The sequence below is a fragment of the Protomyctophum bolini genome, assembly GCF_963924005.1.
Source record: "Protomyctophum bolini genome assembly, chromosome: 5".
Classification (NCBI taxonomy): Eukaryota; Metazoa; Chordata; class Actinopteri; order Myctophiformes; family Myctophidae; genus Protomyctophum; species Protomyctophum bolini.
Genome location: NC_137866.1, coordinates 21,334,646 through 21,591,284, shown reverse-complemented (window position 1 = coordinate 21,591,284; position 256,639 = coordinate 21,334,646). Strand labels below are relative to the sequence as shown.

The 256,639-nt window shown below is 42.5% G+C and overlaps 8 protein-coding genes and 3 long non-coding RNA genes across 39 annotated transcripts; 7 read left to right on the top strand and 4 right to left on the bottom strand.

Annotated features, from left to right (window-relative positions):
- Positions 1-5,322: 5,322 nt before the first annotated feature.
- irx7 (iroquois homeobox 7) lies at positions 5,323-6,662 on the top strand. The gene is made up of 2 exons (XM_080763335.1): positions 5,323-5,437; positions 5,665-6,662. The coding sequence occupies exons 1-2, from the start codon at positions 5,369-5,371 to the stop codon at positions 6,454-6,456; spliced, it is 861 nt and encodes a 286-aa protein (XP_080619461.1). The 5' UTR covers positions 5,323-5,368; the 3' UTR covers positions 6,457-6,662.
- Positions 6,663-8,973: 2,311 nt separating this feature from the next.
- cd40 (CD40 molecule, TNF receptor superfamily member 5) lies at positions 8,974-14,677 on the bottom strand. Of its 2 annotated transcripts, none has more exons than XM_080763796.1 (9): positions 14,407-14,677; positions 13,672-13,759; positions 12,746-12,871; positions 12,513-12,656; positions 12,280-12,358; positions 11,257-11,315; positions 10,669-10,773; positions 10,535-10,551; positions 8,974-10,236 (listed from the first exon to the last, which is right to left on the bottom strand). In XM_080763796.1, the coding sequence occupies exons 1-9, from the start codon at positions 14,440-14,442 to the stop codon at positions 9,958-9,960; spliced, it is 933 nt and encodes a 310-aa protein (XP_080619922.1). In that variant the 5' UTR covers positions 14,443-14,677; the 3' UTR covers positions 8,974-9,957. The 2 variants fall into 2 exon arrangements, with proteins under 2 accessions (XP_080619922.1, XP_080619923.1); XM_080763797.1 differs by having other exon boundaries at positions 10,040-10,236; positions 10,669-10,768.
- A 6,703-nt stretch (positions 14,678-21,380) lies between these two features.
- LOC308315389 lies at positions 21,381-22,500 on the top strand. The gene is made up of 3 exons (XR_013964024.1): positions 21,381-21,500; positions 22,173-22,330; positions 22,467-22,500. It is a non-coding gene; the product is annotated as an uncharacterized lncRNA (long non-coding RNA).
- A 6,205-nt stretch (positions 22,501-28,705) lies between these two features.
- Positions 28,706-56,459, top strand: LOC308315762 (uncharacterized protein). 2 transcript variants are annotated; one of them, XM_080763891.1, is made up of 17 exons: positions 28,706-28,854; positions 29,493-29,621; positions 31,134-31,205; positions 31,566-31,739; positions 32,322-32,479; positions 32,616-32,798; positions 33,137-34,076; positions 34,313-34,469; positions 37,962-38,073; positions 40,104-40,194; positions 43,613-43,699; positions 46,646-46,798; positions 48,847-48,979; positions 49,098-49,130; positions 50,593-50,690; positions 51,152-51,235; positions 56,146-56,459. In XM_080763891.1, the coding sequence occupies exons 1-17, from the start codon at positions 28,780-28,782 to the stop codon at positions 56,245-56,247; spliced, it is 2,781 nt and encodes a 926-aa protein (XP_080620017.1). In that variant the 5' UTR covers positions 28,706-28,779; the 3' UTR covers positions 56,248-56,459. The 2 variants fall into 2 exon arrangements, with proteins under 2 accessions (XP_080620017.1, XP_080620018.1); XM_080763892.1 differs by lacking the exon at positions 56,146-56,459 and adding an exon at positions 55,741-55,758.
- A 148-nt stretch (positions 56,460-56,607) lies between these two features.
- On the bottom strand, positions 56,608-58,156 carry LOC308316329. The gene is made up of 2 exons (XR_013964153.1): positions 58,003-58,156; positions 56,608-57,757 (listed from the first exon to the last, which is right to left on the bottom strand). It is a non-coding gene; the product is annotated as an uncharacterized lncRNA (long non-coding RNA).
- Positions 58,157-61,453: 3,297 nt separating this feature from the next.
- Positions 61,454-66,231, top strand: cbln4 (cerebellin 4 precursor; the record flags this gene model as incomplete). Its single annotated transcript, XM_080763522.1, has 3 exons — positions 61,454-61,720; positions 63,895-64,011; positions 66,034-66,231. The coding sequence occupies 3 exons, from the start codon at positions 61,454-61,456 to the stop codon at positions 66,229-66,231; spliced, it is 582 nt and encodes a 193-aa protein (XP_080619648.1).
- A 19,149-nt stretch (positions 66,232-85,380) lies between these two features.
- On the bottom strand, positions 85,381-87,047 carry LOC308315268 (putative N-acetyltransferase family 8 member 5). The gene is made up of 2 exons (XM_080763154.1): positions 86,979-87,047; positions 85,381-86,359 (listed from the first exon to the last, which is right to left on the bottom strand). The coding sequence occupies exons 1-2, from the start codon at positions 86,989-86,991 to the stop codon at positions 85,599-85,601; spliced, it is 774 nt and encodes a 257-aa protein (XP_080619280.1). The 5' UTR covers positions 86,992-87,047; the 3' UTR covers positions 85,381-85,598.
- A 20,691-nt stretch (positions 87,048-107,738) lies between these two features.
- On the bottom strand, positions 107,739-116,812 carry dnajc16 (DnaJ (Hsp40) homolog, subfamily C, member 16). The gene is made up of 15 exons (XM_080763294.1): positions 116,677-116,812; positions 115,932-116,114; positions 115,725-115,791; positions 115,278-115,596; positions 114,557-114,741; positions 114,319-114,423; positions 114,060-114,218; positions 113,765-113,895; positions 113,056-113,260; positions 112,231-112,410; positions 112,012-112,088; positions 111,674-111,754; positions 111,453-111,542; positions 110,836-111,006; positions 107,739-110,239 (listed from the first exon to the last, which is right to left on the bottom strand). The coding sequence occupies exons 2-15, from the start codon at positions 116,105-116,107 to the stop codon at positions 109,801-109,803; spliced, it is 2,385 nt and encodes a 794-aa protein (XP_080619420.1). The 5' UTR covers positions 116,108-116,114; positions 116,677-116,812; the 3' UTR covers positions 107,739-109,800.
- Positions 116,813-117,133: 321 nt separating this feature from the next.
- Positions 117,134-126,374, top strand: casp9 (caspase 9, apoptosis-related cysteine peptidase). The gene is made up of 11 exons (XM_080763775.1): positions 117,134-117,230; positions 117,618-117,789; positions 118,913-119,123; positions 119,324-119,410; positions 119,504-119,565; positions 119,725-119,901; positions 120,627-120,716; positions 121,129-121,276; positions 122,748-122,939; positions 123,334-123,443; positions 123,839-126,374. Exons 2-11 carry the CDS (start codon positions 117,658-117,660, stop codon positions 123,944-123,946), a joined length of 1,317 nt encoding a protein of 438 aa, XP_080619901.1. The 5' UTR covers positions 117,134-117,230; positions 117,618-117,657; the 3' UTR covers positions 123,947-126,374.
- Positions 126,375-126,892: 518 nt separating this feature from the next.
- On the top strand, positions 126,893-242,869 carry hspg2 (heparan sulfate proteoglycan 2). Of its 27 annotated transcripts, XR_013964133.1 has the most exons (91): positions 126,893-127,316; positions 157,482-157,611; positions 158,124-158,186; positions 164,989-165,051; positions 169,961-170,070; positions 170,877-170,935; positions 171,652-171,824; positions 172,447-172,485; positions 173,195-173,323; positions 173,502-173,702; positions 174,238-174,357; positions 174,826-174,957; positions 178,896-179,040; positions 180,282-180,439; positions 181,237-181,377; positions 181,556-181,719; positions 182,992-183,171; positions 184,201-184,397; positions 184,823-184,970; positions 185,117-185,244; positions 185,910-185,996; positions 186,172-186,230; positions 187,035-187,096; positions 187,407-187,547; positions 187,805-187,978; positions 188,349-188,528; positions 188,763-188,881; positions 189,459-189,570; positions 189,874-189,987; positions 190,217-190,344; positions 191,147-191,233; positions 196,265-196,341; positions 196,533-196,597; positions 196,706-196,846; positions 198,004-198,195; positions 198,699-198,734; positions 199,081-199,173; positions 199,795-200,025; positions 200,174-200,236; positions 201,204-201,287; positions 202,373-202,465; positions 202,569-202,658; positions 203,439-203,669; positions 204,193-204,306; positions 204,702-204,829; positions 205,590-205,676; positions 205,936-205,985; positions 206,413-206,601; positions 207,092-207,202; positions 207,706-207,812; positions 208,279-208,459; positions 211,949-212,008; positions 214,504-214,626; positions 215,163-215,315; positions 215,429-215,598; positions 215,903-215,980; positions 217,767-217,902; positions 218,224-218,381; positions 219,030-219,183; positions 220,164-220,307; positions 221,359-221,493; positions 222,100-222,281; positions 222,600-222,795; positions 223,370-223,549; positions 224,047-224,307; positions 224,415-224,577; positions 224,721-224,818; positions 225,204-225,470; positions 225,609-225,721; positions 226,738-226,885; positions 227,052-227,168; positions 227,425-227,442; positions 229,373-229,457; positions 229,939-230,083; positions 230,937-231,039; positions 231,559-231,668; positions 231,894-232,002; positions 232,211-232,309; positions 232,512-232,733; positions 232,861-233,105; positions 233,403-233,574; positions 234,166-234,288; positions 235,460-235,516; positions 236,812-236,887; positions 237,553-237,631; positions 238,160-238,207; positions 238,807-238,877; positions 239,096-239,179; positions 239,355-239,458; positions 239,556-241,566; positions 241,617-242,869. XR_013964133.1 is itself a non-coding variant. In XM_080764719.1 (90 exons), the coding sequence occupies exons 1-90, from the start codon at positions 127,248-127,250 to the stop codon at positions 239,726-239,728; spliced, it is 11,328 nt and encodes a 3,775-aa protein (XP_080620845.1). In that variant the 5' UTR covers positions 126,893-127,247; the 3' UTR covers positions 239,729-242,869. The 27 variants fall into 27 exon arrangements, 26 of the variants coding, with proteins under 26 accessions (XP_080620845.1, XP_080620826.1, XP_080620840.1 ...); XM_080764719.1 differs by having other exon boundaries at positions 207,712-207,812; positions 239,556-242,869; XM_080764700.1 differs by having other exon boundaries at positions 239,556-242,869.
- Positions 242,870-247,604: 4,735 nt separating this feature from the next.
- On the top strand, positions 247,605-248,746 carry LOC308316174. The gene is made up of 4 exons (XR_013964127.1): positions 247,605-247,668; positions 248,032-248,182; positions 248,334-248,522; positions 248,615-248,746. It is a non-coding gene; the product is annotated as an uncharacterized lncRNA (long non-coding RNA).
- The last annotated feature ends 7,893 nt before the right edge of the window (positions 248,747-256,639 follow it).

Here is a 256,639-nt window from a genome sequence, read left to right as displayed (position 1 = left end):
CAACCCCTCCTCACAACCTCATACCACCCCCTGCTCCACTTATTCCAACCCTTATGTTGTGTGTGTGTGTGTGTGTGTGTGTGTGTGTGTGTGTGTGTGTGTTCGAGCGCACGTGTGTGCGCGTGTGCAAGCATGCACGCGCATGTGTGCGTGTGTGTGTGTGTGTGTGTGTGTGTGTGTGTGTGTGTGTGAGAGTGAATTGAATTGTGTGTGGGGCGTACCATGTTTCTGCATGTATGAGGAGAGCCTGTGGCTACACATTAGTTGTGTGTGTGCGTGTGCGTGTGTGTGCGTGTGTGTGTGTGTGTGTGTGTGTGTGTGTGTGTGTGTGTGTCAGGGGGGTGGTGACTCTAATGAAAAGCATGGAGGGGTGCATACTGCTGTGTAACTGATTCCCCTCTCTGAAGAGATTAGGAGTTACATTGTTGGTTTGGTTGCTCATTTCCATGAGAGCACATGCAGCCTCCCACCGGTGGCCGCTTGGTATTGTTATTTTGAGTTGCAAAACACAGAACCCAATGTCCCTGGCTTCCTTGTATCTATTGTTTCACAAAATAGGCCGAAATGTAGATGTCACGTCACAGATGCCCAATAACCTCATTAGCTGCTCTCTGTGAGGATAAACGTTGAAGGCAATAAATGTGCCAAAGAGCAGTTTGGTCTGCCCCAATTAAACAGTTTCTGCATTGATGTAAATAGAATTATGACCTACCTACCACTAAAAGCTAATGATGTGGTTATTGTGTGCTTAAACAGATGTATTGTATAGGCAGAAGGATGTAATGACTTGATTGTAAATAAAGGCATTACATCACTTAACCATTATACTTCACATATAGCTAAAATAACCGATCTACAAGCTCACAACATGTCTCATTGCGATGTGTTTTGAACTTTTTTTATATATATATATGTTTATTGGTAATAGGTTTCAACAGTTTAGTACAGTTTGAACATACATACCATTTCTTTTTCATTTTCTCCCTCACCCCATCCCTCCCCCCACAGTTATCGTCATTAAAACAATATAAATATAATATTAACATTAATAATTGAGTGCAGACATATCTTCTCTATTTTTGACTGCCCAAAATATAGGGACACCATGTTGAAAGTGGTTAATTGCAAATGGCCTGCACTGTCACCCTCTATCTAATCAATCTCATCAATAATGATGTATGTGCAGTGGGAACCCTAGCTGTGGACTCCAGGTTTGTGCATGCGGGCCTGGGGGTGAGCTGGTTCCGACCCGAGCTCAGGCAAAACGAGCTATGGGGTCTATAGCTGGGGATGGAGGGTCCTGTGGGTTCTGGGGCCACCACCGGGTACCACTGGGGTGGAGTGGGTCCTCCTGTCATCGTTGCCCACCTAACGAACGCCTCCTGTCACTCACCCAGCGGAGGGCCGTCAATCAGAGCATACCCAGGAGGGAGCGGGAGGCGGAACAATCGCCCGGGCCCCTAAACAAAGACATGCTTAAATTTGCAATCGGTTGCAGCGCCACCACTCCGTAAGAAAGAATGATAGAGTGGTACTGATAAGAGTAATGACAAAGGACAAAAGAGTTGAAGGGGGTCGGGCCGAGTGGATTCGTAGATAGTAGAGAGGTGGGATCGCTTGATAGCATTCACACTATGCCTACATCTATCCATTTGTGTTGTTGTCCTGCAGGAAAATCCCATTACAGAGGAGAATGGAGTCCTCTTGGGGGCAGGCCGTCATATTTGTTGTCAGTCGACTTCATGCTCTCCCATAGCTTCTCTCTGTAATGATATGTAAAGTCATAGGACAGTTGATTGATTACCTTGTGTTGATATTCTTTTAAATCTGTAATGGGCATTTAAGAAGTCTGCAAAACATTACCTATATACACTTGCATGAGCTATATATGAAGTATGCAAGTATCCTGGATAACATGATCAAAACCGCATTCAAATTCATACTCATAACTTCAAAAAACAGGAAAAATGTATTGAAAGAAATACATAATGTTCCATTTATTGATACTATATTTTACATTTTGAACAAGCTTTTCACAAACCGATGCGGATTGACTGATGTATATAATGTTAATTGCCTTGACATGGATTCCACATTCAATGTCAAAGCAGCATTCACCAACACATTTTTATGGCTCTCTCTCTGTGTCAACTTTCCCCTCGTCTATACATTAGTATCTGGGGGAGGAAAAATAACTAACAAGCAGTGGGTGTTGAAGACACTTTGGATTCACTCCTGCAGGCTTTTGTCGTCTTGTTCACACCTACCTATGAGCTATTCTAATGACATGCTTAGTACCTTTTGTCAGCTCCCAGGCAGGTGATGGCCTGTAACCACAAGTCACACCTCAGCCCATTGTCCCGAAGCTGCATATTAGGCCTTGTGCTGTCGTTCTGCATCTCATCCAATAAACCACTCTGAACAGACAGTCTAGTCGAGTCAGAACCAAAGATGTGGTGTGCCATTTGTAAACAGATGGTTTCCACACAGATGAGGAAGGCGCTCGACTTCTTCCGAGACAGAGATAATTTCATCCTCCCCGTGTTATCTCGCTGCGCTATCTTGGACAATTGTCTTCCATTTGGCCACTTTTCCACTCTGTAAACGACTGACATCCTGATGGCAAACAGCACAGACTCGACCTGTCAGAGCAAGACCAATACCTGCATTGTAGCAGAGTTAGCAAGAGAGGAAAGGAAAGAAATTAGATTCTACAAGTGGAACAAAGGCCTCTGCTCTGGGCTGTTTGTGTTGAGATGTAGCCCACTGATGCTATAAGCCTTCTATACTCTTTGCACTCTGGTCATCCCATTGTAGCTGGAGGACAAAATTAGCTGGAGGCCCTTCGAACCCCACCCAAATACCTCCCTGACTACCTTTGTATCTACGCCATGCACTGCGTTCTCTCTCTCTCTCTCTCTCTCTCTCTCTCTCTCTCTCTCTCTCTCTCTCTCTCTCTCTCTCTCTCAAAATATAAATTCGTCATTGTTAATTTATCTCTGAATGAAATGTAGCCTAACCAAATTGACCTACAGTATAATGGATAAATCAACAGTGGGGATTTGACTGTGCTGTCTCTCTCCCCCATGTCTCTCTTAGTTGTTTTTTAAGCCCCTTTACCCGTTTTCGACAATTTTTTTGTTCTACATCATGAATCTGACACCTTAATTTAGTTTTCTGGCCTTGCTACAGCACAGAAGGATCATGGACGCGATTGTATTCCCTCAGGGTTCAATTTGCAATAGAAAAAGACAAAGACATTTTTATATTTGCAAGAAAAAGGAGAAAGGGGTTCACTTAAACACACATCCTTCAGACTCTAATTGTTTAGTTATATTGTCCAGAGACAATACAAAATGCTGAAATTAAAATATTGGAAAATGATATGCATGTATAGGCAAACATGTAATAATTCCCATGCACATCCGATTTATTAAGATAAACACATACACAAAGGAAAGGATCATGTGTATTGGGTCTGTGAACAAAATGCAAACATTCCACAATTCAGTTCAATTCAAGGGAGCATGTGCAAACACTCAATATAGTATTCAAATTTTTAATTCTGTTTTTATTTCAGTTTTATAGTTTCATTATAGTTCAACTGTACCATGTAGTGAAGGTGTTGAACATGATGTGCATTGCGATTGAAAAAAGAATGAAATTCTGACCATTGCTTTGATTTATCATAATGATATAAGTGTGTGTGTGTGTGTGTGTGTGTGTGTGTGTGTGTGTGTGTGTGTGTGTGTGTGTGTGTGTGTGTGTGTGCGCACGCGCGTGCGTGGGGATTATCTATAGGCCTAGTAGGCTAGTATAAAGGAATTAATCAAATATCTAGGGAAAGAGTTGGTTAACTACAGTTAAGTGGAATATAGAACAACTACAATGACATAGCCTACAACAATATGCTAAATAAGTGCTGTTATAAGCTATAGCATGCTCATTAGAATAACCTGCAGTTCTTTTGAAGCGTATACGAAGGACAGTGGAATGAGAGCGGTAATCCCCTCCTATCTTTAACAATCCCCCGGAACATTAGCATCTGTTATCTCACAATTAACATATACATTAGTCAACACCTGTTTCACCTAAACGCGTTTAATGAGGGCCATTGAAAGTGTATGTTTTTGCCAAAACAACGATATGTAAAGGAGTTTGTTGTTGCTCTGTGAATAAATGACCAGAAAAGAGGAAAACACTGGTATGTGCGTTGGCCTAAACTTTACGCATGCAAATAACTGGTGCCTTTAGGCCCTGAAGGCACCAGTTCTTTGCGTGCATGCAAATAGTCCACTACATTATAGGGTGATGACTGTTATTGCAATGACGTGGTAAAATAATTAAATAAAACGTGAGGCGGTCTTATTTTATTTTATGTGTCTGAATTTGGAAAGGCGTAGGCTAGCCTATAGGCCTATAGGCTACTAATCTAATTCGACGACCAGCCACAGATTGTTTTACAACTCACTCACAGATAGGCTCAAAAAGATTGATGAGATTAAAGTCGTCGGCCTATCTCAAACAACCTACTTCCAAGTCTGAGGAGCCAGAGAAAACGGTTTCCTCCTGTCCTGTATTAGCATAATTAGTGGTAATTCTGATAATTAATTCGATTTACGGACAAACTTACAGATAGGCTATCATATAGGTGTCAGACGCAACAGCTACCTGCGTGACTCACTCACAGACAACATTCTACCTCACGTCTGCCACACTGCTATAGTCTAGACGTGATGAAGTGCACATGTCACATTTAGTTTAAAATTAACTTTTGAGTGAGGGCTGTTCGTTTTCGTTTTATTTTTTAATATTTTATAAAATGATCTAACAACATGACAGGGTACGTGTTTGTTTGTGACATGTTTATGACATGATGAAGATTGAGAGTAAAACGTTTTATAGCAGGCAACACACCTTTAATATTAGAGAGAAACTGTTAATTTCAAATGAAGTTTCAACATTTGCACGGCCTGGATGTGTTTCGATAACTATCACACGTCGAGCCTCTTTAGCGAACACGCTAAAAGGAACAGCGGAGAGCTGCTTTGATGGGATTTGTTGCAGTGAAAGCTTATGTGGGTCTTTTGAACGGAGCTGTCAGTCAAAGTGTGGTGACGGGCGCCCGCCCCCTCTCACACGCTGACTGACTGGAGGGCGTGTATATAAAGGACTCGAACGCGTCGAACTGCAGATCACATCGCACTACTCGACTAGCTTGGGACGTATAAACATGCCCGCATCACCACCATCTGGATTTGGCAACTTTCTCTTGGAGAGAAACATCAGCATGGCGACCGCAGGATACCAGCTTTTGGGATGTCCGACCGGCGTGCAGCCGCAGCATCCGCAGCATCACCTGGTCCCAATGGCTTACTCAGGACTACAGGGATACAACTTCATCCCCTATCCACACCACAGGCACATGGCACACATGGTGAGTTCAACTGGAATGTATACTGCACTGTGTGACGACGTGGGACCTATTCTATAACAACTCACAAAACAATATTATAGTTGCGTGAGAATAAAATCTATAGCTATAGATATAGCCTAATAATTGTAATCGCACATTTCGTGTAACTAATGCTGTGTGCGTAATTACGCACAAATGCGTAAATGTTTTGACGGCAAGGTTTTAACGGGTTATTCTTTCATTTCCAGAACCAAACGTTTGATTTGAAGGCTGCCTCTCCTTACCACCACGCGCTCCTGGCCCGAGGGGCCCCATTCTACCCGCCGTACAGGCCGGGGGCCACCGAGGACCCCAGCAGGGTCGCCAAGGTGGCAACCCGAGAGAGCACCAGTGCACTGAAGGCCTGGCTGAACGAGCACCTGAAGAACCCGTATCCCACGAAGGGCGAGAAGATCATGCTCGCCATCATTACAAAAATGAGTCTCACGCAAGTGTCCACTTGGTTTGCTAACGCACGGCGACGACTTAAGAAGGAGAACAGGGTTAGCTGGGCATCCAAAGGGAAATCGGACGAGGAGGACGATGCACAAGAGAGCGATGAAGAGGATGAAGGCTCACTGCAGAAAAGTCGTTTGGACGACGAGGATGAAATCGACCCGCAAAGTCTCGATGGAGTCGACAGGGACGATGTCGGAGATTCAGTGGTCTGTTCAAAGATGGATGCACGTTTGGAGATACCTCAACAACAACAACAACAACAACAATGTGAGGCCAGTGACAGCGACCTTGTACTTGCGATAAAAACAGAAAAGGATGGCCTGGAGCACAGTCCATCTGACTTGAAAATGAAAGACGACACAGCTTCCCAAAAACCCAAAATATGGTCCCTGGCGGAAACTGCCACGTCTGAGATTGTGAAAAAACCCGTAGAAAACTATTATCACCCAACCAGCACAGAAGTTAGTAGACTATGGGCCGACTGGGCTTCAAGGAACGGACTATATATCCCTACATGTTATAACATGCACGAACTTCTGTAGATCATTCTGACATTATTTAGCGTCTTTTGCACTTTAACGTTTCAAATAGCTGGCATTGGAACCATTCTTTACCTTTGCTGACCTGAGTATTTTGAGACCAAAGACAAAATGTATATGTTGCAGCCTGTTCATAAATGTAGATGTATTTTTTCAATTGCCACACTGTAAATTATATTGTCCGTTTTATTATTAAGAACTATTTTTGCTTAAATAAAACACAACAAATGAAATGATATGACAGAATTGTGTTTGGTTTTATTGTATCTTATTTTGATTTGTATTAGCCTACTTTATTTGGAAGTTACCTTAATTATAGAACTCATTCATGCTGAGCCGCATATACAATTTGGGACACATATAGAGTATTGGCTTTGTTTCTTATATCCCTTGCTACTTCATGCATATGAATGCAGGGGAATCTAAAGCCTGGCCCTAAAATATATAACGCATTTTTGAACAATGCATGTATATTAACCCACAACAGGCCAATTTAAAATAAAGTATAGTAGGCCTAGCCTATTTCCCCCAAACAATAAATCCAATTAAATTAGGCTATGTGAGAAACTCGGTGTCTCTGATTAAGGTCTGGCATTGACAAATGCAGAGTTTATTTACTTATTCGTTGTTATTTCAAGTGTGGGATGCAGGGCTATGTTTTGATATGCTTGCATGGGTTCTTAAGTCAGCCAAACATTCTCATGTGGGCTGTGCAGGCGGATATAAAGTTTACGTCTAATTGGGTCTTCATCAAGCTTTTTTCCCCTCTAGCCTACAATTGGATGATAACGTTTGGATAATTAAGGATGGATTATTTAGTAGTGCTCCTCAAGTGTGTGTGTGTGTGTGTGTGTGTGTGTGTGTGTGTGTGTGTGTGTGTGTGTGTGTGTGTCACTGTGTTGTGGTCTAACACGAATCTAGGAGCAGAGCACCAACAAGTGAACCACAGGTAATCGTAAAACATTTGCATTGATACTGACGGATCCAAATAAAAGGAAGCATGCTACAGCTCTTATCTGATCATTGGGTTTTCACTCTCCAGTTCGTAAAAATAAAACAAAACGTTTTCAGGTCGGGATAACAATTTTATCCAATCAGGATAGCAAACGAGTTAAATTGGAACTTTGGAAGCACAATACATGATAAATTGGTAGATAGTTACTCTCTCTCCTGATTGACTGATAGATTGTCACTAGTACTGATAATATATTTTGTTTAATTAAAGACCTGGGTGACAGGGAGTCAGGGAGACCCCTGGGACTGAACAAATAGCTATAGCAATAGCCTAAAGGTCAGCTCTATACTGATAGTGATCAGGCCCACAATGATTACTATCAGAATAGAACTTTGACCTTTCATTAAAATCATGAAAGGTCACCAAAGGCACCAAATGTAGCCTCACTGGCCCCACTGCCAAAATACAAAACAATGAATTGGAACCTGCATTAATTCCAAATTAATTTGCCTAAATCTGGTGAGATCAGAATTGGTGAGAAAGACACAAAATTCTTATTTTTGTGTGAGCCAACTCAATTTATAAGCCTAGCTTATGTTTATAGCCTAGATAGGCTAATACTGATACTGATAAAGTCAAATATTATGGTCATAAAGAATGATGAATGAAAATGAATGAATGAAAAAAGAAAGTGATACTGTGGTAGATCATTCTGATAAAATGTAGGCCTACATTATTTACAAAGAAGTTGCAAAGAATCGCTGACGATTATTCAATGACGCTCTAGCTCCCACTTGTGGAAAAAAGGAGTTGCTACATTTTTATTTATTTATTCTTTCTGAAAATACGAATATTGTGAATGTTTTTTGTGTGTTTTGGGTGACAAACTCTATTTGTGTGAATGCATGGTGAGATAGTGCCATCTACAGTTCTCTGCATGCTGGTGTTTCATGGGCAGGGTTCATGTAACCCTAATCACCTAACCACCTGTTGGCTTTGGACATGTCAAACTCAGAACAGAGGAGCTCTTCATGTCAGTGTCTACAAAATGTTAAATAAGTTAAAAAAAGAAAAGAACGCAACTACTCCTAGTCCTAAAGATGCTATATGCAGAAGGCGCACACGGTATGTCACTTGTTTTGTTTGTCTGTATGGTCTGTAGCCTACTCTAGTCTGTAGGTAGCCCCTCTCGGAACCCTACATAAAGCTTTTATGAAATTTGATGGGCTAAACAAAGTATCAGAAACTTTACTACATTCGGGTTCTGCTTGCGGGGCTAGTCTGTAGGCATAGCCTGGCTAATAAGCCAGACCGAATCAGCCGTTGGCCAAAAAACATTGCCTGCCGGCGCGACAGTGTTAACTTGTTTGATATTAGTCTGGTTTATTAGCCAGGCTACTGTAGGCAGGCCTGGCTACAAGTTATTGTCATTGCGTTGTTATCATTTAAAAATGTATGCAACTTGAATGAAATATTGACATTTTATGGACATTTAAAAAGATGACAGCAGAAGTTTATATTTCATTGTGGTTAAAAAACATTTTTATGTGATTTAATTTGGTGTCTCCCAGTCCCATGGGTAAAAAAAAAGGCCCAGTTGGAGCCTGGGGTATTCTGCCTCAGAAGAAAACAGTTTAGAGCAGTCAACCACAATGTCATACTGTAGGCTACTATTGAGCTAAAAAGCATACACAAAATGCACGGTGGCTCCTGGTTTAAATTGGATGACAGGACTATTTCTGACATTTGTACACATTGTAGGCTGTGAGCTTGAAGATTGTCTATTTTTCCCTTTGTCATTCAAAGTAGTAGTGGTTAAGAAGTAGTGTTTGAAGAAGTATAAGTTGAACATTATTTATGTACAGATAATAATACAATTTTAATAAATAAACACAAAGCAGGTATATTGGAAAAGTGCTGATCAGTTTACATGGATTTCCTCCTTTTTCCATAATATATTTCATAACGAGATATTTTATACACAACCGTCCAAAGATTTCCTGAATGACCTAGGCAGGGTTTTGGATAAACACATTTCTACTGTATAATCTTACAACAACAGGGCCACACAAATATAGGATTATAAACTCACAGTTCACTGTATGATAATTATGATATCCATAATGATGACAAATTTCCACATTTTTACTTTATGCTTTAAAATACTAGTATCATTATATCAAAACCAAAATTAAGCATAACAGGTTGTCTTCATACTGTAGGTTTAAAATGTATTCCCTATTATATTATTTAGTGTCATTTCCCCCCCTGAAAATCACTGTCAACCTATCTGTTGGTATGTGGAGTGTGTAGTGACACCCATGTGCCACCTCTGAAACATATTAACACCACCAACCACTTCTGTTCACATGATGACATGAAAACCCAGTGCATCAACAAGTACACCGCTTTGAGTGCCTGGCCAATTAAGCTGTGTTGGGAATCGAACCTATAGGCCTCTGCAGTGTTAGGCAAGTGTTTTTCGTCCATGCCATAACAATACAATAATAATAATTTAAAAATGCAAAACAAATTGAGGCAATTCATTCTTAAAATGGAATAATCGATTCTTGTGCTTGTGATTCTTGCCGTGAGAGGAGTTCACTTTTACCGTTCTCCTGTACAAGCATGTGTCCGTTCTCAGTCACAGAAACCAGAGGTTGGCTCAGTTGCTCGTTATGCTGATCCTCAGCGTTTTCCTCCGGCTGCGTGTTGGTGTCTTCCTGCTGTGGCTCTCGCTCCTCAGACACCAGCACAAGATGTTGATCAACTGTTGGTTTGTCTTCAGGCTCTGCCTCTGCTCCGTGCCAACATGACGCCACACAGGCCTGGAGAGTAAAATACTATTAACTACTATTGGTAATTCAATTGTTGCCGTGTTCACACGTACCAAACACCAATCAAGCAAATGTTTGGTTGTTTTTTTGGGCCACCACAATGCTTTTCCAATGGGAGTAACATGGTTTGACCAAACATTTTGAGTGAGTCCCATTGGAAAAGCATTGTGGTAGCCTAAAAAAAACAAAAAAATGACCAAACATTTTCTTAATTAGTGTTTGATACGTGTGAATGAGGCCATACACAGCACAATCTCATAATCAAGGTGAAGACAAGATAAATATTTACCTTGACCTTTGCTTTCGCTGCATACAAGACACACAAAAGGGACACAATAAAAACATATTTTTAGACCATTCAATCCATTATACACATACTATTACTTATTCATATGCTGTAAATGCAGAATATTTCAAATGTACCACTTGATGTATAGATTATTATCCCAATCACAATCAAGAGGACCAGAATGCAGATTGTAGGAATGATCCATGATTTGACACGTTGTTGCTCTGTTGGGTCCTTCTCTGAAGGACAGAAAAAGAGATAAATATTCACAAAATAATAAGGTATAATGTCCACTTATGTCTGTGTATTTCTGTTTCCAACTTTGCCCAGAGTATATAAAATATCCAGCAAAGTCCTGAGTGTTAATTTAAAGTCTGATTTACACTTAGTCCCGTGCTCCAAGGTAGCGTAGCGTGTGGCCTTTTTCATGTGATAATGTGGTCTCCGAGGTGAAGGCCCATGTGTACTTTTACTTAGATTACTTACTTACAGTATAGTGTGTGACAGACAAACTCTGTGGTCAGATATACCACTGTAATGTAAGGCGTGAGAGCTGTTAGTTTCACTGGAACCAGTTCCGCCAAAGATTCGTACTGTACTTCCTCATCATCACCCACACTACTTTCACTTTGCATAAGAAGACAAGCCACATCTAACCGCAACCCTGAATGTGGTAAAAACATGATAACTTGACAGTCTGAAGCGAACTTGACAGCACTTACCACAGATTGTGTCAGATGAGGGTGACCCTTGTGTTTTAGCTCGGCGTCCTGGCCCACAACTATAAAAGTATCAAAGAATTACAGTATGTGTTATTCAAGCAGAATACATTATTCATATTTTTCCCATGTGATACATTTTGTTCATTTGATCAGACAATTGTGCTTTTTTTTCCATTTTGCAAATGCTAAACGGGACTACGGGTAGCCTGACACTCTGATTTTTCATTTCGTTTCACTTAATCGCCAGAACATATTTTGTTAATGGGCGTGGCTAGTGAATTCAGGACTGGAGCCAGGCTAGACTACGGGCGCAGTCACACTAAACTTTGATTCTGCCAACGCTTTCCAATGGCAACAAACTTAACTTCCCATTGAAAAGCATTGGCAGAATCCGCCACATAGGCAGAATCAGTTCCGTGTGGGTCATCATCATTCAGTCGTTATTATAATTTATTTTACTAGTCCATACCCCCAGAAGGGGGGGAGAGAGGGGAGCAGAGACAGAGGTAGGGACCTCTCTCTCGGCTCCCCCCTCTCTCTGTCCCTTGTCTCTCTCCCCCATTCTATCTGCCACATATATACAGTATAACGGGTTGCCACAGGGGACACCCGTTATATATGCAATGCTTAGTTATTCACAGCACAGAATGGCACACCTTCCAACCAATCACAAGTGCAGACGATTCTGTTGAGGACACAATTACTAAAATTATTAGTTAGATTAGATTAGATTTTTCTTGTTTCTTTTTTCCTTTACAATTATTATTACCTATACATTGTTTACTTTGCTGCCAACTTTTATGTACTTGTACTTGTACTGAAGCTTGCAATATGCTGCACATTGAGCTTGTAGATTGGCTAAAAATGACAACCCCGGCCAATTAAGTATTTGTTTAATTATAGAGGGAATGTACTGTCCAGTACATTAGTGAACCAGATCAAATCCGTAGTCATATACACAATACACATACACCATATATGTACATGCTAGTCTCATATATATTCATTGTATTGTACACTCACTTCTCGCACTTCTCCAAAGTCCCATTGGAGAATGTATCTGGGGGGCATTTTTGGCACACTGTGTCGTGGCTGTGGTTGCCTAGATTTCCACACATGACAAAATGTAATTTAAATCATTCACTAAATAAATCATAACTAAATAAATAAATAGAAAATCTGTGAAAAGTAACATTTATGGACATGCAAGGTTTCCACCCAACACTAATGATATGTATTGCATATTTATTTTATACCTCTGAATGTAATCCTATGTCCCGGGTTACAAATAGTATGCGGTTCACATGTTATGCAGTCGTCACTGGCACAGTGGTATCCTGTCTTACACCTGCAAATGCCTTTACTTGTCTTGCTCTGACCGGCAGACTCCTTGTTTTTATCTGCAAGAACAAATACAGGCTTTACTTTCGCAATCATGGAGGTCTGCTCATATTTGGATATATTTTAGAAGTCGTTGCAGAAGTCTCACTGTTATCGCAGTAATCATGAAGGTCACAGATCTTCTTTGTGGTGTAGCCCGTCTGGTACTCATCATCCTTGCATGGCTTACACAGGGGGTCCTGACAACTACTGGAGACGGAGTCCATCCTTGTCCCTGTTAACAGAAATATGGACATAATCAACCTGACTTGGTGTGTTTGTGTGTGTGTGTCTCTATTGTATCTATGCATTTTAGGCCCTCTGCTGAAACATGTCGACAGGACATGGTTTAGCCAGGGGAGGGCGGTGTAGGACAGTGTCTTGACTGTCTTCAGAGTCATCACAGGTGGTTGGCTGCTGGTTACTGCTGACACTTTTAGAGGAATAATTATTGGCTCTTAAAAGAGGAATTCCGCGAAAATCCTCATGGGGGGGCCTGGCCCCCCGGCCCCCACAGACGTCACTGGATACATCACTGAGGATACTCCCAGGTGCATCCATGCGATGTTTTTTAGTTCGTTCATGTTCATTGTTCATACATACGACTTACCACTGTGTTTTTTTTTTATCAGTTTAGCTGCTTTAGACACTCATATTTTGTAACTTAACGTGTGTGTCAACTGTCAAGTAGCTCAGCTGTCCTCCAGAAATATATTTTCCCATCAGTAGCCTAGTGTTGTTTTGATAGGCTACTCCACTACTCAATAATACTTCTGCCACCAGTGCAGTCTTGTTTTTAGACACTTCTAACTCGCCTTGATGTGACAGCAGGGGCCCAGGAGGATATAATAATCAAATGTATCTCTCAAGAGTCAAGACAGATTGTGAGACAGCAGAAACAAAGGGGGGACTTTTCCCCCCACAAGTCTGTTCCTATAATTCTATTTGTTTTTCTAATTGTCACACCAAATCAAATGTTTCATTAATTGAATGTTCAAGCCTTACACAGTCTGTTATTATATAATATTAACCTACCTGGACCACACATTTTGCAGCACTGGCCCGAATCATTATCATATTGAGTAAGTGGATCACACAAGGGCACTGCAGCAACAGGCAGCACCTGTTGAAAAATGATGTCATACACGTACAGACAGATACATATAGACAGAAGTTTAGGAATCGCATTCAACAAACCGCAGAACCCCTACTACAAGACCGGCCAGCAGCAAAGATGGGCGTGGCGGAAAGTCCCCAACATTAGGAGCTGTTATTGTTTCAAATGTAATAAGGATGTAGGTACCGGTAGGCTTATGTTCGGCTTTCTCCAATTAATAATACACTATAGGCTACTTTATAAACGGAATGAACATACAGGGCCTGTTACCGACAGGAGGTCATACACAGGACATATACATATCCAACGCAGAATTTGAAATCGAAAGTGAAAGTATAGGCATCATCATGTGAAGCTAATCTTGATACCTTATAAACAAAAATGCAGACGGTACGACGTATCCTATTAGCTATAATAATACGCTACTACTCCTACTCGTGTATTTTCTAAATAGTATGAACCCAAAACGTTGTTTTCCGGTGCATGTTGTTAGTTAATATACTAAACTACAAAATCAATGACAACGCAAATTGTTTAATGCTTCAACTTTTTAACGATTGTTTGTGTTTAGTTAAAAAGCAAGAGTGTCTTAAAGCAAGAGTGTATTTTTTGCTAAATGTACAAGTATATTGATGACTTCAGAATTGACTTACCATGCTAATAAATAGCGCTATAATCAGCGAGTGCATGGTCAATGAATATCCTGACTTCTTGATCTTTCTACGGTAGGCTACAGCAGATCGATGGTGCGCTCGCTTGAGTCGCAGTTTCTGAACCTGTAGTAGACAGCTGATGATCTGTCTTTACTTTACACATAAATAATCTGACCGAATCTGACCACGTGAATTCTCCAAATGCTCGGGGTTTCATGACTGTAATCATGTGTTAACCCATGTGTAGCCGAGAAGGAGAAAGCCCCCAACTGGTCAGATGAGATATTATTCTAAAGATTCCCATTCAATTCAATTCAATTCAAAGGGCTTTATTGGCATGAGAAAACATACGTTTACATTGCCAAAGCAGAAAGAACAATACAACAATACAGCAATACAATCAAAACAAAAATTATGTACTTTGAAGGTCAGAATCTTCAATAGATAAACTTCTGTGTAGCCTACCAAGATAACTCGATGCAGGTATAGTGCAGGAATATACACAATGATTAGTCTTTAGGGTGGTTGTGTTCCATTTGATATCCTTCTCCTATCACAGCAACTCACAAATCTTGCTGCTGTGTTTGCACATTGTTGTACTTCGCCCAGCAGATATGGGAGTTTTTTGTCATTGGTCATGTTTTCAAAATCTCCGTGTGTGGTTGTAATCTGTGGGAAGTATGTGTCTCTGATGTCTTGGTACAATGGACAGATGGTTAGGAAGTGTAGCTCGGTTTCCACTTCGTTTAGTGTGCAGTGGGTGCATAGTCTGTCTTCTCTCGGGATACAGGTCTGCCTATGACGGCCTTTCTCGATCGCGAGACTGTGCTCACTGAGTCTGTACCTAGTTAAGATTTTTCTTTGTTTTGGGTCGGTCACGGTGCTCAGGTATTCTGCCACTGTGTATTCTCTGTTTAGGGCCAGATAGCATTCTAGTTTACTCTGCTTTTGTGTTGCTTCTTTCCAATGTGTCAGATAGTTGATTTTGTCAACTCCGTCAGACGTCAACTCCGTCAGATTTTGTGTCTGACGGAGTTGACGTGTATCTGACGGAGTTGACAAAAGTGTTCCTAAAACAATAAAATTATTGTTTTTGAATAATGGGCAGTATTCTAATTTGGCACACAGTTAGAGCATGCCTTAAGGAACATTTTTGGCTATGGGGCCATCACAGATTTGTCTCGTGGTGACCATGGCAGCCATATTACAAAAGAGCCGCCACCTGATGTTATTTTACAATAACTCAAGTTCTACACCACCTAGGATCTTGATTCTGGTGACTAAGACCTCATTTTCAAGGATGAGGGATACAGTGGTACAATTTAGACTTTCCCTGTGACCATGGCAGCCATTTTTCAAAATGGCCGCCACCTGCTGTTATTTTACAATAACTCAAGTTCTACACCACCTAGGATCTTGATTCTGGTGACTAATCATACATTTTCAAGGATGTGGGGTACATTGGTAATATTTAGATTTGTCCTGTGACCATAGCAGCCATTTTTTTCCAAAATGGCCGCCACCTGCTGTTATTTTACAATAACTCAAGTTTTAGACCACCTAGGATCTTGATTTTGGCGACTAATCATTACATTTTCAAGGATGAACTTTCTCTGGGAGAGGTAAGGGCTTATTTCAGGTGCAGGTTGAGTTTCTACTGACAGGACATTAAAAGGAGGTGGGCTTTCTGGCCTTTGACTTGCCCCTTTCAGGTACAGATGCACAGTTTGACTTCACTGGCCACTGCAGGGAACTGTGGGGGAGAAACTTTGGTCTCTTGACACCCCGATTAGGTTCAGGGTTTTTTTTGGTGGAGACTTGCCTTTCATGACATCTTTGCTGCAGCAGTTGATCTCCTTACTGCCAGTGGTGGCACACTCTGGGTCTCTGGGGCATTGTATCTTGGTGGCCTCCTGCCAGTGTTTCTCCATCCTTCTCCTGAGCTCTGTGTTCTGGGGCTCTGTTATAGTCAACTTACATTGTCTTGGCTGGAGATTGCTTTCCTGCAGGGTCCAGCCCAGTCTTGTGCAGATGGCTGCTGGCCCACCTGGAGGCCCCAACCTCACTTGTTCGGTTGGTGTGATTAGGTGGGGTGGTCTTCCCCAATCAGGATGAGGGGTTTGACCCTTTCAAACGGCAGTCTGGCCAAGTGTCTGTATTTAGTTGTGAGTTTAGATACAGGATACGATTGCTCACCCAGCCCCAGGTGACATGAGGTGAAGGCTCCTTTGATTTGGTAACATTGCTTTGGTTGACATGCTGGGGACACAGAGAAAGACACTGATGCCTTCAGTGTCTGCACATCCTGCCTGATGGTCCTGAAGCCAAATCTTCTGTCTTCAGTCTTTCGCTCACTGTTCACTGCTCACTGTTCACCTCACCGAATTTAGCCCAAGGAGTTTGACCCCTAGTTTGGCCATAGACCCTATAGTTTGGCCATAGCCACTTGCCCAAATGTGCCGACATGTGCTGACCTCATCACATCTATGATGATGGCTATGGCCGTTTTTAGCCAACGTAGTGTTTTTTGTGCAAAACTAATGCTTGGAATGGATCCAGAATCATGAAAAGCCCCTAGTTTGACATGCCACATGCTACTTAAAGCATAATGAAATTTAGAACATTTAGCCTTATATTGGTTGTTGATGGTACCCAACTTTCAGCAGCTGTCAAACATGCCCCTAGGGTGGTCAAATAGAAACCAATGTGGGATATGTTAGTAGACACCTTTACAAACATTGGTGAAGAAAATTCTTGGTAAGAAATGTATTCACAGATTTTATATTATTCTGATAATATTCCCTGAGTAAATTGGTAAAATAATAGCAGGTCCACCATTTTTGAAAATGTCTACCATCCATGGTCACAGGATAAATCTAAATAGTATAACTGTATTCCTCACCCTTGAAAATGTATGATTAGTCACCAATTCGTCCTGTTTTAGCTTATTAAGCCTGTTCCAGTTTTCCCAGAAGCTGTTTGTCTGTATGGAATCCTCAATGTCTTGCAGTTGGTTTCTAACGTGTTGATCTCTTTTTTTCTCTTACTGTGTTCTTGTATTGTTTCAGTGTTTCCCCATATTGGAGACGTGTGTTGTGGTTGTCTGGGTCTCTGTGTTTTTGGTTTGATAGTTTCCTTAATTTTTTCCTGAGATTCTTGCAGTCATTATCGTACCATTTGTCATTTTTTTCCCCCATTTTTTCTGGCTTTCTTGTTTGATACTTTTAGGTTTGCTAGTGAGGCTGTAAGTTCGAATATATAATTGAGGCCTTCTACTGCCCTGTTTACACTTTCACTGTTTTCTTCAAAGGTTTTTTCTAGGAACTGGTCCAGTTGTAATTGGACTTGTTTTTGTCTAATAGCATTTTGGAAGGCTTCTGCGCTATGTTCCTTCCATTTGTAACGTTTTCTTATATTGTGTAGTTTGTTTGGCGTTTGTTCTTTCACGACGGGTGACGCGTGAAAGCCTGCATGGTGACGCGATGTTAGGCGAGGTTAGGTGATCGGGTTTTGAAAACAAAATGCGTAGGTGACTCACTGACTCTAGGTTCACGACAGTCAACTCATCGTTATTCGTTATCAGTTTGGTTATGGTGTGCTGACTGTGCTCAGCTCAGCTGTGCCTGTGTGCACAGTGCACACTGTGACTTCACTGGACGTGCAGGTGCATGCAGCTGCATGCTGTGCACATAATTAATAGGTTAATAAGCAGCTACAGTGTAGCTGCTTATTAACCTATTAATTATTATTATTATTATTATTAATTAACCTATTTTATTCATTCGTTTTTCTGGAAATACTGCAGGCTATAAACCAAATATTAATAAATGTATAAAGGGGAATGTTATAATTGTAAATATCATGTTTGGAAAATCCCCTGTAGGCCTATATTATAGGTGACAAATTGCTACAAAACCTGTAGGCCTTATATATCCAGACATTTTGGGGCATAAACAAGAAGTTACTTGTAGGATAAAATTAAGTCTGATAATTATGCCGCATGCATACCACATTTTATTTTTTAAACAAAATAGCATGCAATTTTACATTTTTCTCTCAACTGGAAAAACGACTAAATGTGTCATAGCAGAGAGTCCAGTTCTTCTGGCTAGCCTGCATGTTGAAACCTATAGTCTACTCTAAGGTTGAAACGCACGTGTCCATACCTCAATTTGGGTGTCGCAGATACAGATCTAAGTTTTTTGCCTAAAGTCACTGTCATGATGCTTAATATTGGACCAAAGAAAAGGGACAATCTCTCCCAGATGGACAGAGGCCAAGAAGAGTTTTTTCCACAGGTAAGATTTCTATTTGTTTTGCCCCAAAATAAAGTTCAAAGACGGTCATGTACAGTAGGCTATATGCATATAACAGTATACATATATAGCCTACTAGTGGTGCTACGTTGTCGTAATGGAGTGTTCTCTGAGTCTTCAGTGATGGGATTTGTGCAAGAACATATGAAAACTGTAGTTGTCTTGGCTATAGCTATATGTAGGAGCTGACAGCTATACTTCCTCAAAATCACACTGCACGACTGCAGTCCTTGTTATCTTTTAGGAACCGAGTCGTATTACTCAGAAATCTGACCAACCGTGACAGTTGACATTTGAATATTATTTGTAGTAGGCTAGTAGTCAGAATCTGATTCTGAAATTGAATCTGTTTAGCAGAAATCACCCAGAGATCCCCCCCCCCAGCCTTGGATCATCATAGATGTATTTTATGAGTCTGACTTATAGATATGGAAATGTCAGAATCGATAAAATTCGTAATTCATCTATGATATAGTCTTGATTCAAGGCTACCCCCCCTCCCCCCCAGAGTCCACATTTGTTTTTGAGTGGTGCAACCACTCCTACAACCAGCAATGTCCATGTCTATGTGTATCTGAGCACCAGTATATATATGACTTAGGGCGGTATATGACTTGTTTCTGGCGCCCCCTACTTACCAGTAGGGGGCGCCAGAAACAGAGAGAGGGATAGTGCTGCTCTGTTGCCTGCTAATGAGAGAGAGAGAGAGAGAGAGAGAGAGGTTACACCACACAGCACACACTCTGTCTGACAGTGTCTGTCTTTCTGTCTGTCTCTTAAATAATTTATGGGTTGTGCTCTCTCCTCCAGCTGAGTAACGAGATGCAGCTGAGCATCATGAACAAGGTCAAGAGTGGAGAGATGACCATTGAGGACGCTCTAAACCAGGCCAAAAAGGACCGGCGGCAGCTGCTTAAACAGAAGATAGTGGATGAGGAGGTACTGAAACCCACACTGTAAAATCCTACAAAAAGTATTTTAGAATCGCTCTGTCTTTCCTGTAGAAGCAGTGTACATGTCACTTAATACATGTAGGCCTATTTCCTATTAGAGCAAGTGTCCAGATAATAAAGTCTCATGCTGTGTTCACACTAGCTGTGACAATGCAACAGGCTACAAGTACTTTTCAGTGGAAGCCAGCGACATGAAGCTACAAACTGATAGCCATGTGATCAGTCTGGCAATGCCATGCAGGCTAACCAACTGATGCCCGACATATCATGTCACTATGTGACGGGCGTGATGCGCTACAAAAACATTGAAAGGAGGAAAGCTGGATTCTTGCTGGTAACCACTTCCCTGTGCTATTTAAGTCTATCCTTTTAATTTACACAGTGTGGCTTGAGCAGCACTTTTACGGTGACTCTGCAGCAGTGGCTCTGGGCATGCTCTGTAGTTAGGTTAAACTTGCAAAGAGTTTGTGTGAGGGGTCCCTGACAAGTGCCTTGTTAAGGCCTCTATTCTGTAGAGGTCCTGATTCTGAATACGGAGACAGGGATGATCTTCTCATCTCCCCTGATTACTTTCTGCAAGATTTTAGTGTCAGCCCCCTCCATTGACTCAAAACTCACTTTTATTCATTAGTGTTTGCATCCTCCTGATGTGGCTGAGTTTTGGATTGTGCTTCTGTGTCTGTACAGCACTTTGGTCAATGCAAGTTGTTTTTAAAGGTGCTTTCCAAATAAACTTGACTTATACAGTTACTTCTAGTCTAGATTCAAGAACAACTTTATTGTTAGTAATACTGTAGTTAGTGTTAGTTACTGTAGTTTAGGCTTGTGTCAAAAAATGGCGAGTGGCCACAAGCCACAAATCAAGTTGGTCTAAGTTGTCTGTCCTGTCCGAGCAGTTTCTAAAAAAGCCTGTCTGTTATTGGCAGCTTGTTGTGCTTATGTTTAGGAAGGAATTTGGCAAGTTGCTTCCTTAGTTGGAACACATAACTCACAATACACAGTGGTTACCAACATTATTTCCTTGGAGTCTCCCCTTGTTACATCTGACAAAATCATGCTACCACGTAAGCTAAAATAGATGACCAACAAGCTCACAACGTCCAAAGAGACCACCTCTGCATTAGGGTGTTTGATTCCATCAGGTAATAACATAACATCCTAACTAACATAACATCCTCATTGTTTCATGTGGTAAATCCCTGTATCCTTTGTTGATGTAGGTGCAGTACAACTTCAGTGTTCAGTCTTCAGTGTACAAGAATTCACACTATAGGTGGAAGAAGCGAGTTTTTCAGGTGAGCCTTGGTATTATGAAAATACATCTACGTTTTTAATAAATATGAGTCTGAACGTGACTGTTGATATGAAGCCCAATTCTTGAAAGTATACATTTAAGCTAGCTATAACAACAGTGCAGTACACAGTAAAATCCTTGGCGTTGAAATGTCACCAAATAGATAGGTCCATTTGGTGTCATTTTGTACACTAGAATTAAATTAACACTGACGATTATACTGTGGAATGTATTCCGACTGGGTCCAGGGCTAACATATTAACGTCACAACATTTAAATAGTTCTACAGCTGCACATACTGTCACGTGTACTGTAGAAAGTCTTGCTGAAACTGTCTGTATGTACATTCAATTTCAGATTGACTTCAACACAAAAATGGTGAGCAGCATAAAGAAAGGTATCATCAAGAGACAGCTTCCCTTCGCTATCGTCAAGAGCTGCGATGATGGAGTTGGCTCTAGGTTCTCTGTGTCCTTCAAACATCATGATGATTATGAGCTGGAGGCCACCTCAGTGGACGATAAACACAAGGTCACTTTATTCTTTAATTTACAGTAGGTTAGGGTGTTGATCCCAGTAGATCTCATGGCTATTCACACGCAATTAAATCAACATGAACAGCATTACACACACACACACACACACACACACACACACACACACACACACACACACACACACACACACACACACAAACATGGACAGGCAGAATTGCCTCCTCCATGGCGAGTGGCGATTGCCAATTATCACAGACACTGAACCGAATTTTGCCAATGGCTTAGCTCTTGGCTTGGGCATTTCTGCAACCTGAAAGCCTCTCACAGCTGATTTATGGACATTACAGAGGCTTCCAAATATGAACACAAGCAGTTTACATTTGTAACCAAGATGTAGTATGATGGCATCCTTAAGACGTTGGTACTTAAGCACCCTGGTAAGGAATGCCTCTTCCAGACTGGTCAAATGTACAGTACATGCCACTTCCAAAATGGCCATGTCAGGCTTTCTTTACTATCCTATTTAGTGTGTCCATATTGATTGTCCTTAGTTAAATTGCACAAAACTAAATTGTGAAACACTATTGTAACATGTTACAATACTACTACTACTACTAATAATAATAATAATAATAATAATAATGTTTTAGTTTGTGCTCTATTAACTACTTTTTCACATAACCTGTTAATTCATGTTTATCTATAGATCATGGAGCTCGTCAATCAGATAATCTACAGGAACATTTATAGCCAGCCCACAGAAGGCAGTGCGGATACACACCAGCAGCCTCCAGAAACAAAGAGTCTTCGATATGGTGTCTTGTTCCTGCACAAAGGGGGACTCGCGTCATTAAAATGGGTGAAGTATGTGTCCATTACACAAGCACTGCAATTATATCACCACTAAATACTCTTCAACAGAAAAAGATATATGACCATGTGATTTGACTTGCAGTCCCAGATATTAACTACCACTTGGCTATCTCCATCTTTGTTACAGATACGAGGTACATCTCCACCCGGCTCAGCTGACCATGGTCCGAGTTGGACCCAGAGGGTCATCTGATAGTGAGGTGACGTCCATCGTCATTCACCTCTCAGATGGAGACACCAGTGTAGAGAAACCCCACAGCCCTGACTCTTTCACTCTGATCACACACAAGAATGAGTACCAGTGAGTTCGTAAATATCCTAATTCATCAAATGTCATAAATATTGGTTTTGCATGTAGTCTGGCAATTGTCATGTGTTGTTTACAGTCACAGCGTTTGTTTAGAGGCAGCGGTGGCCGAACGGTTTGCGGAGCGGTCTTGATACCGGAAGGTCGCCGGCACGTTAAAATTACCACCGCTGAAGTGCCCTTGAGCAAGGCATTGAACCCCTACCATGAAATGTTCTATGAGCAGGGTGTGGCTGTAAACGAGCATCTCGAGCTTAGTCCACTTCCCTGGGTGAACTGCTTTGCTTTACACTGCCAATAAGGGAAGTTAATTACTTGCGCAAGCAGAGCGCGCAAGTAATCGTTTCGCTTGGTCTCTTCGAAGTGAAGCCAAGTTTTCTTCAACGGTAAGTCTGTGCCTGGTTTGCTGGGACTAGTTACAACATTACGTCATCCTTGAGAGAGTACATGGTGTGTATATGACGTAATGTTACAAGTTACAAGTTACAAGTTACAACATTACGTCATATACACACCATGTACTCTCTCAAGGATGACGTAATGTTGTAACTGGTCCCAGCAAACCAGGCACAAACCTACGGTTGAAAAAACTTGGCTTCACTTTTTGGAACCAAGTAACCACAGTATACTGCTAATCAAATTACAACTACATACTCTGTATGTAGTTGTAACTAGAACAACTACATACAGTCTGTGCCTGGTTTGCTGGGACTAGTTATAAGTTACAAGTTACAACATTACGTCATATACACACCATGTACTCTGGTCCCAGTTCACAACGATGACGTAATGTTGTAACTGGTCCCAGCAAACCAGGCACAAACCTACGGTTGAAAAAAACTTGGCTTCACTTTTTGGAACCAAGTAACCACAGTATACTGCTAATCAAATTACCTCTAGAAAATCCAAATATACGGAAGATAACTCAATTACCATTAAAACATTCATTAAAAATTGGATTGTTGAACATCAGAGGTTATCTAACACATTTACAAGATATAAACTCAGATTCCCAACTCGAAATGTTGGATCTAATAGCTTTTACTGAAACACACTTAAAGAAAAATAATAACATTACTTTTAAATTAAAAACAATGAACACCAATTACAAAACAATCAGGAATGACAGAGAATATGATATAGGTGGGGGAGTTATGTTTGCTATAAAAGAAGATATTGCCATTGAAATAATTCAAAAAGAAATCGAGATATTAGAAAAAGTAGAACACGTATGTATACATGTAAAAAATAAAGATCTATATATCATTCTTATGTACAGATCACCTAAAACAAACCTTACGGAATTAAACACATTTCTCAAGAAAATGGTAAAGTATCTATCATCTCCGACTTCCACAATTATGATAATAGGAGATTTCAATGAAGACCATTATACTGAAAAATATATAAATATAAAGACCTTCATGTCAAGATTAGGCTTTAAACAATTAAATACAAATCCAACTACAGATTTCGGAAGTATTTTAGATCATGTATATTTCAACAAATTTGAAAGTATTATTACAGAAATTGAAGTTAGAGACACATATTACTCTGATCATGATTTAGTATTAATATCACTATAGTACAAAATGAAATACATTTAAAACAATTGACAATTTACAATAAGTAATAAAATAATTATACTGTATATATAGTACCTATAGTATTATATACCTTTTTTTTCATCACATATCAATGATTCATTTTTCTGTAAAAAAGTAGTTATAGGTAGCAAATAGTTACACGTAATGATTATACATTTCAAACGTTCCTTCACAGAGATACTGAGATGTGATACTTTCCAGCGGTCGAAAGTACTTGCGCGCTCTGCTTGCGCACTAGTAGGCCATTTATGGCCTACTAGTGTGCAACAAGCAAGTATGCACTCGGCAGAGTGCAGTTCTAGTTTAAGTTGTGTTTGCTAATTGGGTGTTTGGTTGATGTATTGCAGCTTCCGTGTGCCAGTGACAGATCAAACAAAGAGCTCTGAGGATCTTCAGAAGGAGAGAGACGCTTGGGTCCAGGCCATTGACAAGTTGTGCTTGGAGTGGAAGAGGAAGTCTCAATCTGAGAACATTTATGACAATCCAAGGGCCCTGGGCCAGCGGGGCCTTGGCACGGCTGAAGACACAGAGCCCACTTTGCCAACTGGAGCACACTTTCACTCAGATCTCATGTCTAGTGGCGGACACGGGTCGCCGGGCAGCGTCGTAAAGCAAAGTCTTCCTCTGCCTAATGGTCATGTGAATGCAGGCCAGAATTCTGGCAATCGCTTATGGGACACAAGTCTGAGTAATCCCCCTGCTGCGTACGGCAAGCCGCCTGTGGCTAGACCACGCAGCATTTTAAAGGCCACACATTATCTTCCTGGCCCTAATGCTGTGCCTACTTCTCATGTGCCTGCGTCCCCTGTCCCTGCGTCCCTTGTGCCTACGTCCCCTGTGTCCCCTGTCCCTGTGCCTGCGTCCCTTGTGCCTACTTCCCCGGTGCCTACATCCTTTATGCCTTCATCCCCCCTGCCTTCATCCGCTGTTCCTATATCCCTAGCAGCTTCTTCTGACCTAGCCTCATCTACACCAACTCCCTCACCTGCCCACAGTGCCCCCTTCCCTGGCTGTACTACCAATGTCCCACTCTCTCCTGTCCCTTCAGCCGTTGTGGGCCCCTGTGCCCTGTGGGCCTCCAAGATCCCACCCCGTAGAGTCCCACCCCCTCCTCGACTTTTTTGCTTTAAGCCCAATGTAATTCCCCCAGCGGAGCGAACCAAGCCGCCTGTGGCTAGAACACGCAGCGGCGGTGGCTCAGGGGTAGAGTGGCTGGATGGTAACCGCAAGGTTGCCAGTTCGAACCCGGGCTCCCCCAGAGTTCGTGTCGAAGTGTCCTTGAGCAACCCCTCCTAATGTGCTGGTTGGTGCCTTGATGGTTTCCGCTGCCATCGGTGTGTGAATGTAATGCACAATCTATGTAAAGCACCTTGGATAAAGGTGCTATATAAATGCACCATTTACCATAAAGTCCACACATTATCTTCAACACTGAAACCAGTTCCGCCAAAGATTCGTACTGTACTTCGCATCATCACCCACACCCACACTAGTTTCACTTTGCATAGGAAGACAAGCCACATCTAACCGCAAGTCCGCAACCCTGAATGTGGTGAAAACAGGATAACTTGGCAGTCTGAAGCCAACTATGACAGCACTTACCACAGATTGTGTCAGATGAGGGTGATCCTTGTGCTTTAGCTCGGCATCCTGGCCCACAACTATAAAATGATCAAAGAATTACATTATGGAATTATTCAAGCAGAATACATTATTCATATTTTCCCCATGTGATACATTTTGTTCATTTGATCAGACAATTGTGATTTTTTTCCCCATTTTGCAAATGCTAAACGGGACTACGGGTAGCCTGACACATATTTTCTTAATGGGCGTGGCTAGCGATTCAGGACTGGAGCCAGGCTAGACTACGGGTGCAGTCACACTTTGATTCTGCCAACGCTTTCCAATGGCAACAAACGTTAACTTCCCATTGAAAAGCATTGGCAGAATCCGCCACATAGGCAGAATCAGTTCCGTGTGACCGCACCATAAAAGGGTCATCATCATTCAGTCGTTATTATAATTTATTTTGCTAGTCCATACCCTCAGAATATATGCAATGCTTAGCCATTCACAGCACAGAATGGCACACCTTCCAACCAATCACAGCACACAATAAGATTCTGTTGAGGACACAATTACTCAAATTATTAGTTAGATTAGTATAAATCTACTGACAGCTTTCTTTTGTTTTTCCAGTTTCTTTTTTCCGTTACAATTATTATTACCTATACATTGTTTACTTTGCTGCCACACAGAACTGTTATGTACTTCAATTAATGTACTAATGAATTGAAGCTTGCAATATGCTACAGCTTGTACTGTAGATTGGCTAAAAATGACAACCCTGGCCAATTAAGTATTTGTTTAATTATAGAGGGAATGTACTGTCCAGTACATTGGTGAACCAGATCAAATCCGTAGTCATATACACAATACACATACACCATATATGTACATCCTAGTCTCATGTATATTCATTGTATTGTACACTCACTTCTCCAAAGTCCCATTGGAGAATGTATCTAAATAAATCATGACTAAATAGGTCTGCTCATATTTGGATATATTTTAGAAGTCGTTGCAGAAGTCTCACTGTTATCGCAGTAATCATGAAGGTCACAGATCTTCTTTGTGGTGTAGCCCGTCTGGTACTCATCATCCTTGCATGGCTTACACAGGGGGTCCTGACAACTACTGGAGACGGAGTCCATCCTTGTCCCTGTTAACTCAAGGACCCCTGGGGGTCCCCGGACCCCACTTTGGGAACCATTGCCCTAAGAAACTTATTTTGACAGTATGCCTGCAAATGTGGGGTCTGGTATACCACCCGAGATATGGTTGGCATGGCAGCCGGAATGTAGACGGCACCCGGGAGCAGTATCGGTTGGCGCCCCAGACTGTGTGGCCCAACAGCCCACGGTAAGGCCTTTAGGAGGGCCATTCAAGCCGATTGCCTTTATCTTCTGGATGATTGAACCTCAATGGAAACGGTGCCACTGATTAAACATGCGCATTATATGGTTAAATGGGCCATAAGAGATGCAGAAATTAAGTAGAAAAAGTGCCCTTCTGGGCACAGGTCTCCACCAGGAGGATAGGAGAGTGTGTGATGTTTAGGAGTAATTTAAACATGCGTGTGTGTGTGTGTGTGTGTGTGTGTGTGTGTGTGTGTGTGTGTGTGTGTGTGTGTGTGTGTGTGTGTGTGTGTGTGTGTGTGTGTGTGTGTGTGTGTGTGTGTGTGTGTGTGTGTGTGTGTGTGTGTGTGTGAGAGAGAGACAGACGTGTGTGTGAGAGAGACGCAACTTGGCCTGTTGTAGCGCCACCAGGCTGATAGAATAGACATGAACGGTTTGGGAAGCCGTGGATATGCACGGCTTGGGATACACTGCCATGTCTTCCTTCTCAGAATGCATTTATTTCATGTCGATTCCAAGGGATTCGATTTCCCAAAAGTTGCGTAACTGATCTGACAGTGCCTGTTCCTCTCTGATGTGCATCACTTCAATGTCCACAACTTCAGTTATGATATTTAGCGTGGTGACTTCTCCTTGCACCAGTCATCGAAATACACTTTCCAGTGCAACTATAGTCCTTCATTCAGTCTCTCCATTTTTCCTGTGACCATTTTCCAATATTGGTCTCCGCCAAATAGGACTCCTAATTCCACTGCATCCATCCCCATGGGTATCTGCTATGGGCATTCCTTAAGTCCTTAAGTCCCTCCTTATCTTTCCGTTTGGCGCTTTAATCATAGAAGAGCTCAACTTATTATTAATTAACCTATTTTATTTATTTGTTTTTCTGGAAATACTGTAGACAATAAACCAAAGATTTAAAACTTTATAAAGGGGAATGTAGGCCTTATAGTTGACAAATTGCTACAAAACCTGTAGGCCTTATATCCAGACATTTTGGGGCATAAACAAGAAGTTACTTGTAGGATAAACTTCTAAAAAGTCTGATAATGATGTAGCCTATACCGCATGCATACCGCATTTTATTTTGTAAACAAAATAGCATGCAATTTTACATCAAGGTGCCAAGATGTCCCCACCGAATTGTAGTATCCATCTGATCAATATCTTTCTCTCAACTGGAAAAACGACTAAATGGGTCATAGCAGAGGGTCCAGTTCTTCTGGCTAGCCTGCATGTTGAAACGCGCGTGTCCATACCTCAATCTGGGTGTCGCGTACAGATCTACAAGCTCACGGTGCGTCACATGGGATTCGTTGTGAGCTTTGTAGATTGGCTATTTTCGCTGCACGACACGCCATAGGGCGAAGTAAATGTCAGGTTCACGGGGGCCGGGGGGCGTGTATTACCTGTTCGGTGACTGGCTGGAAGATGTGAAACCTGAACCTCAGAGAGTTTAGTGGTAGACTAGGGAGGAAAGTGTTTCAGTTCCTGGAGCTTCCACAGTGAAGCAACACTGATTGAGGCTTTGCGCAGAGATCCTTCGCAGTACAAACAGCTGGATTGAGACTATTGCATCGTTTTTTGCCTAAAGTCACTGTCATTATGCTTAATATTGGACCAAAGAAAAGGGACAATCTCTCCAAGATGGACAGAGGCCAAGAAGAGCTTTTGCCACAGGTAAGATCTCTATTTGTTTTGCCCCAAAATCAAGTTCAAAGACTCAAGTAGGTCATATACAGTAGGCTATGCATGCATATAGCCTACTACTGGTGCTACGTTGTCGTAATGGAGTGTTCTCCAGTAATGGGATTTGCGCAAGAACATAATCATGAAAACTGTAGTTGTCTTGTCTATAGCTATATGTGGGAGCTGACAGCTATACTTCCTCAAAAGCACACTGCACGACTGCAGTCCTTGTTATCTTTTAGGAACCGAGTCGTATTACTCATAAATCTGACCAACCGTGACAGTTGACATTTGAGATTTGAATATTATTTGTAGTAGGCTAGTAGTCAGAATCTGATTCTGAAATTGAATCTGTTTAGCAGAAATCACCCAGAGATCCCCCCCCCCCCAGCCTTGGATCATCATATATGTATTTTATGAGTCTGACTTATAGATATGGAAATGTCAGAATCGATAAAATTCGTAATTCATCTATGATATAGTCTTGATTCAAGGCTACCCCCCCCCCCCCCCCCCCCAGAGTCCACATTTGTTTTTTTACACCACACAGCACACACTCTGTCTGTCTGTCGTCTGTCTTTCTTCTGTCTGTCTCTTAAATCATTTATGGGTTGTGCTCTCTCCTCCAGCTGAGTAACGAGATGCAGCTGAGCATCATGAACAAGGTCAAGAGTGGAGAGATGACCATTGAGGACGCTCTAAACCAGGCCAAAAAGGACCGGCGGCAGCTGCTTAAACAGAAGACAGTGGATGAGGAGGTACTGAAACCCACACTGTAAAATCCTACAAAAAGTATTTTAGAATTGCTCTGTCTTTCCTGTAGAAGCAGCGTACATGTCACTTAATACATGTAGGCCTATTAGAGCAAGTGTCCATGATTAAGTGTCCAGATAATAAAGTCTCATGCTGTGTTCACACTAGCTGTGACAATGCAACAGGCTACAAGTACTTTTCAGTGGAAGCCAGCGACATGAAGCTACAAACTGATAGCCATGTGATCAGTCTGGCAATGCCATGCAGGCTAACAAACTGATGCCCGACATATCATGTCACTATGTGACGGGCGTGACGCGCTACAAAAACATTGAAAGGAGGAAAGCTGGATTCTTGCTGGTAACCACTTCCCTGTGATATTTAAGTATATCCTTTTAATTTACACAGTGTGGCTTGAGCAACACTTTTACGGTGACTCTGCAGCAGTGGCTCTGGGCATGCTCGGTAGTTAGGTTAAACTTGCAAAGAGTTTGTGTGAGGGGTCCCTGACAAGTGCCTTGTTAAGGCCTCTATTCTGTAGAGGTCCTGATTCTCAATAGAGGGCAGGGAGACCAAGGGGCCAGCTATGCACTCCAATGTTAAAGCGCTGGGCCCTAGTGGTAAGAGGAAGGACTGCAGGCGGACCCGTGGATTCTTGATGAGGAAACCGTGCAACCGAGCGCCCAATGTTAAAGCCCAGCTGCACTTCCGCATTTGGACACCAAAATTTGGTGTCCAAATGCTGAATCAGCGAAAAAATGCGGAAATAGATGGTCCTTCCGGCAGCCTTCGGGTGCTTCAAAATTCCACTGAGCAACTTCCACTGACATGAATAGCGGAGGGGGCGGAGTTTCGCGCCAGTTCAGTCTCTATCCTTTTAATACTCTATGAGGGAGACAGGGACGATTTTCTCAGCTCCCCTGACTACCTTCTGCAAGATTTTAGTGTCAGCCCCCTCCATTGACTCAAAACTCACTTTTATTCATTAGTGTTTGCATCCTCCTGATGTGGCTGAGTTTTGGATTGTGCTTGTGCCCATATATTGTTCATTTGGGCCTTATGAGCTGTCTGTACAGCACTTTGGTCAATGCAAGTTGTTTTTAAAGGGGCATTCCAAGCCCCAAATCAAGTTGGTCTAAGTTGTCTGTCCTGTCCGAGCAGTTTCTAAAAAAAGCCTGTCTGTCATGGCCAGCTTGGTGTGCTTATGTTTAGGAAGGAATTTGGCAAGTTGCATATATGCACCTTAGTTGGAACACATAACTCACAATACACAGTGGTTACCAACATTATTTCCTTGGAGTCTCCCCTTCTTACATCTGACAAAATCACGCTACCACGTAAGCCTGCTGCCCTATCCGACGAATAGCTAAAATAGATGACCAACAAGCTCACAACGTCCAAAGAGACCACCTCTGCATTAGGGTGTTTGATTCCATCAGGTAATAACATAACATCCTAACCAACATAACATCCTCATTGTTTCATGTGATAAATCCCTGTATCCTTTGTTGATGTAGGTGCAACCCACACAGTACAACTTCAGTGTTTACAAGAATTCACGCTATAGGTGGCAGAAGCGAGTTCTTCAGGTGAGCCTTGGTATTATGAAAATACAAGTTTTTAATAAATATGAGTCTGAACGTGACTGTTGATATGAAGCCCAATTCTTGAAAGTATACATTTAAGCTAGCTATAACAACAGTGCAGTACACAGTAAAATCCTTGGTGTTGAGATAGTACAAATGTCACCAAATAGATAGGTCCATTTGGTGTCATTTGTACACTAGAATTAAATTAACACTGACGATTATACTGTGGAATGTATTCCGACTGGGTCCAGGGCTAACATATTAACTTCACAACATTTAAATAGTTCTACAGCTGCACATACTGTCACGTGTACTGTAGAAAGTCTTGCTGAAACTGTCTGTATGTACATTCAATTTCAGATTGACTTCAACACAAAAATGGTGTGCAGCATAGAGAAAGGTATCGTCAAGAGACAGCTTCCCTTCGCTATCGTCAAGAGCTGCGATGATGGAGTTGGCTCTAGGTTCTCTGTGTCCTTCAAAGAACATCATGATTATGAGCTGGAGGCCACCTCAGTGGACGATAAACACAAGGTCACTTTATTCTTTCACTTACAGTAGGTTAGGGTGTTGATCCCAGTATATTCACACACAATGAAATCAACATGAACAGCACACACACAAACTTGGACAGTCACACAGGTATGCACATGTATCTGCTTGTGCATGTACACACACACACACACACACACACACACTCACACTCACACTCACACTCACACTCACTCACACGTACAGTCAGAATTGCCTCCTCAATATATGGCGAGTGGCGACTGCCAATTATCACAGACACTGAACCGAATTTTGCCAATGCCTTAGCTCTTGGCTTGGGCATTTCTGCAGTCTGAAAGCCTCTCACAGCTGATTTATGGACATTACCGAGGCTTCCAAATATGAACACAAATGTACAGTACATGCCACTTCCAAAATGGCCATGTCAGGCTTTCTTTACTATCCTATTTAGTGTGTTGATTGTCCTTAGTTAAATTGCACAAAAGTTAATTGTCAAACACTATTGTAACACGTCACAATAATAATAATAATAATAATAATGTTTTAGTTTGTGCTCTATTTACTACTTTTTCACATAACCTGTTAATTCATGTTTATTTATAGATCATGGAGCTTGTCAATCAGATAATCTACGGGAACATTTATAGCCAGCCCACAGAAGGCAGTGCGGATACACACCAGCAGCCTCCAGAAACAAAGAGTCTTCGATATGGTGTCTTGTTCCTGCACAAAGGGGGACTCGCGTCATTCAAATGGGTGAAGTATGTGTCCATTACACAAGCACTGCAATTATACCACCACTAAATACTCTTCAACAGAAACATATATATGACCATGTGATTTGACTTGCAATCCCAGATATTAACTACCACTTGGCTATCTCCATCTTTGTTACAGATATGAGGTACATCTCCACCCGGCTCGGCTGACCATGGTCCGAGTTGGACCCAGAGGGTCATCTGATAGTGAGGTGACGTCCACAGTAACCCCGTCCATCGTCATTCACCTCTCAGATGGAGACACCAGTGTAGAGAAACCCCACGGCCCTGACTCTTTCATTCTGATCACACACAAGAATGAGTACCAGTGAGTTGGCTTGGAAAAGATGCATGGGGAGAATGTGAGAATCTCATTGCAGGAAGGTTTTAAACTTTTAATGCCTGTTGTAACATGATTTAAAGCCTAGTGATTCTATATAGTTTTACAATTTTATAACACGTGAAACCCTTTTCCCATCCATATATTATCACTGAAATATTTACCCCCCCACATATCCTAATTTAGAAAATGTCATAAATATTGGTTTTGCATGTAATGTAGTCTGGCAATTGTCATGTGTTGCTTACAGTCACACTGCCAATAAGGGAAGTTAATTTAAGTTGTGTTTGCTAACTGGGTGTTTGGTTGATGTATTGCAGCTTCCGTGTGCTAGTGACAGATCAAACAAAGAGCTCTGAGGTTCTTCAGAAGGAGAGAGACGCTTGGGTCCAGGCCATTGACAAGTTGTGCTTGGAGTGGAAGAGGAAGTCTCAATCTGAGAACATTTATGACAATCCAAGGGCCCTGGGCCAGCGGGGCCTTGGCACGGCTGAAGACACAGAGCCCACTTTGTCAACTGGAGCACACTTTCACTCAGATCTCATGTCTAGTGGCGGACACGGGTCGCCGGGCAGCGTCGTAAAGCAAAGTCTTCCTCTGCCTGATGGTCATGTGAATGCGGGCCAGAATTCTGGCATTCGCTTATCATGGGACACAAGTCTGAGTAATCCCCCTGCTGCGTACGGCAAGCCGCCTGTGGCTAAACCACGCAGCATTTTAAAGGCCACAAATTCTGCTCCTGTGCCTGCATCCCCTGTGCCTGCGTCCCTTGTGCCTGTGGCTGCGTCCCCTGTCCCTGTGCCTGTGTCCCTTGTGCCTGTGCCTGCGTGCCCTGTCCCTGTGTCCCTTGTGCCTGTGCCTGCGTGCCCTGTCCCTGTTCCTGCATCCCCTGTGCCTGCGTCCTCTGTCCCTGTGCCTGCGTGCCCTGTCCCTGTGTTTACGTTCCCTGTGCCTACTTCCCCGGTGCCTACGTCCTTTATGCCTTCATCCTCTCTGCCTTCATCCGCTGTTCCTATATCCCTAGCAGCTTCTTCTGACCTAGCCTCATCTACACCAACTCCCTCACCTGCCCTCTTCCCTGGCTGTACTACCAATGTCCCACTCTCTCCTGTCCCTTCAGCCCCTGTGGGCCCTTCGGCCTCCAAGATCCCACCCCTTCGAGTCCCACCCCCTCCTCCACTTTTTTGCTTCAAGCCCAATGTAATTCCCCCAGCGGAGCGAACCAAGCCCTTCCACTGGGACCTTATTGTTTCAGATAAGGTACGAGTAAGACTCTTTGCTTTTGCTTTTGTGACATTTTAGACTAGAAATCATGTAATTCATATGTGTTGCATGTTAAAGCAAATAACTACTGGAAGGTCCCTGACTGTCAACTTGGATTGTTCTCGTAATGTTGTCGGGAAATATTCTTTTTTTGCTGGATCTGCCTAGTTTCTATCATCTGTTTTGTAAAATGTGAATTTGTCCCAGCAGTGATGTGATATTTTTCTCTTAAGATTGACCGATCATTTTGGACGCGTGCTAGGACGATTGAAGTCGACACATCGCGTCTGCTTGAGCAATTTGCCGCTCAGGATTTGGCAGCAGTCAGCCTGGTGGAGTCGAGTAATAGCATCCACATACTGCTGGACCAGAAGATTGCCCACAACTTCAGTGAGTATAAATCAACAACAGCCATTATTGCACTGGGTATTGTTAAATTGCCCCAGGCGGCCTTTTTGATAGCAGCTGTAACTGAGAATTGCCTGTGTGAAATGAGGTAACTCTTTTTGCAGCCAGCAGAGGGCAGCACAACATAGGAAGAGCCATAGATATTAAAAAAATAGATGCCTCATTGGCTGCTGCAGTTCCTTGGAGCAATGTTTGTTGACAGGAGGGCGGAAGAATTCACACCAGTACGCCGGAAGAGTGGACGGCACACTACGTCACGTGATTGGCCGATTACTGGCCAATCACAGCGCATCTTTTCCGGGACTTATCAGACCCGAAACATGCGCTCTGTGACGCACACTCGTGCTTCCGCGGGGCTTCGTAAAGGAATCTCGGGAATCTTTTGCCCTCCCTTGAGCACATACGCTCCAGAGCCGAAAGGGGCGTGTCTACCTTTATATGTCTATGGGAAGAGCTACACTATTGGCATGAACAGCTTTAGGTCACGCTCCATATGTATTGTATATTTAACCAGATGCTTAAATGGTTAAAAGAATATCATTATATATAATTCATGACCTATTGTTGCAGTTTTTGGTCATACACATTTTCACTGATGCAACGACTTTTCCACTGCAGAGCTACATTTAGTTTATTTCATGGGTCTTCAACAGTGGGTCCGGTCTAAAAAATACCCATTTAACATGAATACAACATAATTAATCTGTATAATAAAGATAATCTGTAAAGAAACATTCAAAAAACATGAATTCACACAACACTGATGTCAAAAAAGTGTGTGAAGCAGCAGAAGCTATCTGTGAAATCCATCTGCAACATAATTCAGAATCATTGTATACAATATGTAGTAGGGCTCCCTGGCAGCTTCATCTTTCTCTCTCAACTCTGGACCTGGCTAATTTGTACCAGCAGGGGGCAATGCGTCCCTAATAAAGCAGCACCATATGATCCATATCTGTCTGTGCAGTCTACAGTGCCCCCCCAAAAAACGTTCCATTCCCATTGAAAAGCAATGGGAACGGAGCGGCAGAATCCGCTGCACTGGCAGAATGTGTGAATGCATCGGTGTGACTGCACACTAATAATGTCTTTTTAAAATTATTATTATTTTACAAACTTCCTGTCACAGGTGTTCAAAGTCAATATACAAATTTTAAATCATTGTCACACTTCAAAAGAAAATCAAGTTCAGGTGTGCAGGCTGGGAACCAAATTAGAACGCAGATTTTCATAAGATATGGATGGAACACTGTGCATGACAATGACAGCGGTTTCATAGGATACTAGGCAAAATTTTTTTAAGGGTAGCTTTATTTTGAAAAGTGTTTCTAACTGAAAAGGGTTCCCCCCCCCCCCCCCCACTCACTTAAAAAACACTTTCCTGCACCTTTTCAAGCAGAGTTGACTCCTTGCTGACCTGGAAACTTTGGTTCCGTCGTGCTTAATTAATGCATAACAGAACCATTTATACATAACGGAACCACAATGTGATGCCTCCTCGCCGCATCACGTACAACACCTTTGTACAACAAAGTATAAATCGGACTTAAACTTGTAGAGCGCTTCCTGCAGGTCCCTCACTATCACTTTTTTGCCGCAAGCCTGATAGAGCCTTGAGAGATGAATAAATCTCTCTTTCTCCCTCTCTTCCTGTCTTTCTCCCTCTACTCTCCCCCTTACTAAGAAATCATGTGGCTTTCTGTATAGCTGACTTTGAAGAACACCTAAGCAGTAGGCTTGTTTTGTTGTTGACCAGAGTTTGTCTACAAACATTGTTTTGTTAACAGGATATCTTCTCTCTTTTAGTTCTTCTCTCCCACATCCACATGCACACACATGCATATTTAGCTTGCATGCTCACTATTCATCTGCCTTTCCTCACATAGCAACAGCTCAGTCCCAACTACTCTTCAGTCAGGCATCATATGCAGTCAGTGTTTTCTGTACAATCACAAACTGTTACTTTGCGTCATTCGAAATGCTGACTGTCTTGTCAGCTGGATCTAGACAGCACAATCAGGTGACCGTATTGTAGTAATACATTTGTGATTTTCATGTGAAGGTAGACTTTGTGTAAGGCTATAGTGACAATTGACAAGTGACAGTTGCATGCCTGTTAAGAATAATAATAATATTTAATGAATGTGATTATTTACCACAAGAGCCCTCTTTAACACAGGATAACGCAGATCCAACTTGTCTTATTTAATGACTGAAAAATGTCTGAGTTGGTAATTAAAAGTACACCTGTGGTGGTATCCCGAGCCCAGTAGGATGCGCTCAGCATCTTCATATACTCATTTGTCAAAACTATGCCCTCCAGTTTCCCTCAAGTACAAGTGTAGGCTTCAGGTTTAACCGGGTTATACTTGCTGAAAATAGGCGATCTACAAGCTCACGCAGTGTGATGCGTTTTGAGCTTGTAGATCTGCTATTTGTGGGGCTGGCGGCAGACGTCACAACATACAGACTTGCACCATTGCTTCGATCTGCCACCAACACCGTTCAAGGGTCTGCCATCAGAATAGCCACACTAGGGGAATTATCCATTTATTGTCAATGGGAATTTAATGTTTGTGTTGGACGAAGTGTCCTATATTCACTAAATATTCACTAAAAGCTGAATATAGGAGGGTCTAGCGCCCCTCAAAAAACGTTGTTGTACACTAAATAGTGAAAATATCGACATACAAGCTTACAACACGTTGCCTTGTGATTATTTGTAAGCTTTGCCTATTAATGACAATCCCGGAATAGGGTCCCTGTGATTCATTCATTCTTTTGTCATTGCATCTGAATAGGAATACAACTCTGCCGGCCCCAGTTGGGGGGCATTTAACCATGAGTCTCTTTGTATGCAGGATTTAGAGACATCAGTGGATGCTGGGTGTACATTCAAACTATTTAACATTTAACCTGATTTATCATGAGTATAATTGCTTTGTTTTTGTTTGATCAGTTTTGACAATTCCAACTTGGTGTTTGATGCAGTAATGATGCAGTACCTAACCTATAGCCATAATGACCACTAACAGAATGGGACTTTGAAGTTGAGGCGTTGCCTAGCAACCCCTAAACTCAACAAAGGCGGGAGAGATGCCTACTTACCTACCTACCTACCTACCAACATTATCCTTGAACTCTGTCACTCATTCAAAGCATGCGTCTCTGAACATCACAACTGTTTCATAACATCCATCGTGGTTGCTTCTTCGATTACCGGTATATATTGTGTGAAGGAGAGCTCTAAAAAGAAAAGTCAGGAAAAAAGATTTAATAGAATACAATACAAATTAGTGCACTTCCCTCAGGCACTCCACGGAAAGTACTGCATACTGTATATGTGATTCCCTTCAAAATGCCATTTGAGTCATTCCCCCGTGGAGTGGGACTCCCTGTCAAGGGGGACGCTTTCATGTACAGTGCTAGAGGGTGTTCATTAAATCCTTTGCCTTCAACTATCGTTTCTCCTAGATATCTTCCTCAAAAGTTTCCCAGTCCGGCCGGGCGAACTGAAGGACAAACTGTTTATCGTTAAGGAGGTGGATGGAGGCTTATCTGATGAGCAGATCACCTCCCTGAGGAGGTATGTCAAGAAATAACCACCCACATTTATATTCAGTCCTTCCTTACAGCATTACACTAGAGGCTGACAGGTGTGCCCAGGATGAGGTAGGTCTTTTATATACTGGAGGGAAAAAAGGGGGCTTAGAAACTGTCTGTAAAAAAATGACAACTGTAGAGTTGTGAGTGCACTGCACCGACTTTTTTATACAAGAGAGGCCTCTGTAGTTGCGTGCAACGGTCGTGCAGTGGAAATAGCCACCGTGGCGCGTAGTGAGCATGTAAATCAGCTATTATCGCCGCATGACACAGACACACAACCAAATATAACAGGGCTTTTACTGTGTTCCACCTACTGGGAGCAGCTAATAAAACTTTCATCTCAAGCTATTTGAGGAGATGGAAACCATTGCCATGCCCACAGGAATATCCCACTGAAAGGAGGTAAAAATGCTTTGCCTTTCTTTGCCCCACAGTTTGAGCGGCTTTTTGAGGTCGACCCTTTGAAGGAGTAGTTGGTCGATGTACCGTGCGGAGGATTATATTTATTCCGTGAAAACGTAATATATATTTTAATGTGCTATGGCAAAGCCTGAGGAATAGAATCTGGATAGAACCACTCTCGACGGCGGCTGCAATATTAATGAGTGTCTCGGTAGCACATTCTGTGACTTTATATAAACCCTGCTTCCTTAAAAGGAGTGAGTGGTCATAAAGTGAGTGACCGGCCATTCTGATTATCGGACATGATTGTCTTATAGAAAATGAGTTATATGATGGATCCTTTTTTTTTTTTTACCATTTCTTTCACCCAGTGTCAATTGTGATATTCAACCTGGGGAAAGCAACTGACTGTCCTCATGCTTCCTTCAATGCATGTTCCTTTCCCCTCCATCGGGTGCCCCGGCTGGCCAGGTGGAGGCAGTATCTAGAGACTAGGATTACTACATGTTTTTTGTGTGAGGGTACCTGTAGTGTCGGCCAGCTAAGCGGCTGGAAATGAGCACAGAGTCAGGAGGTAACAGGCAGCCACACTGTGGTTTATTCCCAAAAGAAGGTTGACAGCATGGGAAATGGCATAACACAGGCAGAAAACAAATAGGGCATGTTGGTGTGCAGCTCCACCATGCCCTCTCACTGAATCCAACACTGAGTTGGTGTGTGCTTCCTGGCAGCCTTTTATAGGCAGCTGCACCAATCAGTGCAGACTCTACCATACTACCTGGTTAAACATGCAACACTTATGAACCCCACATAACCCACATCACATGAACCTATACATCTATATCCCTACACCGGTAAGTAAATATCAATGATTCCCACTATTGCAAGATAAACCACATATCACATTATCATTAGCAGCTCCAATGCATAACTCAACCACCCCAATGGCCATTTCACTGTGGTCCAGTCCAGACCAATATATGGTGCTCTGGTAGCCTGGGACTCTTTTGCCCGAACAGATAGAACAGAAGCAGTCAGTATTCAAGTACCCATAACACAGTCTCATATTACATAATTGTACTTATTGCCCTGACACATATTGCATTTTCATGTTCATAATACTTTCAATAAACCAGTTCAACTCATGACTTTTCCTTTGTGTGCCACATATTGAAATGTGCCAAATATCAGTAACGGAGGACCACTTCGTTACAGTACCTAGGCCGGGGACACGGGGAGAACATGCAAAATGTGCTATGTTGGATACTTGCATTTTTGGACTGGGCTCCCTAAAACAGATCTTGTATCTAGGGATTTAAAATATAAAGGTTTTGTGCCCATATATGGAGCTGACTGATTTGTTTGCACTGGGCCTAATTTCAATAAAATATAATAATAATAATAATAATAGAGGAATAAAACCACAGTAAACAGTCATTTCACAAAATATTCACCTATTTTCACCAAACGTTCCATTAATGACATGCCCAGAATAGGGACGCTATGGGTTCATTGTGGTTACAACATTTTATTACAACAGCATGCACTGCAATATCTGACAATCTTAAAGTATTTATGGTAATATTATGTTTAATTTTTATCTTTAAGGTATGTGCCAACCCCTGATGATGTGGAAATGTATAAATCTCACCAGGGACCTGTGGCAGAACTGCATATAGTGGACCGATACATGATGGAGGTACTTTTTTTGATCAGTTAACTTTAGTTTTCCTAGCTGCAATTTGAATTCCTGTGACCCATGACATGTAACATCTCTGTTAGTTACAATACTGGTGGTCTGGCTTATTGACTACTATGGCAATGCTTACTTGACATTACTGCCGACCATTTTCCAAAGCATGCCGTGGTTTGTGTGATTTTCAAGGAAGCCATTGGATCCTGTGATTGTGAGACTTGAAACTTGTAGGGATATCCGATTTATCTGCCTCGGCCCTCCCGATATTATCGGCCGATATTTGCATAAAACTTTCATATTGGAAAATATCGTTATCAGTTTAAATGTATCGGTTTTCTCCCGAATTTATGATAATGTTTTTCTTTTTTTGGAAAACCTTACATTAATGAATGCATCCAGCATGGCATCACAATCAAATTAGGCATATATCGGTATCGGTTGATAACGGTTGATCGGCAGAAATGTCAATATCAGACCTCTCTACTTGCTTGAGATACATAATCCAACACACTAAATGTCAACGACATGTATCGTTGATGCTGGTATGGTCCTTTAAAGTAAAACACAAGTGAATAGTAATATTTGATGTTTTCACTATCTCTTTAGTGGTATTTCTAAAGTTGCAAAGAACAGATATTCCTTACAGAGAGCCTTGCATATAGAAGCTTTGCTGAATCTCCATTCACATCTCACCTCCGTCGCATCCTTGCCAGTGATATGACCGATGTCATTGGCTGCAGGGTAGCCGGTGAACCAGTTGAAGAACTTTTTTAAACATTTATTATGTGCAAACTTTGCCTTTGTTCAATATTAAAAGACAAAAAGGTCATTTTTGACTGATGGGTAAACATTCAAGCAATTTCGAGAGTGTGTGTTAGGTGAGTTTTACAGCCACTCTACAGTCTAGACCAGGGGTGCCCTAAAGGTCCCCCTCTATTTCCCATTCCAAGTGCATTTGTCTTATATGTAATGCCAGCGTCACTATTCTAAAGCCCCTCTATATTTAAACTATTTAGACCTGAGTTAAAAACATTGACTTTGAAAGAATATATATTCAAAGATTTGTGCCACATTTTTACGATTAAAAAGAAATAGCAGATCTACAAGTTCATAGCACGGCACCAGTGCCGCACTATGAGCTTGTAGATTTGCTATTTTTCAATAGCTAAAGCATAACATAATGCTAACACCAAAAGGGGTTCCCGGCCAAAAAGGGTTAAACTATTTTCAGCGATGGTGGGTAGATCTTGTTGAGCTGGTCATTTTGAAAGTAGCTCTCAAGTCAAAACAAGTGTGTACACCCCTGGTCTAGACTCGGTAAATGCACAGATTAATTGAATAATCAAAAGAATAATCGACAGATTAATCAGTTATGACAACCATTAGTTGAAGCCCTGCTGCAGTGCAAAATTGTGTTGCAACTGAACAGTGCCATATCAGCCCATATAGTGTTTTTCCAGCAGTAGCTGAAACCAGGTATAGGATTGTGATAATTAAGAGACACATGCAGTGCCGCCTCCTACAGTAAAATGCTGTGTACATATAGAAACGCTCTGCTCACTAGTCTAGCACTGAAGCACACATGGAGGTTCTTTGGAGGTAAATGACTCCTGCGGGTACAAACCTTAATGAGGCTTCAACGCCAAATGCTCCTAAAGACACATTGTATTCTCACTCTTATTTATCTATGCTGGCGTGATAACTAGAGCGGAGCTGAATATGTCTTACTGTATTATATACTGTAGCGGCTGGGATGCTGCCAATTGCAACTCATGATATTAGATGCTGATTATACCTTTGGATCCTCCTGGATGTTTTTATTTTATTTGTTCGTTTATTCATTATTTATTAATTTGACGTTTTTGACAATTTTTCTGTCCTTTTTTTTCCATTGCGGTAAACACGCCAATCAAATGACTTGTGTTCAAGGAAAAGACGGTTGCCACTTATGTCTGCTATATTCCAATTGCTTGCAGAGACTTTTGCACAATCCCCTCTGTCACCTCCTAGACTCTCTCTAGACTTGAAAATGAGATACCCAATGTTTGTTGTTGTGTATGTGTGTCTAACCTATTTATAACACCGCAGTCACAATGGTACCCTGGACAGCTGCAGTATTTGGGCACTCACACACATTATCTCGGTAAAAATGCAGTGGCACTGTTCGACCAATGTTGAACGCTGAGGGTCAAAATGAAGTCCACTGTTAGATCCTCATGCAGAAAAACAGCTTCTGCCTTACTGCTGGGCGTGGTTCTTGTCATTACTGTATGTTCTAGTTAATACAACCTCTTAATAAGATACAAGATAAGAGCACAGTCGGTATAGTGCTGTCGCCTCACAGCTAGAAGGTCCTGGGTTCGATTCCCGCTAGGGGCGCTGTGGGTGCTGGGTGCGTGTTCCCTCCTCGTCATCAGTGCCCATACCCGAGGTGGGGTTGGCGAAAGGGCCTTTCTGTGTGGAGTTTGCATGTTCTCCCCGTGTCCCCTAGGGCAGGTACCCTCACAAAAACATGCAGTAATCCTGGTCTCCAAACTACCTCCCCCTGGCCAGCCGGGGGGAGGTAGTTCAAAGGAACTGGTTGGAATAACGTGTTCCTCCCACGCGCTACGTCCGGCCAGGGAAATTCCCCCCTGTCAGGTGAAAAGAAGCAGCTTGGACTTCTCATGCATAGAAGGAGGCATGAGGTCAGTCCGCTGCCCCCCCAGGTTGGCAGAGGAAGTGTAGCGCCCAGGATTACATTAGATAATTGGCACTGGGTGAAAAAACTGGGTTGCAAAATCGTGGGATAAAATCTTGTCTAAAAGACAAGAAATTCAGTTGTCTTAGAAGTGACAGCAGTAAGGTATACAGGAGGCATAGGTAAGAGTAAAAGAAGAAAAAAATGAAGCTAAATAAATAAGCTATGTCAAGAAACTGTCACTACTGTATATATCTGCAATGGGTCCCTGAATGATTATATCTATATATTCATACAGAATGTGCAGTCTATCAACAATGAATATAGGATTGAATATGCAGTTATGTATTGTATGCCATACAGTACACACAGCCAACAGTTATCCTTAACAAGCATACTGTATGGCAATGTTGTTATGTTCATCCTATATCAATAGTAGTATTTAGATTAGTCTTGCCATCTGGACTCTCCATGCCAGAGAGTCCTCAACTCATGATGACATCAATTGCTATATCCCTAACCATCTCCAAACACCACTGCTTTTGAGATCAATCTGAATAATCACATGGAAATTGCTTGTGCAATTGTACAATAATTGCACTCTTGTGTGCGTAACTATGAGCAAAAGAGAGGGCTTTGTACAGTTTTAGTAGGCGCACTTAATATACATATATTCTGTATAATATGCATAACTGAATGCACACAGACTCTCATGCAGCTTATATTTCTCCCCCGCTACAGATGTGCAACATCCCTTACCTGAGCACACGACTTGATCTGCTCCTGACTTTGAGAGAGCTCCCTATCGGCATGAACGACCTGCAGCCTGTGAGTTATTATTTCAATTATGGTCTCCAATCAAAAGTTGGAACTGTGATGAACATGGTCTAAAATATGTAGCTGGAAAATGTTACAATTACAAACTCCACAAGATGAAGCATGAGCATGGGAATGTATTCTGTATGCAAATGCTGATGTTCAGATCTATCGAGGCTTGAGACATAAATGAAAAGGATATCCGGAATAAGTGACATTAATACATGAAAGATTTCTTTCCCTTTAGTTTTTTATATTTAAACATGAGGGTGAAGCAGTCTCTGTTCTGTTTAGTGGACGGTTAAAAACTGCAATGGCAGACAACTTGACACTCTTCATTTGACAAAGAAGAAATTGTATGTTTTTTATTAAATAAATCACCCAATTCCTGATCGTGTCTAAACAGTAAATCAGCTCTTGGTCATTTAACATACCCTGCACCACTGTAAGGCTTGTGCTTTCAGTGGCAAAAAAAAATGTTCTACTTTAATGTTGTTGTGACAGATAATTAATTCAGTATAGCACTTCAAACAACTTGACTCTCCTCAGCAACGGCAAGCACGGGATTCTCACCAAACAGTTCAAATGTGTTGTTTAGTTACCTTGTCATGGTAAAACGGCGAGATATATTATTGATTCATTGCGCAGTTGATTCAAAATGTAGAATCCAAAAATGGATAATAATTGTATGGTGAAATAGCTCACAAAGTCACTCTTTTAGCATATAAATGAATGCAAACAAACTTTGGTGACCTAGACTGGATCCCTGACTTGGGTCATAATTAATTTCCAGTCAACTGCACAACAGAGAAACTTAGCTCGCCAATTGGACTAGTTATATCACAAGTAAGACGCGCAAACGCGGGAAGCGAACGCAGCTGAGACCCTGCAGATCATGTCTGTCTGTCTGTCTGTCTGTCTGTCTGTGTGTCTGTCCCGCTGTTACTGTATATGTGGACCTGGCCCCTTTTGTGCCCATATATGGAGCTGAGTGATTTGTTTGTGATTGATGCAACACACTCCATATTTGGACATATAGCGGGACAGACACACAGACACACAGACACACAGACAGACATGATCTGCTAGGTCTCATAGTAAGTGCTCACTGAGTTCGCAATGACATGCTAACTACACAACACAGCCCAAACTTCTACTAAAGAGTCCCATTGCGTTAACATTCAAATTCTAAACAAGTTGTTTTGAATGTTTGTGTTGTCTCAGCAGGCCCATTTTTACTTATTAAACCTTTATAAAGTTGTTTATATTGCTGCTGTGGACTGCAGGTTAGAAAGATATTGCAGTCAGACAAGAACACCCCCCAGCTTCTACAGTAATTCTCTCAAGCTTTCTCTTGAACCTCAGTGTTTGTTACTCTAATCTCTCATCATCTGACTATCACAGAATGAACAGAATGTATGGTACGAGAGAATGATAGTGCTGCAATCCATTGAGTAGCCATCTGGACTAAAACACATACAGTATGCATGCTGGATGAAAATATCAGAAAGATGAACAATGTCATTGTACAGAGTGGTTTGCAGCTGGAATTCACTGCAGGGACACTCTGGCACAATGTACTGTCCTCTAATCGGCAATCTGCAGATAATGCAGCTCTCTCCAAATACATGATCAAACAAGGGGCTGTGAGTCGTTCTTGTTGCCGAACACGGGATTCTCTGACATGGTAGACTTCCTAAGCCCGGAACATTAAGAAGGATTTGCTTGCCATCTGACAGACAGGCAGGGCTCAAGCGTGGAACGTGGAAAAGTCACTAACTAATCATCAGTGGTGGAACGTTATTAAGTATATTTACTACAAGTACTTAAGTACAAGTACTGTACATAAGTAAAAGTTTTAGGAACTTTTACTTTACTTGAGTATTTATATATAAGTACTACGCGTTTGTGAGCTTGTAAATCAGCTATTCCCAAAAGACTTTGATTAGGTACTATATGTCAATACTATTGTATTTTACTCAAATACAAATTTGAATAGACTTTTTGGCTGTCATAGTATCAGAGACAGAAAAATGCTAGCATACTATATTTCAGGAAAGGCAAGAGACTTTCAGCCTTTTTGATGTTTTAATGATCCAAAGTGCTGTACAAATGAAAACAGAACGTGCTACAGAACATGCTACCAAAAACAACGTGTGTGTGTGTGTGTGTGTGTGTGTGTGTGTGTGTGTGTGTGTGTGTGTGTGTGTGTGTGTGTGTGTGTGTGTGTGTGTGTGTGTGTGTGTGTGTGTGTGTGTGTGTGTGTGTGTGTGTGTGTGTGTGTGTGTGTGTGTGTGTGTGGGGGGGGGGGGGGGGGGTGTGGGTGTGGGTGTGGGGGGGGCTGGGGGACTTTTAGTTTGAGCTCCATGGATCGTTAAAACATCTAAATCGATTGAAAACCTTGGTAGACATTGCTTTCCTTGAAGTCTCTGTGTGAAAGCATTTTTCTGTCTCTTGTTTATACAGCTTATGCACCTGACTAGAATACTTATTATTGCTATTATAATTTGGATTGTTTAACAAGACAAGGCAAACAATGTTTCTCAATTTTGTTGTCTTAGCATCAACACGTTTTTGGCTATCCACACCACACAAAAACCTTATTGTGGGGAATCAATTCAAGTCAATGGGAAAATTCTCATATTTAATTGCTATTTGTACTATAGCCTATTAGTACTTGACACAGACATATACCGGACTATAATCTATAATTGTCCAGTTTGTTAGTTCAAACGAGGTATTGCAAGGTAGCAGCTTTTTTCTCTTGGATCTGAGCTAGGATTTTACGTACTCAACTTTAATAGAACTAAGGACAGTTACATCACATCCCATGTATAGCATACTGTATAGGTAAGTGTTAAAACACTGATGTCTAAAGTTTTGAAGATCCTGCCTCACACTGCGTTACAGATTAGAGAGTAATAACGTTGCTCTGTTTCCGTTGTGTTTGTCTTTCAGCTGGTTAACCAGAAGATCAGAATGTGCACACAGCTGTACAACGCCAGGTCATTTGTCTCCGTGCTGGAGTACCTCCGTGCTGTTGGCAATTACCTCAACAAGAACGCTGGCAAGGAGAAGGCCAAGGGATTCCGCCTCTCGTCTTTAACTAAAGTAGGGCCCCGCCACCATTGTCTGATCGTTGCTGGAGTAAGACTGGCTAATAAGACTACAATTAAGTAATTTAATCATTGGTATGGCAGAACTCTATGCATACATGGTCACCAGTTGCTGGGTCCATGGGAAATCAACTGCCATTTGCTCTGGCATTCAGAGTACTTCCATCAAGCTACAATACCTGAGCCATTTCCTTTTTTTGGTATCATAGCCAAAATATGTGCCAATACTGATGTCAACTCTTTTTACAATTGTTTGGCCTTTGATAGATATTGCTGGTATGTGTTTGTACATTTAGATTATTTAGTATAGATTTTCCTTTCAGCTGCTTCAATGTGTCCATGGTGCGTTCACTAATGGGAAGGTTTAATGGCCTGGCCTCCTGAGTCCTGGCCCAGATGTAAAATGTCTCAAAGTCGAATTGAGAGAGCTCAGTTGTCACTATTCGAGACACATTCCCTTGAAATCAATAGTTTAATGTTTTGTTTTTAGGAAGTTCAGTCGATACAGTGCAGGGCTGCTCCACTGGGGCTCACTTTGGTAAACAACATAACCTAGAAAAACACCATGAATTCCTATCACAGGATTGCATTGCCGAGATTCACCTTCCATTTCAATTAAGCAATCTAGCATCCACAGGGCTCCAATACTAGAGACTCTTACCATAATTAATGTAATTATAAAAGAATCTAATATTGATGGAGTCGTACAGATTTTTGTTATGGTCGTGTTGACAACATAAGAAAAATACACAATGAAGGAATATGTGTAAATGAATGTCCCCATTTAGGTGGGTAGTAGGGAAACAACCAATGCATCCTGGGTCTTAGCTGGCCTTGAGCATGGATGTTGCATTCTTATTGTTGCACAATGCATCACGCTGCTATGCATTGTGAGCTTTTGGTACCCGGAATTTATGCAGGAATGCCTACTGAGTGGCAAAAAACGACTTTCTGGCCTTGACAGCCCCTACATCCAAACAGAAAAGTTCTATCTGATTGCATTAAACGACATTAAACAACATTAAACTCACTTTACCACTCACTTTGCCACTCGATTTGCCATTCACTTTATGCATGCGCATACCCTCTATAATCACCAGTAAGACGCGCAAACGCGGGAAGCGAACGCAGCTCGTACATATTTGGGTTTTGGACGTATAGCTGCTTTGGGGACTCCTTATGTGGTTATGGCTGAGTCATGGTGACACAAATCACTCAGCTCCATATATGGGCACAAAAGCGGGACAGACAGACAGACAGACAGACAGACAGACAGACAGACAGACAGACATGATCTGCTAGGTCTCATAGTAAGTGCTCACCGCGTTCGCAATAAGTATAACTCATCAGTATAATCACCAGTAAGACACCCTGACTGGCGAGAAGCGGCCTCGCCCTTCCGCATGGGTGACAGCAGACTGCTGGGCGAGCGCTGGCGCTTTGTCATGGGGGCCGGGTCAGATCAACATATGGAATGAATTCTGTACTGGCCATATATGGAGCGTGTCTTGAGTGTACAGGGTTTGATGAGGTCAGATCAACATATGGAATGTCAGAACAGGTCAGCTCCATATATGGAGACTAAGGGTGGAGAGCCCAGGTAGGGCCGGGCCTTAATTTCCGGGCCTGTTGAGAACTCTAGTTTTCGCCGGCTGCCGCGCGCAGTTGCACTAATAACTTTGGGGCGTCTAGAGTTAACATATGGAATGTCAGAACAGGTCAGCTCCATATATGGAGATCTAAGGGTTTGAGGTCAGATGTAGAGTTATGGCCGGCTCCTATGCAGATCTAGGTGATGATCCAGTCTTCTCCCTGTGTGGCTATCCAGGATTTGATGTGGTCAGTGTTGTGATCTTCACATATGGAGACGGCCATATATGGAGTGTCACGAGGCGTGATGGACTGACGGTCATATATGGTGGCGTGACCGACTGATGGACGGACATACGGGTTTTGCAGGTTTTCATAGTAATCTGTGACCTATATGGTCACAAGTATAACTTCAGTTATTGTAACTTTGTACTCTCTCTCTCGTCCACACAGCTCTCTCAGCTGCGTGGGAAAACCAGAGAGTTCACCTTGCTCCATGCCCTTGTAGAGCAAATCATGTTACATGAGCCGGCCGTGGGCACAAGCCTTATCCAGGAGTTGGCTGAATTTGAGACTGTACCAGGAGGTATTATAATACGCTCATCAAGATTTGGTCAAAGCAACCAAAAAACTAAAATTCAGCTTTTTAGAAGGTCCTGTGAAGTGAAAGTTAAACGTATCTCTCTGTCCTTTCTTTTTGATAGCTTCCATCAAAGGATTGACTGCAGAGGTAGATGGTGAGTAGATCATATATTTTACTCCTGTGCCAAAGGCGGTTGTTGCTAAGATCAATGGAATATTGACACTTCTAGCCAAAATGTTATTTACATTTATGCAAGCATTATAGGATCACAGCATTCACACTAGATTTCTGTGTAGCGTATTGCTCAGGGAGTCGGCTATCCAACCTCAGTTCAGCGTACGATTGTAAAATGCTTGTGAAGAGATTGATGGCCCCCCCCCCCCCCCCCATTGCCTCCCACAAGTGTATAACAGTTGTCTTGATGTGGAGAGTGGGGTTCTACAGATTTGGGAGCAGCTTGTGGTCCAGAACCCAAAGTAGCAGGACAACATCAGAGTTGGATTCAGAAAGGCGGTGCTGAAAAAAGCAAGCTGGACGGTGGACAGTGCTTGCACATATTGCTCGGTAGAAATATAACATGAGAACTAAAAAGAGAACGCTCGCACACTGTTGACTCCAGTTGTAGGATGTTTTTTGTGCTGCTATGACGTTTTGAGACCAAAATGTTACAGCAAGCACTCAGGTGCAATAAAAACATCCTACAACATGGAACCAACAGCGTGTGAGCGTTCTCTTTTTAGTACCCAAAAATATCACACCATCACCATGCAGCTTTTATATAGTGATTTTTTTTAACTGACATCACATGCCCAGAATTAGAATAGGGATGCCAGGATTATAAGGGTGTAATTGTAATTTGGTGTTTTCATGCTATCAATAATTTATCAATAATTATCAATAAGTCTGTCTGTCTGACCGCTGAACCAGTCAGTGCCACATTCCTTGTGCACACTCACTGCCAGCAGGCCAATTTACAATTTAGGCATTTAGCAGAAGCTCTTGATCCAGAGCGACTTACATTTAAGGAAAAACAAAGCATGGCATACATCACATATATAAAAAGTAGTTATCATGAATCATGTATAAACTAAGAACGTAACAGTGGAGTATCTATGTCAACTATACATACTATACTATATTATATATTATACAATATACACGTGTACTATAAAGTGCTATGACTACATAAAATGCCATTCTCGTGCTGTCTACGCCAACTTAGTACTTGGCTTGACTCTGAGGAAGAAAACATCAGCCAGTAAGAGTAACCCCTGCAATATATGTGCAGACTTGAGTGTTCCAGTGTGTCTTATTTGGGTAGTCTTGTTTGAAGTGTTCAGGTAAAAAGAAAAAAAGCTTTTGCTCACCACTTAAACCCTATATTTAGTAGCCCAGGGCTCCTGTTTTTGCTCTACACTAATTATGTCTTGTACTTTTTTATTTTTATTTTCGATTTGATTAGATTTTCTTTTAGAGATTTGATGTAATCTCATTTCGGGAGGAAAATGTTGGGTGCGTTTTAGACCATTTGTCATGAATACAAATATGGCCTTTAACAGGCCAGATTTCGCATCACATGCTCAGATTTAAAGCAACTATTTTCTGTCACCCTGCAGTTTTGAAGAATGAACTACAGAAAGTCATACGGTACAGGAAAACATACAAGAAGAGAAATGCAAAGGATCAGCACCTGAACTTTTCCAATGACCTAAAGGTAGAGTATTACTATTATGCCTTGCTGACTATAAATAGTTCAATTAGGGACACCGTAACTTTATATCTTGTAATTTGTAAGTAGTGAAGCTGCTCCAAAGTAGTGGTACCAAACTATTTTAATGAAGCCGTCTGTCAGTATCTGTGTAATCCTCCATCCACATGTGTCCACCAGATGGTGCTGCAGCAACCCAAATTTATAGTCTGCCTTTGATGTATTAGTTATTTTGTGTCTATTATACTATAATAATAATGATGATAATTATTATAACAATGAGAAGAAGAATGACAATAATGTTTTTAATATAGCAATAAAAGTTTTTAACGGTTTAATTTAAGTGTTTGTATGTCAACAAACAGCACTGTCACTACAACTCATTATGAACATGTAACGTAAAAGTTGAGTAATAGCTTGAATTCCAGCAAGTAGGAAGTACCTTCATGCTTTTCTCCACCTCCCAGGTGGCTGTCGAGAAGTACAAGGCAGAGCTTTCTGTGCTTACCAAGAAGTGTGAGGAGATGAAGAAACTCTACTCTGACATATTGGTAAAGTTATTATTTCAATATCTTTGTTATGCATCCCCAGAGATGGATCTTCCCTTAGTTCAGCTGGTCCAGATGCGTTTGTGATTTGTTTCTAGGGTTACCTACTCGCCCAACTCCTGCAGGGTAGATGTATTTCAGAGGAAAAGTCCTTTACATTATACAGTTTTGTCCAAAGTTTCAGCATCCTCTATTCCCCGGGGGTGTACTACAGCATTATGTAGAGGTGGAATAGACTTGGCTAAAGGTTAATGCACTGATTTCTGTCTTTAAAATATGTCACTTCTGTGCCATATTCATTAAATCTACAATCCAGGATAATTTTTTTATCAATAGATTGTTATTTTAACCAATCTGTATGGTATGATCATACAATATATCTAGCACTTATGCATTGGTTGAAGTTGATTTCCCTACACCTCCATTATTGAGACTTTTTTTTTTTTTTTAAGATTTATTTATTGATAATGCAGATATCATTTACAACAATGAATTACAGAATCATGATTTTTTTTTTTTAAAACAAGACAAGACAAACTCAAAAAGGAAAAGACAAAAAACAGTAAAAACAAACCCCCCCCACCCACCCCCCACCCCAACCCCAGAAAGGAAAACTACACAGCTCTCATTACTCTGTATTGTAAAATATATGAAAATAACAATATAAATAAAACAACACATCAACCCAGAGGAGATATTGAAGGTAGAACCTCAAAGAACTTGCCCCATATCTTTTCAAAAGCAGCAGGCCTTCTTCTTACATTGTACAGTATCTTTTCAGGGGTACAGTATGATGAAAGCTCATTCAGCCAGTGTCTCTGTGAAGGTGATTTTTCAGATTTCCAATTAACCAAGATGATTTTCTTCGCAGCTGTACTGGCGAGTAACACAAAGTATGCTTTGTTAAAATTTGTGTTAATCAATGTAACGTCACCCAGTAACCAAATTCTTGGATCATGTGGTATTATTGAGACATTTTGACCCTGGTGTTGCGTAGGACACCTTTAAGAAAAATGTTATTTGAAGCAGATGGCTGTAGATCAGCCATCTTGGCTGTAGTTCTGACATTGTTAACTCTCCCTCAGGAGAGGGAGTCAGTTTGGACATAAAAGTAATGGATTGTAGCTTAGACATTCATACCACACCGGTTGATTACCCATCGTAACTGTCTGTCTGTGTCCCTTTGGTGCCAATATGGAAAAGTCCCTGTGCAGTGGTCAATGTCTGTGGAGAATGTGTGGAGAGTGAAAACTCATCTGTGGAAAGTAGACTATGCCTTAAGTGATCAAATGGCAGGTGTGGGGAATTCGACAGTTTTGGGGGAATTTGCCAAATCAAGCTTAGGCTGGGGTTGCCATGGTAATCAATTGGCTCGTTTGGTCACGGCCAGAGCCTTTTCTGGCAATTCTGGACGACCTCCTATCAGACTGACTCAACGCCCGGCACTAGTGCACTCCCTCAGGTCATGTGCGACGCGCGTGTGACGCGTGTGCGACGCGTGTGCCGATGGATAGATACGTGGATTGCCTGCGTACATACTACGTAGTACATACACATACGTATGTAGGCCTATACGTACATACAGATATTCTGTATATTTATTGTAAGTTACTTCCCTGGCATTTCTTTCCTTTATTAAAGGGACACTTCACCCTTTTTGCAAAATAATATATGTTAATGATGTTTAGAAGCTTTAGAACACTTTCCTGGGGGTCTTTATGTGTGTAATACGTGGTTTTAGATATTTTAGATTGTAGCAGTGAACCTGTTGTCTCTGATGTCATGGACACTGGGCTCACTTCCTTCCTGGACTACATGTTGTCTCAGTAAGACAGCTCTCCCCCCTATCCACAAGGAGGAGCAGTGCACCAAAGAATTATGGGAATTGTAGTCCAGGAAGGTAGTGAGACCAGTGTCCATGACATCAGAGACAACAGGCTCACTGCTACAATCTAAAATATCTAAAACCACATATTACACACATAAATACCCCCAGGAAAGTGATCTAAAGCTTCTAAATGTCATTAACATATATTTTTTTGCAAAAAGGGTGAAGTGTCCCTTTAATAGTGTAGGCTATACAGTGCTGCGTTGCTACTTGGCTATCGTGTCATGACTCTTTAGTCGACTGGTTAACGTACGTGCCATTGGAATGGGGAACCCGGGTTCGCCTCCCGGCCGAGGCTACATTGGTGGCAGCGGTGTGTTTGGGTAACCTCTACAAGTATGTTTCCAGGTGGCACAGACCTTAACCTGGGTAGTCGACAGCCCAAACAGTCTCCCTCCCTGGGGCGGAGGTCCCCCCAGTCAGTCGAGCCTGGCTCCTGGCTGGCGCGCGTGGACGCGCTTCCAGTTGGGGGGGGACGACTGTAGGCTATACGGTGCTGCGTTGCTACTTGGCTATCGTGTCATGACTCTTTAGTCGACTGGTTAACGTACGTGCCATTGGAATGGGGAACCCGGGTTCGCCTCCCGGCCGAGGCTACAATAGTCCACAGTGTAGCGAGATAGGAAACAAGTAGAGAGAGTCAGGGAGTGACTCCCAGGAATCAACCCTGGGACAATATGGGACATACTGTCAGGCTTCAGAGCCTATGTGGTCCAGACTTTAACCTTTTAACCCTAACTTGGCTATCGGCGCTCCCATATTGTACATTATTAAATGGTTTTGCATAGACCGTAATGCCTCGCAACAGTTTTCGCCAACAAAGGTGAGACAAACTGAAAGGTAATAATCACCTATAAAACACACATCCAACTTATTCTGTAGCATATTGTGTACATGTACACGTTGTGTAACATGTACAAGTAAGTACATACTGTATGACTGCTATGTGTCCCAAAATAGCAGATGTACAAACTCGCAGTGTGTCACAAAGTGATATGCTGTGAGCTTGTATATGTATATCTGCTATTTTTGAATAGCCAATGCTAAAATCTGAAACCAGTTTAGCAGATTTGTATCTATTTATTGAGAAGGACTATGGCACTAAAACTGTTGCAGAAGTGTTAACAATGGGGAGCCTCAAGACATTATGGCATCTATCTATAAATGCACCAAATATTATATTATATTATCCACGTAACTCGAGAACCGTCCGTCCCACCGACTTCCAATTCGGCACACGCGTTCCACACCACAGCAGGGAGTGCCGTGCTTCTGCCCAGGCTCTGGACAGAGGCGACCTCGCCCTTTATTAGCCAATTGATCACACCTGATCACCCCCCAACGGGCACTGTTCTAGTACATTATGTAAAGAAATACAAACTGGTGTGTGCATTTAGTTGTGAGCAAATTCTATTTTTCTGTTCTCATTAGCAGTGTCATGTACTCCCACAGGACACGTCTCGGCCCATCAGAGTGGTGTAATTGCCCTAGGTGGCCTGTTATGTTTCGGTGCCATGGCATAAACATATTTATTGCACTGTTCAAGTACAGTACATAATGACTGTGTAGGTGATTTCTTAAATGAGGTGGTGCTTTTAAGCATAGCACCGGCCATGTGCTTTAAAAGCAATCCTGGTGTGTTGCAACAGCACAGAGATGAATTAGCATACAAGCAGACAGTTCTTTTGAGTGGTGGACATAACTCCTCCATTAGGCATACAGTACATTGAGTACAAAATGACAAACTGGATGAACCTGGAAAGAATGTATTTCTTTTGTCCTAAAAGACACTTTCAATGTTCATTGTCAGGTAACCCAGTTAAAGTATGAAGCAATAACGTAAGTCTACAATAAGACATTCTCCGTGATTCTACATCTTGTTTTTTTTGTTGTTTTTTTTTTTAGCAATGATAGCAAAGCATGTGTCCATTGTCACAGCTTGTCTATTCCACCTTGAATAATCCATCATCTCTTGCTATTGAGCTCTGAAATATGACAGGATGAAGGGTGAGCTGTGGTGTTCTACGGGGACCACAATTAGATTCCCGCACTTATATCAACTTTCCCCACTGCTTTGGGATTTGGAGAGAGACAGAAGGAGAGAAATAAGAGGAGGGTTACTGGACCTCCTGAAGCAACTATACAGTTCATCTGTTCATCTGACAACTCTGAACATTCCCTTCTTTCCCAGGTAGAAGGAAGACTTACGGCAGTCAGGTTGTTGCCATCTGAAATGTAGCCTACTCACACTAGCTTTTACAATGTACCGGTATAACCTTTGTATTTATGGCCGAGCAAACGCTCTTTTCAGCTAAAATTTAAATAAATACATTCGCGTTATAACTGCTCGTTATGTTGTAAATTGTAAATATATTACAAGCTCCACGGTTATTTGATTAGTTCTTCTCACAGCACAGTGATGAGTATCAAATGGCATAATACTGTACAGAGAGACAGACTGTTATGCATATGTGATGTCACAGTGGTCATGTTGTGCTAGGTGAGCACATGCATTGACAAGTGGTACTAAGCACAACAACCCTTTAGTTTAGCCCAAGAGGGTCATTGCTTGCCTTTCCTTATGGTTTTATGTAATTATGATGCAACTGTTTTCCTGTAGAGTTGATGACTGACTGACCGGCAGACAGATAGACAGACAGACAGGATTATAGCTCTGAATGAGAAAGAAGAACATGTAATTCTTAGTTTGAAGTAAGTTGGACTCTGACAAAGTTATGGCTGAAAAGATACCTTGTATCAGGAACCACCTTACTTGAACCAAAATAAAGCCGGCAAAATAAAATGACCTGTTATTGTCCTTCTGCCAGGGGCAGCAGGTCATTAGACACATGTTTAATTTGAGGAACTAAGAATGACCTTTATACACTTGAAAAGTAAATAAACTTTCATTCTTTCAAAGTAATGTTTTCGGAAACTGGTGGCTCAGTTGTGAGGTCCTTCCTCAGTTCGAATCTCTCTCTCTTGAGAAAACAACTAATCGTGTCTTTCTCCTTTGGTCTTCTAGGTTAAATTTGGAGAACCAATTGATCGTGATTCTCAGGAGCTCTTTGGTTTGGTCTGTCAGTTTATCCATGACTTTCGGAGGACCCGTGCTGAAGTCATGTGAATTACAGTATACTGTATATACCGGTTTGAACCCTTGAGACATTGCTGCTGTGAGCTTAATCAAACCTAACTGAGCACAAGAGTTGCAGGATGCTCAGTTTACATACTATATGTATGTTGTTACTATAAAATACCTTAGAGTCATTTATACTCTATCTATAAAAACTGTGGTATTCCTTTATGTGCTGTGAAGGTCTGGGTGAAGGTTTCATTCCAATGAAACCTCCCATTCCTAGCATTCAGCTTCCACGTTTGTTTGTAGTAACACTGCCACTGAGGCACCCGCAGAGGATATATTGCATCTGAAAGCTGCAATCTCGTGAATACAGTGCATTCGTATTGGATTAGTTTGTGTCACAGGTTGTTTTTTTGTTTTATCCAGAAGGCTGGATCAATATTTATTCAGCATTGTTTTTTAGACGGCTCAATAAGAGCACATTGAGAGATTTTGAACCGGCTCGGTTTTCATGAAAGATTCACATACTGCAAGTGTGCTGCAATTACCCGTCCACTGGAAGGACAGCAAAGCAGCAAAAGAACACTCCACAGATGCCAACTGAAGTGGGTTCATTTTGAGTCCATGTTTTCTTTGCGTTATATAGACACCCAATTGTGCCATTTTTGGGAACATTTTCTATTTCAGAGCTCCTTGAAGAGCTTGACCCACGCTGACTTGTCAGGACAACGTTCTCATGCTGTGGCATTGCAGCCATACTGTACATATGTACATAAATACAAACACAAACGCATGCAAACCTTGAGAGGTTTGCTGAGGTACTCCTAGTTCCGATACAAAGGGCTTTAAATGTACCTTGTTTCTGGTGTACTCTAAATGCAGATATAATTTTTATTCGAAGAACCACTGACATAGAAACATAGCTTTTTCAGAAAACTGTCAGGATGTTGAAGACTGATCTCATGTCAAAATGGGTCAAGATAGATATTAGTCTGATGTTTTATTCCGATTGGAATGCAAAACAACAATAATAGTAATCGTAAATAACATATGTACAGCATAGTATAGTATTTATGTATAGTTTATATGTACAGTTTCATTATATTGATATTCCACTGTTACGTTCTTAGCTTACGCATGTTTCATGATAAATGCTTTTTATATATGTGATGTATTCCCATGCTTTTTTGTTCTTGCTTAATGTAAATCGCTCTGAATTGCTAAATGGCTAAATTGTAAACGGTAAGTTCCCATCAGCAGCCTATTTTACTTGGTTTTACCTAACAGTTTGCATATCAATGTGTTGTTAAGCCAGTGTCTTTGGAAAACCTCAGCAGGGTGGTGGTAGCCTGAAATCTACAGATAACAAATCTTTTAATAAAGTTAATTGGTTTGCTGGACTGAAAGATAGACTCTTTCACAACCTCTAACCGCTGTTAGTGGTGGAAAGTAACAAGACGTGAATACATTTACTTAAGTGCTGTAATTAAGTACAATTTTAAGATACTTGAGTTGACTAATGTTTCAATTTTGTGATACTCAGAGATACTTTTTACTCCATTTTAAAGGTAGAGTCAGTGATTTCACTTAATTCAAATATCACTTATTTTTTTGTTTTGTTGTGATAATCCTCTCTACTATAGAGTGTGCTGACCATATAAGGAGTTCCTCCCTGTCCCCAGTTAACCCCTGGGGGTCAAAAAACCTTAGGTTTCGTTTTTGTTCTCTATCCTGATTGGATGAAAGCTTGTGTCCCAAGGCAAAAATGAAACCTAAGGGTTTTTGACTGAAATCACTGACACCCCCTTTAATGATCCAACAGCTTTAGTTTCTTTGAACATTTTCACCTAGTAATACCTAAAATAGGGATGCCAGGTTGAAATGACATGCAAGCAGGTACCGTTTGGTTGTTTTGTTATCTCTTGAATCTAAAAACAATTAAAAAAAACGTACATGCAAACCGAGACTGACATTTACTGACATTTTTAGTTTACTTACTGTATAATTGCAATGATGTATTGGTTCTTGATATACAGTAGCTATAGTAACCCAGTTGATGTTGCTCTGGTGCACATGGACCATGACATAATCAATGTGAAGCAAGTACACAAAGGTTATTGCATATACAATGGGAGATGGGGGGGGGGGGGGGGGGAAGACACACGGCAAATGCCGTCGGGATCGGGAGTCGAACCCGCAGCACGCCGTCAGGTTGACTCAGCAGCCTAGGTGCCCAGACGGTTGAGCTAACAACAACATTTTGCCATTTTACTTAACCGTATGTAGGCACTCCCTTTTTGTTATGTACTACCCTACAGATAGTAGTTTTCGGACTCGAACATGGAAACCTTGTGTTGAGAGACTGCACACTAGAACACAGCACCAACACACCTTTGCCTTAACCAGTTGTCTCCTAGTGTTGAGGGATGTTAGCCCTCAAAATGTTAAAGTAGGCCTACTCCAGTTATAGGAGGCCTGGGATGGAAACTAAGCTGAGAGACAGAGCATTTGACCACTGAACCACATCACCTTCGCATTCAACAAAATGTCACCTAGTACTTTTGAAGTGTTTTATGTTTTTCCTCCAATGGACACAATGGGCCATGTTCCCATGTTGTGGGAGGCCAACGCATACTCGCACTCAAGAGGGCAAACGGGTGACTGCTTGCGCGTGCTTGGCACAGATTTGGGGAAGCTACAGTAGCACTCTCACTGCACTTAGACTCCTACATGTTGGTTGCGGTAAGGAGCGGAACTCGGAGCGATAGCGTGTTCCTCCCCATGTGCATTATGCCCTCCTGGTGAAATTCCTCACGAGAAGTGTCTGGTGATGTGTATGAGAGGAGACATGTCTCCCCAGAAGAAACAGGGGTTAGCAGTGATAGCGACTAGAAACATGGAGGGAATTGGCAATGTGTAACATTTGAGTAAAATAAATAACCTATCCTTTACAATGTATACTTATAATCAGAGATATAACTTGTTGTGAAATGCTGAGTTTGTACTGTAAATGTTTCCGGCCTGGCTTCTTGTCAAAATGTCCTTGAAACAGCTTGGGTCAATACAGAGAACAAACTGACAGAACACCATAGTTATCAGACAAAACTGCTTTTCAATTCCTCCTCACCAGGAGTCATCGCTGTACTGGCTTGTGTAATCTTTGTAAAAAAAAAAAGTTTTTGCCATGGACATACAAATGACTAGTCAATATTACCAGAACATTTACAGGCCTGTAACTCAAGAGTCAGAATGCACAAATCCATTTGGTTCCATTTGTACACTCAGAGTTATGGGGGTTCTTGAAAATAAAATGTTATAGAAAACCCCCGTGCCATAGTCATATTAAATCAGTCATATTGAGTGTATGCGCATGACATCATCATCATACCCGGAAGTTATGCATGCAGGAACGCCTGAGTGGCTTTGACAGCTATAGCCCATACATCCAAACAGTCCAAAAAGTCCTATTTGATTGCATTAAATTACGTGAAATGACGTTAAACTCACTTCGCCACTCGATTTGCCACTCACTTCCCTCTATTCTGAGGAAAACCTGGAGACTGACGTTCAGTAATTGGGTCTTATGATCAAAATAAGAACATTATAATGTTTTGTAAATAACAAAAAATCTAAAAATTTGCCACGGAGAAGGTCTTGCCACAGACACATGTTGCAAGACACATGTGTACACAATACACATTTATGACCCCCTATTCTCCTCACAGTATAGGCTACTACTGTAAATAACCGGAATGTAATATTTCTTTCAATCGTTTAAAGAATTCATATACGGTAGGATATATATTCAGCTTAGACTGAATTGTCTGTTAGATTTACATCTCCATCTGGATGGATGGTAGGCCCTGGCCTATACAGTTCAGATGGCCATGTGGAATTATAATTTGGACCTATAAATGTGAATTACGCCATGTTGTCATTGCATAATATAACCTCAGTTTCCCCACACTGGGAATGTATAAAGAACTGCAATCAAACATAGAAACATTCCAGCGTTCTATATTGAGTGTCCGGCATCACTGAGACCGGGCCCAAGGTCACACTGGTGGTGAGGCTTCGTACGCACATAAAGAACAACTGTGCTGTGCTCTGCCTGTGTTTCATGGCCGCCCCAATGCTTTTCCAATGGAAGTCACGTGGTTTGACCGAACATCACACACAACTGTTTGGTCAAACCACGCCATGAAACACGGACAGCACAGAACATGTTCGTCTGATATGTGTGTGTGTACGAAGCCTGAGAAGGCTCCCTACATGTGTTTGAACATTGTGAGCTCTCCTGGATGCATGCTTAACTTGTGAACTGACTCAACACCAACCCATGACAATGGAGGAATCGTCATCACATTGAAGAAATGCAAACATGTCAGAGCTTGACCTGCATGAATTGTAACATATTAATCTTTAAGCTCTGCCTACTGCAGTAAAATGTAAAAGTGCTCCCTCCCTGTATGAAAGGCAGCACTTATATTGAGAAAGATTCTGCTTAGCAAATAAGAGAACTGACTACTGAGAGAGAACTGAGAACAAGAAAGAATGGTTTGCCATTCATCCAATAAAAACAAAGCAAATATTGACTAGATAATTCTAAGTTGTATAGGATAGGATAGAATCGTAGACCTTATTGGTTCCACGGAATTCAGTATGGCCATTATAGCAGTCACAAAACAGCAAACACTGCAGATAGGGGGAAAAGTTGAGAAAATGAATGTATATAGGCCTATATTATCTTATGGTATAAGTGAAATTAAGTGCATGGGATCTTTTATTAAGAACGAATTGAAGATAGTAGTACTAGTACTAGTAGCCATGGATGGTGTCTATATAGGCTATACGTATAGAGCCTACATCATGCGTAAAGTTGTAGATGTCTGCGCACCACAGCACCACGGGGAGGCTCAGTCAGCCTCAGTCATCCGTCAAACACGTTCTTTCGACTGGAGAGGGCGATTTCCAAACAAAAGCTATAACCGCATTGCCTGAACAATAACAATATGAAAATGATACGAATATACAAATTTCGATTATTATCATCTTCGCCAATTTCCCTGCGTTTGAAGATTTAAGACATTGAAATGGATGTGTCGATATAATCTCTCACTCCGATATGGCACATTGCTGGATCCAATAAGAGAATTCCACAGCGTCAGACGCGTCTGCGGTGAAAGATCGGTGCAGGGCTCGCATACTTGCAGACGGTATCTTTATGACCTTTCAGCTGTTTGAGAGAGCCATGGTGAACTCCCTCATATTGATACTCAGTTGGACTGTGATCGGCGAGGTTGTGAGAGCACAGAATGACACGGAGCCTATCGTTCTGGAAGGTAAATGTCTTGTGGTTTGCGACTCCAACCCGACCACAGATTGGAAGAGCTCGTCCTCTCCGCTCGGCATCTCGGTGCGCGCTGCCAACTCCAAGGTGGCTTTCTCCGCTGTCAGAAGCAACAACCATGAACCATCGGAGATGAGCAACAAAACAAGGATTATTTACTTCGACCAAGTAAGATCATTTAAAAAAAGAAGTTACGTGTGAGAGCAACAATGTTTAACGTAGGACAACATTGTAGGAAATGTCCACGTTCAAGACTAATATATTGAACACGATTTGGAAATGAAGTTGTATCTATTTCACCATTCTATACTAACTTTTACCTATTTGTGGTTCATCTTCCAATTGTGATAGGCGGCATATATAACATAATAACAAGATTCAGAAGTGGCTATCTATCTGTCTATCTCTGAAGAAGAAGACGTGCAGCACACGAAGCCTTGCACTCACACACACACACACACACACACACACACTCACTCAGTCACATTCTTATATAGCCTACATTTATTTTGCATGGATACGCACACTTAGCGCGCGTACTCACGCACGCACACACGCACGCGCGCACACACAAACACGCGCGCGCACACACGCACACACACACACACACACACACACACACATGCACACACACACACACACACACACACACGCACACACACACACACACACACACACACACACACACACACACACACACACACAGCCAGGCAGGCACTACACAAATATAATATCAGACATGGAGAGTTAAAGGGATTTAAAAAAACATCAATGGAAACTAGCATTTGCTATATCTCTTATCTCCGTCAAGCACACAACTGTATACTTCACTAGACTGAATGTTAATTTCTACATCACTTCTGCAGTAGGCAGGTGAGACTGGCATATTAATGTGGCTCACATAATCAACAGTGTGTGGCTGTGCTGCATCAATAACCAGCAGATTCAAAGCAGGCTATATATAATGTCAGTATACAGTCAGTACAGTCAATAGAGCTGCCAGCATTCTCCCTCATTAGAACATGTCATCTGTCTATATCTACAACATATTGTGCCACAAATTGAATTATTTTTCATCAACAAAATTCCTTTTGCTATTGGAAAAGGAACATAAACCTAAATTATTATCTTCATTACCTTTATACATGGTTTTGTCATGGGATGCAGTTGCCTGTTTGGTAACACTTTCTGAATCCCATATCAAATACCTTGTTGTTTCTTGTGCAGTGTTCACAAGAGATTTGGTGTCGGTTCAGCAGTTTGCTAATTAATTCCTGACACACAGAGTAATACAGACCCTTAAAGACATGAGTAAACTGGAAAATTGTGTGTGCGTGCGTGCTCACTGAGATTAATACATGTAGTAAACAACTGCCAGAAAAGTGAAATAGAATAAATTACAATTATAGAAAAGATAAAAAAGATAAATGAAAACAAATGGACATATTTGTGCCACAATTTTTGTATTTTTCCAGTTTTTCATGTGTCTATGAGGTGACAGTACTTCATTAGACACACTGCAGTTGTTTTTATGTGCAATGGTGTATTAACTTTGTATTTACGGTTTCTTCCTGGAGGCTGAACCCTTGAAAGTCAAAGGGCCAATGAAGTAAACAGTAATATGACACCACACTATCAGCCCCTCCCCTAACCCCTCCGCCTTTATCATACAACTACTGCTGTGGGTGCGGCTTCAGTTCAGGTGGATCACCACCCATCACCACCCACCAGGCAAACCAGGCATACTTAATGAACTGGTGGGCGTGTCCACATAAAAGCATGATTCTAACAAATACTGTACACTTTTTGGAAAACGTTCATCCCCCTTATATTGTAATAATACCTGATGATCATGTTTTAGAGTGGAAAAAAATGGTGGCACTCCATCTTTAAGGTTGGCACTAGAGGTGAGACCATCATGGGTCTCCAAAATCAGTGGGGCTGTTCATCCTGCAAGATTAGATTGATTAGATTATTAGAGATATGTTGTGTTCTAATTCTAAATTGTGTGCCACGTGCGACAGGCTGTGAGCTTGTAGGTGGACTATCTTTGGTGAAGAGATTTGGTGTAGAACAAAAAAAGCGGTCCAAGTACAGAGCCAACTCAGGCCCAGTTTACTAAGTGTATAGACTATAGGGTTTAAGTGGTGAAAAGGACTGCCCTTCTGGGAGTGAGTGGGACTGGGACTGCACAAAGACACAGTAATGAACCCTATTGTCTCTATAATTGGGGCAATCATTTACAGAAAATAGCAGATCTATACAAGCTCACAACACATCGTGTTGCGACAGGTTGTGCAGCTTGTAGATTGGCTATATAATTTTCTTTTTCTGTCCTATAGGTGCTGGTGAATATAGGAAACTACTTCACATTTGAATCAGTGTTTTTGTCACCCAGAAAAGGAGTCTACAGTTTTAACTTTCACGTTATCAAAGTGTATCAGAGCCAAACTATACAGGTATGCTCTTTGTCTATTTCAATGTGTATGCAAACACACATGCACGCACGCACACACGCGCACACACACACACACACACACACACACACACACACACACACACACACACACACACACACACACACGCCCTGGTTCCGGCAAGCCGCCCCACGTCCGAAATGGTTGAGAAATGATAGAGTTACAGTGTGGGGGTCCAAGGGGGTCCCTCTACTGTACTGTACTGTACTGTACTGTACTGTACTGTACTGTACTGTACTGTACTGTAACACGCCAAATCATCATACAGTTAATATGTGTGTGTGTGTGTGTTAGGCTGCGCAACAGTGACACTTGGTTGTGAAAACCAACCAAACACTATTTTCATGCTCGGACACAGCCAGGGACCCAGGCAGGGACACACATAGCTGTCCTCAGCACCATGGATAGCTCATGTCAGGGTGTGTTCAGCACCCTGGATAGCTCATGGCAGGGTGTCTACAGGTATTATAGACAAATCCACGCAGGCTGCCCTGGGCGCAATCATAGCTAGCATTGATTGCATACAGCTGGCCTACAGGGCACCCCACCGCGGATTAAGGCTCTGTTCCATTCTGGTCAAACAGAGTCAGGGTGCTGCTATTGTGCATGTTGGCTCACTGGAACACTCTGCCACACCAGTGGGTCTCCAAGTGTGTGGGTTTCAAATGGCCCTGTATGGTGTAACTCTGAGAGTGTACAAATTTCAAATGGAACCAAATGGACCCGTACACTCTCAGAGTTATGGGGGTCCTTGAAAATAAAATGTTTGACAACGACTGTGCTATACACTAAATGTAATCTCTCGACAGTCAATAAAAAGAGGGTGGTGTTTTTCCTTAATTTGACGATGGGTTCTCCTCAGATTGCACTAAATGTAACAGAAGCTTAATAAGTAAAATTGGTAAGACCTGTGAAGGAAGTAGGGAAGGGCCAAACTTCTTTCTATGCTGTGCATAGAACCTACTACAGACAGTGATGTTTGGCCCCAACCTACGTGAAGGCCCCTTAACCCGCTACTATACCCCTCCAAGCCCCATATCCCCAACCGCCACTCCATACCCATATAGAAAAATCTGAAAGGAGGCAAGATGTGGAATCTGAAGCAGCTCAGTTTCCACTACAGCCTGTGAATGAGGGCATGTGCTCTTTGTAGCTTCCTGTAGATGGCGCATGTATACAGTAGAGCAGGCCGCCTACTGGCCAAAGTCGGGGGAACATCTTAACATTTTAATATATATATATATATTTTTTTTTAAGTTATGATACTTTAAAGCAGTGGTAAACCAGCCCTTTTAAGTTTATTCCAATGTTTAAGCCGAGATCTAAAAAACAAACAAACACCATAATATGTATAATATAGCATAAATGAAAGACATCATAATTGCTATTACAGATATATTCTCTTCAATGCACAATATTGACTTTTTGCATGGGGGTCCTTGCAAAAAAGCTTCAGATGTCTGCAGCTAAATATAAGTTAATTTGGGGGTCATGGAAAAGGTTGACATTGAAAAGGTTGAGAACCATTGACTCAGACCACTCAGGAATGTTTTTCAGCAAACTGTTCAGTACCAGGGCTACTGTGCCTTCAGTATCTTACAGTAAAACCTTTTACGCTATGTTTTATTTGAATGTTATTTAAAGTTTATCAATTCAATCTTTGTGTTTTGGGGCACTTGCAATATCCTCACAGCCAACCAATGGAGAGGAGTGCACCCCGGTCCACAGGTGGTGGTGAGGATCAGATGGTGCTCAATTTCACAGTGGTGGAAAGTAACTATAGTACATTTACTCAAGTACTGCACTTAAGTACAATTTTGAGGTATTTGTACTTTGAGTATTTCCAATTTCCAATACTTTTACTTCTACTCCATACATCTCGGATGTATGGAGTAGTGCTTTTACTTTGGGTATACTTTAAGTACATTAAACAGTAAAACATTTGAGTACTTTTTCCACCACTGCTCAATGTCAATGGCTGTCTCTGTTGAATTGTCCCTGCAGGTGAACCTGATGTTGAATGGGAAACCGGTCATCTCTGCCTTCGCAGGGGACAAAGACGTCACTCGTGAGGCTGCCACCAATGGAGTACTACTCTTTCTAGAGAAAGACGACAAAGTCTACCTCAAACTGGAGAAAGGGAACCTGGTTGGTGGATGGCAATACTCAACCTTTTCCGGCTTTCTTGTTTTCCCTCTGTAAAAAAACAGACGATGTGATGTGCTTTTAATGACCATGTGTTGCCGCTGTAATTTCAAAACATTGCTTGCCAAACAACATCTTGCCAAATGAGTGGGGTGGTATCCATGTGTACAAAAACAAGAAAACATACCTTGGAAATGGGTCACATTCTCCAGAAGGGTTGAGTCCCTTCTCAGATTAAATATAAAGAAGACTTTAAATATTGCCCTTGCAATTTCAGTGTCACTCCACCATCTCTGAAGAATATCCCAAAAGTATTTTCAAAATGCATTCTGGAAATATATTTGTGGTTTTTGTTTGTTCATTTTACTGAACAGTTGTGTTCTAGTCTAGTTGGCACATGCATTGTGCCACTTGAGTAACATTTCATCAACCAAATTTGCACAGGTGTGGAGATTGTCATTTCAGTAAATTATTCATTTCACTGTTGGTTTAAAGGGAACTGCTGCTCATTTTCAACATAGGCTACGATGCCTTAGACCTGTAGCTGTAGGGTGGAAATGCGTTGCCTACTGTAGGAGCCATATCATTTGATTTCATATTTTTGTACTAAATGTCGCCCCCACTGGTCGCCTTGGACAATAAGACCATAGCTCCCTGTAATTAGGCCACAGCTGTGTCACTTGTGTGCGTCAAAACGCCAGTGGAGAAACAGGCAAACTCACAGCCAGATTGAATGAAAGAAAGAAACTTTGTTGAAATATTTGTTTGAACCTGGAACCTGCGCTTGTTGTTTGTTTTGAAATATTTATTAATTGTCTGGAGCCTGTTTTTGTTTTGTTTGCCCCCATTTTCTTTTTAAACTTTGACTCGTTAATATACTCACAACCCTGCCTGCCGCCCTCAACCGGTTTCAATTCATCAAGAGTCATCAATCAACATCAACAAACAGTGAGTAAAACAAGACAGCCAAACTGCCCAACTTCCCAAGTCAAGTGTGAGCGAGCATGCAGATTTGCTGTGTTTGAGTGTTTCTCATTCTCAACCATTTTTGGGCTAGTATAGTGGCTGTGCCCCGCTCCCCACCCCCTAGCAAAACTTAATTGTAGCTTTGTGTATTGTTGCGTAAATAGGAAAAACAGCGCCCTCTGCTGTTTGTTTCCTTGAATTTGCCATGTTTTCATTCCCACTATCAACACAATTCTGAATGGCCCTGCTGACAGATTCAGTAGCATAGCTCGGAATCTGTTCTTGAGAGATTACATGGTCAGTATCATCATTGTCAGTATCATGGTCATGCAGTAACATGGTCAGTGTCACTATCATGCCAGTATCATAGTCAGTAATCAGTATCATGCCAGTATCATAGTCAGTATGTCAGTAGCATCACTATCATGTATGTCAGTATCAAACATAAATGTACACAACACTGGTGATCTATGAAGCTATCTATGAAACCATGAAAAGGTTTAATCTGCAACACAATTTTGTGTAATAGGCTATGTATTATACAACAGGTCATTTTGAGGAAGCAATCTGATTGGTTGAAACAGCTTTCTAGCCGTGCTTTAACCACGATATTGGAACACCTATTCAAAACAAAGAATTCAGCTGTGCTTTTCTCCCAGAGCGTGCAGCAGACTCGGTGACTAGGCTAGCTAGTTTCTTAGGACGTTTTTGGTCGTAGTGGCTACATCTGTTATTTAAAAAAAAAAACTTTCTTCGTTTTGAGGGTAACTGCTGTATCCGCAGGTGTGCATTAATGACGATGAAGAACACCCTCTCGTCTTGCGTAATATTGCTTAAGTCCTGCTTCATCTCTCTCTCTCTCGTGTCCATGTGTTTCTATGAAACCTGGCTTAGTCTTAAAGCAGAAGAAGAACCATAGTAACATGTTGTTGCATCAGCCAAGGTTTTATGTTCACCATTGACTGATCTAGAGTAGGCTAGTACTTATTTGAGTTATATTATTGTGGTTAGTTATGTGCTATCAAAACGTAGTGGCCGTAAAATGTATATGGACTGGGTATGAGAGTGTTACATTATAAACATGTTTATATTAGGCCATTCTTTATCAGTGAATGAAAACTGTGGCCATTTGGGCAAGCTCAGTTTAGTTCATTGTGCATAACTGCAGCACATACAGTACTTACTGACTGCCATGTCCCTCTGAGGTCATTCACTGGCCTTTTACTGCAGCCGATGTTAAATTATGCAGGAATATAATATCTCACTGATACATTTCAGTAAGCTTATTCACAAACTGTAGCTTGGAAAACTACAAAACTCCTGGATATGTTAAAACATTTGAATCGATGATCTCATTTGGCATGTTCTGTAGATTCATGTTCATGTTACTCCAAGTTGTTTGCTGAATGTTTTGGCAGTGAATATTCAATTCTCCATGGTTCCCTATAATCTTTTGTTTATAACTACAGATGGTCACGTTTTGTTGCGACCACAGGTCACATAACTCACATTTACTATGTAAGTCAGTCAGTCAGTTGTTTGGTTGGTCACCTCAACTTGGCTTCTGTGGAAAGTACAATAATGTCTGTACATTATATGTACAAAGAATTATGTTTACCCCCTTTTTCTCCCCAATTTAGTCATTATGCCGGTATTAATCCCTCCCCACACACATTTCTGTGTTGTCACTGCTGTTGTATCCTATAGACTCACCGGCCAGTGAGGAGAGCGGTCGCAGAGCGGCACCAAGTGACGTGCTGTGAGTTTGTAGATCTGCTATTTTTTAATAGCCAACGCAATTTGAGATGCACAATATTAACATTATGAGCGATATCGATATACGATAATATGCAGGGTCAAATCATCTGATACCGATTTATTACATTAGTATACAATATATATTATATTTATATTGAGCTCATTGCTGATTTTTGTTGTTTTCATTTTCAAAGCCATTAACAGTGAATCACTGAAAGAATATCGGAATAATTTTGATATCGGTTCGATACCGTTTCAAAAAAAATATTGGCCAATATCGACATGCTTCCAATTACATTGTGCATCACTAGCGGAAATCTAAAATGACAGTTGATGCTTTTCCGGTTTTAATGTGTATGACGATATGAATAACATATCTAATATCTAATTGATCTACTATCAAGAAAACTGAAACGCATTGGCAAGTATTTTGTGAAAGCCAGCTAATCACATAGGGAGGGGCTGTTTGAATTCTGTAAATTAAAATGCAAATCTTCAAGAGAAAGCAGACTGTGCATTATCATAAAACAGGATAAACACACTATCTCCATGAAATGATAATGGTAACAGTGATTTAATTTGTTTGAGTCAATGTGACATGGGGCATGTGTTTTAATTGTTAATTAATGTCTGGCTTGACTTTAGGTTGAGTAAATCAAATGCACTAGGAGAAGTAAGATGTCATATTTACAATTTTACATTGTAATTTATTTCCAAATGTGAACATTGAGCTATAGTTGAAGTATGATCATTTGATTGTCATAAAATCATTCTTAACACTCGCTCACAACTCTGAGGGCAATTTGTGATTGAACAATTGTGTATTACAAATTATTAGTTAAACTTATCCATGATGATTTATCACCACTGTAAATACTTGAACTGTATAGTATACACTTATTCATAAAAATGAATCTGTGTATACAACTACATAAATCAGGGGTGCCCACACTTTGACTTGAGAGCTACTTTCAAAATGACCAGCTCAACAAGATCTACCCACGCCAAATAAATATTATACCATTTCTGAATATAGTAACAATGTACCTGAGAGGGCTTTGGAATAGCGGCACTGGTGTTACATAATTAATAAGACAAATGCACTTGAAATGGGGAATAGAGGGGGATAAATAAGTATTGCATTGTGTGGGTTTGAGCTGACAGGCCCTTTTTGATGTCAATCAATCAAGACACCTTAATTCAAATGGCAGATGCCAACATTTATTTAATTTGTATTTTTATTTAAATTAAATATTCTTTAGGGGCATGTCATGTGATCTACCTGCACAGCCTTTGTGATCTACTGGTAGATCACAATCTACCTTTTGGGCACCTCTGACATAAACATTTTTATTTAATTTTATGTAAAACAATATATCGAATCAATGTAACATTTGTTGCATTATGCATCACATGAGCCAAAATTTATGAAGACATTCTGACATGTTGTGTTGCTTTCAAATAAAATGTGCTGCAAGCCTGCAAATGTGATGAAGTCTACTCTCTGGTGTTCAGTGATATCTCAGAAATGCAATAATGCAACAACAACAATGCGAATCTCTTCACTTTACACAGCATAATGTAAGACATAAATGAAGGTACTCTTTGTTCAGTAATAACATTTCTCAGACTGTGAGTTCCTACTTTCCTTTGAGCTACAGTACATTATGGGAGGTACCGTCTGCTGTTCAGAATGTCAAGTTGCCTTTCTGTACTGAAATAATAATTTGGTATCACTCTTGCTCCCATCATTATTTGGCTGACTGTTGCACTATATTGGGCCTCTATTTGTGTTTAATGATAATGATGATGATAAAATAATGATAAAATATGTTTACATTGTTGCCAAATTTGCCAATAACAACTACCAATAATAGAAAAAGATCCATAGTGGGCTCTTTAAGGAACCTGATAAGGGGATACAAAGGAACTATCCCCCATGAGTCATTATGATTCAGTAACAAAAATAAAAATAAATATCCATACAGTCAGTGCTTCATAGTGTCTCATCGTATCATATCATAAAACCAATAATTATCAGTGCAATTCCACTGATAATTATTTGTTAAATAGACACGTTTATATTGTGTCCATTGTCATTAATGTGTAGTGTGATTAAATAATGATTACTTGTCTTGCATGATCCATTCCTCACACTGGTCTGATATTAAATGTGACACTGGTGAGGTTGTTCACCGACTGAGGAATGAGGACAGACTTGAGTACAGCTGCATTTTGAATGTCCCACTCAAGCATTTTGTGCTATCCTGATTTCACTGTGCCCATGGTCATCTCTTATTGTACATTGTCCAGCTGTCGCCACTGGTACTGCAAAACATTGGATGCTTGCCTTAGTTGGTACACACTACACAGCAGGACCTGCACGACTCAATCGTTTTGTAATTGCCCCCACTTTTGCATGATGACTAATATTTATGTTCTGACCAGTGACCATCCAATGCAACCAGTATAGTGTGGGCAACCGTGTGTTAGAGTGAGATTGGCTAAAACCTCACCACAACTCCTGATGATAGGCCGAGGCAGCAAATCTAACGCTTTAGTATTGACTACATGTCATAGCCTGGTGGGACGATTGCTCTGCGATTGGCTATGGACGTTTTTTTTGGTCCAAACATTAAATAATAAATACCACAATGAAATCAATTAAATAAATATGTATTATTACATTTTTGGATTTCTTTATACATTTTTGTGGACACAGACAGACAATGGGTATCCGGTATTCTGACAATGGGTACAATGGGTATTGCATAACCTGGTGGGGCATATTCCAACTTACATTGTTCCCGACTTGCATCGTTCCCGAGACACCACCGGCCTATTATTTAGAAAAAAACATTAGCTTTTTAATGCAGCACGAGTTGAGCGCTTGAGCATGTAAAGCAACATTGACTGAGCTGCGCATTCACGTGGTACACATACTCTTCAACTCACAACAAACACCACAACTTCAACTCAACTCACAACACTCACAACACACACACACACGTCAAAGTTATAGTATATTGCCTATGAATATTATGATACCAGGATTTCTTTTGTTTTGTTTTTTCTCAATATGTTCTTTGGCTACACGTTTTTACATAAAATATATGGTAAATATATTTTTTTACTATAATATACACATGGCACATGTCTCCAATAGCTATTAACTTGGCCATCTTGTATGACTGAGGAGAGCAGCAGTTTGATGAAGAAACTCAGTAGATAAGACAGCAGAATTCTTCAAGACAAGGTCCTGTAAATCAATTCAGGGTGAACAGTATAATGGTCAGAAAAAAGGAGCACTTTAGTCATTATTGATCTGTCTCTGTCTGACGTCTGTCTCAGTCTGACAAAACATGAGGTGCTTTGGAATTTTTCTCCTCAATTCTCGAATAGGCGCCATTGTGTTTTTCTGCGTCAGGCATATACAGCCCTTCTTCAAGGTTCAGTGAATCAGTGCCCGACAGAGTTGTTGGCAATGGTAGTGAGTTCATTTCTCTTTGTTGTTTTTCAAAAGGCTTTGTGCCCATACTTACACAAGATAATGAGTGACTCTCTCTAGGACGTCCTCAGACGAGCCCTCCATCGTCGCTTCCAGTCATCCCGACTCTCCATACAGTATACATGTGGCCAGTTCGTTGGTGCTTTGCGCTCCTGTGTCGTTCTTGAGTACATCCACATACCGGAATATGTTAATGTGAGACGCGTCCTTGTGACCGCTGCCCGTGTGTTCCCACAGTGCCAGTTTGCTGGCTGGCACGCTCTTGGTGTCTTTGGCAGTGTCATGCTAGTCTCATTCTCCTGGCTGCTATTTTCTGGCTCATCCTTCCATCATACAGATTCTTGTTGGTAACATGTGTACACCTTGCTGATGTTAAGTACTGCACGGAGCATTCTGGTGTATAGCACCACATACAGTATATTCACTCAAACATTACAGTTTTTCACGATTGTTTTTCACACACAAAAATTGACAATTTGCACAACCTTCACTTCATGTACCTAATCGCTCGACACAATTTCCACTACATCACACTCCCTTATTCTGCATTAGACTCTGACTTTCCTTCTTTACACTCTGATGTCACTTACACATTACCTTGTTGTCCAAACACTACACACATCACACAATGTTCAGTTCACATAAAATCTCAAAGCATCAACCTACAACACACCTTGCTGTCCAAACACTGCACACAATGTTCAGTTGTTGCACACACTTCTCACATCAAATCTCAAAGCATCAACCTACAACACACAAATAGTCAAATCTCTAAATATTCAGATCTGGTGAGCAATTTGCAACATAAAAAGGGACTCGAGAGCCTCTGTTTTGTTGGGTGAACAATGGAGAACCTTGAAGAGATCAACAACCAGAGAAGGAGAGGGGTAAGAGTGAGAGGAGGAGGAGGTAGAGGAGTAGGTGGACAGAGAGGAGGAGGAGGAGGAGGAGGAGGAGGAGGAGGAGGAGGGAGAGGAAGAGGAAGAGGAGAAAGAAGAAGTTTTATCTAATGAGATTCGGGCAACTGTGGTTGACCTTGTGCTCAGTCATGGTTTTACCATGAGCCAGAGAGTCCAACCCAATCTCAGCCACTACACCGTTGCTGGCATCAGAACATAATTATTTCCGTTCTATTCCTTCCACCTTATTCTCCTTTGCCTGAATCCTATTGAGGAGTTCTTTTCAGCTTGGAGGTAGAAGGTATATGAACGGAACCCACAGAGCCCGCTTTGAGCAGGCTGGTAAGGCTGGTTTACAGTTTAAAAAAAAACGCGGGTTCATTTTACAAAAGGAGAAATGGCTCATTCTCCAGAGTCATTGTCATTCATGTGTGTTGCATTTCTATGATTGTGTTTTCAATTTTTCACTTCATTGTGCTGTAAATGCTTGGTAGTGTGTAGCCAATGCTTAGTTGTGTGTAGCCTACTCAATGAATGGTATGTGTGTGTCATTTGAAAATATGGCTGTGTGTACCAAATGAAAACATTTTGGGAACAGTTAAGAGATTTGATGGCAAAGAGTCATCATGGAAAAGGAGAGTCAGGGTTTAGCATTTTGTGTGTGAGGTTTTCAGTTCTGTGTGTGCAGTTTTGAGAATGCCGTTAGGCTGTGAAAAACGTGTGTTAACAATCGTGAAAAACTGTAATTGTTGATATTATACTCCATTCATCCATTCATGATTCATAGTTGGCCATAGATGTATATTATTAATGCATATAGTTACTGGTGATACATTATACATTGGTAAAATAACTGTCAGACCATGTTCAGAAGATTTCTCTCTCTCTGTGCGTGCGTGTGTGCGTGCGTGCGTCCGTGCATCCTGTGTATAGGCCATAGACTGTAAAAAGGTCTAGGCTGACTGCTGGATTTCCCGGGCATCATCTTAAATTGTGAATTCTGTCAGGCTCTGTCTGATTGGAATTGATTTTATTTCCCAGACAATACAATGCATGTTCTTTAATGTTTTTATGTTATGCATTTGCTACACCAATGAAAACATTTACATGTTTTATTTTATGGCAATCCAGAAAATTAGATACAGTATCACTTACACTCAGAGCACGGTTCTAGCTGTAGATTACATTGGGAACAGAATCTGCGGATTGCTGTGCTGAACCCAGGCAGAATATGTGAACACTGTGCAAAATAGTTTGTAACAGAACAGCTTATTAGTAAGGCATTTAGGGTAGAAAAAGCACGTTTGAATGTAGTGTAATTCTTCACTGATTTGTGTATTGTGTACTTAAAAGCTCATTTGACGAGTTTCCATGCAATGGGTTGGGAATTTTGCTGGCTGCTGTAAGATTAACTCTCAATGTGATGAGCTTTCAGTCATGATATTATTCACATTGCTAGCTTTGTTTTTCAGGCAGCTGTCAATATCCACAGGGACTGGGCTTTTGGGTAGCTAGATGGTTTAGCAAAGCAATTCTTAAGAAAGTAATGAAGTACTCTGTCTGTCCATCAAATTCAGGTAGAACTTAGGATATTTGCAGGCATACTGTCTGTATGTGCCTATATGTGGCACTGCATGCTATTAATGTAAATGGTCAATTAGTACACCTTATGGAGAATATAGTTTAATAGCAGCGTGCTATATTCAGCCTTCCCTGTTCATTGTTCTTGTGCACAGAACACTAGCCTAGGTCTCGCTCTGTTCTCTTACCTGTTCCAAACAGATACGCTCCCCTGTGTCTAACAGCAATTTGGCTCAGTCAGGCTTGCATATTATTCAAATGTAAAACCAACTCACAGGTCTTCACCATCTGCTTGGAAACTTCAAGTTGGAATAAAATGTAGAGTATACTGTAGAGTGTCCACGATGGAATAAATTATATCCTTGTGCAAAATCTCAGTGCATGTGCGTGCCGTGCGTGCCTGTGTGTAGTATAGGCCCATCTCAAAAAAATTCCTTCACATACATTTAAAAACAACTTTGTTTCAGTTTCATCATCAATCATTCCATCTATCCATTCCATTCCAAGGGAAATATATCATAAATTAATACTGAAACTAGATATGAATACTGTAACCAGATATAATCATTAAGGAAATGTATGGCATGTACATTTGGGGGTCCTTTACCTGGGTCTTGCACTATTTTCATTCCCATTTGAATATTGAAACAATGATCAAGACCACTATATGTTATTGTAAAACTGTATCTTGCTGACTTTTTCTCAATGATGACCATTCGTTAGGCTATTTGCAGCAATAATACTATAATTATGGAGTGCACTATATGGGGGGATTTGTTTTTTGTAAAGCCAATTTAATAACGAGCCTTGATGTCTCTATTTAACTGTTTTAATGAAGCTTTCCATTTGCTCAACATAACAGTCCATTCTTGATCTTTCAATGTTCAGTTTTTATGCACCAGATATCTGGAACAATCTCCGACCTAGAAAACCACATCTCTCAGTTCTTTTAAATCAAAGCTGAAGACCTTTCTGTTTGATTTGATTTGATTTGATTTATTTTGTGCCAGCTTTTTAAGATTCTGTGAAAATCACTTTGAATTACCATTGCTGAAATGTGCTATACAAATAAACATTCATAGATTATTCTGTGGCAAATGATTAAATGCGTATTAAATGGTTCATCAGCATTGCACTTTATGAAATGCAAAAGAGATTTTCAGTGCCGTGTACACTACAACAGTACATTGTGTGTTACTGTAGCTGTTCTGTTTGTGTTTTTGTCCTTGAGGAAGCTATATGACGGATAACTCCTTTGACCCTCAGACCAAATTTTTTCTCAACGGTTGTGAATCTTCTGATCAGAGAAATAACAGCAAAGAGATTCTGCTTTGAGGCGGTTTATATACGAAAAGCCGGAAGAAGGAGGAGGCTTTGAGGTGACTTGGCAAGAAGCAGAAGCACTGTCCAGAGTAGAAGGGGGTGTGGTGTGCTCATTGTGACTGCCATCGGCCACGACTGTGCTGCCAAGAGCCAGAGATAGAAGCCATTAAACCAGAGCCAAGGCACACTGCTCTGGTCTCTGAGTGGCACACGGATTATAGTAAATGTCCATCTGCATGTTTCATCTACTGTATACTAAGCAGCTGGGCTATTTTGTGGTATGAGTAATGATGATGTCTGCCTGTTGGATAGCTTCAGGTTGGCCTAACTGGTGGCATTGGTGTGGTGATTTATTTGTGACGATAAGTGAATAGTTTCTACCATGCAGAATGCATTGGCTTCACTAGCAAGAGTCCATCGCCCACTTATTACTGAGCATCATTGCACTTGGGTAATTTTATATCGATGTATCACCGTGTGTTGTGTGAATACACAGCTATTACTTCAATAAGACCAATTTAACTGATCAGCATTTTTCTCCATTTCAATTCTATCTACACTAGTTATTGAGCGTGCGTGCGTGTCTATGCGTTCTGGGTGTGTGTGTGTGTGTGTGGGGGGGGGGGGGGAGGGGTTGACGGGCGTACTCTCTTTTGAATTGAAAGCGCAACAATATGTTAATACATAAGCATATTCAATTCTCCCAAGGACCGTCACTGTCAATAGTTGTTATTTGTTCTGGCATGAAAAAAAGGTAATTTAGAAACCGGAGGCAGATAATTAAAAAGCTACCTAAGTCTATTCCCACAGGATGGTGTGCGTCGCACAGTGGAAAGACCGCTGCCAAACCCATGGGAGTCTGGAGGCACGACATGCATTTAAGCCTGATTTATACCACCGCCATGCAGCAAAGGCCCATTTGTACATTGGCTATTTTGCATGCACAAGCAGCACACAACAATGTTGCACATTTAAATTTGTAATTTATTTCGGGTGGAGCTCTCCCTGTAGATGTATAACTTGCACTATGTAGGCTACCACATTACCGCTCCATCCTCAACGTGTGTGTGTGTGTGTGTGTGTGTGTGTGTGTGTGTGTGTGTGTGTGTGTGTGTGTGTGTGTGTGTGTGTGTGTGTGTGTGTGTGTGTGTGTGTGTGTGTGTGTGTGTGTGTGTGTGTGTGTGTGTGTGTGTGTGTGTGTGTGTGTGTGTGTGTGTGTGTGAGAAACTCCCAAACATTGCAGCTGTACGAAAAGCTTTAATTATCCTCTTTCTATCTGCACTTTCTATCTGCAGTTTCTATCTAAGTTTGTTTCATAAAAATCCACGGTAGACATGTTATGAGCTACTTTAATGTCAAGAAATTCCTTGCAGTTGATCTTTTTCCTAAGTATTGGAGATTGGAAGTGCTCATTGAATCACTCAACATGCCTGTGTACCACCTGTTTTGAATTTGCACATAATGCAGGAGGCAGCAGGATGTTGTATTACAGAAAGCGAGCGCTTCCAAACTCCAACACAGATAGAAAGAGGATCATTCAATCTTTTCGTACTGCTGCAATGTTGGTGAGTTTGACGTAATTTAATACAATTAGACTTTGTCTGTTTAGATGTATGGGCGGTTAATGGCAAATTGTGGCTAGTTATATGCCATAAGTGCCATTAACTTGTGCAAATGAAGTGCATACATATCTTAGCCAGGTCCTGGAGTAGTAACACTAGCGACGATGTGGTCTACATTTCAAGGGCTCTCATCAGTCAAGTTTCACCTGACAAAAAAAACACTTATTTTGGTCAACCGGTCAAAAATATAACACCACTGCGAAATTGGACCATGAAAAGCCAATTGTTTCTTTGTCAAGACCGATTAAACCTCCCATCAAGCCTACACATTGTCCACAGCCTCTGTGTCTGAAGCATTGGATTCACCTTAGAGCTCACTCCTCACACCTTGCACTATATCGGTCTCTGTCAGGCAGAACCTTGTATATCCATATTTAATCTTTTTATGTATTGCTTTCTCTAAATTGTCACAGTTTAACCATGCCGTTTTATGCTTTTTCGTATGACGGTGTCATGTGAAGTAGAGAAATAGCTACTACAAGCTCCAAATGTTTTGCCATGTAGGCTAAATCTGTCATTTTGGCTGTAGGATTTTACAGGATTTTAGGATTTTTAGGCTATTATTTTTCGCTATATAACTACTCGCCCAAAATGGAAACTTCCCAAGTCTGTTTGTGGATTTTATAAATATTAGAACTTGGCTAAATAAAAAACTACATTCCATTTCTTGAAATTCAGTGGTTTTGGACATACAAGGTTCCCGGCCGCCCAACAGCAATATGACACGCTCGGGACACAGCGTGTTATGTTCTGCTGCTCAAAGTGGAGACCATCTAACCGAGAAGAACTCTAATGATACTAGAGAACACTATGAAATTGCTCCACTTGAGATATGACATCACGTTTGTTAGCTTGGACGTTGAACTTTTCTACCCAAAGTTCAACCTCTGCAAGGAAAAACTGAAACAAAAAACAGACAGAGATTTTAAAATGTCCGGGACAAATGCTCACAACACGTCACTTTGTTTTGCAGCACATTTGCCTATTTTTGCTATATGTTTGTCTCTTATGATGACATTTCTAGAATAGGGTTGCTACTAGGGTTGTAAGTAGACAAATGTGTGCAATTCATCACCTCAACAACACAGGGAACATCAGGAGAAGCTCATTGTGTCATACATGAAATACCACATACAGTCAATTTTGTATTTTTGAGCACACACATTCCAGGTAACACAGCATCACTAAGTAGCATATACAACACCTTGGAAAAAAAGGAAAAGGATTGTCCAATATTCTCCTAATTATAACAGCTGTGATACATTATTATTGTTGTTGCTGCAGACTGTGGTGTCCAATTACTTCCTTGACCAAATAATCCCCACGGCCCTCTTGTAATGGAGTTGGACTGCAGCAAACAAGCTGCTAGTCTGTCTGGAACATTCATCCACCATGTAATGGTTCTATTTGGTATAAACATAGGCTACTTAGTGCCACGGTGCCAATTAACACATTAGCAGTTTTCTTTAGTCCCAAATATTTATGGAAGGTATGCTCAGTCTTTCATATTCACCCATATGTTTGGAGACTAATTATAATTCCTTACACTTTAGACACTTATTTAATATTTTCTGTAATGTAATGGTGCATCAAGGACTCCAGTCCATGCATGAAATCCACAAAGTCCACGCATGGAATGGCTAATAATTTAAATAATGATCGTCTCCCTATTCATTAGTAGTTGACTTGCCTAGGCTAGCACACCAAAACCAGGAATGTGTATTAACAAACGTGTTTACAAATTTTAATGATATTGAATCAAGCAATTCAACAACTGTGACTGTCTTGGCGGTGCAAACAAAACTCTGAGTAAAAGTGAAAATAAGCTACAGAAAATATCCAATCTACATGCAGGGATGTGTAAATGTGTCCAGTGTAAATATGTAAGATTCTTTAAAAAATAAATTATGAACCCTACAAATAAAAACAATGATGTATCATCTCATCAAATATACCTCACACTCTAGGACAGCAGCAAACACACTATCAGGATACGTGCAATTAATCTCTATATATGTCTGCTGAAACCATTTTTATTTTAACTACAAAATAGAAAGTTCTTGAAGCCGGAATGCTAGTAGTACTGTACATGGTCAACTAGGAAGATATGGCCGAGTCGCCATACTAATACACTAAAAAAGATTTTTTTTAGTGTGAAGATTTTTTTTAGTGTGTATGTGACTGTGTGTGCGTGTGTGTGTTTTTTTTTTTACAGTTTTTTTTTGGGTGTGTGTGTTTTTTGTGTGATACAGCCGCGCCCTCTGGTGGCGGGCAGGTGGTGTTACAGCGTGACAGACAGACAGACAGACAGACTGTTCTGCTAGGTCTCATAGTTAGTGCTCACTGCGTTCGCAAAAACATTTGTGCTATTGTAACTCTCTACTTACTGGTCTCCTGGCATGTGCACAGTTATTTAATATTTTCTGTAATGTAATGGTGCATCAAGGACTCCAGTCCATGCATGAAATCCACAAAGTCCACGCATGGAATGGCTAATAATTTAAATAATGATCGTCTCCCTATTCATTAGTAGTTGACTTGCCTAGGCTAGCACACCAAAACCAGGAATGTGTATTAACAAACGTGTTTACAAATTTTAATGATATTGAATCAAGCAATTCAACAACTGTGACTGTCTTGGCGGTGCAAACAAAACTCTGAGTAAAAGTGAAAATAAGCTACAGAAAATATCCAATCTACATGCAGGGATGTGTAAATGTGTCCAGTGTAAATATGTAAGATTCTTTAAAAAATAAATTATGAACCCTACAAATAAAACAATCTTCCCCCCAAGGGGTATCTAAGCCAAAAAAGTTTGGGAACCCCTGATTAACAATCATTTTAACTCTTGAGCGTTAATAAGGGTCCATTTGGTTACTAACTCCATCTTTTGGATGAGGACCACCTGGAACCCCCTCAAGGACCACTGGTGGTCCCTGGACCAGTGTTGAGCCAATTGATTCCCAACACCTGCTAATCCTCCAAACCTGTATCTTGATTCAATGGAATCAATCTCCACTCACACTCCTCTCAGTCATGCAGCTACACAGACACATCCCAGGCACACTTTGGTAGGCCTATAGCCCTGTCCTGTTTGGATGACAATATTGCCTTTCCAACAGATTTTCGTAAAGAAAAAAGGATTATCGATTATTAATTTTAATAATCGATTTCGGGTCCTATTAACGCTTATCGATTAATCACACCCATCCCTATGCAGTTCCACCTCGAAACGCGTGCCACTCTGAGCTTGTAGATTGGCTGTGCACAACACGCACACAATGAAGTATTATCAAGGCCTTTAGGCATCTACAATGTGTACACTGTGCTCTACTGTACTCTTCTTATAGAAAATCATATTATCATTCTCAAACCATGCAGTGAATAATTGACCACTTACTCTGGTAAAAGAAATGCAGATTCTGCATACTGTCAAGCTCCTATGCGATTTGTTTACACAAGCAGAGGCAAAGGCTTTGTTACTTAAAGATTTAACATCTGAAGTAATTGACCAGGTGTTCTCTGCAGTGAAGTTCAACTGCACAGCTGAGAAGTGATTACAAGGCTGTGGCAAATCGCCTACAATGATGTATCATCTCATCAAATATACCTCACACTCTAGGACAGCAGCAAACACACTATCAGGATACGTGCAATTAATCTCTATATATGTCTGCTGAAACCATTTTTATTTTAACTACAAAATAGAAAGTTCTTGAAGCCGGAATGCTAGTAGTACTGTACATGGTCAACTAGGAAGATATGGCCGAGTCGCCATACTAATACACTAAAAAAGTTTTTTTTTAGTGTGAAGATTTTTTTTAGTGTGTATGTGACTGTGTGTGCGTGTGTGTGTTTTTTTTTTTACAGTTTTTTTTGGGTGTGTGTGTTTTTTGTGTGATACAGCCGCGCCCTCTGGTGGCGGGCAGGTGGTGTTACAGCGTGACAGACAGACAGACAGACAGACAGACTGTTCTGCTAGGTCTCATAGTTAGTGCTCACTGCATTCGCAAAAACATTTGTGCTATTGTAACTCTCTACTTACTGGTCTCCTGGCATGTGCACTTAAGCCTCTCCCTTCTCCTACAGCCCCCCCCCCCCCCCCTACTAAATGCCTATATTGTAAATTGTAATCCGTCTGATTTTGACATCCTGATTGGCCAAGAACGTCCACCCTAAATGTACCTGACAATAACACAATAACACTAGCCAAAACTAATAAGCCACTTCGTATGCGCTCTGGAGTCACATATGCCACCATGGCAGAAACGGTACATTATTTAGTATGACTGTCAAGGGTTCAGCCTCCTGGAAGAAACCCTAAATGCAAAGTTTATAGAGCGCCGCAGTCCCGCCCCCTTTCAGAAAAGCGAGTGGCCCAGGAAGTGGAAGCCCCATGCATTCTCCCATCGGCACTTTTAATATAATTTATTTAAAGACGGTTACGCCGCGGACAAAGCCAATTCGGATTGTGACGAATCATGACAATGAACACAATATTTTGGGACGATCAAATAATTTATAAGACGAAAAACAAAACAAATAGTGTTGTCTCCTGACTTTCTTTTATTCTTTCTAATGATTTGATCGTCCCAAAATATTGTGTTCATTGTCATGATTCGTCACGATCCGAATTGGCTTTGTTCGCGGCGTAACCGTCTTTAAATAAATTATATTAAAAGTGCCGATGGGAGAATGCATGGGGCTTCCACTTCCTGGGCCACTCGCTTTTCTGAAAGGGGGCGGGGACTGCGGCGCTCTATACACCATTGCACATAAAAACGACTCCAAGGTGTCTAATGAAGTACTGTCACCTCATAGACGCATGAAAAACTGGAAAAATACAAAAATTGTGGCACTCCATCTTTAAAACCAAATGTCAGATGCCAGAGGGGTATAAGACCAATAACCATTAACAGTAGCTCATACACAGTTCATGCCTGATTAATGTCCTTCATATAAAAAAAATTGTTACTCGACACACTTTTTGCTACTACTGTCCTGCAAATCAACATATATGCTGGCCCACGATAACCTACTTGGCCTGGTGGAGACTTGTGCTCCAAGGAGCACATTTTGTCTAGTTTAAATATGAGATCAACAAGCAACACAACACATCCTGGTGGTAGGCCTACCCATTGTGACCTTCTGGAATAGCTATATGCTATACAGTGTATGCACACTGTAATGCTAGACAGTATCTACTCACCAGGGGAACTTTTGTGTACACACACACACACACACACACACACACACACACACACAAACTTTCTTTTTTCCCAACTTGATTTATTCAGCTCATCCTTGATGAAATATTCCCTCTTGCATTTAATCTCAATTATCTATTTGTGGAGAACTGTGTCTTGAAATCCAATATAGAGGGGAAAATGCTGTTATAATGTAACATCTTAAACAAGCCTTATTCAAGTACGTAAGTCGCTAATACCCTTTTTTATCAGCCATCTCACTGATGGACTCAGTCCACAGTTTACACCATTAGCTGCATGAAAACCACATTGTATAACTTTTATTATGTTATTTTTTACTATTATTATTATTGAGGCCAATTGTGATTGTGATGACAACAGGTTGGCCAGCATTAAGGCACATTCCTCTGGCTGGTTCTGCTGACTGGCCACCAGCCTAAAATTTAGACATTTAATGTCTCCTGACAGCCACAGTGGGAGAGATGGATGTCCAGATGTGTCTAATGGTGTATGCATGCATCTCAATGGCAAGCTGCACTCTTCATACACACAGCAAAGTGTTCATTTACTCTGCAAGCATTAAGGGTCAGGTTTTTATGCTGTAGCAATTCTATGAACATGATTTTACTGTGCAATCTTTCCACTTAAAACTCATTCAGGTCACATTTGTCAGTGTCTATACCCCAGACACAAGCTCTCCCTGTTACATTGGATGGTACTTCAAGATAAGACATTATGCTGATAATGTTTTGGAAATTATAATGACCTATGAGCATGTGGGCAATGAATATTATGAATATCCAAATCTACGCCATTTAGCCTTTGGTGTACATTCGCTGCGGCCAATATTGTGCTGTGTGAATGTAAAATTAGGTTTATATGACAAATAAATGTTGCTAAAGGAAATTACTATAATACCTTTTTTCTGATCATGATTTTTACCACATATTTACCTTTGGTGCCTATAGCTGGCGTACCAAAGGGCCACTATAGAGTGTCGCAGTCCCGCCCCCTCGAGAGACCCGGAAAATAAATCCTGTTCATTTTCCTCATAGACTTTTCAGAAAGTATTTATTTAAAGACGTTTACGCCGCGGACTAAGCCAACTCTTGTCGTGACAAATCATGACAATAAACACAATGTTTTGGGCCAAACAAAGAATTATAAAGTAGAAAAAAACGGCAGGTTACAACACTTTTTTTGTTGTTTTTCTTCTTTTAATTATTTGTTTGGTCCAAAATATTGTGTTTGTTGTCGTCACGACTTCGTACGACGCTTAAAAGGTCTTTGAATAAATACTTTATGAAATGTCTATGGGAAAAATGCGTTGGGATTCATTTCCTGGGCCTGGCGTCGTCATGAAAGGCGGTGGGACTGCGACGCTCTATTGAACGATTTAAGCTTATTCCATTACTGTTCTTTCTTTGTCGATAATCTCACTCTTGCATTATGTACAATGACCTTGAATACCTTGCAGTTCACACTGGAACCTTTATCCTTTCTTATGCAATCCACAAACACACAGTTCTTTTAGCTCCAAGGAATGTTAAACCTCGGAATGTCCCAACAACATTATTGTGTTTTTCATTGGTATTGCAACGAGTATTGTAAGTCAGCATGGCATTAATTCCTCTGTGAAAGAGGGATTCAAACTTTTCCCTGGAAAGGAGCTTAAAATAAATGTTTAGTCTTCTAAATGATTGAACATCACCTGTTGCTTTTAGTGCTCAGGAATACAATGGGTTATTGAACATTGACAGCATTCTGTCATCTAATATATTATGTCCCCTAATTAATTTAATAATACATTTATTCGACTTTTTATATGTTTTCATGTATTCATCTTGTGAATTTATCTGACCAACGGGTGACATGGAGTGATTATGATTGCTTTAATGTTCTTAACGACGTGTGGTAATGCACTGTATCGTGTGTAGATGTAAACCATAGACTGTAAAAAATATGGACAAAGCGTTCCCCGGGTCTAACATGAACGTAAAATGAAGCCTGTCAGTCCTTGAATTGTTAGTCGCCATCTTTCTAGATCCGTTTGGGCCCAGCTGCAGGCTGGCCCAGACAACGAGGCGGGACTTCCCCCCTTCTTCTTAGTTGGTTTTTATTTTGACTCGAGTGGGTGGGGAATCCCGATCATAGACTGTAACGGTAGCCACGCCCCTCAGAACATGCGCGACTTTATGGTCATTTCTTTTATAAATGGGACCATAATTTTCCAAAAAGAATATTATGACATTAGAAATGAGACTTTAAACTAGTGACTGGAAGCAAAAAGTATTCATGACCATGTTTATTAAGGTAATACAGTCTAGGTGAAGTTGGGCCCAAATACATGGACTTCTATGGGGCTATGGGTTTTTTTGGGCCCAATGACAGCGCCACAACAGGCCATTATATGAACTTTCAGGAAGTCCCGATTTCCTTGTGGCTTCACAAAATATCTGTCTGACTGCCCCCCTGATGTAAACACATCACATTGAGGCAGGCAAGGCTGAATAGTGGAAAAGAACAGAAATAGAAGATAGTCCACACGTGAGAAACCTTTTCACAAAAACCTCTCGATGCGCACCACGACAACTCTGGCCAACCTGGAGATCCAGCGGTTTGTGTGCGTGTTGCGGTGGGACGTGGTTTCGACAAAGCCCAACTTCTGGTAGAGAGAGTTCGCCGCCGTCTGCGACGAGCTGGTGTCCACGACGAGCCTCTTGTAGTCTCGCTCCTTGCAGAAGTCCAGGGCCTTCTGCATCAGCCGGAGGCCCAGGCCTCTGCGGCGGCAGGCGAAGTCCACGGCCATGTAGACCAGCTCGCCGTAGCACTCGTCCCCGTCGTCCAGGTCGATCCCTCCGATCACTCCGCCGTTCCAGTCGTCGACCCTCTCTTCGCCGCCGCTCCTCTCCTCCTGTTTGCCCGTCACCGCGACCATGCCGACCACCTTGGGCTGCCCGTCGTCCACTTCTTCCGCCGGCGCCACCGCCACCCACAGGTAATTATCCGGGTTGTCCAGGTAGTGGGCCTGGATGTCGGCCATGTCCGCGCTCAGCCGCCGGAACATGTAGCACTCGTAGACCTCGTGGCAGCAGTAGTAAATGAGGCCGGCCCACGCGCCGAAGAACAGCAGAGCCTGGAAGTAGGAGCTGCCTCCCAGCACGTAGCCGGCCATGGCGATGCTCAGGGCCACGCCCACGTGGTCCGGGTGACTCATGGCCTTGAAGAAGGCCGGGTAGACGTGCTCCAGGATCCCATTGCGGAAGAGCGTGATGACCTCGTGCTGGTCCGAGGGCGCATACTCCCTGATAGAGTACTGAGCTGTGTGATTGATAGAGGGGTAGAGAGAGGGAGGGGGGGGGGGGGTCGATGAGATTAAGCTGATTGTTTTTGCATGGACAATCCTGGTGGATTTCACAATGGGCTCACATGGTGTGCTGAGGAAATTAGTAAATGAATGTCCCTTTTTAGAAAACTCTTACCCTTTTCATTTTTGTAACGCTGAGAGAAAAATTATGCGTGATACATTTTCATTTGATGCGTATTAGTATTAGTCTGGCAATTCCAATCCAGGCTAGTAATTTGTAGGCTAATGAAACACAGTATAGACAGAAAAAATGTCCTGACTCCTGAGACTACCAACTTTGGATTTAATATGGCAATTTGAATACACACTAGCCAGCTTGTTAACCACTTAAACACTCTAGACATAAAGTAAACTTGGCTGTGTACTTAGCTTTTTTCCATCCACACCAAATTTCGTTGTACAAAGATAGCCGCTGATGTACAAGCTTGCAATGGCTACACAACTTGTTGTTTTGAGCTTGTAGATCTGCTCATTTTGGTTGATGTTCCCCCAGAATATGGATGCAGGGGTTCAAATCGTTAGTACAGAGCTTATGATCTAATGACATGAAACGACTCGAGAAATATAACTTACTTTTCTGATCCATGTTGAGTCCGTTTCCTCCTCTGCTGTTCACTCTCTCCACTTGATACCGTGCAATTCTTCCTCCTCACTTTCTCACAGGCTGAACTGAAGCCACAGGTCGTGGTAATCACCCGTTTACAAATAGGATTGAACTCTGGGCATGCTCTCCTTCTTCGAGCAAGCGCGCGCACACACACACACACACATACACACACACACACACACACACACACACACACACTGTATAGTATATAATGTATACTCTTTTCACATTGAGCCATTGAGGAAACAACACAACTTTTGGGGTCTGTGAGTTCTTGTCTGTGTAATTTGGAGGGAGTCTAAATTGTCATCTTGAAAATGTTTAGTCCAAGCTGCGGCGTACCCCACACAGTTTTTAAGTTGCTTGATTCAGTATTTAGATATTTGATATAAATGTTATCAGACATGCAGCTCCCTTCCTATACAAACAAACCCTTTGTTGTAACAAACTCCATTTTAACCATGGTAGATTCATAGTAAACACCCGTCCTTGGTTCTGGTGACTGATGTCCTTCTAATCATGCATTAGGGAGGCGTGTTTTTTTGGGGGGGGGGGAAGCAGTCAGCATAACCAAGGACAGGTGTTTTGAATGAATATAACAAATGTACTTTAAAGTTACAATGCATTTATATAGGGGGGCATGTCTGATAAAATACATCACATCTAATATAACAATGCTTAAGTTGGTCACGTGCCAAAAGCGGTGGACGAAACTGGTCGACATTATGCTGTTGCCCCACAGGGGCAGAAACAAGGCCTTTTAACCAGGCTACTTACACACACTACAACTCGCTTACAATTCGCAAACCTGGCAACACTGCCCTGTGTTCATGCTGTTGTCAGAGGCCCGTCCCCGGCTCACACGTCACTACTCTTTCCGTCTCTCCGCTCGCAATCGGCAGCCATCTTGCTTTTTATTTATATGGGCGAGTGGCAATTTAATGCAAATAAATTAATTATAGGTCCAGCAAGCAAATCATGATGGTCTGTAGGTCACAATTACATTCCGATTTTAGGTGTTGTGTTTTGTATGACATTTTGGCCAGTAGTTTTATATCTATCTCAGCTTTTGCCTGATAGCACACATGCTAACAGTGCTGACCACAACGTTAGCAGCATTTGATGACAGGTTGCCATAGCAAGTTTAGCAACGTACAGTGTGCGCAGACCTAACGTGAGCTTCTGGGACAGAAACTTGCGTTTTCATGACAGCAGCAGCTGCTGCAACCTCTGATAGCTACTGTGCTAAAGATGCTAAAGCAACACACAAAAACAGCCACACGCAAACCAAAACAAACCAGGGACCAGGGTTGCCACATACCGTGGATGTGAGAGTGAAACAAGCAACCAGGTCTATAAAAATGTTAAGAGGCCAGTTCAAAGTAGGTAAATCAGAAATGGTCCGGAAATTAGTCTTAAAATAATCAATTATAGTGTTGACTGTCAAACTTTGTTGTCTAATGTTGTTTCAGAGCAGTGGAACTCAAACATTTCCATGTCAAGGACTACCAATAGATAAACAAGTCCAAAGTAGCTTATAATGGTCAGACTTGGCAACACTGTCTCTGGTTGAACGTTCTACTTTACAAGCTCACACATATGAAATATGTTTTTTTGAATCTTCAAACTGAGACATATTTTATGATAATACTGTTAGCACAGTCATCATACTCCAAGAGCATACAAATGGAACCAAATGGACCCTGATTTTCCCAGAGAGCAAATGGTATCAAATGGGGGTCTGTGGCCTAATGCATTTCAAACTGGGGGTTCTTGGTATTATATTCTCTGCATATCTTATCAACTTGGGGTGAATATTTCACCACAATACTTTACTGAATATTTCACAAGAATATAACACAAGAGTCAAATGTACGGTCAAATGTAATCACAATATAGGCTACAGATGTAAATATTTATGACACAGTAAAATGTCGAAAATTTGTGCTATCCCCCCCCCCCCCCACACACACACACACACACACACACACACGACAGGCAAGGCTGTTGTTTGCATCGTTAGCAGGCAGCAGCTACCTTGGCACTGCTCTCTGTGACTGTAGTTGTTTCACCATGTTTGTGTATTTATGAGAAATAAAAAACACTTTCTGTTATTATAATAATTCTGTCAACTCCCGCTATTTCCTTCTTCCCATATTGCGCTGCAATGTAACTAGGATTCGCCGGCCGAAGGCCGGCGAAATTCTAGTATATCACATATCTAAATAATAAATACTGAATCGAGCAACTTAAAAACTGTCTGAGGTGCACACAAAAGCCAGAGTAGACTTTAAGTGAGCCCAAACTAGCCTGGCTCCATTAAAAAAATATGTCCTGGTAATGAAGTGAAACGAAAATTCAGACTGAGCGTCAGGCTCAAATTAATTTAGTCAGTAATGTGCTGCATAATTAAACTCTCCAGTTATTGTATGTAGATTAAGTCATAACACAAGTCATAACAATCCTTAAAGCTATGGTAAGCTTATACAAACATCGGACATCATATTTATTTAAGATGTGGGATTCACATTCAGCAGGCATAGTTTTGATAATGTGACCAGTACTGGAACATGAAGTCCTGTGCTTCCATTCTGTGATATTGGGTGAATGTGGATTATAGGCCTGCAACAGGTCGTTTTGAGGAAGCAATCTGATTGGTTGAAACGGCTTTCTAGCCGTGCTTCAAACAACATTATTTCAACGCCTAATCTAAACAAACAATTCATCCGTGCTTTTCTCTCAGACCTGCAGCATCTCAGAACTGCAGCATCGCGGGCGTGCAATAATGACGTTGAACCACGTGCCCTCTCTCGTGTAATATTGCTTGGAGTGCCACATTTTTTGTATTTTTCCAGTTTTTCATGTGTCTATGAGGTGACATTACTTCATTAGACACCCTTGGAGTCGTTTTTATGTGCAATGGTGTATTAACTTTGTATTTAGGGTTTCTTCCCGGAGGCTGAACCCTTGACAGTCAAACGGGCCAATGAAATAGTGACATCACACAATCAGCCCCTCCCCTAACCCCTCCCTCTTTATCATACAACTACAGCTGTGGGTGCGGCTTCAGTTCAGGTGGATCACCACCCATCACCACCCACCAGGCAAACCAGGCATACTTAATGAACTGGTGGTCCACACAAAAGCATGATTTTAACAAATACTGTACACTTTTTGGGAAAAGCTCTTCCTCCTTATATTATAATAATACCTGATGATCATGTTTTAGGGATGAAAAAAATCGTGGCACTCCATCTTTAAATGAATAATGTCCGGTCACATTGACGTTTGGGGTGTCCATGTGGCTTCAGTGACATGAGTGACAGTGTCTCATGCAATATCCCAGAATGGCCCTCTGAGGAGATTACATTTACCCTCCTGGAGGAGAGCCTTTACACTTTTAAATCAATAAGGCTGCTTCATGAGATTTCCAAGTTCAAGGAACTCTGGAACATTCTCAAAACCATTATGGCGCAACACTGCAAATTCTGAATTCCACATGGAGGGAGTTCCAGTGAATAAACCTTGAGACGGTATAATCACGTTTGAGGAAGCAAATCTAATTCCCTCCGTTTGTGTAATAAAGAATCTCACCTTAGACTGAGCACTAATTACAATTGGCCATGTGATGATCAGGCTATATAGATCCTGTATATTGCTGGAGGGAAGAAATATTGAAAGGAGAATGAAATGGACCACATCGTTCAAATGTTCTGATCAATCCCATTGCCTCCTCCAGGCCGGCGGCGTGAGTTTTCTCTGTGCTGCTTCATTGTCTCCGGCTCCGCCAGGCCGATGGTGTGGTCCAGAGTATGTTTCCGACAGAGACACAGAGGCAAAGGAAGGATCAGCCTTTCATAGCGCCACAGGAGGCTGATTTTTCTTTCAATATTTTGTCTGCAGATGTTTTGAGTTTTGACATCACGCAAATTGGTACACATTATCATATAGTCATGTGATCGAGATGTGTCCGATCTTTCATATTGCATTGCATTGGCTAAGATTGGCTCATTTTGAACAAAATGCCTCAAATCATATCACGCAGCATCCGATATTGTTATGAAACTTCACATTTGGCCTGTTCTAGCGCAACCAGGAGGCTATGTCCAAACCATCACACAAATCGGTACACATTATCTCTATATAGTCATGTCATTAAGACAGACCTGTGATGATTTTATTTGTTGTTATTTTTCATGTCATGTTTATGAATTTAATACAGGACCCGAATGGACACAAAACTGCAAGGACTTTGTTTTGTTTTCGTTTAGGCCAAGACTGTACTCTTGTTGCTGTTTTACATTTCGGTCTGATAAAGTATTCAATCAATCCATCAATACGATCCTTTATATTTCATCCTGATTGGCTAAGATTGACTTCTATACTACCTGGTGGAGACCTGTGCTCCGAGATGCACATTTTTCTAATTCAATATCTGTTCACTTCCACCCTAGGCTATTGTAGATGTTAATTTCAAGAATCGAAATGAAAACGGCAACATTGACTATGTATCGTATCGTTTTGCAATGGACATAATCGGTATCGAATCGTTTTGCTATGCAATTCATCGATTGTATCAATACTACATTTTTCTGCGTGGTATTTAGCCATTTTTAGAAGAAAAATTAAAAAGAGGGGTTCAATTACTTAATTTAAAATGTCAATGTATTTTAAATAGTTACTCTATCGATTTCAAATCATTGAATCGTATCGTATCCGATCGCCATAATGAACCAATATCGTCCATGTATCGTATCGGCAACCATGTATCGTGATATGATACGATAAAATGTATCGTTACGGAAATGGTGGGCGTGGAAGAATAAGGTGAATACCACGTAAATTATATTTTATTATTTGTGTTCAAAATCCAGTAATGACTGTGTTGACCTATTGTATAATCAATCCCTTGACTCTTTCCTGGAATTATTGCACTAACGTCATGGAGCATTTGGGGCTCTAGGCCTATTTTTGTCCATGCTAAACCCTTTATCCCTAAACTTCTTTGCGGGGGGGGGGGGTTTCTCACTAAACATTTTGAATAGTTAAAATAGCCTGTCTACATTGACACGTTGTGGGCTTGTAGATTTTTATTCAAAAAAAAATTCAAAGGCAAAGTATAGCGATAAGGGGTTTAGCATGGACGAAAATAGAGCCCTCAGTCTTCAAAGGTTGACATTGAGATACCATTATGTGCAACAGACACAGGTAGTGGTGATATAATGTAGCCTATCTTTCTGATCAATGTCATTGTAATAAATATTATTGAGAGATTAAAATTGAGAATGGACATTATCATTCACTAGGTGAACACACAGGTGGAATTAAAATGTTGAATTTGACCAGGAAATGGTGCTATATACTTGTACCTCCTATATGCCCCATTCAGACTCTGACATTTGCATTTTTATGTGCCAGCAAGGCAAATGAGGGGAAAATATTGCTGTGTGTGCTTGTTAGAGAGTTATTATGATAAAGCATTATACCATTATTGAACTTTCCCCTCATCTCCAACAGCAAGTGATTGCTTTACATCTGTCCCCTGACGACTAAACTTTCAGCCAGTGATGGTCCATGAAACTTTGAATTGAAATTGACTATGCGCAATGACTCAAAAGTTCAGAGACGCAATTTGGGTCTAAAGCACTCAAGACAGAGATTTTCGTTTCCAGCTAAGATATTTGTCACTATAATGGCAATAAAGTGCTTGCTGCTTGTGCAGAATGCTTGTTAGAAGAAATTGAGAATGTTGAAATGGGGGTAATCTCTCAAGACTGATCCAAACAAAAAATACAAACTTTTGGTTTTTTACCAGATTGAAATGGGGGTGACTGGGAAGCGTTCAGCTGTAGTCATCTCCCACGCTTCAGTACATCACCACCTTCGCCCAGTGGAAGAGAGTGATGATTGATTACCTTTTGGAATCACTCTCCAGTTGTATTGGGCAGAGAGGTGAGAAGGGTTCAGCAGACATTATGAGGGAAAATAAGTATCCAGGGCAGGAGGGAGGGTTTTGCATTGTGTGCGATTAGGGAAGGCAGTCGGTCACAATTAAAACAATCAATCATCTGTGGTCTAACCTAAATTGTGTGTCCGGCCAGCTCTAGACAGTGGTTATCAGGCCCTTGGTGTGGCATGGGGTTTGTTAGTTCAAATTGATACACTCATTAAAACCATAAAATTCCGTCTTAAATGTAGCCGCTGAAGTCACTGTGTCAATATTTCCAGTTGTGAAAGCCTTTGTTTATGGGAGTAGGAATCTTCGCTCTTGCAGAAGTATTTACTGTCCATTTACCATGCGAATAGTTAATTCATATTCATGGTACACAATGTTCTTGTAGAACTTACTGTACAGTTTACCTGTGAATATGCAGCAATCATCTGCACTGCCGGGGGAACTGCCTATACTGCAGACGCTGTTGTTGAATGATCACATGTAATAGTTCTGTTTTACAGTGTGACTTGCATAATCATTTTCCCTTTGCCTGACTGGCTGCAATACTTACTCACTGTGCATTTACAGTACACTATATGCTCTATCAGGCTTTGAACACTTGCAGTATATTTCCTATGTTACTTATATTCCATAATTACACATACCACAGACAGTTTACACATACACAACTATTAACTGAGCCAAAATCCATACCAAAATCACCACTGACTTCGCCTCACAATCCAACACATGACATAAACATTACAGCTGCTACACACTTTGCCTTTTTAAATTTCATTCATTTAAGTATTGTACTTGACCTACGTGAATCAACTTAAGGAGACACAAGTTAAGATAATTCTTTTAATCAATAAAAGGTGTTTGACTTGAGTGTATTGCGGCTTGCTGGGGACGGCTAGGTCAGAATGATGCTGCAGCAGCCTGAAAGCAAACGCTGATCTATCACACTTAAAAGCTGTCCCACCTCCACCCAGACGTCCAACATGCCAGGAGATATTGCAGATTACTGGGGAGGTTTGCAGCAGGATTAAGGCAGTGAATAACCAGTGGACTGTTTTTTCCTTCTTTTTTTTTTTTTTTTTCCTTTCCCCCCCCCCTCCCCTCCCCCCCGAGTTCACGCTCTGAAAGAGCCACAACCCCGGTATCTTGCACTATATGTTTTAACCCATTTTGACCTGAGATCAGATTCTAAAACTGTCTGTTTGAAAATGACAGTTTTCTGAAAAAGCTATGTTTCTATGTCAGTCGTTCTTCGATTTTTCAAAAATAGGCGCTATGAGCTTGTAGATCTGCTATTTTTCAATAGCTAAAGCATAACATAATGCTAACACCAAAAGGGGTTCCTGCCCAAAATGGGTGGCAGTGAATAACCAGTTTTTAACTGTTCAGTCAGACAACTCAAGGAGGATGTAATATATATATTTATTGAATATAGGATAATCAATTCAATATATGTATTATGGTTTGGCGATGTATTGGATCTGCTCAGGTCAAGCGCATCAGTCCCGACCATAGGGACTCTGAATTCCCCGTACCTAAACAGTAGATCCAAAACGACAGGTGGTAGCTGGGGTGGAGGTGGGTGAGCAGCAGAATTGAGCACAGGTTGTATGACCGCAGCACGCTGATACAGCAGCAGTAAGCAAGCAAGAAGGCAGAGGAATGCAAACCTCTGGTTCAAGTAGCCGGTATGAGATGGGGTGAGCGTGTGATTGGCTGAGTGAATCATGTGGATGAGAGCCTGATGCTGCGGTGGCCCAATTAACGGCCGGCGCGTTGACTGAGGTTCCCTGACTGAACTTGCTCTGCGCATGTCTACGACAGGCGCAAATGCTACTTTTTTTCATATTTCAAGTTAATTACGAACTTGGAGACATGTCTCTGGATAGTCCAGGGCCAGGCCCCTGGACAGCTGTAGGTTATTATTAAATAATTGATCTATCGTACACTAGACCCCCTCTAACAGATAGCAGCATTGGTAGCAGTCAGATCCTATCATGGAAGGGATGCAATGCAGACAAAAATGGCCCTCTTACTGTATTGCGTTATTAGAGCTGGGTGAATAGATACAGAATCAGATAGTATTTTGTCTCAAAAGCAAACCTTTTCGTTTTGACCTGTGCAGGCCATATACGGTAATACAGAATGATGATGACACTGGCTTAGAAATGTACAGGTTCAAAATATATTTCATGGTAAATGGTGCATTTATATAGATTGTCCATTTCACACCCACATTCATACACTGATGGCAGAGAAAACCATACAAGGCATCAACCTGCTCATCGGGAGCAATTAGAATGAATGAATAGTTTATTTTTATCTTTCAGAGGGAGACATTACACAAAACGGTTTACTTTTTTTCTTTTTTTTAGGTGATCGAAAAGGCATAGGCAGAAGCTTAAAGCTTATTAGTGCCTATCCTTATCCCAATGTATTCCAAAATACTATTGAGGATATGCATCACAATCAACATATAAACAAAACAAACAAATTACATTTATAGAAGAAGAAAAAAAGATTAAACAAACAAAAACAGACAACGAGAAACAAGGAGGAAAAAAGACAAAAACAGACAAAGCTAAAATGTTATACTTCAGACTACTACTAGAGATTCAGCATCTTGCTCAAGTACACTTGGACACTAACTCAGGGCGATCCCGGGGCTCGAACTGAGACATTTCCAGTTCCCATGAAGCGGATGCTCTACCGCTGAGCCCTGCAGACTTGGAAAAATAAATACTGTAAATACAGAACTTCTGATATTTATTTATTTGCCTCCAGAATGAATTATGAAGCAAGTAACTGGATTAGCGAAAGTTTCATCTACAGGAGGGAATTATATAGTAGTGGAAATGGATGTGATTTACAAATGCGCACATCACTCATAATGGCAGTTATGACAGACATTTTAATTAAATTAAACAATTAAACTTTTGAGCAACCGGAATGTTATGCCTGCTCAAAGAGTTATGCATGCTTGCTCAATCGTTATTTGATTATGCTTCCTATCTGTAAGATGCACATCTTTTCTCAATCTTTCTGCTGCTAATGCAACACATTCTGTCGGTATGTATGTAAATCAGAGTGAAGTATTAGGCCTTGTAATTTGTCTGTGCTGACAGAGAAGTAAGGCCTATTAATGCCAGTGTAACTTATTTACTTTTCCATTACATGGTGGAGTTCTTTTTAACATGGCCAAGCTTTGATTTAGACTGTGAAAATATTTATTTTTCCTACCAAACGGTGTCCCAAAGTGGTTCAAGTTCAGCATAAAATGCATCTATGCATCAAATCCTTTTATCTTACAAGACCATGCATTATGCATAAAAACATAAAATGTTAACTCCTTGTTTTGAGTGGGAAAACCTACAGTGCTTGGTATCTATGGCAGCCTGTCTATCTATAAAGACTCCGTGGCATATCTCGAGAACCGGTTCATCCGACCCACTTCATTCTTGGTGGGTGTATTGCTGAGGAGGACTCAATGGAACTCAATGATGTGGGTGTGATTGTGTGAAGTTGATGAATCAGTTATTTACAGCTGGTGCACTTTGGCTAGGCATATAGCTCTTTTAACCCTGATTGTCCTGATGATTTTAATTACATTTTCACTGTTTTGTGTCTGTTTACTGTCTGTCAACTGTCTGTCAACTTTGATCAGGCCATTATAGTTCTGGCCTCTTTGAACAGGCTTAATGTCATTTTTAGGGTTCAGTTTAAGGTCCTGGTGCTCACTTTGAAATAATGCACCTGGATCTTAGTGACCTGCTAGAACAATATGTGCCCAGTAGGACCCTAAGGTCAACTTGCCAGGGTGAGGGTCTATTGGTCATTCCTCGTACCAGGTACCACCAAAGGTGACTGTTGGCGTTAACGACCGAAACTTCTGCATAATAAAGATAATAAAGATCCCCTTTTGAACATTTGTACCATTGTCCCACACACCTGTCATCAACCTTTAGGTGTGCATCGGCCTTCTTCTAAACATGACTTCTCTCTGTGAAAAGTGCTATACAAATAAAAATGTACTTAATTACTGAAAGCTTTCAGTAAACTGTCATCCAAGATTGTGCAAAAGCTCCTTCCCTTTTATGAGATATCTTGCATGAGTGTCGAAGTTTTGGCCTAAGGGTGGCATTAGAGGAAAGTTCCCTGTTCCCATAATAGCCTGGCATGGCATTCCATACTACTTGTTTTCACTTTTCAATATCTTGTTTGGGACATATTGGGCAGACTGACCAACTGATCAACATTGACATCTTATATAACATATTTCACATTATGAGTCATTGGCTTAAGGTGCATCAACACCTGCTAGCCAATTCCTCAAAGCCCCAGTCCTCCATCTTTAACTGTCCCTGGACACTTCATTTCTGCTTACAGCTATATTCAGAATTGTTTTTGCTGACCCCTGGCAGCTCCGACTCTGCTGTGAGTTAAGCCAATGATCCAATTCCTTTTTGAAACCTGGCACAACAGAACAAACATTCCCATGGTAGCTTCCACTCTAGCCAATAAGGATATTGTCCTTGCATTTCTAATGGAGTGGAATTATAATTTGTAAGGCAGATGAGAATGCAGCTGCTACATCATTTTTTTGTCAGATGTTTTGGATTATTAAGGTCACAAAGTGATTGTGTGTTTTCACCTTGCTCCTCCTGAGCAATTATATGAAGATAGTATCTGAAAATGGAGGCACTGATCATATTCATATAGTGCATTCAGATGCCTCAAAGTAGAGATGCTTCGATAATCGGCCACAATCATAATCGGCAATTTACCCTATCTGGAGAACCCAATGTTTTACACCATTTAAGTGGTGTAAATGTCATTCAGATATATAACAAAAAATACACCGCATGGATGCACCTGGGACGTCTCCTCAGTGATGTATCCTGAGGTCAACGGGGTTTCGGGACTATAGCAACATCATACCCCTCACTCAGGCGACCCAGCCGGGGTCGATCAAGTCCTGACTTACGTCCCAGTATAGCTACCCTCAATTAGTCCCACTAGGGCAAAACCAGGGCCACACAATCCGTTACTACTCGAGAACTACTCTGCCAGGGCTGGGAGGTACGCTTCTGGCGCGTGGAAGGACTAGGCTCTGTGGGTTGACCATAGGGGTTGACTCCTGTCCAGGGCAGGCCACTCCTACGTCTCACCAGGTCCACTCCTGTTCTCACCAGGCCCAGGACCTGTGCGTTGCACCAGAGTCCCAGCACCAGACACTTCATTCAGGGTGACCGTTCTTCGCGGTTTGGGGCGAGTTGGAATTGGGGCGAGCAGTTTTGTATTCGAATCTCAGTGATGCAAGATATTGCATCATGGAACGAGTTCCATCTAGTAACTAGATGGAACTCGTTCCATGATGGAAAAAAAGCTCATCGTGCAGACAGCAACTAGATTCTAGTTGCTGTCTGCACGATGAGCTTTTTATCCAGACAGACTTTCAACGAGCTCAAAAGCCACGGTAGAACGGCTGGCCTTAGTCCAAAGGGCAGAACACTTGGCTCGTGGCGCTTCTGTAGAACGCTTTTGACTCTGCGTGTGTTGCCAGCCATTTTTCAAATCAATATCATTTGTTGAAATGAGGTTAAGGGTATGCGAGGCACATCTCACGTGGGGTGAGATGTAAACTGTCCTTCTTGTTCGTCGGAGGAACAGCATTTTCACCAACATCTGTGAATGTCACCTCTTCATCTTCTCGACCCTGCTCTTCCTCTCCCTCCTCATCAGAAACATGGACTCTATCACCATATTCCAAACTCACCTCAAAACCCACCTGTTTGGGCAGGCTTATGACTCTGCGTGACCTGTGTCTTCTGCTGCAAGCTGTGTTATGTTCTGCTTTTAACTGTGTTTTGTACTGTTTTTAACCTGTACGACGACCTTGAGTGCCCTGAAAGGCGCCTTATATTATTATTATTATTATTATACATTCTGAAAGCCTTGACAAAGTTTGACCCGTTGTCTGTGACTGTTGCAGTGTCTTTGTGTGACAATCCATACGCTGAATGAAACTGTTCAATTTCATCAGCCACAACATCGTATGTGTGGCGTCCTTTGATTCGTTTGAAGGCAATAATAGCTGCTTTCTGACGAGAGAAATCGCTTGGGTTAATCCATTGGGCAGTCATTTCCATGAAACTTTTATTGTGGGCCGTCCAAATGTCAGCGGTGGTTGACACATATTCAACGCTCTCAAATATCTGCTTTAGCTCACTTTCCATCGTCTTGTAACAATTGTCCAAATATGTTGTGAAGGTTTTCCTGTCTGTTATCGGCTGTTCGTTCCCCAATATGGGTGTTTTGCACAGTATTTTTCGGATTCAACCATTGAAATTGGCAACATTTCCTCTACTATGTACGAGGCAACAAGGCTGTTTACCTCTGATTTGGAGGTTCCCTTCTGTTGTTCAAAATCAAGCTTTTGCTGCTTGCTTGGAGTCGGACCGTCGGGGTCGGGCAACTCCACGCTGCTCTGCGGATCTCTTGCAACCAACTTTGTGTTCTTATGTTTCTTCTTCAGATGCCTCGATAGATTCGACGTCGTGTTCGAAGCAGTAGAAAGAAGCTTCCGACTCGGGCAAAGCCTGCATTTTACTTTCACATTCTTGTCTTTATTCTCCAACACAACACTTCTGAAAGTGTCGTTATATTACTCGTTACCGACCAAAGTAGTGTGATTACAGTAACGAAATATTTCGTTACTCATTACACCCAACTCTGTTTGTGACAGGCCTAAACATTCTCCCCTTCCTCCCCACACACAGGAACATTTTTGACGTGAGTTTTGACATATAATAAATGTATCATTTTGGAAATATTCGGAGCACGAGCAAGTCGAGCATCCTTACCTCAACAAAGTGGAGGTGGATCATATGCCAAAACAATAAATGCTCTCTCTATGTTAAATTTTCCATCCATTACATGCAATGCTCCACTATACTGTATTTATTCATTCCTACTATAACTGGGGCCCTTTTCAGACGTGAGAGTCGACAGAGGCACTCTCAGAACACCTACCACCTGATTCATATTTTGTTGTACGAAGGCATATAAATTAATAAGACCAACATAGCTGTATTTTGTCTCTAATGTGTTCACTGCCGAGTGAATGATCATTTGATTGAAATATTTGTAGTGTCACATTCAGTGCCATATTTTTTATGGCACTGACTTTTGAAAAGAGCTTCTTCTGACTTAATTGCTCACAATTTGTGTGAGTAAGCCTTACTCGTTTCAGGGATTTCATATCTTTGAGCTGATGAAGGTTTAACGCAGAAACCTGCATCAGGCAACTTTCTGGCCAGCTTCTCCATGGCAATATCGTTATAGGGACCAGGATGCATTTTAAAATTGGCTTCTCTGAGCAGCACTTTAGTTCTCATAAGCCGGAATACAATTCTATACATCTATGAATGTTGCAACATTCATCTCTGGGTTTCTGGACGCACTACTATAATTGAGAATGTTTCATGACATCAGGACAAAAATATGGACCAGGTGCAAACTGCAAATCAAGCCATTACTCGCAGGTTGTGAGAGTTAACTGTGACAGGGAGAGCTCTGCTTTCAACCAAAAGGCCTGTGACCTATGATCTTCATATACGTACCAGTATTTGATATTCAAGAATTCCAAGATATAATATCTCAAGCACAGCACAGTTGCGTTGTCTGCATAGCGCTAGTAACGCCCCTGCCGTGGAGCGTGTCTTGAGTGTACATGGTTTGATGAGGTCAGCTCCAAATATGGAGATGGAGGCGTGATGTCAGGCGTGACCATATGGAGGTGTGACGTAACACACGGAAATTGGAGGTTTTCATAGTAAATGCGACCTACAGATGCATTTAGAGGGGGAAATAGTTAGTTAGTTAGTTAGTTAGTTTAATTTATTGACCACGGGTGGAAATTTGTCTTCGGTTTCAACAACAGTAAAAAACAAACGGTTACAACAACAGCAACACAATTATTTTCTCATGGCAAAAAAGTGCAGGACAACAGTGGCAAATACATTGGAAAAACAACAAATCTAGCGAGACATGGTATCATTTAGTGCCTTAATTAATGGCATTTGGTATGAAGGAATTTTTTTTAATGTTACGGTTAGCTTTTGGTACTTTCTACTTTGTACCGTCTACCAGAGGGAAGTAGTTTGAACTCCCTGCAGAGTGGATGAGAGGGGTCGTTTGCTATCTAGACACCTTTTTTTACGAAGTACCTCCTTGTAGATACAGCCTAATTGTTCTGTCTCTTCCCAATGATTTTTGAGGCTTGGTTCACTATTCGCTGCAGCTTGCTTTTTCCTTTTACATTTAGATTTCCATACCACAATTGCCATGTTAAAAGTCAAGATTCCCTCTATCAGGTTTTTATATACTGTTTCCATGATATGCTTGATAAAGGAGTTGAGCTTGCGTAGTAGGTGGAGGTGTTGCTTACAAGTTTAAAATATCTGGTCAGTATTTTCACTGAAATTGCTGTCAATATATGTGCCTAAGTATTTAAAATTGTCTACCACCTCCACTATTTGTCCACCAATTGTAATGGACTGCACAGGTTCCTTTTCATGAATGACAAGTTCTTTTGTTTTTGTCACATTGATCCCTAAGGAGCTTTTATCGCACCAGTTCTGAAGAGATGACACATGTACTCTGTATGCTTCCTCCCCCGCTGTGTCCCCCTTCTTCAGTAAGGCAACCAGGGCCATATCATCCGCATATTTGAACAAATGAAACATATCCTGGTCTAACTGGAATTCATTTGTATATAAGGAGAAAAGTAAGGGGGATAAGATAGTCCCCTGTGGAGCGCCGGTGTTAAGCACAGTGATGTCGGACAGAGTATCATTAACACGGACCTGTTGAGGACGGTCAGAGAGGAAGTCTCTGACAAGATGTACAATACCTCCATTTACCCCTACGTATGTCAATGTGTCTCTGCAGAAGGGTATGTATCTGCATGCTGTTGAAAGCAGAGGTAAAATCAATAAAAAGGACCCTGGCAAAGTGGGAGGGGACTTGGAGATGCTTTGACAGGGTGTTAAACAGGCTGATAGTAGCATCATCAGTTCCTCTCTGACTTTTATAGGCAAATTGGAGATGATCTAAGCTGTTAGAATCCATCGCTGTGATTTGTCTGCTTATAACTCTTTCAAAACATTTCCCCAAAATGGAAGTAAGAGCAATGGGCCTGAAGTCCTTTTAGTTGAGTGGCTCCAGGCTTCTTGGGGAGAGGCACAATACAAGACATTTTCCATAAATTGGGCATTGTTAGATTGTCAAGCAAATACTGGAATGCTTCAACACAATATACCTTTAAGTTCATCAACATTTTCTTTCAACACTCTACCTCTAAGGCCATCTGGCCCAGGGGCGAGTTGGGCTTAATACAGGAAAGGCTAGCTACAATTTCATTTTCACTGAATGTAATAGCGCACAGGTGAGAACGCTTCAGCTTGATTCATTCTCACGTACGATATTACTCGTCCCAGGAGCTGGCGCTGCGCTCTGCCTTCCTCTATCTGTCTCTCTCTGGTGGGGAGGCGCCTACTTGGTTGGCGGCCCCCTATAGCTCTAGACTCCACAGTGTGTACACTGTACATGCTGCACTATGTGCTAAATAACACATTTTTATGGCATATATATAGTATACTATAATAATTGCCTTCCCGCGTCCCTGCGAGGAGCAGCTGAGCAGAAGTTCTCCGCGGTGGAAAGGCCAGGTCGAGGCGAGGTCAGAGCAGAAGGCTCGGTCCCCCATGGTGGGGAGCTTCATCTTGGGGGAGAGGGGTTGTTGGGAGTATGTTCACATTTCCAGAGCGGAGGGAGGTCTGTGGTGTGAGCAGTTCCTTGAGGTAGGAGGGAGCATTGCTGAGGTTGCACTGATGGGTAAGGAAGGAGGGAGACATTTTTCTTGTAGGATGAGTGTAGGATTGAGTTTAGGTTGCGCAAGTACGGGGGACTGTCAAATATATTTTGACACTGACGAAGGCCTGCTCGCCGAAACGCGTTTGTCTGTCTGGTATGACTGCTGCTGCGGATCGAGCACTATCTTTATTAATAAAGACTCTTACTCGACTGGAAGTGCGGATTTAATTCATTTTCATTATGTAGCAGAACATCATAAAATGTAGTCCGACTCCTAAACCACTTAATACTTTATAAACCAGGAGTAGTAAACCAGGAGTAGTATTCTTAAATAGATTATTTAACATACAGGATTCTTACAAATCAAGGGTTTAATAGTAGACTATATAAAACATTAAAAAATTAAAATAAGTATTGCCAGGATTATTAAGTACATAAACCAATGTCTCTCTTCCACATATTTCATTCTTCACATATGAAAAGAATGCCATGTGACATGTACATAACATACATTACATTGTGTGGGTTCTATACTGAAATTAATGATATGCACATCAGTAGGCCTATACAGATTCTTCTTCAGAACATGGGCCGTGGCTCAGCGGTCCAGGCACCTTGGCTAGTAATCCAGTCTGGCAGTGTGCGACTCCCGATCCCGACGGTCTTTACTGCATGTCTTTCCCTATTTCCTGTCAGCCGACTGTCTGAACCTCTATAAAAGAATATAAAATAAAGGCGTAAGCCGCAAAAATAAAATAAAATAAAAGATTCAATACCTTGCCATTTAGGCTAACATACAGACATCTGTAGCCTATGAAAAAATAAAGCCTGGGAACACCGACTAGGCCTACCGAGGCTAGTGTGCCAGCGATCACCCTCATTTGTGCCAATGTTGGCACCGATGCCAGGTTGCCTATATCCCTGCTCTAGACTAGGACCTAGAGCAGGGGTAGGCTATTAGCATAACAATGTGAAAGAAAAAAAAGAAAAAGAATGGAAAAGGATATATTCGTGGACAATCAAAATATTTTTCCAGGGGGGGCACGGTGGCACAGTTGGTAGTGCTGTTGCCTCACAGCTAGAAGGTCCTGGGTTAGATTCCCGCTGGGGTCGCTGTGGGTGCGTGACTGTCTAGAAATTTTAAACATTGCACTTTATTTCAAAAAGTTTAGAGCCTTAACTATAGCACCAAATGACGAAGCGCTCGGTGAAAACTGTGAGAAAGAGAGACACCTCCTGGTATGATCCTTCTATTACAACTGCTCAACCTACAGCTTTCTTAAGAGGTATTGTATTGAATTTGGAAATTAATGAATGTCTGCAATAGTTTTGTCAACAATAACCATGAGCACACACGCTATGACTGTAACATAAAAGGGGGGGGGGGGGGGGGTTTCGTTCGGTGTTCCCTCACTTCTATTTGGATTTAGGTTTTGGTCATTGGGGGAGGGGGTGGAAAGGAGTGTTGGAACGCATACTAGGTGGGATCTCGTTTTAACTAAAGGATAGCCATAGTTTAGAGCTATATTTATTTATGGCATACCAATCAGCTTTTTCTAAAAGCAGAATTCTGCTAATGCAACTAGTGACTACTCACAAGTAATTTACATGGCCTAAATGTAAACTCACCTAGCACATCAAAGCAAAAGGATGTATCAGACATGAGACATCTCTGGAGCCCTTTGCCTGTTCCCTAGGCAGCGGTGGCCGAACGGTTTGCGGAGTGGTCTTGATATCGGAAGGTCGCTAGTTCGTATCCCCGGACCGGCACGTTAAAATTACCACCGCTGAAGTGCCAAGGCATTGAACCTCTACCATGAAATGTTCTATGAGCAAGGCCTGGCTGTAAACAAGTTCTTGAGCTTAGTCCAGTTACCCTGGGTAAACATAGTACCTTTCCTTTCCCTCCTTGTAATTGTATGGAAATTTAATTTACAGCACACCATTTGTGCGCACACTGCACAGCAGTCACAGGAGAAGGAGCTATATACAGTTTAGGCCAGGGATACTCAAATAGATTTACCTGTGGGCCACATTACAAAAATGGCAAGGGGCCAGGGGCCAGTAGATAAAATTACGACATTAATGATACTTGATAACTTCTCTCTTTCAATTGCTTCGCAAAATGTATCAAAGTACAATGTGCATGCACACAATATGTAAATAAATAAATGTGTTACATTTTCTTGCATAAACACAAAGAGCTGTTTCCATAACTGCACAAATTATTGCACATAACATGAGTAGCTGTTATAATAACATAATAACATAACATGAGTAGCTCTTTGCCTGCCTGCCTGCCTGCCTGCCTGCCTGCCTGTCTGTCTGTCTGTCTGTCCATGAGTAGTTATTTGTCTGTCTGTCAATGAGTAGCTGTCTTACTGTCTGCCTGTCTATGAGTAGCTGTCTGCCTGCCTGTCTATGAGTAGCTGTCTGTCTGCCTGCCTGCCTGTCCAATTGTCCATGAGTAGCTGTCTGTCTGCCTGTCTGAGTAGCTGTCTGCCTGCCTGCCTAATTGTCCATGAGTAGCTGTCTGTCTGCCTGTCTATGAGTAGCTGTCTGCCTGCCTGCCTAATTGTCCATGAGTAGCTGTCTGTCTGCCTGTCTATGAGTAGCTGTCTGCCTTCCTGCCAGTCCAATTGTCCATGAGTAGCTGTCTGTCTGTCTATGAGTAGCTGTCTGCCTGCCTGCCCAATTGTCTATGAGTAGCTGTCTGTCTGTCTATGAGTAGCTGTCTGCCTTCCTGCCTGTCCAATTGTCCATGAGTAGCTGTCTGTCTGTCTATGAGTAGCTGTCTGCCTTCCTGCCTGTCCAATTGTCCATGAGTAGCTGTCTGCCTGCCTGTCCAATTCTCCATGAGTAGCTGTCTGTCTGCCTGTCTATGAGTAGCTGTCTGACTGCCTGCCTGTCCAATTCTCCATGAGTAGCTGTCTGTCTGTCTGCCTGTCTATGAGTAGCTGTCTGCCTGCCTGCCAGCCAGCAAGTTGGTTAACAGAAAATAAATGGTTATGGCTGAGTAAAATAAAATACAATAAACACAATTTGCCTGAAAATAGATTACCCAGCTATGACCTTTTTCATGAAAAAAAATGAGTAGTGATATGGCTGACTGAGTAAAATAAAACAATCTACCTGAAAATAGATAGCTATAAGTGAAGAGCAATTTCTGCAATTTCCGCAATTTCCATTTCCGCAATTTCCTCAATTTCCATTTCCGCAATTTCCATTTCCACCATTTCCGCCAGGGTTTCCTGCACAATGTTCTTGGCATGGCGCTGCGCCATGCCTGGAATTATTTGCGCCATGCCAAGCTATCATATAACAAAAAAAAAAAAAAAAAAAAACATTTTTTTTTAAAGGGGGCTAGTGAATCATGGTGTGTGTGTGATATGAAATGTCCAGTACCTCCCCAGTGTCCCCCTGAGTGCCTCCCCAGTGTCTCCCCAGTGTCTCCGCAGTGCCTCCCCAGTGTCCCCTCAGTGCCTTCCCAGTGCCTCCCCAGTGTCCCCCTGAGTGCCTCCCCAGTGTGCCCCTGAGTGCCTCCCCAGGGCCTCCCCAGTGCCTCCCCAATATCTCCCCAGTGCCTCCCCAGTGTCTGCCCAGTGCCTCCCCAGTGTCCCCCCCCGAGTGCCTCCCCAGTGTCCCCCTGAGTGCCTCCCCAGTGTCCCCCTGAGTGCCTCCCCAGTGTGCCCCTAAGTGCCTCCCCAGTGTCTCCCCAGTGCCTCCGCAGTGTCCCCCTGAGTGCCTCCCCAGTGTGCCCCTAAGTGCCTCCCCAGTGTCTCCCCAGTGCCTCCCCAGTGCCTCCCCAGTGTCCCCCCGAGTGCCTCCTCAGTGTCCCCCTGAGTGCCTCCCCAGTGTCTCCCCAGTGTCTCCGCAGTGCCTCCCCAGTGTCCCCTCAGTGCCTTCCCAGTGCCTCCCCAGTGTCCCCCTGAGTGCCTCCCCAGTGTCCCCCTGAGTGCCTCCCCAGTGTCCCCCTGAGTGCCTCCCCAGTGTCCCCCTGAGTGCCTCCCCAGTGTCTCCCCAGTGCCTCCCCAGTGTCCCCGAGTGCCTCCCCAGTGTGCCCCTGAGTGCCTCCCCAGTGCCTCCCCAGTGTCTCCCAGTGCCTGACCAGTGTCTCCCCGTGCCTTCCCAGTGCCTCCCCAGTGCCTGCCCAGTGTCCCCCAGTGTCTCCAATAGCAATACAAGAGCAATAATATGAATTAATCTTAATTTATTAATCCTATTGATTGATTAATTAATTAATCAAAATTTTCGACGCGCGGCCTTTGGCCGCGCGCCATAAGACCCCACCCCCCCCCCCCCCCCACGCCCAGCACCATGCCAAAGCTTTTTCCTGCAGGAATTACCATTTCCGCATTTCCGCAATTTCCATTTCCACAATTTCTGCAATTTCCATTTCCATCTATTAATGGCAGCTGGGTTTCATCATTCAAATAAAATAGAATTCTGTCCGTTTAACTATAAAATTATGTCAGGGAATAGGGATACACAGTATATGTCTTTCATTTGCATTGCATCCCCCCCCCCAAGCTTTTATTTTCGTTCGAGTAATAGTACAACTCTAATAGTATTACTTATAATAATGTAATTAAAGATAACTTCATTCAGATTTATTTATTTTTATTTCATGTTCCAGATTTTTTTTTCTTCTTTTTTTTAGATTTTCATTGGTGGGCCAGTCATAATGCCACGGGCCTGATGTGGCCCGCGGGCCTGATGTTGAGTATCACTGGTTTAGGCTACTTGCTTTCACTGACCCATCAATTTGTTTGAATCAAGTGTCTCTAACCATTCTACTGGGTTAGGGTTAGGTGAAAATAGCAGATCTACAAGCTCACAATGCATCATGCGGCTATTTTCACTACTTTTTATGGAAATTATTTTATTTTATTGCTTGCTACAGTCAACATACAAAGAAGGTTAAATGGCAATCGTGGATAAAAAAAACAAAGTAAAGTAATTTCCACTGTGGTCCCTCCCCAGTGGATATAACAGAGTTGTTTTGGTTGAATAAGGTTTGTGAGCAGAGGACAAATTTGGTTATAAGTGAGACTCATATGGACTATTGGAGATACAGTAAAATACACAAATAAACAGGCATATTTGTCCTTTGTAGTTAGTTAGTAAAATCAAGTCTTAAGAACAAAATGACTACATCTTTATGATAAATTCATGTTTGATACATTAATGAACCACACACACACACACACACACACGTTTTACTTGTCATTCAATACCAAAAGAGTTGTTTTATATCATCAGTAGCCATATGAAACGCATTCATGACCAGGAACTTGAATAGAATTAGCCCACGCGGATTCCTTGTTTGCTACATGACACCCTCAGCTCAGTGAGGTTTTTGAACAGTTTGCTTCATAACTCCCGTTTTTGTAATATATAATTTGTATACTTTAAAGCACAAGCCTGACATCTCACAAACACATTCCTCCTTTTGGAATCACACATGAGCAAGGAAGAACACAAAGCCCTCACAACAAAGGGGTAAAGGGGAGGCATTGTCAGTCATTACAGCAGGAGGCCTATTGCACAGGCATTTTAACATTAGCATTCAAGAAATAACATCTCAATTAAAAAAAAAGAAAATGTTATAAAAAGGCAAAGAAAGCTAGTTCTAGAGACATGCATCTCCGTTCACAGTATTCATCAATCGAGACTAAGTAAAACATCCTGTCTAAGGTGATTGATTACATCGGTTTGTTAGTGAAGTTTAGAGATGGTTATGAAGGCAAACACACTATTGGGGGCCACAGTGAATTCGTTGGCTAGTGTAAAGGCTGTAGCAGCAGCATTTGCCCGAAATTATAAAACAGAAAATGAAAATGAACAGCATGCTGTGAGTGAAACTAGGATGGAGACTGGCCCTCGGCAGTTGCATGACATCAACCATGGAACTAGGGCTGTACTGAATGTCATTTTGACATTCAGAGCTTCTTCAAGCGTCATCACAGAATAAAAATCCTCAATTTGTAAAGTGTTTAATCTGATTAATTTAGTATTTTTATTGCATCTAAATCCCACATAAGTAATCCATAAAAATCTGTGTAGCCTAAACATTATATGCAACTATGCAGAACCAATATGTATTATGTTGTATAGATGTTTGCTTGTTTTATTTTTCTCGTAGCATATTGTCGTTTGTCGTTGTTACTTTGCTGCTACAATGTCTGCAGAGCCAAATAAAAATACCTTTCAGTCTTATGTACCTGTACACAAGACGTAACAATAAAGAACCTTGAACCTAAACTACTTTGTGCAGCCCTACATGTAAGGTAGACTCAGTTTAAAGGGATAGTTCAGATTTATTTTATTTAAGCTGTATGAAATACCATTAACATCACATGGAACAATTTTTTGGGCATATAGCGATATGGACACATGGAACATAGTTCCATGTGATAGAGGGGGTAAAAAATGAACGAAAGTTGCACTAATATTTTAGAAATAGGTCAACAATACAAATTACGTTAGTTTTGTGGATTAATTTACTTTTAATGCGTGGCTCCAGTGCCCCCCCCCCCACAAAATGACCGGAACGACTTATATTTCACCAAAACCAGAGCAGAACTCCCACCACGGGCAATCAATGAATACAGTTGCAACCACTATATTAATGGCAAGTATTTCATACAGCTTAAGTTAAAAAAAAATCTGAACTATCCCTTTAAGAACTAAAGTCTAACAAGTAGGGCCTAACTCAAGTGCAAAAAAAGGCAACCTAGCCTAACTTCAGCAGAACTCGAGGCAAACCGTTTCAACGCAACCGCTGGAAAATAGCCAGCTTAACGCCTCATTTTATGCTTCACCACACGCCGACGACGTCACATACCGTTTTGACAAGCTCACTACAGTGTGAGCTTGTACGTCGTCGGGTTGTATTCGGTGTGTTTGTGACGGCATCGTATACTGTGAAGTATAAATCAGGTCTTAATAGTCTCTTATTTACTAGACGTGATCTTGTCCAGTCCCGGCCAGGCGGGGATGTAGTAGCGAGCCATAGTACCTTCCAGCAGCCTCTCCATCCACAGCGCCAGGCGGTCCAGCTTGTGGTGGATCTGCAGCGTGGCCGTGGCGCGAGATCGGCTCGTCTTTCGTGTTGGCCTCCCACCGCCGCCGCTGGCGGCGGCGGCCCCTTCGTCCTCGGACGACTTGCTGTCCAGGTCTTCCCCGGTGTAGACGGGCCTGAAGAGGCAGAGGTACTTTTTGTGCCCGTTGAGTGCCAGAACGTAGCCGGTGTAGTCCACCTTGTGGGTTCCTCCCTCCTCGTCCTCGTCCGTGTCGATCTGCATGGTGGCGTCCTGGGCGTATTCCAGCAGCGTGTCCATCCACTCGCTGTGCTTGTCGACATTCAGGAAGGAGAAGTGCAGCGTTGCGCTCCTACGGAGGCAGAATGTGAAATGTACAATATCAATAAACATGATAGCCTGACGAGCTTTGAACGGATGTGTGTGTAACTGTCGTCCTTATCTCATCTACTACTATGGCACGGCAATGGCTAACTGCTTGTTATGGAAGATGCTCTACTCACGACTGCAGAGGATAGTTAAAACGGCACAGCAGACTGACAGCACATCATCAGGACTGAGCCGTCAGCCTGGAAGCTTAAGCTTTACACTCAAAGAGTTAAGATTCTGACATGCTGCATGGCTTCTCAATCACCATCAAACACAGGTCAGGGCCAAGAGAATTAATGAGTTGGCATCTACCTGCGTCATGGTCACAGTGCTTACACTACTGGCCCTTCTCCAGGGACATCAGCGTGAAGCTTTTTATTGTGGAGATGAAGAGGAAATAGCTACTTTAGTTGCCGTCTGTAACGAATCCTCAAGTAACACCTGCTTTTCGGAAATAAAATGCGGCCTGCCCTACATGCATGCAATATACATGATACATTTATATTAGGTAGCAAGGGGCCTAACACCCATTTTCCTAATGTTTACAATATTTGCATTTGCTTAAGATGATCCGCTCACCCTGTGAAGGAGTAGACCTCTTTGGCAAATTTGCTGAGAAGAATATTCTTGGAGGCATCCGTTAGGACAAGCACTACGTTCATGTGCCCAGGCCTCAGCTTCACCAGGTTGCTGGTGTATGTAATATCTGTCAACTCTGTCACTTCCACGAAGTTCTTCTTAGGGGGCCGACTGAGGGAATTGAAAACATTGGTTCATATTAGGCATGTAAAGCCACTAACCACACCAAAGGGTCACCATGCAACTCCTTGGGTCCAAACGGTTGCAAGGAGTTAACGCTAAAACCACCCTTTGGTGTGGTTTGGGGCCATTGAATTCCATGCGTTGAATCACTATGGGTCAACGTGGGTCAACGTGCAACAAGACATATCACACCGCAGGGACAACGCTAAAACCGCCTTGACCCTTTGGTGTGGTTAGGGCTTAAGAGTGTTCAATCCTGTTAGATGTTTCAATTGTCTGAAAGATTTGAGGCACATTTTAACGATTTTTCAAAAATAGCAGACCTACAAGCTCGTAGAGCTTGTTCCCGCCCAAAATGGGTTAACCACTTAAACAATGGTTGTGTTATACTTGAGCATAATATATACTATACTGTAATATAGATGTTGACTTGCCTTGAAGTGCTACTGGCACCCTGTGACCCATTTTCTGTGTTTGTTACATCTTTTGGTTTGGGTTTTGTCGGCTTATCTTCACTTGAGTCACTGAAATCAGAAAGAAAGGCCAACCTAAATTTCAAGTTTTTTTTTCTTACGTTGTGCATTGGAATCTAACATATTAATCTTGATTTTTACTTTCTCGTCTCCATCTTGTATCGAGAGCGAGTGAATCCTACCTGAAAGCCTGGATGACTACAGTTCCAAACAAGATGAACAAAGCAGAGAAGATGAGAGACAGAAGAGGCATCATCTCACGCCTGCAAAAAAACATCATCAAACATGTCTTAGTACAGGATTCAGTACTCACATCTCAGTCTATACAGCGGTATTATGGTAGATCACAATCTAATGAAGTTGCTGGGTTTTTTTCTCACGATATTCTATAAGAAAGCCCCTGAAAAATCATATACATTGCAATATTTGTAATATGAATTAACTGAGCCTAATTGATTTTACTGTGTTGATACACTTCACCGGCATAACTGAATTAAAGTAATACTTAGCCAACACTTACCAGTTATTATGCAGAATGTCATCGACGACTTCAGTAAGGTAGTCATAAGATGCATAGATCCACCGGATTACAAACATCTGTAATATAATATGAAATATTTTGTCCGATTTTGAATTGGTTGACGGTTAAATGTCAAATTAACTCTGGAACTGTGAAGGATTAAATGAGGCCTTTCAGACTATTGCTCAGTATTCCTAGTTATTATTACAAATAATTTACGGAGGCAAACTCGTTGTTGAGCTCCGGCAGCATGGCATCATAGTTGAGGATGGAAGGGTCCTTCTGGAGTCTCTGCAGCTCCTCCACAAGTCTCTGCCTGTCCTCGTCGCTGCCGTTCCATGCCGTCACCGGTTTGTACAGTGCCTTCCCTGCAGCGTTCCGTCTTTCTAGAATTACAACCTATAAACGCGGATACAAAATCCACACCACGTTGCGGTCAGAAACCATACAAATAGAGCACACGGCAAGGACTCTAGTCACGTTTCTTTTAAAAAAGGAGCATGTCCTCCTAGAATGAAATGGAATCAAAAATAAAATTAGAAATAAAAACTAATAATATATATAATTAAATAATATCCACCCCTGCTCTAATCCCAGGTCCAAAATGTATTAATTAATTATTTCATACATTTTGCATTGAGTGCATGGGCAACTAAAATAGCTGCACTGTAAAACCGTGTCAAAGTGTCCCTGAGCAGAACACTTAACCCCCAAACTGCTCCCAGGGTGATGTTAAAAATAGTCGCCCACTGCTCCGAATAGTTAGGAAGGGTAAATACAGAGTATGAATTTCAGGTATGCGCAAATTATGTACTTGACAAAAATATCCCTACAACAACTAAAGGCATCTATTATTATTAGTATTATTATTATGAACAAAATACTTGAAAACAAAGGTTCAAGTTCCAAGGATTAAAAAAAACTCCTGAAGAAGTTAATGTATAGTATTATACATAATACTAATATAGTGAAACGGCAAAGACATCACGTCAAGAAGATACATTCTACATTCTACACAAGCCCTGGCAAGCCCCCAGCATGTACCTGTGGTGGTGGTGGTGGTGGTGATGACGATGGCGTGCCATCGGTGTTCTTCTGCATCAGGATATCACACAGTGGCTGCTGGAGCCTCTGGTAGACATAGGCAAATCTCACCACCTCATTGGTGTTGGTGGAGGCAAATGAGAGGAAGGCCTCGTTCCCCGAAGAAAATGTCTCTTCTTCACCCGTCATTAACAGGACACAGTATCTGTAGCACAGATATGAATCGGATTGGACAAGTAAACACTCGATATAGGAAACGAATGGTAAGCCTAACATAGAAAATGTGAAACGGTACAAAACTGTAAATCAAAAGTTTCCTGGATTCTTAAAAGATTTTACATTCTTAAGACAGCGGCCTGTCTAAATGATGTCAGGGCTGCCCTAGACAAAAAAACGTTTTGTATTGCTTTATCAATCTGACAGCTGCGTTCAATACAGTTACCACTACATTCTGTTCATCCTAGGAGTAAATATAGGTAGTCGGTCAGTCATATATGGCTGTTGTCCTTTTATGTCTGTCTTTTGTGTGAATCTGTGTTACCTACCCCCCTCTTGGCCTCTACATTCTTGCAAAAGAGACCTAGGTCTCAGTGTTTTTACTGCTTAGCTAAAGGTTATAAGAATAATGCATGCATGTAGGCACACACACACACACACACACACACACACACACACACACACAGAAACTATTAAAAAAAAGAAAGCATACTTCCTGCGTCGATGGAACTGTTTGACAGGGCAGATCTCATCAAAGAGCTTCTGATTCACAAGCCGTGGAACAAGAAGATATTTGTTGTTCGATATGAACTCATCAATAATTTGCTTCTTCATTCCCTTGGCCTGCGGAGAACGACATGTCAAAAATAGATCAAACTCAAGTATTACAGATGTGAAAAGAACTTCAACTGACAGAATCGCACATCAATACGATATTGTTACAGTATCTAATTTAATTATTAAATCAAACGGGTGTAAATGACTCAGTCCTCATGTAGTTGTCTAACCTGTATAATGTCAGCTGGCTTGTCTGTGTTCTCCTTGAAGACCAGCATGGTGGGTGCATATGTGTTGATGTTGAACTGTTTCAGAAGATTAACCGTTTCCGAAAGACCCTGGTCCACATAGCCAAACTGCAGGTAGTCTTTATAAGCAAATGCTGTCAGCTATGGAGAAGGACAAAATGTGGTCACAACAAACACTTTTCTCCGTGAAAATGCCATGAAATACATATCAGGGAAACCTTTCTGGGAGCAAGCAACCTACTTTGTACAGCAGAGGAACTCCAGGCACTTGGTCGAACAGAAGTACGTGAGGCTTGTTGAGCTCATGCCAGCTTTTCAAGAACTGGAGATCATTCCTGTCTGTGACCTGAAACACAGTTCAATGTTCAATTACCGGTATGTTACATTGTTCCTCTCTGTAGGAAGAAATCACTTTATTATTGTTAAAGTACTAGTGTATCATAATGAACAAACACTAATACTTAGTTGTTTGTCAGTACCTTCTCAACCAGTCTCTGGGGAAGGAGGTCTTCAACAAACTGCTTCAGGTGCTCCTTAGCCAAAGCATAATGGAAAAATGTCACTTTGCCATTAATAACCCCAAGTATTGATGGTGTGCGGTGAGCACCAAGGTGATTGGCTAGCCGTCTTTCATAGCCCACGTCCACCACGCCTATCCCCACTCCTGTGAAAATCAGACACACACACACACACACACACACACACACAATGACATTTTACTATGTCCTTAATTGGCTTTATATACCTTAGAGGTGTGTGGAAATAATAAAAAAGTCCCCCCATTCTGTGTTTCCTAGAACTGGAGGTCTGAAGGAGAAGGAGAGAATGTCCGCACACTGTTGACTCTGTTGAGTAGCTCCCACTGGATAAAGGATGACAACGTTTCAACCCCTTATGGGTCTTCGTCAGGTATATGATCCACCTTCATGAAGACTAAGCCAGCTGAATAACATAGTGGTTCTCAACTCTGGTCCAGGTTTTCTCTCCTACCAAGAAGTTCATTACATTCAGCTGTTGTTCTTCAAATTGCTGTCTGTCTGAATTAGCCCGGTTACTTTGCTTTTTCAAACCTGGCTAAAGGAAGTGGATGAAGTCGCATCCATGTTCCTTGTTTCTATACGACACTGCTAAGTTAAAGGTAAAGTGAAATCAATTAAATTAGCAGTACTAGCAGTGCATTAAGGCCAGAAAGGTATTTACCTAGTGTCTCCATCTCCTGCACCACCTCCTTCCAGACAGGCTCGATGTGAATGCAACTGAAACACCAGTCCGAGGTGATCTTGATCAGATATGGTCTCTTGAAGCTGTCGGGCACCACATCATTGACATACTGGTTAAAGTGTAGTGTGTATTTGCTGTCAGCAAAGTCCCTGCTGTTCTTGTTGTTATAGGGAAAGTTAAAGAAGGACTCGTCAAAGTAAAAGTTGTCATGGCGATGGCTGTGGTGACCATATGGCTGTGTGTCGTCAGTCTGTCCATATCGGTCGAAGTTGGCACGTTTCTCTTCGTTGGATAAGATCTAGATATTTGGGAAGAACATGTGAGTATATGGACCTTTAGAGCCTGGTTCACATACAAGCCAGGTGCCAATGAAGACCATTGGGTCAGTCTGCTCCAAAGAAAAAAAGAAAAACTCAAAAGTCTAACCTCATAAGATTTGGTGATCTTGATGAACATGTCTTCTGCATCTGGGTTTTTGTTTTTGTCTGGATGCCTTTGAGGGTTGGGGATAGGGAGGGGGGGCAATAGGACAGTATCCATTAACATACTGTAGATTTAGTTATGGAAGGTATGGTTTTTGTCCTCCATAGTGGAAAAGAGCCATATGATTACTGTAAAAGGGAATCGGTATACCATTCTTTAGCAAGTCGCTTGTAGACTTTCTTGATCTCAGCTTGGCTTGCACTTCTGGTTACTCCTAGGATTTTGTAGGGGTCTGCCTCATTTGCACCATATCCTGCCAGGAGGACCAAGAGGACCACCGCAAAAGCCAATGGCAAAGACATCCTAAATCGTACCATAATCGTCATTCGTCACCTAATAGGTATAAGATGCAAGGTTAGTGTCCCATTTTCTTCTAGACTCAAATGGGCATTTTGACAATTATAACCCCCATTATGTTTTCTTTGAGTATGCTTGCAAGTCTAAAACAACCTCTGTACTTAGCCTTGGATCAAGACTATCATACATTAGATGTATTTAACGAGTCTGACTTTTACATAATTATAGCTATCGTATTCAAATGTAAAATTCAATAAAATACATCTATTGTAGTCTTGATCCAAGGATACTCTGCACTGTACATTATGATACAAATACATGTTGGCATTAATTATTGCCTGTACAAATGTGAATTTGACAATCTTAAGTTTAACCTGTATCAAATAAAAGCTAAATCAGACACCCAAACCAGCAAACCAAGCCAAAGAAAACAATGTCGAGCAACACATAAAATCCATCATTACTAGCATTATCCAGACTGCAACAAGCTTAATTGTAATAATCTGCTAACCATGCATTTTTCCCCCCCACACAAGTTAGCAATAGCTAGCTTTATCAAATCCAAGGCCATAATAATTATGCATGTATAATCAATCACCTCAAACAAATAGGTTCAACCGATACTATGCCACATGTTTAACGTCATGGCTGCTCCGAATGATGCCTGTCAACACGGAAAAGAGCGCAGGTTGCAACGGGTGTGTGTAACAACAGCATCTTCTCGCAAGTCCGGACCTGATGCTTTGAGGAGGAGAGAGGACTAGACTGGAGAGGGGAGGCGGTCGGGGGAGGGAGAAGGCGAAAGGAATGTTGGGAGTTTGAGTATTTCATATGAACAGTGAACGTATGTTTCAACTTTCAAGGGTTGGATATATCTTCACCGTGCTAACCTCGCCTCAACAGGCTTTATCACCGTGTAGACTTTTCCGTACCAGTATGAGTGTTTCTCAATGGCGTTTCTGGATAAAAGCCGGCGTAGCCGCATACGTGACTCACGAACAGGGGCGCGTGCCCAACCAGGAAACTGTCACTGTAGTCTTAAATTCAACCAATCAAAGCCATCAGTGATGTAAACAAGGAAATGTAGAATGTAACCGAGCGAAAATATCCGTGGCTTGAGTTGACGAAGACACTTTGATGCAAGTCTCTACAGTAAGTTGCTTGATTTAAAAAAAAAACCGTCCATCTAGCTATGGACCAGAACTAGCGGCGATCATATGTCTTCTCTTGTATATTATTGTATGTCTATGACAGGACTACAATGTAAACAATTAAGCTCTTATACCCTTTTAGCACCATTCCAAACGGAGCTATATTATTTACAAAACTTTAAATAATGTATTCAATCAATCATAAACGCAGTTGTTCCAGTTTAGCCTTGGAAGACTATAGATGTATTTTCGAGTAAATCAGTCTCGATAAATTACATCTGATAGTCTTCTTGATCCAAGACTACGTTCACGGTTCCATATGATTGTGAATCAGGTAAAGCAATGACTCATGATCAACGTAAAACCTACCCGTTTCTTTGTTTTACAGGGTTGTTTCTTCTTTCAAATCTTCATCTTTGTTTTTTAAAATGGAAAAAACGCATAAGAAGATTCTCCAGCGTAATAGGACCAATCTTGTGAGAGATTTAAAGCCATCAGATCTCTATGACCGACTTCTTGAAAAAGGAGTTTTCACCCAAGACATGATCGATGAGATAAAGGTATGGCAGTCCTCTATGGCTGGTGTTCCATACAGTCCATAAAAACACAGCCATAGAGAACACTCGATATATTTTTTCTAGGAGGGATCCATCCTGCAGAATTCTAATTGGAATTGGAATTGCTCACTAAATTGCTGCGACATACAAAATGCAAAAACGTGTACGACCAGTGAGCCACCTATACTATATTTGTGTTTAGATAGACAATTTATTGTTTCTGTAGGTGGTATTGCGACCACAGGTCGCATTTACTATGAAATCGTGCATTTCCCGTCAGTCAGTCAGTTGTTAAACTTGTTTGGTTGGTTGGTCCAAACTCCAGAGTAATCTAGTGAGAGAGTGGAGACACTCTCATTGACTCCCATTGTAACAATGGAATGCGGAAGTGCTCATTCTATCTCAATGGGATAGTTCCAATGTTTGGAACTATAGCCCTGCGGCAAGATCAAAGCGTGTCGCCACTCTCTTACTAGATTACTCTGGGTTGGTCACCCCAGGCATGTCCATATATGGTCATCACGTGACATCATCAGGGATGGAGATCACTCATGTATGGGAATCCCTGATGTCATCAATATTGGCCAGCAACATCTGACCCATGATCTGACCTCAAACCCTTAGATCTCCATATGGAGCTGACCTGTTCTGACTTTCCAATTATGTTGATCTTTCCCCATCCATCCTTTCACTTCGATGTCTCCCTTTTGACTGATGGCTGTCCATTTAAACTCTAGACGGGCCTGCCCCAAAGTTATTAGTGCAGCTGCGCCTGGCAGCCGGCGAAAAGAGTTCTCAACAGGCCCGAAAATTAAGGCCCGGCCCTACCTGGGCCCTCATCAAACCCTGTACACTCAACAGTGCCACCCTTAGATCTCCATATATGGAGCTAGCCTGTTCTGACATTCCATATGTTGATCTGACCTCATCAAACCCTGTACATTCAAGACACGCTCCATATATGACCAGTACAGTATTCATTCCATATGTTTATCTGACCCCCCCCCCCCTCCCAAATGCCAAAGCGCCAGCACTCGCCCAGCAGTCTGCTGTCACCCAAGCAGGATGCGTGCACGCGAACTGGCCCTAAAGTTACTATAAGCTTGTCATTCCTATCCCCTCTCAGAGCTCGGGGACCAGACGGGACCAGGCCAGACAGTTGGCCGTGGATTTGGAGACCCGTGGGAGTCAGGCTTTTCCATTATTCCTGGAGTGTCTTCAGGAGACTGGTCAGCAGAATTTGGCAGAGCTCCTACTGAACGGACAGGCACCAATCCAGCCTCTACCTCCACCACCCATCCACCAAGTCCGTCCTGTGGTCCAGCCCCTTCCAGTTTGTGAGTGTGTGTGTGGTTTGTGGTACCATGGTATATAAATTACGAATACAACCGATTTGTACTTTATACTACTAATAATAATGTTCCAAGTGAGATCACAATTTCTTCTCCCAAGGAAAACATCTGAAGAACATTCATTTAGAGAGACTTTTTTAATACAAGGAATTTGATGATAAACTAAATTCTTGTTTCATTACCAGCCTGTCCAATGGATGTTAATGACAAGTGTGCAAAAGGCACTGTCTCTGTCCAGCCAATACAGAGGCCCACCACTACTCCCACTCCATGTAAGATGATACAATGATCTAATAAAGGTTTTTTGATAAGAATGGGCATAGATTTTTGAATATTTAATAATTCAAATAATATATTTATCACAGCACCCGAGAGGGAGTATACAAGACCAAGGCCACCACCGAGAACAAGACGTGACAGTATTCAGGTAAACACGTTTTTTCTACACCACCAAGAGGAAGACGCATAGATTATATGTAACGGCAAGATGTATAAAGTTGTCATTTATTTAATCTTGCATCACATATTTACAGTACACAACTTGTTCTAAAACTTCCCCTTCCCTTAATCTCTATGCTCATTTCAGACCTATAAAATGGATGCCAGCCCATGTGGACACTGTCTCATCATAAACAATGTGGAGTTTGCACCCCAGTGTGAGCTCCGCAATCGCAAAGGGTCCAACATAGATTCTGCCAAGCTGGAGAGACGGTTCAAGGCCCTCAACTTTATTGTTGAAGTTAAGACAAACCTGAAGCATAAAGTGAGGATAATATTTTCTGCTAACGAATACATACATAATAGAGAAAGGAGCACAACTGTTTGGCTGGAGCAAAAATCTCCAGCAACGTGCTCTGTTACAAAGGTATCCGGAGAACTCGCCAGTTTTCCAACTCGCCGTGATTTAGTGCATTTTAGTTTTACTGCACCTTCATTTAAATTGCATTGAATAGAGAGAGAGAGAGAGAGGGTAGTTGTTTAGAGTTAACACTAGAGAAAGTAGGAATGCTAAAAGTTTAAACGCCAAAGTACCAAAACAATGTAATTAGTAAACATATCTATCCTGAAATGGTAGTACTATTCACAAACCCACCTTTTTATCATCATCTTGCTGACCATTTAATTGCACAAAATAATTTGATCACTTTGGAAATGAACTATAACATCTGTGAGTTTGACATCCTACACTGATGAAGACAGCATGTTAGCATAACAATGAATGAATGACTTTGTAAACTGGCGAGTTCTCCGGTATTCGTTACAAATGGGTGGCAAAATAGATTAGCAAAATATGCGTAGAGACCAAGGCACTGTTGTGGAAATAATTAAAAAGCCTTTAATAGCCTGGCTAATGCAGGTATTTATTAATTTTTAATTATTGCTATCCATTAAGACTAGTGCCTTGGTCTCTTCCCTTTTGCATATACTGTATAATGGTCTGACCCAATATTTGTTAAAAAATAATTACCATTTTGCTCCACATTTCAGCAAATGAAACATGAGCTGTCTGCTTTATCCAAGAAAGACCATTCACAATTTGACTGTTGTGTGGTTGTCATGCTGTCCCATGGGACAGAGGTAAGACGTTCTGTATTATTTGTTGCATATAATGCATACATACTTTTATTTTCACCCTCCTGCCATAACCTGAGATGTAATGATGGAGGTGTGTGTGTGTGTGTGTGTGTGTGTGTGTGTGTGTGTGTGTGTGTGTGTGTGTGTTATTGAATTAGTATGACTTATGATATTTATAAAATCTAATTTCCCTTGTTTGTAAAAAGACAGAGGTAACGGACTTTTAAAAGTCTGTGCCAGTGATTGCACCACAGAGCATATATATATATATATGTATATTAAGTATTTTACACCTACAGATTTGCTGATCAGTCTAGCATCTTTTTCAACCATTAGCAAAGGGGTATGCTCCACGTAGTGCATAGAGAAGTGCTGTAAAAATGCAATCCATCATTATTATGTACTATGTTTGTAGGTACAACACAACCGCTTCCCTGGGGCCGTGCATGGTGTGGATGGACCAGCTGTTGCCGTTCAGCTCATCACAAACTACCTCAATGGCCAGCACTGTCCGTCCTTACAGGGCAAACCCAAACTGTTCTTTATCCAGGCGTGTGGAGGAGGTAACTAACTAAGATATTAAAGAACCATACTGATGGTCTTGAATGTTCTATTCATTGACTATATATGATATACTCATGATTACAGCTGACCATTTTCCAAAGAATACCGTCATTTGTCAGATTTCATTTCAGAGGAAACCAATAGCTTCCTTACACCATAGATATGTAAGCCAACATGCTAAATATCATTATATAATAATAATATTGAAAATATCCCCCCACAAATGTCACAGGATGTATTAATGGCTATGATGTTTAACCTAGTGTGGAGACCTTGGTAGTAGGAGGTTCTTGGATAAAAAATGCTCTCTTATTCCCGGTGCTTTACAAAAACTAAAATGTAGCTGCTTGCCATACATACAGGTATAAACACAAGTAAAAAATTGCCACATGGAAATGATGGTGTCCAAACAAAGTCCCAATTGTTCCACTGTCCCAGCTGACAGCTGAATAGCAGAACTGGCTTTTAACCCATTCTGACCGGGCACCCATTTTGGTGTTAGCATCATGTTATGCTTTAGCTATTGAAAAATAGCAGATCTACAAGCTCATAGCGCGCCACCGAGTGACGCGCTACGAGCTTGTAGGTCTGCTATTTTTGAAAAATCGAAGAACGACTGACATTTTTAGAATCTGATCTCAGGTCAGAATGGGTTCATCAGACCAGTGTGTGTCCAGTGGAAACCTCGTATAGAATCTGATCTCAGGTCAGAATGGGTTAAAGGTGCTATAGTATAGAGCAGTGGTTCCCAAACCTTTTCAAGTCGAGGACCCCCAAATTGACACTTATTAACCTGCGGACCCCCATTTGAAAAGATATGCCAGGGAACCCCCATAAGAAGATTTTTACGGCTCTAGCAGTGATTCTCAACCCGTTTAATTTCAATAGTCTACAGACCCCCATTTAATGGCATTTCTATCTCTGAGACCCCAATTTATATTGTAAAATCAATGTTAATTTAACTCAGTGTACAAATGTACATTCTCAAGAGTTACATACCCATAAGGGTCCATTTGATTCCTAATTATCATTTAGCTGTGGACCCCCTGGAACTCTCAAGGACCCCTAGGGGTCCCCGGACCCCACTTTGGGAACCACTGGTATAGAGGATTAGACAACATTCAACCACTAGATGTCGGTCACACTCTACTCCTCATCACGACATAATGTTCCATATTTCCCTGAGATAATGTATACATGCCCTTTGCATCATTGTAACGAGACCCCTACCTCCAAGTGTCTGTTTAGAGGGAGAAATGTACCTTCCCCAATGGAAACCCAAGCAACTGGATAATTGCCACTGTGTGCCGGGCGGGACAAAATCATGCAAATTATTATTTCACTTTCATACATTTCTTGGTAAAAGTAATTATTATTTATTACTATTTAAAGGGATGCACCATATTCGGTTCCCAGAATGCCACACATGTTGCAACCCCTGGCAGAACTTATTCTCATTATGTCCTCTAGGTGAAAAGGATACTGGCTTTGAGGTGTCCCCCGATGAAGCAAGGCCCTCCATCGGTGGAGCAGACGACCAGACAGATGCTATCCCTATGTCCTCCAGTAGTGACTCTCTGAGCATGTCTGATGAAACGGACGCCTGCAGAGCCACACTGCCCACACCGAGCGACATTCTGGTGTCCTACTCAACCTCCCCTGGTATGTGAGAGGGTAGCTGTGTGGTTTTGTGGGTGTATGTGGGGTGTATTTCTTATTTTTTTGTTTTTGTATATCATCACTGTTGGGCAGAACTGAATGCCCTATTTCAAGTTCACCATACAAGAGTGTCGCACGAAAGTAGTGAAAATACTATAATAGCTTGTTGCATTTTAAATGCTAATTGCTTGTTGATCGGCTATTTTCACTATTTTTCACTATTTTTTAAATAATAGAGGAACGGTTTTGGACATACAGGGTTTCCACATAGCAACGATATGCATAGTGCACATTGCACATGTACTGTATATAGTATGATATTGCAATCTTTAATATCTGAATAGGTTTTATACAGAACTGACTTGGTTATGCACCTCTCACTGTTTGAGGTCAACAGGTTATGTGTCTTGGAGAGATACTCAGGCAGGCTCCTGGTACGTAGAGATGCTGGATCGCATCCTTGAGGAAAATGCTGCTACTGATGATCTGGTCACAATGTTGATGATGGTGAGGTTCTCTGCATTTCACATGCAACATATCATATTATTCTCTCTCAAACTAATAATGTTTTTAAATTGGGTTGGTGTTTGTATATGTACAGTACACCTCTGTGACATCAAATCAGGGTCTATTGTTAGGGGGCCAAGCATGTGGTATGTAGTCACCTTATTGTATTTAACATTCTACAAAGATGCATTACAATATCTACAATCCCTCAGCACTCTGTTTCCAATTCTAATTTTAGCTTATTGCACATATTGTATATTGCATTTAGCTTATTGCTGGGCCCCCAATTTTGCAGCTATATATTTTTTTTTATCTCATTTACTGTTCTAGTGATTTCTAATTCCCACATTGTGTTTTTGTTGTCGTGTCTGATCCGTGATTATGCTTGTTTTCAGGTGAACAATGAAGTCGCACAAAACTCTGCCTTGGGCCTCTACAAGCAAATGCCGGGTTCGTTTAACTTCCTCCGCAAACTTCTGCACTTTCAAACTCAGCCACAGTGAAAATGATCAACATGATTACTGTTTACTTTCTGGGAAAATGTAAGGTAGGTTATGTGATTTTTTTTGTTGTTGGTTAAAACAAATTAGCTCAGTCGGTAGAGCTCTTGCCTTTGGACCACAAAGCCAACTCGGCGTATGAGTATTACGGCTTGAGTGCAGCAGGTTGTGCTGGAGGTACTGGGAGCTGATGGTCGGTGTGGCACTCCACCCCAGCGTTCCATCTCCCAGGGGTCTAGCGCATTGCACCGAGGACAGACTCCCACGTGTTTGCCGGCTGATACCGACAATAAGCCTCTCCCGACCTACTTATTTAACCCATTTTTTTGGTGTTTTCTTATGTTATTCTTTAGCTATTAAGAAATAGCAGATCTACAAGCTCATAGCGTGGCACCGAGTGCAGCGCTATGAATTTGTAGGTCTGCTATTTTTGAAAAATCGTGAAAATGTGCCTCAAATCTTTGAATATATATTCTTTCTAACTCAAATCTTTGCTTCTAATTTTTGGGGTCCTTGACATGAAATATTGAGAAATATTTTCAGAAAGAAATACATCTTAAAAAGTCATTTTTTCTTTCATGTACAAATGAACTCCATGTGTTTTTGTTTTTAATATACTTTTTTTGTGTGTTTTTATACTTGTTTGTAGGATAAATCTATCCACACCAATATGGTGCCGTATGGATATTAGCAAATATCCGTTTTGTAAACACTAAACAGATCTTTCAAACTGTCTCTGGAGAGGATTGTTGGAGATCTTACTCGCACAGAAAACGTGAATTAGACAGAAGCTGGACTAAAAGAGCCATATTTTCCACTGACTGGATATAAGATTTACATAAATCTCAAATGTTATAGGGAAAACGAGACTCACATCTGTCTTCTCATCTCTTCCTGTATAGCTTTATGGGGATTATACTCTAAGGGCGTTGAACCCCACTAGGGCGGAAGCATTTTATATTCTTTGGCTGATCTTTTGCTCTTTGTCAAAGCTGTCCATTACAGCTGTGTATTCCAGTTGGCAAAACATACAGTGCTACAATTATTTTAATTAAATAACATACAGTAGAGCTAGCTAAATGTTGGCTCTACAGTAGGGTCCCATGTCTTAATTCTATAATGACTAGACTGTAAGTGAAGAATCCTCATTCAGAGTCAATCATGTTTGGGTTTTTTATAGCTTGCTGCTAAGCTTAGAGGTGACGTTATGGAGGGCTGATCCTGTGCTATTAAATTTGTGTTCCAAACTTCCAATGTTGTCTCATAGCTTTTGAATGCAACTCCAGAAGGCTGTTGTATTGAACTCCATATCCACATGTAAATTCGATCTAGAATGATGCTATGTAAGCTACCCAGGAAAGACTATTGTGTATTATTTTGCATAAGTTTCATACTTTCGTACTTGGCATTATTCTAATTGTGATTGTTGCATACTCACCAGTGTTGTAACAACAATTATAGTGAACATAGAATTATTGGAGACCAGTGTTTAGAGGAGGGAATGTCAACACAGAGAAATATAGTGTTTCTTGTCCAATATGGTGTTTGAGTCATGAGGGATTCAGGCTGTTGAGGATAAACAAGTATTTTAAACAGCTTTTTCGAGAAGTGCATTGGATTTGGGAGCTATAATGATAGGTTGAGAGCATGAACTCTGTACTCAACATATTGGACGCAAATTTTCCAGGATTTATTTGCTGACAAGCATCAAGGGAGGAGTCCCTTAATCACACCACTGTGGTCTCGGGGATACTTCTCATGAGGGCAAATTGAAAGAGCAGCTAGCCACATGAAGAGTCACTCTATCGATTCTTGTAAGTTGTACCCAAGAGAAACCGAGAAAGCACAGGAACAAATCCTTGCCATGAGACCTTTACTTGTAATAAAACTGTTTGTTATCTTTACTATTGGAATTCTACACTATGCTAACCCCAGGATACGCTCTAGAAGTCAAATGAATCAAAATGGTAAATGAATCCCTCTGCAAGTGCTACATTCTGAAGAGGCACGCATGCCTTATGGCCCATACTGTTCAGCTCTTATATTAGTTTGTTTTTGGATAGCAAATGAGACCCCTTTTACACTTCAGTTCTATTCAGGGTTCAGCTCTTAATTGGCAGCAGCTGCTCTGAATTCTCTGAGGGACTTGCTCTTTGCACCAATTATATGAATGAACACAAGCATACAGTAACTACACTGTCACTTTGTCTCGGTCTCGACGAAAAGTTACTATTTCAATATGTTTAACTTAATTGTGTTTAGTGTATATATGTGGAAGAATAGCAACACAGGACTGAGAATTATGCCCCAGCTTTTCCGTGATGTTGGAGTGATGTACCGTATCTATTGCTTGAAAAATACAATAGGGCAGGCAATTATATCCTAAATGTGCGATGCACCTTCTATGACCGACAGAGGGCAATAAAGCTCAGGGAAATCCAGAAAATGTCAGTAGGCTAAGTTGTTTGGAAATTGGAATACCTGCCAAAAATAAAAAGGTCTTAAGGGTGTTTATTCCAAGCTCATGGTAATTTATTTATTGGGGCCTGGGGGTGGGTTAAAATGTGTTGTTCAGGTGTATAAACAATGAGCATTATGCTAAATCAGACATAGCCTATACTCAAGACGGCACAAAAAAAACGTAATATCTTTCTCAATTATTCTTAAACATGTCCATTGTCCAAGTTCTGATTGACAATTATAAAGTTATGTGGTAATTTATCATTTGTTCTCAGTTAAAATGTACACTTTACATTTTTGTTACATTTGTAGGTTAAATTGACATTTGGGAAGGTCACGGTGGTAGGATTTACAGTATAGCCTATATCTATATTCTGATCCAAATTGGAGCATGATGATGTGATCATGTAAAGGCCGGCCCTTGGAGGTCTAGGTGGCGTCTCGTCGCTTTGGGATTAACTGTCTTTCAGCACTCCCCGAATTCCATTCCGCCTTTTACTCGGGGCAGAGCGCTCGTGTATGTGTATCCCAGCGTCGGACTTCTCAGTGACTTGCCCTGGCATAACAAGTCGAAGTTTTGGAGCGCAAGAGAAAGTGGAGCGACTAGTAGGCGCATTTTAAACATCGTTTTGCTTTGATTTTCACTCAGAAGAAAACACTAGAGGATCGCTAATTGTTGATGAAGTCCCACCGGGTGCGGGACGCACAGGAGCAGTTTGTTTTTCTTATAGAAAAGAACATTTAAGAAGGTGCTTACATACAACACACTACCCCAGTGGCCAGGAGCGAAGGACCTTGATTTTCCTTTCCCCAGCATTTGCAGCCTGTGCTGGGTTGGTGGAAAATGGGCACTCGGTTCCGTTCGATCTCTGGACTTATTCTCAGTTTGCTACTCTCATGCCAACTGGTAAAAGTAAGTATTTTAATTATTCTAATTTGTAATATTTTAAACTTTTTTGAAAGTGGGATTGCAATGGTGTTTTTATTCATTTTATACGCAAAGAGCTTAGAAATCAGAGCCTGCTGTCCTATTAAAGTCAAAGCACAAGTGATACTATTTTTGTTCAGTAAAATAGTGCGGTCTGGTAGTGGAGCACACTTGCAAGTGCGGGCTGAAGATTCCAAACCACACAGTAACATCAGACTATAGGCTATACTACAAAGATGCTTTTTAAAGTAATCTGACGAACTAGTCTAGGATCTCGAGTGGCGTGAAGGTGATCTAATTCTGTCCATAGAAACAAGCTATTCATAGTCGCACTGGAGTTTGCCTTGAACTTTCTCAAACTTGCACCTTACGTCACCTCACTTTAGTCAACATAAATTAATCTAGCCAAGGGAATAATAATACAAAAAACAACGTTGTAACAAAATAATAATAAACAAATGTAAATCAGGTGTTCAATGTCATGGGGCTATCCTAAATCTACTCTACTCCTGCTGGGAAATTGTCCAGTAGTACCGCTGGTATTTCCGTGGGCTACTGTTTCTGATTTGATTCAATTAACTCACACTGTGAATTTGTATGGTTTGGCATTCAGTAGCAAAATGAATCATCCTTGAGCATGAAATGGGTTCCTCTTCATATTGCTGTAGTCGGTGTTTAGGCTAGTGTATCATATGTGATATGGGATAATAGAACATTGCTCTGAGTGAGAACCATCTACCACTGGGTCTGGGATGATGGATAATGTGTGGCCTTGCACCTCTCTGCCCTCCAATGCCGGCACCAGTTGGTGTGGTTGATATTCTGTTTGCTCACAAGGAAATACTTAGAAAATGGTAGAATGTTGTTTTTTGATGATGCTTGATTGTTGATTGATTGAATACTTTATTAGTCAGAAATGTAAACGGCACAAAGGTATAGTAAGACATTGGCAAAAAGGATAACACAAAAAGGGACTATAGCAGAGAGCAGACATTGACTAAACCTTTCACCTGTCATGCAGTCATGACACATAGTCACATACTGTAGGATTCAAGGTTTACAACATCATACAGTGTTGGCCTCCAGAATAAATCAAGGGTCTTTTATTAATCATAATCACTTTTTATCTCGGTCATTTGAATGCATAGTAATTTGTCTTGGTGATATTGGTCCAAAGAGACAAAAGTTCTCAGCAGACTATAAGGACCACTCACGTGGTTGACAGTGCAAAACAGCTTATGAATGACAGGTTATTATACACAATGCATTCAACATCATATAGCTATGTGCTATCAGCCTATCAAGCAGATACCACATGATCTTATCCTCCCAATCAGTGAGATAAGATGTGAGATACATAACCTCCACAAAGTTATGCCTTAGAAATAGAAATGTGCACTCCTCTGAGTGCAGATCTCCACCAGACTGGGTTGCATACTGAGAGCTGTGTTAGTTGAGGTGCAGTCATCTATGTGTGACGGAACATATGGGTTTAAGTGAATTTGCTTTTGAGGCTGATTTAAAATAAAATCACACTTGTGAAGTGAGGGGCGCCTTTTACTGTGGCTGCCACAGAGCATACTGAAAACCAACATAAAAAGTCCATAGACTTGGCTGTCCCGGGGAGGGGGGCTGCTTAAAGCAAACATTAAACATCCATAGACTTGGCTGCCACATGACGTCACGAGTGAAAGCCAGATTTTGGAGGGGCTATCGCCGCCCCTCAAACATTGAGTGGAGGTTTTATGCCGATTGGTCCAGAGATTAGCTGTTAACAGATGGACAGACGGGAGCGAAAACATAATCCCCGCCCACAGCCGTTCCAGCCTGGCGGTAATAAAAACAAATCCCAAAATTCCAGGTGGGATGTTGCGATTGCTGTCAATGTCCAAGCTAATATTAAATGACCTGCTATGCCACAGTGTTGTTATTGGGCATAACGATAGCAGGATAATTGAATTATCTGCAACCAGGAGCATCTGTTTCTTGCATTTAGAGTTTGAACTTTGGCTGTTTGAGGCCCGCCTGACTCTGTCTCTTTGATTCAATTTAGCGTGTGTACTGGTGTTACTACGGACCTCCATTCAACCATCTGGAAGGAATGTCAAGGTCACTCAGTCACGCGATTAATTACATACATCCTGCCATGAACCATCAGTAGTACTTAATCGAGGGAGAGCACTGTATGCTCTTTAATCCCTCTTAACCTGGTGTCCCTTTTATAGGCATGTAATTACTGGTATAGGTGAACTGAACACAAGATTTTACAAAATATCAACTTTGTGATGCGACACATTATTGAGAACTTGTAGATCAGCTATTTTTTTTAAACAAATTTACTGAAAGCAGCTATGCATACAAAAATATTTGTATAGGACAGATTGTGGTGCTCCTTGCTTTGAGGCCTATCTTGATCATCATGTGAACAACAGAGCATGAGTCACTTTGTTTTCTGGTGAATGACATCAGGAGTGTGAGCAGCACTAAAGTGTCTGCAGTTGAACTGCAGACACTTTTGGATCATAGACATGTCCCAGTATAGACTGTCAGAAGTGTCCCTTACTTCATTGGGGAGGACTGGAGATCGGGGGGCGCCGGGTGCCCTGGATTCCCCTGTCTGTAGGCTGTGTGTGTCTGTGTGTGTGCCATTGTCATCTATTGTGTAACCCACCCCTTTCTCCACTGCTTACAAGCACAACTTATACAATAACATTTTGATCTTGTATAATTTGGTCTGGTGGCAGTGGGCAGGCTTGTCCATTGAAGGGAAGTCAGTATGCGCAGTGGATTGCATTCGAGGGCGTTCTACCTGGTGTTTAATTCCAATTCAGAGTCAATGAGGATTTGAAGGGGCCCTTGGAGCACAGCAGTGCAAACACCAGCTCCATTCCACAGTTTGAAGAAGGTCTATCCCCCACCCCCACCCCCCTCCGCATCCCCAAGCCCCATGGGGATAATTGGTAGAAGACTGGGCTCAGTAAACATTGCATTGTTGAGTTATAGCCTCAAGAGACAGGGTTGGTGGTGGGACACTGTTCTGAAGTGACTCGCTCTTCTTCAGGCTCACTAGGTAGGTACATATGGAGCGCAGGCTGCCCAGCAGGCGCATTGGCATTTGTTATTGACTCTGCAGTGAGGTGTGACTGGAGCCTGCCTGTGTAGAGGTCATAGAGGTGAGGACTCTGAACCCAACTCTGCTCCACAGTTCATTCAGCAGGGCCTCCTCATGATTTATTCACAGCCAAGGTTAGACACTTGAAGCACCCCCCTACCACCCCATTTCCTAAAAACCCACCGCTTTCAATTCATGACTCTTTTCTTATGCAAGTGGGCATCTCGGCTGTTCTCATGCGAGTCTGAACGTCACCCGAGCTCAGAAATGACGGGGCCAAAATTGATTGAAAGTTTACTCTCTTCAAAAGTCCATGCTTTCATGTGAATGCATCAACAGGATTGATATTTCCCGCTTGAATTCACATTTTTAATTATGTGATTACGATTGATAACAGCCTGGAAGGCCTGGGTTCGGTTTATTGAGATTAAAAGCGACCGTGTGCATTTTAGATGGGTTATCCTGCAGTACATCCCTCGCTCAAAGGGTTTGCTTTTACCGTGCCTTATCTTTGCAAACATCCCCCTTCCCTCAGATGTCTCCTCACAATACAGTGTCTTCTGTGGTTGTGGGATAGCTCTGCTTTCATGTACGTTGCTTCCATGTCTGACTGAGGGCAGACTCCAAACACAGCTGCAGCTCAGCTGGTACTGCAGAGGTGCCATGCATGTGCTAACATATTCATGTGTACACATATTCCTGGTGCTGCCTACTGCAACTAGAGACCAGCTACTTCCACTTCCTCTAGAGTCCATACTAGTGTATTCGATTTCCTTGAAACCACCTCTCTGCTGCAGCGTTTGAGCAACCCACTCATCTGTTCCTATGATACTTGACCAAACCTACAGTAGTTTCAAAGCTTAAACTCTTTATCTGTCCTGTGTTACTTTTACAATGTCTTACTTTCATCATGTGACAATTCTACATTCATATGCAAAACCATATTTGGATAATGTTATTAATTTTCTTATTTTTCTCTTTGGATGTAATTATTCTGTTCCTTCATTTTGAGTTGTGGATGTTTGGAGATCAGAGGAGGAGGTTGGCTATTTGCGTGCTTCTATTGACATCTGTGTGATGTAACACACACACACACACACACACTCTGTTGGGGATGTGCGGGTGGTACTTTAGCATAAATTATTTGATTGCTACAGTATACGTCTATACTTCGTTAGTGTTAGCAGAAAAAAGAAAACCTTAGGAGCAATTCAATACTCAGAACTGGTGGGGGGGGAATTAGCTTCAGATCAATAGGATATGTGCAGTATACATCTATAAAAAAAGAAGGCATACTGTGCTTACATTTAAAAGGAAGTTAAATCTTCTTTGCAGGCAAAGTTGTAGATTTTAGACACATTATTACTTCATGGATCAAATTAAGGCACAAGAGGCGATAATCATCCAAACTACACATTTTCATACATTATATACTACTTGAGTAGGGCACGCCTAGGCCAATATATTCCCTCCCTTTATATTACTGTTTTATGGAGCTAGAGGTGTCATAAACCAAAGTCATGAGTTCATGGAGAGGTCACAGATTGTCTTGAGGACAATGCCCTCTGTCTGTTCCAGCCTGCAACAAAGTAGTCACTAGTCAGACCCTCCCCTCAGCACCAGTCTTTTACTGAAAACTAGTCAGACCCTCCCCTCAGCACCAGTCTTTTACTGAAAACTAGTCAGACCCTCCCCTCAGCACCAGTCTTTTACTGTAAGAGTCTGGGCAGACATAGCCGCACGTTAATGACATTACTGAACACTTGTATGAGTTAACAAAGACAAATCCCATTCCCTACTATAGGAAAAAGATGAGACTCAGAGCAAGCCCTTTTCCCATACATCTCCTTATCTTTCCATTAAAAGTATTTAAGCTGAAAATCACCTAGGGGATAGGATTCACTGCGGTACCCAGCGTGCATTCTGATAGATAGAGTTGGGAAGCAGCGGCCTTTACATTTTGAATTTGATTTGGTGGGACTGATGAAAACAGACTAGCATAGAGTCTGAACAGACTGTATATAGAGTCTGTTCAGCCTCCAGCAAGCTGATGGATGTGAAACTTTTTCTATTCCAGTTCAAAGCTTGTTCTCTAACTTTTTGCGATTCATTCAAATGCTAAGTTAACGGTATTGCACTTTCGCTTTGAAAGCACTTTATTGACGTCTGTGCCTTATTGAATCCTCCCATTGTCTGTTCTAGTGGCGTTGATGTGAAGGCCCATGGGTGTTCTACTTATTGCTCAGAAGAGCTCATGCATTGTCTTGTACTATGGTTTTTCCCACCTTCTACAGATCCGCTTAACTTGCTGCCCTCATTTTCAACAAGGCTTTTTTTTGTGCGTGACGGAATGGATTTTGCGAGTGCACGTTAGTTTTTCTTCCGAGGCTTTAACACAGAGTTTGACCCTGCTGCTATCCCATAACAAATAATCCTCAATGTTTCTTATCTGGACTGACCACAGACACAGTAGTAGCCTCTCCATGCAGTCAACGCTGGGGTGTTCCCTTAACTCAGATATTACGCTTTCACAGGCAAAAGAATATATCAGATTTGGCTGTGTGCTTCTTTTTCATGTGAGACAAGCCTGTACCTGCCAAACAGAGTAGCTTCCTTTTTGTTCCATATTATGTCCTTAGGCTTGGAGCAGTTTTTCATTTGGTTTAATTCCTCAGTGTATGAGTCAAAAGACATAAAGAAAAACACTAATAATAACTTCTTATTAACTTGTCTTTCTTTGCTCCTAAAATGGGCAAGGCATGTAGCAGCAGATGGTCCTTTTACCGATGTACCTCAGCCTCTTGGGCTGCCTATATGACAGTCAGTTCAGTTTTGTTCAGTTGAGATGTTCATGTACTGTATCATTTCTCCCCCAACCATATATCTCAAAACCTCCCAATGTATGAATGAGCCATTGTAAAGCGCTTTGAACACTTGGAAAAGCGCTTAAAATGCAATTCATTACATTTTATTAAAACCTAATTTGTGTGGCACATGATGCCGGAAATAGCCTGCAAGATTGTGAGTAGCTGGCGCCTCAGCTCGTGACGGCACTGTGCTGACACAGAATATCGGTACAATAGGTGTACAGTAACGGTACAGTAACCGTGTCACAGCAAAAGGTTGGGCAAACAGGTAACTTTTGAAGCCACTGCCAAAATATGTCTCAGTTTGTCTCTGAGTTGACCTGCTCAGTGCTCATGCTCTCATGTCAGCACATGAGCCCCTCCTCCTCTGCCCCTTTCTCATGCTGCACTGAAGAGGCCCACTGGAGAGGTAGGAGATAAAACTCCTGTGAGAGCAACACCGCTCTGTTCTGTGTTAGCATGTCAGCAGCTGTACCATCAGACATAACAACTCATTCTCTTTGCTGCGCATGCAGTGCACTACACACGCATGCACATGCCCAAGCACGCACACGTGCGCACACACACACACACACACACACACACACACACACACACACACACACACACACACACACACAAACACTCACTCACACCTTTCTTTCTTTCCCCTCATCTGCACCCACCCCTTTTTACTCTAGCACTGTTCTTAGTACTGTTTTTAGTAGATACACTGTACTGTTGCTACCTGAGTTGTTGCGAACACCCGTATCTTGGCTTTCGTATCTTATCATCTTTGTTCATTTCCTGCCCTGGCTGCATGATCGCCTCTGTCAACGTGCAACACTTCACCATACCCTGAAGAACAAGGGTGGAGGAAATATATCTTTTAGAGAAGTGCCAGTGGTTCTCAAACTAGGGTCAGGGGTCCTCAGGAAAAAGGTCTGAACCACGTCTGTGGTTCAGACGTGGGCAGGATCCCATTGTTTTAGTGCAGTGATTTGTGATGGTCCGAGACTTTCTGGCCTTTTGCTCAATTGTCATCCTGTTGAGGAAATGAAACCTGGAATTATCTGCAGGACAAGAGGAGCACATGCACTTCCCCCGGAGCAAAGTTTACTCAGGCTTTCCTGTGTGCATGTCCTGTCCCATACATACCAACAGTAATAACCCGCCATATTTGTTGTGTTTCCGCCGTTCCCACCCACCCCAACTTTTGTCTCCTTCACTCCTAAGCTTATGCTCTCTCTGAGCCTCTGAGGTATGTTTGGATTTGAAAATCTCTGAATCTTCAATCATGTCTATCTTCCTTTGAGTCATTCCTGTCTTACCAATAAAACTTTTATATACCTCCCCTGCACCTTTAGTAAACCCCTCATATAGAGTAAACATGCTGGGAATGGGACATTTTGTTTTGATGTCTTCCAGAGAGAAATATAATTCACTTGGAGTGGCTGCCATCTGTTCAGAGATGTTGGTGTCAAAACTGCACAGAAGCACCCATACGTTTTTTTTCACTTGGCAAATAATGTGTTGGAAATAGAAATTCATAAATTCTCTTGGACTTCATCGCAAAGAGCCTTGCCAATTCCACAACCCGTTGTTATTATTCCTCTCACAGTAAGGTTGTGATATTTGCAGTTCTGTTTCAGCTGAGAGGACCTGTTTGCTTGGTAATATTTTCCATCCAGGTTCGTTGACTTTGATGTTGCAAGCCAAACTATCTCATCGTGGAAAAGCTCTTTGATTGAAATACACTTATTCACATACTCTATTTCTAATGAAAATATAATTTAAGTTGTATATCAAATCGCAGAGATATGTAGAACAATATATATATATATATAGTTTTGGCTATAAGCAGAGAACATGTTTTTCTAGATAATCTTTTAGCCCTGTTAGCAGCAGATCTTTGTGTCGGTTGGTTGGTCTGTCCCAGTGTAATCTAGTAAGAGAGTTGCGACACGCTTTGATCTCGCCGCAAAGCGGGTGCCTATGGGCTATAGTTCCAAACATTGGAACTATCCCATTAAGATAGAATGAGCACTTTCCACATTCCATTGTTACCATGGGAGTCGACGCTAGTGTCGCCACTCTCTTACTCTCTTACTTTGGTCGGTGCATCCTACACATAGAACAACATATCTCAAAAAGTTCCAGATGGATTGTCATGAACTTTGCTGTGTACCTTCATAATATAATCCAAAGAAGATGGCTCCTACTGATTTTGGTGACCCCATGGTCCTTCCGCTAACATCACCATTGCCAAAAATGTCTACTTTCTCATAGTTCATTAATAATAATAAGATGATCTTTAGCTGTGAACCTTCACAGTTCCCACTCTGCAGATAATGAACCGTACTGGTTTTGGCCTAAGGTGGTGGCACCCACAGGCCAAAATGTCAAATTTGCACATAATACTGTATATCTCATAATGTTGGCAGATACAGGATGAATCCTATTGATTTTGAAGACCCTGTGGCCTTTCTCAGCACCCCCTTCAGACAATACCAGATAAATTACCAGATTTAGTTGTACAACACTATACTGGAGACGTGCGAAGCACATTAAATTACCACAAATTTCACACTAACCAGATTTCGGGGGGTGTGTGGTTTGTTGTGAAACAGGGAGATGCTGGAGCAGATTGATAGATGTTGTGAGAATGTTTGGGAGGGAAAATCTATCCGTTGATAAGCAGGGAATGTGAATTCACCAGATAAAAATCGCAACTTGGTGCACCATACTGGTTACTACAAACTCATTACTTTATGTTCTAAGTTCAGACACTTTGTCAAATGTAGTCATTAGGAAACGGTTTCCGTATCTTCGCCATATAAGGATTTCGGATAGAAAAGTTTCCCTACTTGAGTCAATCCAATGAAAATATTGACACACAGGCTTCACGCCCTAACCAACTCACTGATTTGAGTACTGTAGCTTAGCATCCATGTTTGACAGTGTTCTAGATATAGAATAGTCAACCCAATACCTGGCAGGCTTGGTTGAAGGCTGGATGTTGGCCATGTCGGTTAGGCAAAGGGAATTTCTGTGGTTTCTTACAAAAGTGGACGTATATAATTTTCTCTGCACCCAAACCATCTGTTGATTCCCGGGACTCAGCTGTTATACAAATACACTCTGTTTTAGGGCTGGCTTATCTAGTTCCGATTAGTGCCTTTCATCTGTTCATCGGGGAGAACAGGAAGGCACTCGCTTTATATGGAGTACAATTACAGCTACCATGTATTCATCTTCTGGGAAAACTAATCACTGCCTTCCTTCAAAACCGAGACCGTTAGAATAGAGATGAAATATGTCATCGATGTATCACAAACAAATGAAGTTCACAGTAATTAGCCAGTGACCACTGAGAATGTGCTCACCAGTCACCACATCACATTACTGTGATGGGACTGACCTATTGTGTTATATACAAACCAGCTGTTGATCATTTGCAGATGTAGTTTGTTCACAGACATGACAGATCATGGCGGTGATTGATTGGCATCACTGGCGGAGGGAATGTCCCACGGGCCTTGATGCGAGATTGACAGCCCATGCCGCTCCCACCCTCCCCCCCTATTACCCCCCCCCCCCCCCCCGCTGTGAACACCGAACGGGACCGTACCACTAAAACCCTCAAATGTTGCTCAGCTGCAGCTTACCCGAGGCAATGCATATACTGTACATACTGTAGGCTCACAGGTTACATATCGAAATATAGCTCCGTAACCATTCCAAACGGAGCTAATCGAAATACTGCAGGGTTTAGGCTGCCACTCACATGTAGTTGTGCCTGCCGTCTGTGGCGGTGACAATGAATGGGACAGCTTCGAGATTCTGGAAAGTTGATTAAGTACAGTCTCAAGTGGTAAAGTCAACGTTGGCAACTTGGCATGTGTTCATCTTTGTGTTTACTGTTGTTGTCTTTCACCGGTATGCGACTTCACTCACCTCCTCCACTCAGTGTGGATGGAGCTGTTGTGTTTGTTGTGGTTCCATTTCCAATGCCACCTTTACTCCATCTATCTTGCCCTCTCTTTTGAAAGGGTCTGTGGTTCTTTTGTTCCTTTATGTCTTGTTTTGACTGTTCAAAGAATCAAAACTCAACTTTACCAACCAGACGACTGCAGAGTCTGCAGTGCTAAAACTGTTCACAGCAACACCGGACAGACCGGAGCGAACACTTCTGTACTCTCTCTGTAACGTGCAGCCAGACGAGCCAGTAAAGCAGCGGAAACACTCTTTCCGGCGAAGGGCCCTTCACAATAAAGCGTCTGCCTTTATACCTCCCAATGAACTATATTTTACACTGGTTAATATTGACAGGAAATGTAGTCTTAGTCGCGGTAACTTAACAGCATGTGTTTGTTGGACAGAGAGCCAGAGAGAGAGAGAGAGAGTTTACAGTGTACTACGGTTACGGTAGGAGTGGCCGCCGGGCCCCCTGATGCAACTGCTTCCCCTGCTTCCCCTACTGTATATCTCCGCGCCTGATTGGCATCCATTTATGAGTAATCTTTAGAATTATTTTCTTGATCTTCAGTTTAACAATTTAATCTATTGGATGTGCTCATCTGTGCTGAGGATCCTGACCACTCTTGTTGATTTTTCCCCCACTAGTTCATATCCATCTCATCACCTCTTCTCGCCAAGTGGTGCAATTATTGCTTTTAAAAGGGGTAATTAAATGGTTCTTCCCCTGAACTGAGGGCCTGTGTGATTTATTGTAGACTGTAAGTGCTTGCAGGAGGTTGTTTCATCAATGCCAGGATGAAGGGACCCTGTCCTCTGCACAGGTTTCCCCTGGTGGGCCACTATTATCACACTGTCCTTGGGCACAAAGGATGGAGACAGGGCTACACAGGGGCCTAGATTTGGCACGAAGACGAGACTGTAGTCAAGATTCCCTGGCACAGACACAAGGTCTGCGCTTGTGGGCACATATCTAACTTCAGTCTGTTTCACCAGGGATTCCATGCTGCGAGGGAGAATGAATGGAAAACCAATTTCAGAAATATCAGAACAGACAAGTTTGTTCATGGCCAATGACAGCCAGGTAGCATTTATCTTCACAGTCAATTCAACCATGAGATGAGTGCAATGTCTCTGAGAGCCAGTCTGCACTATTCATCCATCTGGCCAGGAAAGGTTGGAGCTGTGCGAAGGAGTGAATATTTACTCACATGATTGTATTGGGGAAATACAATGCAACCTCCACCTCAGAGTCAGAGGTGCTTTAGATTATCTGAACAAAAGCTTGTATTCTTACAGTGTCATTACAGGCTGAGGTGGCACAGCTTTATATAGAGAATGGAATGCAGGATCTGAAGCAGTGACGTAAGCTTGCTGGTGAAAGCTGAGGCGCAAATTATCTTCTTTCTTCCCTTTTTCCCTTGAAAGGTCATGAACTGGCTTGTGCTGGCTTGTCTGTTAGCAGTGGTGATGAGTCACATGTGGAGCAGAGTGCAGTTAGTTTCACTGCCTTCTCTCTTACCTGGCCGACTGTCTGATCAACCACTAGAGTTCAGTGCATTTTCACAAGGACACAACAGAGCCTGTAATTACCTCTTATTATAGTAGGAAATGAATCCATCACATCTGCTTCCAATGAATGGGCAGGCTAGCCCTCCTGCTGTCTTGTATCGTTGCATAAACCTCTGGCAAACAGATGTCTTTGTAGGTGTAAGAGCACCTTCAAATTAGGGCCGGCCTTTGAATTACGAGGACAGGTGAAATGTGTCTGTCGACCACTGAGAGGTGGATGTTCTCAGACTTTGTTTATGGTTTGCCTGATCATGGCCTTAAAGCAGTGGTGTCCAAACTTTGGGGGGCCATATTAGAAAATATTAATACACCCAGGGGCCAACTACATAATTTAGCTTCGGATTTAAACGATTCTATTCAACTGTCATCAATATTTAATAGCAATGGTCTTTTGTCAGGTCTGTGCTGTGAACAAAAAGTGTATCTCAGCCTTTGTTTCAGCCTTACGTCACATTACTAGTGTAACCAAGCAAACAAGGTAAAATAAATGAATAAATACAACGAACAAGGAACACTGACAAATTATACTCTGGGAAATCCCCAGGTTAAAAAACTTTAATGTAAAAATGTCACATACTGTAGGGCGGGCCGTTCATAATACAATTCAGGTATGAAGCTGCGGGCCGTATAAAATCCGCCCCTGGGCCGCATTTGGCCTGCGGGCCGCACTTTGGACACAGCTGCCTTAAGGTCTGCTAGCTGGCCAATTGCATCCTCCTGAGTGTACATATAGCCGGAACTATTTATGATATTATTAAGTGTAAATTATTCATCTCCTGTGCTCTCTATGCTCTCCATTTAGAGGGTTAAGCCCAAACCACACCAATGCAACTCAATGAGTTGCATTTGTGTGGTTTACCTTAAAAACCGTTTTGTCCCAACCCGACCATTTGGTGTGGTTTGGGCTTTAGAGAGCTAAAACAGGTTAGAAAGAACCAAAACTTTCAATTTAACAGTGATTTAACAGTCATAATTGAAGACAGAAGGGTTTATGGACAGAACAATATATCTTCTAACATTGCATGTTAATGTTGTGGAACAAACACTGAAACATGTGCAAGGATATATAGATGTCATGGGACAACAAATCTACTAGCTCACGTCTCATGCTGAAATTCGTTCTGAGCTTGTAGATCTGCTAATTAGAGTACAGACTCCCGTGGGACTCCAGTCAATGAAATATATGGTTTAATTGCTTAAAGTGCCAGTGGGCCCATGGGGTTCATGTCTGTATTGACCGGCCTCAGTAAAAGTTGCTGGTTCCAATTACCGGACGCCGGTGGGGCTTTTGCTCATTAGTTCAGACACAACCACAGCGGAATATTTCTGAGGACCTTCCGTTTCTGCCGGTGTTTAACCGGCATATATGAAATGCAAGGCTTACATCATGCCTCTCGCTGTGCATGTTCAAGCAATCAAGCTTCTTTCTCCGCCAGCAGGATGTGAATGACTAATGTAAGTCACAGTATCAATATATCCCGCGTTCAAGCTTGTTTATAGTGAACCAGTTTGTTTATATTACTGAATGCTGTGTTTTCATTTTTCTTATTGTTCCAAGCTCTTTAAAAAGGTGTGGTTTATTTTGGGGCTTGGAAGGAGAGGAAGAGCAGAGCATGTAAGCGAGGGAAATGTTTAATTTAGCACTGGGGTTTTATCTGGCTTGCCTTTACTGTATAGACCCAGCAGGCGTGGTCCAGTCTGGGGGAATTCCTTCCTCTGAGTTCATGCGGGACAATGGGATTGTTGTCAGGATAATAGAAAGGGAAGGCTCTCTTATCTCACTTACTGTCCAAACATTAGTGTCACTATTGTGTTCTGTTTCACCGGCTGGAAACGGAACACTTAAATGTCTCCTGTGAGACATTCATTCAAGTCTCTCATTGTGCTGACGAAGATCTTTCAGGTCAAATCATTAAATTACTTTGGTTCGCAAAAAAACCAAAAAAAGCCACATTGTCGGCCAGACACCTTGTAATCTCCATAATAGTATATTATTTTCTGCCATATATATATATATATACTTTTGCACTTTGTATGAGTGCAAAAGTAGAGAAAATAGCAGATCTACATGCATCTACATGAAAAATCACCTAATAATGATATGCTCAAAATAGAGCCGCCAGGTTGAAAGTGGTTTAAATCTTTCCATTTCATGAAAGGTAATGCTGTTGTCTGTTGGACATACAGGATTTCCACTCAACAGCAACAACATCTTTTGCAAGGAATTGGGTGTAGAGTTGTACTTGAGTCCCGTTGGTGTCTTTTATGAAGCTATCTTTGTTCCAGACTGGATATAGCCACGGTAATCAAAGTATGACTCAACACAGGTGTACCCACATCACTGTATACAGTACCTACCTTTCAGTCTGTCAGGTAGACTGATCCCCTCAGGGAAATGGTCTAGACAGTAAGAATCTTTAGTCTTTGTAATTGGTCAACGTCATTTTGCTGTTAGAAGACAAATATGGCATGCTACTGTATCTTAATGTCTAACCATGAGCACTGCTGCAATACTTTAATGGGGCAATATCCCTCAATTAAAGATCTTACATGAAAATAACTCGGGCATTACCTATGGATGGAAATGCAACCTGTCATGCTGCCTACAAGGTTAGGTTTGATTATGATTTATTTGGATGTAGGCTATTTGGAGGTACCTGACGAAGATCTTTCAGGTCAAATCATTTAATTACTTAGGTTTGCAAAAGAAAAAAAGCCAGTGTGTGTACACTCTTTGTATTTGCATGTATTAACATGGTTTACTTATGCCGTTTAAGATCTGGATGGCAGCCAAGTGAAATAGTGAATGATGCACTGACATCTAATTTCACAGTCCTTTGTTGACCTTGGACAAGAGTGGTGGTTATCTCCCATCCAACAGCTTTTCCCCCGTCCTAATTCATAACCATATCTTTATCCTGCACTCTCGGTTTGCTTATCCAGAGTCTGCACTTACCCTCACTCAAAGCTTGGCTGGGCTTTTCCTTCTTGTTTGTAAAACTGGATGGATTAACAACAGCGTGAGGAGCGTATACTCCTTGTGCAAAAGTTCTACTGTTTAAACAACAGCTGCCAAGACTTGTTAAAAGTTTACGCCACTTTTAGCCAATTTATATTTCTCATAAAAACCACCTCAGTAACAAGAAGGAGGATTGTCTCTTTGGGTCCTTACATACACTAGAACTCCTCCGCCCCGATTTATTAGCTTGCAAAGGTGTAGAATTGTTGTCACAGGCCGCACAATAAAAAAACAATAGTTGATATCATGGGAGGAAACATGAGCAAGACCTTTTAGCCATTATTAGTGTAAAATAAGGTGTAAAATTGGCGTATTCTGACCCCAGCCAAGGTACTCTGCACCTGGTGAAACCCATCCTTCACAACACACTGGGATCCTCCAGGATTCTCCACCACGACCCAGCCTCCAGAAGAGATAATCCCATGGTTCGCCACTGCCCAGCTCCTTGATCCTTTGTCAGAGGGTGACAGGGGGAGTCTAAATCCAAGGGTTTAATGGAGAGAATGGAGATGGTTAGAGCCAATCAGAGACGAGGCATTTCGTGCAGACAAAGTGGGCACCTGATCCCCTCTCTCACAGGCTAAAACCAAATAAGTGGCTTCAGGAATGTTTCCCATTTCCCTGCTTTAAAGTGACGTTAAAGAGCCAACACTCGCTAGCATTTTTGGGGCGAGTGGTTAAGATTTGCCATGATCCTTGAGTTGGGGGGAAATAAATCACTTCCTTTGCTAAACATGGAAGCGAACCTGGAGAAAAGTCCCTTGTTAGGTTAATGCTTGAGGTCACAGCTTGCTAGCTAAAGCATGGGTGGATTTTCTTCATAACATTCATGACTATCTTTGGTCATTAAATACAAGTGGATCATAGTCGTATATCTCTAAAATGTTGACGAATAATGGAAGCGTTAAGGGCAATGGAAAACTTAATGTCATTCAACCCTGAATCTCCGAATCTGTAATGCATTTTCTCTACCCAAATAAGCTCTAAAGGCCTGGTAGATCTCACTGTGTCTAAGACTGAACTGTTTAACTTTAAAGGCATGCGGAATCCATTTTTGTGTGTGTTGTTGCACTGATGTGGGTGTGCCACTGTGCTGAGCAATGGTTGGCTGTGTCGCTGCCACTTCAAGCCTGGCTTTCTTCAGCGTTTATGGGTTCTGGTCCACTGTTGCTAACCTCAAATGGGGAGGCGTGAGGAACATTGCCCTGCAGCCAGCTAGCCCATACTGTAGTGAGTCTTTGTATAAAGGCAGATCTGGAAACTCTTTGGGGTAGCAGCACGTTCTGGAAGGTTTTGGACAAAAGCATCTTTGAATAATATGTTGGCCAAATTGGTTTCACATTCCGTTTCAAACGTACATAGCCTGGGTTCCGTGGATTTGTTTTGTCACTCGAGTCAAGCACAAAAAGTAAGAAAGTAAAAAGCGTTTTTCTCCTTTGTGGAGCGCCGATACCTCCGTTGGTTGTTGCTGGTGGTTACAATACATGTGTGTGTGGTTCGGTTCAATCTGTGGAGCTCCACTCCAGCAGCACTGAACTGCACCATTTCGCCTCTAGTGGCTCCAATGAAGATCGCCCATCGTTATAAATTAATAATCTTTGATATATCTATGCCGGGCTGCACTTCCTGGTTGCCTATAGGATCTCTTCGTCTACTTTGGTATTTCGCGCATTTGACTGGCCCCTGGCCTCACGATGATCCCGCCTAGTGTAAACGTAGGGATTGTATTAAATCATAACGCAGAGTAAAGCAACAATATAAACCTATCACTTCTCTGAGGTGGGGGACATTTGAAATGCCACCACACGTGTGCTGGCAGACTCAGAATGGTGTAACCTCCCCCCCCCCCCCAGCCCAGGCCAGTTGTACACACACCCAACAGGGCCTCTGATTCTAAAGGAGGGTGTAATAACACCTGCAGCTACGCAGCTCCTGAGGTATTTTTATCGGCCAGAGGAATTCCACCTCTGTTCTCCCCTGGCATCTATAGATGCAAGAGGAGGAGGAGGAGGAGGAGGAGGTGCAGGGAAGCTTCTGCAAGTCACCTGACCGATCGATTCCTCCACACTGTCTCCCCCTCGCTGCACTTAACACTGCTTTCTCTGAGGCTCTGTCCGTAAACAATAAAATGGATAAATAACCCAATTAGGCCTGAAAGAATATATATTCAAAGATGTGTGCCGCATTTTCACGATTTTTCTAAAATAGCAGACCTACAAGCTCGTAGCGCGCCACTCGGTGGCACGCTATGAGCTTGTAGATCTGCTATTTTTCAATAGCTAAAGTATAACAAAATGCTTAGTTAAAACACCAAAAGGGGTTCCCGTCCAGAACCTTAACAGGATTTAGCTGTGTAAATAACAACATAGACCTGCATAATTAAATCGATAACTCATTGTGTGTTTGGGATGCATGCAAATGACACAGGAATGATTGCATATTAAGACTTTAGCTCTGTTCTTATAGAACTGATCCAGTCAGCTCCTCCAACTTTAACGCTGCATGCTGTACTCCTGTATGCAAATGCATACAAAATGTCACCATTAACGTGAGCAATATGAACGTGAGCAATATGCTAGCATAGGAAACTGTAGGAAGATGGTGAAAGCATGAATGGTATATTGTATTCATTGTTGTGCCACTGATGACATTCTTCTGCCACAGCAAATTGAACGGTGAAGACATTGGTGGGAATTCATTAGCCGTATTTGTTTTTTATATATTGTTGTTTGTAGTGATTGTGAATGTGATTGCATGAAATTGTTGAGCCATAGTTTGAAAGTACACCCCACGTCATGAATAAATGAATCATGTCCGACTCCTTATAGAAAGAGGAGAGACAAAACACGAGGAACAATACAAACTTTGTTGCTGTCGTTTGACCGTCAAATAACAGGAAGAAATGTTTGTGTTTGTGTGTTTTCCTGCTACGTTGGTGGTCACTTCTGACATCACCTTTCACCACCGTTTTGCAATGGCCCTCTTTTAGGATGCTATATGGGAGTATTAAAAGAAATGAGAGTAGAAGATGAGCTGATTCTGCCAATCAAAGGAAATAATTAAATTACACGGTGTGCGTCTGTGTGTGCGTGGTGTGCGTGCGTATATAGACTACCGGCAGTTTCTCTAGTACACACATAAAATCTAATTAAAGTAACACTCTGGCACTTCATGATTGAAAAACACTTTAATTATCGTTCTCTGCGAGATATATGGCCGTCGTCCCTTGCCCTTGGATATATTAGTCAGACCAGATATGATTTCTCCTCCTCGGTCGTGGTGGTGTGTTTCCCATGGTGCACACACAGGTTCACAAACAGCTGTCAAGGTAGTTTCCAGTGGGGAGGATGGATGGGTTGCGTGGGATCTCTTGAAAGAGACGGATAACCTCTGAATACCCTCTCAACTTCCTCCCAAATTTCCAGACCTTTGCACTTTGATGATCTTGTCAAAATCAGACCTACTTTAAGTAGCTTTTGTGCCGTGCAGTGCCGAAACATCTGGAGAGCACCGTCACTTCGTCTCCTGGCTATAATCCCTGTTATATTTTCATTAATGAAAGAAAGTTTTGGCCATGTTTGTTCTTCTCAAGGCCTCACTCATCAGTGTTGTAAGAGTTAAAAGAGCATTGTAGGGAAAAGTAGAGGGGAGGGGAAAGAAATAGAAGAGTCTTTGATGTGTAGATGGTGTTTAACAAAGAGGGCAGCTCGGCTAGCAGCAGGTTTTGTTGTGATGTCCCGAGCAGAAAGAACATCTCAGGTTTCCAAAACAAAGGCTGTTCACAAACTCATGGCTTCAGATGCTCAACATGTCGGAGCTGCTTAGCGTTCCAAAAAACCTCACCATGTACCCCCGGCTAATTCCCAGTTAATTATGAGCTTGCAATCCCAAATAGCATGACCTTGGGAACTGTTGGAATTGGAAAGTGGCTTTACTAACATGAAATGACTCCCTCGGGCCATAACTCACGGAGGGCATTCTGCCTTTGGCTGGAAGACATTTTCAGAAGGCACATGCAATCTGTGATATTACAGCTTCACAGATGATTCACTACTTAACTTCAAATTATATTACATGCATGCATGCATTTCTCCACTGCAAGTCTGACTATGTACAGTATTTACAGAGATTTGTGCCACTTTATAGCCTACTTTTTCTCACACTTTGGAACGATGACCTAATCATGTATAGGGGGGGAATCAAGTTGACAGACTGCGCTGGCTCTGGCCTATGAGCATGTGGGACAATGCAAGTGTGGCCAAGGCAACAGGTGGTGTCAGATTAGCTGGTCCTGAGGCAAAAACAAGCACCAGAGAGAGGAGGGAAAAGGTAACCGGGCTTGCTGCCATTAGTGTGGGGAAACCAGAGCTTAATCAGAGCTACCAGACAGCTGCTGTTACTTCCGTCCTAAAAGTCCTGGGCTCCAAAATGAAATCAACTCAACCATCAATTTGAATCATTAAAGTGATGTTGAACTTGGTAGAACGTTATGGGCGCATATTGTTGACATGTAAGTACTTTTAGACGGATGGCCATTGCTAAAGTTAGCTTATATTCCCTTCCTGCATTGAGTCAGTCTTCCAAGACAAACATTTGCCAGATACGTCATACGTTGTGGCACCACGGATCTCAGAGCCCTTCCGACTTATCCCGTGGTATGGAAAGGAGACTTCTTAAATGACACAGTGCTGCATTCAAGGGGCTATCTTTCTGTTATAAATAAACAGGCTGGGCCTGACCAGGCCATGTGCTTACCCTGTGAGCTGCCACCAGTTTGCACCTCTCCACTCAGCTGTCGTCTGGGGGAACCGGAGCTAACCCTTTGAGTCTCTTTCTCATGACAGGTCACTCTCTATGTCCCATTACCGGAAAAGCATGCGCGTGCGTGTGCGCACACGCACACACACACGCACTAGTCTATTTATAGCCCCCGTGGAATTCTGTCATGGTGTTTATATTTAAAGGGAAGTGACATGCAGTCAAGGTTAGCTACTTTTTTTGGTGCATTTATTGGCGTTCTTTTTTTGTCAGCCAAGTTGAGCCAACAAGACTTTGTATTGTCGAAATGTTCCCTCCTTTTTGCATTGTCTCTAAAATAGTTGATCCTACAAGCTTAACTTCTCAAAGACCCCAACTCTGAACCATTTTCTTATTAAGTCACTAGAGCGTAAAGACATTCATTAGATTACTCCTCCAAATATGAGCGTCACCAGCTTTAAGGGCTAACCCTCCAATTCAATAAATTGGTCTCTCCCATAAACCACAGGGCCCTATTAACAGAAGAGGCTCATTCCTGGCTGAAACAGTGGGCTGCTGCTAAGTGTGTGTCTTTTAATGAGTTGTTTTGACCGTGTGTGTGTGTGTGTGTGTGTGTGTGTGTGTGTGTGTGTGTGTGCGCGAGTGTGTCTGTGTGCCCACCCACATTTGTGCTGTGTGTGTAAACAATAGGGTGTTTTCAGAGCCCTCAGTCAGTGGAGGTGGGGGTCTTCAGCGCTCCTCCCCTGGACAAGTTGGCATTGTGATACTACTGTAGGTGGTCTGCATGTGGATGTGGGGGTCGAATACTGGACAACTCACCCTGGTGCTTGCCCATTTCCTCCCGGAATTTTCACCAGTGAGGGGGATAACTTTTTTAATATGCTATTGGCTGTTTGTATTCTTTTTGGAAAAATATAAAAAGATACTCCTGTGGAAAGGCTATATTATTTTACTTATATTGACCCTATAAACAATTTTGTATTATTTAGTATATGTAAGGTTTTGCCCACTCAAATGGTACCTCGTCAGATAATCCCCACATATCCTACAACAACGTCTGTGAACAGACTTCACTTCACTTCAGCTTTTCATAAATTATATTTGTACTTAGGCTGTCTGCTGTCATGAAAGTTTATAGTTAGAGAAATTCAAAGTCCAGCCGTCTGCTGTCAAGCCTCTCCCACCCCTCACTGGGGAAGATTCTGGGAGGAAAACAGAAACGGGGTCCTGGTGGAACCCCTGCCAGGGTGATAATTGAAGGGAGGGCCGTTGTGAGGACATCATCTGGGCCCTCACACCTATAGAGACGTCACACTCTGTCAACGCACCCACCAGTAGCTTTTCAAAACAACAATCGGAAGGTTCAAGGTTCGATTCTGTTCTGTCCTTGCGTGATGTCCTCCGCCATCTGTTTGTGTGTGTTTGTGTGTGTGTGTTTGTGTGTGTGTGTGTGTGTGTGTGTGTGTGTGTGTGTGTGTGTGTGTGTGTGAGAGTGAGTGAGTGACGGAGTGAGTGAGTGAGCCCATGTGCACGTGTGTGTGTGTGGGTGGGTGCAGGTGCTATATAAATGCAGCATTGAAAGTGTTTTACCATTTACTCAACAAAACAACAATCAAGTAAGGAACATGGGGCCTGAGCCGTGGCTCAGCGGTCCAGGCACCTTGGCCGGTAGCCCGAGTCTGGCAGTGTGCCGCGGGTTCGACCCCCGATCCCGACGGTCTTTGCTGCATGTCACTCCCCCATCTCTCTCCCCCATTTCCTGTCAGCCTACTGTCTGTCCCTCTATAAAAAAAAACATTAATACATTTTTTTTAAAGGGGGGGGGGGGGGAGTAATGAACATTGGGTGTTGAATCTGTGTTGCTCCAGTGAGGTTTCAAAAAGCCCTTGTTAATATGTAGGTTGGTGTTAGGTTTGGGGGTGTCTGGTTTCACAGCCCGGTGTTGGGCTGTCACGCTGTGTGTACCCTGTCTGGTCCCTGTGTCGCCTGGCTGTAACCTTTGGCCTTAAATCCACCAGTGTGTGACTCGCACAAAGTTTGCATTTTGTGCAATTCAGGGCTGAAACAGGCACCTCTAAAATGCATAGTGGGGATTAATGGCTACTTTCCAATCATTTAGCATTTACTGTGTTGCTTGCGTTGCAGTTATTTACTGGCAGTTGCAAAATCAAGTCTCCATTGCCCGGTGAAATAAATCTTAGAAGCATTTGCTCAGCAAAGCTGTAAAAGAATGTATTTGCATCATTGTGTTGAGCTATTGCTGAGTTGATATTAGTTTTTTTAATGAAGAGCTGCTTATAACTATACTATATACCTTATGTGTATCAATCATCCTAAAACATGAATCCTAGATCCTTTATTAATAAATAATCTAATCCTATTGTTTTACAAAATCCTGTTGTCTATTGGAATCACCTGGGTATTATTTGTCTTGCAAACACATTACATTTAGTTAATAACCACTAGCTGCAACTGCCCTTCCAGATCCTTACCGTGACCTTAACTACACCAATTTTACCAAACATAACCATTTATAATCTTTTTAAAGATGATGATGCCGTCAGGCCAAAGCCTATATGTGGCTTTACCACTTGGCCAGCGGGCGCCAACATAACCATTTCTAACCAAGTGCTTAACCATCATGGCTCTGTAGTGTCTTTTCTGTGTTCTGTTATTAACCCATTTAGGCCTGATGTCGAATTTTCTAAAATGTCTAAATCCTGACCGTTTTCTGTCAGGACTTGCGCCACATTTGTCACGATTCTTTCAAAAATAGCAGACCTACAAGCTCGTATAGCGCGCCTCAGAACGTCCCAGCGCAATTCATTGTGAGCTTGTCGATCTGCAATGTTCTGCTAATAAAGCTTTCCCCACAATACGGATACTGGGCTTTTTTAAGTGGTTAATAAACACAAACCATTCCCTATAGACCTATAAACTTAACCATAATGCACCTTAACACCCCGATCGCCCAGGACGAAGTTCACCGTTCCTTTCAATTATATAGTAGCACCCGGCGGCCAGGACGACGATTGATCCAAAAGACTGGAGGTTATTTATATCAAATCGGATCGCATCGCTCCACAGCCTGGGAGCGCCTTGTTGCGCAACACTCGATGTTGCGCAACAGTGGGACGTCATCTTAAAACGTTAATAACTCTTGATCTAAATCATAACGTCTAATTCTAAGCAAAGATCATGTGTTAGACGGCCCACCGCGGTCCCGTCGCTATAGTCGCGGTAGATTTAATCATTCCTCCCGTTGTTGTCGATCGGCTCTAGAGTGTTTTGGCTACGTCTAGCTGCTTTCAGCCACATCGTGATTGAATGGATTAAATAACCCCGGGGCGTTCGGGGTGTTAATACAATTCTATACACACATAAACAACAACACATAACCATACATCAACACATCGTTCGGAGTGCTCAATTATGGCTGTCTAGTACACAATGCATGCAACTGTGGTGTATTATTTGGCAAACCCATTTGCTATATTTGAGCCATGCCTATATAGGTTTCTCCACGCATGTAGACTCATTATTGTGTGTGTGTGTGTGTGTGTGTGTGTGTGTGTGTGTGTGTGTGTGTGTGTGTGTGTGTGTGTGTGTGTGTGTGTGTGTGTGTGTGTGTGTGTGTGTGTGTGTGTGTGTGTGTGTGTGCGTGTGCGAGTGCGAGTGTGTGTGTGTGTGTGCGCGTGTGTGTGTGTGCGTGCTTGCGTATTTTTGTGTAAATACAAGTTCGGGATACAGTGCCCCTTTATTATATTAGCTCTTTGCAGGAAAAGAGAAAAGCGCTCACTGGCTATTAACATTTTCTTCTTCTCACCTTGTAATCTTCCTCGGATTAATTGTGTACCTCTGTGGATGTCTCCTTTCTTTTTTTCCACCGTAGCCGGATCCCTTACGCAGGTCCACACAGGCCTGACATTTATGTTGACGTGCCTTCCTTAAACAATGAGCGTGGTGTAGATGCAGCCAGAGAGGGCTCTAGGTGTGCGGCAGAGTCTCACTAGCTAGAGGCTCCTCTTGGCACGACGAAAAGAAAACAAAGTCTTTGAGTCAAGTCCTCAGATACCTCACAGGGAGACAGACGAGAGAGAGAGCCATAAAATCAAACACAATAGATTTTTTTGTTTTCACCTAACCCATATCTCATTTTTTATGCTCGGTTGAATCATATCAAAGCACGGGGTAAAACATGCCTTTTCATGTGGCCTGTGCTTTATGGTGCAAAGTTATGATTCAGGCGGCATCTCTCTGGGTTTTAACACTATCCATATTAGCGGCTTGTTTGCGGTCATTCAGGTGCTCTGCAGGTACATGCACACACACAAAAAAAGATTGCAAGGTCAGGAGCAAGCTAGTCATTCTAAATAAAATAAATCCCCTAGGACCCTCTCAGTTACTCGTTAAGAAGATGAAATGGGAGGCACATTTCGGATTTCAGCCTTTATTGCACTGTACTCTGTGGTTCCCACCTTGCAGTGCCAGCGGCAGTATAGGGTAATGAGGACCAACAGCTGCTGCTGCTGCCGTTGGTTTGTCCAGAAAGTTTAGCATGTGCCTCGAGAAATTGCCTGGTCGACTGCGGAATGTCTGTGGGAGACTGAATTAGTGTAAAATGTATGGCATGATCCTTATGTGGGAGAGAGGGGAATGGAGAACCCGGGGGTAGACAGCTAAGCAGACGCTTCTGCGTATGCGTTACAAAATGCAGTCTTGTTGTCCCTTGACGGTATTCTTTTTTCATTCCTCATCTGTTTTCCGACAGACTCCAGCTGAACTTTAACCCACACCACCAACCCCCCGTCCAATCCAACCCACGTGTCCTTTAGTTTTTTTTTCCTCCACGAGAAACGTGAAGTGTCTCGTAATGCCACATAATATCAGCAATGGAACACTTTTGGAAGACAATCCGTGTGAGTTGTCAAAGGGTGTTTTGTGTGTTGAATGACGAGCCTTCCTCCACTTCCTCCTTTGGCCCCAATCACTTTGGATTAAAAGCCTGTGGAAACGGTGGTGCTCTTGCGGAGAGCAGAAGGGCTCTCATTCATCAGGCCCTTCATCCATCGGGGGCCCCAGGTGGAGGTTTAGTGTCAGTAGTGGCAGCTTGTCAGGTCCCCCCCCCCCCCGCCACTTCAATCAAGGGTTAAACACACAGGGGTTCCCCCTGTCTCTGTCTCGGTTCCTCACGTATGAACTCATTCACTCTCCCACCACACACATAGTAGTCATCCTGTTGTTTTAACCTTGTCGTCAGATATCTCAAGATATCTTTATATCCTGTAGCCGTCGTGTGTGCCCACAGCAGGTGTGGAAGGAAAATATATACCCAGTCCCTCCTCCTCACGCATCCTCCATTTCATCACTCTTTACAAACATATACTGCTAATGTCAATCTCATACACATACTACTATATGTTTCTATTTAGCCATATACTGTAACAGAGACTCGGTTAAATTTATACTTCCTGCACGGTGTTGTATTTGTGTTTTTTTCGTTAAAAAAGGAAAAATAAATGCACACATGTCAAATGTCAAAGCAAATTCCTATGTGTTTTACACAATGGCAAATAAAGGTATCTGAATCTGAATAAATCATTCATCTAATATGACATCTTGGTGACAAATCTGGGTATGAACAGATAGTAGTTCATGTTATTTAAATGAGGCAATGTCATTCTAATTCAGTAATTGTTCCTTCAAAATACGGGAGGAAAGCATAATGATTCCTAAATCAGCAACTTAGGCTGATATTTGATGTGACTCCTATATTGTTTTGTGAGAAGGACATCCGACAACACTACATTCTGTGTGTCAAGTCAATTAGAGCTTGCTTTCTCTGCACTGGAAAATCATGTTTTGTCTGATTGTACATGATTTTCAGTACAGAGGGAGAGAGAGACGAATGCATTTGCAGTGTTCTGTCAGATTCTCACATGTCCTCTTCACAATAGAACCATGTTCATGTTAAATACTGGAGTTGACTTTTAAAACTCAACAGACAACATGCTTTTTCATTATGCACACACACACACACACACACACACACACACACACACACACACGTGCGCGGACACACACACACACACACACACACACACACACACACACACACTCACACTCACACTCACACTCTAGATAGTGGTTTAATGCCTTGCCCGTGGTACTCCTGCACTTATTCTTTGCAGAACAGATGCTGCAGGTGTCAGGAGAAAAAGGGAGTTTTGACTGTAAGCCCAGCCTTACTGCATGGTGCCTGGTGGTGCATGGTGGTCTGCTTCTCTACAGCCAGGGAGAAGAGAAGTGCACATCCAGCTTTCATCCACTTACAGTAATGCTCTGTGGAGTTTACATTCCGCCACCGGTTTAGAACATTCCGCTTGCCTTACCTCTGAAGAGATATGGAGACGCGGTTCAACTGAAAAGAAGGGAGAGAGAGACAGAGAGAGAGAGAGAGAGAGAGAGAGAGAGAGACAGAGACAGAGAAAGGTCAAGTTGTTTGGGAATTCACCTTTGTTGGTTTTCCAGAGTGATGTGTTCTGAAATTAAATGTCAAAACTTGAGTCCTTGAATACATTGACTGTATCAAGAAGAGCGGTATAGTTATAGTTTGTCATCTTCCATCTTTCACTGTGTGTGTGTGTGTGTGTGTGTGTGTGTGTGTGTGTGTGTGTGTGTGTGTGTGTGTGTGTGTGTGTGTGTGTGTGTGTGTGTGTGTGTGTGTGTGTGTGTGTGTGTGTGTGTGTGTGTGTGCAAGCGCGCGCACGCTTGCTTATCACACACTCCAGTGCCTTCTATTTGGAACAAATCAAATGTGAATGATGTGAAATGAGGCTGTAAATATGAAAGCTTTTAGTTTCAAAACCAGTCTGCCTTAAAGGAGAGCCATTTATAAACCAGAAACATTCTTCTATAAGAAACATACGACGGGAGCGAGACACCTCCTTGGTCGAGCTTCACAGTTTCACAGACAAGCTGCTATTAAACCACGTCAAAGTTGTTTCTCACAGATTATGCTGCAGCTGCGTCGGTCGGTCTGTTCGTAAAGAGAGCACGGGTGAAATGTGTGTGTGCGTGCACGTCGCCCCCCCACACGTGTACTTTGCGTTATTCATTTTGCGTCCCTGAACATCTGTGTGTGGATGTGAAGATGACAGCAGATCCTCCGCTGCGTAGGACAGCTGATGCTAGGAGGATCATTTCTGTTTAGATCTTGGCTCATTTTGCTCAGCCCCGGCAGTGTTTCTGGGCCCTTCTTGCCTCTGTCTGCTTATCAATTGTTCATAGAGCGGAGATGCAGAGATTATATTTCCCTCGGTCACAGTATAAACAACATCTGGGCCCAACTTCCGGCACTTCTCCAGGGCTGCCACGTATAGCGTCACCTGTCAGTCGGAATCCGTTCCGTTGTCCCATATCTGTCTGCAGCAAGTCATCCTTTTGACACATATCCGGGCGGTAAACATTTGGCATTGTGAACGGAGTAAAGTAAAGAGTGGAATTCCACTTGTGTGTGTGTGTGTGTGTGTGTGTGTGTGTGTGTGTGTGTCTGGCATTTGGATTTTATTTGATTGCCGTAGTATTAGTCCCACAGGGGAAATTCAGTTTTCAGCTTTCCCCAACTGCTCAGATGGTCGTAATAATGATCGCTCGGGGGAGCAATTGGTTAAGTGTATATATTGCTCAGGGACACTTCAACTTGTATTGATCGAACCGGTGACCTAATTACCAGTCAGCCTCTCCAAACAGCAAAAAGTGTTAATTAAATTCTTGAGAGCGCGTAAACCCTGCACTATCTTCACCCGTATCTCAGAGTTAAACGATCACTCCAGATTTTACTGTGTAGACACAAGCTATACTAACGACACGGTGAACCTGCGAGACCTATGTTCTCTGGGTGGGGTATAGGGTGTGGTAAAAGTATGACAGTGCGGGTCATCATGACCCCTTATCTTGAGGGCTAGACGGCATTAGCGCCGTGGGACGTGTCTCAACTTTGAGGCTGAAATGCAAAGGTCACACCAGCTATTTGACCCATGCTTCAGTGGCGGCAAAAAAAAGGTAAATTCACACATCCAGTTCACGTCACAACTCTCCCTAAAGCCTGATTTATATAGTTTATACATAATCATACGATGGTGTTGCATGCATGCATGCAGCATATCTTGTAGATATGGCATTGAGTGCTCGGGTCATTGCTGTTGAGTGTACTACTGTTCAGGTCGTCCAATATCATGTAAACCCCTTAGAAACATGGACTGTTAAAGGCGTAATTTGGGTCTCTCAGAGTTAAATTCATACTGAGGGTTTTACAGTGGACCCCGTCCCCAAAAAGGAGTAGGATGCAGGAGATGATCACACACCAGTGGGCCGGTTGGTCAGCTTCGCTGAAAAGAATTTGACCCGTCAGCGGTTTCCTTGTGAAAATGGCCCGGGATTGTTGTTGCAAGGGTGTTCATTCAGGGGAGAGAGGATTTGGGGAGAGATCAAGTTATTTATTAGCTGGAGCCGTTTAAATGGGAAACTCTACCGTTGCTCGAGTTAGTTGGAAATGGGAACTGGCGTGCCATGCCGACTGGAAATGCCCCACAGACGGGTGGTGTCCTTCCAGGGTCGTGTATTCAAACCTACGTCGTGGTTCTGGGGACAGGTGGTGGACGACGGTGCGCTTAGAGAGAGAGCCAAGAGTGAAAGAGCGATTATATACATGTATATCCTCACAGTGCTCTGCTGTTCTGGCACCTCATTCGGAGCTGAGCCAGTATACGTGTGGATCCTTGGTGGCACGCCGGTCAACTTTTATCAAGATGATCAGATAGGAGAGCAGCTGGCTAAGCCTCTCTGTCTCCTCGTTTTGAGCGTGCGGCCGTGGGTCCGCGGCGGGCTGCCTGCCTGCCTGCGCAGGGGAGATGACACAGTGGTATTCTACTATACATCATGTGACTGTGTGGAGAGGAGGGGGAGTGGTCAGGGATTACCATTGGAGAATGGTGTGTCGGTGTGATCACAGGGGCTTGTTGCTAAGTTTGTTGGCGGTAGAAATACCAACCAGGGTTTATCAACATGTCCTTACGTATACACAGACGAATATGTCCATATTGTCCATGTCCGTGGCAAATTATTTGATTTAATTTTTTTTGTTGATATGTATGCTTTTTTAATGCCTACCAGGTTTTCTTTAGAATCTGCACTTTTAAACTGCCTCCCCCTGGCCAGCCGGGGCGCCTGATGGAGGGGAAAGGAACTGGTTGGAATAACGTGTTCCTTCCACGCGCTACGTCCAACCAGGGAAACTCCCCCCTGTCAGGTGTAAAGGAGAAACTTGGACACCCTCCACTAGGTTGGTGGAGGGTGTGTAGAGCCCAGGATCACATTAGATGATTGACACAGGGGTGAAAAATGGGTTACAAAATCGTGGGATAAAAAAAAAATTCTGCACTTTATTTTTTAAATCTTTTATATGGATATTTTAATGTGGATTAGGCACCATGGCACATTAGGAGTCCACTATAGTATACATTTATGGCTTGGTTTATATTTATTAAAGATTATTTTGTGTGTCTGTAGCTACATTTACATTTTGATTTTGAAAATGTTCATCATAAGCCGACATAGCGATGATACAAATGAATAATTGTCGTACATACTGTATAGGGCTTAAGTTCTTAACGGCACTTTTATTCAGTTGGCATGGGTCAAAGTTCCTTGAGTTTCCGATAGCGCTGGTATTCCCTCATATCGTAAAGGAACTTTTCTATAGTCCATGCACCCGGTAAGGAGCTAGTGAAATATATCGAAACAAAGTTGTGCTCGCACTTCTGTATAAAACTGTTCCCGAAAGGAAACATGGAAGATGGAGCATAAAACCTAGCTTTCATAAAGTTCATCTAATGTATACGCTCCAAGGACAGGTTCAGCTATATGGGTGGAATGAGCCCTGGGGGGCTCCATCTCTGCATCATCATTCACAGTTCACACTGTAGTTATTATACATGTGTTATTGTACGCTGTATGCATTATGCCCACGTGATTGACACGATCAACACCACCACCACTGCGGTGGTTTTACTGCTGCAAGAGGTGATATCATGTTTCCATGATGGACTCCTTCCTGATCCCAGCAGCGCGAGGAGCCAATCACAAAGCAAGCCGCCGTGGTATGCTCAATCTTTCAGCCCTGGGGGGGGCGGTGTTTTTTTGGGACATACTTAAACAGATTTGTGTCATCCACACATTCTGATGTCGACCTCAACTGTTTTCACTAAGCCTGTAGTAGTAGGCCTGTGTCTCTGTGTGTGTGTGTGTGTGTGTGTGTGTGTGTGTGTGTGTGTGTGTGTGTGACTGTGTGTGTGTGTGTGACTGTGTGTGTGTCGCGTCGCGAGTGCAGCTGACCATGAACGTTTGCAGTTGACGTTTTAAGATAACAAGCGTAGACAATACATCAAGTATTCAGGAAAAGCCATGGATGGTTGCATTTGCACTGGTATATTGCCCTTTGTTTTTTCTAATCTGTCGGGGGATATATGCGTGGGTGCCGTCACTGACATTTGTTTGCACACGTGCTCTCGTGCAGGTCAATGACAGGTAATATAATGGTAAAAAGTAAACATATCACAATGCAGCGCGTTTCCCGTCTCGCCTTTGTTTTCCTGAACTCCCGCAGGGCGTGTGTCTGCACGCGCGAGCGTGAGTGTGTGTGTGTGTGTGTGTGTGTGTGTGTGTGTGTGTGTATGTGTGTGTGTGTGTGTGTGTGTGTGTTGTGCGTGCGTGCGTGTCTGGGTGTAACCTTGCTCCACAGAGAGAGAGAGACTTCAACCCCAATAAATCTCTGACCCTCTGTCCCTGTGTTTTTTTTGCTGCAGGTGGCCCAGGGCTCCAAGGTATGGGGAGAGGTACCTCTGCCAGAGGACTTGGAGGCAGAGAAAAGTGTCAAGGCGACTCACAGTTTACTGGATGACGATGAAGACTTTGCTGCTGACGAAGCTTCGGGAGGTGGGTATGATGGAGGCAGCCTAGGAGGCGACTGCACATGCAGCAACAACATCTGCTTCTAATTCAAGGGGACTGTGTAATATTGTTTTTGTGTTTGCATTCCATTGCTCTTTGTGCCATCCGGTTTTATGTGTTCAACATTTTGCACAAAGCAAAGCACACTCAAAAATAATCTAACCCCACTTTCATTAAGATTCACTTTCATACAGTCAGGTGTAAAGGAGCAACTTGGACACTCAGGCATGAAGGAAGCATGAGTTCAAGTCCGTTGCTCTCCCCTTGTCCCCCATATATGGGGACTAGGTTGGTGGAGGGTGTACAGAGCCCAGGATCACATTAGATGATTGACACAGGGGTGAAAAATGGGTTACAAAATCGTGGGATAAAAATATATTAAAAAAGAAAAGATTAACTTTCGTGGGGGTTGATGCATGCATTATGGATTTGTGCCCCACCACACCTGCTGTCGAAATGTCTTAAAACGTTTTTTCGTTTCGTTTTTTTCACTTCAGATCTGCCCAGCGGAGAGGACGATGGAAGCACGCCGTGGCCTACAGTAGTTTTAGAGAGCACAAGTAAGTCAAACAGTTACCATGTTGTCTTCAATGCAAGCTTTGTTGAAGGTGTGGAGGATCAACTCCACTATCATGGCCATGTCCTCTAGTCTACAATACATCTTTGTCATCTTTGAACCTCACTTATCTTGTGTGTGTATCTATAAGCACATGTGCACGTGTGTGCGTGTGCGTGGGTGCGTGCGTGCGTGCGTGCGTGAATGCAGGCTGAGTTAGATGCCTGTCTGTACTTCTGCTATGTCGCCTTAGCATCCGGCTCTGCCATCTCTCCCATCCCACCCAGCTCAGAGCGCTGGTCATAACACAGGGCTCTCCGATTCGTCTCACAGTTGTAAACATATCTTCCCCCCAGCCTTTCATCCTTTCCACCGGTGGCAGAGAGGCGAAATCACAATAAAGCACATGAAAAGATATGGCCAGACATGACAAAAGCGTCTTTGTTTTGCATTCCAACTGGCTTTTTTCCAACCTCCTTTAAAATTTTCTTTGTTCAGGAGATGCTTCCATATCATCTCTGTTCTTAACCCATGTTGGGTGGGGAGCCCCTTTTGGTGTTAGCATTATGTAATGCTTTAGCTATTTTTGAAGAATCGTGAAAAGTGACATGAAAGTGTTGGAGAACGACTGACATAGAAAAACGTAGCTTTTTCAAGAAAACAGTCAGGATTTAGAAGACATTTGTAGAATCGTTCCCAGGTCAAAATGGGTTAAATGCAAAAGAAATGAAAAGCTTAAAGGACCACTTCACCACTTTTCAACCTATCTTCATATAATGGGTCCTCACTAATAATCCATTTTCGCATTGCAACTTTTCAGGACTAGAATAAAGCCTGCAGTTTTTATTAGCTTGTATTCCTCATCGATGACGTCACTGGAAGACGGTTTCTGAACTGCCCACAGCCCTCCTATGAGACACAGACCGGGTAGAAAAGAATTGCGCCATTTTTTTCATGATTAGTGAGGACCTATTATATGAAGATAGGTTGAAAAGTGGTGAAGTGTCAGCGCAGAAAGCCCCAGCGTGATGGACAGGAACTTTATTCCTGTCACACCTGGACGCCACGGCCACACATAATTTATTGTCTCAATCAAAAACAAAGTCTGTTCGCTCTCAGTTGGCAGAGAACCAGTGCTCGTCATGGCAGAATAATTGTTTTTCGTAGCAACATTGCAACCTGACATCATAGTTGAGACGGTGTACTCACAGAAATAGTACTGCTATGAGGTCTATACCTCACCAGTGTGGCTGGTTAAAGGCAACTGTTGGCATCAACTAATATATTCTAGCCAAATGTAACCCAATACTTTGAGCCATGTTGAAGCAGCACCACAATATGGAGGGAAGCGTCATTATCCCATGGATTAAGACATATAAGCAGCATGAATAGATATATAGGTTGTGAGCATATTATTCACACGTGGATTTGTAGATCAGCGCAAACAGTTCAAAGACATCTTTCAACAACAACACGGTTGCGGCTGTTTTCAAGTTCTGTGTTTCTCAGCCAAATCCTGCTGGGAAGAAGTTTGGTGCACTAGCCTGAAGGGTCAGATAATAACAAGGCTCTCCGTGTGCCAAAGGAAGACTTTGAGGATACAAAAAGTCTGACTTTGTTCGCAGAATTTGGATTGAAAAGGATTGTGTTCAAATTCTCATGGTTTTGTTGCAAGACTATAGGGCCTACAAAAAAAGCCAAATTACTTTTTAGTTTATTGCTTCTGTTACCATAAACCTCTTGTTTTTCTTTTTTCAGTGCACCATGTTCTTTGTGATGGCAGTTACATAAATGCTTTTTCTTGGCTATACACTTATTTGATCTCAGATGCAGTAGATTGACGCGCAATTCAGCTTAGCTTGTCCATGTTTGAGCAAGATAGTCTGGGGAAGGACATTTTGGTTTCCTGCATGGGAAGCTAAATGGTGTGCTGAATCTCTGTGTTCACAATGTCCAGCCACACCCTCCGCCTTCCTTCCCCCTCGAATACTGTAAAGTCCTTATAGTGATGAGCGTCAGGTGCCACTTCTGCCCCCCATTATGCCTCGCATCCTGTTGTGTATATAAGCGACGTGCCATACTGTAGGTTTGAGGATTTCCCATGTCCGACATTCTCAGACGTACTGTACACTTGTACAGGCCTATACCGAGGCCGTGAAAAACATCTGGAGCCATAACTATTTCTGACGAGACTGGAGGCTATTTTCATCCTCTCCTGTCTATTGTCTTGTTTTAATCGCCGTCTGTAATCGGCTCTCTGAAGATAGGAAAGTTGCCTCCAGCACAACCCTCCCATGTCCTCCTGACCTTTCTTCTTGACCCTCCCCCCACCCCCCCCAGTCAGATCCCCACAGAGATGTGTGGGAACTTCCATCTTTAATCTCTCATCTCCTAAAACTTCCCTTCCTCGGCGGTGCCCTCTTTACGAACGTTCCCAGTGCGCCAGCCAAGGCTGTCGGCCACTTTGTTTCAAAAGCAAAAGAAGCAAAGCTCACCATGTCCTCTTTTGTGATGTGCTGTGGTGGGGTTAAGAGGACCTCTGAGGCCCCACTAGGTTCTTCTTCCCAGTGCTAATTTCGGATTAAAGGCTTGAGAGTTCATGACTTCTATACAGCCTGTTTCATCCTAGTTTTAGGGGAGTATAGAGATACCGTATTGCTTTACAGTATGTTTATTGTCAATAAAAAAAAAGGTTTGTACACAATGTAGCTATTACACTTATTTATTCATTATTACCTGATAATATCTATATCTATCTATGTCTTTCAGGAAGTTAGTTTAAAAGATTGTCCTTGTTCAAATGAGAATCAAATGCAGATTTTTTACAGGTGTCTCATTCTCGTATAGCCATATTGGGTGGAATTAGTTTTAATCCACTGAGGTTATTGATTTGCTGACCCCCCCCCAAAAAAATCAATAAAACAAAGAATCTTACATGATAGGAGAGCAGATGTTGAAGCAGCAGATGAAGGTACATTAGTGTAATGGACCCTAACCCATAGTGGTTTGACGAGGCATGGGAGGGCAAGAGGCCTAGGCTGAGGCTAGGCCACCCACTCTGCACTGCTCCCTGTCCCCTGGGGGTGGACAGTTGGTCACATGTGTGTGTGTGTGTGTGTGTGTGTGTGTGTGTGTGTGTGTGTGTGTGTGTGTGTGTGTGTGTACGCGCGCACACACACACACACACACACACACACACACACACACACACACACACACACACACACACACACACACACACACACACACACACACACACGTACGTGCGTGCATGCGTGTGTATCTGCCAGACATAGCAAAGCTTTCGGGATAGCTGCACAGGGGGTGGGGTGTGTGTGTATGTGTGTGTGTGTGGGGGGGGGGGGGGGGGGCTGGGGCAGAAGGACAAGTGCTGGCAGCTGCAGTTATTTTGGTGGGCTCTTTTGTCGAACCACTGACGGACTTCCCGAAGGTGCCCACATGCACGCACGCATGCACACGCGCACGCACACACACACACTCACACACACACGTTATCTTTTGCCACTCGCACCAGCCAAAACAGAGACTGCTGTCCTGTTGAAGGACATCAGACATGTTAGGGTTAAACTTTGTCACAATAGTCGGTGTTATATAGCTATTGATAAATCCCTATATAAATAAAGCCCTTTGAATTGAATTGATAAATCACCTCTGTCCTCCATTAATAGCTTATTGTGTGCAACAATGTTAAAGCCACACGAGCACATTGTTGTGAATTGACTTCTGAGCAGCCGAATGAATGGTCTAGTAGTTCTATAGTCACTCACTCGGGGTGTTGTTCCTTGGCTCCGTGTTACTACACTCAGTTGTGCCAAAAAACTAAAATGTGTTGCCTTGGTGAACTGCTTTTCGCCCTGTCTCTTTACGAAAAAAAGAGTTGAGGCATTTATTTGGGCCCTTCATTGACAGAGAATATGTTTCTGTTTGTAATTCGTTTTTTTTCTTTCTCTTGTGTCAATGCCAAAGACATGTGTTGTAACTGATATCTAGGGCTTATTGATGACCTTTTACCAAAACAAAGCAAGGGGAAATCTCTCCGTACAGATAGCTGAACAAAAGACAATGGATATTGTATACTATCATGAAAACTGAAAACTCGGGAGTTTGTGAAAGAATGCAATTATTGGCTTCTTTGGCTGTGTGCACATGCCCAATTATTGTCAGTCAGTTTCCCCCTGATCCGTGCGTTTATTTCATAGGGTAATAAAAGGATAGAGGCCCGAACCGGAGTGTTAGCTCCGCCCCTCCGCTATTAACCCATTCTGACCTGACAGTTTTCTGAAAAAGCTATGTTTCTATGTCAGTCGTCGATTTTTCAAAAATAGCGGACCTACAAGCTCGTATAGCGCGCCACTCGGTGGCACGCTATGAGCTTGTAGATCTGCTATTTTTCAATAGCTAAAGCATTACATAATGCTAACACCAAAATGGGTTAATTTAAATAGAAGTTGCTCAGTTCAGGCGTTTTGAAGCACCCGGAAACAAGAAGAAGGGTCTATACTTCCGCAAGTGCAAACGAGCGCTCAATGTTAAAACCCGCAGCTGCACGGGGGTTTCCTCGTCATGAATCCACGTGACCGCCTGCAGTTAACGCTCTTAACCAGTAGGTGGCCGAGTGCTTCAACATTTGGAGAGCCTCCCTGAGGGGGTTTATTTGGACAAAGCTCCATACGGTCGGCGGCGGGTGGCTTCCATGGGAGTGCTCCTTATGATAGCAATAATACCTCTCCTGGGATTCGTTAAGCCGTTAACTCTCTTGACCCTCGCCGACGCGCAATGCCACACGTGGACTCAGTGGGGTTTGACTTGCTACTTACCGGATGACCTCACCATCTGGACACCGCATTAACATTCTTTTTTTTTTTACGTTTTCGCAACAGACAGATAGAAGTGTCCCTTTCAGCTCACATGTCTATTGTCTATTCAGTCTGTTGTACACTGCAGCGCATACTTTGTTTCCGTGAATGGACCGGCCCATAAAAGAGAGAGAGAGAGAGACCAGTAAGCTCTCCCCCGCCCCCCGTTTCCCTGCCATGGCCTTCGATGCTGACAAGGATCTCTGAAGACTTTGAAGTTGCAGATGCTTCATTAGCACTAATTAGGTTGGGTCACTGACTGCTCGTGTAAAAACCTCTGAATGTTTGGGGAGGGCCGGGGCAAATATTCTGACCCACTCTTTTCAGTTTCCTCGCTGATATTTCTTTTCAATCTTTTTTTTTCTTAATTTCTTTATTTATCAACTGTGTTCCGGATTTAGTACAACCTCCTCAAGTATCTATACTCTTGACCTAAATATATCGGTTTACTTACTGTAAACTGTGTGGGGAGTTGTCTACTTGCAAAGTACAGCGACGGTGTGACAGCGGCCGTGTGTTTTTGTGTGTGCAGCTGTAAAACAGCTGGATGCAACACACTCACTTGATTAAGGAGGAGTTGTTGTTTACTGCTGTCTGTTGGAGTTTATGGAGTGGACTTGCGAAGAATGTGGAGTGGAGCATTTGTCAACACGTATATCCTCACTACAGTGTTAGAGCGAGGATTGGATATTCTTTCTGTTTGTTTGTTTGTTTGTTTGTTTGTTTTAGTTTTTCTATTTCCATGGCCACCGCATGCAGGCATGCATTGATTCAAGTTTTTACGGTAATTCAAATTGTAGTAATCTCAATCCTGTGGTTCTCCCCAGCACAAGGACCCTTTTCTCTTCAACCTTTATCTAAGTGTGGCTGAAAGTTCTTCCTCCAATGGCTTTTCAGAGCATGGCTTCACGATGGTACAGCCACTGCAATGGAAGAACGAATGAGTCACCACCAAAAGAAGAGAGCATAGGCATTGTTCCCTGTGCCAGTGCAGCTATAGTGATGCTCTTTTGGTATGAAATGGTTAGCATGGTGCTCAGCGTTTTCCACCCAACTTATGGAAAAACAGGAAGCCCGCTCCTCCCCGCTACGGTTGCTAAAACCCCCGGGTGGATCTGTCAAGATATGTGAAGTGCAAAATGAGTGGAAGTGTGTTTCGTCTGAAGGATATCCTCCGCAGTCTTCTACTGGCCTAATGAGATCACTCCTATAAGAGATGAATCCATATACCCATTTCCCCTAGACACTGTCATGGAAACAGACATTGAAATGTTGCTGTATCAGTACCTCACCCAAAAATGTGTTACTTCACCCAGAAATGTGTTACTTCACCCAGAAATACGTTTTCTTTTTGTGTGAGGTACTCCTTTATATTAAGGCAAACAATCAAGCATTAATCTCACAACTTCAACATTTTGCTGTGGATTTGTTGTACATTATATTGCAAACTTTGCGGATTTGTGGTCAACATTTATAATCTCTGATGATAACGCCTGCCCCAAACATTCTATGCTGATGACCGAAGCAATGTTGATTGTTTGATTGTGTAAACAGGCTCAGTTCAGTGCACTCCTGGCCTGACATGCATTTAAAAGTCTGAACCTTTTCTTCTGATCTGTGCATCTTGTTTTGCCACAAACTGCTCTGTTAAGACAATACTTGTAGTCTTTCTAATTGTCCTTTTCTATTTTTCTCTCCCTGTGTTTCACTCATTTCCGCTCTCACTTTCCTGAAACTTTAACCTTTTCACACCTGCCTGGCTAACTTGCCTCCGCCCCCCCCCTCTCCACCCCACGCCTGGTCTTGTTTGATCCTTGACCTTTGCCTCTGTTTGTAACCCTTCGACCTCTGCACCATGTCTCCCTTTCCTCGTCTCTCTCGCCTCTTGCTCCTTTGCGCCTCGCTTTGTCACCACCTTGCTCACCATAGCAGGCTGGTTGGATTCTCAATATCATCTGGGGAACTTACAGAGTCCAGATGAACCCGAGTACAGTAAGTCTCCTTCTGTGCTTCCTTATCCCTCTCCTCTCCTGTCCTACTCCTCTACTCTGATACTATACTTTACTCTACCCCCTTCTTTTCTCTTTTCTGGCCAGGCCCACTTGGCACAGACTCATGTCACCTGTTCGGCTCAGTTATGCACAAGCACTCTCAGATAGCGTTCCAAGGAGAGCCCGGTTTAATTCTGGGCTGTTGTTTTTTTTTTCTGTTCCGTCTCACATGGTACTCCCAAGCGTTGTCTGATGCCAGTGGAAACATTATGCGGTGGTTGTTTCCATTGGAACAACCCCGTCTCCCACCCAGTGGTGGCAACACTTCCAGTTGAAAACAACATCATTAAGTGATGTGGGAATTTATTCCGCTACCCTGTTTCAGGGGATAGCCGGTCAGCAATTTAAAATAATATTTGATTATAATGTACTTTTACACTGTAATTGGAGTCAATTTGGCCCCCCTGCAGATGGCTCACCCCTATGATATAAACCAAAGTTCTCTCAGTGACCACTGATGGTGGGCGTTATGGCCATTATCCACCCCAGCGTCCCTATTCTGGGCATTACAGGCAATCATTTGGGGAACTTGTAGATTGGCCATTTTTGGTGAAGAGTTTAGGTGTAGAGGGAAACAAGTACAGACCCCTGGGGGCCCCCTGGCAACAAGGAAATAGGGTTTATGCCCCAGTGTCCCTTACAAAACAGTGTTTTCTTTATGTTCATGTTGTGTGGTGCGGTGTGGGAGAGCAGAAAAAGAGGTGGGGAGAGTCAGCTTAATACTGAGGCCAGGAGTCATTCCCAGGAGCTCCTGGGAGAATAGAAGACTTTCAAGACCTAGCTGTTTGGCTGGCCATCATCAAAAGGGGTTACATAGCAGGGGTCTCCTCCCTATAAAAGCTGCAGGCTGAGAATGTTGCTCCCAGACACAGAGAGAGAGAGAGAGAGAGAGAGACGGAGGAAGAAAAGCGGGAAAAGGGAGGGAAAGGTCTCATATTTGTGGAGGACCTCGTTTGATGGGGGGGAAATGTGGTTTGGAGCCTCATTCCTGTCAGTTCTAACTCTGTCTTTGTCTCTCCCGACGGGGCTGGGCGGTGTTTGGGACGGTGCCGTGGGCATTGCCTAGGGGGGGTTGAAGGTCAAACCGAAAGTGGCTGGGCTTTTAAAGGCCATGCTGGGGCTCACGGCTCAATCAGGTCTTTGTCTTGCTCATAGGCCTCTGTGTGTTTGGAGGGGGGGGCAAGGGGGCCGTTATACACAAAGCTGCCACAGTTCTGCCACGCAGCTTTAATAGCTAAATACGTTTGTGAATTAAGAGTTTTGGAAGGCTATTTTTCGGGGCTTCTCTCTTTTCTATTCTCGCCGCGCCACCCGTCATGTCTGCACTCGTAGACTTCCATCATACTGGACGGCGCTGGCGGTGGTTGCCCCCTCCCCCCCGAGTGGAAACAGTGATTGGTGTACAGGAGAATTGGGCCTTGGAGCAAAAGGGACTGCTGCTCGTTAGCAGCATGGGCCACGGCCCGGGCGTGTTAATCAAAGGAGCCCAGGCCGTTTTGGGCCCTCTCCGCTCCCCGGGCCGTCACGTCAGAGCGGCGAGCTCTGAGAGTCGAGGGGCTGCTCAAGTGATTAGATTATCCGCGGGTCAAATGAGCTGCTTTGATGAGGCACTTTGATGTTGCCTGTCTTCTGCTGCCACGACTAGGCCAGGCCGTGCTTGATTATCCCAGTATTATGACGGTACAACAGGCCGCAGAGGCGCACGGTCGGCCAGGCTCGGCTAATAGTTGCAGCTTTGCCGTGCATGTTCACATCACTGTGTGTTTTCATATATAGCCAGCGTTAAGTTTACTAAATGAGGCCTTTCCTTACCAGTAATGGAAGGCGTCTTGGAGGAAGCCACTGGAGCGCCCATCGTGGTGCCAATTCTGTGTGTAATGAAAGGGAATTCGGCTATGTTTTGAGAAGGCACCCGCTGCCGGGCCAAAGTTGTGGCTGTGCTGCAATAAGGCTCCCACAGGCCCTTGACACAAGGCCCTAACAGAACAGGCCCTTGCCACAATGAAGTCACTGCCTCTGTGGAAAGTGCAATGTGTTCAACTTTTAATTAAGTAGCACCCCGTAAGCATTGATAAATGGGTGCTGTCATTGTCCAATGTCCACATGCTCAATGTAATTGGGGGGGGAAAAAAGGGGAGAAATGGAATGATGGGTTGTGTGTTTGGTTTTGTGCGCGTGCATGTATTAACTTAAGCATGTTTAATGTGCTTGTGTACACTGTGTGTACTGCATGTGTGTGCATTGCTTACACACATGCGCTGTACTGTATCTGTGTGTATTTGGCTGTATCTACTGTGTATGTACGGCATTGCGCGCCCTCAGGATAGGCTCTCATAAAACATGACTCTATAGGCAAGTAGCATCCAACTGTAAGAGACTGTACAAATATTGACTTCCTGGTGAAATCAGAGGCTGGCAAGCCCATTCCAAAAGGGTGTTAGCAGGAGTGTGACAATGGGGCACCCTGTGGGCATGGGATATTTAAAAGTCAATATGTTATGGTTGTGACAGTGGAATAATAAAGTTTTAATAATAATATGTTGGTTTATTCACATACCGTAGTTCTACATGGAGGTCATTGCAATTGAGGTCAAAGTAGATTTCTGAAAAGGTTTGTCACTGTGCATAATGTAAAGTAAATATATACTTATATATACGATATGCAGTGTAATAGTGAACAATGTAGTAGTAGGCCTGTAGCATAACAATCAAATCTCAAGACTTTACTTGTATGTGTGTCCAATCTGAAATGGTTCCCCATAATAACATGATTGTATATACGGCAGACCGAAAGAATAATATTATTGATCATAGCTGCTACTCGCTACATATGATAATTCAATGATTGATAGCTTCTCTGACATAATCGGGAATGTCCTACTCCTTGTTTAGTTAACCACACCCATCTGATAGTCAGAGTTAACCCATTTAGGCCTGACGTCGAAATTAAAAAAAAATATTTTTAAAATGTATTTCTTTCTGAAAAACCTCATGTTTCTATCAGTGGTTCTCAATATTTCATGTCAAGGACCCCCCATCTGAAAATATGTTGTTCCAGGGACCCCCCAGAAGCAAAGATTTGAGTTTAAAACTGAAACTCTGAAAGAATATATATTCAAAGATTTGAGGCACATTTTCACGATTCTTCTAAAATAGCAGCACTCGGTGCCGCGCTATGAGCTTGTAGATCTGCTATTTTTCAATAGCTAAAGTATAACATAATGCTATAGAAACACCAATTGGGGTCCCCGCCCAAAATAGGTTAAAACAAACACTAATCATTAATTGCAGCCTATTGTTTGACCCGTGCGTGTGTGGCTGCAGAACGCCGTTTCTGTGCCAACAGCTGACCTACTTACTGTATGTACTGTACTGTACCGGCCGGGGCAGGTTAATCTAGCTGTGCCACATTGATATAATAACCCTCCGCTTAAGCCCCTTCCACCTCTGGCCTCCCTGCCTATGGCTGATGTGTTTAAACTCGGTGGATGACGAGGGAATGTTTGAGGGCCCCCCCCTTCCAGAACCATTCACGGAGATTATATTTTTCTCTCCCTCCTCTGCGGAAACCGTTGACATGGTACAGAATGCAGACTATAGAACTTCCCACTTACCTTCCAAGTCCCTGATGTCATCGGCTTTCCCTCAGGAAATCTGGAACCAAGTCTAGCTATTGGATACTCTAAGAGTTCACACACTGTGGACCTTTTAGGGCTTTGCATTTGATTAGGGCTTGTGCAGAGCACACTGGCACTTTTGACATGCAAACGTTATCAACATCTGTCTTCACTCATTTGTTGATGTGATTTCTCCTCCATGATATCCTAGTAGTGACAGAGAAAGAGAGAGAGACTGATATTACCAGTAAGACGGGGGGTCAGATCAACATATGGAATGAATTCTGTACTGGCCATATAGTATGGAGTGTGTCTTTGAGTGTACAGGGTTTGATGAGGTCAGATCAACATAGGGAATGTCAGAACAGGTCAGCGCCGTATAATGGAGATCTAAGGGTGACAGCAGGGGCAGTGTCTTGAGTGTACAGGGTTTGATGAGGGCCCAGGTGAGAATTCTACTAATAACTTTGGGGTGAGCCTGTGTCTAGAGTTTGAATGGACAGGTATCAGTCAAAGGGAGACATCGAAGAGGAAGTATGGGTAAGGTCAACATATGGAACAGGTCAGCTCCATATATGGAGATCTAAAGGTTTGAGGTCAGATGTAGAGTTGCTGGCCGGCTCCATATATGTAGATCTATAGGTGATGATCCAGTCTTCTCCCTGTGTGGCTATCCAGGGTTTGATGTGTCGTGTCGTGATCTTCATATATGGAGATGGCCATATATGGTGGCGTGGCGTGACACAAGGCGTGACAATGACGGGAAATGCAGGTTTTAATATCATGTTTTCGCGTATGTGGGCGTTGAGCGTGCCTATGTCAGCGAGTCTCTCTTGTCAGAGCGTACGTGTGGTGCAAAGCTGCCGTCGTTTGGTTTTAGCGCACAGACCACACACCACAGATCAGATATGGAAATAGACACCATAATTTGTATGTGGCATGCGGGCTCTCGTCTTAGCCACAGCAATGCTCTTCAATTTTCAACTTCACAAAGCATTTTAACCAAAGGGAGCCATTATTATTCCCCAAACTTTATTTAATCTCGAATCATCTTTAAACGGGCCTTGCCACTTAATCATGTGGAAAACAGTGCTTAGGAAGTGGCTTACAATAATGTTAAAGCTGGGACATAATGGGGTATTAATTTGGAGGCTTGTGGTTGCCCTCCGTCTGTTACTGTGTGGTTTGAGCTGACAGCCTCTCCTCTCCCATTCTCTTCCTCTGTGTTTACAGTCTATTACAGAGCACTAGTCAACTTCACCGACTCCCTGGTCTACGGACCGGAGCTGGAAGACATCTTCTCGCCGGCGTTCATCGAGATCTCCGATGCGGTGGTGGACACGGTAGGCCATTTTCATTTCCCCGAACGACTCCTTAAACACCCGCACAGACAGAGCAGCAGCAGATCCTCACACACACACACACACACACACACACACACACACACACACACACACACACACACACACACACACCGTGCTATCCACCATATAAAAAGGAGCCATTTTGTTCTTAATGTCACACCCACTTCACACCACCCCAAATGTGACCTAAAAATGACCACCATATGAATATAGTCCACTCTGACATGCAGCTATAGTTGCCATTACATATCATCAGCGGTCCGGTTGTTAAAGGACCACTTCACCACTTTTCAACCTAACTTTAATAGGTCCTCACTAATAATCATGAAAAAGAATGGCGCAATTCTTTTCTACTCTTTCTGTGTCTCATATAGGAGGGCTGTGGGCAGTTCAGAAACCGTCTTCCAGTGACATCATAGATTGGGAATACAAGCTTTGTTTAAAAAAATGATCTGCATAATGATGATGTCACTGGAAAACGGTTTCTGAACTAGCCCACAGCCCTCCTATGAGACACAGACTAGAGTAGAAAAAATGGTGCCATTTTATCAGGATTATTAGTGAGGACCTATTATAATATGAAGATAGGTTGAAAAGTGGTGAAGTGGTCCTTTAACTTGAACGAAATGTTGTATATAATGAACGAGGATACTTTCACCTTTTTTTACTGACTCATCCATATACGATTCATGACTTCCTCGGCAGTTGTCTCTAAAAACAAATAACCCCCTGGATTAGTTTCCATAAACTCTTCCCTCTCTGTGTGTGTCTTTTCTCATCCACAGCTGGAGTCAGAGTACAACAGGATCTCAGGCGTCCAGACGGTCAGCGTTGTCCTCATCAAGTAAGAGAAACACAAAGCCTGGAAATCAGACCCTTCATGTGGGAAACATTCCAGCTGTGTGCTTCTGCCTTAAATGCCTTATTATAGTCTTACCCTGGTCAGATGATCCCTTTCTCTCCATTCCCAAACACGGTATGGAGTGTCAGCTCAGCAATGCAGACCTGTACTTTAATACTTGAAGTGAGTCAGAGGAGCACATGCAAGAGGATAAATAGACGTTGTTTAGTCAGTTATATGTCATTTGATAGTACCATTGCATTACAATTTACAATTTAGCAGACGCTCTTAATCCAGAGCGACTTACATTAAGCAAGTACAAAAAAGTATGGGAATACATCACAATATATAAAAAGCATTTATCATGAAACATGCGTAAGCTAAGAACATAACAGTGGAATATATATATATATAATGAAACTATAAAAACTATACATATAAACTATACTATGCTATACTACTATGAAGTGCTATGACTACATACAATGCAATTATAGTGCTGTCTACATAACATGCTATAAGTCTGTATCAAATGCCTGTCTGTATATCAAATGCTATCTAAGTCTACAAAAGTGCTATCGAAGTGCATTGTGATCCTGATCTGGAAATACACATAAAACACTGATCAGTGCTATAAGATAGTACACTAAAGTACATAGATCATTCCCAGTTCTGGACCCCTCCACAACCCAGAACCTGTGCTTGCTCTCCTTATATAGGAAGATGATAAGAGAGGATGGCGTGGACACGTTCGTGGAGCTGGACGTGGGCTCCGATTACAACAGCAACGACGAGCAGATCCGCAGCGTGCTGTACGGCGTGGTGAAGGAGGGCGCCATCGCTTCCTACGTCACGTCAGTCATGGGCTTCCAGTTCAGGCGGCTGGGAGAAGGTGAGGACCTATATCGAATATACTGGACAACTCCCCCCCGGTGCTTGCCCTGTTTTTCCTCCTGGGATTTTCACCAGTGAGGGGGATAACTTTGTAATATGCTATTCTTTTTGGAAAAATATAAAAAGATACTCCTGTGGAAAGGCTATATTATTTTACCTTTATTATTGACCCTATAAACAATTTAGTATTATTTAGTATAGGTTTTGCACACTCAAATGGTACCTCGTCAGATAAATCCCCACATATCCTACAACAACTTCTGTGAACAGACTTCACTGTAGTAGCTTTTCATAAATTATATTTGTACTTAGGCTGTCTGCTGTCATGAAAGTTTATAGTTAGAGAAATTCAAAGTCCAGCCGTCCGCTGTCCAGCCTCTCCCACCCCTCACTGGGGAAAATTCTGGGAGGAAAACAGAAACGGGGTGAGATGTCTTGTTACCCCTAATATCAGCTCTCCAGCAAAGTGGAAATGTGTTTATTATTTGAGTGCAGCGGACCATTTTACGCAGCTCTGGCTGTGTGTTATACGATACAGTTTCTCAGTTCGTGTTGTCTGTCTTCAGCAGTGCATCAGTTTGAGAAAGGTGGTTTCCATAACAAGTCTCTGTGATTTTTAGCTCAAGCTCCACCCCCTGTGGAACCTATGGCGGCGCCAGGTTTGTACACGATGCCATGCCTGCTGCACGGTGACTGTAAATAAATACTGGATGACGCTTTTTTGATGGCCTCTACTTTTGGACATGTGTCACCAGTGGTCATGTGACCTGAGGAATGTTTATGCATGAAAGCAGCTTCGTAGAGTAGACACTCGGAATATGGCCAAATTACAAACATTTGGCTCCAACCGTACGTAGGCTAATAGGATGGGTCTTTGCATGGCATGAGTCTTATTATCAGCTTTTTTATTTGTTTGGTGTGTTATTTCGTCCACAATGTTCCATGCACTTGTAAATATTAGGCAGACTGTTATAGTCTGAGAAAACGGCATGCTTTTTTTATAATGTGCTGCATTTCGGTCAGGTTTTTAGATGCGACAGAATATCTAAAGCAATGAGATGTATGCCAAAATGATTGACAACTATCTGCACAGTGTACCAAGATGTTGACAGTGAAATATTGAAAGCACAAGTTACTATTCTAACGATTCTAACTCATCAACTATCTAATTATAGTTGTGTCAACGGTATAGAGCTGACTTGGGGGGTAATACTAATACTGGTATTATTCCCCCTAATGTGTGCCGACACATTTGCATCATGACGAGGTCGCTGCCATAATAGTGTCTTGGCTCGCTGGTAGTCTTGGCTTGCATGACTTTGACCCTCGAACCCCCGTTCCCCTTTGCCCGCATATTTCCCCCCCCAGTAACCCCCAGCATCAGGCCCTGCATGGCGGATGAGCACAAGTGTGGTGATGGAACATGTATCCTGATGGAATACCTGTGTGACAACAGACCTGATTGCAGAGACATGAGCGATGAGACCAATTGCGGCGGTGAGTAGCTTTTGGGGTTGGCTGGCAGGCAGTTAGCTACAGCATGGAGTCGGCTCAGAATTTGCACGTGGAATGATGTCTACTCTGTGTGACTTTTCCGTGTTCTTCCCGAAATGACAGTGCAGGCATCTGGCTTTATATGAGAAGGTTGGGATGTTAATCGGGGGTTCATTTTCAGATGTCAAACGACCACCAAGTCCGGTCTCCCCCACCTCTCCTGCTGTCGCACCCCCCACCAAGAAGGTTGTGCGGCCCCCCGGGCCCCCGGGGCCCTGTAGGGTGGATCAGGCCACGTGTCCGAATGGAGAGTGTATCCCACGCGACTACCTCTGTGACGGGGAACGGGACTGCAACGATGGCAGTGACGAGTTAAGATGTGGTGAGTATTATAAGGACACAAAATGTGACCAGATTTGACTGAGAGACTGCCATCGCGCAAATTACAGCTTTTCACCAGAGAACAACTTTTTTTTATTAGTTAATTAAATTAATAGCACAGGCAGACTCTAGACGAGCATGTCTGAAATAAGTGTCAGAGCTGAAATCGACATGTAAATATGAAATAAATGCTTCAACATGTAGCTAGGTGTAATGTTAGAGACCACAGAAGTGAACCTTTCAAGCCTGTTTTCTCAACTCGTTGTTTTCTGCAAGACATTACTCTGTAAGCCATATCTCCAAAACTGGTGGGTCAAACTGAACAACCAATAAGTATGTCAATTTGAAGCTATGATTCCCTGCTTTCATATGACATGAAAAGAAAAAGAAAATTCAAAAACATCCAATGGCAGTCCCTCAGTCAGATTTAGTCTCAAAATGTGCACATATGGCATGATGTTGTGGGCGCCATGGACGCGTACCCACATACCCAGATGTCAACGCACCCATCCACAGCCCTTTACCTCTATCTACAGGTACTCCCTCGCCCTGTGAGCCCAACGAGTTCAAGTGTAAAAACGGCCGGTGCGCCCTGAAGCTATGGCGCTGCGACGGAGATAATGACTGCGAGGACAACTCGGATGAAACTGACTGCCGTGAGTCTAAAGTTGTTTATCTGGTCTTTTGTCGGGTTGTGGCAAAAAAAAAAAGAAATAGGCAAGATCAGAAGCTATAAGGTCAACCCCGCTTACTCTGTCCGTATACTGGTTGAGCATTAGTAGGTGACGCAGAAAGGAAATGCATTCCCCCTCCATTAGAATGAGTTATGGCCGAAATTTGTTTTCGCACTGGTGAGAGGAGAGACACACCAGGGACCTACAGGGGAGGTAATTCACGTGAGCCTAATTAGACCTGGGACACACAGGTGAATGCAATTGACTGGTATAGCACGGAACTAGCAGAGGTATAGCTCTCCCGGATTTGTTGAGAACCTTGACTCTTGAGTAACAAAGCAGTTTGTCTTAATGGGACTAGTATTAGTATTAGTATTTTACGTCATTGAAATGTGTGGCATTATTAAGGCACATTATTAACCCATGCATCTCTGTATTCTATCATGACAGCCACAAAGGGCCCTGGTGACACGTGTGCCCCCGAGCAGTTTGTGTGTCTGAGTGATCGCACCTGCATCCCATCGAGCTACCAGTGTGATGAGGAGCCAGATTGCCCTGACCGCTCTGATGAATATGCCTGCAGTAAGTCAATGCAGAAATGCACTGTTTTATTTGCACGCACATGCACACACACACACACACACACACACACACACACACACACACACCACAACTTCAAGTTTATTGTCACTTGAGGAGCTGTGCTGCACAGCTGATTATGTGGGTGTGTCCCAAGTGAATGTGACACACAAGTCAAACAGTATTCTCCTGTCGGTATTTACTTTAGACATTAGTCTTTAGACTTAATTTGTCCATTGATTGGTACAGTACCTCATTAGCATTACATTGAATTACACGCGTAGTAAAGTAACCTTTCCAGGTTCTGTCCTTAATCCCCTGATTGTACTACTACTATCTCTCTCCATCTCTCTGTGTATATGTCTCTCTCTCTCTATCTCTCTCTCTCTCACACGCACTCACGCACACACACACACACACACACACACACACACACACACACACACACACACACACACACACACACACACACACACACACACACACACAGACAGACACACGTTCTGCTCCTCAATACAAAGGCTTGCATGTGACTTCACTCCCAAAAGACAAACTTTTGGTACTGAAATGCTGCATTTCTCAATCATGATGACTTGAGACTCCATCAGAATCTACGGTTGGAACCGTGATGAAGAGGATTCTATGCTTTTTATCTGGGATTTACACCAGCTGTGAAGCTGTCAAAACTTGAATATTTACACCTCTGTGGAGAGAGAAGTCGAATTCTCTTGAGTTGAACTAAAGTAAACTTTTCTATTTCAAAATATTGTAATTTTGGTAGTATAACTTGATATATTTCAGTTAGAATGTAAATATCTTATAATGGAAGATATTAACAGTTTTGAGGTGCATTTCATGCACAAACTATTCAATGATGAGCCTAGTTTTTGAATGCTTACTTCAATCCAATCCACTTATTTTATAAAACACTTTTAAAACAACAGTGTTGAAACAGTGCTGTACACTAAAGTTAGGGTTAGGGTTAAAAAGTTAAAATATAACTTGTAGTTATATTATACTTGTAGTAGTTATATATGTTGGTAAGGATCTCCACACTCATTTTGGCAGATGTATTCATGTAAATACAGGTACACACTCACAGAACCAACAGAGAGTATAGAAATGTTGGGTGTGAGTGACACACACAACATTTTCATTGCTGTAGAGACCCAAGTCGACACCGCCTTGAACTCATTGCTAAATTGAAGGACCACTTCACCACTTCTCAACCTATCTTATGTCCTCACTAATAATCATGAAAAAATGGCGCAATTCTTTTCTACTCGGTCTGTGTCTCATAGGAGGGCTGTGGGCAGTCCAGAAACCGTCTTCCAGTGACATCATCGATGGGGAATCCAAGCTAATAGAAACTGCAGGCTTTCTAGTCCTGAAAAGTTGTAATGCGAAAATGGAAGCCATCGTTCTCACGAAAATGAAAATCTAAACATTTTTGTAAAAAAATCTTGTTTTAAAAAAGAATATGCCTAATGATGATGTCACTGGAAGATGGTTTCTAAACTGCCCACAGCCCTCCTATGAGACACAGACTGAGTAGAACAAAATCATGCCATTTTATCATGATTATTAGTGAGGAACTATTATATGAAGATAGGTTGAAAAGTGGTGAAGTGGTCCTTTAAGCTTCCAGCACGATGCAGTTAAGGCAGGGTCCATCTGAACTTGGTATAGTTGGAAGAATCCCTGTTTCTCTGCTCTGATTAATGATTACAAAGGAACAAGGCAAGGCAACAATCTCCACACGGTCACGTATTTGAGTCAAACAATTGTTTTACCGCAAGCTTTTTCTTCCACAGAAACATCCTCCAAGGTACTTGGTTGGCTTGCATCTTACGTTTTTCTTCACTTCCCTGAGAAGCTGAGCTGTTTCTAGAGTCTAGACAATCTCTAGACATTTTATAACAAGGGCTTGCAAAGTGTTACCTGTCGACTCGGGTATCAAGATGCTTATTCCTTCAACCGAGCGAAAGCATTGATTCTGCTGCCAAAGAGATTGATCGTGCTCGCCTTCCAGCAAGAACAAAAACAACCAAACTATGTTGTTCAGACTAGGACAACTACAAACAAAAAAAAAATCTGTTGTTCTTATACTGATTCTTGAGTTCTAGCTGTGATGGTATCTATGGTAATGGTTGTAATGGTATCTATGGTAATCGTTGTAATTGCGAACGCAGTGAGCACTAACTATGAGACCTAGCAGATCATGTCTGTCTGTCTGTCTGTCTGTCTGTCTGTCTGTCTGTCTGTCTGTCTGTCTGTCTGTCTGTCTGTCTGTCTGTCTGTCTGTCCCGCTGTTACACCACCTGCCTGCCACCAGAGGGCGCAGCTGTATCACACACAAACACACACACACACACACACCTTAACTTAAAAAAATCTTAAAAACCCCAAATATGTACGAGCTGCGTTCACTTCCCGCGTTTGCGCGTCTTACTTGTGGTATCTATGGTAATGGTTGTAATGGTATCTAGGCATGTAACGATATATCGTATATCGCGATATATCGATATTATATCCCGACGATATGTATCGATTTATTAAAAATAAGAAACCGATAAAAAAAAGAAATATTATTATTATTATTATTTTCAGGGGGGGCTAGTGTGTGATAAGACATGTCAGCTGTAATAATATTCCATCATATTCACATGATTTTGGAGAGAAATGAGAAAGTAGAGGCCTGGAGAGGGGAGCTGTATATGTGTCTGTGACTGTGCCCAGGTGATGGTCGTTATTGATGCTCATTAATACATCAAGGAAGGCAATTATCTTTGCAATGTAGTTAAATAAAAATTGTGAAAAAAGCTTTGGGGGGAAGATAAATCATAAAAAAAATTGTCTGGAAAATCATTGTGTTGAAAATATCGTGAAAAATCGTATCGTGAACCTCATATCGTGATACGTATCGTATCGTGAGTTGAGTGTATCGTTACATGCCTATAGTATCTATGGTAATGGTCAGTCAGAAGAGACATAGCCTCGGTGCCTGCTTTACAAAAACTGGAAGTGAGCGTGGTTCAGGGAATTTACCTGTCATTAGCGAAAAGTCGTATCGGTTGCCTTCTTCCTTGCGTTCTTGAAATGTTCCCAATGATTACGCTGGGGACCCCCTGGCCGGAACCCCCTCTGGGACCACTGGGGGTCGCCGGACCCCATATTGAGAACCCACTAGCCTATGGCTTACCTCTTCTTAGTGTGTGAGCACTTTGTGGTCTTTCCCCAAACAATGCGATATGTTTTTGTGACTGATCTACCGTATTAGCATAATGTCTCCTCAGAAGCCATCAAACAAAGTCTCTGTTTTTTTTTATACCCTGTTAATGGATAGGTAGATTAGGTACATGGCTACTTTGGATCAGTATTCATAAATTCAGAGTCAGACTAGTATTATATTATGCCAGTGAATAATTGAATAGCTGAATAACTGAAGCTAGCTTCAAATTATGACTAGGCACACACGCACGCACGCACGCACTCGCACACACACACACACACACACACACACACACACACACACACACACACACACACACACACACACACACACAGAGAGACAATATTATTTCTTTCTTACTCTTACTTTTCTTACTCTTCTTGCTCTTTGCTCATTCTTTTCTCTCTGCTTCTTTGATTCTCCTGTATAGTCTCCCTCTGAGCTCCTTTTTGTGACTAATTTGCGGAGATCCCAGCTCTATTTTCACACATGTGGTCCCTGAGACACAGAGCTGTTTGTATTTCATCCAGTGTGCTGAGAACTGAAAGGGAATTGTCCATCCTCGGGCACTCGGTTATATCTGACATTCAGACATGTATGAGCCTCGCACTCATACTCAAAAACATATAGTTTGAGGTGTCATCTTTTGCACATTTTGCAAAAGGTTCCATTTGCCATACTGATTTATTGAGTTTTGTTTTACATGAAGGTCCTCCCTTGGTGACAAGTCCACCAGAAGAGTCCGTTCAGGCAGTGCGCGGAGACAGTGTGACCTTCACCTGCCAGGCTGTGGGAGTGCCCACTCCCATCATCACCTGGAGACTCAACTGGGGCCACATCCCTCTTAGTGGAAGGTGGGCTTTTATATCATCTCGTAATGGTCATTATTGAGAAATAAACCCATCATTCAATAATGGGCATCTCACTGTTCATTATCCTGCTAATTATATGGCTGCCTAAAGGAGACAATAATTTGACAAAATATATATATATTTTTATTATTGATTTAAAAAGGATTTCATTGCTTCTGCAAAAGAAAATAGTCTGTTCGATTATTGCATATTCATTGGGCCTATGCAAACACAACACGGCTGGCTCACGAAACTCTCAAACTGTCAAATTAGGCAGCGCTGATCAAATACGATTCAGAAAACAAATTAGTGTACTGTTTTTTAACTGTAAATATTAAATGATTTAGATGTTTTTAATGATGTGATGCTTTTTTAGTTTTTATCTTTTGCATTTGTAGCACTTTGAGATTCTGACGAATGTAAAGTACGTCATAAATAAAATCCATTATTATTTATTAATGTATTATTCACAAATGTTATGGCACGCATTACCAAACTAGTCATCTTTGCAAATGATGCAAAGGGGGTCCAAAGAATGTTCTGATGTTTTTTTTAATGCCCACTTTGGGAAAACATGTGTTGGACTGTTTAGATAAAAACTGGAATGAGACATCTGCAGATCACGCATTCCTGAGAGTTATGTGAAAATTGATCAGAAACAGATCATGAGAACTGGAATTTGTCCACTTTGCGATATTATTCTCCTTTCACAAATATTGAGCCTTTGAAATGCTATGTCCAGCAATCCTTGATAGTTTGCTGTTTCGCTGCTGACTCATTTCTTCATAAAGATCTGCTTTCAATTACTGACTTAAGATACAGTAGTTGCGGTGTAGCTTTACGTTCGTGACCTCTGGGAATGAAAGTTATTTTCCATAATTTGCAGTTACATAATGTTCAGGACAGTCTTTCTCTGTGGGTAGGGGTACTACAGTATGCCAACTGTGATGGCACTGGTTAGATAATCATAATGAAAAGTATATATTTTTCAGCTTTTTACTTAATAAAACCAGCAGTAGATCTCCCAGACTTTTGACCTCAGGAGAAATAGAGTCATAGATGGAAGATGCTGTATCATAGTCCATATCCCACAGAGGAAGAGAGACACACAGCCTGTTAAATCAGAGGGAGAAATCGAGATGTGTTGAGAGAGAACGCATCTTGGATCCTTCGTTTTTAGCCTTTACACAAAGTTGCCGTTATTATGTTAATAATTTCTTTTGGCATTATCGTTGCATGCTCAGAATCTCCATGACCAGTGAAGATGGCCGTGGTACGCTGACCATCCGTGACGTGAAGGAGGCCGACCAGGGGGCGTACACCTGTGAAGCCATCAACGCCAAGGGCCTGGTGTTTGGCATCCCCGATGGAGTGCTGACACTCACACAGAGACCAGGGCCTGGTACGGACACTGGCACTCTGGTGCCAATCAGGGGTTGGGATCTATATATATACTATACTATACTATACTATACTATACTATACTATACTATACTATACTATACTATACTATACTATACTATACTATACTATACTATACTATACTATACTATACTATAGAGCGTCGCAGTCCCTCCCCCCTTTCAGAACAACGAGTGGCCCAGGAAATGAATCTCAATGCATTTTGCCCATAGGCGATTCATTTCCTGGGCCACTCGTCGTTTTGAAAGGGGGAGGGACTGCGACGCTCTATCTATACTAAACTATACTAGTATACTGTACTCATCAGCAAAATAAAATGTGTTGCCAATTAATTAGCCTCGGAAACCCAGACGTTTTTATTTCCAGGGAGAAAGAAAAAAAAGTCTGGGACTGAGTCCACTTCAATTCGGCATAGAGTAGCGCAAACGTCGATCACTCCCTGCTGATTTCTGATCGTCTGCACCTTTGTTAAATTGACACGCACACCCGTACACACACACACACACACACACACACACACACACACACACACACACACACACACACACTCCTCTCTCTGTCGCTCTAATTAATTAGTCTCATGTCAAGCAGCTGCGTCTAGAATAGATTCTCCCGGCAGGATAGCTGCCTATGCCATAAAAAGCATAGGTGGACCCCAGGCTACCAATTAATCAACACAGCTATTTGCAATATACCTCAATGTCATAATATGTCCATGTCCATTAACTTTGCCCCTTTATTGTTTTTCATCGTTCTCCACACTTATCCTTTTGGCAGGAGTCTGTCGCGAAGGCCACTTCAGCGTGGAGGGCCGCTGTGTGCCCTGTTTCTGCGCCGGAATCACTAAGAACTGCCAGGCCACCGGCCGCTACCGCAACCAGATCAGCCTGCGCTTCACTGACGAGGAGGACTTCAAAGGTATACCCAGGCCAGCTTATATGCTCAGAGCTAATGGACTGTAGATGACCTTAACGGAGCATTTCCAACATCAATGCAAGCATAAAACAGGATGCCAAATGACTTAATAGGTAATATGTAGGTCATCGTGACCCATAACCCCCCCTCCCCTCTCCTTCCCATTTCTCTCTCTCTCTAGGAGTGAATGTTACATACCCCTCTCGGCCCGGCAGCCCCCCCCTCTCCTCCACACAGCTTCTCATTAACCCGGAGATGGAGGAGTTCCAGCTCGTTGACCTGTCTCGCCGTTTCACCGCCCTGGACTCTTTCTGGACCCTTCCGCGCCACTTTCTGGGAAGCAAGGTAGGTAGAGAGAACAGGCCTCTCTCCCTCGGGGGGGCTTTTTGTGTTGTCCAGTGATGGAAACCCAACTCGTATTTCTTTTTATAACTTTGTTTATTGTTTTTTTTCACAGAAGCATTATTTAAATACTGAGTTTGACAAATAATAAATGGTGGCATTGACAGCTTCTCTTAAATAAACCCCACAATTATGACATAAAAGAGTAAACACATTGAATTTTCACCCCAAAGAAAAAGGACAACAGAAAACAAGACAAACAAACCTTAAATACAACATCAGTAAAAGTTGAAAAAATAAAAGGCAGACAAAAACAGACAAAACAGTACACAACAACCTATCAACAATCATAGGTACATGATACATCCATAATCCAATACAATACAATCCATACAATCACAGTATAAGCTACTTTTACAACAACAGTCCAGCAGACCTCACTCATCCCCAAGCAGAGACGGATTCAGACTCTGAATTAATTGAAAGAATGGACCCCATATCCTCCCAAACCTATCGGAAGAACACCAACTCATATTTTTTATGTAAAAAGTATCAATGCTGCAATGTAGAAATTCAAAAATTCTGGAATTCAAAAATGTACCTGAGTAAAAGTACTGGCATCAAAATGTATACATAAATTACCAAAGGTAAAAGTAGTCATTATGTTGAATGTCTCATTTCAAGTTCTCAAATGTACAGTATGAAAACCTTTTGAAATGCGACACATTGTGATCTTGTAGATCAGCTATTTCCAAATGGCCGATATATAGGGCTGAAGGGGTTACTCTGTATGTTTTGTAATAATAATCGAAATCTACAAAGTAACTAGTAACTAAAGTTTCCAAATAATTGTAATGGAGTAAAAGTCCAATATTTGCCTCTGAGGTGTAGTGGAGTAGAAGTACAGTAAAGGTATTGGAAATACTCAAGTATAGTACACAAATACCTCAAAATTGTACTTAAGTAAATGTACTTACCGGTAGTTACTTTCCAGTACTGCCTTTTAGCAGTATTGTACCTCTGCGCCTTTTAGATTTGTTTTAGATTCAGTTTATTTCAATCCTCATCAACAGTATCACAAAACATCACACACTGTAATCCAACATTTCTTTCTGGTTGATGAAGGCATCGGGCTTTTACAAACTGTTAATAAAGTATTCATTCAATCAATCAATCAATCATCGAAAAATAACCAACGTCTTTAGAGCCGTCTACTTCACAACTTTCTCTTGTGTCATCGAGATATAGTACCAATCTTTCCTGCACATGTTTTAGATTGACTCCTACGGCGGATCCCTGAAGTTCAAGATCCGCTACACGCTGGCCCGTGGTCTGTCTGAGCCCGTGGAGAAGCCAGATGTGGTCCTGGTGGGGAATGGACGCAGGCTCGTCTACCGCAGGGGCAGCGCGACCCCCGCCAGGGTGGTCAACCACAAAGAGATCAAGTTCACTGAGGTACAGTAAAGCCTGTGGTTTAGTCCCCCCTGTTGTTCAAATGATGACTGATGGTACTTTTTCAAAAAATAGCAGACCTACAAGCTCGTAGCGCGACACTCGGTGGCGCGCTATGAGCTTGTAGATCTGCTATTTTTCAATAGCTAAAGCATAACATAATGCTAACACCAAAAGGGGTTCCAGCCCCCAAAATGGGTTAAAGAAGTAGTTCACCCCAAAAGATGACTTATTTTTTTTTATTTTACGCGCGCTCCATGATGCCTTGAATTCATTGAGAGCTGCCGAAGAGATTTTGGGCCCTGTTTTTGTCAGTGCTAAACCCCTTATCCCTAAACTTCTTTGCCTTTTTTTTTTTTACTATCTTGAAAAACATTTTTGAATATTTCAAATAGCCGATCTACAAGCTCACAACGTGTTGATGTGGATCGGCTAGTTAGTTGAACAATTGTAATATATTTTTTGAGTGGTGCAACCACTCCAAGGAATAGCAATGTCCGCGTCCGTCTATGTGTTGTTCACCTATGTGTCCGTGTGACGTTAATGAGCACGAGTATGACTAGTACCAGTAGGGGCGCTGTTGTGCGCTGTTGTGCCAGAAACAGAGAGAGAGAGTGCCGCACTGTTGCCTGCTAATGAGAGAGAGGGGGGGGGGGAGTTGCCACCACTCAGTTCACACAGGTGTGATTTTTTTAAATAGTAAAGAAAAGAAAAGGCAAAGAAGTTTAGGGATATTGGGGTTTAGCACTGACGAAAATCGGCCCCTTGGTGTACTGGGAAAAAGAGACATCGGTAGACGCCACAACGTCGCATCACGTTGTGTTGTGAGCTTGTAGATTGGCTAGTTTCAAATAGCCGTTTATAGCTTATAGCCGTTTATGCTTATAGCTTTAAAGTGGCTAAACTGACTTTGATGCTTTACTAACTAATTTGGCTGGGGACCCCTGGAGGGGTTCCAGGGTGTCTACAATGTACCCCGGGACCCAACCACTGAACTTAATGAGTGGTTTAAACTTCCGTTTGGGTTTTTAGGACAACTGGCAGCAGTCCAACGGTCGGCCGGTCTCTCGTGAGGAGCTGATGATGACCCTGGCCAACCTGGACAGCGTCAGCATACGCACCATCTTCGACAACCACATGGTCAGTGTGGCGCTGAGCGACATCGTCATGGACACCTCCTCTGTCGAGTTTAGCATCCGCGGCCACGCCAAGGATGTCGAACAGTGCAGGTGAGTGATATTAAAATAGATTTGGTGTTGTTAAAACGTAATGTCCCATCATGGGACAATTCCACAATATACCGTGCGGCCTGTACATTTTGGAAAGTGATCTTGTTTTGTACACTCTCTGAAATGGAAAAAAATAAACACTGGATTTGACTGTGTATGAATAAAGTATCAATGTGGATTAATTCCTTTGTTTTTAATTAAATTAATCAGATAGTGCTGTATTTTACTGGGCAATGTTTCGGAACACATCACAGCATAGAAGGGGAAAAAGCTGAGTGTGCAACTTGTGCTTCATTATCACCATTAATTAAAGTTTCACGGTTTCTTTATTGATCCCATTTGGGTCCAATTTTTCAGAGCTAAATTAATACTTCAGTGTTTTACTGTGTATGTATAATGAATTAACAATGTCTTGTCATTTACAGATGTCCTCCTGGCTACACCGGCCTCTCCTGTGAAACGTGTTCCTCTGGCTTTGAGCGAGTGCCAGGCGGCATCCATCTTGGCACCTGTGCTGGTTGTAACTGCAATGGACACGCCAGCGCCTGTGATCCCATCAGCGGACACTGTCTGGTGAGCACTGGCTACATACTGTAGCTGCTTGACTGTCAAATCATTGCTCGTCATTATTCTGTGCCTATTGTCCACTAAAAGAGCAGAAGTAATAACTAATAATTCATAAGTAACTAATAATAATAATAATAATAATAATTCTACAGAGCTGCCAGCACAACACAGAAGGTCCTCAGTGTGATAAGTGTCGCCCGGGATACTTTGGGGACCCAAGTCGCGGTCGGCCCGACGACTGCAAGCCATGCCCCTGTCCGTACACGGAGACGTCCCGTCGGTAAGAGGTCTTTTTACGGTCACACCTACAAGCAAACAAAAGCACATAGTGTACTTATACGCACACGTTATAAAGGGGACACGCCGCACACCCATATAGTCCTACCCACTCACTCACATTCAGTCACAGCCACACAGGGCAGCGCAGGGGCAAAGGAAAGATTAGTAACAACCTTCAGTTTTATATTGTCGCTGTCGGCTGGAAACCTTGTCTGAATCTGTTCATTTCCATGGAAATGGAAAAAAGAAGCTACGCTCCAGTGGATCCAATTTTGTTATTATTTAGTCACAAGCTCCTGTTAACACTTTTCATTGGTTAAACATTTCTAAAAACCCACAGATTGACGTAACCACATTCAAACCGGTGTCCCTATTTTGGGCATGTTATTATAGGTTGAAAATCTTTTCAAATGTTTTGTGCAACACTGTCATAAGACAAAGAATAACGTAGGCCATTGATTTATGTAAACATTGAATGTAGAAACTATACATTTCTGCCTGACAGCGGCAATATATTCCTCAGGGTTAGACTCACTCAAGAAACAGAACAGTGGTTAATTCATTCCCGGTGTCAGCTGTGTGACCTGCCTGGTATCCATTAACCCACCGCAGACCCACTGCTCCATGTACTGCATTAATGTCTGACTCCTGGGCTTTTGTTTGTAGCTTCTCCGACACCTGCTTCCTGGACATTGACCAACAGGCAACATGCGACGCCTGCAAGCCAGGATACACCGGAAAACGCTGTGAAAAGTGAGGAAGTTCATCAAAACAACGCCGCTTGAATACTTCCAGCTGCATCATATCTGTGGCTGAGAATAACCCTGAACACGATGATGATGTGTTGTGGCGTATGGCTTTATGACATTTCATAGTGTGACCTATAGAGTGGAATTTAGCCATGACTTTGTTTTCTGCATTGTTTCAGGTGTGCTCCTGGATACCAGGGTAACCCTCTACAGCCAAATGGAAAATGTGTGCCATCTTGTAAGTATGCACTACTAGCCCGACCGATGTAGCCTCCCATAGCCATACTAATATCACACTGCGTGGACTGGGGAAATATGCATTGCAAAGGCAGATTGAAGGCTGGCTACGCAAGGCTGCGACCGATGCCAGATATTTGTGTCGGATATACTACAAAACCAAACCCGGTTTTGACGAGTCCTAGACCACCAATTACAGACGTTGGCAGCCCATATTTTGCCAAAGTTTAACTTAAAAATGAACACAAATTACCTTTGATAGATTAAAAAAATAAACACATAAACTGATCTTTATTTAGAAAAATAAAAGAGCCAATCCATAAGATCCCCAATGCGAGATTTAGTGAGCTTTTGGATAAGCTTTTTGGGAACATTTGCGAAAACTTTAAAAAATAAATGCACCTATAGTAAAAATGACATGCTTGAAAGTGGTTACAAATCACAACACATGGCTGCATTGTCGATACCAGATATATTGACCAGACCAATACTTCGGTCTTGCTCTTGTATGTATAGCCACTCTCCAAAGTGAGGACTGGGCTGTCAGATGTTTCACCTGGATTATTTATCCAGTGTTGAACTACACTCCAGTTACCCAGCACCGTGGCCATTATGAAACCCTGACCCTGTGTAATGATTACCATCAGGCGCTCTCTCTCTCTCCTAGTACAGTATACAGCATATATAGTATGCCATCACGGTTCAGGTATGCAGAATGGCCTGGAACGCTTCCAGGTGCGGCTACTTACACATAACTTATCCATATATATCACATCCTTCTCTTCCTCTCCCCTCCCCCGTCCAGCGGGTGCCAAGTGCGATGCCAGAGGAACCGTCAGCTCCAGCAGCAGGCCGTGCAGTTGCAAGGTATATAAGAGCCTTTCCCGTCATGTCGAAGCCATAAACCACAGATTAGGGGCTATACGTTAATATGTTAACCATGTATAAATCCAAAATCTGGAGTTCATTCAGTCGTCATCTGTGAGCGACTTACTTGGCTATACTTTATATAATGGACATGATGAGAGAGACAGGCCGATGGATGACACATGTGTGTGTGGGTGGGTGTGTGCGTGTCGTATGTGTGTGTGTGTGTGTGTGTGTGTGTGTGTGTGTGTGTGTGTGTGTGTGTGTGTGTGTGTGTGTGTGTGTGTGTGTATATGTGCGTTTTTTGCAGAACAACGTGGCAGGCGCTCTCTGTGACGAGTGCAAGTCCGGGTCTTTCCTCCTATCCGGAGCCAACCCAGACGGATGTCTGCAGTGTTTCTGCATGGGTGTCACCAAGCAATGTGCCAGCTCCACTTGGAGCAGGGACCAGGTACTGTATAGGGCTACCGTAATCTAATAAAGCACAGGGGCAGGGTTAAATACACTATAGCAATCATCATGATTATAGACTCATTCCGGCTTGCCAATTTCCATTTTGGAAATTACACAAAATGTTTGCGCTCTGAATGAGAGTGCTCCGACTCCACAGCGGATTTTTACGAATATATGATTTATTTGTCCCTCAACACGGGTATTATTTGTGTGCAGATTTATCAGCCCGCTGATCTCTCTACTTTTTTTTGTCAGGTCCGCGGCGGTGTGAACGGACAGCTGTTCACTCTGTCCAACAGCGCCAACACCAAGACCATCGACGAGGGCATCTCCCAGAGAGGCTCCGCCGAAGTGGTCTACCGCGGCTTCTCCAGCCTCCCCAGCGACGTCTACTACTGGGTCCTGCCCGAGAGCTTCAGAGGAGATAAGGTGAGATGAGGAGGTGGAAAGGGGTAGAAGGTGGAGGGAGGGCAGGCCAAGGGAGGGGGTGAGCTAGGGGGTAAAAAGGAAAAAAATTAAATAAGGGTCAAGCGTGATTCCTCTGCCCTTCCCACCACATTTGGTCATGCCTCGGCGTGTTTGTCGAGAACCAAAATGTTCTGCACTCATCCAGACCCTGCCTTCCCTTTCAACCTTCGCTCTGGATCCGTGGTCATGCTCAACATGTGTGTCATCATGTGATCCGTGACTTTAAACCTACTGTGCATGCATGGGGGGGTGAAATACCTTTCCACCATCCTGCTTATACAACAAGGGGCCTTGTTGTTGAGCATTCCTATACTTTCTCTTTCACTGCCAGGTGACAGCCTATGGCGGGGAGCTGCGCTACACGGTGCGCTACGAGCCGCGCCATCGCTCGCTGGTCATCGACGGCCAGCCGGACGTGGTTCTCCAGGGCAACGGCATTTCCCTGGAGCACTACTCTCAGAGCAAGCCCCTCCCGCGCGTTCCGTCCGCCATCACTGTGACCTTCAGAGAGGTATGCCTAATATATATGCATTTACTCGATTGTGAACGAGCCACAATACAGTGAACATGAATTAGAATTGGTGACTTTTAAACAACTTTTATGGTGACAGTGTTAAGGTTGCTTTGTTTGAACAGAGACACCCATGTTTCACACACAAAAACACATGAGTTTATCTCAATGCTTAGAGACCATGCTGTCTGACTCACCATGTCTTTCTCCGCCGCTCCCGTGTGCTCTCGCTAGGCTGCGTGGCGTCGTGCTGACGGACAGCCCTGTACACGTGAGCACCTCCTCATGGCTCTGGCTGACACCGCTGTCTTTCTGATCCGGGCCACTTATGCAGACAACATGGCTGAGAGCAGGTAAGGTCTTCCGAAGCATAATTAATGTGTGCGATGCAAAAACAGTTATCGCTCTAGCTTTTACCTCACATTTTGATTGACAACAACAATTAGACTGCAATTCACGAGGATATCATTCCACCTAATATTTCCGTTTATTACTTGTTACTTGCGCAAGCAGAGCGCGCAAGTACTGCGATCGGCTGGGTATGCATGTATGTCGGGGTATGTACTGTATGTCGGTGTCCTCTCTTGTGTATTGCCGTATAACCCAATCAGGGACCAGCATCTCTGGCAACATCATTATTAAGAGCCAATGAGGGACCGGTATTCCTGGTGATGTCATCGGCATCGCCTACTGTGTGCAAGGCACAAGTTGCCACGTCGACAGAGTGCATTTCTAGTTATGCCTGCAACTTGTTTGCTGGTGTACTGTATACAACCACAGCACATCAGTGCAAAATATCTCACTGAAAATCCTCAGCGTTAACTACAATGCTCCATTTGGTTACATTTCTACACTGTCAGAGTTAAATGATTACCTTCTTAACAACCTTACCTGTTCTGTTTGTCTGCTTTGTTGCATGATATAACATAGTATCTCAGACATCAAGATGGATATTGCCGTTCCCCATCCCACGGGTAATGACCGGGCTCTGGAGGTGGAAGAATGTGCCTGCCCTCAGGGATACAGAGGACCCTCTTGTCAGGTACACAATCATACACACTAATGCAGGCATGCATGTGCATGTTGCTTTTTCCTGCCCTACACACGCACACACACACACACACACACACACACACACACACACACACACACACACACACACACACACACACACACACACACACACGCACACAGACCTTGATGATACAGTAGGGCTCTTCTTGAAAGGGAAAAAGCGTGTTGCATTACAGGCAACTGTTATGGAACAAAAGAAATGGAAAATCTCTCTTGCCTGCCATCACTTGTGTCTGGGCCTGAGGTCTTTTTCCACACCTCTGTCTTGCAGGAGTGCGATGCGGGCTACACGCGGACCGGCTCCGGCCTGTACCTGGGAACGTGCGAGAGGTGCGATTGCAACGGCCATGCCAGCGGCTGTGACCCGGAGACCGGCGCATGCCTGGTAAGCTCTGCCATATTATATACTTCATCTCCCCGCTCCTTCGCGATGAGCTGAAACTACTTTGATCTTTGCAGTGGAATGCTCTAATAGTTTCTTGGCGAATCCCGACATGTGGAAACACGGCTGCTCCTGTGTGTATATTCCATGGATCTTACCTCTTCTGTACTGTGTGTGTGCGTGTGTGTGTGTGTGCGTGTGTGTGCGCGTGTGTGCATGTTCTGACCTTTAGCAATGCCTCCACAACACTGCTGGGCCCAGGTGTGATACTTGTCTACCTGGCTTTTATGGAAACCCCGCGACGGCTGGTGCTCAGGCCTGCCAGCCGTGCCCCTGCCCTGGAACTTCTCCTGGCAACCAGTGAGTTATTGTTGTTCAAGAGACTCTTCACTCTTTTAACCCATTTTAGACCTAACTTAGATTCTACAAATGCCTTCTAAATCCTGACAGTTTTCTGAAAAAACCCATGTTTCCGTGTTTCTGTGTCAGTGGTTCTCAAACTATTTCATGTCAAGGACCCCCAAGATTATTATGTAATTGGCTGCCGACGTACCCCATCTGAAAATATGTTGTTCCAGGGGACCGCAAAAGCAAAGATTTGAGTTAAAAACGTGCTCTGAAAGAATATATATTCAAAGATTTGCAGTACATTTTCACGATTTTTGAAAAATAGCAGACCTACAAGCTCGTAGCGCGGCACTCGGTGCAGCGCTATGAGCTTGTAGATCTGCTATTTTTCAATAGCTCAAGTACAACATAATGCAAAACACCAAAAGGGGTTCTCGCCCAAAATGGGTTAAAGGGGAAGCTCGCCGATATTACAGCGCAAATCCTGCCGATGTGAAAATTTCACTTAACATTGATTCTGTGGCAGGTCGCTCTGAAAGATCCAAGTGAAATTAAATCGAGATAATCACTTTTTGCTAAATACTGTTTCAAGAGCAACTTCACATTTTCAACTTAAAAAATGTCTAGTGCCTTAATTGGAATCAAGGTATAGCATGACAGATTGTCGCTGAAAAACCCTAAATATACTGGTTAACCTCATTGATTAACCTGGATAACTCAAGATGATATCTAAATTAGGATAGTCTCTAAATACATGTAGTACATGTATATTACAGTTGTGATGATGTGTGGTCCTCTCTACACCTATATACAGGTTCTCCCAGTCCTGTCACTTGGGCTCTGATGGCCAACCCATCTGTGACAACTGCCCTCCTGGCCACACCGGCCAACGCTGTGAGAGGTATGACATCTCCCTCTGCTTTGATCTCTCCATCTCTTTTTCTATCTTTTCTCATTATTGTCAGCTGGACGACACTGCTCAGTGTTTGGGGGCCGGGGCAGAGGTGGGTACTTGGCCGGCTGCAGGCTGGCTGTGTGGCTAGAAGGGGGCATCTGGCTGGCGCTATAGCGTTCACTTGGTTTCATTGGCAGGAAAGGGACAAAACGCATGTTCTGTGTTCTGCATCCATCTTGTTGTGTTTACATTGGTGTCAGTGCAGGGATGGGAGAAGCAAGGCAATGCCACCCATTCCAATGTAGTACAGGTGTTCATGTACTGCTGTACGTACTGTACTCTCTTTCCCCCGTATTCTGCTGTTTGGATGTTTTGTTGACTTCAATGGATTTGTTTTCTTTTCAAAAAAATGGAAAAGTAGTTGCTGGGATTTGTAGTTTTAGAGATGTATGTTTCTGATGGGGGATTCGTATAGGGTCTACTCTAAACCTTTGTCGACATTGTTTTTGCACTTCAAGCCAGTTTTGCGACAAAACGTATTTTCTGAGGAAACCTTTTGCTCATTGTGTACTTTTGCTTTTCTCTGCTTTTGCCTTCTTATTAAACCACTACCCAGAGAGTGCTTTCTGTTAAAGCTTTGCACTTTGCCAGTAGTGAAGTCTTAATGCCATTGGCCAGTGTAATCTGTGTTGTTTACACAGAGAGACCAATGGTATATGCATAAATGTAGACTATATGACATTTATGAGGTCCTGTTTGTCTGATGAATCTTTGCTGCCCTACAGGCAAAGATGGTGCGGTGATTTGGGTTATGTGAGATGAGATTTTCCTTTATTTGTCGTTGTCATTTTTTACCCTACACAGTAAAATCCAAAGTGTTCATTTAACTGTTAACAGTTCAGATTTTACGATGTCTCCATGTCTGATTCCACTACACTGTTTTGACATTAAGAATAGAGAAGCCGTCGGCAGACAGTTGTGGGGATGCTCTTAAGGATGGGCAGTTAGAGGGCTTCCTGCCCCTGGGATGCGGCGCCGAGGCGGTGTTCAACTTCAGCCTGGAGAAGGAGATACTGCCGGACTACAGCGGAGACGAGGAGGAGGAGGAGGAGGAGGAGTACGAGTACTACGACGACTGGAGCACCACGCCGAGCCCCATGAAGACCGCGGCCGTCAGCACCACCACCCGCTCCACCCCGGCAAGTACTGCTTCTGTCCTCCGCACCACCCGCTCCACCCCGGCAAGTGTACCCACCGCTTCTGTCCTCCGCACCACTACCACCCGCTCCACCCGACCCACCGCCTCCGTCCAGCGCACCACCGCCCGCTCCATGACCACCGCGTCTACGTCCGGCTCGGCCCTGACCCCGGTCACCCCCAACAGAGCGGTGTCCAGGCTGCCCCCCCGGTTCACCCCCAGTCCAGAGGACAGGCACTCCAGCTTTCAGCAGCTGCTCCGCATGCACCTGAACACCTTCAACCAGCGCCTGAGCATGCTGGAGAGCAACACCCTCGACATGAAAGACAGCATCCTCGCTCTGAAGGAGCACCAGAGCCTCCTCAGCGTCAAGCTGGACAGGTTGCTCACGTTGCGGCCGGCGGCCGCCGAGAAGAAGGAGAAGGTGGTCGAGCTGGACAAGAGCTACACGGACATGGAGTCCCGTATGCACAGGCTGGAGGGAAGGCTGGAGATCCTCATCGACGGCTTCACGGCCCTGGCTCAGGAGATGAACAAGATCAAGCGCACCAAAGTCACCTCCCGCTCGCCCCAAGAGAGGAGAGCCTTGCCCGTCCTCAATGTGGTCCTCATATCGGCACAGACAACGCCACAGCCTACGATCAGACTTAGAACAGTGACAACGCCTCTGACCAACAGAGCCACTGTGCCCAAAAGTTTACCCAAACCACGTCTCCCTGCAAACAAATCCACCCGAACTGTGCCCAAAAGTGTGCCCACACCACGTCTCCCCGCAAACAAATCCACCCGAAATGTGCCCAAAAGTGTGCCCACACCACGTCTCCCTGCGAACAAATCCACCCAAACTTTGCCAAGAGATGAGAGACCCAAGCCAGTCAGAAAGACAGTGAAGGTCAAATTGGTCACTAGCTCATCCAAGAGTCAAGTCCCAACCCAGTCAGCACCTAAGTTACAGACAACACTGAGTAAACCCAGGATTAGTTCTAGAATTAGACCGCAGGCTACAGTGAAGCCAGAAACAAAGCCACCAGCAAGCAGGAAGCCTGTCGTAACAGCTGAGCGTACGTCAAAGCCACGGCAAGTGAAACCAAAGCAAGCTATTGAAGAGAGGGCGAATTCTAAATATCAACTTGAACCTCCGTCTCATAAACACAAACCGTCCACAAATGCACCTAAAAACCCACCTAAGCGTCAAATCCAGACTAATAGGACGAACACTGCTCCAAAAAGACCTTCTTTGAGCACAGACGCGCCAGACACAAAGAAGGTTCAGCAGGGTGTGAACAGTGCAGCTGTTTCTAGAACATTGCCTGCGCCAAACCAGGGCAATGCCAAGCAACGTGTGAAGAAAACTCAGCCCAACGTCTATAAATTGGTTGCATCATCTCCCAAAAACCCGACTTCCCAAAATGTGACCATCGCCATTACATCAACGCCAACCACTGTAACTGCAATTACAGCTGCAACCACTACGAAGCCGCCCAAGGCGACAACAAAAGGGAAACCCCAACCTTCCTCCTCTAAAAAAAAACAGCAGAAGAGACATAAGAAGAAGACTAGGGTTAATTCCAATGTCGTAGACCTTCTAAAGCTTTTGAAAGGAGACCATAAATCAACAAACTATAACTCACGGCAAGACGGATCTCTGCACGTTGTCTTGGGAAGGCTGGCCATTCCTATCAGGATTATCCCTGATGACTAGGGAATGCTTTTTTCTTTTGTATTTCATTATATTATTATTATTATTATTATTAATTATTATTAGTATTAGTATTTTTAGCATTTGTTTGATTTTGTGTCTTATGTCCTGTCCCCTTATGTTATGTTGAGTATTATGTATAGGCTATGCTCATATTATATCATCCTATATATTAAAACATTGGCTTGAGGGAGGGTCGGCCGGCCGGACCTGTGACATCACACTCATGTCACCATGACTCAGGCATAACCATATAAGGCGTTCCCAATGCAGCTACGCCCAAATATGGAGTGTGAGTGTCTAACCTCAATGTGTCGTCAAACAAATCAGGCAGCTCTATATATATGGGCATAAAAGTATTTATATCATTTCCTGTCCAGTTATCTCTGTAACTATGAAGGGAGTCATTTCTTATTCGGTTGTATTATTTGTAAGGAAGTCATTGAACTGATTGATTGAAGAGGTGCACCTGTGGGGTGCTTGTCAGCTCAGCCAGTTGGTGCACAGGCAGGCCATAATAGCATATTATGCTCTTTGTGAGTCCAAAAACACTGTCCTTGCCCTTTACTTGGTCTCTGTATACTGATCTATCTGTAGCAAAGCATAAATGCTGAAAACAAATCTTCAAAAAGGTGCACCTGCTGTGCACTACTGACACAGGCGGCCAGAGCAATTAAACACAGCATTGCAGTTGTGCCTCTTCATATTTATACATTTGTTTTCTTCTGTAAAGACTACCTCACTCAGATATTGCATGATTCTTACCGTACGCTGTTTAGGTGACACACCATCATCATCTTCAGAGGTCACATATTCATACAGAGTATAGGCCTAGTAGTGGTTGGTGTCCAGTAAAGACCTTGTACCTCCAAGTTGTCTATACTCTTGTCAGCCTCTGTATGAAAATGTAAAAAATTGTAAAATTGGAGATACAAGGTTTTTGTAGGACACAGGATTAAAAGAGGCCTGCATGGCGCTTTCATTGATTTTATCCAGATGCCAAGCTTTGAAAATAAAATAACCCTTCCAAAGTTATACATTCCACACGATTAATCCACCATTTAACATCACTCTGTAGCCGTCTCAACTTAGGAGAAATTAAAGTTTCTGTTATCTGTGTTTGTATTAATATTATATATTTTTTTAACGCCGAGTGTGTGTATCATGAAAGACATCTGTATTTCATTTAGGACATCTTTGTTGTCTAAATATTATGTTATCTGCTTTGACGTAGAATTGATTGTGGCTTATTATAACCCTTTTCTCTAAAGCTGTAGGACAACATTAATTATTTGGCTAGGGGAAACGGTTAGACATTTCAAAAGATAAGACTTGAAAAGCTTTTCCCAAAGCAAGTTTGTAGCATTGAAGTCCCCTTGAAGCAGTCTGTTGGCTGTTGACCTGTGGACCTGCAAGAGGACAGGTAAGGTCATTGTGAGAACAAGACTGTTGTTGGGGCTAGCCTGCAGGGACTCTACAAGCTGAAGCAGCCTTTGTGTTTCATTTCAGTGGGTGGTTCCCTTGCTTGCTTGGGTTATATGGAATTGCTTCTCTAGCTAATATTAGTATAGATAGCCTACAATGCTAGCTCTGCAGCGGTTTAGCCTGCTTTCCCTTGTTCCTCTGCACATCACATTAACTTCTGCTTATCTCTGTTTTTACTGCTGAATTCAATTCTGTGTTTGTGAAGCATTCATTCAAGCATTTGTTCCATTCTGGTGAAGATATTCTGATTGCCTTTGATGTTGCTGCTGTGCAAAGGGCTTCCTCAGTTCTACCGGTAGTTCACTGGTTTCACACATGTTGAGTGTTTTAGCATTGGTTATGCTTCCATCTCCAATGCTAGCAGCAATATTTTGTTCTTTTCTTTTTGGTAAAATGTAATGTTCATATGTACTGGCTGGTATAGCTGTTTAGTTTGGATGTGCATTGTCTTAGTAACCATGGCACGGCCGTGGTTCATTATTGAATGGCTACTGAGCAATATGAGGGTTCTCTTAAGGACATGTTTTACCAAGTGTATCGCTTCTTGCAGACTTCCCAGTTTCCTGCCTTATTGTTCATTTGGTTTAAAAATGTGTATGCTTCTTGATGGGGAAAAATATGTTTACTTTAACGAGTAGGCTATTTTTAATTTCAGATGTGCTGCAGGATATACTGGAAATCCCATTCTTGGACAGACGTGTGTTGTTGGCAATGGAGACAATGAAGTCAATGGTACGTAGATAATTCTGAGCAAATGACTGAAGTCATGCCAAGATTTAGTGAGGTTTTCCATTTGCAAAACTCAAGATTCCTCTGAGTCGGTCATTTGGGCTTGAGATAAGAAGTACCTCTGACAATATGTTAATATGTTGCAGAGAACCAGTATGTGAAGTAATAATGTCTGTTCAAATGGCCTATTACAGGTAACTGCTACAACTGTGACCAGAGAGGAAGCGAAGGCTGCAATGGAGGTTCATGCCGCTGTAAAGTAAGCAAACCTATAAAACTATGCAGTTCACATAGCTATATAGGAAAGAACTAGTCCACTCTGTACTGAATTGTACTCTAATCACATGCCATTGATGTTGCGCTGCAGATGAATGTCGAGGGCCCATCTTGCTCCAATTGCAAGCCTGGAATGTTCCACCTGAGCCCTGACAACAAAGATGGCTGCCTATCGTGTTTCTGTATGGGTGTCACCCAGCAGTGCTTCAGTTCCACATACTATAGAGACCTGGTAAGAAAGACCTGCAAGTGTTGGGCCAGTCATGTCCTAGCAGAAATTTGTAAACAGGGGCTCTCTTAATCAAACTGCAACAACGGACCCAAAAGCATGCTCTTAAGTTAGCACTAGGTTAGCTGGCAGTCTGGTAGTGATATTCCCAAGTGAGCTAAAACAAAATAATGGGCAGGGAGGTGGTCTAAATTGGGCAGTTCCGCAAATGATACACAGTACTCAGTCTCATAGACCATCTTTGAGTAATTCGCAGCCAGTGGCACCTCATCCATCAATAGTGCTGGGAGAAAGCGGTGGGTGCTGTGCTTTCACTAAGCAATATCTTGCAAGGGTAACTTTTGGCTCTTGTCTTGGACTCTCCCTGAGGCAAACGGTTGAGTAGCTTGCACTGCGTACGACCGCCACACTGAGCTTCCTCTCACAGGAAAAGTGTGTGTTGTATTCATTCTCAGTTGGGTAATGAATTTTTATTGAAACAATAAATGCCGACATAGGAGTGTCTTGGCACAGTTGATTTTACCCCCAAGGGCAATTAGTACATTTTGTTGAGACCAACAGGGGAAATAATTTAGTTTAAATAAACACTGCTTAACTGGACACGCCCTGGAGCAGTTGTTGTGATTTCTATAAAGAGTAAACTGTGAGTAATTACATCATTATATTCTGTGCTTTTATTGTGCATTTATAATAGCACCATTTTATATTTTTTTATGTATGGATTTCTTTACACACACTATCCATACAAAAATAATTTTGTAGATGGGAGCCAGCTTAATTGATTAGTAACCCTACACTTCTTAATTAACAAATTTAGCCCTATTTCAGAAATCTTCAATAAGTAAAATAAATGTATTGAAAATCGCCAAGCTACAAGCAAACAACACGCTATATCGTGATGTGACCTTGCACATATGACATTTTGGTAAATATTTGAAAATGACTATTAAAAAGTGTTTAATATTCGTGAATTGAAGTCAAATCTGGTCAAAACACTAAAACAAAAATGAATTACAGCCTGTGAAAAAGTTTGAGTCTTATGAGCTCTATAATAATATAATTATAATAATATAATATATATGAAAGTATATTCTTTTGAGGTTGGCCTTTGTGTTCCTGGCAAAGACTCGAGTCGATTGTATCTGTATGTCTCCCTCCAGGTGTCCTCTGTCTTTAGCCCTGGGAACTTCCAGGGATATGCTCTGGTGAACCGGCAGCGCACCAACCGTATCTCCACCGGCTTCACCGTGGAGGTTTCCACTGAGGGCACTCAGCTCTCCTACAGCAACTTTGACTACCTGGGACAGGAGCCTCACTACTGGCAGCTACCAGGGGCTTATCAGGGAGACAAGGTCAGTGCCACGGGGACTTCATTACAGTGCACCAGACTATAAGAAAGTAGCCAGTTCCACAAAACTGCTGCTTTGTCACCTTTTGGGTCTTCTGCACAAACGGAAGATCTGCAACTTCACAACGCGTCGCTCTGCGACACGTTGTGAGCCTGTCTATTTTCGGTTATGATATTTAGTGTAGGGCAAACACAGGAGGGTGCCTAGTATAGGCCCTTGTGAATAAGGCATAGGGTTTAAAGGGTGCAATGTGAGCTGGACCAGAATTTCTCCACCTGTTCCTACAGCTTCTTGAACTGCCCTGTCTTCAATGCAAAACCTTCTTTTCCTTTTCAAACCTCTCCATTTTCCTGCCCGCCTCCATGCAAATGTATGTCTCTCTCTGTATGTGTGCAATCGCTGTGTTATTTTTGTTCGCTGTGTTATTCTTATTTTCAAATGAACTGTATACAGTCTCAAGGTATTTAACTTAGCGCGCCATGTTTGTGTATGTTCATTCTTTGTAGGATCCTTTCTATGCTCGCATGAAACGAGCAGAGCAGGTAAAGCCCAGTGCAGTATTTATTTGCACTTTTCATAACGATTGCCGTGATGTGGAAAGTGCCTTTTAAAATGTGTGCTTACACAGATTTTGCATTAAAAGCATGGATTTCCTGTAGTTTGCGACTGCAGGGGGTTTTCTGTCTGATGTGAACTATTCCACTGCAGTGGGTTTCATGAACCAAAAAAGGGCATTCTGCTCTTTGTGACATGAACGATTCTTTGTTTGGACTGTGAAGGAGTGTTAATGCTGTATGCTGTAAATAACAACTTCAACTCCCAAAATGCCGTCGACTCAATGGCAAGGAATGTAATCACAAGGGTTGCTTGCTTTATCCACATCACTAGAGTGACTCGGCGGAAGAGGAGCTAAGGAAGGATGCTACCATATGGAATCTAATGGACTCTGAGCGTAAAGGCAGATCCAAAAGAGCTAGACAGGTATTTGTTAAACGCACTGCACTGCAGATTGCAGGTTGCCACCGGTCGACAAGACTCAGCACATCTAATGAGAATAATTCAACCACTGTTTGGTCTCTGGTGCCATCCTCTTAACTAACACACTGATAACCTTTACGCACGCGTGTTGCCGAGACATTATTTCAGGGTGAAGTTTTTAAATGAAAGCAGCAGCATGTTGTGAGGACTTGTTGCGTGGTGGGTGTCGGTGCATGCGTGTTTTCCCCAATGCAAGTCAGACGGCATGTAACGTTTATTTTTTAACCACGAGAGGCACGGTTGTTGTCTAATTATAGACGTGTGCTAATGTTTTGTTTGTGTTTACACATAAGCGACCACCATTTTAGTAGCACAGAAGCCCGACTGTTGTTTATATATACAAGGAGGCCTGTAGACTTGGATATACGAGCATGACACGGCATGTCCGCCTAATTACAGTACCCCCCCCCCCCCCCCGTGTACCTTGAGCGTGCAACGTTGCATTGTGGGAGATCTCCTTGTGGAGTCTTGCCCTGACTGTCATGTCCCGCCTTCTTCATCTGGACTGTCCCCTATGGTTACTGTGTGTTCTGTGCCCCCCACGCTCCCCTCCTCCAACGCCAGGATGACGTCAGACACCTGGACGATGAGGTCTGGGCCCTCCTCTCTAAGGCCGGTGCCTCCTCCTCCTCCTCTGCCAACTTTCGCCTCCCAGAGTCCTCGTCTTCTTCCCCCTCTTCCTCTCGGTGGTCCTTGCGTAACCCGAGCCCCCCCTCCCCCCCCTCTGGTGTCCCCTCCTCTGTTAGACCCAGCAGGCCCCAACCCTCCGCCCCGGGCCATGCTCCCCGGCTCCAGGTATAATATACTTCTGTCGCAGACTAAAGAGAGGTTCATTCATTGTTTTGTTTGCTTCATTTATCTTATCCTGGTTTGACCTTTTTTTGACCGGTCGTGTTTGTGTTTGTGTTCGGGCCCGGCCTGGCCCGGCCGCTGATTCTTATAGAGTCAACAGAGCCAGAACGTAGTGAGCAAGACCTCGCCTGGTGCCTCAGAGGGCAGCAGCAAGGTACACGTTGTCATTCTGACCAACTGACTAATTGAGTGCACATCCCTGCCCTTGGCAACACACATAGGAAACTGCCACCCTTTGATGGAGTAATTGCAGAGTTAATGACCGGTTTGTGCGGTTAATGTTTAATCTGTATTCATCACAGGCAGCATTGCTGAATAATGGGGTTTATCAAAGTCCTGTTTAAAATACAATCCGTTGTACTGTACTAAAAAAAAAAAGTTATTGAGGCTAAAGGAGCACATTTCGAGCAATTTCACAAGGTGGCATTTTCCTTTTGTAAGCACAGGTTGCCTGCTAATTGCTGTTAAAGGAGAGCACTGCAATCGTCCACTTCGAGAGTAACACTGGTTTTACAACTGTCTGTAATTACACCATTGACTGGTTTGAAAGCACAGCCTCTTATTGAAAGCATAACCCAAAGCTGTCATTTTCACATTATTGACAGTAGTAGAATATTGTATGTTGTCTTTCTTTTTGTTGAGTTTTTCAGTTGAGCAAAGCACGGTGTGACTTGCACTATATCATTAAACTGCAGCTTAGGCGACAACGTGCACTTCAGTAGCACTAGTAAGAGGAAACGTGTACATACAGTGCATCAAGTAGAAAGCTGTCTGTCAGCCATAATGTGCTAGTAAAGTCTTCGTTTGTTTTTACACGGTAAAATCCTGGGTGTTACAGTTCAAAGAAAGTGTAAGATGAACTCTCGCAAGAGTTTTGCTTCGGTCTACTTTGCGCTATGCTTGCCTGCTTGCACTGTCTTGTCTGCTTATCTCTTTGGTACAGTACACAGTAAAAACTTTAACTCTGCGAGTGTACAAATGGAACCGATCCATTTGGTTTCATCCGTACACTCTTCTGAGTTAAATGAACAGCTGATACTGTGTGTGTGTGTGTCCGTACGGCGTGTCTCTCTCTCTCCGCCGTGGCTTACTGTGTTCTGCTTCTTCCTCCTGTACTTCAGTATGCTCTGGTCTACCAAGGTTTCAGCTTGCACCCGGACGACCTCCTCTACTGGCGGCTCCCAGCACAGTTCACGGGGGATAAGGTAACCATGGCGACTGTGCCGCTCCCTCCCTCCCGGTCTAACCTGTGGGGTTAACTCGTGGAAGTCAAAGACTATGCCCATGAAACTCCTGCTCCTCGATATTAATGAGTAATAACCATGCCACAGTTTGCCCTCTCAGCTATAGCTCTCGGTCCCAGGCTTACTTATCTGCGAAAAAGAAAAGCCTGGTCACACAACGTAAGGCAGAGAAGCTATCTGTGGAAGTATCCTCCGGAAACATCCGCATTTCCCCTACGATATTTTCCCGACCAATCACAACATTTGTTTCATTCGCGGAGAATGTAAAGCGTCAACGTCATTTCCTTGGGCAATACTTCCGCTAAAATCCTGCAACTTCCGCTGATAGTCTTTTCAGTGTAGGTCTTGCCCAGGGTGCCTCTCAGCCCCTCTACGTGTCCGGCATAAATCATGCCCTCATAGTTACACACTCATCTCCGTCACTCCCTGGCCTCCTCCCTCCCTCCCTCCCACACACCTGTCCTGAGTTTGTAGTCACCACCCCCCATCCCCCCACCCCCACTGAACCCACAAAGCAGGACTAGCCACAATCCCCTGTGGTGTCTGGACCTGGTGTTTACAGTGTTTGTCTGTAATCATAAAGTGCACCGCTCCGGACTCGTATAATCAGTGGGACGGTCAAACATCACTTAGATTTGTCAGGGATTTGGAACTGAATGGAAATTATGATTAACTCCCACCACAGTTCAGAAAGACAAAATGTCAGAGGACATGTCATGGTTGGTTTGTAAGTAACGTGTGTATATGGGTTAAGAAGTACTGGAGATTTTGGCCAACAATATCTTATAGTGATTTATCACTTGAAAGATGGGAAATTGATGGGGAATTGTATGGTTAATGCCACAGATTACAGTACAGTAAATGAAGATGAAGATATCTATCTACTGTATTTTCACTGATGAGATGGTGAAATTGCGAGGCGTGCATTTGACACATTAACGTCTGGTGTACAATAAACGTTGCACTCTGCAGCAATACTTCATTTCCCTGCAGTGTGTACTTCCCACCTGCATGTGTGTGATCTCTTCTTTGCTTTCGTCCATTAGGTGGGCTCTTATGGTGGTAAGCTGAAGTACACCATCTCTTATGTGGCTGGTTCCAGGGGAACTCTACTCGACGACGCTGACGTTCAGATCATTGTAAGCACATATGAGTATACCGCCTCGTCTGCAACAGCTGTGGTGACTTTGCATTCATTCTGTTTACTCACCCGCCAGCGGTTGTAATTGTTGTTCTCTGTAGGGTAATGACATCACACTAGTGGCTCGTCAGTCATCATGGCAGGGAAGACAGCAGGGCAGCCGGAGACAGTTTGAGATGGTCTTCAGAGAGGTGAGTGGTTCAACCATTTACACATGATATTGCTTAACCCATTCAGATTCTACAAAAGGTCTTCTAAATCCTGAACATTTTCTGAAAAACCACATGTTTCTATATGTCAGTGGTGCTCAATATTTAATCTCAAGGACCCCCAGAATTATATGTATTTGGCCGCCGACCCCCATCTGAAAATATGTTGTTCCAGGGACCCCCCCCAGAAGCAAAGATTTGAGTTAAAAATGTTCGCTCTGAAAGAATAAGCGTTGCACTACATTTTCACGATTTTTCAAAAATAGCAGACCTACAAGTTATGACTGAGCTTGTAGATCTGCTATTTTTCAATAGCTAAAGCATAACATAATGCTTGAAACACCAAAATGGGTTAAGTTGCGCTCAAAAATAGCAGATCTAAAAAAAACATATTAAAGTAGCCGATGCCGATTTGCTATTTCCAGCATGCAACTAATATGCATAAATAATTATTCATATTCTTAACCCATTCTGGGCGGGAACCCCTTTTGGTGTTAGCACTATGTTATGCTTTAGCTATTGAAAAACAGCAGATCTACAAGCTCATAGCGCGCCACCGAGTGGCGCGCTACGAGCTTGTAGGTCTGATATTTTTTTTAAATCAAAGACACTTTTAGAATCTGATCTCAGGTCAGAATGGGTTAATATAATGAAACTGTCAGGAATCTGTAATAGACATTTTTTTAGAATCTGATCTCAGCTCAGAAACAATAAGAACAAAGATGAACGTCGTTGCTCTTCTTTTCGCATCGTGTTGTGTAGGAACACTGGCGCCGTCCCGACGGCATGCCGGCCACACGGGAGCACCTGATGATGGTGCTGGCCGACCTGGACGACATCCTGATCCGGGCGTCCTACTCCAGCGAGATGCGCTCCTCCAGCATCTCCGACGTCAGCATGGAGGTGGCGGTGCCCAACTACAGCGGCCTGGCGCAGGCCCTGGAGGTGGAGCAGTGTCGATGCCCGCCCGCGTACCAGGGTCTCTCCTGCCAGGTGTGTGGAAAAGGGCCAGCTCAAATATACGCAAGTATACTGAGCTGAGGTCATGCTGACCTCCTCAATTAAGAACTGTTGCCTGGGCAGAGGGCAAATTGAACATTAGCCTATCCACTGCTGTATTCTCAATTAGTGAGCACCTGTATCCACCCTGCAATCAGCACAGCACACTTTAGAGTTTGTCAAGCCTAGTTTTCTGCTCATTCTGTACAGACCACAGCAGCGTGTGCGTCTCCTTAATTGTTAACCACACACACATGCTTTCTGTACAACTCTACGTTCTTCAGTAAAACCCTCAACCCAAGTGCTTTGTTGTTCTTGACCGAACCACCTGGAGCGGTGTAAAGCTTCCAAACCGCACTACAAAATATTTGGTCAAGTTAGTTATTCGCTGGATTCTAAACATTAGATGGCCCAGATCGGGCGGCTGGCTTGGTGTGAATTTAATTATTTATTTGTTTTATTTTGTTTTACCTGCTTTTCTAAACCTACTGTTTATGATGATGATGTCACACTATAGGACTGTGCCCCGGGCTATACCCGCACCGGAGGCGGTCTGTACCTGGGCCACTGTGAGCTCTGCGAATGCAACGGCCACTCGGACTCCTGCCAACCTGAGACTGGCATCTGTACGGTACGGCACGCCACATATCTTTGTTGTCAAGCTGCAGTGCATATTGAATATAATAATAATAATAATAATAATGGTAATAATAATTGTAATAATAATAATTCATAATAAACTTTATTTATAGCACCTTTCACGACATGAAAAGTGCTTTACAGAGCAAAAAAAGCAAAAAGCAAAAAACAAAATAAAGTATAAAGTAACATTTGAATAATATAATAGAAAAGCAGTGAAGAAATAGCTCTCGAGCTGTGCTTTAAAGATGTCGAGGCTACATACTTAGAGGCTGCCTAAGCCGGTGTAGTGGGAGTTTATTCCAAGCTGTCGGCCCATAGATACAATGGATATGTAGTCGTCATCATCATCATCATATTCCTAAATGTTGCCCCATTCATCCTCAGAGCTGCCTCCACAACACTCAGGGTGAGTTGTGTGAGCAGTGTGCCCCCGGCTTCTTTGGCGACCCCACTGCTGGCACCCCGGAGGACTGCCAGCCCTGCGCCTGCCCTCACACTGACCCCGACAACCAGTGAGTACTGCCAGGGGACACCAACAACAACAACTATACACATGCCACGTTCACTCAGAGCTACGTCAAGTTGGGTGTCAAGTTCTCTCACTCTTATACACTCTTACAACACTCTTACAGCACGTTCTACTCATAAGCATGTGCATTTTCTTTTTCGTTTTGTCATAAATTATTTACCCATTCCTATAGCTGAATGCACAACATTCAGTGTTCATTTATCCAGTTGTACACTTTTAGAGTTCAGTAACACTGAGGACTTCACTCCATTATTACCATACCCTGGAGATTTTAATTTGCCTATAGCATTTACTCCATTTGAACCTTTTTGGCGTTTTGATTTATATTGGGTTTGACAATGAGGGCCATAAAAAGCCATATGGAGACAGTTTGTCAAAGTTGACGTAGTTTGACCCTGCATTCATTATTATTTCGGGCTGCATTCTAGTCCACTCGACAGCTAGTATAGAAAATAGCATACACTACACCTTTTAAAGCTCTGTGGCAGGTTATGGTCCTGTACAAGACAGGGATGGGAAATATCTTGTTGAATTCTTACTGTATAGGTATCTGTCCAAATTTGTATTGTGTCAATAGAACATTCTTTCGCCTGACCAAATTTGTATTGCGTCAATAGAACGTTCTTTGGCCCGTCTGTACGGTAGATGATATCTGGCCATCTGAATTCATTCCACTGTGATGTAATCCTGTGTGTGTGTGTGTGTGTGTGTGTGTGCGTGTGCGTGTGTAACCCATTTAACAGGTTCTCCCCTACCTGTGAGAGCCTGGGTAATGGAGGCTACCAGTGTACTGCCTGTCAGCCTGGATACACAGGCCAGTACTGTGAACGGTAAGATAACCCAACCTAACACAAGATATTCATCAGATTTGACCCAGGGTCCGTTATTACAGGAAAGTGTGGAGTTCAACAGCTATAACAGTTCCACAACTATAACGACAACATCAGTGTGGATGCTCACATAATTATCGTAATAATTACTGATAAGTTGCTTAGTGTGGACTTAGCACTTAGCACTTAACAACACTGTAACAGACTTGCCTTCCCATCACTGTCCTCACCGTTATGGATTTTCACACTTTCCCTCCAGATGTGCCCCTGGATATGTTGGCAACCCACAAGACAGAGTGAAATGTCGCCGTAAGTCTACCCTATTCCAAAATATAGAGTAGATTCTGACTGATTTATACTATACATCATACGACGGAGGCTCTCACGCGAAGAATAACCCATCTACAAGCTCACAACACAGCTTGAAGATCCACTGTTTTTGCCGGCTTAAATCAAGCCTGCTATATATAGCATCTTCGCTGTCGGGTGGAAACCTTGCATGTCTAATAGTTTTCATTGGTTCGATATTTATACAACATGAATAAGCCGATCTACAAGCTCACATGTCACATCACGACGCGCTGTGAGCTTGTAAAACAGTTTTTGTGTGACACTTTATGAAGAAAACCTAAAAGGTTGAAATATGATGTTTCTGCCTGACAGCAACAATATATAAAGCACATACGCAGGCCCCTAATTTTACAGACGGTTGCTATTTGTCATTTTCCCCCTATAGCTGCTGGGTCTCCTGGGGACTGTGAGAATTGTGTGAGAATTCACCCGGACAGGGTCCTGGTGTCCCAGGGCAGCCCCGTCACGCTCAGGTGTCAGGTGACTCGGTTGACTGGCTCTCCTCCCCACTACTTCTTCTGGTCCAGAGAAGATGGACGCCCCATCTCCAGCTACGCTGACCGACGCAGACAAGGTACATGCTGACAGTGAACTCCTCAGTGTTCATTCGACTGAGAGTTAACTTAATTAACACGGGATATTTTAGCGGCTGTATCCATATTCCATACACGTGGTCAGGTCACGTGGGATTTGAGGTGATTAGATGTCATTAATAAGTGTACACAAGTTCCATAAAAGAATATGTGTTGTGAACGTGACAGAGACAGTTAGCTTTTTTTTTTTAACGGCAGGTTTTGTTCTCTGAGCCTCGTTTTTTTTAAATAAATGTACTCAAATGTAGTGTTCCTTATAAAACAGACCTGCCAAAATGTATTTATCTTCACTGTGAAAGAAATTGTGACCGTTGTATGTGCTAATAGAATATCTTTCCCCTGTGTGCGTGTGCGTGTGTGTGTGTGTGTGTGTGTGTGTGTGTGTGTGTGTGTGTGTGTGTGTGTGTGTGTGTGTGTGTGTGTGTGTGTGTGTGTGTGTGTGTGTGTGTGTGTGTGCGTGTGCGTGTGTAGGAGAGGAGCTGTACTTCCCCAATGTTCAGATCACCGATGCGGGCGTCTATGTCTGTACCTGCAGAGACCAGACCAGCAGCAACAGGGGTCACGCTGAGATCGTCGTCTCAGGTGTGTAGAGTGTGTGTGTGTGTGTGTGTGTGTGTGCGTGTGTGTGTGTGTGCGCGCCGCGTGCCACAAGCACATAGGTTTCCCCTTTAGTGGCTTTTAATTGCGGTACTCTAAATGGATAGCCCTGGGCCTCATGTTGACAGCCGGTGCTCTGGGGCGAGATGATCAGGCCTAATATAGCATTGAGCTTGACGAATCAGACAACACACATGCTCCTTGTATGGAAACGCTTCATAATCATGTTTTGCCTTGAAAGGGAATTGTGGTATGAGCTGACCGGTAAAGACTGAGTACGGTAATTGAGTCTGTCTGATCATGTCATGCAGAACAGATGTGATTACTGTATGTTTGATTTATCAGGCTTGCAAAAATGCCATATGCCATATATTGCAGCGGTCGAGTCTTGTTTAAATGTTATCAGTTTGAAGCATACAGTACTAAGCCAGAATAGCCGCCTCATGCATGATAGTGATCTCACAATGGTTTCGCTGCTTCTCGCCCAGGGCCAGCTGTCTCAACAAAGCCCATCGAGGTGACTGTCGAGGAGCCCAAAGCGCAGACCATGAGGGTCGGGTCCACTGTCAGCTTCATCTGCACTGCCAAGAGCAAGGTAATACCGGCAACGACTTGCCCCATTCTGACCTGGGATCAGATTCTAAAAATGTCTTCTACATCCTGACAGTTTTCTGAAAAAGCTATGTTTCTATGTGTCAGTGGTTCTTTGATTTTTCAAAAATAGCAGACCTACAAGCTCGTAGCGCGCCACTGAGTGGCGCGCTACGAGCTTGTAGGTCTGCTATTTTTCAGTAGCTAAAGCATAACACAATGCTAACACCAAAAGGGGTTCCCGCCCAGAATGGTTTAATCAGAGACTGATGCTTCATAGTACGATGGTGTCACAACTCTAAAATAGCAGATCTTCAAGCTCACGACGCAACCGCAACCGCAACATGAGCTTGAAGATTGGCTATAATATTTCTGGCATGACAAACATGGTACAACAAAGTATGTCGGTGTGTGGGTTGGCATTCAGATAGTGTAAATATCGTGGGTGTGCCTGTATATTCCCTCACCAGTCGCCGGCCTACACTCTGGTATGGACGCGCCAGGGCAACGGGAAGCTACCCAACCGGGCCATGGACTTCAACGGCATCCTGACAATTCAGAATGTCCAGCCGGAGGACGCCGGCGTCTACGTCTGCACAGGCTCCAACATGTTTGCCATGGACGAGGGCACTGCCATCCTCTACGTGCCAGGTTGGTGAACCCCTCCCCCCCGGGCACCATTATTGCGTTACCCATCATCATCATCGCCCCCTCTGCCACCCTACCAGCTCTGGCTCCCGTAGTCGTCATCTCCCCCCCCCCCACGCCTTCATCTTGGTACTGTGCATGCTTTTCCCCTGTTGTGACTGGCTGCTCTTCCCGTCGCACACTGCTAGATGTATATATACATATACAGCTATAGGTTAACAGCATAATAAGCTTGCAGATCTAACCCTGAGGGACACTCACCCCTGCGCTTAGATGCAATATATATACCATCCATGTCATCGGACTACCCAATCCATCCCATGCTTTTGAATGTGCCTTGTACTGTATGTCTCTAATCAATGGATCTTTCCTACGCTTTTGTATAGAGAAATATACAGCTTGTGGATCTTTTTTTTTTTAACAAAAATTTTAAACAGCACATTTTGAGGGATAACGCGGGGTTAATTGTAATGGTGTTTTAGCCTCAATTAACAAGGGTTCAAGAGCTCTGCTTGTGGTCTGTGGTTTTAAAAAGGTGAAACAGTGTCTGTGCCAATGGTGATTACTCTCATCCTCCTCGGTCAAAGCCAAATGATCACTGATTGGTCCTTTAAATGGCTCTATCTTTGATTTGTGTGCACTACTTTCTACATAATCTACTGTATGTACGGCCATTTCTCTCTCTCTCTCTCTCTCTCTCTCTCTCTCTCTCTCTCTCTCTCTCTCTCTCTCTCTCTCTCTCTCTCTCTCTCTCTCTCTCTCTCTCTCTCTCTCACTTGGGTTGAATTAATCGGTGGTGGTTTGGTCACTCCTTGATTGCTGGTGTAGTTGCTGCTGGCTTCTACCAGTAGACCTTTAACCTCGGTGGGCCGGTTTGTATCTGGGTGTCTTGTCTTTTACTCCGGGGACCCTGGGTGTTCCCTTCCCAATACGAGCTGTAGTGGTTGTTGATGAGGAATGTGGATGACAAGAGATGGGCGCTTATAGTGACTCTGGGCACCAACATTCAAAGAGGACTTCAGTTGTATCCATGTTGAGAAGAGAACTCGGAAGAACCACACTTAAGTCCTCATGTTATTTGCTCCGCCACATGCAGTATTCTCCTTACAATCACTGTCTGCTGTGTCCCTCCCCTTGACTGACGATAATCACTGTCTGCTGTGTCCCTCCCCTTTGACTGACGATAATCACTGTCTGCTGTGTCCCTCCCCTTTGACTGATGATGCCCATGAATGTCGATGAACAAAAACGGTGCTATTAGCCAATGAATGCATTGTCAGGTGAAACCTGTGGTTGAATTTAGTTTTTGAAATGCTCCTGGAATATCACTACTGCTTCACTACAGCGGTGGTCTTTGTATGTTATGAGGGTCCACGGCAACTTCAGCTGTAGTGAGGCTTCTGTTGTTGTCTGTGTCGTTAAGTCTTGCATTATAATTTGTCGTGCGACGGTACATTGCGTTATAGAGCTTGTAGATTGGTTATTTTTAGCGCAGGACACAGTTGTACGACGGAGTATATTATTAGGCCTTAATTAAACATTTATTTACTTGACTTGGAATGGAAGAGAAAAATGTAATGCTTTGTTCTTTTTGTTGTTCTAGTTCTGTCATAAATCTTAAATATACATACATTTAAACGTGCACATTATAGACAACCTCTTATTTACATAATAGTTTGAGCATAATATTGCTCAAATGTTTAAATCACTGGCACATACTTATTGATTATTTGAAATATTACATCTGAAAATATTGTTAATCATAATGCCAAACGTCCTAGACTTGGTAGCCTATATATATTGACTTATTTTTTTAGGATTTGAGAGAATTGCCCATGTGGATGCAATTACTTGCATGATGTTTGTTTACATTTAGGTTATTTGGAGACTTTATCAAGCAATAATTTAGGTTACTTAAATTTGCAGATGTGTTTGAACAAGAAATTATTCTTTATATTTTAGAGAAACTTACTCTTAACACATGCAATTAGAAAAAGAACATTCTATTTATCCAGTTGTCTAGAATTACGATTCTGTTTTGCATTTTTGTTTTTTTTACCACTGAGTTGTATCCAAAGGTGCTACTGTAAAGATATTCCTCTGATTTTGTTACTTTTATTGTTCAAGAACACATATCTGATGTAATATACACATGTATTGTATTTATCTTAACTGTGAAAATATTTTGTGAAAAAGAACAATTTGATTAAAACAATGACCTACACACCAAATTAATTTAGCAAATGAATGAGTGGGATAATAATGACATTATGGTGCTTTATCTCTCATGTCTAATTGGAGACGGCATCTCCACAAGCTGTATACAAGCTGAATAACGATAAATAGTTTGTTGCTCATCACAAGCTGTTAAAGAGAAGTAATTAGTTCTTCTTTACTAACCTGCATGTGTAGCTGTGTGGCTCTCTGTTCCTTACCGCTTCATTTATACGTGGCCATACGACGGTGTTGCGTGCCTCCATGTTGCCTCTGTAGATTTTCGCATTGTCGTCCTCATTTTGTGTACGTGTGTGTTTTTACATTTTCTGAATGAAGCGTATACAGCACTATGTTGGATCCATTCCACAACATAGAAGGATGTTGTTTTGGTGTTCCACAACACTTATTGGATTGTGGAATACTTAACAGATCCTAAAATATCTACTTTAATAAAGAAAATATTTTAATTCTGTTCTGTGCTGCTCAAGGAACACATCACCTTTTTCCAGCATTATCCCCATGTAATGGTCATCACTAACGCTAACTATAAAACAGTACTGTTTCAACTCACGCTGTGGGTAATTGAACATAATAATTATAATTATAATTATTATTAACATTTGCTTTTAGCATGCCTAGTTTGAAATCTCTAGATTTATGTCATTGGTGGGTATATTTCTAAGATATCCACAGTCCACCTCTGTGACACAGAGCAAGAAGACAGAAATGGTACAGTATATGGAGTTAACCATGTTGAATGCATTCTCTGAAGTGACTAACGAACAACTTGTGCCAGATGTGCGCCTGTTACCCTTGAGATTGTTTTCTAAGAGGTATACATACATACCCATCCAAAGGTAAGTGTCTGTGAGTGTGAAAGCATATAACTATGAATACAATACACCAAGCATCATAATACAGAAGAATATGGTGGTTGTCTATTTCACGATAATTGGCATAAAATCGAAAATTGAAAATTGAACAAAAGAAAACAATCCTATTAGGTCATGGAAAGTCGGTTCCCATTGCATCAAGTTGATGTCCTTGTCTACGTTATGTGTGATGCATTTGGGAATCATTTTGGAAAAGCTTGAGGATGAGAGAAAAGCACTGTCCAACATGGGGACGCAATTCGACCAGCCAGCCCTGGCAGGAGGAGGTTTTAAGAGGACACACCAATGCCAGTGTTCTCCATCGTTTCCTCTACTGGAGACTGACCTGTCAGTTTATACCTGTTTACTCCTCCCCCCTCCCTTCCCCCTTCCTCATCTCCAGAAGCCTCACAGACTCAGATGTTTTACACAGCCTATGAAATGTTTGAAGGACATGGAAAGCGTAAGTCCGCATGGGGCAAAGTCTCCTCCGCTGTCCTCTTATCCTTGGGCTCGCTGGTGTGGAACCCAGCCTTTTCTCTCTCTCTCTGACCCCTTTTCCACCGGTTGGGAATCGGTTCAGTTCAGAACCAGTTTTTAGTCCATGAGCCAGAGCTCCAAAGTTGGAACGTTAATTATGAATTGAGTGTGCAAAACCATACCTATATTAAATTGTTTATAGGATCAATATAAATACATTTATATATTATAACCCTTCCACAGTATAGTAGCTTTTTCATATTTTATGTTTTTTGCATATTTTCCTATATGATGCCTAATTTGCATATTCACATTTTTAAGATTTGTAATACAATAAATCATTGTCTTTGTGTAAGTAATCAACTGGGGAAGTTTCATGGTGATAACAGTTTAATATAGGTATGGTTTTGCACACTCAATTCATCATAATTAACGTTCCAATTTTGGAGGTCTGCTCATGGACTAAGAACCAAAAAGAACTGAACTGGTTCCCAACCGGTGGAAAGGGGGTCTCTGTGCCACGCATGCACTCGTTTACCACAGCATGGTAAAGATATGGATGGCCTAGCAGAGCCCATGTACAGTACAATCAACCTAGGACTCACTATCCACACATGGAACGGCTGGGACGTCTGTTCCATATCGCACGCACTCGGGGTGAGAAAGCATCTTTAGAATCCATTTTGGATCTAAAGATGGATACGAATCTTCAGAATGTCTAATCTGTATCTACTGATCTAACCTAACACTCCTCCACCATAGAATTTAATTTAAGCTATTTGTATGTTTACCATGCCATGTTTTTCCATTTTCATAGTGGAAAAACATCCTCACTTTAGTCAAAGCTTATAGATTGTACATGGGCACTACTGGGTCGTGTCTGGCTCTCTGGGTTCACGAGGGTCCAAAAAAGTGCATGTCCATCCATAAGGGAACCTCCTGTTGACTGTTGGGTCCAGTGACATACATGTATCATCATTGTAAAATACTACACTCACCAATACTATGTAACCTTAAAGGAGAATTCCATGCTAGAAGGCTTTCTTACATTTCTTACCTTTCTTTGTAGTCGTTATGTCCCCACCAAAGAGGTCCAGGGGTTTTTTGGTGCAAAAACTCCTTATTGGCTATTTCCCCTACCATAAGCCCTCAATGAATTGCATTGAATTGAATGGGAATTGAATGGGGCGTTATGGGGTGTTGTGCTAATTAGCTTATTTCCATCAAAATAAGTAGTAAAGTGTGCCGCTTGGGTTATTATTTACATTATGAAGAGAGGATATATACAAAACAATTATAATTTTGAGCGATGGAAATAAGCGAATTAGCACAACACCCCATAGCCCTATTCAATTCCCATTCAATGCAATTCATTTAGTGCTTATGGTAGGGGAAATAGCCAATAAGGAGCTTTTGCACAAAATAACACCTGGACATCTTTGATGGGGACGTAGCGACTACAAAGAAAGGTAAGAAAGCCTTTTAGTATGGAATTATCCTTTAAACATTTTAAATGAACACACACACGATATTTGACATACTATACATATACTGTACGTATGTATAGGGAGAGCTATAAGTGCTTTACCTATCAAATACTGCCACTCAACAATCAGAGACAGGAGATGCCCTCTCCCCTACCATTCTCTTTCTCTATCAGCTCTTTGCCTTCTCCTCAGGAGCCACACTGTACTGGGAAGTAGCTGTCACCTGGGCTTCAAACATCATACTGTGCCTAATACATCTCATCATTATGTTATGTTCTATAATTATTTGGCCATGGGAAAACTATCCCTGTCCCTATTTATCATTGTGTACCTCACCATGCTGCCGAAACTGTGGACGAAACAGTGAATGACATGTACCACTCTTAAAATAACTCCACGTGTTATTTATTATAGGAAATGTACTGCTACCGTCTCTGACTCAAGTGAGAAAATGTGAATGTTAAGTCTCAGTTAAGGCCAGACAGTCTCTAGCTCAGGTCGGCCCAGTTCGGGCCTGCTAAGCTAAGTCTTGCTTAGAGAGAGTCTGATACTCCTCCCTGGCTACTGAAAGAGGGCTTTCTTCCGCTGTCGCCCTGGGATCATATGGGATTGAATACGCAGCCTAGCAGCTAGCCAAATTGGCACAGACAGCCGAGTGCCCAGAGAGCATGCAGAGACCAACCTCCCACCTCTCGTCTGTGCCGTTTGTTTTGAAGATCTCGTTTGCCAAGGGCGGGCGAGCGGCTAGGCTGCCACTTTCTCTGTCTCTCTCATATCTGGAACGATCCATCTTCAATCCAACGCTTCCATCCAACTATAGGCGCCTCGGGGCCTTGTGTGTACATCCAACCAACAATACCTATCTAGTTAATTACTCTTCTTTATCTCCATAAAACTCTGGGATCTATCACTCTCCCCACAGTATGTTTGATGTGTTCGCCTGGTATATCGCGTCTACATCTCGTATGACTGGCGTGTCTTCCTTCTTTAGCTGCGGAGTCGGCCCAGCCAGTGGCCACGGTCAATCCTGCCGTGCTGAACGTCCGGCAGGGCCAGCGGGCAGAGTTCCGCTGCACAGTCACCGGCAACCCCACACCTGCCATTGAGTGGATAGGTAAGGCCTATAAGCCTGAGCTGGATTCACCCCGCCCATACTCTTCTTCTTCTACCTTTTTGATATTGTCACTGTCAGGCAGAAACCTTGTATCTCCATAATTGTGTCATCTTTTTCATGATTGCTTCATGATTAAATGAATGCCCTATTTTATAGTTTATCTTATTACAGCGTTGCACAAAAGTAGCTGCCCTATAACACGTCATGTTCATATAGGGTTGTGATGTAGATTGTCACTGTTGAATAATTTTTGCCTATAATGACCAATGAAACGGAAAGTTTCAACAAACGCTTGTGAATAGATAGGCCTACTGTAATTACTACATTTGATCCATTGGGACACTTTGATCCATTGGGACATTTCCTGGAAAGGTATTGGACCACCAAGGTTTCTGCCCAACAGTGACGATATTATACAGTACACATAGGCTGATATGTCTGTTGTATGTTGTATGTCTGTTACTGCAATTTGTCACCTTTTACAAATGGACGTAAAAGTCCACTTCTTGTCAAGTGATTTTCGACTGTCCTTTCAGGAGGCCTGGGCAACAGACTGAGCCCCAGGGCCGTGGTACGAGGCGGTGTTCTGACATTCACCTCCGTGGACCAGGCAGACGAGGGAGAGTACACCTGCAAGGCTCTCAACACTCATGGCGAGCACACGGCACGGGCCTCCCTCTACGTGCAAAGTAGGCTTTGCTCTGTTTGCAAGTGTGTTGGCGTACTGCAAACGTAGAATGTGCATGCATGCACGACACAGTTGTTTATTTATATTTCCACAAAATGTAACTTCCCCCATCAGGGTCAGGCTCGGGCTCAGTTGGGTCATTCGGCACCCAGCCCCAAGTCCAGGTCAGCCCCCAGAATATTGAAGCCCACGAGGGCGACACCCTGAGGCTGTACTGTCGGGCGTCAGGTTCGCCCACCCCCAAGCTGACCTGGCTGAGGAACGGAGGTCAAATCCCTCCTCAGGTGAGAGAGATGCACGGTGCTCTGTGTCTACGTGAGTGAATAATAGTGTTAGCATGGGTTGATTAAAACTTCAACTAATGTATTTAATTTGGGTGTGCTATATCTGTATCCTGTATCTTAACTGGTGCTGGTGGTGCTGTGTAAGTTTTTCTTTTGTTTTTTTTTGTTTTTTTGCAAATTGAATTTTTTTTACTTCTGTTTCAGTATTTTGACAATTCTTTCCCTTTATTTTTCCTTCCCTTTTTTTGTTTGTTTCCTCCCTACTTTTCATCCCACCCTGTTGTGTTGTTTGCCGTTTGCTCAGGCCATTCCCTCTCATGGTTTCCATCAGTTTAAAAGCAACAGTCTCGATGTGTTACAGAGACGTATTGAGGAGCTACAGGTCTGTCCATCTGTCCGTCTGTCCTGTCTCTCACCTCCCACCCATTGTCCTCTACTGACCACGGCTTTATAATACTGTACACTAAAATGCATGATTGTGGCCCTTAATCACACATTTTAACACCCATTAATTTACTACCGCGAGTAGTTCTCATGCTCCACTAGAACCCTGCCTTAAATGCCATTGAAACCAACCAGTCTGGTTGATTTTCATAGCTTACTGATGGCATGGGGTCCCTGATGTTGTGTTGCGCTTGAGTCTTCCCATCGTCCTCCGTTTTGTTATTGTCCACATCATACCACCCCCTGACATATTTGTGTCCTATAAAAACACAGTTGACCCCCATCATCATCATCGAGTGTATTAACAGGACTAAGCATACAGTAGGTACTGTTAGGTATTTCAGACATAGTTTGCGCCGTGCCAGCCCTCTCGTACCACCGTTCCCTTGCCCCGAGGGACTTGTGGTTTAGTCCCCTTTTCTATGCGGGTCTCCCCCGGGCCCCGGCGAGAGCTTCGGGGCCTGTTTAGTGCTGCTTCAGAGAGCCACTGCGTTGTGTCAGCTTTTCCCAGGGGGAGCAGGGCTCTGCCGTGCGGCCACGCAGAAATTCTGTGTGCACTAGCAAACGGGCTGCTTTGAAAAACCGTCAATGGGTTCAGACACTCATTGAGCCCTGGGCCCGCCTGCAGCCACGGCTCAGTTTAGCCTCCCCTCACGGTTGACTGGGTCGGAGCTAAGCAGCTTTGTCCATAGATGCCTCAACAACTCCCCCCCCCCCCCCGGATACAGTAATCCCTCCCAGAACCAGAACCCTGCCTCTCCTCCAGTTTCCCTCCCCTCTGAGGTGTTTGCAAACTTTCCAAAAAGTTTCAGGCGTGCTAGACTGTGATTGCCATGTGGAGTAGTGTACACATTCCACAGAGGATTTGCTCTTGAAAGCAGTTGTTTTGGAAAGTCATGTGACCACTACACTATGTTGTGTTGAAACTGCTGCAGAAGAATCATGTCTGTTTTGGTTTGGTTTGATTGAAGTATTAGTGACACGGTACTGTAAGTTGCTGCTAGTTGGTAATCTGTCGACTTCTAGAGGCCCGTTTCTCTACCTTATGATTATTCTCAATTTGATAAAATATCAGAAAGAGCTGCTTCATATAGTGCTTGTGTTCGGTATCCGTTACTTCAATGTGTCTGTTTTGTGTCTCAGTTGCCTAACTGCTGTCATTGTCATCACCAAATCATAAATATCACTTCACTCTTTTGTCATTTCTTGAGTTATAATTTAGTGCCACTGGCAATCCTTCAATCGTAATATATTTTCACATTAACACAATTTAACCACACAAATCATTGTAGTAATGTTAATGTGACAGTTAATATTACTACAGTGCAGTGTTCCTTCAAGCAATGATTAAGCCGTGCTTTGTACACAAGCTCCTGCGTTGTACAAAGCCCACGCTGCTATAGTATTCTCCAACAAATAGCACTGAACTGTAGCAATAACAATACTCGTCTCGTCTTACAAATCTACCGTGTAGTGCTTTCATGTTGCTATTGCCTAGTGTCCGTTGATGTCAGTAATGTCATGTGTGTCATGTCAAGAGGCTGTAGACACATACGACAGGTAAGTGGTGCGCTCTATCTGTGCTCTGGTTTCATTGTGTTGTTGGTGTGTGCTGTTAGACATTGAAGTAATTTTACTGTAGCGTAATTTCATCTCATTTTGAATGTGACGATCATAACGGGCGGTAGGCTAATATTCACACTTGGTCGGTGTGTCCTTTCCAGGCCCGCATGGAGCGCACTGACATCGGAACCCTCCTTATACCCAACATCAAGATGTCTGACGCCGGCACCTACATGTGTGTCGGTAGTAACAGCGTAGGCTCTAACAAGTCACCCATTCAGGTGTCTGTGGTCAGAGGTGAGAGGTCACAGATATAATGTTATATAATATGATACAATATATAATATAGGATACAAGTTACAAATAATAATGTAATGTAGTCTTCAGTTCATTTATCCATTTGTAACTGTGAGTGTATAAATGTAATCAGGTCCTTTTGAATCCATTTGTACACTGGCAAAGTTAAATTATATCAATATAGTTTAGGAATTTGGCATTGGGTGAAAAACAAAAGGTTGGGATAAAACTTTCGAATATTGCTATGCATGTTATGTATGAAGGAGCTCTGTCTGCATGTCATGGTTTTATGAAACGTGTGTGTATTTTCTTTGTGTTCAGCGGTGGACCACATCTCCACTTCCGCCATCACCATCCAGCCCTCCATAGCCGACGTGCAGGAGGGCCAGAGTCTGGACCTCAACTGTTTTGTCCCGGGAAACCCTCCTCCCCCAGTCACCTGGACAAGAGCGAGTGGACACCTCTCTTCCAACCACCAGGTTGGACTAAAACACGTGCTCACATACAGTACAGTACACAGTCTATAATGTGGTCATGTAATGTGTATGGCCGTTGCCTTGCATGGTATTGCATTTAGATCATTTATTTGGAGATATAATATAATCTTTGTTTTGTACAAACTCAATAGCAATGGTGTCTGTTCGTTAAGTTTAAATTACTGAAAAAATGCTATTGCACCCTATTGCAGTTCCAAGTCAACAGTGATTTTAACCCATTTTGGGCGGGAACCCCTTTTGGTGTTTTTAACATTATGTTATAATTTAGCTATTGAAAAATAGCAGATCTACAAGCTTAGCAACTTGTAGGTCTGCTATTTTTGAAAAATCGTTAAAATGTGCCTCAAGTACAGGTAATACAGTCAAAGGTTATGCTAAAAGGATAAGGGAAAAAGACCCAGGGGGCTTGTTTCCACTTCATCAGTAATACATAATTCATTACAATTCAATTACAATACAATACATGCACCTGCAAAAAAAATCTATATGTATAGCATCGTTGGATCAATGAGAAGATTCCAGTATGTGCAATGAATAGAAATGTTTTAGCATTTTGATATGTTCTGACATCAAGGTTTAATATTAAAAATAACTGATGCCATTCATGTTGTGTGTTTGTGTTTGGGACAGGTCCTGGGCAGTCAGCTGCGCATTCTGTCCGCCTCTCCGGACGACTCGGGCGAGTACATCTGCCGTGTGCAGGGAAACCACGGCAACCTGGGGAACCCAGGCTCTCCGATCCACCAGACCTCCGTCTCGGTATCCGTCACCTCATCCTCTTCTCGTGAGTCCAACACAATGTGCTAGTCGATACCAAAACTTAAAAATGCAATCCGAGGCCTGGGCCGTGGCTCAGCTGTCCAGGCACCGTGGCTGGTAATCCAGTCTGGCAGTGTGCCGTGGGTTCGACTCCCGATCCCGACGGCCTTTACTGCATGTCTCTCTCCCAATTTCCTGTCAGCCTGCTGTCTGTCCCTTCATAAAAAATATTAAATAAAGGCGAAAGCCACAAAAAAAAACATTAAAAAAAGAAAGAAAATGCAATCCGATTTGACAGTTATATTTCACTCTTGGCACTGATATCATAATCATAATATCACGCCTAAGTGACATGACTGTCATGGCAGGCGTGTTGTTCTGCACTATAGCGTATGAATGGCTTTTCCAGTTGTGCTTCCCATCCCGGCCCGGTGTGACATCATCATCACTGTAGAGGCGTACAGTACTTACAGTACTTACCCCCACACTACCGTCCCATGATCTCATGCTCATTCATTCCTTCCTGGAGGAAGTTCTCACAGCTGCTGCCAGTATACACCAAAGGCCACAGTCACATGGTACAGCAATCTGGCTCCTTGATGCATCAGTGAGCATTTTAGTCGGCTAAATCTGTGGTTTTCAACCTTTTTCTTATCAAGGTCCATTATTTAGTCTGCTGACTGACAAGGGCATTCATCATTTCATGTGGTAATAATTCATTGTGGTTAAAAAATATTATGTGATTTGTAGTTTTCTTTTTTAGTTTTTTAAGTTTTGTAACCTGCCGTTTTTTTTCTACTTTCTAATTCTTTGTTTGGCCCAAAACATTGTGTTTATTGTCATGATTTGTCACGACAGGAGTTGGCTTTGTCCGTGGCGTAAACGTCTTTAAATAAATACTTTCCGAAAATTTTATGAGGAGCTAGATGAAATGAGACATATTGTGGGCGTTTGGGTGATATTAAATGTGATTCTGGCCACTAACTCGTTGGATGTTTGGAGCAGGACTGCAGACCCCCATCATCTCCATCGAGCCCCACAGCGCGGCGGTGCGGCTTGGGGAGTCGGCCAGCTTCCGGTGCAGGGTCTACAGCGGAGCCCAGCCGGTCCGACTGGAGTGGAAGCTGTCCAGCAACCAGCCTCTGCCAGGTGAGTACTGGGAGAGCACACACGCGTGCATGCGCATACATTACACACACACACACACACACACACACACACACACACACACACACACACACACCCACACACAGACACAGACATGCACACGTGTGCACAACTGCGCACAACTCTGACAATATTGTTAATTTAGTCTGCTTTCTAGGAAGAAAAAGCACGTAGGTTTTGATGCCGTCACGTTATTCATGAGAGTACGGTACATACGATTCACCTCTGTAGCCCTCCTCTATATAATAGTCCCTTTAATTCACTTGCAGTATAATCTTCAGCTTACCGACCTTGTTTACACAGGACTCGCCTCACTTAACCCCCAGTCCCTCCAGGCAGACCTTTTTTTTTATGCCATTACAGTGTTTCATTTAATTCTCAGAATATCACATGGATACTGAGGATTTTATGGACCATCCAAGTCTCCTCTTGCAATATCATCTTTTTTTTTTTAATTTTTATAATATTTGTTTTATTTTGAAAAAGCATTACATTATAGATAGCATTTTTACTCATCCCCCCCTCCAAGTGGCTCCATCTCCGATGTCTCCGTGTAGTCCTTTTTCTTTAGATGAGCTACATGTGACATCAAGTCCACACTTAAACAGGGGCAACAGGGCAATATCACTTCAGATCGAACATTTCAGAAGGATAAAAAGAAGAAAAGAGTGGGCAGAAAAAGACAAAAAAACAACAACCAAATAAACGAAAGTATTTACATTATTTCTGAGGGGGACAAAAACAATACAGCTTTGGTCTTCGACCATGAGAGGAGGAAAGGTGTCTTAAACATTTTCTACAATCATAAAGCAGGCAATTAGAACCAGTGAGATCACACAAAGTCCGCTCTCAGAGGGGCAATGTGCACTATCCAGTTGTTCCAAATTTGGTAGAAATTGTCTAATCTAGTTCTTAACATGTATAGTACATTTTTCCATTTTGAAAATATCCAGGACTATTCCATGCCAATCGTCCATTGTGGGTCTCTTGCATATCTACAGTGGATTGTATTGTTTCCTGTTGTTTTGTGCAGATAATGTCAAGGTCGGAGCGGATGGCTCTGTCATCACCATCGCCAACGCTCACCCTAGAAACCAGGGTGCCTACCGCTGTGTGGCCAGCAACCTGTTTGGCATCACCCAGAGCATCGTGTCACTCATCGTCAGAGGTAATCTCAAGTACATTTACTCAAGTACTGTACAATTTAGGTTTATTATTATTCTTTTACTTTACATTACTGGAGTACTACAAATTCTCAATAATGTTACTTCTACTCCGTTACATCTCAAGGGCAAATATTGTACTTTTACTCCACTAAAATTATTTGAAAACTTTAGTTACTAGTTACTTTGTAGATTTTCATTATTATTATTACAAATCAGCCCTATTTAAACTTCGGCTATTATTTAAATGGCCGATCTACAAGCTCACAATGCGCCACGATGCAATGCGTTGTGAGCTTGTAGATCTGCTATTTTCAAAAGACTTTTACACATTTTAGACACGACATTCTGCACCACTAGTACTTTTACTTTTGGTACTTTAAGTACATTTTGAGTATATTTTGAGTATGTGTGTGTGTGCGTACATTTTGGGAGATGCTTTTGGGCCGAGTAGGTGTGTCAAATCCTGATCCTGATTGTGGCCTGTATTTTCATTGCTATGAGTCTCCAAAGCTGAGCAACAGTCCTATATGTGACGGGCTCCCCTTAGTGGCTCGATAGGGTTATTAATAATAATGTCCTGACGGTTATTTTTGGCCCCGTGTCTCCAGAGTCTCCTGTAGCTACCGTCACCCCCAGTGGACCCCTGCGGGTCAGGGTGGGAGACCCCGTCAACCTGGAATGCCAGGCGTCAGGAGAGCCCCGCCCCTCGGTCACGTGGCACAGACTGGACAGCACCCGTAAGACCATGCTGACCAGCCCCGTGCCCATGGAGTCCAACGCTGTCATGCAGGTACAGTACAGTACAGTACAGTACAGTACAGTACAGTACAGTACAGTAAAGAGTCTCATTTTAAAATACTATACATTTCAGAAGAAATGTTTATAGTTGAAATTCAATCAGAATTTCAAAAAACGGCTAGTTCTGTCTTCAAGACACAATTAGTTATTATAGTAAAATAGTAAAATTACAATGGATAATATGCATTACTTGTCTTAAACGGTCACGTTTTTTTTCGTAGGTCTATGTATGTGCCCTGAATCATTTCAGCGACAGTGTGAAGATCAATGTTGAAACATGGACCGACGATCGTTTTCTTTTTTCTGTCAGATTCTGGCTGCGCGTCCAGAAGACAGTGGCACCTACGTGTGCACGGCTCGTAACAACGAGGGCTCGTCCGAGACCAGGGTGGAGGTCGTGGTGGAGGGAGGGTCCGGGCTGCCCACCGCGCCCAGGGCCTCGGTGCCCGAGCCCCTGCTGATCGCAGTGGAGGGACAGACCACCACGCTCCACTGCGAAGCTCACGGTAAGGCCTGCTCACACTCACGTGGAAAATGGGAACTCACTTTTAAAACCCGTTTAGGCCTGACGTCGAGAAAAGAAAAAAAAAAAGTCTTGAGGAATATATATACATTCAAAGATTTGTGCCACATTTTCACGATTTTTCAAAAATAGCAGACCTACAAGGAGTACAAGCTCGTAGAATGAACTTGTAGAACTGCTATTTTTCAATAGCTAAAGTATAACATAATGCTTAGTTAAAACACCCGAAAGGGGTTCCCGTTCAGAATGGTTTAAGATTTTCAATGTCATTCTGCATCACCATATATTTTTTTAGCAAACATAATATTTTCCTTTGCCAAAGATCATTTAGGAACTCATGGTAATGCATAGCAACCGTGGTCAATTTAATCTAATGCCGCATGAATTGTTCTATTAAATTATTTCAGGGGTGCCCGATAGCTCAAAGTAGTTCACTGACCAAATGTTCCTTGTGAGTTGCAAGGACCCAAGTTTGCATCTGTCTCCCATCTCCGTCTAAATAAAGCGCTCAATGCCATAAATAAATCTAAATTAGATTTATGCTTCCCCCCCTCAAGGTATCCCTACGCCAAAGATCACCTGGTCTAAGCTGCGGGCTCCGCTACCCTGGCGACACAAAGTGGTGAACAACAGCCTGGTGCTTCCCGGCGTGGGCCGCCAGGACTCCGGGGAGTACATCTGCAACGCCACCAACCATATGGGCACCAGCGAGGTCATCATCATGCTCGATGTCGAGAGTGAGTCTCACTGAGGGGCTGAATGTTGTTGTTACGTCACATTCCTTGGGTTTGGGATTTCTATAGGAAAGAGATTTGAGTTTAACAGTCTTTCTTGGCAGGGAAAAAAACTGTCATTGTACTGTGAATACCTTTTATCGCAAACATTCATGCTCCATCCCCACTCTCTACATATTAATCCAATGCAGATTGGCATTCAAATGTCTATAGTTTTAATTGCAGGCACTGCACTCTCATGCACTCATCTCTCGCTGTCCGGGCAGTTCATTTGGGTCCATAATGTACAGTACATACGAAGATGCTCAACAGAAAGTGCTCAAAGCAAACAAACAACTGAGGAAAGTTATCCATCACAGCGGTCTCCGAGTGGCTTCTTAACCACCTTCAACCTGACGTCCCTACTTGTCCCTATACTATTAGTGATTTACACTAATTCCGTCACGTGCAAACTAAGCATAACTATGGCTTAACACTTTATTTTCTCGCGTCTCTCTCAGCTCCTCCCTATGCCACCTCTCTGCCCGACAATGTGGCTGTCCGCGTGGGGGAGGTGATCCGGCTGCAGTGCCTGGCTCACGGCACGCCTCCCCTCACCTTCGCCTGGAGCAAAGTGGACGGCAGCCTGCCCCCGCGGGCGCAGGCCAACGGCGGTGACCTCCAGATCAACCTGGCCTCCACCGAGGACGCCGGAAGCTACAAGTGCGTGGCCAGCAACCAAGTGGGCACCAGTGAAGTAGTGGCGAAGGTCACGGTCAGATGTAAGTGACGATGGTGTTTGATGGCTTTACTTGAGTTCGGAGACGCGTGATGCTGAATTTTCCATGTCAGCGTCGCTCACTTCTTGTCGTGCTTTCTCCCTCTATAGCCCCCCTGGCGGTGCGTGTGTCCCCCCAGGTGGAAGTGAAAGCCCAGGGCAGTGCTGTGGAGTTCACGTGCTCAGCAGCAGGTGGTGTAGAGACCAAAATTGAGTGGCTGAAGGAAGGAGGTGCGATGCCACCAAACCACCACATCAAGGACGGAGTGCTCAGGTGAGTTGTATGCACAGACAAAAACGGTGAATCTTTTACGCGCGCGCACACACACACACACACACACACTGAACGTGACTGAGCACATGGTACCCATGTTTTTGTTTTTATGCCCTTAAACTGAGCTGTGTATAATGTTGCAGGATCGAGAACCTCGAGCAGAGCAATGAGGGCGTTTACATCTGCAGAGCCAGTAGTGTGTATGGTCAAGCCCAGGACACAGCCAAGCTTACCATCCAAGGTAAATAATATACTGTACCACTATATACAGTATATCGCTGGTGTACTATGTTTAAATTACAGCCACTCCATGTAGGGATCATTCTATTCTACTGTACATTATATTATATCGTGTTCTACTCTATTAACCCATTTTGGTGTTAGCATTACGTTATGCTTTAGCTATTGAAAAATAGCAGATCTACAAGCTCATAGCGCGCCACCGAGTGGCGCGCTACGAGCTTGTAGGTCTGCTATTTTTGAAAATTCGAACAACGACTGACGCATAGAAACATAGCTTTTTCAGAAAACTGTCAGGATGTAGAAGACTTTCTTTTTTGGAATCTGATCTGGGGTCAGAATGGGTTTAAATCCCGTCCTCTTCAACTCGTCCCGTTCCCTCCCAGCCCTGCCGAAGGTGATGATCAACGTGCGCACGTCCATTCAGACCGTCATGATCGGCAACTCGGTGGAGTTCGAGTGCCAGGCGGTCGGCGAGCCGCACCCCACGGTCAAGTGGAGCAAGGTGGGCGGGTCTCTGCCCGGCCACATCGTGGTGAAGGGCGGCATGCTGAAGATCGAGCAGGTGAAGGAGGACGACGCCGGGCAGTACCGCTGCACCGCCACCAACGACGTGGGCTCGGTGCAGTCGCAGGTGGTCCTCAACGTCCAGTGTGAGTGTGTGACTTCAGCACCGTTGTAGAACCGGGACCGCTACAATGCGCAACTTTTTTTCTAATGGTGACAACAACCCTATAGTTCTCACCCGGCCCGGTCAAAGTCTAAATCTTTGTGTATATTTTGCATTATAGCTCTTCCCCAGATTGCCTCCCTGCCAGAAATGAAGGAGGTAACAGTGGGATCTGACGCTGTCATGCCCTGTTTGGCCTCCGGCTACCCTGTACCGCAGATCAAATGGTCCAAGGTAACCAACACTGTTTTACATGTTTTATACTGTAGTACAGTCAATGTTACCCCATGCCCTTTCTACAACAGGGGTTCCCAAACATCTCCATGCCAAGTACCCCAAAATAGCCATAGCCATAAATAAGATAAATACTTTTTTCTTTTCTTTTATCTACGAGCTGCAAGCTCAAAGTAAGTTTTTGCTATTTTTGACAAATATGTTTGGAATTGTTTTAAACATGTTGATAATAATGACATACCCATAATAGGGATGCAATAATCACATGAATTCAATGTGTTTCTATGATTGTGTTTATATATTTCATAACCCCTCTCTCCTTTCTATGATTGTGTTTATATATTTCATAACCCCTCTCTCCTTTCCTTATGATTGTGTTTATATATTTCATAACCCCTCTCTCCTTTCCTTGGTTGTGTTTATATATTTCATAACCCCTCTCTCCTTTCCTTGGTTGTGTTTATATATTTCATAACCCCTCTCTCCTTTCCTTGGTTGTGTTTATATATTTCATAACCCCTCTCTTCTTTCTATGATTGTGTTTATATATTTCATAACCCCTCTCTCCTTTCCTTGGTTGTGTTTATATATTTCATAACCCCTCTCTTCTTTCTATGATTGTGTTTATATATTTCATAACCCCTCTCTCCTTTCCTTGGTGATTGTGTTTATATATTTCATAACCCCTCTCTCCTTTCTATGATTGTGTTTATATATTTCATAACCCCTCTCTCCTTTCCTATGATTGTGTTTATATATTTCATAACCCCTCTCTCCTTTCCTATGATTGTGTTTATATATTTCATAACCCCTCTCTCCTTTCCTATGATTGTGTTTATATATTTCATAACCCCTCTCTCCTTTCCTTGGTTGTGTTTATATATTTCATAACCTCTCTCTCCTTTCCTTGGTGCCCCATTTACAAACCCGTGCACTATACTCTTTGCAGAGGGTTCTGTTAGAAGTGGTCACGTTCTCTCTGACTTGCGCGATGTGTGATTATATCTTAATCCCAGCTGGGAGAAGAGCTTCCTCCAAAGTGCGTCCAGGAGGCCAACGTCTTGACGGTTCCCGGCGTCAGACACGAGGACTCTGGGACATACGTGTGCACCGCGTCCAACAAGCAGGGCAAAGTGGAGGCCTTCACAACACTCGAAGTGCACGGTTAGTCTGCTCGTCTGGACGTTTGTCCGGCCGCAATGCTAATGTCCAAAATTAGCCATACAGTAGTAGGGATCTGCTTTCATGTGTAGATGGATTGAATAAATGTAGTTGTTTTCTATTTGCATGAATATATGTTAATAACAGTGTAATTGTGTGTTCTTTTCAGAGAGAGTCATGCCCTACTTTGCCCAGGAGCCTCTGTCCTATCTCACTCTGCCCACCATCAAGAATTCGTACAAGGCTTTCAACATCAAGATCACATTCAGACCCGATAATGTTGATGGTAAGGAATTGCCTTCTTTCATGTACAGTACCAGCAAACAGTTTCATTGTAGTGGTTATTCACTTTTTGTCTTCTTTTTGTCTTTCTTCCGTGTTCATGATTATGTTTGTATGTTTTTTTTTCTTCTGTGTTTACGATGTTTGTATGTTTCTCTTTTTGTTTGTGACGTGTATTTGTTTTTGTCTTTCTTTCATGTATAATCTTTCTTCTGTCCTCCTGCCCTCCTCCCTCCTTCTCACCCCCTGGTGGTGGGAAGGTCTCATATTGTACGCTGGTGAGTGCTTGAGAGCAACGTTAGCTCAAGTGTGATGCAGTCCAACGTTGCTTTTGTTGGTCTGCATTAGACTTTTCCCGTTAATGCATCCAAAATGAAGAGCATTTTTCAGTGGCAGATGGTGAATGGGCTGTCTTCATACAGTGCTTCACTGCTTGGCAATCATTATTGCACCGTCACTGGTCATTGCACTGCAGTCAACAGCCCAAATGATTACTGGTTAACTGTATGAGGAGTATGCACAGTTACAGTAACTTCACCATATACCCTTCTATTTTATTCCATCTGCTTCTTACTCACACCAGTGAGTAAGTTCTTCTCAGAATGCCTAGCCTTGTATTAGAGAGCTGTATCATTTAATTATCTAGGCTTATATTGTTTAAACAATCCTTACTTTATGTTATCTAAACATCGCTACAGTTCTGATAAATAGCGATTACCCCGTTCAGACCTGGATGAAATTGTCATGGTGTGTGTCTACCTGCAGAGGGCAATGAAGTAACATGCTTGAAACTATATTATTCACTAGTCAATTCACATAATGTAATTTTTACTGAGCAATATTTTGATGCTACTTGTGCTGAATTCCTCCCATCTGGTAGCTATTAGTGGTAAACATGAACAAACATAAAAGATTGATTCAGCCCAAGAGCCTAACTCTGCTTTATGTTAACCCATTTTGGGGCGGGAACCCCTTTTGGTGATAGCATTATGTTATGCTTTAGCAATTGAAAAATAGCAGATCTACAAGCTCATAGCGCGCCACCAAGTGGCGCGCTACGAGCTTGTAGGTCTGCTATTTTTGAAAAATCGAAGAACCACTGACATAGAAACATAGCTTTTTCAGAAAACTGTCAGGATGTAGAGGACATTTTTTTAATCTGATCTCAGGTCAAAATGGGTTTTAAGGCAGATGGATTGTTGTATTGTGGTGCACATCATTTCACATTTTGACATAATACTTTGGGACATGATAAAAGAAACCCCACCTTGTGTGACATGTTTATACAATACACCTCTCTTTCTTAATGACTCTCTCAGAACCCTCTCACACAGCAAAATCCAGAGAGTGGATTTTACCGTGCCTGAGACGGTAATGTTAGGAGGCATGTTTATCAGACCGGCCCGGCTTTGACAGTATTGTAGATGCCTGTGTGGCCCAGTGAGCATGTGTCTCTGTGGCGTGGATGTGATCATTTTGTTGCTATCAGGCAGAAACCTTTTATCTGCATATTTCATGATTTTTCATAAAATTATACTTTGTCACACGACACCAGGTTGAAAGTGTGGGTTTTTCCAAAAAATGTAGCCAATGAAGTATTAACAAGAGCTTGTGAGTTGTGACTAAATAATAACTACATTGGATATATTGGAACACAGGTTTGCACATACAAGGTTTCTGTCCGACACAGTGACCATTTGCACCCTGTGGCTGCGCCCAGTGGCTTCATATTATTCCCCTCATTATAGCATGTTGCTTCACCGGTCAACTCAAAGTGTGTTCATGTATGGATGCTTGGGCACGCGTACGCCTGTGTGTGCGCGCGTGTTTGTGCGCATGCGTGCGTGTATTAGGGCATTCACTTCTAGTCATTTTTACTAGTTGACTAGTTGCCTAGTTTACTAGTCGACTAGTAAACTTAACTAGTCGACTAGTAAACTTATAACTTATTAACTTTAACTAGTTGTTTAACTACCTATTGTGTAAATAATATATTTATTTTGGAAATAAATATTTGTACATTTAAAAACTGTGTACATTGGTGACTATAACTATAATCTAATCAACTAGTCAACTAGTACCAGTGGATTTACTAGTAAACTGACTAGTCGACTAGTTGCTGAATGCCCTAGCGTGTATATGTGTTCTGTAGGAGTGAGCATGTGCGATTGAGAACCGTATTGACTCTCGTGTTGTGGTCTCCTCCAGGCATGATCCTCTACAACGGCCAAAGGAGGACGACCGGAGCGGACTTCATCTCCCTGGGACTGGTGGGCGGTCGTCTGGAGTTCAGGTCAGTGCAGGGTTAAACCAGGCCTGGGTTCAGGTCAGGTCAGTTCTGGGTTCAGTTCAGGTCAGCCTGGGTTCCAGGCCTGATTCGCTGAGTTACGCAGGATCTGCAGTGACATTTCAGATCAGCGGAACTAAATGATGATTATGTATTTTGCAGCGGACCCCCACCTGAAAAGATTTTATGCCAAGGGCCCCCAGAAGAGAAGATTGATGTTAAAAAACAATTCAAAATAATTAAATAATTTTAGCAAAAGCTATTACATATTTTCCACATTCCACTCTTGGATTTGTTCTTTTTTTTTTAAATAGCCAGATACAGTAAAACAGATAGAATGCTTAAAATGATTCTGATGCTATGTTCTATCTGTGTTAATGATCTGTTGCTGGGTACCCCCTGGGAACCCCTGGGGGTGTTTCTTAAATCACGTGACAGCTGTTGCGTTGCATTTAACGATCCCACCATCAATTATTCAACCTCTCAGGTTCGACGTGGGCTCAGGCATGGCCGCCATCCGTGACCCCAACCCCATCAGACTGGGAGAGTTCCACACGGTGGAGCTGTACCGCAACCTGACCCTGGGCGTCATCATTGTGGACGGAGGGGAGCCCATCAACGGCAGCTCCCAGGTACTGCTGCTGGGTTACAGCATGACTTCCAGCAGGCCCCCCACCTTCACTTATTAATGTGGCCCTTTAGGTTGATGTCAGAACACTGATATAATATTGGTTTCAGCTGTTTACAATTCCACAGCATGCAAACATGACATGCTTTAATCACTTCAGTCTAAATGAGTTAGCTCATTGCTCAACACGAGTATAATGAAAGGTATTTGAAATGACGTAAAAATGTAAATTTCCAGGATTCCAATTAAAAAATAACGCATCACGTTGCGGCGCGTTTTGAGGTTGTAGATCGGTTCTTTTTAATACGACAGTAATATATGGCCCTAGGGAGTGAGTGTGGAAATCTAGCGGCCCTCTCCATTGTCAAAGTTGCCCACACCTGACTTACAGTATGGAAGGGGGAGGGAGGGGGGTTGGGGGGGGCTGTTTAGAGCAGTGGGTCACAAACTTAATTTCAGGAACTCCGTTTGGTTACAGTACCATGTAAAACACAGGGTTGTTGTTTTTTTCATTTGTTTTGTCTTTTTGTTTAGTTTAGTTTTTTTTTTAAGCAATGATTTAATTCCAGTAAATAATGTCCTATAATATCTCTCTACACAATGATTTAATTCCAGTAAATAATGTCTTATAATATCTCTCTACACAATGATTTAATTCCAGTAAATAATGTCCTATAATATCTCTCTACACAATGATTTAATTCCAGTAAATAATGTCTTATAATATCTCTCTACACAATGATTTAATTCCAGTAAATAATGTCTTATAATATCTCTCTACACAATGATTTAATTCCAGTAAATAATATCTCTCTACACAGTAAATAATGTCCTATAATATCTCTCTACACAAACAGGGCAAATTCCAGGGTCTGGATCTGAATGAGGAGCTACATGTAGGCGGCTACCCCAACTACACCATGCTGGCCAAAACCGCTGGCATTAAGACCGGCTTTGTTGGTGAGACGTTACTCTTGAACACGCCACCGTTACGTTTCCTTTAACAGTAAATGACATAGAAGTGGTTAACAACCACACATACCCTTGTGTGACTCAGGATTCCTACGACAGTGGTTCTCAAACTTTTTCCAAGTCAAGGACCACCGAAATGATTTGTATTTGGCCCCCGTCTGAAAAGGTTTTGTGCCAGGGATACCCCGGAAGAGAAGATTTATGTAGAAGAAAGTGACACGCTGTGAGCGTGTACACCTGCTTTTTTTTAATAGCCAACATATAAATGGAGTGAAGTGGTTAAAATTATTTTTATATGTTAACTACTTTTGCTGCTGTGGACCCCTGGAAACGCCACAAGGACCTCCGGGGGTCCCTGCGGACCCAACTTTGAGAACCATTGCCCTAAAGGTTTACTACTGTCTGTCTCGATGATGGGGAAAATAAATATGAATCCCCTGGTCCTTGAAAAACAAACATCCTGTAAGTTTGCTCTATTTATGGACTTTTGATCTGCTCTCTGTGCAGGCTGCATACGCCAGCTAATCATCCAGGGCGACGAGGTCATTTTCAAAGACCTCGATCGCAGCTCCACCGGCGTCACAAACTGCCCCACCTGCAAAGACCACCCCTGTCAGGTCAGTCACATCTGGCCAGTTCACAGGTCACACAGTTGTTGTTTTTGTTTTAATTCTGGACCTTAAAGGTTAATACAGCATATAGTGCATGCATTATCACTTATAGAATATATGTGATAATTCATGCATTTATTTATACATTATCAAGTATAATTGTACATTGTGCTAATAGAAGTTATATTCCAGTAGAACCAATGCCTTTTTTTCCACCATGCCCTTGTTTAGAACCTTGGGACCTGCGAGGATTCAGACGCCAGCTTGTATAAATGCAGCTGTCCCAGAGGTTTCACAGGCAGCAACTGCCAGCACCACTCCTCTCTGCACTGTCATTCAGGTACAGAGGACACACCACACAAACACCACTGCAGCTTGTACTATTAGGGACAGACTGCTGTCAGCATTGGAGCTATGCACCTTACATTATGCAGCAAATTCCTCATAGTTAATCCAACTCTGAGTTTAACATGTTGTGTACTGTACGTATGTGTATACATACACTATACGTGTCTTACTGCTGGTGCTGTGAACTGTATTCCTCACAGAGGCTTGTGGACCAGATGCCACCTGCATCAACCGCCCCAGTGGCCTGGGCTATGACTGTCGCTGCCACCTGGGCAAGTCTGGAGACAAATGCATGGACGGTAAGACCGGGGGCCCTTTCAGCAAATTCACTACTGATGTGTTCCCTTTGTAATATACTTAGGATTGGTATCTCAATTTCACTTATGCATTTTCCAAGTGATCAGGCAAAAAAAAAAAAAAAACATTTGGGTGACCGTATGTGACTTCAAATGGTCCTATGAGCCAGTGGATTGACATTCCGTCCTTTGCGTCCTGCAACAGGTGAATTGGTGACCACTCCACTGTTCGACGGCGAGGAGTCATACATATCCTATCCTCCCCTGACCAACATCCACGATGACCTGCGCGTTGAGCTGGAGTTCAAGCCCCTGGAGAGGGACGGCGTGATGTTCTTCTGCGGAGGGAAGAAGATGAAGGTGGAGGACTTTGTGGCCATCTCGATGGTGGACGGACATGTGGAGTTCAGATATGAACTGGGCACTGGTAAGATAAACATTAGCCTAAGAGATAATGAGTGGACTGTGATGTGTGTGCACTGTAGCTTGCAGCAGGATTGAAAACATACATTCAGTGGAAACCTAATGGACATTGTTTTTTTTCTTCCTTTCAGGCCAGGCTATTCTTGTGAGTCCAGAGCCGGTGTCTCTGGGCCAGTGGCACAGAGTGGTGGCCGAGAGGAACAAGAGAGCCGGTCACCTCCGACTTGACCAGGGCAGAGTGGAGAAGAAGACTTCTCCAGGGAAAGCCCAGGGCCTCAACATCCACACCCCCATGTACCTAGGGGGGGTCCCCAACATGGACATCTTGCCCAAGCCGGCCAACGTCAGCGAGCTTTTTGAGGGTTGTATAGGAGAGGTGAGATGAGATGAGATCTCTGTTGTTACAATATCCTCTGTACACATGAAAAAGACCCATCAATCAGTAACTACTAGAATCAGCATTTTGTTCTTGTTAACAATATTTTTGTATTTTACTTCTGTAAATACAACATCGGCACCACACCGTTGCTTTGTGATAAACAACATTAGACACTAGAGAATTGTTGTACAAGGAAAATCTAGGCTAGCGTCCAACATTCAAACAAAGAGGGAACGCATAATGTGGTCCACGCCATGAAGTGGTACATTTACCTTGTCTCTGTCACTCTCTCAGGTTTCCATCAACAACAAGAAGGTAGACCTGTCCTATAGCTTCACAGACAGCAGGTCGATCCGTAAGTGTGTGGACAACAGCCCCTGTGACCGCCGGCCCTGCCTCAACGGCGGCCACTGCATGTCCAGCGCTGAGTACGAGTACCAGTGCCTCTGTAAGGACGGCTATGAAGGTGAGCTCCTCTTCACAGGTAGATGTACTGCATTCACTTCTAGTCATTTTTACTAGTTGACTAGTTTACTAGTCGACTAGTTGTTTAACTACCTTTTATGTAACATATTACATATTTGTACATTTAAAAACTGTGTACATTGGTGACTATAACTATAATCTACCTGATCTTGAGGCCTACAAAATCGGGGGAAATTTACTAGTCGACTAGTGACTAGTTGCTTAATGCCCTACTGTATACCAGTGGTTCCCAAACGTTTTCATCTAAAGGACCCCCACATTGACACTAATTATCCCGCGGACCCCCCATTTGAAAAGACATGCCAGGGACCCCCGATAAGAGAAGATTTTTACGGCTCAGAAAGTGATTCTCAACCCGTTTCATTTCAAGGACCCCCCAGTTTGACATGCATTTAGGCTACAAACCCCCCCCCCCCCCCCCCCCCCCCCATTTATATTGTAAAATCAATGTTAATTTAACTCTGAGAGTGTACACATTCCATTTGTACACTCATTATTATTCTCTGTATACTCTGAAAGCCTGACCTGGGGCTTTTCCATGAACCTGACATTTTGACATGTGACCACACAGGTGAGCGCTGTGAGGTGGTGAGGGACGTATGCCAGAGCAGCCTTCAGTGCCAGAATGGCGGTAGCTGTGTCGACGGCCGATGCGTGTGCACCACAAGCCACACTGGTCTCTACTGTGACGAAAGTAAGTGTTGGGTGTAGTATTTGTTCTGTTATTGCATTTCACTCACATTCATTCAACTTAACACTGAGTAAAAAGACAATCCTTTTTTTCCCCCAATCAAATAACCAACAGCACATGTATACTGTAGTAAAAGTGGGTTAATTTTTATAAAAGAATGAAACATGTTTATTTCAGTAATACCAGGTAGACTAGATGCCATTGGTTTATCTACATCAGGGGTGCCCAAAAGGTAGATCACGATCTACCAGTAGATCACAAAGTAGATCACATGACATGCCCCTAAAACATATATAATTTAAAAAAAATCACTTGAATTATGGTAACTTAATTGATTGATTAACTTCATTGATTGAAATGAAGAAAATGCCAGCACTCATTGTATGTCCTTTTCACATGATTTTATTTACCTCTGACGAGAGTTGATAACGAACACGCTTCGGCCTGTGTGGCCTTCGTCAGCGTTATGACAAGAAGTGAAGTCTTTATATATGTGAGATATAATCAACAGTAATTGAAGACGGGTGTCAACTGTTATCCTCTTACACAGTATCAAAAAAGACTAATTATGGTACCAAGACAGGATAAAAAATCATGCAAGGTACTGACTGTATATAGTAAAATATGAATACATCACAATGAGCTATCATACTAAATATGGGGCCGTCCCCTAAAGTGCCCGGGAAGTTAATAGACAACTTGATTGACATAAAAAATGGCCTGTTTTCAAGAATGTTCAAGAATGTTGCGCACAAAAATCAGTAGCATTACAAAGTTATATACAAAAAAAGCTAATTCCATTTGATACTTGGGATTGTTGCAGTTTTTCAACCGGAGGGCATAGACATCCCTGGAGTTCTTATCCGTCTTCTCTACAACGTGCGTCCTCCTAAAACAGCACACATGTTTAAGTACCAAATAAACGTCTGTGTTCTGTTGACCAAGGCATCAATCACCGTGTAGCTTTATCAGAACCTGACTTAGAGCTTAGCCAGATTTCCACTAGACAGACAGACAGTCAGGAATGGGGCGCATATGGCTCTAATTCTCAACAGTCTGAAGGTCCTCTTTTAGTGTCACACCCAGTCCATCATTTGGTTGGGCCTCCTAGGCCCAAGTGATTAAGTGTGTCTCACCCCTGCACTCTCATCATGGCTATATCCCGCATACGCAGGCCAGGTCTCCAGCTTCTCCGAGGCCCTGTGGAATATGGAAGGTAGCGGGGCAAATGGTATAGTATCTGAATATTCAGTCTGCCTGACACGACCGTGACTAACAGGGGCCGTCTGACCGCAAGGGGGCCCCATCCAGCCCCACACGACAAGTCTACTGCCTAACACACGCACAAGCACATGTACATGATAAACAAACCAAACGCCACACAAACGTTTGCCTCTGCCTAACTGTTGACCATGTCACTTATTCTGTGGAACGTTGGGAGAGGGGAATTCTACATGACTGGTGAATTGTATGCTAGTGTTATGGTACAAATGCAGTTGGGATATCAACTGGCTTGAATCAAGTCAAGACCTGCGGCACCTTTTTTCATAGTTTTTGGGAGCCACACAAACATGTAGAAATCCCCTTTTTTTTCTTCTTCTTGAGCGTCATGTCCTGTGACATAACCACTCACAATATCACAAAATCTTGTCTGTCTTGTTCAAAACTGCCTGTCCAAACCAAGAAGAGAGAAAACCCAGATACAAAACATTCTTTCCTCCGACCTTATTTTGTAACAATGTGGCAACATCCAATGTATACAGTATACTGTACACATACTGAAACAGCAGGGCTGTGTTGTTACTAACCACTAAAAGTGTTTATTGAAAGTACAATGTGATATATATTGCTGTTTCGGTGAGGTGACATTATTGTTAATTTATGTATGTGTGCATGGAGATATTATTTTGGTGAGTGTCTGTCTGATGCTTGTCTCTGGGAAGCGAGTAGCGTTGGTGACGCTAGTTTGAGCAACCTAGGTTAGCTTTAGACATCCATTTACTGAGGTTAAGGTTAGGAATAGGCTTATGTTTTAGGCATAGTTTCAAAAACGCAATACAGAAGTTCAACAAGGCAGAACTGTCAATCACAGTCCTTATCGGGTCTTGCTCAAACTAGTGGTACTAACGCCACTCGCCTCTGGGAATGGTCAGGGATATTGTATATGATGTTGGCTGATGTTGTTGATATTGCCATGTCAACTGGTTTTGAAGCCTCGTTCAATTTGTAGAAAGCCAGTTTGATGTGTTATTTATTTGTCTGTGTATGGATTTTGAGTTGAAGATGTCAAATTGTATGTTTGGCATTGATCCAGGCACGTTCAGCATTGTGTTTGACTGGGAGTAGTCCCAGATTTAATTCATTGAAAGCATATATTTTTAATCATAAATGTAATCAACCTGGAATATTTGACCAGGGTTTCTTCTTCCATCCTATCGCCACCGGGGGGCGCCGTAACAGTGAGGATCGCAGCAGACTGTGTACACGGCATGCTTACCATAGTTATTTTGGTTTGGTTTGTTCTAGATTCTCCTTATCAGTATGCTGCACATTTCCACGATGATGGATACGTTGCTCTTCCAAAGACAATTTTCCCAAGAAGGTATGTATGGCATACATACACACACACACACACACACACACACACACACACACACACACACACACACACACACACACACACACACACACACTTTTAGGCCAGTGCAACAGAGCATGCATGCCTTTTTTTAAACCCTAACCGTTTTAACCAAATACATACAAGAAGGTATGTATGGCACACCTATGCATATTGACTGCATTAGAAGGTATGTATGGCACACCTATGCATATTGACTGCATTAGAAGGTATGTATGGCACACCTATGCATATTGACTGCATTAGAAGGTATGTATGGCACACCTATGCATATTGACTGCATTAGAAGGTATGTATGGCACACCTATGCATATTGATTGCATTAGAAGGTATGTATGGCACACCTATGCATATTGACTGCATTAGCTTAACCACTTAACCCATTTAGGCCTAAGGCCGATTCTAAAAACGCCTTCTAAAGCCTGACCTAAGTTTTCTGGAAAAACTTCAAATATTTATATAGCAGCATCAACTTTTTGTATTTTTTGAATACTGTACGTATACTGTACAGAACCCCAAAATGGGTTCCCGGCCTGAGGGGTTAAAACACCAAAAGGGATTCCCTTAGATGTAGTATTTAAATATGTACTGACGGTGTTTTGTTTATTCCATGGTGTTCTGTGTCATAGTGCCCACGATTCTCCGGAGACCATGGAACTGGAGCTCCAAACCAGCTCCGGCGAGGCCCTCATCCTGTGGCAGGGAGTGGTAGGTTTTGGTTGTCGGTCCTTAATAGTCTATATAACCTTATGGCAATTGACTATTGACATGATTGGCCATCTTGCCCTTGGGGAAACCCAACTCTGGGGTATTACTTAATGACAAAATGGCTGCCGTGTCGATATGGTCAGTTATCCCTGAGAGTGGACAGAGATCAAATCCTCAATCCATGGTCTTGAGTCATCCACTGTTCCCCATCTACACCCTAACCATCCCCATCCACACCCTAACCTCCCGGCTCATTCACACTCCTAACCAGCACCACCTCCTGCCATTCACAGGTCTCACCTGTGCAACACTGGCTTTCATGTACATGATAAAAACAGCACTGACACTGGGAATGCACCGTCTTTCTGAATACCACTGGCTCATCCATCACTACACTGCCTGGTTAAATATGTGTTGTTGTTGTTGGCATGATTGCTGCTGGCCCCAACTGACTATGACACCACCAAGTTAATGCATGTTTCCTGGTTTGTGCTTTGCCTCTCTAACTAACCGTCCATTTTTTATCAGGAGACCATTGGCGCACGCAATTTGCGCAAGACGCATGCTAATAAAAAGGTACCTCTCAAAACACCAAAACACTCGGCTTCCGGTATGTTTCAAAACGTGTGGTTTCTATGCAACGTAAGAATCTGCAGATGAAGGACAACTTCTTAAAAACCACACGTTTTCAAATGAGAGTTAAGGGCCGTCCACACAGAGAATAACGATGAAGATAACTATAACGATAATGACGTGAGCATATAAACATGAACCATAATGTCCTATGTTCACTTGTATAATGTTCACTTGTTGAACGTGAGTGATGTGTTGCTCAAATCGCTTGGAAAGTGATCCCAATGATATTGTTGGCAAGTGTTGTCATTATGGTTGTGTTTAAAATTAAACACCATATTTATAAATTAGTTATCTTTATAATTAGCATTCTTTGTGTGGTCATGCCTTTACGTTTGTAATGCACCATGGCTTTCCATTTCATTTGTATCTTGCATGGAAGGTTTGTCACATCAGTCTTATTTCATTTTGTTCATATTGTTCTCTGAATACTGAATACTGAATACTGTGCTCAAGATGAATTTTGCTCAGTCTGCAATACTGGAGGACATGTACACGCTACACAATGTTTTTTTTACTTTGCTACATTTATGGATTTCCAGGAATTGGGAGAACAAGGCAAAGGAAAGGACTTCATCAGCCTTAGTGTGCAGAATGGACACCTTGTTTTCAGGTGACGTAGTTTCATATCTTCCACATGTTTCTTTAGCCTGGCCACCTACAGGAACCCTCATTATTGTCTTCCCAGTTTGATACCTCAGCTACATGCAGGGAAGATTTTTGTGTGTAATGTTTCTGTACTGTAAAATGTACAAATATCTATTTCGTTACGATTTTATTTACTCTGTGCTCACAAAGACTAATGTCGTGTACCGGTATGTTATAATCCAGTTACCAGCTGGGCAGTGGAGAGGCAGTGATCAGGTCCTGGGAGCCCATCAATGATGGCAAATGGCATAAGGTCACAGCAGTCAGGTATGAGGATGAGTATTACTGCATAAACTCACCATTTGACACAGAACACATACACCACCGCTGTTGTGAATTCCTGTATGTGTATGATTTATTTTTTAATTTGATGCTATGAACACTAGTATTCGTAATGTTCTGTTGGCGTTCAGTTTACAGTGTGCATGTTTGTTCCCGACAGAACTGGTAAAGAGGGATACATCCAGATAGACGGAGGACCCATGCGACATGGACAATCCAAGGGCAAAAGCCTCATGGTCAATACTAAAGGCAGCATATACCTGGGTACGCTCAATGAGGAAAACCTTTTATATGCATTTTTTTAAACAATTATTATATTATGAACAATTCTAATCCAATATAACATTGCTAATTGCGACAGGGGGAGCCCCAGACATGGCCGTGCTGACGGGAGGAAAGTTCTCGGCGGGCATGACGGGCTGCGTCAGGAACCTTTCTCTGATGAATGCCAGACCAGGCCAGCAACCAGCCCAGGCCATCGACCTGCAGGCCCACGCAGCGCAGGGCGTCAACGTGCAGCCTTGTTCCTCATAGACCGCAGCACACACAAAACCACATCTACACACACACACACACACACACACACACACACGCATACGTATATGCAGACTCACACCCAGAGACTATGGAGTGATGTCCCAGTCACACGCACACACTCACACACACACAGAGAGACTGACATGCCTAGATCCTGACTAAAAAACAAACATGGTGCTTCGCTGCTACCAAAACAAAAAAGATGAGAGAAAACCATGACGAGGCAAAAAGGATGCCTTTCTCTGTGTGCGTTGAAAAACTAAAACACACAAAGAGAGAAATCATGAAAGCGATATTAACAAGTCTTCTCTTTCTCAGTGTTGTATTGCTCGATGAAGGACTATTAACACAGGAGAACCAGTACAGTTTACATACTCTCTGCAGTAGCTTTAGCCATGATGAGAAGAGTAAAGAGTAAAATGCTATAGGCCTTCTACGATGGGTCAGATCCTATGGAGTTGGAGATGTTTTTACAGCACTGAATTTTTATTTATATACATATGAATATAGTATATATATTATATTTGTGGGGGGAAACATGCAAACTAACCATAACTGCTCTTCTACTTTTCCCTGGAGTTTATTCTGGGGTTCTAATACAGTGTGTCCAGGTCTTTTTGTTTAGATTTTTTTTGTCATGGGCCTAACTGTATTAATACTTGAAGACATTTAGGCCTTCTTCCTTCACGTCTGTAATGCCTGGTTTATGCTTTATGTCGTACGACATAGCCGATCTACAAGCCCACAACGAGTTGCATTCGGGACACTTTGTTAGCTTGTAGATCGGCTATGTCTGGCACGGGACACCACAGACTTGCGCGGCCAAGTATCAACCAACCTTAAGGGAACCTTTTGGGGGCGAGCATGATTACGAGTATTTTTGCATCCTGTTGAGAGAGGGGGGGGCTGCGCATGGTCACGGCAGGTGAAGACACAGCGGAAAAACCAACAGAAATCAAATAGACAAATACAACTCTTGGAGAAACCGCTGGTGCTTGAAGTCTTGTTCCTTCATAGCTTGGTGGCCTCTTCTGTGTCTGTTTTTCTTTTCTTTTTTCGTTTTATGAATGAAAACTTGGTGCTAACGTCAGACATGAAGACCCACAGTCATATAACTGTCTGTCTGTCGCCTTTTACTGTTGTCGTAGAGTTTAGCTTGGATGTCAGTGTAAGAGGAGATGCACTTGTGCTTCTAAGATTGATTTTATGATGATGTGATGTAAGCTCTGCAGCCTTGTTTGATTGAGTGGATCTCAAAATAGAAGGTTTTATGAGCAGAAAAGGGTCTAGTTCTATAGTTTGCTGATCAAATTGAAGAAATTATTGTTTGTATAAAACTATCTGCCAGCCAGGTAACATTATTGTTGTCATTTGAGAATGTGTGTTTACACGTTTAGACGTTTAGAAGATTTGTTGGTTCTGTGTGTCTCATGGCCATTTATCACAATCCACGTATTATTGAGGCTCTTTATGGTGTTACTGGTGTGTCTGTGTGTGTGTGTGTGTGTGTGTGTGTGTGTGCGTGTGCGTGGGCGTGGGTGCAAGTGAAATCATCCATATCCTCAGGAGGGTCAACGCAGAACTGCCTCAAGTAGTCATTTTGTCAGTCGGAATATAGCAGCGGTCGTCGAACTCTAAAGGCTACATGGTTTTTGTGAAATGTGATATACATGTAGGTGTTATATGCTTCCTCAACATGTAGAGTTCAATAGGACAGACTATGGTAATGTCGAAAGCCACCTGCAGGTGCTGCATGTGACCAGTCGTGTAGCTCCCATAGAAGAGGTGCCGTGACCAGTCGTGTAGCTTCCATAGAACATGCTCCCATAGAACAGGTGCCGTGACCAGTCGTGTAGCTCCCATAGAACATGCGCCCATAGAACAGGTGCCGTGACCAGTCGTGTAGCTCCCATAGAACATGCTCGCCCACTTTTAGATGACCCACCCATCATCATCAAGTTCACCAAGTTTTCACCTTAAACTTAAACATATTTGTATTAATATTCTAAAAACAAAAAAAATGAGCACTATCATTTCACTTATAGTTTTTTCATTTTTTATTTATTTTGTTGTTTTTTTGTCTTTGTTTTTTGTTAGGTCTTTTTATTTTCTTATTTTCATCGCTGTCTCCAGGCTTGATACGGCAATGTTTTAGAGCAATCACAAAGGCTTTTGCAATTTCCTTTTCACTGGTTATTGTGTTGTTGTATATTGACTCCCACTGCCCACCCCTTTCTTCCTTTCTTGTTTGAGATTGAAAACTGTCCCTGTTCCTCGAGGTCTTCATAACCTACTCCCATGAAGCTCTTCTGACCCGCCAGTCATCCCCACATCATCCCTTTTTTAGTGTTAACCTGCGATGCCTGACCGGAGCTACTTGGTCAAGCAATGGGAAACGGGTCTCACTTATTCAGTTTGGTATGATGAAATAAGTCTTAGGCTCCAAATATATAATGAATCATCTTTATCTGCTGAAAAAAGGTGCCATGCTTTAGTTTTGTGTATTACTGTGGATAGGTAAGAGCCAGTCAACTCTGCAATCAAAGTTTGGAAGACTATGTGCTTTTGTCAGGTGCCTCTAATGCTTAATTTATAATCTGTTGTATGACGGAGGTGTGTGCCGAAAATAGCGGATGTACACATTGTGAGGTCTTGTAGATCGGCTGTTTTTGTCGCACGACACTGGCGTGTGTCAAATGACGATGTATAAATCAGGCTTAATGTATCTGCTTTAAAACTGGACTTCCATATCTTGCATACCGTATATACACTGTTACTGTACATGACCTGCCTCCAAATCCACACTGCTTTTTTTTCTTTTTTTTACATTTCACTGCAAAATGAAGCATGGCTAAAAGCGTTGACATAGGCACACTGTCAATATTGATGGAAGTTTTGAATTTCAGATTCATGAAATTGTTCATATTTGTCTTGTGTTTTCAATTTGGAATGAGAGACAAACAATGTAGAGATGAATTATCACCGAGGCGAGTTAAGTGAATGAAAGTGCATCAGAATTAATATTGTCCACGTCAGGATGACCTGCTTGTGTTCCTGACTCCATTTCCAGTGTTGAAAGAACCCCAGCCCCCTCCCCACCTTTGGTGTTTCTTAATTAAAAACAAAATTCATGTGCTATTTATAATCTCTTGTGTTTACTTATTTTAATTTGGTGACATGGGTTTCTGTGGTTTATTTCCCATAGGTTTGGACAGTTCATCTGCATTATTTGTTAATTTGTCATTCATGTATACTGTATGTATATGATATACTGTATATACGATATACTGTATACTATATATACGATATACTGTATACTGCCCTAGTCAAAAAGTCCTATAGGATCTTTGAAATGTCCAATAGCATCCTACAGGATTTTGAAATCCTATAGGAATCCTATTTTTTACACATATCCAACACAATCCTATAGGATTGTATCAGCACTTTATAAAATCCAATTGGATTTTCCAAAGTGCCAATAGGATCTTATTTCTGGGAACTCAGATTAGGTTATATCCAACTTTGGAAAGTCCAACAGGATTTTTCAAAGTTTCAATAGGATTCCATTGAAACTGCAGAAACTCCAGTAGGATTTTCTGAAGTTCCAATTGAACCTGGAGCCATGTCCAAAGTTCCAACAGAACCCTATAGGATTATATTGGAACTTCAGGAACTCCAGTAGGATTGTCTGAAGTTCCATTTGAATCTGTTCTGTTTCAACAGAACCCTAGGATTCCAACAGCCAAAGCCTTTAAACAAAATCATTCAAGTCAAGTGTCAATTAGGAATCTTATAGGAAGTCTATTGGAAATATAAGTGTGTTTGCTTATAAAAAAAATCATCCCCATTAAAACAAATGTAGCATTTTTTCAAATGTAGAAACACAACAGTGCTTATCTGTGGCCTACGGTCGCAACTATACCAGTAAGACGCCTGAGGGCGAGGTTGTGTGCACTGGCCATATATGGAGCGTGTCTTGAGTGTACATGTTTGATGAGGTCAGATCAACATATGGAATGTTAGAACAGGTCAGCTCCAAATATGGATATCTGGAGGGTGGCAGCGGGGGCAGTGTCTTGAGTGTACAGGGTTTGAGGGCCCAGGTAGGGCCGGGACTTCATTTCCAGGCCTGTTGAGAACTGCAGTTTTCGCCGGTTGCCGGGTGCGGCTGCAGTCGCTGCACTCATAACTTTGTGGCAGGCCCGTCTATAGTTTGAATGGACAGGTATCAGATAAAAGGGAGACATCGAAGAGGAAGGACGGATGGGGAACGATCAACATAATGTCAGAACAGGTTCTGACATATATCCATACTAATATTGATGACATCAGGATCTCCATAGCAGGTCGCATTTACTATATAATCCCTTATTTATAATCATCCCTGATGATGTCATAATGATGTCGCGAGACCTGGGCACAATGTGGGTTTTCCCCATGTATGGGCCATTTTGGCCCATACATGTAATTGCGACCTTCAATTATATTAGGCCTATATTTGTGTGTGTGTGTGTGTGTGTGTGTGTGTGTGTGTGTGTGTGTGTGTGTGTGTATATTTCTAAAACGGGTAGTCCCAATACTTCATTCTGATTGGCTAAAATAAATAAATCTGAATGAAGTTATCTTTAATTACATTATTATAAGTAATACTATTAGAGTTGTACTATTACTCGAACGAAAATAAAAGCTTGGGGATTGCGGAAATTGCGGAAATAGAAATTGCGGAAATTGCGGAAATTGTAATTGCGGAAATTGCGGAAATGGTGGAAATGGAAATTGCGGAAATTGCGGAAATGGTAATTGCGGAAATTGCGGAAATGGAAATTGCGGAAATTGCGGAAATGGAAATTGAGGAAATTGCGGAAATGGAAATTGCGGAAATTGCGGAAATGGAAATTGCGGAAATTGCGGAAATTGCTCTTCACTTATAGCTATCTATTTTCAGGTAGATTGTTTTATTTTACTCAGTCAGCCATATCACTACTCATTTTTTTTCATGAAAAAGGTCATAGCTGGGTAATCTATTTTCAGGCAAATTGTGTTTATTGTATTTTATTTTACTCAGCCATAACCATTTATTTTCTGTTAACCAACTTGCTGGCTGGCAGGCAGGCAGACAGCTACTCATAGACAGGCAGACAGACAGACAGCTACTCATGGAGAATTGGACAGGCAGGCAGTCAGACAGCTACTCATAGACAGGCAGACAGACAGCTACTCATGGAGAATTGGACAGGCAGGCAGACAGCTACTCATGGACAATTGGACAGGCAGGAAGGCAGACAGCTACTCATAGACAGACAGACAGACAGCTACTCATAGACAATTGGGCAGGCAGGCAGACAGCTACTCATAGACAGACAGACAGCTACTCATGGACAATTGGACAGGCAGGAAGGCAGACAGCTACTCATAGACAGGCAGACAGACAGCTACTCATGGACAATTAGGCAGGCAGGCAGACAGCTACTCATAGACAGGCAGACAGACAGCTACTCATGGACAATTAGGCAGGCAGGCAGACAGCTACTCAGACAGGCAGACAGACAGCTACTCATGGACAATTGGACAGGCAGGCAGGCAGACAGACAGCTACTCATAGACAGGCAGGCAGACAGCTACTCATTGACAGGCAGACAGTAAGACAGCTACTCATTGACAGACAGACAAATAACTACTCATGGACAGACAGACAGACAGACAGGCAGGCAGGCAGGCAAAGAGCTACTCATGTTATGTTATTATGTTATTATAACAGCTACTCATGTTATGTGCAATAATTTGTGCAGTTATGGAAACAGCTCTTTGTGTTTATGCAAGAAAATGTAACACATTTATTTATTTACATATTGTGTGCATGCACATTGTACTTTGATACATTTTGCGAAAATAAAGCAATTGAAAGAGAGAAGTTATCAAGTATCATTAATGTCGTAATTTTATCTACTGGCCCCTGGCCCCTTGCCATTTTTGTAATGTGGCCCACAGGTAAATCTATTTGAGTATCCCTGGTCTAAGCACCGCCCGGCTCATAGTGAATGTGTGGCTCCAGGCAGCCCCGTAAAAACATCAAGCGCTATTCTCCCGTCACATAGGCATAGCCTACTTGCCGAGCACAACAAGGAAGTTATGTGGCTCGCTCTGGTAGCGCAACGCGTAGCTACTTTTTTTGAATTAAATAGTTTTATTAGGTTAATATGGTACATATGTTTGTAACCGTTTTAGAAAAGCAATAAGCCACTCGAGGCCCCAGCGGGGTAGAAGACCCTCGGCTGCGCCTCGGGTCTTCCTACGCCCCCAGCCAGTGTAAAATACCCGGTAACCTGAGATCTCTCGTGGCTTATTGCTTAAATATAATATTGGTTATTGTTTTGGGAGTGATAAATACACACGCGCACACACACCTCGTTCTAGAATTTCTCAGAAAACTGTCGTGATTCAAGCAAGACGTAAACTGCTTCTTTGTTTGTTATTGGTTGACACTACGTCACGGTTTCATGTTAAGATCTACAAGCTAACAACTCGTCGCGTCGCAACGCGGAGTGAGCTTGTAGATCTGTTCGTTTTTGACAAGCGTACACTGGCTGTCCTTAGCGCGAGATTTGAACTTTCCAGAAGAGGAAATAATAAAAACTGCGTCACGTCTTGGACTGATGGACTCCCACTTTCAGCAGTTTATTCAGCGTTCTTTTTAGGTGAGTGTTTAACTGTTTATTAAATGGCAAAGAACTCCGTTTTTTTTATGTCACAGGGGAAACTTTATTTTGGTAATTTGCTATTTGTTTGCATACTTATAGTACTTGTCCCATAACACATGGAACCTCGGCGGAGGGGCTATGTGGTGTGGTTTCTTTGAAGACGGTGGAAATGGTTGTTTATGGATATTGAGTATTTTTAATATAAACCTTCCATTTGGGAAAAACACAGGCTTTAACTATCTTCGGGTGCAAGCCAATTGCATTGCAATAGGCTGTGAGTTTGTAGATTGGCTATAGCTATTTTCCTTGAAACTTGAAATGTCCTGATTCATTTTGAATTAATACCACAAATCTCCTATGGGAATCACTGGTGCAAAATTGGGCTTGAGACCAGATATTATGTTGAATAGCCAACATGAGTAATATAATGTTAAGTTAGTTGCTCTACTTATATACCAGTATGTATTTATTTATTATTTTATGTTATGTATAACTTGTTGTATTGGTATGAAAGTGATGTATTGGTATGAAAATGTGTTTACATAAAGATTACCAGAATAGTAATTAATTTAGCTACTGATGATTTCATTGTAGTTCAGTAAGTTCACCATTTATGCTGGTCATCTCTCTGAGTTATCTTTTCTTCCTCTCATTATTCCTCTTGATTAATTGTCATGGCACTGCACTGTATCGGTATGTAAAGATTCATCATAGAAGTATCCATGTCAGATGGACCATTCCACCTCACACGGGATGTTGCAAATAGTGAGGAGAGATTATTTTCATTTGAGAGAGAAAAGGTTACATCATCATAACTGACCAGTCATTGTAGGGGTCCATTCATATACTCTACTGTATACTTAACAACATAAAACAAGGTATATTTCAAGAGCAAGGGATCGCAGTAAACATCCACCCTAAATCTTCTTCCACACTGGGGGAAAAACAGCATCTGAAAGTTTGATGGGATGCATTTTTACATGTCAGTGCTGTGACCACTTTTACATTGCATATAATGAGCGTTTCTTTTGACCCCGACCTGCGCACACATACAGGTTCTTAACTTCTTATCAGTGTGACGTGTGTCAATTGTCAGTGTCTAATTATTATGGCTAATATCAACACTACTACTGTTTGATTTTCCTTTTTAGGCTCCCAACTCGTTTTCAGTATGTGGAACTTCTGTCAACCCTAAACCTGGACTACCCATTCCTCAGGGAAAGCATTGGGTCTGGCTATGTAAGTTTTTATTTGTTCATGTTGTTACCTGCATCGGTACAATTCTATGTGTCGCTGTTAACCACTGAAACTGAGCGCTATACTTGGTAAACTAATACTTGGTAGACTGGGGTCAGCTCTATGCCTGGTTTGCTCTTTTTCCACATTCTACACCAATTCTCTCGACCAACAATAATCAATCAAAATGATAAGCTCACAATGTGTTGTAATTTGACATGTTGTGAGCTTGTAGATCTGCTATTTTCAGTGAGTGTCAGAATAGGGGCACTTTTCCCCCATACTTTCTAGTAAGGGTTTTCTAGTAAGAGATGCATTCTAGTGTTTCTATTCATCTTTTACAACTTGAAAAACTTTGTTTCACAGGATGCCATGCTTGATTCACTGCACAATAAATTAAAAAAAAGAAAGGAAGCTACTTGTGTCTAACAATGAAATGGCACGAATAACAGAAAATTGGACTGGAAGGAAGCGACCTCGTCAGACAGAGACAGCTGAGGTTAATCCAAGCACCATGGTAAAAACTGTCAATCTGTTTTAGCTGAAAACTAGTCTGTGCAGAATGAACGTTAGGACCTTTATGCTGATACATTTAAAGGTCCAATGTGTGTATTTTTCAACAATTTTATGCAATTTACTTGAATCTGTAGAACTTGTTTGATTCATAGATTGATACAGGAGAAGATGACCAAGGCATTAAAGAACATTTGAGAGTCATGAAAGAGGAAACGGAGAAGGTCCGTCCAGACCTAGAGCTCCTCAAGAAAGGTTGACACGAATCAAATTGTACCGCAGAAACCAACCACAGCACAGAAGAGACGCTCTCTGAGTTCCCATGTCTCAGACTATCCAAAATAGTAAGTACAATAATGTGTCAATTGTCTCCTTATTTAATTGCATGAGTTATGACTATATTTTATACATGTTTCTTCTACTTTGCCTTCTAAAGCTCGCTTGGGATCTGAGAGATATCGCCAACATTGATGTGGACCAACAAATCCTCAATAAGCTCGCTGCGATGGCAGAAAAAAGGTAATTGCCAGAATCTAATTTGAACTGGTTAGATTTTCAAGTAACAAAAACTGACTGATGGAGGGGCACGGTGGCACAGTTGGTAGTGCTGTCGCCTCACAGCTAGAAGGTCCTGGGTTCGATTCCCGCTCGGGGCGCTGTGGGTGCTGGCGGCGTGTTTCCTCCTCCGCGTCATCAGTGGCAGTGCCCATACCCAAAGGCATCTCAATGGCACTGGGACTCCTACTGTGCATATATTTTGTGTTCAGAATCCAGTACCCTAAAGGACTGAAAAAGACACTGACCTTTTTGGAGTGTGTTGTTCTGAAATTGAAGGATGCAGGCAAACTTCCTGTCACAGTAAAAAGAGTGTACAACTCCATCTACGAGTAGCATGTATGTAGGAGTCAGTGTTCTCTCTCTCTCTGTCTGGATGGCCACTTGAAGAGAGTCAGCTAAAAAGCAAGGACTTTGCCCCTGGACTGGGCCTCTTCTAATTCTGGAGTGTACATTTTGTTTTAGAAATCCTGAAAGACTGTCCAAAACAGTCAAGTGTGTTGTTGACCATTATAATGTTGTTTCACAGAGAAGAACTTTAAAGGGATAGTTCAGATTTTTTTAACTGTATGAAATACTTGCCATTAATATAGTGGTTGCAACTGTATTCATTGATTGCCCGATTGAGTCCCGTGGTGGGAGTTCTGCTCTGTTTTTTGTGAAATATTAAGTTCCGGTCATTTTGTGGGGGGGGCACTGGGGCCACGCATTAAAAGTAAATGAATCCACAACATCATTTCTATTGTTCTAAAATATTAGTGCAAAATTGTTTACTCCTCTATCACACGGAACTATGTTTTTTGTGTCCGTACCACTACGCCCCAAAAAATAGTTCCATGTGATAGAGGGGTCAAAGTCAAACTAATATTTTAGAAAGGTCAACAATACAAATGATGTTAGTTTTGTGGATTAATTTACTTTTACTGCGGGGCTCCAGTGCCCCTCCACAAAATGACCGGAACTACTTAATATTGACAAAAACCAGAGCAGAAATACCACCACGGGACTCAATCGGGCAATCAATGAATACAGTTGCAACCACTATATTAATGGCAGGTATTGCATACAGCTTAAAAAAAAAAAAAAAAACAGAATTTCAAGGACCCCCAGTTTGACATGCATATTAGTCTACACAGTCAGTCCTATTTAATGACATTTCTATCTCTCTGAAACTGAAATAAATTAGCCTACTGTTCGATTGTGTTTGCTTTAATTTCTTTCAGAATTTCTTTTCAGAATTCTATTGGATTATAAACATCTTAAACGATTCCAGTACAAGAATCAAATGGGATCCTATTGGATTTCTTATTGGATAATAATCCTATAGAAGTAAATCCTACAAGAAAAAGATCCTATAAGATTTTGGAACAAATCCTATTGGATAATTTCTTATAGGATAATAATCCCATAGAAAAAAATCCTATTGGATTTTTTTTATAGGATTATAATCGGAATCCTATTGGACTAGGCCTTTTAGTCCAAATGCAAATAAAAGAGGTGAGGGTGGGGACAGCTTTGCTGTGAGCTGGAGGGTGCTGCAACCGAGAAGGCCCTGTCACGTCACCCCAGGTCTGTTGCTTTGTCTAGGCCGACCACCAGGGGGTGGCATCACCAGACCTGAGGGAGGGATTTGTTGTCCTTGTACATAGGTGGTGATCAGTGTTTTGAAATCTATTTAGCACATTTAGTAAAGGATCATGGAGGACTTGCAGGTGTGACGTGGTCTCTGGTTTATTCATAATGACTTGTCACTTCACCATTAGGAATGAATGATGAGTTAATGTACGAGTTCATCATTAATTTAAGCGTTAATATGTGTATGAATTTGCATGGTCTAATCGAAGAAGGAAGGTCTGCCTATCGGAGGACAATATCAATCGCCGGAACCAGAGACTTGTTTTCATTGAGTATATGGGGTTTAGAGGAGGGGGTGTGTCTGACCAAATATTTTTCAAACAACTTAAAAACTGTCTGGATTGCTGATAACTGATAGGATTAACAAGGATAGTATGCTTTCAGTGATAAAATAATATTTGCACAGGAGAGACAAGGTTAGAGCATAAGATATTCTCTGCTGGTAGCCTGGTAATACAAAATGTTCATCAATATAATAGAGACTAGAGATTATTATTTATGAACCCCGGCCCCTCACAATATAAATAATACCAACATGAACCTTGGTGGCAAGGTTGTCTGTGCTGTGCGGATAATATACTGTTAGCCACAACTTGTCTTTGATAGTCTAGTAGGGCAGTTAAGTGCCCTACTAGACAGTTAAGTGCCCTACTAGACAGTTTAGTGGTTTGAGGGGGTACCAGGTGGTCCCTGACTCCCTGCCAACCTCCCAAAACAAACTAATTCGACTACTTCTCAGCCTGGGGGCCGGGGCCATATGACCCATCTTTTTGCAACCCATTTTGATTTAAAATTGTGATTGATATTTGAATTTGTAAATGCAGCTTTGGCCTCTATGCCCTCAGTAAGTAGCCTTACCAAGCCATGAGGCCCATAGGGCAGGAGCCTATCTCCTGTTTCTGTAGCGTGAGGCAGCTTGATGCACAAGTACACCCCCTGGACATGATGCTAGTATGTCGCAGGGACTTACCCCCCAATCCAACCCTTGATGCTGAGTGTCTAGCAGGGAGGCACTGGGTCCCATTCTTTGGAGTCTTTGGTATGACCCGGCCGGGGATTGAACCCTGACCTCCCAGTCTCAGGGCGGACACTCTAACCACAAGGCCACTGAGCTGGTTCCAGTACCCGCATACCTGACTATAACTACCGCAAACAAGTGAGCGACACCCGGGCCACAGCCATAGCCACTGCCACAATACTAGAGGAAGCGAGAACAACGATCTAGTAGCACCCACTTTCAAAACAAAATTCTCCTTCTACAGCACTGCCACTCAAGTGTGGACTGCCCTGACTCCCTCCCTCAAAGAATGAAAATGACTGCCGTCCTTTAACCCATTTAGACCTGAGGACGATTCTAAAAATATGTTTCCTGTTTCTATGTCAGTGGTGCTTGACAGATATAAATCTGAGTGGGGCTATTAAAATAGCCAAAAAGACCAGATACCTCAACCTTATAAATCTTCACTGGAAAAGTGAGAACCCAAAGTATCAAAAACCTTATAAATCTTCACTGGAAAAGTGAGAACCCAAAGTATCAAAAACCTCAAAAGATGAAAGGATTTTGACACAAGACAAGTTCTTAAAGTATTTCTATTAAAGTTATCTTTAGTTTTCTTCAGATCCAGAGCGTGTACAGATGTAAAGAATAGAGGAGAGAGAATTCTCCTAAGTGCTCTGAATGAAAGTCACATCATTTTGCACAAAGATTCAGAATTCAGCTGTCACATTTCAATAGGTTGAAAGGTCCCATCAGAGTGAGGTGTCATCAGGCTGTCATGGGCGTCCGATCGTCTGAATCCTGTTTTTTACTTTAATCAAGTTCCGTGATTAGGATTCTGTTGATGACTCTTTATCTCATGGGGTGAGAGTGTATGTTTATCCTCATCTTTAAGGGCAAAGTTGTTGTCATGTTGTTTTCCATTTAATCTTATTTCCCTTTGGTACAATGGTCAATCTGGAGTGGGTGACAGCTGATAGTGGAATTAATACACACACAAATATTGATATGACATCACTGGGTGACAAGGCAGTCCTGTGCACCAGATACAAGAAGATTTACAAGGTCTTTTTTAACATAGTAATAAGATGTGAACATAAAATATGAAACAATGAATCATAATTAAGAAAAGGTTCAGTGCTCAACCTTATTCATGTCAAGGACTCCCGGAATTATCTGTATTTGGCTGCGGACCCCCATCTGAAAATATGTTATTCCAGGGACCCCCAGAAGCAAAGATTTGAGTTAAAAACGTTTGCTCTTAAAGAATATATATTCAAAGATTTGTGCCACATTTTTAATATTAAAAGAAAATAGCAGATCTACAAGCTTGTAGCCTGTATCACCCATATTCAGGACAGCTGTGACACCTGGCTGCTGACTGAATAAAAGGGAGCCACGCCCAGCCATCAGAGTAGCTGGCTGCAGGCTTGTTGTGTTTGTGTTGTATAGGTGCAAGAGAACATTGACGGCATACCGCCACCTTAGCGGAGCAGATAGTGATGCAGTCTTTCAGGTTGTGATAATGATGTGTAACCAGGGCCCAGGGGTCATCAAAACGTCCATATATACAGTACCCAGACAAACGTGTCCATGGCAAGACTTGTCTATTATGTCTGTGGCCCATTTTATTGAGTGGTGCAACCACTCCAAGGAACAGCAATGTCCGTGTTCACCTATGTGACGTTAACCCACCTATGTGACTATGAGCACCAGTATGACTATTACTACCAGTAGGGGCTGCACTGTTGCCTGCTAATGAGAGAGAGAGAGGAGGAGGGGGGGGGGGGGGGGGGTTGCACCACTCAGTTCACACGGGTGTGATGTTCTTTTAATTTAAAGTGGAAAATTGTGCAGCAAAAAAGTTCTGTTCAGAAGGAATGGTTCATATAAAAGCAAATTAAGTCAGAACTGGGCAAGTAAAGCTTGCTGAAAAAGGTTTTCACCGTTGAGAGAAAGTATTTCAAAGTGTAACAATATTTAACTATATAATAACACTCCACAATCATTTGTTTGTTCACCTCTGATCAAAGTTAGGAGCCCTTGCATAACATTTGTTGTGACACTGCATTAATTCCTTTAAATCTAGCTGTCATGGCGTCATGCCCTTTATCATGATCTAATCACTCACCATGATGTATGTACGGTACAGGCACATGGTTTTGACTTTCTTTTTCCATTGTTCAAGTGTCCTAGAATTGGTAGATCTCCTCCTGACCTCAAGTAACACTGTCCTCAGAAAAAAACGTACACTCACCTCTGCACCTAAATGGCCTTTAACTCATTCACAGTGGTGGGAAAAGTACTCAAATGTTTTACTTAAGTAAAAGTACCACTTCTGCAATGTAGATGTATTCCGTTACAAGTAGAAGTCCCATATTAAAAATGTACTCAAGTAAAGTAAAGTAAAAGTACAAAAGTATAGATCTGCTATTTTCAAATGGCCGAAATGTATACAGGGCTGAATAATTTACTGATGCAAGCTCGCAATGCATTTCCAATGGGAGTCACATGGTTTGACAAAAGAAAATTGTTGTATGAGGGGGAGGGGGGCAGTCGAAACACAGCCGAAAGCCGTACAACAAAAATGTGACTTCCATTGGAAATTAATTGCGAGCTTGCATCAATAAACAAGTCTCATGCATCAGCTATACATCAATCTGTTGTGAAGGTGTGAGTCAGGCCTTAGGCCTCCCTCACACCTTCGCATCTAGCATACAACATTGTTGGATGCTAGATGTAAACAAAGGGTAAGTGTCATGGCCGCCCAAATGCATTTCCAATGGAAGTCACATGGTTTGACACAACATTTTTGTTGTACGGCTTTCGGCTGTGTTTTGACTGCCCCCTCCCCCTCATACAACAAAAATGTTGTGTCAAACCATGTGACTCCCATTGGAAATGCATTGCGAGCTTGCATCAGTAAACAAGTCTCATGCATCAGCTATACAACATTCTGTTGTGACCGTGTGAGCGAAGCCTTAGGCAGCGTAGTAAGTCATGATGGAGGCGCATTTAGCGACATCACAAGCAGGCTCAGCAAGGCCAGAAACACCTTACAGAGGCTTAACAACGTCTGGAAGTCGGCCCAGTACAGCACCAACACCAAATTTAGACTGTACCAGAGCTGTGTCCTGTCTACCCTGCTATACGGTTCTGAATGTTGGAGAACGACAGAAAATGATCTCCACAAACTGTCAACCTTCCACACCAAAAGCTTACGGAAAATTCAACTAATATTCTGGCCCAAAACCATCTCCAACCAACACCTTCTTGATCTGTGCAAACAAGAAACCATGGATACCATCCTTATGAGAAGACGGTGGAAATGGATTGGGCATGTCATACGAAGACAACAGGACAACATCACAGTGCACTTCACTGGACACCAGAGGGCAAACGCAAAAGAGGCCGACCCAAGAACACATGGCGTGACAGTGGAGGGAGAGTTCAGTTGAAGACCCTGAATCACACCTGGGGATCTATAAAGACTTACTTTCTTACTTCTCTTCGTCCCATAAGGCTTCAATGAGCACTTGTCGTATATTTCGGAGCCACATCACGATGAAATATCCATATAATGTTATATAATGTCATATACTGTTTGTGCAGGACAAACCTTCATTGACTGAGTTTCTGCATGTGAGCTCTGAGAGGCTTGATATTAGCTGGCCCACAGACAGACACATTCCAAGAAGGGCCTGAAATTGTAAAGGCTATTGAATTGGGCAGTGGGTACCATTGTATAGATTTGGCTGCCATTGTGTTAAATTAAGGCCACCTTTGTGATGTGGTCCTGCTTCATTCTCAGCACATGTCTCAGCACTATAGCCATCTCAGGCGTCGATGTGTAATCTCCTTGGTGATGCTCTGGCTCCCTGTTTGTTTATACAGTTCATTATTAGAGATTTTATTTGGCCAAAAGATCTGGCATATTCGCCGGAGGCATCGGTTGTGGAACACTTCAATTTTCCTTACGTCTGATTTAATTACTCTGTCTCGGAGCTGTACAGCAGAACAGACTTTACATTGTTGTTGTATAGGAGCATCTTGGTTTTAAGGCTGCATTACTTTGACCTCCAGATGGAACGGAGTTGGGAAAAGGCACCCTGAGACTTTCCCAGTCTTTTGTGTCTTTTATGTCCTTTGAGTTTGAGCTATGAAGACGCTGGCCCAGAACAGACTGAAGTGGAGATCCTTTGTTGCTGCCAGCCGGCATAAAAGGCAGTAAGTAACTGTGGTCATTATTTTAATAAATGGGACCATCATTTTCCAAAAAGAATATTATGACATGAGAAATGAGACTTTAAACTAGTGACTGGAAGCAGAAAGTATTCAGGACCATGTTTATTAAGGTAATACAGTCTAGGTGAAGTTGGGCCCAAATACATGGGCCTCTATGGAGCTATGGGTTTTTTTGGGCCCAATGACAGCGCCACAACAGGCCATTATATGAACTTTCAGGAAGTCCCGATTTCCTTAGTGGCTTCACGAAATATCTGTCTGACTGCCCCCCTGGTCACAACGTGAACGATTATGTCATTAAGCTGTTCCGCTATAGAGCACAGAAGTCTGGCTAGAGGGTGCTAAGTCCACGGGTCCTATGCAGTATTATGATAATATTCAGAGAGACCCGGTCCTGGTGTTATCAGTCAGCCATCTTTATTATAGAACTACCTGCCTCCCCACAGGGGGCAGTCATATCTCTTATCACAACATCTCCCCTCTAAAAAAACAAGTGTAACAAGTGTAACAACAAAGTCATCAACTTTGGGAGAAAAAGGCTAACAGTGGGCACACCTTGAGATCACTCAAATTGTAGAAATTGTAGGCTTATGCAAAACAAAATAATCTGAGATAACCTTTAACCTGTGTCACAGAGAACAAGCACTCATAACAACACTAGCATCAATCAGTACAATGTTGTAATTTTCTTTTTTCTTTACTTTTGTTTTTCTTTTTTTCTCACAACCATGCCTAAAGAAAATTCTCCTAGCAGTGAATGTTAATATAATGTAATGAAAGGTTGCATCTTTGTACAGGAATTGTTCGTCTTGATAATAATAATACTTTTCAGTAAATATTAAATAATGACGAATTAGTGTAAAACTATTTTGGCCCTTCACTTTTTGGATTCATTGTGCAGAAAAGGGTAAGAAGCGTTCCTTGTGGAGACATGTGCCGTTTCTGCACCGCGGTGGGAGGGGCCCAGTGTGCGACCTCATCTCGGAGCTACAGAATGAGCGTAGGGAGAGGGCACATGCACTGCATTAT

What these genes read in the sequence shown, in the direction of transcription:
- irx7 (XM_080763335.1), top strand. Translation starts at nt 5,369, where the DNA reads ATGGCTTACTCAGGACTACAGGGATACAACTTCATCCCCTATCCACAC. An exon ending in ACAGGCACATGGCACACATG is followed by an intron (nt 5,438 to 5,664) that starts GTGAGTTCAACT and finishes TTTCATTTCCAG; the next exon opens with AACCAAACGTTTGATTTGAA.
- cd40 (XM_080763796.1), bottom strand. Translation starts at nt 14,442, where the DNA reads ATGCACTCGCTGATTATAGCGCTATTTATTAGCATG. An exon ending in CTGCAAAATGTGTGGTCCAG is followed by an intron (nt 12,872 to 13,671) that starts GTAGGTTAATAT and finishes TTCTGTTAACAG; the next exon opens with GGACAAGGATGGACTCCGTC. An exon ending in CTCATCTGACACAATCTGTG is followed by an intron (nt 10,774 to 11,256) that starts GTAAGTGCTGTC and finishes TCTGTCCTTCAG; the next exon opens with AGAAGGACCCAACAGAGCAA.
- LOC308315762 (XM_080763891.1), top strand. Translation starts at nt 28,780, where the DNA reads ATGCTTAATATTGGACCAAAGAAAAGGGACAATCTCTCCAAGATGGAC. An exon ending in ACCTTATTGTTTCAGATAAG is followed by an intron (nt 34,077 to 34,312) that starts GTACGAGTAAGA and finishes TTTTCTCTTAAG; the next exon opens with ATTGACCGATCATTTTGGAC. An exon ending in CAGATCACCTCCCTGAGGAG is followed by an intron (nt 38,074 to 40,103) that starts GTATGTCAAGAA and finishes TTTATCTTTAAG; the next exon opens with GTATGTGCCAACCCCTGATG.
- dnajc16 (XM_080763294.1), bottom strand. Translation starts at nt 116,107, where the DNA reads ATGACGATTATGGTACGATTTAGGATGTCTTTGCCATTGGCTTTTGCG. An exon ending in AGCCAGCTGACATTATACAG is followed by an intron (nt 113,896 to 114,059) that starts GTTAGACAACTA and finishes CGTTCTCCGCAG; the next exon opens with GCCAAGGGAATGAAGAAGCA. An exon ending in GGTGCCAGTAGCACTTCAAG is followed by an intron (nt 111,007 to 111,452) that starts GCAAGTCAACAT and finishes CAATTCCCTCAG; the next exon opens with TCGGCCCCCTAAGAAGAACT.
- casp9 (XM_080763775.1), top strand. Translation starts at nt 117,658, where the DNA reads ATGGAAAAAACGCATAAGAAGATTCTCCAGCGTAATAGGACCAATCTT. An exon ending in ACATGATCGATGAGATAAAG is followed by an intron (nt 117,790 to 118,912) that starts GTATGGCAGTCC and finishes ATCCCCTCTCAG; the next exon opens with AGCTCGGGGACCAGACGGGA. An exon ending in CAAGACGTGACAGTATTCAG is followed by an intron (nt 119,566 to 119,724) that starts GTAAACACGTTT and finishes TGCTCATTTCAG; the next exon opens with ACCTATAAAATGGATGCCAG.
- hspg2 (XM_080764700.1), top strand. Translation starts at nt 127,248, where the DNA reads ATGGGCACTCGGTTCCGTTCGATCTCTGGACTTATTCTCAGTTTGCTA. An exon ending in TCTCATGCCAACTGGTAAAA is followed by an intron (nt 127,317 to 157,481) that starts GTAAGTATTTTA and finishes TTTTTGCTGCAG; the next exon opens with GTGGCCCAGGGCTCCAAGGT. An exon ending in GCCATGCTCCCCGGCTCCAG is followed by an intron (nt 200,026 to 200,173) that starts GTATAATATACT and finishes TGATTCTTATAG; the next exon opens with AGTCAACAGAGCCAGAACGT.